The 266,726-nt window shown below is 52.5% G+C and overlaps 93 protein-coding genes across 93 annotated transcripts in view; 44 read left to right on the forward strand and 49 right to left on the reverse strand.

Moving 5' to 3' along the window:
• Positions 1-3,093: 3,093 nt before the first annotated feature.
• On the reverse strand, positions 3,094-4,345 carry J7T55_013098 (uncharacterized protein; the record flags this gene model as incomplete). The annotated part of the gene is made up of 3 exons (XM_053141753.1): positions 3,094-3,656; positions 3,716-4,229; positions 4,286-4,345. 3 exons carry the CDS (start codon positions 4,343-4,345, stop codon positions 3,094-3,096), a joined length of 1,137 nt encoding a protein of 378 aa, XP_052995443.1.
• Positions 4,346-7,254: 2,909 nt separating this feature from the next.
• On the forward strand, positions 7,255-9,072 carry J7T55_013099 (uncharacterized protein; the record flags this gene model as incomplete). Its single annotated transcript, XM_053141754.1, has 2 exons — positions 7,255-8,361; positions 8,605-9,072. 2 exons carry the CDS (start codon positions 7,255-7,257, stop codon positions 9,070-9,072), a joined length of 1,575 nt encoding a protein of 524 aa, XP_052995444.1.
• Positions 9,073-12,183: 3,111 nt separating this feature from the next.
• J7T55_013100 (uncharacterized protein) lies at positions 12,184-12,546 on the forward strand (the record flags this gene model as incomplete). Its single annotated transcript, XM_053141755.1, has 1 exon — positions 12,184-12,546. One exon carries the CDS (start codon positions 12,184-12,186, stop codon positions 12,544-12,546), a length of 363 nt encoding a protein of 120 aa, XP_052995445.1.
• Positions 12,547-13,110: 564 nt separating this feature from the next.
• On the reverse strand, positions 13,111-15,568 carry J7T55_013101 (uncharacterized protein; the record flags this gene model as incomplete). Its single annotated transcript, XM_053141756.1, has 6 exons — positions 13,111-13,553; positions 13,718-13,792; positions 14,166-14,252; positions 14,576-15,175; positions 15,225-15,351; positions 15,398-15,568. 6 exons carry the CDS (start codon positions 15,566-15,568, stop codon positions 13,111-13,113), a joined length of 1,503 nt encoding a protein of 500 aa, XP_052995446.1.
• Positions 15,569-17,489: 1,921 nt separating this feature from the next.
• Positions 17,490-19,162, reverse strand: J7T55_013102 (uncharacterized protein; the record flags this gene model as incomplete). The annotated part of the gene is made up of 5 exons (XM_053141757.1): positions 17,490-17,531; positions 17,592-18,050; positions 18,116-18,462; positions 18,536-18,911; positions 19,010-19,162. 5 exons carry the CDS (start codon positions 19,160-19,162, stop codon positions 17,490-17,492), a joined length of 1,377 nt encoding a protein of 458 aa, XP_052995447.1.
• Positions 19,163-20,763: 1,601 nt separating this feature from the next.
• On the forward strand, positions 20,764-22,201 carry J7T55_013103 (uncharacterized protein; the record flags this gene model as incomplete). Its single annotated transcript, XM_053141758.1, has 3 exons — positions 20,764-21,005; positions 21,072-21,279; positions 21,341-22,201. 3 exons carry the CDS (start codon positions 20,764-20,766, stop codon positions 22,199-22,201), a joined length of 1,311 nt encoding a protein of 436 aa, XP_052995448.1.
• Positions 22,202-23,275: 1,074 nt separating this feature from the next.
• On the forward strand, positions 23,276-25,969 carry J7T55_013104 (beta-glucosidase 2; the record flags this gene model as incomplete). The annotated part of the gene is made up of 5 exons (XM_053141759.1): positions 23,276-23,482; positions 23,568-23,954; positions 24,012-24,115; positions 24,170-25,044; positions 25,188-25,969. The coding sequence occupies 5 exons, from the start codon at positions 23,276-23,278 to the stop codon at positions 25,967-25,969; spliced, it is 2,355 nt and encodes a 784-aa protein (XP_052995449.1).
• A 919-nt stretch (positions 25,970-26,888) lies between these two features.
• On the forward strand, positions 26,889-27,881 carry J7T55_013105 (uncharacterized protein; the record flags this gene model as incomplete). The annotated part of the gene is made up of 1 exon (XM_053141760.1): positions 26,889-27,881. One exon carries the CDS (start codon positions 26,889-26,891, stop codon positions 27,879-27,881), a length of 993 nt encoding a protein of 330 aa, XP_052995450.1.
• A 2,464-nt stretch (positions 27,882-30,345) lies between these two features.
• Positions 30,346-31,338, forward strand: J7T55_013106 (uncharacterized protein; the record flags this gene model as incomplete). The annotated part of the gene is made up of 2 exons (XM_053141761.1): positions 30,346-30,378; positions 30,448-31,338. 2 exons carry the CDS (start codon positions 30,346-30,348, stop codon positions 31,336-31,338), a joined length of 924 nt encoding a protein of 307 aa, XP_052995451.1.
• Positions 31,339-32,148: 810 nt separating this feature from the next.
• Positions 32,149-33,619, reverse strand: J7T55_013107 (uncharacterized protein; the record flags this gene model as incomplete). The annotated part of the gene is made up of 2 exons (XM_053141762.1): positions 32,149-33,372; positions 33,440-33,619. 2 exons carry the CDS (start codon positions 33,617-33,619, stop codon positions 32,149-32,151), a joined length of 1,404 nt encoding a protein of 467 aa, XP_052995452.1.
• A 1,615-nt stretch (positions 33,620-35,234) lies between these two features.
• J7T55_013108 (serine threonine-protein kinase csk1) lies at positions 35,235-35,699 on the reverse strand (the record flags this gene model as incomplete). Its single annotated transcript, XM_053141764.1, has 1 exon — positions 35,235-35,699. One exon carries the CDS (start codon positions 35,697-35,699, stop codon positions 35,235-35,237), a length of 465 nt encoding a protein of 154 aa, XP_052995453.1.
• Positions 35,700-36,206: 507 nt separating this feature from the next.
• On the reverse strand, positions 36,207-37,590 carry J7T55_013109 (serine threonine-protein kinase csk1; the record flags this gene model as incomplete). Its single annotated transcript, XM_053141765.1, has 4 exons — positions 36,207-36,248; positions 36,311-37,288; positions 37,398-37,428; positions 37,523-37,590. 4 exons carry the CDS (start codon positions 37,588-37,590, stop codon positions 36,207-36,209), a joined length of 1,119 nt encoding a protein of 372 aa, XP_052995454.1.
• Positions 37,591-39,013: 1,423 nt separating this feature from the next.
• On the forward strand, positions 39,014-42,147 carry J7T55_013110 (uncharacterized protein; the record flags this gene model as incomplete). The annotated part of the gene is made up of 6 exons (XM_053141766.1): positions 39,014-39,052; positions 39,169-39,261; positions 39,360-39,445; positions 39,529-40,226; positions 40,284-41,318; positions 41,369-42,147. 6 exons carry the CDS (start codon positions 39,014-39,016, stop codon positions 42,145-42,147), a joined length of 2,730 nt encoding a protein of 909 aa, XP_052995455.1.
• A 532-nt stretch (positions 42,148-42,679) lies between these two features.
• On the reverse strand, positions 42,680-44,800 carry J7T55_013111 (spindle assembly checkpoint component mad1; the record flags this gene model as incomplete). The annotated part of the gene is made up of 1 exon (XM_053141767.1): positions 42,680-44,800. One exon carries the CDS (start codon positions 44,798-44,800, stop codon positions 42,680-42,682), a length of 2,121 nt encoding a protein of 706 aa, XP_052995456.1.
• A 1,619-nt stretch (positions 44,801-46,419) lies between these two features.
• J7T55_013112 (mitochondrial matrix mmp37) lies at positions 46,420-48,250 on the forward strand (the record flags this gene model as incomplete). Its single annotated transcript, XM_053141768.1, has 2 exons — positions 46,420-46,440; positions 46,550-48,250. 2 exons carry the CDS (start codon positions 46,420-46,422, stop codon positions 48,248-48,250), a joined length of 1,722 nt encoding a protein of 573 aa, XP_052995457.1.
• Positions 48,251-48,721: 471 nt separating this feature from the next.
• On the reverse strand, positions 48,722-49,494 carry J7T55_013113 (uncharacterized protein; the record flags this gene model as incomplete). Its single annotated transcript, XM_053141769.1, has 2 exons — positions 48,722-48,800; positions 49,151-49,494. 2 exons carry the CDS (start codon positions 49,492-49,494, stop codon positions 48,722-48,724), a joined length of 423 nt encoding a protein of 140 aa, XP_052995458.1.
• A 1,997-nt stretch (positions 49,495-51,491) lies between these two features.
• J7T55_013114 (uncharacterized protein) lies at positions 51,492-51,764 on the reverse strand (the record flags this gene model as incomplete). Its single annotated transcript, XM_053141770.1, has 1 exon — positions 51,492-51,764. One exon carries the CDS (start codon positions 51,762-51,764, stop codon positions 51,492-51,494), a length of 273 nt encoding a protein of 90 aa, XP_052995459.1.
• A 1,055-nt stretch (positions 51,765-52,819) lies between these two features.
• J7T55_013115 (mip family channel protein) lies at positions 52,820-53,980 on the forward strand (the record flags this gene model as incomplete). The annotated part of the gene is made up of 4 exons (XM_053141771.1): positions 52,820-52,978; positions 53,049-53,170; positions 53,327-53,668; positions 53,719-53,980. 4 exons carry the CDS (start codon positions 52,820-52,822, stop codon positions 53,978-53,980), a joined length of 885 nt encoding a protein of 294 aa, XP_052995460.1.
• Positions 53,981-54,344: 364 nt separating this feature from the next.
• On the reverse strand, positions 54,345-55,296 carry J7T55_013116 (uncharacterized protein; the record flags this gene model as incomplete). The annotated part of the gene is made up of 3 exons (XM_053141772.1): positions 54,345-54,505; positions 54,577-54,909; positions 55,008-55,296. 3 exons carry the CDS (start codon positions 55,294-55,296, stop codon positions 54,345-54,347), a joined length of 783 nt encoding a protein of 260 aa, XP_052995461.1.
• A 946-nt stretch (positions 55,297-56,242) lies between these two features.
• On the reverse strand, positions 56,243-57,179 carry J7T55_013117 (uncharacterized protein; the record flags this gene model as incomplete). The annotated part of the gene is made up of 3 exons (XM_053141773.1): positions 56,243-56,581; positions 56,651-56,764; positions 56,913-57,179. The coding sequence occupies 3 exons, from the start codon at positions 57,177-57,179 to the stop codon at positions 56,243-56,245; spliced, it is 720 nt and encodes a 239-aa protein (XP_052995462.1).
• Positions 57,180-57,477: 298 nt separating this feature from the next.
• J7T55_013118 (uncharacterized protein) lies at positions 57,478-57,801 on the forward strand (the record flags this gene model as incomplete). Its single annotated transcript, XM_053141775.1, has 1 exon — positions 57,478-57,801. The coding sequence occupies one exon, from the start codon at positions 57,478-57,480 to the stop codon at positions 57,799-57,801; it is 324 nt and encodes a 107-aa protein (XP_052995463.1).
• A 2,771-nt stretch (positions 57,802-60,572) lies between these two features.
• Positions 60,573-63,554, forward strand: J7T55_013119 (oligopeptide transporter protein; the record flags this gene model as incomplete). The annotated part of the gene is made up of 8 exons (XM_053141776.1): positions 60,573-60,837; positions 61,152-61,266; positions 61,325-61,422; positions 61,546-61,904; positions 61,975-62,655; positions 62,755-62,828; positions 62,888-63,032; positions 63,096-63,554. 8 exons carry the CDS (start codon positions 60,573-60,575, stop codon positions 63,552-63,554), a joined length of 2,196 nt encoding a protein of 731 aa, XP_052995464.1.
• A 542-nt stretch (positions 63,555-64,096) lies between these two features.
• J7T55_013120 (uncharacterized protein) lies at positions 64,097-66,160 on the reverse strand (the record flags this gene model as incomplete). The annotated part of the gene is made up of 1 exon (XM_053141777.1): positions 64,097-66,160. The coding sequence occupies one exon, from the start codon at positions 66,158-66,160 to the stop codon at positions 64,097-64,099; it is 2,064 nt and encodes a 687-aa protein (XP_052995465.1).
• Positions 66,161-66,893: 733 nt separating this feature from the next.
• On the forward strand, positions 66,894-71,105 carry J7T55_013121 (uncharacterized protein; the record flags this gene model as incomplete). Its single annotated transcript, XM_053141778.1, has 1 exon — positions 66,894-71,105. The coding sequence occupies one exon, from the start codon at positions 66,894-66,896 to the stop codon at positions 71,103-71,105; it is 4,212 nt and encodes a 1,403-aa protein (XP_052995466.1).
• Positions 71,106-71,703: 598 nt separating this feature from the next.
• On the reverse strand, positions 71,704-72,906 carry J7T55_013122 (multisynthetase complex auxiliary component p43; the record flags this gene model as incomplete). The annotated part of the gene is made up of 1 exon (XM_053141779.1): positions 71,704-72,906. One exon carries the CDS (start codon positions 72,904-72,906, stop codon positions 71,704-71,706), a length of 1,203 nt encoding a protein of 400 aa, XP_052995467.1.
• A 735-nt stretch (positions 72,907-73,641) lies between these two features.
• J7T55_013123 (helicase-like protein) lies at positions 73,642-76,391 on the forward strand (the record flags this gene model as incomplete). The annotated part of the gene is made up of 4 exons (XM_053141780.1): positions 73,642-74,131; positions 74,185-74,450; positions 74,555-76,221; positions 76,292-76,391. The coding sequence occupies 4 exons, from the start codon at positions 73,642-73,644 to the stop codon at positions 76,389-76,391; spliced, it is 2,523 nt and encodes an 840-aa protein (XP_052995468.1).
• A 1,557-nt stretch (positions 76,392-77,948) lies between these two features.
• On the forward strand, positions 77,949-79,313 carry J7T55_013124 (feruloyl esterase B-2; the record flags this gene model as incomplete). The annotated part of the gene is made up of 1 exon (XM_053141781.1): positions 77,949-79,313. One exon carries the CDS (start codon positions 77,949-77,951, stop codon positions 79,311-79,313), a length of 1,365 nt encoding a protein of 454 aa, XP_052995469.1.
• A 1,661-nt stretch (positions 79,314-80,974) lies between these two features.
• J7T55_013125 (uncharacterized protein) lies at positions 80,975-81,217 on the forward strand (the record flags this gene model as incomplete). The annotated part of the gene is made up of 1 exon (XM_053141782.1): positions 80,975-81,217. The coding sequence occupies one exon, from the start codon at positions 80,975-80,977 to the stop codon at positions 81,215-81,217; it is 243 nt and encodes an 80-aa protein (XP_052995470.1).
• A 79-nt stretch (positions 81,218-81,296) lies between these two features.
• J7T55_013126 (uncharacterized protein) lies at positions 81,297-81,512 on the reverse strand (the record flags this gene model as incomplete). Its single annotated transcript, XM_053141783.1, has 1 exon — positions 81,297-81,512. The coding sequence occupies one exon, from the start codon at positions 81,510-81,512 to the stop codon at positions 81,297-81,299; it is 216 nt and encodes a 71-aa protein (XP_052995471.1).
• Positions 81,513-82,615: 1,103 nt separating this feature from the next.
• J7T55_013127 (uncharacterized protein) lies at positions 82,616-83,284 on the forward strand (the record flags this gene model as incomplete). Its single annotated transcript, XM_053141784.1, has 1 exon — positions 82,616-83,284. One exon carries the CDS (start codon positions 82,616-82,618, stop codon positions 83,282-83,284), a length of 669 nt encoding a protein of 222 aa, XP_052995472.1.
• A 514-nt stretch (positions 83,285-83,798) lies between these two features.
• J7T55_013128 (uncharacterized protein) lies at positions 83,799-85,486 on the reverse strand (the record flags this gene model as incomplete). The annotated part of the gene is made up of 4 exons (XM_053141786.1): positions 83,799-84,712; positions 84,780-85,121; positions 85,189-85,351; positions 85,421-85,486. The coding sequence occupies 4 exons, from the start codon at positions 85,484-85,486 to the stop codon at positions 83,799-83,801; spliced, it is 1,485 nt and encodes a 494-aa protein (XP_052995473.1).
• A 1,556-nt stretch (positions 85,487-87,042) lies between these two features.
• J7T55_013129 (histidine kinase group protein) lies at positions 87,043-89,620 on the forward strand (the record flags this gene model as incomplete). The annotated part of the gene is made up of 2 exons (XM_053141787.1): positions 87,043-87,305; positions 87,475-89,620. 2 exons carry the CDS (start codon positions 87,043-87,045, stop codon positions 89,618-89,620), a joined length of 2,409 nt encoding a protein of 802 aa, XP_052995474.1.
• A 741-nt stretch (positions 89,621-90,361) lies between these two features.
• On the reverse strand, positions 90,362-93,748 carry J7T55_013130 (uncharacterized protein; the record flags this gene model as incomplete). The annotated part of the gene is made up of 4 exons (XM_053141788.1): positions 90,362-91,868; positions 91,985-92,735; positions 92,799-93,342; positions 93,587-93,748. The coding sequence occupies 4 exons, from the start codon at positions 93,746-93,748 to the stop codon at positions 90,362-90,364; spliced, it is 2,964 nt and encodes a 987-aa protein (XP_052995475.1).
• A 3,342-nt stretch (positions 93,749-97,090) lies between these two features.
• On the forward strand, positions 97,091-100,181 carry J7T55_013131 (uncharacterized protein; the record flags this gene model as incomplete). Its single annotated transcript, XM_053141789.1, has 9 exons — positions 97,091-97,160; positions 97,229-97,248; positions 97,298-97,398; positions 97,473-97,703; positions 97,756-98,358; positions 98,424-99,457; positions 99,535-99,563; positions 99,619-99,712; positions 100,006-100,181. The coding sequence occupies 9 exons, from the start codon at positions 97,091-97,093 to the stop codon at positions 100,179-100,181; spliced, it is 2,358 nt and encodes a 785-aa protein (XP_052995476.1).
• Positions 100,182-101,714: 1,533 nt separating this feature from the next.
• On the reverse strand, positions 101,715-103,460 carry J7T55_013132 (uncharacterized protein; the record flags this gene model as incomplete). The annotated part of the gene is made up of 8 exons (XM_053141790.1): positions 101,715-101,795; positions 101,860-102,227; positions 102,337-102,395; positions 102,515-102,555; positions 102,616-102,960; positions 103,022-103,041; positions 103,107-103,129; positions 103,195-103,460. The coding sequence occupies 8 exons, from the start codon at positions 103,458-103,460 to the stop codon at positions 101,715-101,717; spliced, it is 1,203 nt and encodes a 400-aa protein (XP_052995477.1).
• Positions 103,461-105,490: 2,030 nt separating this feature from the next.
• On the reverse strand, positions 105,491-109,451 carry J7T55_013133 (uncharacterized protein; the record flags this gene model as incomplete). Its single annotated transcript, XM_053141791.1, has 3 exons — positions 105,491-106,191; positions 106,245-109,081; positions 109,237-109,451. 3 exons carry the CDS (start codon positions 109,449-109,451, stop codon positions 105,491-105,493), a joined length of 3,753 nt encoding a protein of 1,250 aa, XP_052995478.1.
• A 2,799-nt stretch (positions 109,452-112,250) lies between these two features.
• Positions 112,251-113,419, reverse strand: J7T55_013134 (uncharacterized protein; the record flags this gene model as incomplete). Its single annotated transcript, XM_053141792.1, has 3 exons — positions 112,251-112,461; positions 112,527-113,215; positions 113,279-113,419. 3 exons carry the CDS (start codon positions 113,417-113,419, stop codon positions 112,251-112,253), a joined length of 1,041 nt encoding a protein of 346 aa, XP_052995479.1.
• Positions 113,420-113,656: 237 nt separating this feature from the next.
• On the forward strand, positions 113,657-114,365 carry J7T55_013135 (uncharacterized protein; the record flags this gene model as incomplete). The annotated part of the gene is made up of 3 exons (XM_053141793.1): positions 113,657-113,702; positions 113,933-114,059; positions 114,110-114,365. 3 exons carry the CDS (start codon positions 113,657-113,659, stop codon positions 114,363-114,365), a joined length of 429 nt encoding a protein of 142 aa, XP_052995480.1.
• Positions 114,366-118,604: 4,239 nt separating this feature from the next.
• Positions 118,605-119,140, reverse strand: J7T55_013136 (uncharacterized protein; the record flags this gene model as incomplete). Its single annotated transcript, XM_053141794.1, has 2 exons — positions 118,605-118,691; positions 118,769-119,140. The coding sequence occupies 2 exons, from the start codon at positions 119,138-119,140 to the stop codon at positions 118,605-118,607; spliced, it is 459 nt and encodes a 152-aa protein (XP_052995481.1).
• Positions 119,141-122,373: 3,233 nt separating this feature from the next.
• Positions 122,374-123,687, forward strand: J7T55_013137 (uncharacterized protein; the record flags this gene model as incomplete). The annotated part of the gene is made up of 5 exons (XM_053141795.1): positions 122,374-122,409; positions 122,566-122,886; positions 123,037-123,094; positions 123,262-123,289; positions 123,402-123,687. The coding sequence occupies 5 exons, from the start codon at positions 122,374-122,376 to the stop codon at positions 123,685-123,687; spliced, it is 729 nt and encodes a 242-aa protein (XP_052995482.1).
• Positions 123,688-125,180: 1,493 nt separating this feature from the next.
• J7T55_013138 (beta-glucosidase d) lies at positions 125,181-127,600 on the forward strand (the record flags this gene model as incomplete). The annotated part of the gene is made up of 2 exons (XM_053141797.1): positions 125,181-125,295; positions 125,352-127,600. 2 exons carry the CDS (start codon positions 125,181-125,183, stop codon positions 127,598-127,600), a joined length of 2,364 nt encoding a protein of 787 aa, XP_052995483.1.
• A 164-nt stretch (positions 127,601-127,764) lies between these two features.
• J7T55_013139 (uncharacterized protein) lies at positions 127,765-128,733 on the reverse strand (the record flags this gene model as incomplete). The annotated part of the gene is made up of 1 exon (XM_053141798.1): positions 127,765-128,733. One exon carries the CDS (start codon positions 128,731-128,733, stop codon positions 127,765-127,767), a length of 969 nt encoding a protein of 322 aa, XP_052995484.1.
• A 1,069-nt stretch (positions 128,734-129,802) lies between these two features.
• On the forward strand, positions 129,803-130,672 carry J7T55_013140 (glutamine amidotransferase subunit pdxt; the record flags this gene model as incomplete). Its single annotated transcript, XM_053141799.1, has 2 exons — positions 129,803-130,056; positions 130,126-130,672. The coding sequence occupies 2 exons, from the start codon at positions 129,803-129,805 to the stop codon at positions 130,670-130,672; spliced, it is 801 nt and encodes a 266-aa protein (XP_052995485.1).
• A 1,217-nt stretch (positions 130,673-131,889) lies between these two features.
• Positions 131,890-132,529, forward strand: J7T55_013141 (uncharacterized protein; the record flags this gene model as incomplete). Its single annotated transcript, XM_053141800.1, has 3 exons — positions 131,890-132,058; positions 132,131-132,310; positions 132,492-132,529. The coding sequence occupies 3 exons, from the start codon at positions 131,890-131,892 to the stop codon at positions 132,527-132,529; spliced, it is 387 nt and encodes a 128-aa protein (XP_052995486.1).
• Positions 132,530-132,925: 396 nt separating this feature from the next.
• On the reverse strand, positions 132,926-134,599 carry J7T55_013142 (flavin-binding monooxygenase-hypothetical protein; the record flags this gene model as incomplete). The annotated part of the gene is made up of 3 exons (XM_053141801.1): positions 132,926-133,950; positions 134,006-134,279; positions 134,345-134,599. The coding sequence occupies 3 exons, from the start codon at positions 134,597-134,599 to the stop codon at positions 132,926-132,928; spliced, it is 1,554 nt and encodes a 517-aa protein (XP_052995487.1).
• Positions 134,600-135,501: 902 nt separating this feature from the next.
• J7T55_013143 (Sas10/Utp3/C1D family protein) lies at positions 135,502-136,623 on the reverse strand (the record flags this gene model as incomplete). The annotated part of the gene is made up of 1 exon (XM_053141802.1): positions 135,502-136,623. One exon carries the CDS (start codon positions 136,621-136,623, stop codon positions 135,502-135,504), a length of 1,122 nt encoding a protein of 373 aa, XP_052995488.1.
• A 630-nt stretch (positions 136,624-137,253) lies between these two features.
• Positions 137,254-139,241, forward strand: J7T55_013144 (emp70-domain-containing protein; the record flags this gene model as incomplete). The annotated part of the gene is made up of 2 exons (XM_053141803.1): positions 137,254-139,120; positions 139,174-139,241. 2 exons carry the CDS (start codon positions 137,254-137,256, stop codon positions 139,239-139,241), a joined length of 1,935 nt encoding a protein of 644 aa, XP_052995489.1.
• A 544-nt stretch (positions 139,242-139,785) lies between these two features.
• J7T55_013145 (mediator of rna polymerase ii transcription subunit 4) lies at positions 139,786-140,872 on the reverse strand (the record flags this gene model as incomplete). The annotated part of the gene is made up of 2 exons (XM_053141804.1): positions 139,786-140,657; positions 140,725-140,872. The coding sequence occupies 2 exons, from the start codon at positions 140,870-140,872 to the stop codon at positions 139,786-139,788; spliced, it is 1,020 nt and encodes a 339-aa protein (XP_052995490.1).
• A 273-nt stretch (positions 140,873-141,145) lies between these two features.
• Positions 141,146-144,944, forward strand: J7T55_013146 (uncharacterized protein; the record flags this gene model as incomplete). The annotated part of the gene is made up of 9 exons (XM_053141805.1): positions 141,146-141,337; positions 141,438-141,493; positions 141,635-141,688; positions 141,947-142,040; positions 142,094-142,147; positions 143,024-143,112; positions 143,170-143,753; positions 143,869-144,006; positions 144,202-144,944. The coding sequence occupies 9 exons, from the start codon at positions 141,146-141,148 to the stop codon at positions 144,942-144,944; spliced, it is 2,004 nt and encodes a 667-aa protein (XP_052995491.1).
• A 953-nt stretch (positions 144,945-145,897) lies between these two features.
• On the reverse strand, positions 145,898-146,335 carry J7T55_013147 (uncharacterized protein; the record flags this gene model as incomplete). Its single annotated transcript, XM_053141806.1, has 1 exon — positions 145,898-146,335. The coding sequence occupies one exon, from the start codon at positions 146,333-146,335 to the stop codon at positions 145,898-145,900; it is 438 nt and encodes a 145-aa protein (XP_052995492.1).
• A 1,918-nt stretch (positions 146,336-148,253) lies between these two features.
• J7T55_013148 (uncharacterized protein) lies at positions 148,254-149,687 on the forward strand (the record flags this gene model as incomplete). Its single annotated transcript, XM_053141808.1, has 3 exons — positions 148,254-148,436; positions 148,806-149,106; positions 149,185-149,687. 3 exons carry the CDS (start codon positions 148,254-148,256, stop codon positions 149,685-149,687), a joined length of 987 nt encoding a protein of 328 aa, XP_052995493.1.
• Positions 149,688-150,453: 766 nt separating this feature from the next.
• J7T55_013149 (cyldehydrogenase) lies at positions 150,454-154,212 on the reverse strand (the record flags this gene model as incomplete). Its single annotated transcript, XM_053141809.1, has 10 exons — positions 150,454-150,584; positions 150,685-151,003; positions 151,174-151,377; positions 151,453-152,084; positions 152,586-153,058; positions 153,129-153,315; positions 153,379-153,671; positions 153,755-153,787; positions 153,927-153,999; positions 154,089-154,212. 10 exons carry the CDS (start codon positions 154,210-154,212, stop codon positions 150,454-150,456), a joined length of 2,469 nt encoding a protein of 822 aa, XP_052995494.1.
• A 1,618-nt stretch (positions 154,213-155,830) lies between these two features.
• Positions 155,831-157,313, reverse strand: J7T55_013150 (lipase esterase; the record flags this gene model as incomplete). Its single annotated transcript, XM_053141810.1, has 7 exons — positions 155,831-156,048; positions 156,107-156,368; positions 156,432-156,509; positions 156,581-156,638; positions 156,701-156,794; positions 156,861-156,971; positions 157,076-157,313. The coding sequence occupies 7 exons, from the start codon at positions 157,311-157,313 to the stop codon at positions 155,831-155,833; spliced, it is 1,059 nt and encodes a 352-aa protein (XP_052995495.1).
• Positions 157,314-157,845: 532 nt separating this feature from the next.
• Positions 157,846-159,045, forward strand: J7T55_013151 (uncharacterized protein; the record flags this gene model as incomplete). Its single annotated transcript, XM_053141811.1, has 1 exon — positions 157,846-159,045. One exon carries the CDS (start codon positions 157,846-157,848, stop codon positions 159,043-159,045), a length of 1,200 nt encoding a protein of 399 aa, XP_052995496.1.
• A 2,417-nt stretch (positions 159,046-161,462) lies between these two features.
• J7T55_013152 (uncharacterized protein) lies at positions 161,463-163,557 on the forward strand (the record flags this gene model as incomplete). The annotated part of the gene is made up of 10 exons (XM_053141812.1): positions 161,463-161,648; positions 161,706-161,733; positions 161,787-161,883; positions 162,002-162,029; positions 162,083-162,164; positions 162,239-162,303; positions 162,377-162,825; positions 162,890-163,226; positions 163,310-163,438; positions 163,537-163,557. The coding sequence occupies 10 exons, from the start codon at positions 161,463-161,465 to the stop codon at positions 163,555-163,557; spliced, it is 1,422 nt and encodes a 473-aa protein (XP_052995497.1).
• A 1,291-nt stretch (positions 163,558-164,848) lies between these two features.
• Positions 164,849-166,720, reverse strand: J7T55_013153 (uncharacterized protein; the record flags this gene model as incomplete). The annotated part of the gene is made up of 7 exons (XM_053141813.1): positions 164,849-165,252; positions 165,315-165,388; positions 165,448-165,634; positions 166,103-166,157; positions 166,240-166,358; positions 166,522-166,541; positions 166,638-166,720. 7 exons carry the CDS (start codon positions 166,718-166,720, stop codon positions 164,849-164,851), a joined length of 942 nt encoding a protein of 313 aa, XP_052995498.1.
• A 1,554-nt stretch (positions 166,721-168,274) lies between these two features.
• On the reverse strand, positions 168,275-170,256 carry J7T55_013154 (PEP5; the record flags this gene model as incomplete). The annotated part of the gene is made up of 5 exons (XM_053141814.1): positions 168,275-168,363; positions 168,423-168,683; positions 168,746-169,109; positions 169,167-169,973; positions 170,083-170,256. The coding sequence occupies 5 exons, from the start codon at positions 170,254-170,256 to the stop codon at positions 168,275-168,277; spliced, it is 1,695 nt and encodes a 564-aa protein (XP_052995499.1).
• A 1,510-nt stretch (positions 170,257-171,766) lies between these two features.
• Positions 171,767-173,358, reverse strand: J7T55_013155 (bnr asp-box repeat domain protein; the record flags this gene model as incomplete). Its single annotated transcript, XM_053141815.1, has 2 exons — positions 171,767-172,233; positions 172,425-173,358. The coding sequence occupies 2 exons, from the start codon at positions 173,356-173,358 to the stop codon at positions 171,767-171,769; spliced, it is 1,401 nt and encodes a 466-aa protein (XP_052995500.1).
• Positions 173,359-176,493: 3,135 nt separating this feature from the next.
• Positions 176,494-176,838, forward strand: J7T55_013156 (coenzyme a ligase; the record flags this gene model as incomplete). The annotated part of the gene is made up of 1 exon (XM_053141816.1): positions 176,494-176,838. One exon carries the CDS (start codon positions 176,494-176,496, stop codon positions 176,836-176,838), a length of 345 nt encoding a protein of 114 aa, XP_052995501.1.
• Positions 176,839-178,183: 1,345 nt separating this feature from the next.
• J7T55_013157 (uncharacterized protein) lies at positions 178,184-181,216 on the reverse strand (the record flags this gene model as incomplete). Its single annotated transcript, XM_053141817.1, has 3 exons — positions 178,184-179,864; positions 179,929-180,081; positions 180,909-181,216. 3 exons carry the CDS (start codon positions 181,214-181,216, stop codon positions 178,184-178,186), a joined length of 2,142 nt encoding a protein of 713 aa, XP_052995502.1.
• A 1,779-nt stretch (positions 181,217-182,995) lies between these two features.
• J7T55_013158 (uncharacterized protein) lies at positions 182,996-184,214 on the reverse strand (the record flags this gene model as incomplete). Its single annotated transcript, XM_053141820.1, has 3 exons — positions 182,996-183,213; positions 183,330-183,592; positions 183,919-184,214. The coding sequence occupies 3 exons, from the start codon at positions 184,212-184,214 to the stop codon at positions 182,996-182,998; spliced, it is 777 nt and encodes a 258-aa protein (XP_052995503.1).
• A 2,443-nt stretch (positions 184,215-186,657) lies between these two features.
• Positions 186,658-188,271, reverse strand: J7T55_013159 (uncharacterized protein; the record flags this gene model as incomplete). The annotated part of the gene is made up of 1 exon (XM_053141821.1): positions 186,658-188,271. One exon carries the CDS (start codon positions 188,269-188,271, stop codon positions 186,658-186,660), a length of 1,614 nt encoding a protein of 537 aa, XP_052995504.1.
• A 1,281-nt stretch (positions 188,272-189,552) lies between these two features.
• J7T55_013160 (uncharacterized protein) lies at positions 189,553-190,415 on the forward strand (the record flags this gene model as incomplete). Its single annotated transcript, XM_053141822.1, has 2 exons — positions 189,553-189,941; positions 190,019-190,415. The coding sequence occupies 2 exons, from the start codon at positions 189,553-189,555 to the stop codon at positions 190,413-190,415; spliced, it is 786 nt and encodes a 261-aa protein (XP_052995505.1).
• A 248-nt stretch (positions 190,416-190,663) lies between these two features.
• J7T55_013161 (dihydroorotate dehydrogenase) lies at positions 190,664-192,394 on the forward strand (the record flags this gene model as incomplete). Its single annotated transcript, XM_053141823.1, has 1 exon — positions 190,664-192,394. The coding sequence occupies one exon, from the start codon at positions 190,664-190,666 to the stop codon at positions 192,392-192,394; it is 1,731 nt and encodes a 576-aa protein (XP_052995506.1).
• Positions 192,395-192,754: 360 nt separating this feature from the next.
• On the reverse strand, positions 192,755-194,547 carry J7T55_013162 (uncharacterized protein; the record flags this gene model as incomplete). The annotated part of the gene is made up of 3 exons (XM_053141824.1): positions 192,755-194,134; positions 194,193-194,385; positions 194,453-194,547. 3 exons carry the CDS (start codon positions 194,545-194,547, stop codon positions 192,755-192,757), a joined length of 1,668 nt encoding a protein of 555 aa, XP_052995507.1.
• Positions 194,548-195,177: 630 nt separating this feature from the next.
• On the reverse strand, positions 195,178-196,585 carry J7T55_013163 (uncharacterized protein; the record flags this gene model as incomplete). Its single annotated transcript, XM_053141825.1, has 5 exons — positions 195,178-195,859; positions 195,913-196,306; positions 196,376-196,400; positions 196,470-196,483; positions 196,543-196,585. 5 exons carry the CDS (start codon positions 196,583-196,585, stop codon positions 195,178-195,180), a joined length of 1,158 nt encoding a protein of 385 aa, XP_052995508.1.
• A 974-nt stretch (positions 196,586-197,559) lies between these two features.
• Positions 197,560-201,020, reverse strand: J7T55_013164 (uncharacterized protein; the record flags this gene model as incomplete). The annotated part of the gene is made up of 6 exons (XM_053141826.1): positions 197,560-198,452; positions 198,518-198,598; positions 198,847-198,976; positions 199,454-199,635; positions 199,812-199,952; positions 200,744-201,020. The coding sequence occupies 6 exons, from the start codon at positions 201,018-201,020 to the stop codon at positions 197,560-197,562; spliced, it is 1,704 nt and encodes a 567-aa protein (XP_052995509.1).
• Positions 201,021-201,907: 887 nt separating this feature from the next.
• On the reverse strand, positions 201,908-204,250 carry J7T55_013165 (uncharacterized protein; the record flags this gene model as incomplete). The annotated part of the gene is made up of 9 exons (XM_053141827.1): positions 201,908-202,040; positions 202,243-202,354; positions 202,484-202,775; positions 202,861-203,086; positions 203,167-203,471; positions 203,667-203,678; positions 203,730-203,827; positions 203,884-203,973; positions 204,034-204,250. The coding sequence occupies 9 exons, from the start codon at positions 204,248-204,250 to the stop codon at positions 201,908-201,910; spliced, it is 1,485 nt and encodes a 494-aa protein (XP_052995510.1).
• A 1,847-nt stretch (positions 204,251-206,097) lies between these two features.
• J7T55_013166 (High-affinity glucose transporter ght5) lies at positions 206,098-207,651 on the reverse strand (the record flags this gene model as incomplete). Its single annotated transcript, XM_053141828.1, has 1 exon — positions 206,098-207,651. The coding sequence occupies one exon, from the start codon at positions 207,649-207,651 to the stop codon at positions 206,098-206,100; it is 1,554 nt and encodes a 517-aa protein (XP_052995511.1).
• An 892-nt stretch (positions 207,652-208,543) lies between these two features.
• J7T55_013167 (cytochrome P450) lies at positions 208,544-210,512 on the forward strand (the record flags this gene model as incomplete). The annotated part of the gene is made up of 3 exons (XM_053141829.1): positions 208,544-208,556; positions 208,609-210,082; positions 210,224-210,512. 3 exons carry the CDS (start codon positions 208,544-208,546, stop codon positions 210,510-210,512), a joined length of 1,776 nt encoding a protein of 591 aa, XP_052995512.1.
• A 394-nt stretch (positions 210,513-210,906) lies between these two features.
• Positions 210,907-212,349, reverse strand: J7T55_013168 (uncharacterized protein; the record flags this gene model as incomplete). Its single annotated transcript, XM_053141831.1, has 1 exon — positions 210,907-212,349. One exon carries the CDS (start codon positions 212,347-212,349, stop codon positions 210,907-210,909), a length of 1,443 nt encoding a protein of 480 aa, XP_052995513.1.
• A 787-nt stretch (positions 212,350-213,136) lies between these two features.
• On the reverse strand, positions 213,137-214,390 carry J7T55_013169 (uncharacterized protein; the record flags this gene model as incomplete). The annotated part of the gene is made up of 2 exons (XM_053141832.1): positions 213,137-214,261; positions 214,337-214,390. The coding sequence occupies 2 exons, from the start codon at positions 214,388-214,390 to the stop codon at positions 213,137-213,139; spliced, it is 1,179 nt and encodes a 392-aa protein (XP_052995514.1).
• Positions 214,391-214,866: 476 nt separating this feature from the next.
• J7T55_013170 (uncharacterized protein) lies at positions 214,867-216,219 on the forward strand (the record flags this gene model as incomplete). The annotated part of the gene is made up of 6 exons (XM_053141833.1): positions 214,867-214,900; positions 214,953-214,978; positions 215,029-215,201; positions 215,263-215,543; positions 215,615-216,069; positions 216,130-216,219. The coding sequence occupies 6 exons, from the start codon at positions 214,867-214,869 to the stop codon at positions 216,217-216,219; spliced, it is 1,059 nt and encodes a 352-aa protein (XP_052995515.1).
• Positions 216,220-218,356: 2,137 nt separating this feature from the next.
• J7T55_013171 (uncharacterized protein) lies at positions 218,357-220,641 on the reverse strand (the record flags this gene model as incomplete). The annotated part of the gene is made up of 9 exons (XM_053141834.1): positions 218,357-218,443; positions 218,504-219,040; positions 219,184-219,327; positions 219,395-219,816; positions 219,879-219,919; positions 219,991-220,008; positions 220,090-220,173; positions 220,450-220,482; positions 220,631-220,641. 9 exons carry the CDS (start codon positions 220,639-220,641, stop codon positions 218,357-218,359), a joined length of 1,377 nt encoding a protein of 458 aa, XP_052995516.1.
• A 75-nt stretch (positions 220,642-220,716) lies between these two features.
• Positions 220,717-221,751, forward strand: J7T55_013172 (GroES-like protein; the record flags this gene model as incomplete). The annotated part of the gene is made up of 1 exon (XM_053141835.1): positions 220,717-221,751. One exon carries the CDS (start codon positions 220,717-220,719, stop codon positions 221,749-221,751), a length of 1,035 nt encoding a protein of 344 aa, XP_052995517.1.
• Positions 221,752-222,082: 331 nt separating this feature from the next.
• Positions 222,083-223,865, reverse strand: J7T55_013173 (uncharacterized protein; the record flags this gene model as incomplete). Its single annotated transcript, XM_053141836.1, has 2 exons — positions 222,083-223,277; positions 223,333-223,865. The coding sequence occupies 2 exons, from the start codon at positions 223,863-223,865 to the stop codon at positions 222,083-222,085; spliced, it is 1,728 nt and encodes a 575-aa protein (XP_052995518.1).
• Positions 223,866-224,712: 847 nt separating this feature from the next.
• Positions 224,713-226,182, forward strand: J7T55_013174 (proline oxidase; the record flags this gene model as incomplete). Its single annotated transcript, XM_053141837.1, has 2 exons — positions 224,713-225,248; positions 225,369-226,182. 2 exons carry the CDS (start codon positions 224,713-224,715, stop codon positions 226,180-226,182), a joined length of 1,350 nt encoding a protein of 449 aa, XP_052995519.1.
• A 588-nt stretch (positions 226,183-226,770) lies between these two features.
• J7T55_013175 (uncharacterized protein) lies at positions 226,771-227,735 on the forward strand (the record flags this gene model as incomplete). The annotated part of the gene is made up of 2 exons (XM_053141838.1): positions 226,771-226,798; positions 226,870-227,735. The coding sequence occupies 2 exons, from the start codon at positions 226,771-226,773 to the stop codon at positions 227,733-227,735; spliced, it is 894 nt and encodes a 297-aa protein (XP_052995520.1).
• A 157-nt stretch (positions 227,736-227,892) lies between these two features.
• Positions 227,893-228,864, reverse strand: J7T55_013176 (uncharacterized protein; the record flags this gene model as incomplete). Its single annotated transcript, XM_053141839.1, has 1 exon — positions 227,893-228,864. The coding sequence occupies one exon, from the start codon at positions 228,862-228,864 to the stop codon at positions 227,893-227,895; it is 972 nt and encodes a 323-aa protein (XP_052995521.1).
• A 703-nt stretch (positions 228,865-229,567) lies between these two features.
• On the forward strand, positions 229,568-231,430 carry J7T55_013177 (uncharacterized protein; the record flags this gene model as incomplete). The annotated part of the gene is made up of 3 exons (XM_053141840.1): positions 229,568-229,696; positions 229,758-231,180; positions 231,258-231,430. 3 exons carry the CDS (start codon positions 229,568-229,570, stop codon positions 231,428-231,430), a joined length of 1,725 nt encoding a protein of 574 aa, XP_052995522.1.
• Positions 231,431-232,239: 809 nt separating this feature from the next.
• Positions 232,240-233,251, reverse strand: J7T55_013178 (uncharacterized protein; the record flags this gene model as incomplete). The annotated part of the gene is made up of 2 exons (XM_053141842.1): positions 232,240-233,035; positions 233,115-233,251. 2 exons carry the CDS (start codon positions 233,249-233,251, stop codon positions 232,240-232,242), a joined length of 933 nt encoding a protein of 310 aa, XP_052995523.1.
• A 654-nt stretch (positions 233,252-233,905) lies between these two features.
• J7T55_013179 (sarcosine oxidase) lies at positions 233,906-235,310 on the forward strand (the record flags this gene model as incomplete). Its single annotated transcript, XM_053141843.1, has 2 exons — positions 233,906-234,115; positions 234,216-235,310. The coding sequence occupies 2 exons, from the start codon at positions 233,906-233,908 to the stop codon at positions 235,308-235,310; spliced, it is 1,305 nt and encodes a 434-aa protein (XP_052995524.1).
• Positions 235,311-235,392: 82 nt separating this feature from the next.
• Positions 235,393-237,845, reverse strand: J7T55_013180 (uncharacterized protein; the record flags this gene model as incomplete). Its single annotated transcript, XM_053141844.1, has 8 exons — positions 235,393-235,880; positions 235,965-236,114; positions 236,302-236,385; positions 236,491-236,608; positions 236,711-236,764; positions 236,823-237,394; positions 237,455-237,589; positions 237,662-237,845. 8 exons carry the CDS (start codon positions 237,843-237,845, stop codon positions 235,393-235,395), a joined length of 1,785 nt encoding a protein of 594 aa, XP_052995525.1.
• Positions 237,846-239,349: 1,504 nt separating this feature from the next.
• On the forward strand, positions 239,350-241,148 carry J7T55_013181 (malate synthase; the record flags this gene model as incomplete). The annotated part of the gene is made up of 4 exons (XM_053141845.1): positions 239,350-239,695; positions 239,777-240,518; positions 240,583-240,831; positions 240,911-241,148. 4 exons carry the CDS (start codon positions 239,350-239,352, stop codon positions 241,146-241,148), a joined length of 1,575 nt encoding a protein of 524 aa, XP_052995526.1.
• A 1,785-nt stretch (positions 241,149-242,933) lies between these two features.
• Positions 242,934-244,573, reverse strand: J7T55_013182 (uncharacterized protein; the record flags this gene model as incomplete). The annotated part of the gene is made up of 6 exons (XM_053141846.1): positions 242,934-243,099; positions 243,177-243,223; positions 243,286-243,367; positions 243,438-244,078; positions 244,308-244,346; positions 244,421-244,573. The coding sequence occupies 6 exons, from the start codon at positions 244,571-244,573 to the stop codon at positions 242,934-242,936; spliced, it is 1,128 nt and encodes a 375-aa protein (XP_052995527.1).
• A 1,181-nt stretch (positions 244,574-245,754) lies between these two features.
• J7T55_013183 (uncharacterized protein) lies at positions 245,755-246,057 on the forward strand (the record flags this gene model as incomplete). Its single annotated transcript, XM_053141847.1, has 1 exon — positions 245,755-246,057. One exon carries the CDS (start codon positions 245,755-245,757, stop codon positions 246,055-246,057), a length of 303 nt encoding a protein of 100 aa, XP_052995528.1.
• A 1,185-nt stretch (positions 246,058-247,242) lies between these two features.
• Positions 247,243-249,643, reverse strand: J7T55_013184 (Pdp3-interacting factor 1; the record flags this gene model as incomplete). The annotated part of the gene is made up of 4 exons (XM_053141848.1): positions 247,243-248,319; positions 248,382-248,504; positions 248,820-248,947; positions 249,004-249,643. 4 exons carry the CDS (start codon positions 249,641-249,643, stop codon positions 247,243-247,245), a joined length of 1,968 nt encoding a protein of 655 aa, XP_052995529.1.
• Positions 249,644-250,555: 912 nt separating this feature from the next.
• On the reverse strand, positions 250,556-252,280 carry J7T55_013185 (uncharacterized protein; the record flags this gene model as incomplete). Its single annotated transcript, XM_053141849.1, has 6 exons — positions 250,556-250,659; positions 250,750-250,856; positions 250,919-251,117; positions 251,443-251,513; positions 251,825-252,086; positions 252,187-252,280. 6 exons carry the CDS (start codon positions 252,278-252,280, stop codon positions 250,556-250,558), a joined length of 837 nt encoding a protein of 278 aa, XP_052995530.1.
• Positions 252,281-252,933: 653 nt separating this feature from the next.
• J7T55_013186 (uncharacterized protein) lies at positions 252,934-253,290 on the forward strand (the record flags this gene model as incomplete). The annotated part of the gene is made up of 1 exon (XM_053141850.1): positions 252,934-253,290. One exon carries the CDS (start codon positions 252,934-252,936, stop codon positions 253,288-253,290), a length of 357 nt encoding a protein of 118 aa, XP_052995531.1.
• A 2,901-nt stretch (positions 253,291-256,191) lies between these two features.
• Positions 256,192-257,535, forward strand: J7T55_013187 (short chain dehydrogenase reductase family; the record flags this gene model as incomplete). Its single annotated transcript, XM_053141851.1, has 3 exons — positions 256,192-256,257; positions 256,320-257,396; positions 257,464-257,535. The coding sequence occupies 3 exons, from the start codon at positions 256,192-256,194 to the stop codon at positions 257,533-257,535; spliced, it is 1,215 nt and encodes a 404-aa protein (XP_052995532.1).
• Positions 257,536-259,334: 1,799 nt separating this feature from the next.
• J7T55_013188 (alpha-glucanase) lies at positions 259,335-262,962 on the forward strand (the record flags this gene model as incomplete). The annotated part of the gene is made up of 6 exons (XM_053141853.1): positions 259,335-259,500; positions 259,767-259,814; positions 260,111-261,908; positions 262,320-262,402; positions 262,598-262,779; positions 262,897-262,962. 6 exons carry the CDS (start codon positions 259,335-259,337, stop codon positions 262,960-262,962), a joined length of 2,343 nt encoding a protein of 780 aa, XP_052995533.1.
• Positions 262,963-263,369: 407 nt separating this feature from the next.
• On the forward strand, positions 263,370-264,879 carry J7T55_013189 (uncharacterized protein; the record flags this gene model as incomplete). Its single annotated transcript, XM_053141854.1, has 2 exons — positions 263,370-264,684; positions 264,776-264,879. 2 exons carry the CDS (start codon positions 263,370-263,372, stop codon positions 264,877-264,879), a joined length of 1,419 nt encoding a protein of 472 aa, XP_052995534.1.
• Positions 264,880-265,543: 664 nt separating this feature from the next.
• The window catches only part of J7T55_013190 (uncharacterized protein), a gene marked incomplete at both ends in the record, with an annotated part of 2,521 nt that continues 1,338 nt past the window's right edge, over positions 265,544-266,726 (reverse strand). Inside the window, one exon of the mRNA XM_053141855.1 lies at positions 265,544-266,253. Coding sequence (XP_052995535.1) covers positions 265,544-266,253 — 710 coding nt within the window. The remainder of the gene's footprint in view (positions 266,254-266,726) is intronic.

Raw genomic sequence — 266,726 nt, forward strand, 5'->3', positions numbered from 1 at the left:
AGCAGCTCCCAGGCCCTTTGCCATAACGACTGTAGTTTGCTATTCTCTACTTCCCAGTCTCAGCCTGGGTCTAGCTATACCCTCGGTCCCACACCTCTACCTGCAACCTAGACTACCAGATCAGCTGCCTATAGCCAACCCAGGCGTACACTGTGTCCCAACTTATCCCATACTAGATAAAGTCTTTAAGCTTGGAACTAGCTTTAGGTCTTAGCCCACATTCCCACTGCTTCTCCGAGTACACTGCAGTGCTTTAATATATCAAAACGCAGTTCTATTATAGCTAAAGAGTTAAGTACAGATCCAACGCATTCTTAGATATCTTAAGGGGGTCCGATACTCATCAATAAACCACCTGGCAAGAGCGGGACCCCTGCTATACAACACCAAGAGGCTTGCTATCATAGCATACTGCCTGCCCACCCGTCACAGCCACGTGCAGGCTGAGCCCTCATCAAGCCTCATGCAGAAGCACATCAGGCAGCCTGCAGCCAATCAGCTGCCACCCACGTCAGTCTGAGTTTGAGGTTCTGGCAGCTACCCACTCGTTCCTTGCGAGAATCGTTTTGCTACTTTAAGTTGCTTGCGTATGTTTGCATCGTGGAGCCTGTAATGAAGTATTAGAATCTATGAACTCCAGCCGGGGTGGCGCAGGGACGTGCCTGTTGGATCAGAGCTATCCCTGCACCTGTCCGAAATTATTGTTGTGAGACTTGGAGTATACCTCGTGATAATCATGCTGCAGAGTGACTGGTGGTGGATTATTATGATAACTCCAATGCTTTGCCAGAAGTGTAATAAACTGTGCTATTTGCAAATGTATACACCCCTTTCTTAGTAACTTCCTACATACAACTACTTAATTACTGTCCAGCAGTGCAAAAAGGTGGTACAGGCCTTATTAGTTAGATATTACTGTTTAGCACTTAAGAAGCAGGATAAAAGCGTGTAAGGTGCCTTGGCATAATCTGGCCTACTTGGAATTATTTTTCCTTATTATTATATTAAACTCGCAAATTTTTTTTTTTTGAAATTTTTTTTAGAGTTTATAAATCCTATCTAGGGAATTTTCTTCTTTAGGTTAAACCTATCCAGCTCTCTTCTCGTTACTTAATGCCCCGCCCCGCACCCTTCTCTTTAGCTATTACTAGTTTAGAGTGCTTCCCCAAGAATTATATTATAAATGTTTATTATAATCGTATTAGGCCCATCCTAATTATCTTAAGTTCAACAAGCGTTTTATTTATTACCACCTTTATTGCTTACATTCCTGCTAGCCTTAGACTATCAGCACAGTCTATACCAAACCCGCTACTCGTAGAATCCCCCCAGCAGAAATATAGTACCAGCCTAAGTATTCCTGCTACTAGCCTTATGCAGATTGCGCGTTATGCTGGCCTGGGCAGCCCTGCTTGCATTTTAACTTAACAAAAATAGCCCTTTTTTTACACTATCCGTTATAACATTTTAGCGTTGTTATTTGGCGTGCGTGCAGCCAGTGCAAGCCATAGCAGGACTTGCCCTTAGATGCAGATGTAACAGCATTAGTAGCAGCTATTGTGCTCGTTAGTATTGCCTATAGCCAGGGACTAGCTTAATAGGTTGAAACGAGATAAGCCCTAATCTTACAATAGCTATACTCAGCTGTTAATACAGGTAGCCGATTCCCAGTAGTAGAGAGATACTTTAATACAGCTTATAGTTATCACTATAACTTCTGTACAATAAGAGTTTTAGTATAAGTAACCTAGAACTGGGCAACCAAGTAAGCCCTATCTCTATCCTAGTCAGCTGTATCTTTAACATTCTTACAGCTAGTGCAATAAATTGTGCCTGTACTAGTCGGCAACGTCTTACTATACAATCCCGCACCACAAAAAGCACAACCACATTGAACACCCAGGTGCCTTCTTTTTTATTTAACCCCACACACAAAAGCGAACTAAATTAATCCTAGCTTAAGCCCTCACCAGCATATGCCTTTGTACCCATATTGCTATAGTACTTGTCCACCTCGTCGCAACACCCTGGCTTCTCCCACATACAAGATGATGCAAACGAGCGAGATACCCGTTCGCCATCGCAACTCTCAGCAAAGATCCAAAAACCCTCTACAAGAAACGGTAAACCAGGGGTTCCCAGCAAGCCTATTTTCATCAAACTTATAGTTCTTCTTAGTTATCGCTACTCCTATATTTCCATCCTTAATCAGGATGCAGCGATAGTAACAGAGCACTTGTTTTTAGCCCTGCACTCCTGTCCCTCCCTCGTGACGCGTCCACCGCTGGTACGCACCTATCTGTCGGCCGGCGCTAACTCCACCAGCGTCGCCTCGCCAGAGCACATTCCTAGACCAGCCTCCACGCGGGCGTCCCCAGTCTACCCACACAGCTAATGCGTGTGCCTGTCGTAGCACCTATATGATATCAGTCCGAAGTAGGCAGATCCGGAACCCGTCAGGATTATATGACTTCTCCAAGCAGGCGATATGCTTAACGTTTTGCCTTTTTCTTAGTATTGTATCTTAAAGTCTATGATGCCTCATATAGCCCTGTGGTGCCTGTCCGGGAAAAACAATGTTGGGATTTACACAGGCTCACAATTCGTAGTAGATCAAGACTGCACCTCAACGGTCTTCCGAATAACCTCTCTGAGCAGAAATGGTACTACAGAGTAACGAGACGAGCGGTATGGCCTATAGCGCACAGGGTAGTCCTCTTGCTGGATGAATTGGACTCGCGGTAGTGCCGGGGCTGTGATGGTCTTTCTGCACCTGGGAAGCAACAGAAACAACACTTCTACTACACTCTAATCCTGCTCATATCTAACAAAAGTCACAGTGTCACAAGGCCTTAATGCTTAAATAATGCAGATTGCGCACATGGGATATAGTGTAGTCCTTGATATCGTTATGACTTCTCCACTCATGGTACTTCTGTGCTTGAGCGAGTGTCGCCGACCAAGGATGCCGACATTGAGAGGATGGACAGCGAACGCGTGGTAGACTGTTCACCGCACCACTAGCGCTGTTGATTCATGGCGACCGATGTGATGATTAATTGCTGCGTCTGGGCTCGTGTGGGTGAGCAGAATTTAGACCGCCATTGGCGCTGTGTCGGGAGCGGGCTCCTGGCGCTTGCCCGTGTCCCCGTACCGGTACCGCTGGTCCTGTGGCCTCAAGAAGCGAGCGAGCGGCTTGCTGGCCTCGGCGTCCGCGAGGAGCCTCCTCCTGAACCGGGGGAGCGTGTGGTCCAGGAAGGCGTCGCCGTAGAGCCTCCATATGTTGTAGGCGTGGTGCGCGAAGTTCTTGCCGTGCTCGCAGGTGGCGACGTACTCTGCGACGAGGCGGCGGAGGAACCCCGTCCTGGCGTCGCGGGAGAACGGGCGGTCGATGCGGCGCGCCCATGGGAGCCGCCTCATGAGCGTCTGGAGCCTTGGGGACCTCGCGACCGCGCCGCGGAAGAAGTCGGGGAAGTTGGGGCCGGATATCTCGGGCCGCAGCCCAGACGAGGCGAGCTTCGGCACGACGAGGCGCTGGATGTTCTCGAGGTGTTCGTCCAGCGACAGGAAGCGGCCGGCGTGGCTGCCTCTGACGTAGGAATCGACCGTGCTCTCAAAAACCTCATCTTGAAGGACGCCGGCGGGAGGGGGTGTTCCTGGGCGAGGGTCAGGTTACTCTTTGGCCTGCGTTGGTGACTAGGGACGAGTTCCTCACCAAAGACCCTCCTGAAGCTCTTAATGGTGTTGTTAATGGTCTGCGTGCGCCACTTCTCGACGCGGCAGCCGCTGTCTGTGCCGGTGCCAAAGGCGAGGCTGTGGGCGGTGCCGCTCGTGTCGACGATGGTCAGTGTCTTGATGTCCCAGGCGGCATCGCCTGACGCGTCCATGAGGTAGGCAAAGTCGTCCCGGACCAGGTGGAGGTTTTCGCGCCAGCGGAACTGGAGCGCGGCGCCCAGTGGGGCCTCGTCGGTGAGGCAGCGCTGGGGCAGGTCCCTCGATCCCATCAGATCGAAGAAGAACCTGGACCGCCAGGCGCGGAAGCACTCGTCATCGCGGAGGTCGACGCTCGCGAACTCGAGGACGTGCTCCTCCTTGCTGGAGTCGACGAGTAGCAAGGGCCTGTGGTCGATGGCCTTCTGCACCTGGAGGTGGGGATTGTCGGACCAGGAGAAGACGGTGCCGGGCTCGCAAGGCAGCCGGCGTGCGACGCGGGTCTGGCACCTTCGACACTGCGATCTGTCAGCATGCTTGTGCCTGCGTTACCTCGGCGGGTGCGGGCGCGTACTCGGAGCGCGACACGAGGCACTGGGTGGCCGTCTTGTGTCCGAGGCTGCTGCGAGGTCATGTTGGCGCAGGCGACTGTGTCTTCCAATAATCTTCTTCCGGTTGCGAATGAGGTGCAGCTGGGTTGAGCCAGCGCGGATCCGTGACATTCACTCTCGCCCAGGCGTAAGGCGCCGCGCCCTCGCCTATTGTTTGCATCCCGACTGCCTGGGCCTGGGGACAATGGGGATGAAAGGCGTCTCGCCTCGGAAAGGCACGAACAGGTGACCCCGGTGCTTTATCTAGACGGTGCGTGTCGTGACAGCAATAAGCTCACCCTGCCTGCTCGCCCGAGTCCACACGCCCACAGCACTGATCACGAGTGGCCATCGTCCACGGGCTCCAGGGGCTCCTCTGGTCCATCTCAGTGACGATCCCAGTCAAGCCGTTGCCACATCTTACCCGGGGGATGCCAACGGACTGCGGGATCTACACCTGAGCGCTGGACAGAGCCCCCGGCATGGCTGATACGTCCCGGGGCGTCGAAGCTGTGCAGCCCAGAAAGATCTGGATGAGACCTGGCCTCGACTTTCAGACAGCCCACAGCACTACTCTTCTCTATTGCACGTTTCCACATCAATAGCAAAGGATGATTTGCACATATGCAAGCGCCAGACCACCCCTATACCATCATTACCGCCACCAGAACGCTATCCAGCACACAAATCAATCCTTCGAGGCCGGGCTTAGCCAGAGGCGTATAGTGTGGGACACAAGACACTTCTCCACAATCACCAACCCAATCCGTGCAATACCCAGAGCAGTCGCACCCGTGCTATCGCAAATCCAACACTCCTAGTGTCAGCTGCACATTGGCAAGCTCAGCACAAAGCGCAACTAGGGGCGCAAGAGGAAGGGGGGTAAAGAAATTAAACTTGCCGAGAACGTGGTCGCAGAACTCCCGAATAGCGAACAAGCTTAGCCAAAAGACCACTTTCAACCAGAGACCACTTTGAAAACACTTGCCAAGAAAAAACACACTTTCTTGAACCAACTCTGATGCAGAGTGACACAAGAGAAAGAGTCGCTCAGACTTTGATTGGAAGCAACAGAACAGAAAGAACGCGGGTGGACCAGTCGAGGCAAGGCGACCAAGCGCCAAGCATCTGGAAAAGAGCAATACGATGGGAAGAAAAGGCGAATTAAACAAATTCACACACACACAGAGAGAGAGAAAGAGAGGGGGAAAAAATTGCAAAAAAAAAAAAAAAAAAAAAAAAAAAGAGAAGGGGGGAAAGGGAAGGAGTTCGACGAGAACAGAGAAGCGTGGCCGCTGGAGGACATGTGACGGGTGGTAACGGAAAAGGCAGGTGCACGAAAAGGCGGGCGAGCCGAGGCGAGACTGTTTTTGTGAAATTGAGTGCGCGACGTTGAATGTACAGGATTGGGTGTACAGCACTGGGTGCACAACACTGGATGCGCGAGAATGAGTGGGCGAGACTGGAGCAAGACTGGACCCAGGCGAACGTGCGCAGTCTGGCCAGCTGCGTAGTGTTTGCGCACATGGCCTGGCCAGCCATGTGCACAAGTCGCACTCCTGGGACTCGCTCAAGCATGACCGCTCTAATCAGATCAGTCTGATGTGCTGGTTGAGGAAGCGGGGATCTGCAAGCACAGTGGTTTCCATCACGATCGATTAAGAAAGCTCCTTCGAGTAAATTCAGACACAACCTCTCATCCTTCTCGTGCACTGCATGATGTGTTCCGTTTTGTGTTGTGTTGTGTGCCGTAGATTAGGTGTCCTCGTGGCCTGGTTGACTGCCATTGCTACTGGTGGTGTGTCGCAGTGTTGTGTAGTGACATGACTTTTCGTGCAAGATCGAAATCACGGTAGTGCGCCGTGTGAGGTGTCGAGTCCTGCAGTCACCGATCAAGCCTAGCCGTGAGGTTCGTGACTGCATGCTCGCATTCCCAGTCTGGGCTGTATTGACCAAGTCGGGATTATGGAGGCCCAGTGTCGATATATTTCATCGTGGGACCCGGACGGCAGAGATAGTAGAATTGGTGAGGACGACACGAGGAAACCCGACGCCGCTATTGCAACACACAGGCAATGTTTTGGTGTCACGGCTGGTTGGTCTTGCTTGCCAGTCGGCATGCAAAAAAAAAAACCGACCGTAGCTCAGTACCAAAGAATCAATATATCGCAGTTTTCACAACAATCTATCCACCACAACACCAAAGTTTAAGTAGATCCTGATATCATCGAAATCGGACGCTTACACTGAATACGTAAGTGTAATTAAAATCAATCACATACTATGTGGTTGTTGAGCAATTTGGATTCTAACATGAAGGGTTTTGTTAGTTTAGGAGGGTCAACAGAGGTCTAGGCTCGTTGGAAAATTTGGGTGGCAGTTAGCGGATGAGATTTAGCACCCTGCAACCAACCAATCCGCCATTGCGATTCGGGAACTCCTTTTAGCCCTAAACCTACTACCTTGGACTACTCCGTACAAACCCGCGGCCATCACTAGTAAACCTGCCGAATCTTTATTCTACAGGTGTATTCTAGATGTTGTCCTGTATTCGCTAATAGGGGGACTCGAATGCAGCTTAATTCGTGGCAACCAAGTAGATACTACCTTGACAGAGTGGCGACTCTGGCCCTGGATTATGTTTGGTTGCTAGATCCGAGCGACTGTTAACTATGCTACTACAGGTGCACGTTTCGTTGCCCGGAGCCCAACTTCGCCTGCCACCTCGACGCCCTTGGTTGTACCCTTCCCGGGCATCATCCAGCAGCGGCCGTTGAGGTCTGCAGCCGCCGCGCACGGATAACACCGGGTGAGGGCCAGGTGGGTGCGATTTCATTGTGTTTTCTGAAGCTGGTCGTGCGTGTCTTACCGACTTTGCTTTCGCGCTCGTGGTACTGTCCAGTTCATCGGCCAGGATGGATTTTCCTCCTCCAGTGCGGCTGCCACGCTCTGCATGAACGCTCTCGGCCTTGTGCTGCCCGTCCAGTCCCGAGCGCGGCCAAGCATGGCGATCCTCAAGGTCAACACGACGGCTCGGCTCTCCTGCCACACCCGATACCTCGTCCTCCGTGTTAACCCCACCCAGAGGTGCCTGGCCTACACGTACAACGGCCTCAGCAGGTGCCCGAGGTGCCTCTGCCTGCAGAGCAACCCGCAGGCCCACAGGCGTGTGTGCAAGGGGAAGCTGCGCGTCAGGTTGCACGGCACCTCCTGCGAGAACCGATGTGGTCTACTCCTCTCGAGCCCAGCCCAGGCGAAGCGCCACGCCGGCTCGTGCGAGGGCCTCCTCATCGAGAGGGACAGGTACAACACCCATGTCTGCCCAAAGTGCCACGTCGCCGGGTTCGGCCCTACCGTGATCAGCAGGCACATCCTCAATTGCAGTGGGAGTCGTGCCCAGACGTTGGCGTCGTACAGTAACGCGCAGGTTATCCACAGGTGCGAGGGCTGTGGCGACCATTTCTTCTGGAACGCCCTGAGCACCCACGCCTGCCATGTATTTGGCGACCCCTTGTGGCTCGGGGAGAGCGCCCCCCCGGACACCACAAAGTCGTACATCCGCTGGTGTCGTGAGCGCGGCCTCACCCTGGGTGGCTGCCCTGGGACGATGCCCGACGTCATAAGCGACACCACGATCTCAATTCCCAGCTCACCCGAGGAATCGCGAATCGGGCCTGGCGTGCTGCTTGAAGAAGAAGACCTGTCTGACGATGAGGATGTTTGGAGCGACTGCAGTAGCTGCGAGGAGGCGCGTGAGGAGAAGCATACGAATGAGGACAAGGATAACGATCAGGTTGAGGATGAGGACAAGGATGAGGACGAGGACGAGCACGAGCACAAGCACAAGCAGGACCATTGTCATCTGCTGGCCGCCGCGGGTATCACATTCGATGAGTTCAAGCCCTCGACGTGCCAGGGGATTGTCTGGAGGCATGGCTTCTTCCCCTGTCCCTTTGGCACGACGATCACCGTCGAGAACGTCAGGCTCTGGCGGATCACGATCGAGGGCAAGGCGTTGGTCCAGCTTGACTTGTTTTGTAAGATGTGCGCGGGCATCAAGGTAAGGATCAAAAAGTGGGTCTGCAAGGGAAAGTACACGCCAGAGGGGTTGCAGATTTGCCGAAGGACATCGTGTCGGAAGCTGGCCATCTCGCTGTAGCACTGCTGCGAGCACGCCGACCAGGTTACATCCAGATACCGTTCGCGCGAGTTCAGGCGCAGCAAGACCAAGACTGTCACACCGGACGAGATGGCCTGCTTCCTGTCCTCGGCCCCGAAGCGGGTCCTCGTCTCGCCCCCATAGTGTTCGGTCCGGGATGGTCTGCGTGGCAATCAGGACTTGGAGGTGCCCGTCTTCTTTGTTGATACTGAATCCGTTTACAACCGGCTTGAGCGCCGGTTTCTGGTTTGCCAGCTCGCTCTGCGCTCCTCCTCGTCCGGGGACCTACTCCTCTCAACCCTTGTCGACTACCAGCTGAGCTTCCGCCAGCTCCGGGGGAGGGTCCACCCGAGGATGTGGCCGAAGCTCGCTCAGCTCTACCAGTTCTCCGGTCTCGAATCCAGCACCCACGGCATGACGACCGACCAGGTCGCCCGCCAGCTGGCTGACCTCGGCATGTCGCCCAGCTTACACCTGGTTGAGTGGTCACTTAGTGGGTTTAACCTAAGGGCGCTGCAGGCGACATTTGGGCCATCCATCTTCCCGAAGACCGCCTTGCTCGGCCACCACTTGTGGAGGAGCCTGGGCCTGAAGGGCAGCGTGGCCTTGTAACCCCTCTTCCGCTCGTTCCAGCCGCTATCCCCGCTGAACAGTTGCCACCACAAGGCGGACGTTGATTCTATGAAGCTCTACATCATGGTCAAGGGCGCTTTTGAGAAGTTTACTTAGGTCGCGCATAGCCACGGGCCAGTTTCCTGCCGGCCCACCTGTGCTTGGCTTCTGGGGCAGCCGGCCACCACAGCAGTGGAGTTACTTGGTTAGCTGCCATATCCGGTCCCTCTCAGTCAGTAATGTGGCCAAAATTCCTGCATTGCTGTGGCCAAATCTACCCGTGCCTCGCCCTTAATGTCGTGCATGTCTCTTGACCCTGAGCCAGCATGCCCAGAGTTCAGTTTTGTGCTGTACGTATAAAAATGAACCCGGATCCTCACCCAGTCCCGCGCGAGATCGCGATAGTGATGATGCTCTATGATGGGCTTGGACCGGAACAATATCCCAGTCTTACAGTCCTCCCCACATCTCACTCCTCTCGGTCAGGGCAAATGGATCCAGACCACTGTCCTGCTCTTGCCAAGAGGAACTTCAGCACGTTGCACCACTGGAATTCAAAAAGTAAACCATGACAGAGCCCAGCTCTGACCAATCTCCCGAACCAAAAGCGAGCTCATTGGCAGCAATCCTAGGCCCCTCCGCATGCATGTGTGGAACGAGGAGTGTCTTCTGCACATGTGCGGCCGGAAATAAGAGGGCGGGAGTCCCATAGCACGCCGTGAAGTACCACAGAGGTGAGAAGCATATCGAGCCGAAACCCCCGGCCGCAGTGGCTACATCTGCTGGCATAGCTGGTCTCAATATAGAGCATACGTCCCTATATAAGCCGTATTATACATAGGAGTACTCATACAGAGGGCTATTATATCGACGTCTATGGATATAATCCAACTCTTACACAAATCTGCCGAGCGGTGATCTTCCCAAAAGACATCTTTTATTCCGAAGCATTCAATCGGTCATTTGATGTCCTTCCAAGCGAAATAAATGTAGAGCTCACTTTGTTGCAATATATTCGTAATATGTATCTAAATATATATCCATGTTAAGAACAGCTTCTTCTTTCAATATTAGTTAACCACTTCGATTCATAGGGCAAATTAATTCTTGAGTTCAATGTATTCAAATTAAGCAATCAATCAGTCACATCAGTCACTCACGCATTTTAATCTGACGCATTTCAATCTGACGCATTTCAATCTGACGCATTTCAATCTGACGCATTTCAATCTGACGCATTTCAATTAGTCATGCATTTCAATCACTCGAACAAACCGGATAAGTTGGTATTGTTCGGAAAGAATTAAAAAGGAAGGCTTTGAAAGAATGGGCGAGACATGACTTTTAGTTGCCTTTATTCGGAACCTGAGGGCAGTCCTGAACAAATAGAGGAAAGATTAATAGAAACTAAAATATAGTTTGTGATTAACTTCATGACTTAAAATGTATATTTGATAAGATGTAATGAATCGGAACAGGCTCTACTATGTGTGAAGAATTCTTATTCGAGACTATTAGGAGCAATCTTTGTTTATTTACCCCCTCCCCCTAAAAAAAAATTAGAATGTGGATATGAATAGTTTGAGCCTCATTGAGATATATATGGGTTTGAGGCGCGGCTGTATAGACCCCTTCTGAAAATGTTCTGGGCTATAGTCCTAGGGGACCCTATTATTTCAAACAATTCTGTAAGTACTTGTTTCTTCTTTTTGAACCGGTTGTACTAAAGCCGGTTTCGAATCTGGTAATACGCATAATTAACTAAGCTAGCTTTTGCTATCCAAGAGACTCATTTTGTCTATATAATTACGTAGGTAAGTCTTTACGAGGACGAACTCGAATTTGTAGATGTTAAGGTTTGCTTTGAAATGTTTGGTGCAGTGCGGGGCGCCAATATGCAGCAATCAAGCCACAAGGGTCCCAAGTATACCTTAAGATCTTACCATCTCTTTAGGAACCACTGTCCTATACGATTTGATTACGAAATAAAGGATCTTAAGATTCTAAGGGGCCCGCTGCTCTCTACAGCATTCCTGCAATAACAATGCTTAATAAAGACAAACTGGATAAATAAGCTAGCCGTTGTAACAACGAAACGCCCAGGGCCATTGTAAGCTGCATGGAGCAAGTCTGATGTCGCATAAGATTAGACCGGCCCATTAGCTCTGTTGCTAACTAATCAGCAACAACGCAATATCGGTAACAACTCCATCGCTAAAGTAAATAGATGCGCCTTTCCTCAGCCCAAGCCAACCCCATTCGTCTAGCCACCTGCCCATATACCTCAAGTTGATTCTCCTGCCTATTCTCGTCTGAATCTGATACTTGGCCTTTAGTATCAGTCACAGAAGCCTGTAGCTTGCTCAGGTCTTTAGGCCCCGACGGTAAGCTACGATCAGAGCCCTCTAAGCCGCGAGGACAGCCTCGCTCGCCCATAGAGGTCAGCCTGGGACACACGGCCTCTGACTGCTGAATTCGAGGCAGCCGAGTCATGAAAAACCAGAGAGCATTGTGTCCCGAGGCAAGGCGGAAGGCTCTCGGGTGGCGGGCACAAGAGACCTGATCGGCGTCCCAAGGCTATCGCTTTCACTCCTTCCCCTCGGTTCAGGATGGCGGCCTTCGAATACAGCATGGCATCGAACGCAGGGCGGCCTGCCGTGCTGGCCGTATTTGCTGCCTCCTCCTCCTTTCCTTTCTTTTTCTCCCATTGACTCTTGTGACGATACTGGAAGATGCAACAATCTCACCCATGTACCCAATTCACTGCGAAAGTCGCATATAACATCGAACGACCTCCTCCGTGGTAAGCCCCTTTGCTGCCAAAACGCACACCCAACCAAGAACCCTATTGTGCACGAGTACTACCCAAACATACGCGGTGAAGACTCGACTTGTCATCTGGTGAGCTAGTCCGCCCACTGAGGTTATTCGCTGCTGACAAAACTCACACATCAGGACCCATTGACCTTGTGCACGCGACAACCATTGCCCCCCGAACCGACGTGTCTTGCCTCCTCTGCACCAAAGCCAACCAAGAAGACTTCGCATCCGACCGCGCCTTCCCATTCGAGCGTGAACAACCCACATTTCTTTACTGTGCACCAAGCGGCAATGTCGGCAACCTCGACATCCTCGAGCGAAGCACCGCCGCCCGGCTCGAAGGCGCAATACATCTACCTGAACAAGGCAGCTCTCGAGTCGGCTTGTCATGAGCATGGCCTCAACTATCGCGATCTGGACAGCGCTGGCAAGCCACCCACGAACGACAAGCTCGCCGCCAGGCTCTACCTAAGCGATGCGAACGGGGATCCTGACGCTGGGCTGGAGGCAACCCTCGCCGGCTACTTAAAATCCAAGAAGCAACCCGAGCTGGTGAGTCTACTCCGGGAGCTCCAGCCAGGCAAGGATCTCGCCGGCGTGTCGAGGAAGCATGACATCATAGCTGCGATCGCCAGGGTCATGGTCAAGAGTTAGGCGGAAGCCAAGCGCCAGGACGGCAACAGCCTTGGTGCAACTCCAGCCAACGAAGACGACACCGTCATGGCAGAAGTGGGCGCGCCTGGTACAGGTCCGGCACCCAATGCCCCGATGTAGGCGATCACACCTCTCACGCCTATGGATCGGCCAGGAGCAGACTTATTTACAATTGCCCCAATGAAAACAAATACGGCTCCCGCGCCCACGAATCTGCCAGGAACAGGCCTATTCACACTTCCCCCGGCCTTGCGACAGCCCAAGCAAGGCCTGTTTACAGCTAGCCCGCCGACGAATCAATCAGAATACGGCTAGACCCCAGAGCCTAGCCGAACTACGATCCCGCCGTTGATGGAGCAACCAAGACGGAGCCTGGTCCCCCAGGGTATCGAGGCTTACATGGCCGGGGTTAAGCGGGCTAAGCGGGCTTTTGGTAGTATTGAGAGTAGTAGTTCTAGTGGACTGGGTGGCGATGCTGGCATATAGCGGGTTGAAGATGGGGGAGCGCAGTCGCATCCAATTTTCTATCACAGCGGTCTTAGCAGCACGCGGCAAAACGGCGCCTTAGGTTCTTACGGTCGATTTGGTTAAGCTGGCGGGGAATGGGACGAGCCGGCCTTCTACACTGCGGTCGGCGGCCAGGAGCCAAGCCGTAATGCAGTAGCCTTGCAGATCGGCAGGGCGTTTGTGGACATGGCGCGCGACAATAAGGCTCTCGTAGAGGCGCTCACGCAGCTGCTCGGGACTACCACCCAGGAGCGGGAGCTTGCTGGCGATGTTGTCCCCAGGCGCGAGCTTGACAAGGCGTACGCGGACCTCTAGGACAAGAACAGCCAACTGGACAGGCTTGAGGAACAGCTTTCTAACCTGGACAGGCGTTTTACTGAGAACGAAGAGGTAGCACGGAAGAAGTAAGAGGAACAAAAGGCCCTCCTGATCGACTTGCGCCTCGCGTTTAAGGAGATACGGGATGTCCACAGTTATGAGGCGGCAAGGTCCATGCTGCTCTACAAGCAGTTGAATGAGTTGCTGGGTAACAGGGCCGATTGAGGAGGAGGATGGACAGTACAACCACGCGGTCTATATCTAACCGCGATGCAGCAGCGGCATAGTCTGCTCTTTGCTATAGCTGGTGGCACAGCGCTTCTGGTTTTGGCGGTGCAGAGCATACGGCCGAGATTCGTGGACTTCATCTTAAACTGCTCCACGTTTGGAAAGGAGCAGCCGTCATCCGTAATCTGCTCCACTGGGATAGGGATACGACATTTCAGATTTTGGCAATATGGCATGCATGGTAGGGATTCTTTCTAGCCTTGTTCAGCTCTATGTTTAGTAATGAGCAGTCAAATCCACAGTCTGTTCTTTGCTGGAATCAGAGGCGCAAAATTTTACATTACGGTAATGCAGAGCACTGGTTGGGGTCTTAGGGTTCCATCTTGATCATTTGCACATCTGGCAGGGGACAATCATTATCATCACCCGCCTTGTATTCTTGCTTTGTATTCACGTGAGTCTGGTTTGGTCGGGCTGGAACCTTTGAGTTGGTCCTCAAAAGAGGCACGAAAAAAGGGGCGCCGGCCTCGGTTCCTGGATGTTTCTGGCTCTCCTGCTGCCTCAACTCGTCTCTGATTGCGTCCGCTGTGATTTCCCCATCTCAAACTCCTTGTTGGCATGGCGGCACAAGGACACGCTCATTAAGTCGGGCTCTGGACAAAAAATTAGAAAATGACTCCATCTTTGTTGAGTCTCAGACACCCAGGTAGATAGTCTCAGGACGACAGCCGCCTGCGCGGTGACACATCCTGCCGTGACGTTCTTTCGTCAGCCTCGAATATTTTAGCATCTCGTCGGTTGGTGTTGTGCTGCTTGGGACCCTCATTACCATCCGCCTCATCAAGTCCCCTGCTTAGCAATCCCTTACACTTCAATCCTGCAATCTACCATATATCAGACGATCCCCTGCCTTCATACTCATCATGCCTTACCAAGCTTAGACCTGGCAGCGCGGCCAGTGCGATACATCGCTGACGGGCAAGTCTGTCGCCCTCCTCAAGGACCTCTGCGCCAGCATGGAACTCAATATCACCCCCACCGGCGTCCGCGGTCCCATCAAAGAGGACTACATCGCGACCATCTAGGTCCACACCATGGGCTTCGACGATATGACCACTGATATCCAGGACTAGGCCCGCTAGTTCACTGCCTGTCTTATTAAGAATAACCTCGACCTTATGCTCTCTATTGCTACTACCGCCTTTAACCTCAACCTCAGCACCCGCAAGAAGGGCGCGGTTTGCTAGGCCATCCTCGGCCGCCTCCTTGAAGACCCTGATGTCCTCTCGGACTCTACTCTCTCTGGCGATGGCCTTATCGGAAAGCTCCTGGCGGGCCCTGGACACAAGCCTAGCGGTCCTGCGGCCACCAAGGCGAGCGTCTATGACTGGATCAAGGGCGTGGAGACTGCCCCCTTCCATCACTTCCTCAGCGGCCTTTCCAAGCTGGACGGCGGAGGTGCTCCAGTCTCTGCTCCTGCCGAAGTGGCTGCCAAGGCAGCTGAAAGCCACTAGGGCGCCGGCAAGACGGCTGACGAGGCAGCCCCCTCTGGTGTAAGTAATGCCCCTATCCGCCGCTGGTAGCCTCGGTTTCCTTACATCAGGTGCTAACGGCGACAAGTTGACGACTAAGCGCCGCAACGAGATAAGCAGAATTGCTAGCGCCATGCGTGTCTTGGCTGATTATCTGGACACCTCTCCCGACGCGGCGGCCAAGAAGGTCGTTCCTCACCTGCTCATCATCACGGATACGCTGCGCGAGGTGGTGGAGGAGTGAGTTGGCGTTAATCACTAAGCACCAGACGGTCCTGAGAAGCCAGGGACAGCTCTGGGCAAGCGGTGTTGTTCGGGCACAGGAAGCCGTCGGACCGGGGGATCGTCTTGGCGAGAGTACTGATATTGTGATCACGGTTAAACCCCGGAGGTCTTTGGAAGACTATCCTCTTTGGACCAAGACCAAGAGCATCCATTGGAGATCGCTCACAAATTGATCTAACACAAAGGGGTCATCGGCACACAAATTCATCAAGCACAAATTCATCAGGACAAAAGTCATCAGAGCAAAATTGTTGGTATCAAGATCATCAATTCCCCTCAAGTCTTTTCAAGACTATCCCCTTTTCATCAGGATCGAGAGCGTCAATTGGAGGTCACGCATGGAATTATTTGGCACGAGGTTTTATCAAAGCACATGAATCATTAGGGCACATAGATCCTCAGAGCAGGCGGTTATGGCAAAAATGTTGATGCTGTAAATTTGATCAAGACTGGCTATCCTCTTGTTTGTGAAGATCAAGAACATCAATCGGAAATCACTTATCGATTGTTTTACACTTGTTTTGATCTCTATTGTGAAATATATACAAAATCTATTCTTAAAGACTCTTACTAAGCACCCTAGGCAGTAATTTCCATACTTTTGGGCACCCTGATGGGCGCCTGGCGGGCCTGCCTTACTCAGGGGGTGGGGTTCTCGAAGGTTCGCATATATGAGGGTCGGGGCTCCGTAGCAGGACAAGAATGGTTATGAGTTTGCGAAAAAAGGAGATATATTGTGAATTCTGTTGAAAATATTCGTCTCTGTAGATGGTTTCTCTAACCCCAAAGAGCACTCACCCGAGGACAGGAGCTTTTTTCCATGTTAATATAGTGTGAAATACAATTACTAGCATGGAATGTCAATCACATGAAAGTGCTTCACATTCCGCTGTCCTTTGTAAGCCAGTGGTAGATAGTATTGGTAGAAGACACGATGAAAGAGCACGAGTGGTCTGGCCACTCGACCACCTCTCCATACAACTAGCTCCTGCCCTCTATTAAATTGTTTCCATAGTGTTTCTCATACAATCGCTTCTATTATAGGATGTTGTTTTATGTGAAATGTCTCGTGGCAGATGTCCCGTGGCAGATGTCCCGTGGCAGATTATCCTATAACGATTTATCCCAGAGCACATTATCCCAGGAACACCTAGCGTCATCTAGAATGAGCATGTTATTCAAGTCAGACATGCCGATATTTCCAATTTTTGACAGTGCAAGATGAGAGTTTCTTTGGGGGGATGGGATTGTCGGGTGAAAATAGGAGAATTGGAAGAATACAGGCCGCGGACGAAGCCGTCACGTTTGTTGACGGGCCAGGTAATGGGTTCTGTAACACAAGTCTTGCAAGCAATGCATTCAACCTACCCTAAACAAGATCATGAATCTGAGTGACAGTGCGTCATTCACATGTTGGCCCAAAAATCTTCCCATCGCCCTTCTGCCTGTTGTATATATTTTGCCCCCGGGCCGCATCCGCATTACATACTCGGGAAGAGGCTGAAACCCATGATGAGGACAATGACAAGGCCTTCCCCTCGGGCTGTCCAAGACCTCACTCTGCTGCTGGAGCGCGAAGCTGAACATACCGTGCCATGTGTAAGCATCTTTGCCCGGGCTCTTGTCGTGCGCATCAGATTTAACTTCTTCAGCAGCCCTCTGTACTTAGTTGGACAGCACGACGATGGGATACGAGCGAGCGAGCAGTACCTGAAAAGATGACACTCGTTTCTGTCACTCACGTAAGGCATAAATCTGGGCATAGGTATGAAATGCGTCATCAAAGATCAGCCTCTCCTCTCGGAGGCAATTAGATAACACTTGGGTATGTCATAACAAGAAAAGAGTAGAGCATATCTAGTCATAGCCTGATGCTCTTGACCCTGTGGTCAATTCAGGGCCAGCTCACTTGAGCTTGTCCTTGAACTTCCTCGACCACACTCGCATTTAGGTAACCTCCGTATTTCCGCCTATTGCCCAGTGGTTATGCCCAATTGTTGTTCTTCACGGAAAAATATGCCATCGAAATCAAAATTGCTCAGAACCCCCCAACACTCGTGCTTTTGTTTTCAATCACCTCTTAGTAGGCAGGGCCATATCCAAACATGACAGAGCCTAGGCCGATGTTAGTGGGAGCGCTCAAAGCTTATAGTTTGCACTGGGTCATGTACTCACGTCAGCTCCCAAGGCACCCTGGTTTCCCAGGTACCTCGCCATGTTCCGGACAAGCTCGATCTGCTCATCCACGGTCAAACCGGTGATGGCGGTTTCCAAGACACCGCCTAGCCCAACCTTGTGTGTGGCGATGAAAGAGTGATAGTACATGAACGTGAAGAAGCCCATGATAAACTGACAATCCATACGATCGGTCATACCGCCGTGGCCAGGGATAGAGTGGCCAAAGTCCTTGATCTTGAAGGTACGCTTAAGCCCGGAGGCGAAGAAACCACCGAAAGGCGCAATTAAAGAAGCAAAGGTGGCAAAGATCATGGTGTGTATCTGCATGGGCTCCATGGTAATGCTGAACTGGGTATTTTCCGGTAGGAAGAACAGTTCAGGAAGCTCGTACTTGTAGGGAAGGAACACGGGGTTGGGCTGGCATTGCAGGCCAGTGAAAATGTTGGCGCCGAAGTCCTGAGCACCGTCAGCTTGAGCCACCGTGGAAACGAGAAGAGAGCAACAAATGAGAGTAGACATACATTTACAGGGCATGTGAAGTAGCCGGTGCGCATCATCAAATTCGTCAAGCCGTAGCCAAAGATGACTGTAAAAACCCACGCGCCAACAAAGCCCTCGACAGTCTTCTTGGGAGATAGCTTGATGAGCTGAGTGCGCCCAAAGGTGATGCCGCATATGTAGGCGAAAATGTCGTTTGTGATCACAAGGGCGGCGGGCAAGAAGAACCAGACGAGGCCTTCCAGGACATTGTTCATGATGAAATGTGCCTGTACCACGATGATCAGGAGCGCCATGTGCGTCCATGCGAATTGTGTGAACTGGAACTTGAGATGCCCGCTCTTCAGAGAGCCGACGAAGAAGACGAACCCTGTCAGGATGAGTGTTAGCACAAGGAACCCAGTCCTAAGCCGGTCACGGAGTCGTGCAGCATTCCGGCTTACCGATGATATAAAGCATGAAGCTGATGAACCGGTGGTGCGTGGCCAGCGGCAGGAGCACCTTATCAACAAGGACGACGTGCTTGAAATAGTAGATGACACTCTCGCCGTAGAGGAAGTACATGGTGGTGGCAAGCCAGTACCAGTTCAGGCTCTTGGTAGAGCGGAGTTGACGGGCTCGAGAGGGGACGCTTGCGATGGCGATGACCTCCTTGAAGGAGATGATCTGGACGACGGTGATGATGAGGATGATGTATATGTGGCCCATGAAGAGGGCGGCGAAGAAGCCGCCGATCATGAGAAGCGTCCATATTGTCCTCGTTATGAAGTTCTGCTTCTTCTTTTCGTAATCGTTCTGGGTAGGTGGAGCGGCGTCTTTCTGCAAATGAGGAGGATCGTCAGCACTGCGAAAGAGGGGTTCAAGAGGAGTGTTGGGCGATGCGACTCGGTCCCATCACCCAGCAGACGGTGGCATACCTCGGCAATCTGGCCCATGTGCGGCGATGACCTCGCCTTGGGAGAGCCTTCCTGGCTGGCCTCGCTATGCTCGCTGAAGCTGGCGCGACGGCCATCGACACTGCCATTGCCTTTCCTATGGGCAAACTTTACGCCCCTACGCCCGTTTCCCATTGTGAAGAAGGTACGGACAGGAAGGCTGAGTATGTGTCTCTGCGGCGGCCTCTGAGGCGCTCGTGGCAGCGGCGAGCTCGGAAGGGAGCTGCGCTCGAAGGCGGCGTCGTGGCGAGGATAGCGGAGATGTAGAGGCGCGCGACAATTGCTCAACAGCCGATCATGTCTAGTGGGGGAGGAGGTACACAGAGGCTGGGCAACACAAGGCTGGCGTAGTGGTTTGTTCTCGGCGGAGTGACAGTAGCTGTCGTCTCGTCGGTGGCAGCGATGCGGAAGGGAAGGGCGGACACGATGTTGAGATCAGAGGGAATGCAACGCAGCTGGAATCTCGGATGGAGTGGAGTTTTACCAGCGCTGGGCAGCACTCATCTTGCTTGCTTGGCGGGCTGTAGTTTGCAAATTGCTCCGTCAGCTACGTCAGTACGTCAGCTTCAAGTGCCCGGCCCTGCCGTGGGTTGGCGGGCGTGGCCTAGGGCAGCCTAGCAGGACCTCTGGCACCCTTGACCAGACACCCCGAGGCCTCAAAGAACCCATGTGCTAGGTTACCCTGGAGAAGGGGGGGGGGGACTCGGGCTCGGGCAATCGGTTCGCATATATTCTTCTAGGTAGCTCTTCATTGGTTGGTGAGAGCTGCAGGAGCCCACGCTCAACTTGCTTCTGTGCCCTCCCCTCTTAAAGCCATAGGGTACCCTTTTCTCGGTCAAAACTGAGAGAGGATGAAGATCTGGGGATGGTCTGAGGGCTGAAGCTCCCTCGCATCCACCTGCGTCGTCATGCTGCAGCTGGAAACACCAGCAAGTACAGCTGCTGGTAGCTGATTCATGTGGCCCCATTCCCACCTGCATGGCGTAACCTCTATCTACAAGACTCCTCTCAGAACCAGACTACCTCTTGGATACCTATTACCTTTGTACCTATACGTTCGTCAAATCTATCCACACTCAGGGAATGCAGCCTCAGTAGCAGTGTGGCTGTCCTGTGGCATGTCAGGGTGTCTGGATGTCTGGAACGTGATTGATCTGTGGACGCTGGGAACTCTTCAGGTTGGCATTGGAGTTGGCATTGGCGTTGGCAATGGCAATGGAATCTGAGCGTGCGAGGCCCACTCCACCCCCAGAGTGATGTGATGCAATTCAGACTTTGCTGTGTAAATAGGTGTCTGCGCCTCTGCTTTCTCTCGCATGTGAAGTGTGGCGCTAGCGCCATCGTTATCGCCCTGCTGCCCCGCGATAACACAGACCCCAGACCCCTGTGGCTACTGCCTCCAAATGCGATTTCCCTTGGCTGGTCGCCAAGTTGAGAAAGTCCTCCGCCTCCATCAACTAAATCTTCTTGCGTCTGACATACCGTTCGCCTTGACGAGTCCTGCTTCTTACTACCAATTACACCGTTTCCTGTCTATCAAGCTCGTCCTCGACTGCCATCTCGGCTCCTTCGACTGCGAGTTCTCACTTGCCCGTCGGCGCGTCTCCCATCGACCGAGTCCGCCGTCCTCGAGTCTGCGCCGAAAGTATTCTTCTGGAGTTGCCCTTGAGGGCGCGAACACTCCTAACGCGTATATGCTGTGGTCTTAGCCGTATCATTTGCCCAGAATCTTCAGCATGGCGCCAACAGGGCCTAGATCATCGACGACACAACGGAGACCCAGTCCCCCACCCGCCCCCGAAGAGCCGCCACCGCCCCGGGGACCCAACCCAGGCAATTTGAGTGTCTCGAACCAATACAAGTTCGAGCAGGACATACGACGGTTGCAGAAGGAGTACGGGTGTGACCCAGCCAGGGAAGACAGCTACAGGATACAAGGTGTTCAGCTGATCGAGTCCGTTCGCCAGGCTCTGCGTCTGTATGCCTGCTCCCAAGACCCTGACATTGCTTGACTCTCCGTGCTTGGATCTGACTGAAGATGCAGGCCTGTTAAGACGTTCACCACCGCGTGCACATACTACCATCTCTTCCGACTCTGCCATCGAGATGCCGAGTACAATTACCAGGATGCGTCCCTGGCCTCATTATTTATGGCATGCAAGGTGGAGGACACTATCAAGAAGTCCCGCGAGATATTGTGCGCTGCATACAACATTAAGAATCCAACGCAACCGACAACGCAGGATGACAAGGTAGGCTGCTTGTGGGTCCGAATGTGATGGGCTGGTAGCCAGATGCTGACGATGAGGGCAGATGTTTGAGAATCCGCACAAAATCATCATCGGACTGGAGCGTCACATCCTCGAAACAATTGGATTTGATTTTCGGGTGCGATATCCTCAAAAAGTTTTGGTCAAGATGGTCCGTCACTTGTATGACGCAGACGAGGCTCGGGACGTCATCGCCATGGCCTACGACATGTCGACCGACATGTACAAGACATTTGCGCCAATCAAGGCTTCCACGTTTACAATGGTTCTGGCGTGTATCGAGTTGACGGTGCTACTTCAAGGCCGTGATCCTGCCCAGGTACGGTCCTTAGACCTGAGGAGATATCACACCACTCGAGCTAGTATCGTCGAAGTCATGCTGGACCTCCTGGATATGTACACACAATTCGCCAAGCACACCAAAGTCGGCATGAGATTTGAGCTGTCGAAATTCATCGATATCAAGATCAAGCTGAATCAAGAAGTCGAAAACAGTGAGGGCTCTGTGCGCCGGTCCGCAGTCTGGTGTGACAGGTGCGAGGATGACGAGAAGGTTAAGTACCCCATCACGCCCGGATCCGCCACTTCCCCTGCCACTACTGGATCATGGCCTGGGAATAAGCGATCCAGACCAGGCCAGGAACCGCAAGCGATGCGCTTTGTCTACGATGCGGAGGAAGCGAGGAAGGAGAGGGAGACGAATGACGAGCATCTCAAAGATGAATATGAGGAATATGAAATCGAAGTGGAAGAGAAGATTCCGGAACCTGAGCCTCGCAGCAACCATGGGCGGGATCGGGGCCGACATCAAGGCCACCGCAACAACCATCATGACAATTGGGGTCCATACCCTCGAAGCCGGCATGACCGGCACAAGGGCGGTCGCAAGGGGGGCTACTACTGAGTAGTGAAAAAATGTCAACGGAAGACAGCAGTCTCGACCGAGGAGCATTACATGGGCTGACAAAGGGCTACGTACGCTTTGCCTCGCTTTGCCGCTGCACGATGTGTCGATTTCGAGGCCCAATCTCAATGAGTAATGCGCGAGCCTCTCAAAAACACCGCTCGCCTTTGCAATATTATTGAAGACATCAATCCGAGACTAGCTCAGGGGAGCTTTGCAAATGCTCGGCACGTATTGACCCAGACGATGGCATCTGGCTGTTCAACAAGTTTTCTGCCTTAACAGGTTACAAAGCCGATGTCGCGAGCCGAATTGTCGGGGCAGGGATCACACTTCTGGCCCCGGGACTCCACATGGCTGGTCACAAGATCCCTCAACGGGGAAGGCATTCAGCCGTGAGAAATTGACTGGAAGGCGTTTGCGTGACCTCGGCTTCGCAATCTCACCACTGCAGTCGGCAGAGAAGATAAATGCCCGGAGTTTTGCCGTTTTCCTGACTACTAATGTCGTGTTGGTGACGGACACTCGCAGGGAACAGAGAGGTAATCTCCAGTTCGTCCCATGTCAATAATACTATTCCCCAGATTTGCCAGGCCATTCCCCGCAGATACCCCAGACTATGTCCAGTCCCTCGGATAGGTTTTCTCTAGGGTTATCCATAACCTTTCCCCAATGCAGCAAGCACCCACATGATGGTGCCATTAGCCAGGAGGTATCTCCTCACCAATGGCCCCGGATTCAGAGTCGTGGCCCCTCCAACAGGCCAAAAGGGCCGATTGTGTGAAAATATGGACTCTCCAATATTCACAAAGCACCGGTGAAGTAGTATGCACAAGGCGTAACCCCTCACGAGATGGATGAACCCAGCGCGAGTTGACGCGAATCTCGATCGTCATACCCGGCCCCGGTGAGGAGCAACCGGAAAGTGGACGACGGGACACAGAGAATATGGGCGCTGCACTGATCAGTAATAAGAAGTCTGTTCCACTCGATTCGAATGTCTGTTCAATGTGATGTTTCTTGCGGCACAGGTTCACAAATCCCCTCCACCTCGGGCTGTCTTGCTACCTTGAAATGGCAGGCTCTATATTGTATGGCCTTGTTGGCTTCCTTGCCTTGGGAAAAGCAACAATTGCCCAGGATATTATCACAGATGATCTGGTCTTCTACGGTCAAAGCCCACCCGTCTACCCAAGTCCGAACGGCACTGGCGATGGCAATTGGGGAGAGGCATATACCAAGGCGAGAGCCTTTGTTGAGCAACTGACTCTCGAGGAGAAAGTATGCTTTTCATCACAGCTCTCTGTTCTTCCAGCCGAGCGAGTAAACCTATAAAATTTCCAAGCTGACTCTGCCTGCGCCGTAGGTCAACCTGACCGGTGGAACCACCTCGTCGACCGGCTGTTCGGGCTTCATCGCCTCCATCCCGCGCCTCAATTTTCCAGGGCTGTGTCTCTCCGACGCAGGAAATGGCTTGCGGAGCGCCGACTACGTCTCCGCATGGGCGGCAGGCTGGTCTGTCGGCGCGTCATGGAATCGAGCATTGACCCATGAGCGAGCTGTCGGCATGGGACAAGAGTTCCGCACCAAAGGATCAAACGTAATGCTCGGCCCAGTCGTCGGTCCACTCGGACGTATTGCGTCCAGTGGCCGGAATTGGGAGGGCTTTTCAAACGACCCCTACCTCACTGGTCAGCTTGCGTATGAGACTGTGATCGGAGTGCAGTCCACCGGTGTAATTACAAGTGTGAAGGTGAGCACGACCAAAGGCATAGAAACTGCTCGCCATGGAGACTGACAGATTCAACAGCATTTCATCGGCAACGAGCAAGAGACATACCGTAACCCTGACGGCAATGTGTCTTCCGTCTCGGCCAACATCGACGATAAGACTATCCATGAATTGTATCTTTGGTATGGACCCTTCCCTACCTGTGACTCACCTTTTCCAGCTGACATCCACCCCAGGCCCTTCCAAGACGCAGTGAAGGCCGGCACTGGGAATATCATGAGCTCTTATAACAAGATCAACAACAGTTGGGCTTGTGACAACAGCTACACCCAGAATGGCCTCCTGAAAACGGAGCTTGGTTTTCAGGGATTCGTCGTGTCGGACTGGTATGGACAGCACGCGGGTGTCGCCTCAGCACTTGCTGGCCTCGATATGGTAATGCCTAGCGGAGACGATTTCTGGGGAGCCAACTTAACCGAGGCAGTGAACAACGGCTCGGTGCCAGAGGTGAGATTAGACGACATGGCAACACGCATCATTGCGGCATGGTATCAGATGGGCCAGGATTCCGGTGATTATCCGGAGCCAGGCTCCGGCATTCCCGAGGATCTGTCGCAGCCTCACACAAGAGTGATCGGATGGAACGCCTCCTTTAAAGACACACTCTACCGGGGTGCCCTCGAGGGCCATGTCCTCGTCAAGAATGAGGGTGCCTTGCCGCTCAAGTCTCCCGAACTAATCTCTATCTTCGGATACTCCGCCAAGACACCAGACCAGTACAACTACGGCGTTTTTGGCTTTAACGGCGGAGCATACTCACTTGTCTATGGCTTGGACTACAACGGGACTGGCAGCTTTGTGTCCGAGGTTATATCGGGTATTGCGCAAAATGGTACGATCATCTCTGGCGGAGGGTCTGGAGCAAGTCAGCCACCGTATATTTCCTCGCCCTTCCAGGCGCTCACGGAACGCGCGCAGCAGGACTTCACGGCGCTATATTGGGATTTCCACAGCTCCAACCCGTACGTTGATGCTACTTCTGACGCATGCATCGTGGACGTCAACGCTTTTGCTACAGAGGGCGCGGACAGGCCGAATCTGAGGGACGACTGTAAGTGAAATTTGCCAATTTGTTGCTCCCCTATGTCATCAGTACTTCAGGTTGGAGACATAGTCCGCGAGTGTGGTCCCTGGTCAACGGCAAATTCTACGATCTCCCCACAGGGCAATGACTAACAATGCCATTCGAAACAGACACCGACAGCATCATACTCAACGTCGCGGCCAACTGCAGCAACACAATCGTCATCTTCCAGAACTCGGGCGTCCGACTTGTCGAGCAATTCATCGACCACCCAAACGTGACGGCTCTCATCTTTGCGCACGTGCCGGGACAGGACAGCGGCAGGGCACTCGTGTCGCTGCTGTACGGTGACGAGAACTTCAGCGGCAAGCTACCGTACAGCGTGCCCCGGAACGAGAGCGACTACGCGGGCCTGCAGAACGCAACGCAGCCCGATGGCATCTACGCGCTCTTCCCGCAGAGCGACTTCTCCGAGGGCGTGTACATCGACTACCGCGCCTTCGACGCCAAGAACATCACTCCCCGGTACGAGTTCGGCTTTGGGCTAAGCTACACCACCTTCGAATTTGCCGACTTGGTCTCCACGAAGGCGACCAACGTGAGCACGGATTCATACCCCACTGGAGAGGTGCTCGAGGGCGGGCAAGAAGATCTGTGGGATGTCGTTGCTACTGTATCCGCGACGGTGACGAATACCGGAAACGTGACAGGTGCTGAGGTCGCGCAGTTGTACGTGGGGATCGCAGGTGGCCCGGTCAAGCAGCTACGTGGGTTCGAGAAGCCGGTGTTGGAGGCCGGCCAGAGCGCGACGGTCAGTTTCTCGCTGACAAGGCGAGACCTCAGCACGTGGGACGTTACGGCACAGAAGTGGCTGCTGCAGAAGGGCGACTACCCGCTCTACGTGGGATCAAGCAGTCGGGATCTGCCCCTGACGGGGACATTGACGGTCTGAGCCGCACTGATGAGGTTTCAAGGAATGTGGAAGTGCGGCTAGTAAGTGAGCAGATTACAAAGTAATATATTAATAAAGTCTGTATCTGTAAAGCTATGATCATCATCGGGTATTATTTTGCCGCATGACTACCCAAGACGCAGCACTTGCTGTGTAAGAAGGCAAGTCACCAAGACATCGGGCGAGGACTGTGCAGACTGAGACTCCATTGGGCTGTTCGGAATATCTGCGAGTGAACAGGCAATTAGCAAGACAGTCATTCCCTGCTGGGGGTAAGGAGCGATGGCAAGATGCGCGTTCTCAGACTTTGGCAAACGGTTTCACAGGGTGTTGAGCCCTCAATCCCGTCTTGAAACATATTATTGGGTAAATGCATTCATCATAAACGCTTTCTATGCCAATGTGTATGAGGGGGAAAGGAGCTCACCTAATGTTCATGTCAGAATCTACCTTGGTAATCAGAACGATGACCATGTAAACGGACCATAACACTCTTCCCTGTTCTTGTATGAGAAGAGCCATTCCTTGAGCAGAGGGCATCGCTCCTCATGTGTCGAGCGCGACGAACGAGGGTGAGGATGAAAATGAAGGCGGAAAGCTTGGAGAGCTTGCTAAATCTCTGCTTGCAAGATGGAGCTCTGTGGGTGCAGGTGTGGTAGATTAGGTCAGCAGTTGAGGAGTGCACACCTGCAATTACCAGGGTCTGGGTGGGTCAGTCGGGGATCTCACGGCCCACCACGCAGTCCCGGCGGGTGCCTGCATCATGCTGGGAGGCCCCTGTTCTACCCATGACGACCTGGGGACTCCTGGGGGGTTGGGAGATCGACCTCTCCTCTTCTTCGAACCGTTTATCGATCATATCCCTCACCAGCACAACACATCCAGTTGACATCTCGCATCTTATACTGCGTGCGCAACAATGCTTTCAAGGTATTTATTGACTTTCGGGTCGCTGGTCGCCTCGTCTGTTGCTCTCCCCAACTTCCAGCGACCTCTGGCCAACGCCGCCTCGGACGATGACGACGACGATACTCCTCTGCCTTTGATCATCTGGCACGGCCTGGGAGACTCCTACGGCAACAAGGGCCTGCAAGAAGTCGCTGCCCTCGCCGAGGAGGTCAACCCCGGCACCCTCGTATACTTTGTCAAGCAAGGCTCCGACGCAAATGGCGACCAGCGGGCCACTTTCTTCGGCAACCTGAACGACCAGGTTGACAAGCTTTGCACCGACCTTGCTGCCGACCCCATCATCTCCACCGCGCCCGCCATCGACGCCCTCGGCTTCTCACAGGGCGGCCAATTCCTGCGCGCCTACGTCGAGCGGTGCAACGTACCGCCCGTTCGCTCCCTCGTCACCTTCGGTAGCCAGCACAACGGCATCACCGAGTTCAACGAGTGCTCGCCCACCAACTTCCTGTGCAAGGGCGCCATGGCCCTGCTTAGGGGCAACGTGTGGTCGTCCTACGTTCAGCACAACCTCGTACCCGCCCAGTACTACCGGCCCACTGGCAGCGAGGCCAGCTACCAGAGCTACCTCGAGAACTCCAACTTCCTTGCGGACATTAACAACGAGGGCGCCGAGAAGAGCCTGGCGTACAAGAAGAACTTGGCCAAGCTGGAGAACCTCGTACTGTACATGTTCGAGGAGGACAAGACGGTCATCCCCAAGGAGACGAGCTGGTTCTCCGAGGTCAACGGCACCGAGGTCACGCCACTGCGGGCGCGCCGCATCTACGAGGAGGACTGGATCGGCCTGAAGGAGCTCGACCGCAACGGCGGTCTCAAGTTCCGCGTTGCCCCCGGTGAACACATGCAGCTAGAGGTTGAGCTGCTCAACAGCACATTCAGCGAGTTTTATGGGCCTTACAAGAAGACCTTCTCGCGGGACGTCGTGATTGAGGATGAGCTCTGAGCTGAGGAAGGTATTGATCGGTATTAGTGATTAGGCGCCGGTTTCATGGTTTCGGGTTTGGTTTAGGATGGGTCTCGGGCGTTTTCAACTTTGCATTGCCTCAATTGCGTTTCTTTACCACATAATCCATCAGAATGAATGAAGCTTAAGTCTTCCGTGTATTACACCACAAGAAATTCTCTAACATGACGAAAGGCTGCGATATAAATGCTTTAGTGTTGCGAACTTGACGAGACGGTGGGTATCCCCTGGGATACCCTTTGCCATGCATATCGATGCAAGGCCCAAGGTCGGTTTGAGCATCAAATCCGGCATCCTGGGGTTGATCTTGACGCCAGCAAGCTCCCGGTCCCAGTGCCTCTTGTCTATCTCCTAGCTTTAACTTAGTTTTCCAAGGTTCTCTCACCTCCCACCTTGATTGTGAAACCTATTTGGCACGTATACGTGTACATCTCCTTAATCTAGATCTGCCTCTGTACATACGAGACCGGACATACCTAGATTCAGATGTCCCAGCTCGCTCCTGTTTGAGTTTGACTTGGCACCATAGTTCTATCTTCCGCCTTTCTCAGCCACACTGTGATTGAGTTTGACATCCTCTAAATCCGTGGTCCTGGCCCCGTCTGCGCGGTGGCTGCTGGGAGTTGCTTCAGTCGTTTCAGATGCTGTCACTTACATGTACGTGAAGATAAGTTCAGTCTGGGCACTTCAATTACAACGTCACCAAGGCATGACACAGTGTATTTCTGTGTCTAATGCAACATCGGAATTTCATGGTATTACATTCTACTTCGCAGAGACTAACTTAATTTTCCACACAGCTAGTTCGTTCTACTCGGCTACTCGATAACTAAACAACACAATCTTATCTGATGCTGTGGAAAACATCTAGATCTAAGAGGGCCCACAATATTTGAAGAACCATTGTTGCGAGAAGCTCTGGGCAACTCATTGAAAGCCGGTGGTCCAAAGTGAATGATTCCTTACAACAATCAATGAACCTATGTGGCTAAGAGCACGCTCGAAATCTAGTACCTTTGGCCACGTCTGTACAATGTAGAAAGCAAAGACACACCTACCCAGATGAGACAGCCTTGCAATCCTGCGCAACTGGCTATGATATTGAGGATTGATATACGAAAGACCTGGACAATAAAACGTTCCACTGATGTCACATCGTTCCATATCACAGTGCCACACTGCGAAGCTAGGCATGTGCGTGCCTCGAAAGAGGAGGAAGTGCAATGCCATCCTCCAGATCGCTTGCTCAAGCTGCATTATCAATCTTCAGACTCGCGGGAATAAAATCCTCCATGAGTGTGAAGAATTCGAAAAGCAGGATTGGGAATGGATCACACTTAATCCGAGATCAGAGTTGATCAGTAATCCTTTTCTGCACGATCTAAGCAATGACACGGACGGCAGGACAAATATGGGGCCCGCGCGCGGCCTCGACCCAGAGCAGCGCTTGGTGGAGCAGCTCCATCTTGAATCCTTTTGCGTCCTCGCCGCGAAGACGTCCAAAATATCGTGATCTATATTACGACTACGCAACCGACCTGACACATGCGACCATATCCACAAGAAAATATCGGATCCCGTCCGCTCTCCTGTAATCAAGCTTGTGAGAGGCAGATTAGTAGTTGGGTCGGTGACGACCAGCGAATCCCTGCTGTTGCATGTATTCTTTTGCTTTTTTCCTCATCGTGATCGTAACTACTGATGTGGTGGTGGCTCGTAAGACGTACTTTTGCCGTGTGCTGCGTGCTGCGTGTGGGCGGGTGGACGGGTCGCGTTGTGTGCCGATCAAAGACCAAAGGTGATATGCAGAGTTGTGGCGCATCTCAGTTGCAGCATCGAGGGGATGCATTGCGTTCTTCTCGTGTCCAACATCTCAGTCCAATGGCGGTGAAGCTGCATGACGTTGGAACATCGTGATACCACAGAGGTTGAAGCAGGCAACGTGGACCCGGATTTACACAGCCAGTGAGCCGTCGACGGGGAGTCGTGATAAGTCCGTGACGGGCGAGACTGTCTGCTGTGTGGGGCTTGGCGCCGCTAAGGGTCGCGCGCCCAGGGGCTTATAAATCGGGGCGCGCGCCTCCCTAGCCCGGAAGTCGTGCTGATAAACGACCTCGATAGTGATAGTCTATCTCAATTACCTCGTAGGAGGCTTGGGTTGGCGGCCGCTTGCTAAGAGACTGTGCACGCCTTTGAGGGTCCAACGCTAATAATGACTCGGACAATGACGGATGTTACGAACGATGCTTCTGGATCGGCCGTCGTTGCCAGAATGGACTGTCAGATGCTGTTCGGTTGAACAATGATAAAAGGGACGAACGCCGTCCTGGTCAATACTCGAGCCAGGATGCATCATAACATAACTCACCACTTCTTTCACTCACTCCAGTCTCTCACATAACATATCCATCTTACCAGCTTGACTTCGTCGAAATTTCACATCATGACTGCTATCAAGAAGGTCGCCATCGCTGGTGTAAGTCCCTCTCCCGAACTCAAACATGCTCGCTCACACGAAACACTTCGAAACTGACACAAATGCTAGGCCAACGGCGCACTTGGATCCGCAGTCTTTGCGCAGATTGTCAAGGGAGGCTTTGAAGTGACCGCCCTCGTCCGAAGTGCGGGCAAGATTCCCAACCTCCCTTCGTCAGCAAAGGAAGTTGTCGTCGACTTCACCTCCCAGGACTCCCTCGCCGCCGCCCTCAAAGGTCAAGACGCGACAGTCTCCGTGCTCGGCTCTCAGCCCGGGGCGGGTGCCGCACAGAAAGCGCTCGCCCAAGCCTCCGCAGTCAGCGGCGTCAAGCGCTTCATCCCTTCAGACTTTGGCAGCAACCTCGAAAACTCCGAGGTGCGCAAGCTCGCCGTCTTCAAGGAAAAGTTCGAGGTCCGGGACGAGCTGGCGAGGCTGGCGAAGGAGGGCAAGCTCACCTGGACGAGTGTTTGCAACAACGCCTTCTTGGACTGGGGGCTGGAGAACAAGTTCGTCCTGGATCCTGTCGAGGGCAAGGCTACGCTGTGGGACGGCGGTGACTTCCCCATCTCAGTTACACGGCTGGCTGCGGTAGGCCAGGCTGTCGTCGGCGTCCTGAAGCACCCAGATGAGACAGCCAACCGCACAGTCTACGTCCAGGAGGCCGCAGTGTCGCTGAAGCAGCTTGTTGAGATTGCCAAGGAGCTCACCCCTGGCAAGAAGTGGACGGTCGTTGAGGGCAACACAGCAGAGGTCGTTCAGAAGTCCAACGAGGCGCTTTCTAAGGGTATTTTCGAGGTTTGGGTGTTCGTCAGTCTCATCTTCAGGGCTGCCTTCTCAAACGCCACTGGGGCGCACTTTGCCAAGAACGACAACGCCCTGCTCGGCATACATGAGTTGTCCGAGGCGGAGCTTAAGGCGGCGGTCAAGGAAACCTTGGCTGGCATACCCGGAGTGAACTAGGCTCTTGAGTGGCTGTCAAGCACAACGACAAAGAGCTCGGGGATAAAAGTGTAGTGCTTGCTAGGGAGCTTCCCGGATATATCAAAATGACCAATCAGCTTAAATCTTCCACTCATCTTTGTACGAATGCGTTGCGGCGGATGTGTCGATCGCCGCCAAGGCTTCCGGGATAATGCTGAACGGGGACTACAAAAGCAGTGACTTGCAAAGTGTCAATATACGTGTAAGGATCGCTCAGTGTTGAGCAAGACCGGTGCTTCCGCAGGTAGCCAGTCGATTGTTTCACAGGAAAAGTGCGCTTGACAGCCCAAAGTTTTCGGTAACACTAAGTGGGCAATCGATCCTGGATCGGCCCGGGATCGTCGGCGAGACAAGGATGATCGTATCTTCAAGGCTCGTTAATCACATCAGATGCAGATGGTTGGGTGCATCCATGCGGGACAGCAGATCTTCGAAATAAACAACTGTAGTATCTACCAGCCACAAAGTAAAGTTTTGTACACGTGTAAATCTTGCGGAGTGAAAGCTCAGCCACATCAAGTCATTCGGCATATCTCAAAATCATGGTAATCGATAGTCACTGAAGTACACTCACTGTTTTGCTCCATATGGCGAAGGTGTTGAAAGTCTGAAGCATGAGCTTCCGACTCACAGCTAGAAAGTATATCGCAAATGCTGGCTATTCTCTATCTATCATTATGCTCATTAAAAACTCCTATCCTGTTTAAGGATGGAAACTATCCAAACCATGACACCTCCTAATATGCAAGGCAAGATCAAATCCCACGTCCATAAAAATCTCTTAGCAGCTCAAAGACCATTGACTATCTGCGGAAGCAGCTTCTCCGTAAAGTCCCATAGAATTGGAGTGTAATCAGGCGCCCAAGCGAGACCTGTCCAGTACGTGCTGCGCTGGCCTTGCAGAGCATAGAGCTGGTTGAAGAAGCCCGCCGACAGATCTTCAGCTGACACCTTTGGAACAGTCGATCCATGGTTGGCAAAAGCAACGACTGAGGGCGAGCCAATATCGTAAGTGCCTGCCTCGTCTATAGTAGTGAGAGATTGCGTAATAAGTGCCTCTGCGTCGGTGGAGGAAAGCCCAGCCTCCCCGATGATTCGCGTAGCGAAGAGGTCTCGGTCTCCCTGACGATCGAAGGCGTCGCAGAAAGAACCTTCAGGCAGATAGAAGGCTGAAGAATTATCTGGAGAGTTCCGGATACCAGTAACATCCGAAGGAAGGCTGGTGTTGCTCACAACGCCGACATAGAGCGTCTCCCATGAGAACTTGTTAAAGAGAGTTGTCTCCGTCTCATCCAGATCCCAAGGGGCGGTATTATCCGGCGAAGGTGTAGCGGCGATGAGCAACTTCTTTGCCTGCACTGTTCTTTGGCCTGATGGTGTTTGGACCGTAACAGTAACGCCACTGTCGGTGCGTTGGCTCGAGGCGACAGTAGACTCAAGCAAAACATCGTCGCCCAGCAGAGTCAGTACCCGGTCGAACAGCGTCTCTGATGAGTAAGTCTCAGGCCACTTGAAGGCAGGACCGGTGATTCCGAGACCGAAAGCAGCGATCTGAGGCTTTCCAACCACGGCCATAACGAACCAGGTGGGAGTGTTGATCGCATCCGAGAGCCAAAGCAGGTTTCGCAGAATTCCTAAGGAAGCTCCGAGGTCGTGTTTCTCCAGGAATTCGCCGAAGGGCAGCAGCAGATCTTCAGGGACATCGCCGGTCTGGAAGTAGCCGTTCTCAAACCAGGGTTGATATTCGATGGCCAAGGCTAGGTACTTGAGAAGAGCAATAGGAATGCCAAGCAGGTCCACTGGGCCATAGTCGACGTCGACGGGAAGACCCGTATTGAAGTCAACGTTCTTCGTCAAGAGCAAAAGGTCAAGATAATCCGTAATATCCGGGTTGATCAGATCCAGATCGAAACGTTTGAAGAAGTCCGCGGTTGTTTGCCGATTCAGATATGCCTGAACTCCGTAGTTCACCGGTCGACCACTTCCTGAGGAGTAAGCGTGAACGTGACCACCCTGTTGTGGTCATCTTGTTAGTAACAGATTCTGAATGATGGTTCCCTGCACGGAGACCATGGCTCACCAGTCTGTTGGCCTTCTCAACAACCAAGACGGTCTTGTTGTAGTCCTCCCGAAGTCGTACGGCAGCATAGGCTCCGGTTGCACCACCGCCGACGACGAGCACGTCAACCTCGTCTGCTTGCGCATACGCGCCGGCCCCGGCCAAAGCGGCACATAGCAATGCACTCTTAGTAAATCTCATGGTGACTCAGGAGGAAAAGACCTGAACGCGAAAATATCGAGTCGATCATCCTGTCGTACGTGCGCGGGCATATATATATGCCGCGTCAATCTCGCTTCCGAGTTCTGTTGTATTCCGTCGCTGCCGCATGCATGATTGACAGCTACCTGATGACCGCCCTATTAAGCTCGTCAGCTGTAAGCTGCTGTCCTCCATTACCACCTGTTATTCCTTGACCGGGTGAGCTCACGGGGCCCCCCGCGTCATTCGCCAGGTCCGAATGGGTTTGCGTGTCGCCTGTCATTTCTTTTAGGTTTTAGCCGAAAGCTACCATGTGAAAGAATGGACCCGCACAGCCCCTGTCCAGGCTTGAGTGGGTGTAGGTGCCGGCATGAGAGGCTGCCTCTGAAGATCTTGGCAATATAGAGCACACCTGTCATCCTGGGCTGCTGAGGCCTTCGGCGTTAACTCGATACGAACGTGGGATGCGTTGGCTGTAAATTGAGATTTACCGAGCCAAACTATATTGCAGGAGACTCTTGCCGACGCTGTGTACTCTATCTTTGAGCATAAACAGACGCTGCGCCTGGGAGCACTCGGTGACTTATTTGACTTTTGGTTCAGCAATTTGCCCCTGCACCGCCCATCCGATGTCTTCAGCCAAGCATCCCCGGGCGAGCACATGGAAGGCTTCTTAAAGTAGACTCTGCATCTTTACGCAGCCGCGGAGTGGCTCAGGAGAGCACTCAAACCTGAATATCACGGCAACCCCCGCGATGTCATTTTTCTCTTGAGCAACATTAGAAATGCTACCATAATACCTTTCTGACAGGCTTTGCTGAATGCGGGCTTATTTCGGTCAACCCGTCACGAAACTAAATATGATGGTTGTTCTCCTTTTATGCTGCTCCCTGAGCAACGTTGAAGACAAGCCTGAGAATATTTCAGAAATAGCGCACAATTTTACACGAGGATGCATCGGTCAGCTCATGATGATTTCCCCTGACAGTTGCTTGGTTTCCTTTTTTCTGGTGGCGAGAGACTGCTTGGATAGCTTTTACTAAGCTTCGAAGTGCGTAATTTGTTGATATATCAAAACTCTGTGAGGTGACTTTTTATTTGACCATTGGTACATGTATACATTCCAGTCTGAGTTCTCTGAAGATTGTAAGGGGACCCAATGATGCCGTGCATCTACGAGATACAGATCTTGTGTCCAAAGAGCAATCGCGCCAGGGCAATATCAGGGTCAGTTCCTTCACCGTTACACAATGCACATCGTCTTGTATTACCCGACATGTTCATGCACTCAAGCACAGTCTTGGAAAAGCAGAACGCTTTCCTCAATTGCAATACTCCCAGTCACACGTCTTCGACTGTGAAGGTAATGCGTGACCTAAAATGTCTTCTGTGATATAGGCCCCGTATTAACCTTCCTGCACGTATCGCCCCATGAGAATGAAATTGGTTCATAGTGAAAAGTGATTTCTTTTATTGTTCTTCCAATCTAGTGATATATTATTACTCTTGTGGTTTGTCTTCACGCAGAAGAATATAATGAGCCCGCACCGAGACTCTGTGAGCCTCCAAGAAGCCCTGAGGATGAGAATACCAAGACATACGAACATGTGCCTGCTCACACGAAATGTCCTGACGGGAGTTCCCGCACCTCCTGCTCATCGTAACCGTCCATCTCATCTTCGAGAGCTACGACATCTTGAAACGAGATCGAGCCGCCGTCCGCCCCTTCAATGTCGATTTGCGCGGCCGCTTCGCCCGGAATCGCGGGCTTGACTGATACCGGTCTTGGGCCGTCAGAGCGAGATTTCCTCGCAGCCTCTCGCTCCACAGCGATCCAAGCATGGCCCATCTTTGCGATGGCATCGCGATGTTCGCTGTCCAGGGGCCCGCTCTCTCCGTCAGAGCTGTTGTCATGAGCGCCTAGGAACACGTTCAGAGGCTCAAAGTCGTTGATGTTGAAGAGGACCTCGCGGACTCGAATAGCGCCCGTACTGGCATCTGAAATCCTGAAGCGGGATTCGAGTTTTCTATTCGTAATCTCCTTGTCCAGAATATCGTGCACGTGGAGGAAGGCCCTCATATGAAAGATTGCATGATCTTGCAATATCTCCAGGGTTGCTGTTGAGACAGGTTGGAGCTCCGGATCAGAATCGCTCCAAGGATCAATGTCGTGGAGATAGGCTGAGGCGGTCACACGGGAATATAAGATACTAAGAATATCACTGATTGGCGGGATATTCGTCGTGGATCGTAGATCTTTGACATGTCGAAGTGAAGGCTCCGACATGACTGATGTGCTGAGGCAGGCTGGACACTTTCCGAAACAGAACATTGATGTTTACGTACACTGTTTCGGATGGCTGGATGAGATGAACGGTGAGAATAAATTTAGAGAGATGAGAATGCTAGGTGATTTATGTACCATTCTTCGTTTGAGAATCTTGTCTAGGGCCAGAAGTATGATCATAGACGTGATGGAACTAGGACAGAAAAATCAACAAAGACATTATAAACGGCGTTTTGTCTCTTGTGACGAGATATTCTGGCGCGGAAAGCATTGTTACAGCCGTCTGTCGCAAATGACGAATCATATAGCCGCATCTCCTTTCAAGTATTGACACTCCAGTGCCTTGGATTCAGTTAGCGACTTTTGTCAAAGAAACAAACAGCGGCCAGGAATCCAGTACTCACTTGTTGTGCCGTCATTCTCTTCGAATCATATCTCACCAGCGCCGCAATCATGTCTCTCCAGCCCTCATCCACGCCGCTCAGTATGGCCTCCCATGGCTGCGCCTCAAACACCCGGTAAATTTCAAAAGGCGGCGTCCTGAAGCTTGCAGCCTCAGGCCAAGTCTCTATCGTTGGCGTTCCGATGGTCTTGAAGATGCTCAGTATCAGGCCCAACTGGTTGCCATCCTCGTGAACGGCACGAGACTCAAAAAGTGGCTTTGGCGGGCTCCGCACGCACTCCGCCAGCATGCAACCCGCAGCCCACATGTCCACTGGCGGACCATAGGACTTGTCCCCAAAGAGAACCTCAGGCGCGCGGTAAGGCCCAGTACCTATGTCGAGGATCTTGGCAGCGGCGGGCTCCGTGGTGCTGGACAGATCTGGGTGCCACGCGGTGCCGAAGTCAGAAAGGTAGGCCGGGCCATCGGGCGATTCGAGGAGAATTGCCTGCGGCTTCACGTCGCGGTGTATGATGCCATCACCGTGAATATCGGCCAGAGCGTGGAATACATCATTGAAGATCGATCGTATTTGGGTATTGGTGAGAGGCCCACGCTCGAGGAGAGCGGACAAGGTCAAGGGCATGTAGGGGAAGACGAGGGTAAAGCGGTCTTCGTGGTCGCGGAAGGTCTCAAGAAGTGGTATGCATGGCTTCTTCAACTGAGCGAGGATCTTGGCCTCGCGGGTGGGATTGTGAGGCTCAATGCCGTGGGTCTCAGTGATTACTTTGAGGGCACGGTCTTTGTGGCGATAGACCTCGGCTGTGACGCCGCTGGCGACGTATTGGCAATTTCGGTACGGGCCTATCCTCTCTCCAGCTTCCTCGTCAGAATCGTCATTGCCGCTTTTAGAGATGGCGCAATACGAATCCGAAGGTAAAGGCTCTGGCTGTTGAGGTTCTGAAGAGAGCGGACTGTTGCAGGCAGCATCGTACTCGGACTGAAGACCCCGTTAATGCGGCTCATCTCGGACGAGGAAGTCAAGCACTTGCTCTTGAAGATGAAGAACTATAAGCCTCATTTTCCAGTGCGAAGGCAGTTTTGGCTACGGCAAGCTTCTGGTTTGACAGGATGATCTGACTAGTCGGTATCAGGTCAGTGAACATGTCTTCGCCTTCCTGGGCGTTGGGAAGCTTGGGGGAGAAGAAAAAAAAGGGGGGGGGGGATCACAGACATTTTCTGGATGTTGTCATAACGCTCGGAAGCTGTGAGAGAGGCTTGCCAGTCGTGGGAACCGGTCATCGTGACGCACAATTGGGCTGCCTCTTCTTGAGGGAGTGATCTGGAAGGGGACTCGTGCGTAAGCGGCTCTGGGGTGAGACATGGAGGTTGTGTCAGTCTCAGCCCGCCGTTGAAGCTCGAGCGCATTCGAGTTTGGGCTGTCAGAGGCGTGGGTCTTTGCTGTGCTCTCGCGCAAGGCGGCCAGCAACCACCATGCACGACTTGGACATCTGGTTCATAGATGGCTATGCAGGTACCACAGATGTTGAATTAGCAATGTGAAGCCTTTTCCTTCTTGCGCATACTGTACACGAGAAATGTGCCCCAACTCACACTCACTGAAGAGTGTCTCTTGTTCTCCCCACCTCGACTGACCCGAACCCTTGGCTGCCCAGTGTGCCTGACTGGACACCCACCCCCCTGTTCGTGCTCCGGTGACATCAACATCCATCATTTTCATTTTCCTTCTTGCTCAGGCACTCAGGCCAGACGCGATGGTGCAGCACTAGCAGCCGGAAACAAACCCACCCCCCTCCCCCATCCCCCCTCCCCTCCAAGCCCAAGTTACCGTACACTATTCCAACTGTGCGGGCCGCGGCACATGCCCATGCCCCCCGTTCTGCGGGCAGCTGAGCAAGATGAACGACCAGCCCAAATTTACCACGAATTGATTGAGCTCCGCGCCGGACTACCGGGGCTGGGTCGGACTGGACTGGATTGGATTCAATTGAATTGAGCGGAATTGCATCCATTCCTTCGCATCTCCCGCCCGATTCACGACTGCCTCTTGTCGTCTCTGCTCTGCTCTAATCTGCATACATCCTCTGCCTTCTACATTCCTCCATCTGTAGACTTTTCTTCTGTGCTAGACAGACAGACAGACAGACAGGCAGAGGCAGGGCTCATCTCCCAAAACCCCAGATTCTCCAAGGGCAGATCATGTCATTGTAACATCGTATCAGCCAGCCCAGCCCGCCAAAGCCCAGCCAGCCAGCCAGTCTGCCAAACACGCCAGCCAGCCGGTCCAGTCCCGGCCAGCCACTCGCAGCTAACTTCAGTAGAAACATCCCCATACCCATACACCCATACACCCATACACACCCATACACACCCATACAACCATACCAACCTAGAGCCAACCTAGAGCTGGACACATCACATGCGGTCCCAGTGATCTTCGTCCGCATTCCGACATCGCGAGACACCTCTTTTCTGTACATAGACCTCGCCCCTCGCACTCGACCTCTCTTTCCCACCCTCTGTGCTGCCACCCAATTCCCGGCGCCAGCTTCTCGACCTCCTGAATCCTCCCGAAATAATCCTCTCCCGACCTGCCCGACGACAAGGCTCAGACACCAATTGCTACCTGATGACTCGCCTCTTCTATCCCATCTAGATCGCACAGTGTTTGCGCCCAACATCCGGCAGTCGACCAGATCCAACCATGGACGAAGTGCAAAGATCCGAATACCCAGCCATGCTGGTAAGCTCACCCATCAGCCTGTACCGATGCGCCGGCTCGCCCACGCCGTGCTGGCCGGTGCCACCGGACCCCAACACAGCCATTGTTTGCTAACAGGGCCCTCCGTCTCCGCGCAGGCAAACTTGCAACCGGGCCAGGCCGTGCAAGTGGTCAACGAGAGGCTGAAGCGGATTGGCAAGATCAACACCGAGATAGCGGACTGGCTCCAGGTATGACGACTACAACCCGAAGCACGAGCAAGCACCCAAGATGCCCCTCTCGAGGGACCACAAGAGTGGGCTCAGGGGGCTGACACACAGTATCGCAGGAACGCCGGCGGCTCGAAGATCAATATGTTGCTGGGCTCAAGAAGCTGTTGCTATTCAAGGTGCCCAACGCCTCGTCCGACCTGGGGTGAGTCTCCCCTGCATGACCACACCCATAGTGTCCAGGTGGTGTCCCACGAGCGTCTCTAACAATGCGCCCCTACTTCACAGCATCTTCCAACCCTCCTGGGACAAGATTCTCCACTCTACCGACGCCATCGCCGCATCGCACCACCTCTTCGCCCAACGAGTCGAGAAAGATGTCGAGCAGGACCTGCGTCAGTTCCAATCTCGCAAGGAGTTCCAGAACATGACAACCATGTCGGCGAACCTGTCTGCGATCGCAAAAGAGTTGGAGGACGCCAAGGAGAAGGCCGACAAGCTGAGCAGGAAAGGCGGCAAGGCCAGCGCCCTCAAGGTGGACCAGGCCACGGGGAGGCTGGAATCAGCTACCGGGCAGTGGGAGTCGCAGGCGCCATTCATCCTCGAAACATTGCAGGCCCTGGATGAGCAACGATGCAACCATCTCCGAGACGTCCTCACCCAGCTACAGACGCACGAAGTTGACCAGGCCGACAGGCTACGGGCCACAGCCAACGACGCCCTCACTACGATCCTCGAGGCAGATACATCGAAAGAGGTGGACAACTTCGCAACGAGGGTAACAGCCGGGCGGCCCAACTTAAAGAGGAGGACTGGCACTGGCACTGCCTCGATGGAGAGGACGCCGACTACGACAAGACAATCTTCCTCGACTAATGTGCAACCGCCGACGACTGCAGATTCCAGTCTCGCTCCGCCGCAAACGGCAGCTTCCTTCAACGATGATGATCGGAGTGATCATTCAACACCGGGCGCCGAGAAATCTGGTACGTCTAGCTATGGCAAGTAGCTGTGCGTGGAGTTGTAACTGACAACAGGTGCAGAAAACAAACTAAGAAGCCGGATTGGAACAATGCTCGGCCGGCGAAGGCAGAGCGTCCATGGCGGGTTTGGCCAGCTCTCTCCGGGCAAGAATGCGGGCCCCTTCAACCGAGCATCAAGCAGTCACGGTCGACTATCACCACATGCATCAGCGAGTAATCTTGCCATCTCGACCGGTAGGCTAGATGCATTGACAGAAGCCCCCGACACGCCCAGATTGCCGAAGCCCGAAGCTACTGAAGAGGCAGCAGCCACCAACGGAACTCATCTCGAAGCCTCAGATGATAATGTGCCGCCACGGACAATCTCGACTGGTCTCAATGGGATGACAGTCGAAGAGATATTTGATGCGCCGCCGCCGCCAGGTCCACCACCATCGCATCTCAACAAGGAAGGCGAACCCGCCAAGGACGAGGACGGGTTCACGATACCGCCAGCAGCAAACGACCCTATCTCCCAAGCGCAAAGGGATGCAGCGGACGAGGCAGGAGAGGAGCACGAACAGTTGTTCAAGCTCAACATACAGAACAGCCCGATCGCCGAGGAGGACCCGGACGAGTCTAAGGCAGCGCAACTAAGTGTCGCGAACACTCTGAGCACGATGCAGATGCCTGCGCGCAGGTCAGGGACCGTTCGTGGCCGACGAGATGTGCGGAACACGATGTATATGCCCAACCCTCCCGCATTGCCAGGCTCAGAGGCCGCTTCATCCCTCTCGCCTGGTGAACCAACGCAAAATCTACCACCATCTCCCGCACTGCAAGGCGCAGGCAGTAGCATGAGCTCGAGGCCGTCAGCCATACACACTCTGGCAAGTGAGGCCAGCGTGACCGGGACCAGCGACACGCAATCAGTCCGGAGTGCAACTAGCTTGGGAGGCATGGCACACGGCAAGCACCCGGATTTGACCGGACCCGGATTAAACTCTAGCATTGTCGAAACGGTGTCGGCGTCGTTCGAGGGAGGCGTTTTAAAAACTGTTCGGATCAACGGGGAGATCGCATTTGCGTACAACGGAGACGGCACGGTTTCCGAAGGTAAGCCATCTCATGTGCTCGCGCCGAGTTGAAATTCTAACACGAAATAGCCCGCGAAGCGATCCGTATCAACGATTTCCCCACTCTGGAGTCCATCGGCCCCAACCGAATCTTTGTGTCCAGCACACCGTCGCCGGACGAGTTCACCCTTGATCTGTCGCACATCCCTCCGAAGACTGCCACCCCGGCGTTCACTTACCGCGTCCACGCCGAGGAGCCCACTTCCTCTCACCTTGCGAGCCACTGCCCTGTGATAATTAACCCAGCCTGGAAGCCAACCGGCGACAAACTCGGATTACTGCTACAGTACAAGCTCAATCCCGATTTTAAGCATGAGGCGGATAAGCCCGTGGTGCTCAAGGGCTTCACCATTATTGCAACCTACACAAATGCGCGCGCCAGCGGTGTTCAGACGAAACCTGCGGGCACGCACCTCAAGGACAAGCACGTGGTTTACTGGCGATTAGGAGACGTGACACTCCAACCTGGGTCGGACTGGCACAAGATTGTTTGCCGGATCATCGGAGCAGAGAACGGCGAGCCGAAACCCGGCAACATCGAGGCTAGGTGGGAGTACATCAGCTCCAGCACCGCTTGGGAGGAGGAGGGAGACGAGGGCAGCCACAGCGGCGGTATCTCGATAAGCCGAAAGAGAGAGGGCAAAGGGAAGGGCAAGGCCACGGCGGAAGACGAGAAGAGCGACAGCGAGGACGACCCCTTCGCGGACGAGAGCGCAGCTGTGAGCCCGAGGCTGAAAGACCAGAACGTCAGCTGGCAGCAGATACCGACTGTGCGGAAGATTGTGAGCGGAAAGTACGAGGCAAAGTGAGCATGGCCGGTGTCGGCTGGCAGGAGAAGGCAGCTGAAAAAAAAAGAGAGCAACGTGGCATAATGGTGGAGCACGTGGTATTCAATGATAATGGGTGAGGGATTGCATACTGCTGGCGACGGCCGGGGAAAACAGGAGAGATTACTGCATTTGCGCGGCTGAATGATGTTTCTGGCGAGGACGGATCTTCAAAAGACGCCGCTACTATACCACCTCTTCGTACTTTTCTGACACGTATGTACTTGGTATACCAATCTATTTTGTAAACTGTACAATTACGAGACTGCTGTAAAAGATGCCGTGCATTGGTGGGAGCTGAGATAAGGCCCTGATCACTTCACATGCAGGGAAATTTGCATATTGTTGTTTCCCATACGGCCTTGCCAGGGCAACACAGTACATCTTACAGGCCTTCGAAATGCGTTGCCTTCATTGAATTATCAGTCAACAAGACATGATACCATAATACATTAGGTAGCGATAGATACTACGTGATCATATACCGCAGTTACCCTCGCACACCCGCCACCCCCTACTTGTCGTTGCCCTCCCTGACAGCCTCGTCATACAGCTCGAGTGTCAGGGCAGCCAAGAAGCCCGGTATGCAGTTCTTCTCCGTGACCCAATACTTGCGCGTGTCCGAGATCTTGAGGGCAAAGGCGCTCTTGGGCCCGCCGCCGACCTTCATGGAGCCGCGCTCGCCGTCGAAGACGATGGAGCGCTCGTGCTCGTCCGTCTCGCTGGGGTAGTAGACGCTCTCGAGCCGCATCTTGTTGCTGGGGATGAAGGTCACGTGCCACCCCAGGAGCTGGAAGACGGCCTCCTTGAACTCGGCCGACTTGTCCGTCCACACCTCCTTGAGGCGCTGGCACTTCTTGCGCGCCGAGGCGGTCTCGTCGCGCGCCGTCTGCAGGTCCCGCTGCAAGGCGATGAGGGTCGACACCGGCACCACGGGGAACTTGCTCGTTTCGCCGTCGTGCACCAGGAGGCGGAGCTCTGTGTTCTCGTTGCGCAGCTCGTTGATGGTGGCTTGTTTGGCCGCTTGGTAGTCGTCTGTCGGGTTGGAGCGCATTTGAAGGATGCGCACGTTGCTCGACTGTTTTGCGGCCGCGAGCTGCTCCTGCGCAACAGACAGCTCTTTTTGGAGGACTTTGTGCTTTGTCTCAAGCGAGGAGAAGTCATCCTGGAGTTTGCGGTTCTTACGCGCGAGTTGGCCCAGTTGCTCGTTGTGTTGTTGAGAATCGGCCGTGTCATCAGTCGGCAATGGCCGTTTCACGCCCGCAACCGCTCCAGGGCTGCTGCTGGAGGATTCGGCTGATCGGAGCTCGGATTCCAGATTGTGCACTTCGGCCTTGTACTTGTCGACAAGCGATTCAAGCTCTTGGATTCGTTGAGCCTTGGTCTCATCGTATGCTTCGGGCTGGAGCGTCATGTCTTCGCTGTCGTATGACTTGAGTTGTGCCCGCAAAAATTCGACCTCCTTTTCGGCGAGGACGCGTTGGCGATCAAATCGTTGGCGCGCCTTGTCGAATGAGCCACTGACTGGACTCGTTTTGAGCTGTTCAATCTGGCTGACTAGGCTTGCCTTCTCATCCTCGAGATCCTTGATCAGGGAGTCCCTCTCTGCAACCTGGGGCTGAATAGAGCCGAGCTTCTCTAGGAGAGAGGCAGAGTTGAAACGCTCTTCCACCAGAGCCCGTGCCATGGCTTCAGGCGAGTCGAATTCAGCCTGGCCCTCGTGCTCCAGGTACGCAGCCCAGGCCAGACGCTCAGCTTCTAACCGTTCTCTCTGCCTTCGCTCTTCGCCCAATTCTGCCCTCATGTCTTCAGCAGCGTCCAGCTTCCTCAAAAGGGTGGCCTTCTCCTCCTCGACGATTTCCACGGCCTTGTGAGTCTGCCGAAGGCGTTTAAGTTCTGCCAGTTGCCTTTCGTTCGTTGCCTCCAAATGGCGAATGTGCTGAACTTGCTCGGAGAGCTCCCGCCGTATAATTGCCATGGTCTCTGCGTCGCCAGTGTGGGCCTTGAGCCGCAGAACCTCCGCCTCCAAATCCCCGATAGAATTATCCTTGCCAGCCAGCTGCTCTTGAACATGGCGTAGGGTCTCCTCCCTCGCTTGGCCATCCTGCTCTAGTTTTGCGATTTGATTGCTCGCTGTTTGGATCTGTGATTGTAAATCTGCCACCTTTCTCTCTTCCAGACGGGCCTGCTCGTCTCTGGCGGCATTGAGGTCCTCTATTTGCTCCCTGAGAAGCCTGGACTCATCTTCAGCTGCCTTTGCGCGCTTCTCCGCTTCAGCCTTCTGGCCATCGTGGGTTTCCCGAAGCTCTTGAAGTTCTTGTTGCAGACGTTCCACATGCCTGAGCGCGGCGTTCGCCTCACTCTCTGCAGCTTGCTTTTTCTTGAACTCGTCATCGGCCAGCGCCCTTGCCTTCCGCAGCTCATTCTCCTGCTGGACTCGCGCGATCTCCTGGTCGGCTTCAGCGGTGGTGATTGTGTAGCGTAGGGTGCCGAGGTCGGCTTTCAGCTGTTCTATCTGCCGCCTTTGAGCCTCGTACTCCTCTGCGTCCGCAGGTGCAACATTTTCCTTAGAGGACTCGTGTGAGGCGGCGCGTGGAAAGTTGGGGGAAGTGGTGGACTGGCGCGATTGGGACATTGAGCGGGAACGCGATTGTGACTGTGAGCGCGGTTTGCCTTCTTGGGCGAGATTGTAGGATGGTTGGATGCTACTGCTGCGGATAGCATTGAGCTACATGGAACGGCGTAAAAGTTAGTCAAATCAGTACGACCTGCAGTGTATCATGGAAACGGGCAATGTTTACCCTGGACTCGCGCAGGGAGGCCTGTGGCCTGGGCAGACTGGACGCGGTTGCTCGAAAACTGTTGCTATTGCTCGATACAGATCCACGCCGCGATCCAGTGGTAGATGGAGGGCGGTCAGTCCCAGGACCCTGTGGGGTGCGAGGTATCATGACGGCATGTGGGCACCGTCTAGGTTGAGAAGTCTGGGTTGGAGGCGTTGTTTGTATCGATGTTGACGTTCGCGACGATACGCACGCTAGCGCTTGCTGTTGGCTGGGGCACTAGGCAAGGCCCCGGGGGTGGTGTGATGTGGTCCTGAACCAAGTAGACTGTTCCAGTGGGCCAACCCTGCTGTTCTAAGCCCCCAAACATGCTACAGCTCTGGAGCTGCCCAAGCCTCCCTGCAAGTTCATCAGTATTAGCATTTCCCAACCATCAATTCACACATATTCACCTAATAGTCTTGCGTCCCAGGTATAATATTTATTGAACTGAAATTGCACATGTAAGGGGTAATCAATGGCCTCACAGTTCCATGGGCAAAGATAAATCCTTGAACCGCTTGCTGGACTGCGAGTGAGGGGGCGTCTGTCTCCCTGTAGAAGTAACGTGAATCACCTGCACAAAGAGCTCTTGTTGGTAACTCCTCTCACAGACATCATTCTCACAGACTACTCTATTCTGAGTATTAGATGGAATGTAAGCCACTGCTGGGTCTGTTTTGTTCAGGCGTGCCTACGCAGTATAGGTACCCAAACTCGTGCGTGGCTGGCTCTCCTGCATGGCTAGGTATGGAGATGCATGGTGCACATTGGTCCAAAGAAATCCCTTTCTATACATAAAGTGCCTTATTCAATGATATCAAACAGGTTTCAGGCAAATCAGTGCTCTGCTGGTTTCTGGTCAAGCTGGCTTCAAAAATGGTACCTTAGCTCTTGAAGTCATGATCATATATACCATCTATTTTCGAGGCTGCACACGCAACACCTTATTGACGATCTACAGAACCAGGCCTGCATGGAAATCCCCACAGCTCAACCTTTGTCCCTCCATTCGTCAGTTGTCAAGCTTGTCCAGAGGTCTTGGGTGCCGCGATGTGCCTGTGCCTGCACATGTACCTGGCTGTGCCTGTCTGTGCCTTGATCTGTACTGAGTCTTGTCTGCCCTGACAGCCTTAGGACCCGCCCTGAGACCTGGCGGACCCACGCAGTGACGAGGATCGGGGATATTGCCCTCTTAACTCCAACCGGGCTTCCGAAAGCTTATAGCTCACCCCGGTGTGTTCTAGAAGGAAATCTCGCAAGCTTCCCTCCACACCCTCACTCCTATCCCACCCCGAGACATGGAAAGATCCACAAGGTGACATTTCGCGGCATTTGCTGCCACTCCGACTTTTCCTCCTCAACATCACATTCCTTGGCGGGCACGCATTTCTTTCTTTGAACCCCCGGCTATCCGGAAAAGGCGGCAGCAATGGCGACGCTGCGACTTCTGGTAAGCTCCGCGAGCACACTCAAGTTGCTTGGGCGCGAGACGTCATGGCCCACTCTCGCCCTTGTCCGGTGCAATTGAGCTCGAGCTGACCGTCGCTGCTCTCCTGTAGATGCGCAGCACCTCGGCGCGACCGGTGCTCCCCTCGAAAGCCCAACAGCACCCCTACCGTCGACTCCAAGCCATTTCTGCCGCCCACCGTTCTTTCACTGCGAGCAGCTACTTCCGAGATGGTCGTGACAAGAGCAAGGCTGAGGGAGAGTCCAAGTCACTTCTGGATGCCATAGAGGAGAGCTCCAACGAGAGTGCCAAGGGAGAGGACAAGGACGGCTTGAACAAGACAAGCTCTTCCGCCGGCAAACCGTCCTCGACCTCCAAGATCCACAGATCCAGCGGCTCCAGCTCGTCCGCCAACTCTTCTTTCAACGACATCGACGAGGACTGGGAGGCTAACCCCAACTGGAATATCAAGAACTTCAAGGAGTTGCCGCACAAGAACTTTGGCGTTAACCAGCATATCGTCATCAACGCCGAGTTCAAGGAGGCCTTGCGCCAGATTCCCTGGCAGTTCCGCGCCCCCGTCCGCTACTGCTTTGCATACGGCTCCGGCGTCTTCCCACAGAGCAAGCCTGACGGCCGCGTTGCTTCGCCCGAGGAAATCGCGCGCGTCCATCCCAAGGCGCCTCCTGCGGTTCAGAAGGCCCAGGATGGCACTCCCAAGATGATCGATTTCATCTTCGGCGTGACCTTCACCCAGCATTGGCATAGTCTGAACATCAACCAGCATCGGGATCACTACAGTGGACTGGCGAGCTTGGGCTCTGGTGCTGTGTCGTATGTACAGGACAAGATGGGCGCGGGCGTGTACTTCAACACGCACGTCGTGGTCAATGGCATTCTGATCAAGTACGGCGTCGTCAACATCGACGCCCTATGCCATGACCTGACCGAATGGGATACGCTGTACCTGGCTGGTCGATTGCATAAGCCCGTCAAGATCCTGCGTGACGATGCACGTGTGCGTCTCGCCAACCAGATGAACCTTTTGTCGGCGCTGCGCACCGCCCTTCTGCTCCTCCCGGATCGCTTCACAGAACTGGAGCTATACAATACGATCGCAGGCATCAGCTATCTCGGTGATCCGCGCATGACGCTGCCCACCGAGAACCCGCAAAAGGTTAGCAATATCGTGGGCAACAACTTGCCCAACTTTCGGCGCCTGTACACCCCCTTGATCGAGAATCTGTCCAACGTCGAGTTTGACGACCCACGCTGTACCGAACCCCACTGGGAATGGGACGAAGGCGCGAACCTCAAGCTCTACCAGGACATGGACCCCATCAAGCGCGGCAACATGGTTCGCAGACTCCCAAAGGCGTTCCGCTCGCGGCTATACTTCCAGTACCAGAAGAAGTTTGCTATTCCGCAGCTCGAGTTCGACGAGATGATGGCAGCCGACGCGTCGTCGTCGTCCAGCAAGAAGCGGCCTGCTGGTGGGGCGGGTGGCGCATCTGGAGGCGGGTTCGAGACCAGGATTGCGCAGGATGACCCCGCGGATCTGCGACAAAATGTCCGGCGCGTCATCAAGCAGACGATCGGTTGGCCCAGCACCACGCAGAGCTTGAAGGGCTTGCTGACGGGCGGCGTGAGGAAGAGCTTTGGGTATGTGTGGGAGAAGGTCGAGAAGTATCGCGCCGGCCAGAAGAAGGCGGCAGCGGCGACGACCAAGGATGCGAGTGAGAAGAAGGATGCCGACAAGAAGAAGCCGGCCAGCTCGGAGCCTAAGCCTGACAAAACAGAGAACAACGAGTGATTGGGTGATGAGCGATCCCATTGACGAATAGTCACCATAAGGAAGTTGGAGATCACTCAGACAAACCACTTGCGCGTTGATGATGATTTTTCGGGCTCAAAACCTCTGATGCTGGCAAGTTTGAGGCACCACTTTATGATTGACTTCCCCGAGCTGCAAGCCTCGTGTGTCCTGTTCAGGGGCATGGTCAAGGCCAATCAAGCATCCTTTCAGCACTTACCATCCCGCAAATGCAGCAGAACATCCAGGAGCGAGTACTGGATCAACGGCGCAGACGACGCCAAAGCTTGCCATTTCACATCGAGACAACGCTTCCTTTTGTCAGACGGAGGGCGCCATGCTGGAGAGCTATTTGCATGAAAGCGAGGAGCTAGGAGAACATGTGATAATCCTGTACGAGTGGGTAGCAGCCTGAGGTTGGCTTCGAGGAGCAAGTCGAAAAAACTTCGGGGCTCTTCATCATGGCTGACGTTATTGCGAGCTTTGCTCGAGCTGGAATCCATCCAGGCGCTGCTGCGCCTCAGTTCCCACAAGGCCAATGGCGGTCTCTCTGGGAAAAGCCGATGTCGAGGCACATCGAACACAATGAAAGGAAAATGTAGCAAAAGTCGCTAGCTCATGGCTAGCTTTCACAATTACTTTTCAACGCCCTTTCTCGCACACTCAAGTGAACTGTGACCCTTGTTTCACACTCGACGAGCAAGATGCAGAGGGGGAAACCACTCTCCAAGGTGGAATTAATAACTACAAGACAAGGTAAGAGATCGCTTCGCTAAAATACATCTAGATGTCCAGGAGTTCTGATGACACTCCAATTCGCTAAAGAAATATGGGACCGTCCCACCGCCTTTTGTGTTGGCAGCGGGAGAATGGCAGGCATCGTTGTTCTAGGCCATTCACAATGTCAACGCCGCACCTATCTCCCTCAACAACATTTGTTGTGATGGTGTGATCTCGGGTGATGCAAAGCCACTGCTCTGGTTCTGGGCTGTGCTGGCGTCCTCGCCGTGGTAAGGCCAGTTGTACTCGCTCTTGTCGGAGCACGAAGTGAAGCTGCTGCTCGATGGTTGCTTGGCGCGGTGGCCATAGTAGGAGGACTTGCTGGCCCTGCGGCGAGTTCCACGGTTTGAGCTGGCCTGGTTCATCTTGGAGGCGTCGTGGTTGGAGTCCGAGTTGGAGTTGCCGTTGAGCTTGGGCTCGCTGCTATAGGTGTTGTTGTTGTTCATATTGTAGAAAGAATCCATTCTGGGTGGGTCTGAAGACTGAAGTTTTTTCCTTAGTAGATAGAGGCAGTGAGCGATGGAAGTGTCTGGGCAAGCGGGTCGTTTGTTGAGAGACGGCGGCGGCGGTGTAAGTTGTTGGTAGTTGTGATGGTGATGCAGAGATGTTTGGGGAGTCAGTTACTTGGCCTCGACCGCTTCCTTTATATCTCGAGGAGCTCACTTGAAGTCCCGATATCATCCCGACATGACTTCATGTCCACTCGTGTGCATATTCGAAATGGGCATCACCTCCGGGCAACACGTCGTACGGTTCCCCTGGCCCTGGTCTGGCCACATCATGACTCCCCTCTTCTCCGCGTTAGGAGACAGCAGGGTATGCGCGCGGCAACGCGAATGACATTGGCGAGAGCGCTTCAGTTGGTATCCACATCCCTTAGACCATGGGCAGCCGGGTCGACGTTGCCGGATCATGTCTGAGGTGCTTCGCCCGACTCGAGGTCGCCCTCTCCAGGGATGCTGCCTTGGTCCTCCTGGCCTGAAGCAAGTATACTGACGATGTGCAATCTTATCGATCCCAGTATGGCGGGTAGGGGTTCGTATTGGTGCTAGAATGGCGGTCATTGTGGGGATAGGACCGAAGTCTAGAGGATGAGATCAGGAACCGGGCCAGAATCAGGGTCCAAGGCTCACCAGCTTGGGAGGGCGAGCTTCATTGGACAAGAATGACGCAGGGTTGTTTCTGAGCGCTGTGGCAAGGGTTCTCTGGATTTGGACCCTGCAGGCGGCCAATTCCCAACGTCGTCAGCGGCTCAAAACAGAACATGCGCTCATTCAACGACGGCTCAAGGGTCAGCGGCCAGTCAACGACCTTTGTTCTATGTCGCCTCGTCATCCCCAGTCTGCTTGACACTGCCACGTTCCTGTTTCGAAGCAGCACTCTGCCCTCGACTTCCGAGGTTGCGAGCAAACCATGGTGAAGGCCTCCCTTGCTGTGCAGCGTCATGTCAATCCACATCCGAGCCCCTCACAATTCAATGAGGCAACAAGTATCAACCAGCCTCACGGTCTTCAACGTCACCGGAAAGCTCAATGATGTTTCCCCGCGCTGTGGGGCGAGCTGACACGGCAATCGTCAGGATTGTTTCCAAACACACAGCGAATCCGCGAAGAGCTTATTCTAGTGGCTGAGCACTTCGTTTGATCGTGGCCACCTGCGAGCCTCTGGTCTAAGCGTGCGGCACCGTGATCTGGGCCTGGTCCAGCAGTCATATGCGAGCAACTCGCGTCTCACGAGACAAGGCGCCGAACAGCGAACAGAAACAAGTCACTTGACATTGGCCGTGGATAGCCAGTACATTCCGTAGGCCTGCCGGCGCTCTCCTGGACATACATGTTCTCCTTAAGCGAGACAATGGTTACACGCACAGCACGGCGACCCCACTTGTGCTGCTCTCCCGAGCCCTGATTTCCTATGCTTGAAGACCGACACATTGGTTCAAGCAGGCTGGTTCGCTAGCATCAATGCGGGTTGTCTGCACAAGACGATGCTGTGCGAGGCTGCAAACAGTGAGCTGTCCTGAGCCATAGCTGCCAAAGATGCCTTGCAGACTGTTGCGTAATGGGAATTGAGTGGAGCCTACATGCAATTGGCGCAATGTGTAAGATGACCCAAAGTACCCCGGCATTTGTGATGGATGATCAACAAGAGCACGAATAGCGGGACCCTACAGCCGCTGAGCGCCGTATCCTGTGGGTATCTGTGTCCAGACAAGAAGGCAGACGCTCATGAGGAAGCCATCGGCAGGGATGAGGTCGTGTCACATTCAACGGCGTTTTCTCCAGCCCACCAGGCGTCTGGCGATAGCTCATGCTGCGCTCTAGGTACAGCAATGTCTTGAGATGCAAGCCACCATCGGAGGTGTCCCTGCCCTTAGAGACCAAAAAGAACCCGCCACGACTCAACTTGGATCCTATCATTGGTTGGCCAGGACTGTTGTTGATGGTGTAACAAAGATATGCTAGAAGATCCGGAGGGCGGCGATCAAAGCCGAGTATTGGCCGGTCGTGCTTGAGAAACGCAGACTGAGATTTGTGGCGTGACTGTTTGAGAGCATGTGTATCGTCGGAGCCGCTCTGTGGACATCCTCAAGGTCGATATCAATGGTAGCAGGGTGGGCGGACTTCGTCGTGCTCCGGCAAAACGTCACTGTCCAAGCTCTGCTCGGGTCAGCCTTGTAGGGGCTTTGCGGGACCGTATGAGCATCTTGAAGAAGCGAGGCAAATACCGACATGTTGGAATAAGCCATGTCTAAGGATCCGGTCATCCCTGGAGGCAGGATCGAATGTCGGGAGTGCTCTGCGAAGGCACGTCTTGGACTGACTCTTCGGTTCCTGGACACCTTCCTCGGTGGGTTTTCAGTAGGATATCGAATCTACGGCACCTTCCGAGCACGTCCGCGCTGTGTGAGTGCAGTAAGGCAGGACGATCCTGGAGACCGCCGTCAAGTGATGTCTGACTTGGTCTCGCGTCACAGTTGCGATTGCGATCAAGGCGTGTTGCTACCATGTCCAGTACGGATCGAGCAGGCATTTTCTCGTTGCAGTTGTTAGTGTCAGATTGAAGCCGGGGCTTGTGAGACCTTTTTCCTATGCCGCACTTGTGCCCCCTTGGTCTCAACGAATCGTCTCGGGCTGTGTCTCCGGAATTGCGATGTTGGCTTGTCTCGCCTTGCTTACACGATGACACCCACGTGCACATGCCTCCATCGTGAATACCTGAGTGGGCATGGACGAAGATGTAAGAGGTGTGAGAGATGAGTTGCAAAGGACAGGAAGGCAACTTCACCTTCTGCAGGCATGGTTCGTCACCTTCTACGTGGGTGTGCATGGGGTCACTTGTGTCTTTCCTGCCTTGGCTGGACCTGCTCCTGCTCCTACTATTTGCGCCAGATCTCTGTTGTGCCTCCTCCCTCTGCCGGAGTTCCTTGTAGCCATCTGACGTCCAGTAGCCCCTTCCCCCAAGAGCGTCATCCACCGCCCATCATAACATCGAAAAGTCAAGGCAGAACCAGAGCATTTTTTCCCATGTCCTCTCGTCCGTGGGCGTCTCTTCCTTCTCATCTCCGTCTTCCAAGGTTCTCAAGTACCCAACACACAGCACTCTCTGGTCCTGACCTCTGATCTCTCTTTTTGGTGCCCAGTATTCAGAGCATCTCAGCCAAAATCCAGGATCACAAGCATCTTGTCGGCATTGGTCATAGCACAGTGACTTACCTCTCTCCAAGCCTCACATTTGAGTCAATAGCACCCCATTCAGTTCATCTCTCTCCCCAGTCAACCATCAACAATGCCTCCTCGTCCTTGGCAGAGGGGATCCGGGAATGGTCCCGACTCTAATGGAGAGGCTCTGATCTCGCAACCTCTGGGTCAGCGCTTCCCAGCCCCAGTCAAAGCTCACATTGCCGCCGCCACCAGCGAGTTCGTCGGAACCTTTCTCTTCCTCCTGGTGAGGCTCTCTTTCTCTCTCTCCACATTTCCCACCGTTCGAGAGTGAGATTAATCATTGATCTTTCTAGTTCGCCCTTGGTGCCACCCACGCCGTCAACTCGTCTCCAGCCGCCGCGGATGAGTCAGAGGATATCTCCAGACTGCTCTATATCTCCTTGGCTTTCGCAATGTCCCTGGCTGTCAACGTTTGGTAAGCAACTCCAGTCTTCATTGCTCTCAGTCAAAGGACACATGCTCTTTTCAAAGACGAACCATAGTTGTTCCTCACTGGGCAGTTTCAGATCGGCTGCAAATCAGGCATACTCGATCACCATTCTCATCCCAAAACTGACTGCTCTTAAAACAGGGCGTTTTTTCGCATCGAGGGCGGCATGTTCAATCCTGCCGTTGCCCTTGCCATGTTCGTCACGGGTGGTATCAGCCTGCTACGTCTGGGCTTGGTCATTGTCGCTCAGCTCCTTGGTAGCATTGCTGCCTCCGCTCTCATCGTCGGCCTCCTCCCCGGTGACGGCATTGCTGCTACAACTGGACTCGCAGAAGACACCTCTGTTGTTCGTGGTCTGTTTCTCGAGGCATTCCTGACTGCGGAACTGGTCTTTATCATCTTCATGCTTGCAGCTGAGAAGCATCGGGCCACCGCCGTAGCTCCTGTCGGCATTGGACTGTGTCTCTTCATCGCCGAATTGATGTGAGGGACTCAGTTCGCTATTGTTGGCATTTTACTGACGTGTTTTACAGGGGCGTCCGGTACACTGGTGGCAGCCTGAATCCTGCACGGTCTTTCGGCCCCGCAGTTGTATCAAAAAACGGCTTTCCCAGCTACCACTGGATCTACTGGCTCGGCCCGTTCCTTGGCGCCTTGCTCGCTGCCGGATTCTACAAGTTCGTCAAGGCTATGGAGTTCGATCAGATATCTCCCAACATCGATGAACCAGCTCCGAAGAAACCAGGCACACCGGCGGAGAATAATGGAGTCAACCACGAGCAGGGTGAGGCTTGAGCAATGGACTTCAGGCATCATTCGCCTGTGCTGTTCCCCGCGACACATGGACAATTTTTCTCTTTCTAATTCTTGTGCTATGCTAGTATGGCAGGCCTGATTGTGAGGCCACATTATCACACGATTAGACGAAACGTAATGAACGGTGGTGTTCGGACTTGGGCTTGGGTTTCATTCTATTCACCGAATCGGCAAAGGGTTCTTTCGGCATTTTTAGTATCGTTGGTTTTCTTCATTGCTTTCTGACTGTTATACCCCTGTTTTCACCATGGAAAACATACTGATACTAACGAATTGACTGCTTTGCTATTCTCAATACAAGCTTTTCACCTTTTCTACTGCATCCTTGACCTGTTCTGCGCTGTCAACACCAAGACTTTCGTGCTTCGGGATCGTCCACGTAGGCTGCGAGCACTCGCGCAGGGCTTCCTGGGGCGTCATAGGCAGGGTGATTGGCCAGCGCTGACAGGCTTGAGGTTGCAAAATTCGTGTCGATACCGCCTGGCTCCGCGATAGTGAAGTGAACTGTTGTTTTGTCAGTCGACCCCTGTTTTAAATCCATATTCCGTGACAGACATGAGAAATTAGGTACTTACTGTTCCATTCCGGTCTCACCTCGCGGCTGACGCTTTCCGTAAACCCTTCAACAGCGAACTTCGCGGCATGATAAAATGCGCCACCAGGAAATCCAATGAAACCGCCCATCGAAGTAATCTGTATAACCAGACCTCCCTGATTGCCACCATTTCTGGCATTGTTCTCGCGCATTATGCGCATCGCGTGGAGCGTCATGATGGCAGTGCCCCAGAAGTTGGTCTCTACCATGCCTCGAGCCTTGGCGTGCTCCTCGTCTGAAGAGCCTGGGACCTCGGGGGAGAAGGGCAGGGCAGACTCTGAGTCTCCCATCACGCCGTAGCCGGCGTTGTTCACTGATATTTACGTCAGCCTCGGATTACTCCAAAATGGTTTAGTTGTTGAAGGCGGAACCCGGGGGGGGGGGGCGCCGATGTTGATCTTCTGTACTTACCGAGGACATCTATGCGTCCGAAGCCAGGGTGCTTGAGGACCGTGTCAAGGGCAGCAGTGATGGAGTCTGGTGAGTTGACATCCAGCGCAACCACTAACACACGGGGATTCGAGGGAAGGGCATCTATGACCTTGGATGGGTTGCGGGCCGTGGCCACGAGCCGATGTGTTGGGTGGGCGGCGATGAGCTGGGCAAGGGACAAGCCCAGACCGGAGGAGCAGCCTGTGATGAGCCAGACAGCGTCGGCTGGCAGGTTGTAGACGGGTTTTTGGTTATCTGTAGAAGCCATGTTGGGAAAGCTTCTGATTGTCGAGGTCTTCGGTGATAGGATGAAGTATTTCGTGATGAGTGAGGAGCTGTTGGTGTTGGATCTGAGAATGTATAATTGTTGTCGATCTCAGTGGAAACATGTTGGGCGTACTCTTCGATCTTATATACTTTTTGACCGAGGCAATTTGAAAAACTTGCCTGGTGAAAGATACTACCTCCGACCACCCGCAATGCTGGAGTGAGACGTCTAAAAGCGGCCGACCTCGAAGATGGACTGCGGAGTGGGTCCCGCTTAGATGAAGTTCTAACAGAATTAGACAGAAATTGCCCGGGCTGGCGATAAGATGCTACTGGGAGACTTAGCACGAATCTCTCCAGAGAACGGCCGCCGGCCGCTCTGCGGGTAGGGCCCCACCCTAGTCGCTCCGTCCGCACCGTTGCCGTGCGGCCGCATCTGCCGCAGCGCTTCGGGCTTCCGCAAGGATTGTCTCGCAGCCACATCCCTCCTCCATGATCAAGTGTTACGAAGTAGTGTGAGGTGAGTAAGCACTCTCACAGATCAGATGGGACAGCCTGGAAACCCCGAAAGGAACTCAACCGCCGGCTATCTGTCGCATGTGCCAGAATAACTCTAGAGGATGGAAAAATTCAGAAATGGCATTCTGTCAAAGACGTTTCCAGTTTCGAAGAAGGCGAGGGGACCAATTGATGCCTCCCTCAAATGTGCTCGATTAGAAGACTGGCGACCGTGCCCTTCAATTGCGTCCTGTTACCTGGATTCAGCTTCTCTTGTGGTACGGGACTCGCCGGAGCATATCTATGAACGGACAAAGCTTAAAGAAAGAATTGGTAAATGAACCAAAATGAATTCGTATTTAGCTATTTAGCCCTTTGTGACTATCAAATATAAATATGTGGCCATGATGAAGGTACCAGAGAGATTTTAACTCCCTGAGTCACACCGCTTATGCATGCGTCCCAGTTCCAACACAGTACGGGATGGGGTAGGCGGTGTTGTTACACAGCCGAATAGGGCCTGCGACCCATTGCATGTTGGTATACTCTTGCGTTGTGTGCGTGGTTATCTGCCACGGGTCGTAGCTAGGAGAGTCGACGCATCCCGAGACGTAGTTTCCTGTGACACGACGGACGTACGGATTACTGACGACAAGTCCGTATTGGCCCTGAGGGACTTGAAACGTGAAAGTTTGATCATCCTTTGTCGTCCAGGTCCACGTCCCGCCGCTCGGCATTTCGACACCTAGCAGCTTCTCCAAGAAGGATCGTGAGATTATGTTATTTCCCTATTGTTCTTATTAGCTATTTCCCCCTATGAAGATGTACTTGAAAGAAAGAGACATGTTACTACATACGTAGGCGCTATCAGCTACGGTGTACCCTTTGCTTACGGCGACTGAAGCACCGGTTGAGCCAATGTTACCGATGACAGGAGACATAGGTACATCCCAGTCGTTGAAGTTCGTGTCCTACGACATGTGTGATTAGTAAAGAGTATGAAAGAAGATAGAAATATCTAGCATGAATATGTCTTCGAAATTTATCCCCGAACAAGTGTATCTGGCAAGTTCCTCCGACGATGTAACGAGTGACGATGCTATTCAAATGTTCACTCACAGACAGCACTTGATATTCTACACTCTCGTCACATCGACGATGATTCACATGGCTTTCAGGTTGATCTGCGCTCCGGGCAGCATCTGCCTTTCGGCGTTGTAGTGTCTCACGCGCTTCCTTGAGCTCGTATTCGTAATCTTTCATGACTACAACCGAACCATCTTTGCCAGCAACGATGACATCGTCATACTGTAGCACTGTGGGCGTAGGTTTGGCCTGAGCGAGACTGAGAACAGCGCCAAGAGCTACGCATGTTTGAAATAGCATGTCGACGGTCGGCTTGCGATGGGTCGATAACAAGTGTTTCTGTTTGAGAGTGGCGAAGGGCGAAGAGGAGAAGCGACAGTGTTAGGCTATATTCCGATAATGAATGAACGTGAGGCGTTGCCGGGCAGCAGAGTTATGATAAAGTCAGAATAAAGAGCGCTTTGAATACCGCGATGTATGTAGCTAGTGAGCGGCTGAGGTCAGTTCGAAGGAATGGACTGAGAGAATGCTCCCAAGAATTAACATATCGGGCTAGATGAGGAATTATTGGATGAACGCAGAAGCCAGTCAGGTCAAGATGGAAACACAAACATTTCAACATGGAGAAACGGACTCAACGGGAGCCGAACTCCTGGAGAAGGGGCTTAGAGACAGGGGAGCACCCATCCACAACTTACGAGATGCCCAGGGCGTCCCCTTCATCATCATCCCGACCGAAGCATGGCAGTTCACCCCACTGAACCATGGTTTTGACATGAACGGGTCCAAGCCACACCTCTGTACCCGACGGGCTATAAACGCACAGAAACGAAATTCAGGGGAGCAGGAGCGGAACAATTGTTGGCTGACAGCCCCGTCGGTGCCAACACCGCCAATGGAATATGATACCGATTCGACCTGAACTGTGGAGCTGTTATGGGTTCTCAGTCGGGTGGAGCTCTCCCATGCTGTAAGGTGCTCGTGAAGTAGATGAGTTGCCAGTCTCACTGATGTCAGCCTTGCGCATTCTTGAGGTCCGCGTTCCAGTTGGACTCGACATAAGCTGGACGGACTATTCTCAAAAGAATTTGACAATGCCATACTACTTCGTGGATCGGCTCGGATTAGTCTTCCGTCGAACTCTCGGATAGCGTCGATCCTCCGAGGTGGGTAGCGAGGAGACGTGTACTAGTCATGATGCTAGTCTGGTTCATTTGATTTGCATCCCTTTGCACGTGCGGTCCTTCCGTATGAGGAAAACCGTTCATGCAGTATTACCTAATTGTGCCTGTAATGTCTGATGCTGGAAATATGTTCAGGGCTCTTGGCAGCTATGTGGTACGCAGGACACAGGTACCGGCTGGTCCGTCGCAGGGTGTACCTTTGTAGTGACGATGTTCTAGCCCCAAGGACTTGTCACGGACTCCGAGGACAGCACCACGAACATTAAGTCTAAATGTCAAAACCCCGCATAAGGAGCTTAAAAACATGCCATCCAAGTTTATATTTAGGGCGACCCGCTCCTGTTTGTAAATTGACATAGGCTACCGCTCATGCTGTGCCTGAGAATGTCTAAGGAGCGAACTCCATATTGACTAATTAGGAGAAATTAACTTTCAAAAAAAAAATCAAAAAAAAATCGAAGCAACAGAGGCTTCGAGTCGTGAGATGTCTTACATCCGGTGAATCGAGAGTAAGTGCTGGATCTCCATGCGCCACCTCATCCTTGGGAAACAAGCTTGAGACACGCAAAGGATCCTCACAGCTATGACTGGAACCATCAAATACGGGCACTATCACTTTGCCATCAAATATGAACAGTATTTGGCTTATTCATTAAAAGTATATTATTTCTAGATTACGCTCAAGGAAGGTGACATGCTACCGTTTGAGTTTTAATCCTACATGTGAATAAGCATCAACAAGCTCCTTTTCCACAAACGGCCTTTCCGAAACTCCACAAGTGAAACAACGTCCAATGAGAGTGTATGATGAATATTTAGCAGTTCATTTCGCTCAGAAAAGCTTTTGTCAAAAGTCCCTATATGGCAATGTTGGAGGCTCAATTGACTGCCTGCAGACCACCTGACTTGTACTTCTGTTTTGTCGCAAGGCTGGGTTGACTGATGAAGCAGAAGTCATGACGGTAAATTCTAATTGCGAGTTTGAGTGGCCGGAACCTATCAATTGGCGGGATGACAAGATCAACGCACATGTGTACTGGTGCTAATATTATGTGTGTTATCGTGGCTCCCATAGTTTGCGAGACCAAAGGAAAGGAATGACATCACACACATCACTCTGCCCTTAGACAATTTATGTTGTCTCTTTCGTTTGCTTGGGCACTGAATGCTGCTGTTCTATTTTCACAAGTTCAATCAAGTTACTGAACAAAGGTCTAGAAAAGATTCATTCTGGTACCAATATCCTACTAATACGTCGTTGGTCCCGGAGCGCATCACAATTTTGAACAATTGGCTCGACACAGTAAGACATTACTTGATAATGACGAGATGCAAACAGTCTCCCTGTCCGATAAATTTGAGTGCTACACGTATACATCCGTCTTCCCCTGCCCCCATCCCCCTGAGGATTGGAGGGAAAGGTTCCAATAAATCCGAATGATACGGCTGAAGTAGGATGCTCAATACATGGTGTTTTCCACAGTCCCAGGGTTACCACGTGGTACTTATCTGCATCTTCCAAATCATTTGCATGCATGTGATTGCATGGCATCAAGGGAATGGAGATTCGGGAGCTCGTCATCCCGGGCTGGTGCTGTCCAACATCCGTCTGCAATCGAGATAGGTGCCAAAACGCTAAAGGGCGATCATCCCTCCAGATCTCACCGCACATGCGACCCAGGCAACTATAGCTGCAGCGATATTACGGCTAACTTTCCTCGCCATGAGTCCGATGAAGCAATTGCAAGGCTCGATGATTGTGATCAATTTCATTCAGGAAGGCACTTCAATACTTACACAACAGCGTTGCTTGTCGGTTCTCGTAAGGATTTCTAACGTTGGAATTCAGCTGGCTCGTGTGTCGCAATCACACGGCACATAGCTTCCTGGCGCGTTTGTTTCAGAAACTTCCACAGGGCTTTCGCTGAGCGCCGAACCTTCCCATATTTGCTCAAGCTTAGATTCCGAGAAAGCGTCCGCGAGCCGCATCTGAACCTAATGTCCAGGCCCACCAATCAATATTATTCGAAGCGCCAGGGTACTGCTGGGTATTTGATGCAGTAACAGCCGCCTCACCAAACTGGATGGTATAAGCCTCCTGTTATGGCCAAGCTCCCTCGAGTTCAGCCGACCATCCATCACGTTAACTAGCTTGCTGGGGATGTTCCATTGATGTCTCATCTTGAATTGACTGATAACAGAGCCGAACCCTATTGCTTGTAGATACATTGTACAGCCTGGCAGTCATGCGTCCTCCTGATCATGGTTGCAACCAATGGCAGGTCAGCCATGCTATCAACGCATTCTGATGTGCAGCGCAAGAAGCTCGACAGAAGATGCATCCTGAGACTGCAAATATATGGCGTGATGGCGGCACGTTTCTTGCTCGGATATATTGTGTAACCTTGAGCCGATTTCTTTATACGACATTGATGTCCTAATTATTCGTTTGTTGTGGTGATTCCTTTTCCTTTTCAATCTTTGGCATTAATTTTTCTAGTAGGACAATATGGCGCAGGATCGCTCGTCCTCTCCCAGCGAGACGCAGTCAGCCGTGGTGGAAGAAAATGGGATCGACGAGCTCAGGAAGAATTACAGCTACACATCATCCGTAGAGATAACGCGGGAGAAGACCATCACGTCAACTCGCAATGATGTCGAGCGCGTGGGATCGGAGCCTTTGGTGGCTAACATGGAAGAGATGGCACTGAAAGCACTTCATATCGACGACGACCCCATGCTGAATCCATGGACTTTCAGAGTCTTCTTTCTCGGTCGGCAGCCCATCCCCTCGAGATGTGAAGGCCGCTCTTCTAATAAAATGCAGGAATTGGCCTCTCTGCATTCGGGTCAGCGTTGGCGACCATCTTTCTTTATAAACCTCGTTAGTAATTTCTTTTCTTCAAACGCTCAATATCTTCCTCTTTCCCATCTCTCAAGTGTCTACAAAGCCGTATCGGGAGATTTTTTGCGAGGCTGGGCTTTTCTTGATTCTTCTGCGGCTTGTAAGACGCGATGGAGACAACCTCATCAGACGCTCGCCTGGAACTATCCATACTGAAGTCGCTGACTGAGCATGGTTAAAAAGAGAGTGTGTCGGTGTCAATCATTTTTCTGACAGTCATCTCTTATGTGGGAGGAGTCGCGCTCGAGACCATCATTCCCCAGAAGGGATTTGTTGGCAGATGGTTCAACCCCCATGCGTAAGTCGACGATACTATTCACTCAGCTTGACCAGCTGTTAACATGCGCTGTGCAAAGTTTCAACTCCAAAGAGCACCTTGCTATCGTGATAATGTCGAGCAGCGCAAGCGGGGCTGCATACGCGACAGAAGTTCTATCAGCCCAAAAGCTGTACTGTAAGTCAACATGGGCGCTTCAAGGTCCTCAAAAGCAAGGACTGTGATCTATAGCTTGTCATTGATACAATTTGCATCTCAACATCTCGCACAGAGTCAATCACTAAGCTCTTCAACAACCAGATAACGTCGTCCCGGGCCCCGTTGTCGCGATCCTCCTGCTATTTTCATCTCAGCTACTCGGATACGGCATGGCTGGGGTCCTCCGCAAAAGCTTGGTCTATCCCACGAGAATGCTCTGGCCTTCTGTACTACCTCTGAGCACGTTGATCGAAACACTCCACCGAGAAAGGGCCGAGATGAAGAAGAAATTCAACTTCTTCTGGATCATTTTCGGCATCGTGGCTATTTGGGAACTATTCCCTCAATACGTCATGCCCCTCCTTGTTGGGGTGTCTGTTTTCTGCCTTGCGCAACGAAACAGCCTTCTCATCACGAATGTCTTCGGAGGCTCCGCCGGCAACGAGGGTCTGGGACTACTGGTAAGCACTTCTTGAACATATCTCATCTCAAGCCAAAGATGGAATGCTAATTTTACACGTGAATATGAAGTCACTCTGCTTTGACTGGCAATTTGTCACTACATCATGCTTCTATCTTCCTCTCCAGACTCTAACCAACGGCTTCATTGGATATCTGGGCTGCATCGGCCTTTTCCTCGGAATGTACTACGGTAATGTCTGGGATGCATTGAAGTTCCCTTTCCTGTCTCAACAGCTATTCTCGACCAACTCGTCCTCGACCCTCTTTGAGATTTACAATCAGTCTGCGATCCTTGACTCAAATTTCGAGCTGGACAGGAATGCACTAGAAGCTCAGGGCTTACCTTTCTTTTCCGCTACAAATGGTGCCTATCTTCTGACAACAAACTTGGGCATCACTGCAACTATAACTCACATCCTGCTCTGGAACCGTGATGCTGTCCGGAGCGCCTTTGATTTCGATTTCAAATCTACATTGACATACGTCAAAAATCCCAGCCTCCTGTGGAAAAGAAAGTCCGCACCGGTATCTGAAGCCGAGCTTGATCCTCACTACCGGCTGATGCTCGCGTATAAAGAAGTCCCTGCGTGGTGGTACCTACTCATTCTGCTCGCGTCCACGATCACAGGCATCGCCTGTATATACGTCCTCGGGTCAACACTCCCATGGTGGGGCTTCATTATCGCTATTACTCTCTCGTTCCTCGGAACACTATTTTTCGGCGCGATGTCGGGACTTCTCGGATTCCAGGTACCGATCACATCACTAATCCAACTAATTGGAGGCTATTTGCACCCAGGAAAGCCTGTCGCAAATATGTACTTTGTACTTTTTGGAGCGAATGCGCAGGCGCAGGCCCTCGGACTAGTGGGCAGTCTGAAACTAGGACAGTATGGAAAGTTGAGCCCGCGGTGTACCTTCGCGTAAGTCGGAATGTGAGCTATCCGTATTCGATGCCTGGGACTAACTCGTCTATGTGAAGTATGCAAATTATCGGCACGCTGTTTGGTGCTATTATCAACTATATCCTCATGACCGCCATCACAACAAACCAGAGGGATATTCTTCTGAGTATACAAGGGACAAACATCTGGTCCGGCCAAGTAATACAGTCTTTCAACTCAAATGTGAGTAGATTCTTGAGGTTTTTATCAACTCTAGTTCGTTCACTCGGTTGACCTTGATCTTAGGCTATCGCATTCGGGGCTTTGTCTGAATTCATGTTCTCAATTGGTCGAACCTACACATGGATTGTCCTCGCACTTCCCCTCGGCTTCCTCTTTCCACTGCCATTCTACTTTTTGCATCGTCGCTTTCCAACTTTTGGTTTTGATTATTTCGTCACACCGGTCTTGTTGTGGTATCTCGGCTACTTGTCCGTCGGTATCAACTCGTCAGTTGGTATCTACTTTGCCATTGGCTTCTTCGTTCAGTTCTGGGTCCGGAAGAAGCATCCCGAATGGTTCATCAAGTACAATTACTTGTTAGCTGCGGCGATCAGCGGCGGCACCGAACTTCTCGTCTTCGTAACCACTTTCGCGGTCCAGGGCGCCAGCGGCAAAGCCGTCGAGTTCCCTCCTTACTGGGGAAATAATTTCCAATCGGGCAATCCCGATTACTGTGCCCAGAACCCAGCTTTGGGTTCATGATGACCGGCGAATACTACTTGGCAGCTGACGTATTTTTGAACATGGAGTTTGGACTTTGGGGGTACATGATTTGGAATTCGGATAATAGCAATACCTGTCTCGCTACCAATCTTGTACAAATATTCTACAGCACCTGTGCAGAAGCACACTGCAAGCTCGTGAAAGGCCAGAAGGATAATGAGAAAACTGCCCAAAACCCTCCCTCAATCCCGTGATCGTACGGAGCGATGCACAGTCCCAGGCAGCAGCCCGAAAACGCTGGATTGGGATGTTATAGTTGTGCTAAGTCCCACAGGAGCTGTTGAGCTGTCCTTGCTTGGGCCGAGAACCACCCAGGACGGAGTGAAATCAGGGGCTGGCACTGAGCACACGGCGTAGACGAAGCATAAGAAAAGGCCTTGGGAATAGATTGATAGGAAAGAGCCTTTGCATATATTGTGGGTATCGGTGACAGAATTTTGTTTTTACAAGATCTCATATACATCCTAGATCGAATCCTCCTAACAACCTCTCATCCAGTCAAAAGTGTTGAATGCACCTTCCTAGGCCTGCTGCGTAACCCAATCCGGGTTCAGCAATCGGTAGATCATGACGAACTCGTACATGGAAAGCATCTTGGTTCGATGGTCTTTAACGATGAGGTTCCTGGCGATCTGTTCGGCCTCAGGGTCTGCGACCTTTAAGCACGCCTCAAGAGCATCTTTGACCTCCATGTCGGGCTTGACAGGGGGTGCTTCGTTCAGCATTTCGTGGAAACACCACCGGATGGCCTCTTGACACCGCTTCTGGTGGTTTGTCGAGGCAATAGTTGTCCATAAGTAGAGGTAAAGCTGCTTTGACCGTGGCTGTTGAAATTTGGGCGGCATACGCCAGATCTCCCAGAACCGTGTCCAATTATCCTGCGCAGCATATGCATTCAGCAGCCGCACGATGGCATCTTCGCCCATGTACGGCAAATCGGCCTGAAGCAAGAACTTTTCCAGAACAGTTTGGAGCTCATGGGTCTGTTCGTCTTGAGATGCTGTCCGGGCTAGCGATTCAATGAGCGACACGATGACATCTGTTGCAATGATTGGCTCGCCACGCTCGTACATGACATTCAACACTTCGAGAGCGAGTTTCGACTGCTCTGAAAGCAACACCGCACTGTCAGCGGGTTCTAAGTAGATGACTTGAAGCACCTCAATGTAGTGACCGCGATGGCAGATGATGCCTAGGAGCTCCATCTCATGCACGAGCTCTCGCAGGTGGGCTAGGTCAAAATGTCGCACCCCGACCTGACGACCTGCTACGCACAACCACAATCGAAATTGCCAGCTTTGTTCAGGACGCAGGCGTTGAATTGCTTTGTTCCAGGCGTCCATGTATGCCGAATGCCATCCAGCATCGGAGTGCTCCAGTGCCTGAAGCGCTTCCTCATACGAATAGCCAGCGAACTGTGCCTGCAGTCGCTCCAGTTCCGCCACCTTGGTAGCTACGAAAATCGCAGGGTCTAAGGTAGTGTTAACATTGTTGATGATCGAGTCGCTGGTTGGCGGGTCAGTTACCTGATTCAGCCGCCTAGGCGAAGTTGAGAAGAAGCGGCGCTGAGATGGTGTTGCGAAGACCTTGGGCGAGCCTCCCTCGGTGAACAAAGACAATTCGTCGGGGTGAGTGTCAGCCGCGGCGTATTCCAGATCGTCGACAATTAGATTGTCGTCACCCCTGCGAGCGAGAATGCGGGACCAGAGAAGCTCGAGATCCAGCTCTTTTCGTTTGGACTCGGTGAACATCTGGACCACAATGGTGGTGCCATCCTGCGTAGTGCCAAAGCCGGTCGCGGTTTCGAATTCGACTGGCTGCTGGGATTCGGAGGCAATTGTGCCCAGATTCATGCAGACCCAGCGTGTCGTGACGCCATCGTCAACTCCTCCCATCGGCGTCGCAGCGGTGCCGAGCAGTTTTGCCTTTCTTTGCTTGCGGCGCATCTTGATCTTGAGTTCATTGTTGCCTAAAAGACCATCCGCATGGGCTTGTATGCCCCTCCTGCGCAGCCACGCTCTCATTTGGCGACCAGAGACGTGCAGGTGGCGCTCAGTGCGGGCAGTACCAAAGAGCATGATGAGATTCGGCCCAAGCGCAGCGGGAGGATCCAAGGTCCGCAAATCCAATAGATTCAGATCCCCCAAGCCCAAGTCCTCGGCAGCGTGCTTGACAAGGTCGTGCAGGATCAAGGGGACGTTATTTGGAACCTCTGGTAGTGGTTCAATGTGCTGAACGAGGGAGGGATGCCTGGGAGGCTCCTCCTGGAGGTACCAGGGCTCTTCCTCTTGGTCATCGCCGTTCTGTACCTGTTGCGCTGTACTTGCGTCCCCCTTGGCCGCTCCAGTGGACGGGGAGTTGGGATCGGCCTCATTTGTGACTGTGTGAGAAGAGAAGAGCCGCGCTCGGGTGGCGAGAGCAGCAGCAGAAGTGGCTTGGGACCGCAGAGCTGGCGTTGAGAGGGAGGGCCATTGAGCGCCGGCACTGCCAGCAGGGCTGTAAGGTGAGATGTAGGAGCCGAGAATGGAAGCCCTAGATGCAAAACGGCCTGCTGCCGATGCCCGCAATATCGGTCGTAGAGCCATTGCAGCCACTCAGAATTAGACTCAAGACACGAACGCGGACACAGACGCAGACGCAGACACTGGTCTTCGTATAGCCAGACAGGCGGACGGGCGAACACGTTGGTGGTTGTAATTCTGAAAGCTCTGGAGAGTTCAATGAAAGTTCTTCTTGTCCCGAGCTGGTGAGGTCAAGATTTTCAGATGTCAGGACTTTTCAGATGTCGATATGCGCCGCACTGTCCAGGCTCATCGACACACTCGAGAGTCGGCTCCTCCCATGCTGTAGCACCTAGGCGGTTTGCCTCTTCAGTGGTCCGGGAGGGTGGTGTGGGTCATGGCCTGTCAGGTACAGCCAATCAAATGCAGTACTGATAACAGCGTCATCTACTCGACTCTTATCGTGGCGCGCAGTGCAGGGATTAGCATTTGGGCCTGGTCGCCGCCCGCGAAAGAGCCATGACAAAAACTTTCTTCTCTGTTTGGGCGAACTCTCCATCTCCAACACCTTCACCTCGCCTGTCCTTTTGGTTCATTTCACTTTTTAAACCATTCCCATAGACTGTATTATAGACTGCAGCCCATATTTTTCAAATGAATAATTGACCGTGCCTCTGCTCAGACGGGCCTTCCCTTTGCGCCCTGTTTGTCACGGCACGCAGATATACAAACAATCCCCATCGTCACACGACCGCCCGACCTCGACATACTCCCTCCCTCCCTCCTGCTGCGTGCTCCTGATTGGGGATCTCTGAAGATGTTCGTCCGAACCAACATCTCGAGACACAATTGCCGACTCGGCCGTTCCATATTGCGACTATCCAATCCATCCGAGCCACGATGCTACCTGCCCGCCGCCCACGCCACAGCTCTACCCGCAAGCCAGCGTCTCCTCGCAACCAGTTCTTCATCGCCACCATGGCAAAGATCCCCCGCGAGCTCTCAGATCCATGCCCCCGGGCGTGGGCTGGCCACAGCCGTAGGCGATGTCATGAGTGCCGAAGGTGCTTCTGCCAGAGTCTACGATCTAAGAAGTTTTGACCCGTCCATGGCCATGATCCTCGAAGAGCCGGCACGGCCAGCCCCTGCGGGCAAAATAAATTCTCAAGGTGTCCCCGGGGACTTGGAAACAGCCCTCCCGGTCTTCGACGCTTGTTTGCGCGTTGGCAAGCTGGGCAGGGCTGTCGCTGTCCTGAAGCGTGTCGAAGCACTAGGCCAAGCCAGCCCAGAGGTCTTGATGGATATGAACAACAGATATCTCGAGTCGTGGCTGAGGGACCTCACGAACAACCCAGGCGTGGGAAAAGCCGAGGAAATGCATGCTTGGTATGAGCTACACATCCACGCTGCTAAATTGCCGCAGACACCACAAACAGTTGCCTACATGCTGAAGGCATCGCTGTTGACCACTCCAGCGACCGAAAACAACCAAGGCCCGTCGAGGTTGGAGAGGCTTGTGAAGCGGTACATGGACATGATTACTCCAGAGCAAGGCCTTGAAGTTCTTTATTGCAACAACATCTTGACCGACGCCGACATTGCCACCATCACTAAGTTTTATCCCGATTACAACATTCCATTCAACTTGCAAGACGTTGAGGAAGAGTCATCCAGCTTTGAATCAATCTTGTCCGACACCGCAGCTTATAAGAGCAACCCCATTGAAATACACGAGGACACAGGCTCTTTGCCGGAGGTCCTCGCCACACCGCAGAAAGGCATGGGTCTCGAATCGATCAAGAACACACTGGAAATTTTTCAGAAGATGAGAGATGGCCACGATATCTCCACTCTACCCTTTCACGAGAGACGGGAATTCCAGTCGCGCTTGGAGCGTGACTGTATAGATGTGGCCGTCGCGCGCTGGAGAGAAGAGCACGAATCACTGCGCCAGAGGGGTCTCGCCACACCGGTAAGCGCGCCGAGCATGAATTCCCGCATCTGGTCATGGCATCAGAGCCTGGAAGCTCTGATCAAAAAGGAGTTCGACGCAATCGTGGAGGCAGAGAAGACGGACAAGAAGCAGGCACAGGACTTCGATCGCTGCATCTATGGCCCGATCCTGCAGCAATCCACGCCCAGCCGACTTGCTGCAGTGACAATCATGACGACAATGAGCTCTCTGGCCTTTACAGGCGCCGACAAGGGCATTATGACTGCAAATCTGCTGAGCCACATCTCCAAAATGGTGGAAGAGGATATTCAGGCTCAATTGCGCCTGGAGCAACAGAAAAAAGAGGCTCGTAAGGCCAAGGCACGACGATTGCTATTAAAAAAGCTTAGGTCTATGGAAGGCATGGAGGCCAGCCCGGGTCCAGAGGCGATCCTAGGTCAAAAGGCTGATCCGGCGGAGTCTGACGATTCGGCAACCTCTCTTCCAAACGGGCTTCCTGATAGTCCTCCACCTACTCTTGCGCCATGGTCTCTATCTATGAAGGTCAAGATCGGTGCGGTACTACTTTCAGCGCTCGCCGAAGTCATCAAAGTACCAGTCAGCTGTGAACACCCCGAGACGAAAGAGACGATAACTGCATTGCAACCCGGTCTGGTACGCACTACTCAGTTTAGAAAGGGCAGACGAGTGGGCACAATCATGCCACACCCCCGGTTGAGTGAGATGCTGCGCTCGGAACCTAGAGGTGATTTCTTGGCGCGACACCTGCCAATGGTTGTTGAGCCGTTGCCTTGGACCGGCTTTGAAAAGGGTGCTTACCAAGAGTCCCCGGTGCCTTTGGTCAGACTCAAGGCCGGCGAGAAAGATCAGCGGCTCTACGCGGAAGCGGCCATTGCGCGGGGCGACATGGAGCAAGTTGCTAAAGGCTTAGATGTCTTGGGAAGAACAGCATGGCGGATTAACCGACCTGTCTTGTCTGTTTTGCTCGACGTGTGGAACTCAGGTGAAGCTCTTGCGGACATTCCACCGTTACATCCGCAAATACCTGTCCCCAAGGAGCCTGAACCCTCCAGTGACTCACTTGTCCGGCGCAACTGGATCAAGGAAATCAAAACGGGCCAAAACCTTAAGCAGTCGTACCATTCCGTCCGCTGCTTCATGAACTTCCAACTGGAAATCGCAAGGGCATACCGCGATCAAGAATTTTACTTCCCACACAATGTTGATTTTCGGGGAAGGGCTTACCCAATACCGCCCTACTTGAACCACATGGGTGCGGATCACGTTCGAGGCCTTCTCCGCTTTTCTCAAGGCAAGGAACTTGGTGAGCGTGGCTTGATATGGCTCAAGGTTCACCTGTCGAACGTCTACGGTTACGACAAGGCGAGTTTGAAGGACAGAGAGTCATTTGCGATGGACAACCTCGCCAACATCTATGACTCTGCAAAGAACCCGTTGAAGGGCAACAGATGGTGGCTTGGAGCGGAGGACCCCTGGCAGTGTCTCGCAGCTTGCATGGAGCTGACAGCTGCGCTCGAATCTCCGGATCCGACCAAATTTGTTTCACATCTTCCTGTCCATCAGGATGGAACCTGCAATGGTCTTCAACATTACGCTGCCCTTGGTGGTGATTCTTGGGGTGCTCGTCAGGTCAACCTGGTACCGGGCGACAAACCAGCTGATGTTTATAGCGCCGTGGCCGATCTGGTCATCAAGGAGCTTGATGAGGATGCAGCGCGCGGCAATGAAATGGCAAAGGCTTTGCATGGCAAAATCAAGCGTAAGGTTGTCAAGCAGACCGTCATGACCAATGTCTACGGCGTCACTTTCTCGGGAGCAAAGAAGCAGGTTTTGAAGCAGCTCGATGCCCTGTACCCTAACCTTCGCAAAGAATCAGGCATTGAACCCGGGCTCCTCTCCAGTTACATAACCACCAAGATTTTCAAGGCATTGTCTACGATGTTTCGAGGGGCCCACGACATTCAGTACTGGCTGGGAGAAATCGGCGGCCGAGTATGCCGTGCTCTAACCGCGGAGCAGCTTCAAGCGATCGAGGACCAAGGGGTCGAGAAACTGAGAAAAGGCCCCGAAAAGACTTCATCCGAAGATATCCCCTCAATGATGCGATCAACAATCATCTGGACGACCCCTCTTCGCATGCCGATCGTTCAGCCATACCGAAAAACCAGCAGTACGGTCATCTCAACTTGCATGCAAAGTCTCGTGCTCAATAAGCCGGATCGATTTGAACCTGTGAACCGTCGCAAGCAACTGCAAGCTTTCCCGCCTAATTTCATCCATTCCCTAGATGCCAGTCACATGATCCTGTCTGCGCTTGAGTGCGATGAACTTGGTCTTACATTTGCGGCTGTGCACGACTCCTTCTGGACGCACGCCGCGGATGTTGACACGATGAACCGCGTCCTTCGTGACGCATTCATTCGTATCCACAGCGAGGACGTGATTCAGCGTCTGGCGTCGGAGTTCGAGGTCCGCTACCGGGGAGGCCTGTACATGGCCCAAGTCGAAGCGTCCTCGGAGGCGGGTAAAGCCATAACCCAATGGCGCAAAGACAACAAGAAAATCGCGTCCCCGGCTAAAGCCGAGCTGCTCCTTGAGAAGCGAAGGCTAGACCTGCTCAACTCTCACTCGAAAGCAGACAGGGCAAAGGGCAAGAAAATGGTCACCCCTGGTTCAATCTACGAGCAATTCGCATCCGAGCAGGACGTTGTCAAGGAGGATATGGGCGGGACGACGCTGGGAAGCCTGTCGGCCAGCGCCACGAGAGCGAAAAGTGCCACTGAGGCAGAAGCCGAGGAGGAGGCAGGTTTGGTTGATGCAGACGGTGAGCCAGTGTCGGAGGAAGGAGCTGATGCAGCTTCTGATGTGCACGACTTTAAGAAGTATTACACCACTGTGTCGCACTTCGAGGAGAAGCTGGTTGGATCTCGACCTTCAAGGGCACCGGCGAAAAGGTACACCACAGTCTGGAGCCCGCTCTCGTTCCCGCAGATCCCGGCCAAGGGTGACTTTGATGTCAGCAGCTTGAAAGACAGCGCGTACTTCTTTTCATGATTAGGTCGCAGAAGCAGGCAAAAGTGCATTGGGAACGTCAAACATTTTTAAGGCAGGGATCCATCGGGTGGCGTTTGGAGCTGGTTTCTGTGGGCGAAGTTGCATGGTCGGCGTTGATTGATCAAAGCGAGCGGGCGGCTGGAAAAGTTAGAACAGATGGTGTACATGCCCGTGTACCATATATATCCGATGATGTACGAACAAAGACTACCCTGATCTTCGGGGCTTGTATATCATGTTACATGTCCATGACTTCTGGCTGGTTCGCACCAAGCTGCCGGTGACCTTGGTGATTCGTGACTGCATATTTGAGAATCTCACTTGTTTGGTGAAACTTGGGAGAAATCGCGAGTTGCTCAATCGTCCCAGTGCGATCGCAATTTGACGCAATTCTGAACCTGAAGCTATTGCCAGTCAACCAACGACATGCACAAGTTGCAATGATGCCAAGGATAGTGTCAAGTCATTTGTTTTTGGTGGGGTGGCCGAGAGCTTTATTCTTTCTTGACTTTGCTGAATTCTATCTAGATCAACATGCTTTTCTGCTTTCTGCAGTCCAAAATCCTGCCCAGATGTCACAGAAATCACACAGGCCAGCTTATCGGACAGTCGCGTTCTGCAGGGTCTTGACTGTGCACACACCGCCAGACTCTGTGAGCAACTTGCCGATACCACTCTTACCCTCGAGCTGCTCCACAACACCGGCATCGAACGCCACCTCCAGGGAGTCGGTGGTGGTGAAGCCGGGCTGGAATGTCTCCCAGACCTTCTTCTTGGGGTTCAGCTGCTTCTCTGGCTCGCCCTTCCATCCGTCAAAGTAGACGCGCTCGCCGGCCTTGGCGTCCGCGGGCGGGTTGACCAGCTCGACGGGTCCCTTGTGGTCGTCGGCCTCGCCCTCCTTGACCTTGGGGCTTGCGGCGAGCACCATGGCGGAGGACTTGATGCCGCGCATCTTGACGGGCTTCAGGTTGCACACCACCACGACCTTGCGGCCCTGCATCTCCTCCAGTGGCACCAGGCCATTCAGACCCGAGCACACGGTCCGCACGACCTGGCCCTCGTACTCCTCCGTGTCGGTCGTGCCGGCGGGGTCGCCCATGGCAATTGTCGAGACGTACAGGGAGTCGGCCTCAGGATGCTTGATCGCCTTAAGGATGTGGCCGACGCGCAGATCGATCAGCGCGGGGGACAGGGGCGCGGCAGGAGCGGCGGGCGGCTTCTGCTGCTTGGGCTGCTTCTCCTTCTTCTCCTTCTTCTTGCCGCCCTGCTGGGCGCCCTCGCCCGCGACGGCGGCAACCACGGCGTCCTTGACCTCGGCGGCCTTCTCCTTGGTGCGGTCCACGAGGGTCTTCTGCTCGCCACCCGCCTCGGCGGCGGCCTTGGCGGCCTTCTCCTTCTTGAGACGTTCCTTCTCGGCCTTGACGTCGACGGGCGGCTTCACGTAGAGGATCTCCTCGGTGTCGACCTTGACCTTGTCGCCGTCAGGGATGCTCAGGCCGAACAGGGCCGAGTTCTGCACGAAGTCGACGTGGCGCACAATGTTGGGGTGTCCCTTCTCGCCGGTACGCTCCTCGGGGGTCCAGCCCTTGACGGTAGGGGCGAGGACGTTGTAGATCTCGACGTCGGCCTTGGAGGGCTTTGTGCCGAGCAGGGTGGTGCGGGAGGCGAGGTGGGTGTTGAGGGCCTCAAGGATGGAAGAAGACTCCGCATTGGGGGACTTGAGGCGCTCGGCGGTGGTGAGCCATTGCTGGATCTCAGCCTCCTCGGTGGGAGTGTAGGACTGGGAGGCGATGGCGGCCATGATCCTGTTTGCGAAGGAGGTGCTTGTTGAGAATTGGCGGGGAATCGACACGCTTCGAAGCGCTGGACGAGCGAGACGGAGGGAGAACAGTTTGGCTGGGTGAGCTGAGGAGTAGACCTCAAGCTTTTGGACGTTGAATGCTGGTGGTGGTGAGTGTTAGGTAGTGGTGCTGAGCTGGCGGGGTTAAATCAAACAGTATGAGTCGAACTTCTCGAGCTCTGGATTTTCAAAGAGCTGCCCCTCCCCCTCCTCCCCTCCTCCCCCTGTCAGTCCTACCCCTGTCCGCTGACTAAGGCACCATTGTCAATCAAAAAATCATGCGCCGACGCGTTCAGGTCGCGTCTTGTCTGGGGCGTGCTGCTTCGTGCTGCTGCGTGCAGGGACTCTATTATGTCATTCATTTATTTCCTTTCTTTGCAGCATCTGGTCTCAGTCCGCCTCGCACCCTCGCCCCCGTCACAGCCATGAACACAATTAGTTGACCCCACTCTTGCCTGTGCTTTATATATCGAATTGGGGAACTTTTGTTGCATTCTTAGACCATCTCATACCTTGATTGCCACTTTCGTACCACGTTTTGCATTCGCGCCTCACCTTCCGAACGCGACCTGACCCAGTCAACCGCGCAAGTGGCGAACCTGACCGTTTTCGTCACCACCACGCGCAGGCTTGAACTGCTTCAGTACTCCAACGCTCTCAATTCCTCAATTTAATTGGCGGTACTCATCATTCGCAATGGCTGTGGATTCGTCCTCTTCGATTGATGGGGCATCTCCTGCCGGACATCCCGACAGCAGCCCGCCCTCGTCCCCCCCAGCTGAGCCACCCAAGGACGAAGCTGCCCCCCAAGATAGCCTTGAGCGCGAGGAAGCCAAGGCGCTGGAGCGCAATCTTGAGGCCGAGAATAAACGCAAGGCATCACTCAAGCGCAAGAGAAAGGCGGTCACGAAGGCTCAAAGAGAGGCAAAAGCCAAAGAGCTTGATAATCTACTCAGGCAGAGCGCCGCTTTTGCTGACATATTACGTGGCAAAACCAGTGTTCTGGGCCGAGTCGGCACGGCTCTTGACGGCGAGACACTTGGTGACCATGATCTCCAAATGGCTGCACAGCCCAAGTGTCTGGTGGGAGGTACAATGCGAGACTACCAGTTGGAAGGTGTTTCGTGGATGTACGAAGTTTGCTTACAGGGCATGAGTGGCATCCTGGCTGACGAGATGGGCTTGGGTAAGCTCTGCTTCAATAGGGTGACAAGTGAAAAAAAAACTGACCCCAGACAGGCAAGACGATCCAGACCATCGGCATCATTGGCCTGCTTCGCGAACAGGAAAACTACCTTGGCCCGCACATCATCATTGCACCGCTTAGTACTTTGTCCAACTGGATCGCTGAGTTTAAGAAATGGGCGCCTTCCATTCCAGTTTTGATGTACCACGGTACTCCTTCAGAACGTCAAAAGCTGCGAAGCACCAAGATGTTTCCGTATTTGGACAAAAAGGGCAAACCTACTGATCGATTTCCTGTGGTCTGCACAAGTTATGAGATGGTAATAAGAGACAGCTCATTTTTGTCCAGAATAGAGTGGGAATTTATCATCATCGCAAGTCGCACTATTTCCTGTTACAAGTCATCCTGCTAACTTGAGTGCAGGATGAGGGGCACCGCCTGAAGAACGCTGAGGCTCGCCTGTTCCAGGAAATTTGCAAGTTTCGTAGTGCGACTCGTTTCCTCATAACAGGCACTCCTTTGCAGAACAATCTCAAGGAATTGTGGTCTCTGCTTCATTTCCTGATGCCGAGGATCTTCACTGACTGGGAAGCTTTTGAAACCTGGTTTGATTTTAGTGATCTCCAAGATGAAGAAGGTACTGAGCAGTTTATTGAGGACAAGACCAAACAGGATTTGGTGAAGAAGATCCACACTGTGCTTCAACCATTGCTGCTCCGTCGTGTCAAAGCCGACGTTGCCAACTATCTCCCCAAAAAACGAGAGTACGTTCTTTACGCTCCAATGACGAAGGAGCAGACGGATCTCTACAACGTCATTACGAACAAAAAGGCAGACACCAGAGCATATCTCGAGCAGAAGGTTGTCGAGAGACTGACGGGGACCACGAACACACCGGCCGGATCTAGGAAAGCCACACCGAGCTCGTCACGATCCGTCAGTGTTGTCAAGACCGAGAAAGACGTGGACAGTGATTCAGCTGGAAAGACCAAGAATGCATTTTCGCTCTTGATGGGACAACCCAAGAAGAGAGGCAGGCCGGCTAAGAATGCGACCAAGCCAAATGGCAACACCACAAAGCGAAAGGAACCACCTACCTCCGAGACTTCCACCCCTAAGACTACGCGAACCACTAAAGACTCGACCCCAGCGAAATCCGCTAGGGGTCGCTCACGCAAGGTCACTCGACGTTCGATGAAACTGAACGAGTCCGACGATGACGAGCTGTCCGACGACGAATTTGAGGCAAAACTCGCACAGGAGTATGCTGAAGATAATGAGGCCGAGACCATATCCACTCCTGAATCCACCGAGGAGATGGAGCGAGCTGCAACCCTCGAGCTCGCCAAGAAAGAAATATCCCACAAGAAGCTTGGAAATGACTTGATGCAGTTGCGGCTCACCTGCAATTCACCCCACAACTTCTACAACCCCTGGCCAAATGCGGAGGACATTGATGAGAGCATCGTTACCTCATCGGGAAAGATGCTACTTCTTGATCGCCTCCTTCCTGCGCTGTTTGAGAGGGGCAGTAAGGTTCTTATCTTTTCCCAGTTTTCCACACAACTAGATATCTTGTGGGATTACTGTGCCGAGCTTCGTGGTTGGAACACTTGCCGGATCAGTGGCAACGTCTCGCACCAAGATCGGCAGGCTCAGATTGAGGAATTCAACAACAATCCAGAGTGCAAGTTGTTCATCTTGACAACACGTGCAGGAGGCCAGGGCATCAACCTTGCCAGCGCAGACACGGTCATCCTGTTTGATTCTGATTGGAATCCACAACAAGATTTACAAGCTCAGGATCGAGCACATAGAATCGGCCAAACCCGACCCGTGATCGTATATCGGCTCGCGACAAAGGGGACAGTAGAGGAGGACCTGCTCATGAGTGCTGACGCCAAGCGGCGTCTCGAGAAGCTCGTGATCAAGAAGGGTAGTTTCAAGAACTTGGGCCAGAAAAAGGATCTCAACGAGGGCCTGGACAAGGAGACCCTGCGCTCACTCCTGCTCAAGGATGGTGAGGTATTCAGGTTCTCAGGCGACAAAACCATTCTCAGCGATGCGGACCTGGACATACTGTGCGACAGGTAAGCTGTGGTCACTACTTCACTTTGCTGATTGTCATTGGCCGGAAGATGGACTAATATAATTCTTTAGGAGTGACGCCGCGTATGACCGTGCTGCAGCAGGTGCCGGTAATGCGGATGGATTCACAGTTGTTGAAACTGGTGCTAAGGGCCTTGCCACCATGGGTTGAGATGAGGCACAGGCTTCGCTCAATTATTCAATCGCATAATATCCGGCTCGTCTGTGCCACTGAGCAAGGTCTTCTTGGATGAGCTGGTTGCGCTGCGCCGCTAGCGCAACGATTGTTTATCGTCTCGAGCAGTATTTATACAAGTCGAGAACTTGTCACTTGTTATAACTCTTGATCAGAGACTTCTAGCTGTGCCGGAACACACAACAGGTCACAACGGAGTTTTTATGTGATCTTGGTTCCTTGTTTGTGGCTATCAGCTTCATAAGACGCACTTCATACAGTCCAGATTTCGTCCAGGGAGCTCGCTGCCTGCTGTGTCTACAACATCTCTTGCAAATTCACAGTCAAAAGGCAATGTGGCTGTTTCCTTGAATTAATCACCATCCTGAGCTCGCCAGCACGCCTTGGCCGATGTCTCATTGCAGCGGTAATGGTCAGGGGACTCGTCTTGGGTATGTACAATATTTGGTCTGACTGGTCTTATGTGTTTTTGGCTTCGGAAAAGTGGCTTTCGTGTGTGGTAGTCCTGGCAATGAATGCTGCAATCCCTGGCTGCTTCAAAACAAGAGTTGCAGGGTACAGTCGCTGTGCAAAATGACGAAAAGGGTTGTATTGCCTCATCTCATGGCTTTCACATGAGATATCATCAGATGTAGGAATAGAAGAAGCCCCCAGATGACCAGCAGATCTTTCATACACATGTTCAACTAGTGCCGTATGTTTCCCGTTGTCCCTTACTTTTCAGTGAATACAGCAGAATGGCTGTCTCATGGCTTTTAATGTCTCATCTAGCAGCATCATCGATCTCTCTCCTTTCCCTGAGCCCTCATTGCCCACTTTGTCTCCTGCTCGTAACAACGAGTCCGCATGCCGAGCGCGGTCCGTACACAAACGTGCCTCCTCCGAGAACAACAGCTGCGTTTGATTCATAATTCAGTTGAGGATCGACCTCATCCCCTGGTGCCACTTGTTGGCCCCTCCAGCAAGGCTTTTGCATCTGGTCGTTATCGAGTCGATCCATGCAAACGTGGAAAGCCTATCAAGTTTTCCACCGAGGTAAGGTCTTGCTCAGCCTTACGCACTCCAACCCCCACCGCCAACATCGAAGTTGTCCCAAACCTGGGTCGAGCTTCAAAGCTTTTCGCACCAATTCTTCCACTTTGGTTGAGAAAGGATACTCTGTCCCTCGCGCCATCCTTCGTTTCACTTTTGAATGATCAAGCTTTGTCGTCAAGCGGCCTGCTGTAATTCCTTCAACTTGCTTGTCACTCACGTTCGAGACTTCACTTCAATCAAACCTTGACGGTAAGACAAACACCTCTGCGTCGTTTTCAGCCTTTGTAGTTTCTCAATTCCACCACCATTCCTTCTTTTCACATTGTCCAACTTCTCCATCACGTCCTTTTTGCGTCAATTGGACGGCCTGGGGAGTTCTTCGGCGGCAGTCCGTCGTGATGGTCTGTCCTCTCGGTTTGCTGACTTTACCTGTCGTGTTGGCCGAACTGAATCTGTCATTTGCATCTGACAACAAGCATAGCTTCTTTTACAGTCGGCATGGGGCGCAAAACTCGCCACCGTATTCGCAAGAAGCAAAAGGAGGCTCGCGAATCCCTCCAGCGTGGGTTCCAGGTACCACCCAGGAGCGCTCTGCCCCTTGGACTATACTCAAGCACCAGACTCACTATGCCCGATCGGTTCGAAGATGTCTACTCTATAGTCGGGAGTGGCGTGGGAAAGCTAAGCTCCCGCGTTAACGTCGCCTCTCGGCATCCTGTCTACCTCGACGAAGACGAAGACGAAGAAGAAGACGACGATGACCTGTCCACTGTGGTCTCAGACACCACCTTCAAGCCCGCAGAATCGGTCGACCAGCCTCTAGAAAACTTCAATAACGAAGACGACAACAATGACGATCGTACCCCTCAATTCGATGGGAGCATTGACGGATCCCCATTCATGATCAACGGCAAGACTATTTCCGACGCGGATAAGTTCTTGACATTCGAAGGCGTCACCAACGTGGGATATATCGACGGCGTCATCCGGCAGTATTTGTTTGATGAGCGCTTTGCGATGTCAGACAAGGATACGGACTACGCAGTGTGGGTGAAGAAGAATCTTATTGTGGCGTTCCAAGCCCACGTCTTGTACGAGGATTGCCTGACCCCCAAGTCATACAATAATCTGGCCGAAAGCAAGCACCGGGTCATGTCTCAGTTGCAACAAGACATTGGAATCACTGCCAAACACAAGGGTCATTGTGAGATTCTGCTCTCTGTGCTCACTATCTACAAGAATGCGCGAATCTACGAAATCGCCAATACTCTGCAAAGGGGACGGCTGCCTCAGGACCCACAGGACCCTCTCACGTCATTGCTCATCGAGCTCATCGACCGCTACATCATGTACAATTTCATCAAGACACCTCTACGCAGTGTTCCATCGAAGGACTCTGTCTCAGAACGTGTTGAGCAGAGATCGAACACTTTGCGACGCACTCTTGCAGATTCCAGCGTCACATGGAGGCTTTTTGCAGAGTTGGGCTCTTTGATCCCATCAGAAGAACGTGGGTTGATGCCCACAAGGCCGTGGTTCTATGACACCTGGGTCAAGGCAAATGTGGCTGACACGATCAAACCAATGACAAACCTGCAAACGGGATCTCATGTCTCGAAGATCGCCCTTCCAATACGACAGTCTCAACTTGATCCCAAGAACATTGGGATACTCCATGCCTCTGTGTCCGATCAATCGAAAGCGTTGCAACAGAAGCGGAAGCATGACGGAGATACCACGGACCAGCTTCACCTTGAATCTGAATCCACAGTGGTCGACATCGAAGTGGTAAAACGGAAAAAGAAGCGATTTGATGCTCCTGGGCCTTTGAAAAAGCAGGCTGTGAGCCACCATGAGCACTGAAGGGGCGAATATGGGCGGCAATGATGGCCGTGCTGAGAAGTTACGCAGGACTTGTGAACCTCAACGATAGCTTCTCCGGCAAAAATGTAACCTCTGAAGGACAAATTAGGAAGACCCCTGTCCTCAGGCGCCTGAGCAGAGAGCCCACATCGAAAACAGCTTACATGTAGACAGTAACCGGTGGTATGTTCCTCCAAAATGAGTCGTAACAACTATCAGGGACTAGGCCTTTCATGTTAGTTTGGAAGTTCGTCAACCCGAACAAAATAATGTAAAATTACACGATCAAAAATGGCTGTTCCAACGAAAGCTCCAGGTGATGGCGTTCCTATTCAAAGCTTGTTTTCTGGTATCTGAGGAATTGTCCAAAGGCCAGGAACTATCTGTGAAAGAAAGTCTGCTGTCAAACGAGGATCCTGTCTTGGATTGACAAATTTGTAAAGCTTAGATCTACTTATGCGGTCTCAGCCCAGTTCGCCCCTGATTTATGAGCTTATCAGAACCCAGCCGTAGCTTTCTCTGGTCAAGAGCAGTCAACTAGTCGCACAAACTACCTTATTCCCCTTCTGTGTGGTAGAGCTTGATCTGGATCCATGGTCTCTTGAGGTCAGTGAAGCCATGTCTGGGGGCTACCAATGCGCCCCCGGCCAAAAACAAGTCATCTCAGACCGCGAGGCATGTACACTTAAATGGATTCACATGGAGTAGAAGCAAGGTTCTGTGGTGTAGCGGTTAGACTCTTCTGTTTAAGCTGGGCCTAGGCGAGAGGGTCATCGCACGCCTTGCGCAGTCACAGTTCAACTCCCGCCCACGTCAACTGGGCAACGAATTCTGGGGAGGGGTGTGATTTGCATACAATCGTTGGCGATGCAGAACGTGGGCATCTTGGGCAAGGTTCCTACCTTTTTTGAAGCTTTTCAGCCCTGATTTTCATTTTCTGTCGGGTGATGGGAGCTATTGTCTTGCACCTTGAATACATACTTGCTTCCTTGGAAAAACAGAAGTGGTCATCAATGTGGTCTTTGTCAACTACCCCCATCCACTGAGGGTCATCAATCGCAGTAATTGAACCAAGACTCCAACGGCCCAATAGCTGAAACGGCGGAAGATAATATTTGGGTGGTGCTGCCTTGACTCGAGTTAGGCGCCGACAATAAGTAACGGCCTGACTCCTCTCCTCGACGGACAGCTGGACTCTATCTTCACCCCAAAATTGTCTTCCAACGGTGCTGTGCTGACTCTAGCCAGGTGAGAGCTACGGGTATCGGCAGCGGCGAAGGTAATAATGGTACCGTTAGGGCTGTAGCAATGTTGATGGCGCTGGTGGCAGTGCTTTGAAATCCGAAGCATCAATTTGAACCAACACGTTACGCGCAACTTTGAGCTTTCACAGAGACGAGATTGACGCTGATCCACACCCATGAACATTTTACAATTCAAGTCGAGAGATTGGACTTGCTGTCCTCGGCATTCCTATCCATTACGCAATATCTCAAGGCCTCTCTCTGCTGCCCAATTTACATACGCCAACCACCTTCATCTTGTCCTTCGCGGGGACGGAATGAGGATGCTGAGATTGTCCAAGTACGTCTAACTCATGAAAGATTCCCTGGGGGAACTTTAGGCCAAGGCAGGTCATGATATCAGCCCACTGCATTGATATGCCACTAGCCAACCCGACCGAGACGGCAGGAGGCCAGGGAGCCACAGGTCCAAGAGGCGAGAAGTCGGTCATCTTCAACAGCACCTGCATCCATGTAGCTGATCCTGCCTCTATTGTTCGTCGTAGGATAATCCGCGCCGACCTCTCGCATTTCATCGTCACGACGCTCACTTTGTTAGCTCCTAGTGAATCGGTGAAGGGAACGGGGTTGACATACAACGAAGGCACGAAGTTGGAGTAGGCGTCATTCGGGGCCAACAACAAGGTCATATACTCACAGGAGATTTCTTGTGGAATATGGCGCTCGATAACTGAGCAAGTTATGCCTTCGCGGCAACCCAGTAACGCGCTGAGAGCGATCGGGCTAATTCGAAGGGTCGTATAGAGGTCCTTAGGCGTGGCCGTTTGATGTAGATCACGACGTGTATCTCGTTGGGCACCTTCTCGAAGGACACGGTGGGCTGTATGCTTGCAAAGACAGAAATTGCCGATGAAAATTCTTGCTGTATGGAGGTTGGGTCCGAGATAGGAGGCATAGTGAGTGACGATCGTCCCACAGGATGTGGGACGGAGGATTGAACTGGTGCTGATGATAGCAGCGGGCCGACGCTGCTTCGAGGACCGGCATTCTTGGACGAGTATGTGAATTAAGTAACTGGCTCCTGTCTTGAGAAGAGAGGCATTGAGTCAATCGCTTCGCACAAAAGCCTCAAGCCCCTCTGTAGTGAAGGTGCTGCTTCCAGGACAAGATGGAGGAATGAGTGACAGTAACAAATGTAGAATCTTATCCGCTTCGGAGCTGGGGCGAGATTCAATAGCAAACGAAGCCGTGCTCTAATTATCAGTAAGTTGCTTGGCAATTGTATCTTGTATCTCTCTGCAGCCTCTCAGCCTTTCATGAAATAGACATTCCAAACTCGCTCAACCTTATTAGACTACCCTTGAGATCATAAATCCTTGCAATGATAATTATGAGAAGCCTCGTAAACCACTATGATGCGCGCGCAAAAAGAGTGATGCGTGTTATGTGCAAGCAAACAGTATCGATGGCCGAGCGTAAGATAGTCTGTGGGTAGACAACACTGATCGCCTTGACAGATTCTCAGCTCCTATGGAGCTGAGATCAAATGTAGATACAAAGGTATTTCGAAACCTATTTCAGATCAGGAATATACATTTTATCATGTTGGAAGCCACAGGTGGTTTGAGTGATTTCCCGTTCCCCTTGTGGGCCGCTGCCACAGTCATCTCATACGCCCTTGCGAGAGCGGACGGCCTCGACTTCAGCTTTCATCTGATGAATTGAAACTTTGATATTTTTGAAAAACTTGAATCTCAAAATTGTGCCACGGCTTTTCTTTCCCAGCCACCAAAAAGCCCTGGGCTACCTTCGTCCCAAAGTGGTCGGCAACTTCGTCAACCTCGCTCCCTTCATTTGCAACGAACGGATTCCTTCAGCATCGCTCAACCACACCAATTTCAGTTGTGAATTCTCTTGTCCTGCAACAAAAAGGTGGCTCTGGTAGTCACCATCGACCCGTCGTCCTCGTCAGCACCCTTCGTCGTCGGCAACGCCTTTTGTTCATTGTCATTTTGACCCAACTTCGCTCTTCTCGCCCCCTCAATCGAAAACCTCAACATGGCGTTCAACCTGACCCCACAGCAGCTCCAGAATCTCCAGAACCTCACGAGACTTCGCCGGATTGAGCTGCAGCAGCAGTCGGTGGCGCTTCACCAGCCTCAGAGCAATGCCGCCGCCGCCAACGTCGCTGCCCAAGTCCTCAACCCGAATCCTGGAAATCATCCGCAGGTCATCCAGCCACAGGTCATCCAGCCACAGGTCGTCCAGACACAGGTCGTCCAATCGCAAGTCTTCCAGCCACAGCTCGGCCCTCCTACTGGTCACCATGTTATCGGTACTCCCCCTCGACGCCGACGACGTCTGAGCCCGGCCGTCCAGCGGATGATCAACGATGTCGGCCCCCATAACCAGCAGAACCGTCGTGCCTTCAAGGCCTGGTACCGTGGCTACAAAAGCACGCTGCGAGCTAACCTGGGCCAGGCATGGGACAAGATGTCGGACGACATGCAGAGCTACGGCGTTTCCAACCCAGAGAACTTCGTCGTCGAGTCTGGCCGCGACGAGCTGCAGGACATTCTTCAGGTTCTCCCAATTCAGCATCAGCTGGCGCTGTTCGATGTCGCGATGGAGCGACAGATGCAGAAGGGTGACATCTCCAGCGGCAAAGTCGCTGTCTTCAATTCGATCGTTGGACGACCAAACGATCTGCCTCTGGCCACCTCCTAAAGATGTTGGGTCTTCTCGCAATGACTGACCTTGAAGAATTCGAGAGCACGCGACCATTGGCAAGCTCAGCCTACACGTCGACACATCATGTTCGACTTCGCGAGGGCTCGGAAACTAAGAAAAGAAAAGGAAAGAGAAAACACGACAAAAAAAGTGTGCAATTCGACGCCATCAAGTGGAAAAGCTGGAGGTACTGGGAGCACGGAAATGAAGTCTGTTGCAGGGCGATGGCCAGTTTGTCGATTGGAAAGCGATTGCAGAACTGGAAGACCTGTCGTGAGGGATGGATATCCACACACGACAGTTCACTGCTGAGGAGGACATCTGCTGCAAGGCCTCGACAGGAAAGAGGAAGATACAGCAGCATAGCTCATCATGAATGAGAAACAATACCCAACTGAAATGAATCTTACATATCTTGATTCCTGGAAAGCAGATGTGACAGGTTTCAACCTCTATCCATTCGATCGTGTCTGAGATACCTTCCATCACAAATTTCAGCTCAAGAGTCTGACTAAATGGCCACGCGCGGATGGAACTTGACGTTTAGATCCGGCTTCTTCCACAGAATGTGATTTTTGCACGCGCTATTCCAATCCTCAATGTCCGTATCTGACTCGAGATCAAACGCCCACAACAGCTTGGCCAGCGAGATCCTCATCTCTAGATACGCCAGATTGATTCCCAAGCACCCTCGAGGCCCGCAAGAAAAGGGCTGGAAGGCCCTCTTGTCATCCTTGGCGAAGCCTTCGCCAATCCAGCGCTCCGGCCTGAACGACGTGGGATCGATCCAGTATCGGGGATCGAAAGCCATTGCGTAGTTCTCATTGGCCACGACTGTTCCTTCGGGGATGAAATGGCCGTCGATGACCGCACCGGGGCAGTCGCGGGGTAGGCCGAATGCCAGAGGTGGGAAGACTCGTAGCCCCTCCTCTATGCACCCATGGAGGTATGGTAGTTCGGCGGTGGAGTCGCCCGTGATATCGTCGAGGGAGCTGTAGGCCCCTCGAATCTCGTGGGTGAGCTGCGCAAGACAGGACGGGTTGTTGAGAAGGTACCAAGTGAGTCCAGAGAGAGCCGTGGCGGTGGTCTCCGATCCAGCGATGATCAGCGTATCCGCATTACCCATCAGCGCATCCTCCGTCAGGCTCCCGTTCTTAATAAGGTGGTCGAAGAAATCGTGCCGGCCCAGTCTGCCACGTTCGATACGCCTCCTTGCTTTGTCCTTCCCCAATCTTATGTGCTCGTCGTGATTCTCGATCATGCGTTTCGTGAAGCACCAGCGCAAGAAGAGACCGCCCACCACAGGGCCTAGATTCCGGGCCGCCCTTCGTCCAGCCGAGTACATGAGATAATCGAAGTTGATGCTGACTTCGTGGCTAGACCCTCCAGAGAGGCAGCCAAATGGCTCGCCAAATGCCAAATCCCCTGCGGACCATGCTTAGCGACTCAGGCCTTGCGACAAGACCGTTGGAAACTCCCGGGGAAAACTGACCTATAGCATCGAAAGTGAGCCAATTCCAAACCTCAGTAGCATTTACGGCTACCGTGCCTCCTGCCCCAAGTGTGTCAAGCTGCTTCAGCAGGAGATCAACATATCTGTGGAAGACGTCTTCCTGGTCCCGCAGGGCACGGGCACTGAAGGCGTGCGAAAGGGTCTTCCTCTGCTCGGTGTGAACGACCGGATCGCGCACCCTGACGATGCGCGGCTCATCCGCCTCGTACCACTTCGCCTTTAGAAACCTCTTCTTGCCGTGCGTCACGTGTCCGTAGATATCACGGTATGATTGTGGCGTTGAGAAGGACAGAGAGTTGGGGCCCACGCGGACAACATCACCTGGGCAGAGTGGTCAGTTTACGACGGCGCCAAGTAGGCTGTTGGCATGGACGAGAAGCTAACACACCATACTTTCTGTGGAGGTCTGTCATAATGAAGCACTGTCGGCCGGTGAAGGCAAGCCATATCTGCCAAAGCTGCGTAACAGCAGCAAGCCTTGGGCCAGGGTATTTTGCGAGGGGGTGGAAGAAGAGCAGATGTGCGCACTTGGCCAGGAGGTAAATCGTGATCTGCTCCGACTGTCAGCTGCTGGCCATGACAGCAACGCTCGACGGGTGAGCTTCGAGGAAGGAACTCACAGTGGCCAATCCAAGTAGGCCAACGCTGCTTAGAGACAAGGTCTTGACCTGGTTGATTGGGGACATCCTGCAAGTAAGGGGGGGTGGGGACTACCGGAGAAAGGAGTTGACTGAGGGCCGGGGCATCCGAGTCAACGGGCGCTTGAGGGAGTGAGCATCGCTCTTATAGTCTAGTTCATGCCCCTTGCCGTCTGTTTGTTATTTACTAGCTACTGTGACACCAGAGGAGCGGTCGGTCAGTGTCAGCCTCAAGCAAGAGGGCCGAGGACTGCATGGTGCTATCACGCCACTGGGCTTGGGAGGCTGAAGGCCGTGATGATGACGGTCTGACAGCAGGTCTGCGAACAAGCAGCACAGCTGCAACATCCTCATAGATGCCGTGTGCACTTGTGCTGCAGGAAGCGACGGGGAGATTTGGGCCAAGGTTGCGTGCGTTAGTGACCGGAACCGACGCGGAGCGGCCCAGCTTTTGGTGGACGGGGATCGCGGGCTTTGCCTGCATCGAAGGATCAATATTCGGAGCCTATGCCTTCATTTGCCCACCCTTCACCCTTCACCCTGACAGCATCTTGCATAGGCAGATCTGGCTGCTTGTTCAACGAATGACCTTCCCGTTGGGGCCTGTCGTTGACTCGCACATGCAGACGGAGGACTGAGGCTACAGCGTGTGTGCATATGTACTGGAGCAAGGGGTAGGAGGTGTCCGTGAGAACGTCTCGCCACTGTCAGTAGACGAATCGAGCAGTTGCACACCTGCGTGCAGGGAACGGCCCCAAATGAATGATCCGTGTACTGTAGGACTATCCCATGCCATCCATCCATTCAAAAGTTGCACCTCTCTTCCAGCTTGCAGTCGACCGTGCAGGGGGGCAATGACAGCTCGCAAGGGGGGGGGGGGGCGTCCCAAGGCTTTGTTTGCACTGGCACTCGAACTCCTGAGTGTATGGACAAGGGATCGAGAAAAAGCTAACGATGCAGAAGCATGTATTTAGCCCGCGAAGACTGGTAGACGACGGCGCAAGACAGGACTCATCCTACACAGATGTTATCCCACCGGTCTCGCACAGGACGGTGTGCTCATCATCGAGTTAGACGTCCACACCTGGACTGGCTGAAAATTGTTCTGTACAGGGGCAGTGGAGTGGCTTCCGGACACACTGTGACTGTGGCGCCTGAGTGCCGAGCAACTGGGCGACGTTGTGTTTAGTACGGTAAACTAGACCGTTGGAAGTTGACAAGAGAATGCGAGCGAGCAGCACGCCGCCTGGAAACCGGAATACCTGGGCTCAGCTGGGCTCAAGAGGTATATTAAGTGCACGAATATATAGAGCACTAACTCGTCAACGGCAAGGCGTCTCCCTGCCTCGGTAACGTGCTAAGCGATGCGCCTTGCCGAAAGCTTCGACGGCGTGTTCCAGGAACAAACCGCGACTCCGATTTTTTTTTTTGGGCAGGGTCCCGGGAATCCAACGTCGGTCAATCGAGTGGTGCTACTGCGAACTGCTGTGCTGCCGTGCTGCTGCTACCGTAGCTATGCGCCTCGGAAGCTACCTCCTTTGCCTCTGAATCTTGAAGCCACCCGCGCCCCAGAGCTTTTGCTCCTGCTTCAATCTGCCTCTAGAATGGCCAGGAAGAAGAACAAGCAGAGAAAGGACGCGCCAGACGGGGGCAATGGCAGCGGCAGTGTCGTCGCACCTCTTGCGCAGGGCGTGGGTGCGGAGGGTCCCGCCTCTGCCTCCAAGAAAGATGCCCTCACAACCACAACCACAACCACAACCACAACCACCACTAGCACCGCCACCACCTCGAGCTCCAAGTCCAGGAACGTTGCGCATGCACTGCCCCAGCCGCCGGCTTCTCCTGCCTTGATTATATGTCGAAACAAGTCAGTCAATCCCTCCTGCTGCTCGCTGTCGCACTTCCAATGACACCCGAGACTTGTTGCGCGGGGTGTTCGCGACAGAATCCCTCTCTTGCGCTGCGCTCCTCCGTTGGACAACCCACACCTGACCTCTCCATGCGCCAAGCCCAATTGCTGATCAATGAACCCCCAGGCACTGGCGCTATATCTCGTCCTTCCATGGGCCATGGCTACAGCTTCCCCACGAGATCCTGGAGACCCTGGTCAACATCAACTACAACACCCCTCGCCCCCGCCCCATCGACCCTGCCGTCTTCTACGACCTGGTCAAGATCCGCCGACTTGTTGACGATGCGACCGACCTCGCCGTCCGCGCCGCAAGCGGAGTCGTCTCTCTAAATAGCCTGAATAACTCCCATCCTGCTGCCGCTCTGGGGCTGGGCTTTGGTGGTGGAAACCAGCCCAAGCTAAGCCCCGAGCGCAAGCACAAGTTACGGGAACAGGCCACCCAGAAACTGGCCAGGGCCTACCGCCTAGACGAGATAGCATGTAGTGTGGCCACAATGCAGAGCGCATCCGCTCTGGAGGACGTCGCGAGCCTGGTGCTAAAGAGAGACCCAAACAACCTGGATGCTAAATACGTGCACTTTTTCCATGAGAAGATTCCCAGCCGGCAGCTGGCCGAATCAACGAGCCTGGATACCCTGGACGATGTGATATCAGGACAACAGTCCGAGGGCGAACCTCTGCGCACACGGGCGACTGTGCGCGTCTTCAAGGAAGACTACGACGGCGCGGCCAGGGATTTGACCGAGGCTCTACAAGTGTTTCGAGCCCATAAAGCCCACAGCATGGCCGGTAAGTCGAAGGAGCTCCAAGTTGTTGAGACTGGGGGTAGGCGGCTGGATGTCAAACTGGACGAGGACCAGCAGCCAAGCAGCCTGGAGATCCAACTACTGTTCGCACGCGCCGGCGTCTATCTAAGCATAGCTTGTTTGCATGTGAATGAGGCTCTCCTACCAATACCGGCCGCCAAATCAAAAGAAACGGATAAAGAAACAGTCGCAGAGTCGGCAGATAGTCTTGGAGGCCATGCGGATGCCGCAGAAGCAACCGGGTCAGGAACATCAACGCCTGCGACGGATGCGCCACCCCCAGAGCTCTCCCCAGCTGACAGAGAGTCACAGAGGCGTGTGCTAGAGGCCAGAAAGATTGTCAAATCCAATGCCAAGAAGGCGCTGCGGGACTACATGGCCTACCTGTCCAACTTTGACTATTCGCCTAATTTACCCACAGATATCGCCGAGGACTTCACTAGGAAAGTGAAGGCCGGAAAGAACAGGGGCAGGCGGCCAGCTTCTCATGTACGCAGTGATTCCCCCAGTGGCGAAATCGCCCACACCGTTTATACCCTGAATGAGCTCTTTGCTGCAACGCCCCCAGGGGACTTGCCGCCCTACCCTCCAACGGACGCCACATTGGCAGGACCAGAGCCAGGCACAGACGCGACATATGTCGGAACGACCATGGAGCTGGTAACATACCATCCACTCATGACCGACGCTCTGCACGCCTTGCTCCTGTGTCACGTCCTCGTGCAGACCTCAACGAAGGAACTGCAACGCCACGCTTACATGGTGGCACGCCTCGCTCGGCTCGCCGACGGGTACCCAATGTTCCAGGCGAGCCGGAGCCCAGCACGCGCGGACTGGATAGAGGTTCTCCGCAGGGGCGAGAACTGGATTGGCCTGGCGATCCCATGGGAAAGCCTGTGTGCAGCTGCGCCGCTGTACCCTGGGCAGAGCTCCCAGAACAGCGGCGCCGGCACCGCTGCTAAGCACAACCCGAAAGCCCTCCCCGCGCCCGAAGCGGCGAAGGAGGTCAAGAAGGACATCGACGACGAGGACCGTGAGAGAATCAACCAGCAGGCTCTGATGCGTGCCATCGAAGACGACCGCGTCGGCGACGAGGCGACGCTGCGCGCGGCGATCAGCGCGCATCGGAAGAGGGCCGAGGATGACCTCAGGGCGGAGCGGAGAGACGGCAGCGGCGGGGCCAACGGGGTCATCGTCCCCGTTGTCAACGGCAGCCCGAAGCCCGCCTCGCCCGCTCCGCAAGACACGGGCAGCGAAAAGGCCCCGTCCTCGTCGTCCTCCAACGGCCGCCCTCCCTCGCCCGGCACGGCCCACCGCCGTTGGGCGATGGACGAGGGCCGCGAGTACCCCATCCTGACGGAGCGCGCCTCGGCCGTGGCGCGCTGGCTCCGCGAGGCCCCTCCGGGGGCCGGTGGGAGCGGCCACTCCAAGAAGAAGAAGAAGGCTGCCGTTACTGCTACTTGAGACAGCTCTCCACAGACAGCGCGCGTAGAATTCCAGACATTGCAGAAGATGACAGACTATTCAGTGTCTCCCTCCCCGTAGACGACGATAATCTTTGCAAAATCTTAGCCTTGGTGGGAGGCCGCCTTGCATGTTCAGTCCCTGTCTCTTTATTCCACCTGAAAACATACCCAGCCCCCGTCTGGGCAAGAACTTGGATCGTCTCTTGATTCCTTGCTAGCTACCGTTGACCATGCCGCAATCCGTTCTGCCTCCTTCCTGCAACCCTTGCCATGGCTCGTCAGACTCAAAATATGGAAAGACTTGCAGTCAGGTTGGCTAGATACCATACCTTACAGTCTCCACCCACTCCCTACTCATACGGAAAAGATGAGGCACGGAGACCATAACTCTACCGCAACGATGGCGACACATTTATGTGTGACACGGATGTCTCGCACAAGACCGTTCATTAGTCAAACACATGACACGGCAAGGTTACAACACCAGGGCATTGTCTATGAGTACAACAACTTTTGCTGTCATCAGACTCGATGTGAATAAGGTATCACAAGCTAGGCAGATATCCTCCGGGTACAGTAGTCCTCCAATCACTCAAAGAGACCGACAGCCAGGGATAAGTGCGCAGTCTTTCCCCTTGACAAGCATCGTATATATCCTATATATACAGGCGTAGACAGGTAGGTATCCGTCCTGGAACATCACAACGAGTATAACTCAACAACGCTCATTCTGCTCTGCTCAACTCCACCTGATATTCCCATCCGGTCCTGGCGCGCCCCCAAGACCGCTCAAGTCCATCCCGAGGAAGTTGTTAATTTCGCCCACACCATCGGTCTCGAGTATGTTCATTAGCTCCATCTGCTGGTCAGCACTCAAGCTTCCGTGCCGCTGCGCTGCGAAGCCGAACCCCTGTGGCATACCATGGCCGCCTCCACCGCCGAAACCACCTGGAACACTGGTTGGACTAGTGCTTTCGTAGCTACCGCCACCCATGATCCCTGAGAAGGCTGCATTAGATGCGGCAGAATCATTCCAGACTCCGTGAGGCGAGTTCATCCCGTTAAACGCGTACGGTGAAATGAATGGCGGTGGAGGGGAGAACCAGTCTCCAAGTGATGCTTGTTGCGGCAAGGGTCTTTGATGTTGTTGCTGTTGTTGTGGCTGCTGCTGCTGCTGCTGCTGCCTTTGGCCATTGACGACATGGAGAGGCAGCGGAGGAACTGTAAATGTTGGCGTGCGATGAGACGGCTGTTGAGGTGTTTGTTGCGGTGTGGGCTGGGCGTTGGGCGTTGATGGGGGTTCGAATCCCATGTCCTCTGGAGCCGGCTCATATTTGATATGCGCTGGCGGTACGGATTGCTGCTGAGTTGCACCAACCGGCATAGGGCTGCTGTACGTCATCTTTGGTGTAGGGCTCCCAGTCGCGTCGGAGTATGAGGTCGGTGGTGGCGAAAAGGTGTTTGGTGCCGTGTTCATTGATTCTGGCGGTGTTGGAAGTTGATTTTGCGGCATACCAACTGGCGACGATTGAGTCGATGGGTGATTTGCGCCCGGAGGTTGTGTGTGCTCACCAGCGTGCGGAGGCTCGCCTGGAGACGGTTGCTTGAAATCGGGTGGGAAGTATCCAAAGGATGGGCGACGGCCCTCGGTTGGCTCGCTCGAGGGATTCTTGAAAATGGAATTGGAGCGGAATGTTGGTTGCCGGAATGGATTTGAATCAAAGTTGAAGACATTCATGTCCTCCGCTGATTCAACAGTGTAGCCAAACACAGGTTGCGTGAACACAGGTCGTTGCTGATTCTGTGCGTATGCTGATCCGTTTGATACTGTAGTGGGTGCTGAGTTCTCAGAGGTCGCTGGCGAATCATTGTCCACCAGTAAAGGTGACGTGAAGTTACTCGTTATGGAAGAATCCGATGGATCGTCGTTGGTATCATAACTCTGAAGGCAGGCTCGGCCAAAAACAGAGTAGAGCTGCGATGCATTCTTGGTCCCAGGCCACCGTTCAGAACACTGGTCAATGACATCCAGCGCAACATTGACGATGTCCTCCACGTCATCTTTGGGATGTACTTCGCGGACTTCGCGGTACGAGATAGCCCACAAGAGAACATTCAACGACATGTTCAGAGTCAGAACAAAAACCCAGGTGATATCGACCGCAGACTTCTTGACCTGTTGGTTGGAGAGGTTGATGATATAGACCGCAGAGTCATAACATATTGAAGCGGATCGACTCGAAGGCCTCGGAATTTGAGGAGAAGGGCGATGCAAACTTATAACCATGGTATGATACCTCCCAGTGAACCTATACTCTGGTCAGTACTGTGCCTCTTCACCCAGGTCAAGTGGGTGCCTTACCATGGTTTGCACCATACTGGTTCGTTTGGAGCCGAATCGATCCAGTCCTTGATTTTCCGTTCCATGTCGATGAAAACAGGGCTGTCAGCATCCTTGGGCTCTGGCCGCTTTTTCTCGTACAGAACTCTTCGAATCTCAGCCTGGCGTATACGCATCTTGCAGAAATGAATCGCGACCAATTTCTTCTCGCTCGGGGGGCCGGGCAGTATCCCGTCCTCGGTGATGTTCTCGTCGTCAACCGTCTCGAAGAATTGAACGTCCATGAAGTCATCTCCTTTCGCAAAACCATTGGGTCGCCCCATGGAATGTGCCAGCCCGAGTTCGTTGCCAGTCACGATCCAACTCATTCGGCGACGCATGTCCATCTGAAGAGGGTCAATCAGTCCCATGGAATATCCAGCGGATATTGTCTTTTCGTCAGCAAGACCGAGTTGCTGACAGATCTTTGTCGCCAAGCCGATAATATGGTAAACGACGGTCCGTGTTGGGGTCAGAAGCGAATATGTACCAATCAGGACCAAACACTGAAGTGTCTTGAGATCCTTGGGGCGAACAACATCTTCAAAGTACGTCATGGCAGCTACATAATAACTATCCGCGAGACCAGCGTATTGGATATCGAGCTTTTGTAAGCTTATGGCAAGGACCATGCGTACCACGAAGTTCTTGTACGGGTCAGTATTGCCATTGTAAACGTCTTGCAGATCTGTTGCGAACTGCTTCTCGTGTAGTGTCGGCGTGAAATATTGTGCTATCACGATGTTAGTGAGATAAGTCGACAACATTCCCTCATGTATCTGGGTGCAATGTTTACCTCTCGAATTAAATACCTCGACGAGTTTGTCTGCCACCTGTCGTGCCGGCAGATTCTGGGCCGGAATCTCACTGACCATTGGAAAGTTCTTCTTCCTGGCAGCCATCCCAGACGGGCCACTGACGCTTGCGCCCATATGGACGATGCTTTGCATCCTATCAAGACGATCCATTCTCCTTGCACGAACGTCAGGAAATAGTTCCGATATACGCTGCGAGTCTGTGTATCGCTTGGCCTGGTCCATAAGCAACCTCGTCATAGCTATGCCAGAGCTGGGGCCCAGATAGCGCGGAGTCTCGTCTGACTCGCTGAGCTTGACAAGCCCGCCTGGTCGCACTATATCTTCTGCGCTCTCTGGGTGATCGTTATCATCGTCGGTGTACTGGGACAGCTCCGCCTCCAGCTGGCGGACCTTTTGTTGGAGGTGGACGACATAATTGCGGTTTATCTTCTTATTCCTCGTGGTATCAAAGTATTCGCACACGGAGCCGGATCGTTCGCAGGGCAGGCATCTTGGGAGCGTCGGGTCGCACCTCGTTTTGCGCTGTACAGCAGAGATGTTGTCAGCCTCGTCCTTACTCTACATAGTTCACCAGTCACATTGGAAGGAGGTCAGTGACTGTGAAGTTGGTCCAGGCCCAGCAGCTTCTCGACGCCAGCCATGCCTGTACACGATAGCGGCTGAGAATAGAGATAGACGGGGTACACGAGCAAGCCAGAGAAAGGTTACTTGCCTGTCGGCAACGGCAGCATGCGGTCAGCGTATGAGCGATGCGGTGTGAGTTCACATCGCTCTCATCATCCCTCTGCGATGTGGGAGGTCTGCGCAGAGGCGGGGCAGACTGAGGCGGCTGGGAGGAACGAGGAGGGCCGGGAGGATTGTAGAAGTACTGGGGAGGCCGAGGAATTACGGAACCGAGCCCTTGCCGAAAGACATCTGCGGCGTCCATTTGCGAGAATTGCAGCTTCTCAGAGGACGGAAGAGGGAGGGGTGTTCGAATGGGTCCGGCGCGGGACGGGGTGTGGTTCACAAACTGGGCAAGGCGACCAGTCGGGCACGGGTTCAGCAGATGGATGCTATGTCTATGGCGCGAGAGAGGATGGTGGAGGGCGTGGTTCTGAAGGCATGAGGATGTATGATCGTTCGGAAACGGGTGGGGTTCGCCGTCGATTGTCAGAAGGCTGGAGAATCTCGAGTGTGCTCTGGTGGACGGATGGGTTGCGTGATGGCCTAGGATAGCAAGGAGGCGCCGAAGTCAAAGATGGTCGATCGGAGAGGAGGAAAGGCGGTGGCGATGGGCACGCAACCAGGAGGTGTGGGCGTGTGGGCTGGTCTGGATGTGGTGTTGGTTTTGGTTATGCTTGTGGTACAGGTTAAGAGATCGAGGATGAGGTTGAGGTTGCTAGGCTGGCGGTGGTGTGCCTTGGTATGCTTCGCTTCGCCTTGCCTTGCAGTTGGCCTGCTGCTGCTCTGCTCTGATCCGCGTTGCTCGTCAAGGCTGCACACGATGCAGACGGTACGCGGTGCGGTGCGGTACGGTACGGTACGGTACGGTATGGCGCTACCAAGGTAGACAGACTATGTACTGCAGTACATGGACCAACTAGAGTAGACTAGACTAGCAGCACTATGCCCACAGTCTGCAGTTCTCAGTTCTCAACGGGGCAAACACGGGATACGGCAGCAACTGCCAGGACGTCAGGTCGACTCAAGGCGCAGGAACGTGGGGAGCAGGAGCACAGGTGGAGCCTCGCCCCACTTTGCACGAGGGAGAAGCGAGGAAGGTCCTAGGTTCAAGTCCCGAACAGGGCTAGCACGCCCAAACCCAGCGGGGGGCCCCTCTGCGCTTGGCCTGCCAGGCCTGCCTGGCACCTCTGCTGGACAGGCTTGACAGGCGCCAGTTTGTTTTAGGAGCTCCCAATGCCTGTCGCCAGACAATCTTCTAGAAGGCAAGGGTATGTCCGCTCAAATATCAAAATCGGGCACTCCGTACCGTATTCTGGATGCTGACTACTGACTGACCGACCGACCGACTGACTGACTGACTAAACGACTGACTGCTTGGTCTGGTCTGGAGAATGCAGCGTAGGGGGAGACAGTCATGGGCAGGGCAGGCCAGGGCAAGGCAGGCCAGGGCAGACCACCTAGGCAACGTCTGGTCTTTTCCTCTGTGTGTCGGCGATGGGGGCCATGACTTGGACCAGCAAACTCTCCCTGTCGGAGTCTGTCCTCTTACCCAGGTACCTTGTTCAAGAACGTCAATCGTGAACTGAATCGTCTCGGTCGCTTGGCAGCATCTGTCAAAATGCGTCAAGAAACGCGCGTGGACGTGATGAACTGCCTCGCATTCGGGTTTTCTGAGCACTGGGGCCCTGTGACCCTGCGCCCCCTTACGTCCACGGAAGAGAGAAGTCCCTTCGACAACCCGAAACTTGTAGGCCGCAGTCTGTAGTGCACAGTTCGTCCTAGCCTGGGCATCTCAACCGCCATATGTTTCGCATGGCGGGTTGCCCACGTTCATGCTGGTCATGACGCGCACACGGCACAGGCAGGACGTAGACAAAGACATATGCCGACGAGCTTGGCCCCAGCCTCCTGCTCGAGTTGAATCGTGCAGGGTCTGGGATCATCAGGCCACGGACCAACGAAACGGCGCGCGACTCTTGAGATACTCCGGCCACGCCCGCCCATATTCCGACTCCCTCCCATGGAGCCTCATCATTTTCGGAGCCCGGGCGGCTGGACGCACTCGTACTTCCATTGCGTCACATGCCCGAGGCTGCCCGGTTCAACAGAGTTCAGCCTGCAGTTGGACCGTCGTCAAGGCCTGCATTTCTCTGTGTGTGCCGGCCATACGTGCAAGTAAGTTGGTAAGTTACTAAGCTTTGGTCATGTGTCGTGATGGCCCGCCGGGTGTGCACACCCGTGGTGCCGACGTTGTGCCGTTGCGCTTCATCTGACGACGGTACATGTCGTTGGCGGGGTGGCAATGTGCTTCCCTGCCGCAAGATCTCAGATAGATCCATAGCCGATGGCCCCAGATCTTGGTATGGCATCCTTGGGCGCGCGGCCGTTTCCAGCATCCATGGACGACGGGCAACCTTGGAAGGCCAGGGAACTAGCAAATTGTGCTTGAAGGTGGGTGCAGACTAACGCACCATTAACCACAGCCTGATCGTGGGTCAAGACGTGCATATGTGCAGTGCCGATTCGTCGCTGAGAAAGGTTTCGTCCTAATCCACTGTCATGCCTGTACCACGGTATCCGTACCGTAGTGCGTTGTAGTGCGTTGTAGTGCGTTTATGGCAATGGGATGATTGTAGTACAGTTGAACGGATTCCATCTGATGCTTAGAAGACGAGTCGCCAACAGCAAGCTTCACCGATATGCCTGGGATACCGCCTAGGCCTAGGATGCCTCGTTTGCAGCACAACCTAGACTGTCCTATCCTGTCCTATACTGCACACCATAACCCTTCGCGTGCTTGGTCATTGTTATTATTAGACTTACTAGACTGGCGAAGATACCTAGGGACCAGAGCAAGGCCACAAGACCTGCATTGAAGCAACACTGAGAGCGGAAGGCCTAAGCCTAGACGGGTGAAGGGCTGGCAGCTTGTACCACAGGACAGTACCTTGGTATCGAGGTACTCGGGTACCGCATGCCTTGCAGAAATACCAGCGTGGTGGGGTCGTGTGCTCTGTCACCACTCGCCAGGGAGGCCTTAGGGCGACTTACCCCCCTCCACCCCACCCTTGCCCACTCGGTCTGGGACTGGGAGGCTCGTTAGGCAAATCACCGTGCCGTCGGGTTCTCTCTCATCGCATCGGTCGCTGCTATCCAAGGCTGTCTTGTCGCCGCCGTTTGTCGCAAACGAAGCATCCTCACCCAACCCGACTCAACGCAACCTTTGTTGATTCAATATCCATCGCAACCCCAGTCTCATTCGGCACCTTCGCCTTGTGGTTTTATTCGATCCCATTCTCAATCTCTCCTTGAAGGCCGGCCGGCTTCAGGCCCTATCCCCTTGGCAGACGCGACCAGGGCCAACAGACGGCCAAGCTCTTGACTTTGAGAAGGCTCATTACGGCAGGCACTGCTCGTCCCCTGCCCTCTTGCACACGATCTGTAGCACCGATAGTCGATATCCCATAGTCTGGCATCGTCCTTCTCGTCGCTCATCCAAGAGGCTTTGCGCAGTGCTATGTTGGACTGGACACAGTCTCCTTCAACCCTGTGAAACCGGCCCAAAGCAGCAGCGCCCCTGCCTTCAAACAAAACAACAAAACGAATGCCTAGGTCAAGCTTCTCGGACAACCCATTATTACGGGTCTCGAGACCTGTATCCGCCTGCTCGAGATGTGAGGCGGCCCTTCCCCCTGCCGTTGCCCTCGGTCCTTTGTTCTGTAACTGACTCTTGCCCACTCAGGTCGAGCTGCGAAAGTCAAGGTGACTGATCATTTATCCCGCTCGAGGCTCCCATGCTGAACCAATCTAGTGTGATGGCAAGCTCCCAGCTTGCACGGCCTGTGAGAAGGCCGGCCGCGAGAACGAGTGCTCCGCCGCCAACGACCAATTCGCTCGTGGCAAGGAACGGAGGTATGTCCCTGTGGTGCTGCTTGTTGCAGACTTTCATCTGCTTGCCAAAATGTTCACGACTGACACGCGCTCAGCTATGTGGCCGCGCTTGAGTTGCGCATCGAAAAGCTCGAGCGACGGCTGAACTACGCTCGCTCGCGAAAGGCCTCGGTTGCTAATCACGAGCAGGACGGGCCTCTGGCTAGGGCGCAGCCTCAAGATCGCAAGGACTCTCTCGCGAACATCCGGGCAGCCATACACCGCAAGGCTGAGCGGAAACGAGAGAACTCAGATGTCAACTCGTTGATATCCGACTTTGGCTACATGTAAGTGCTGACCCCATTACTGTGGTCTACGGCTGGGCTAACGCAGACCAAGGTCGATCAACGCCACAACCCGTGACTTTGAGCCCACGCTCAGCAACATGACTTTTGCTCGTCTTATTCTTGCAGCCGTGATCAATGATCCCCTGCCTGAGCCCCAGTCTCCCAGCTTGCCAGAGAAGCAGGCTGCTCATTCCATCGTCCAGTACTACATGACCAACATCTACCCTCTGTTTCCACTGTTTCCTGGGACAGTGCTACTGTCAGCACTTGAGGATATGTACCAGCAAGAGCGCCATGTCAGCAGCGCAAGCAAGTGGCTTGTATACATGGTGCTGGCGACAGGTTCCATGGCCCAATCGCGGAGCACCCAGGATGACTACTACAAAAATGGGGTAGAGTTTGCGTCCAACGCTTTGCAACTGGCCGATCGTGCTCTGCAGCCTGGTCACGCCACTCAAATCCAATCTCTCGCTGTATTCACGCAGTACGCCATGTTGGACCCAGCGCATTTCGACAGTTGGCACTTGATTGGCTTCACGTGTCGTGCTGTTGTTGACCTGGGCTTCCACCAGGACCCGCCAAGTCAGGCCCAAGCTGACAGAGCAGCGCTCGATATGAGACGCAGGACTTTCTACTGTGTCTACGCACTGGACAGGTTCGTCCAATTCGACGCCTCATGTGTTTCTCCGGCCTGGAGCACTGACAATTTTGGTCTCATAGGGCAATCAGCATGGTGCATGCACGCGCATTCTCTTTCAGCGATGATGCCATCAGAGTCGATTTGCCAGCCATGTCTGGCATAGGTCGCATAGCCTCAGTCGCTGGCACAATAACAGGCCCACAATCACACGATCCCGCCATTCTGCTGTTTCAACTCCGCCGCATCCAGTCGCAATGGTACCAAACCCTGATCCAGTCCGACCCCAGCCAGCCTATCGACGGCAATGACGGAGATGTCACGTCTTTCATCTGGCAGATGTGCCAAGATATGCGCGAGTGGGACGAGTCTCTTCCCGAAACTCTTCCCATCGGCATTCGGGAGCTCTTTGACCTGGAGTTGAAGTACAGCTATGTCTACTGCTTAGCCCCAAGCGCTCGGGCACCAGTCATGACTGCTTACGGACGAATGTTGATCTTTGAGTATGCCATTGCTTATTTGGATCACATCTACGGCATCGCCCATGGGAGCCCAGACCCACATCCATGTCTCTACACATATCATGATGCGCTACGGGTCTTCTTCATGGGCAGCCAGTTCATGGCAGTCCTGCGAGACGCCGGCGATTCCATTCTCGCAGGAGCATCTGTCCCGATGCCACTGCCTCTACCAGGAAAAGCACCGCCGCCACCCTTTCCCACACGGACCAGTAACGAGGACAACCTGACGAGGAGCATTCGCTGCCTTGAGCGAGTGAAGTTGACCCTACAAAAATACGGCGAGAGGTGGACGGACGCCCAGAGTTTGATGCAGAGCTTCAACGCGATTAGTGAAGATCTTCTCGACAGTCTCAAGGCAAAACAGCAGCAGGGCTTTCAATACGCTGTCGCTGCTCAAGCGCAAGCGCAAGCGCAAGCTCAGGCACAGGCACAAGCTCAGGCACAGGCTCAAGCTCAAGCCCAGGCTCAAGCCCAGGCACAGGCCCAGGCCCAGGCCCAGGCTCAGGCTCAGGCACAGGCACAGGCACAAGCCCATATGCATCACCAGCATCAATATCATCATTCACCACCTCCACGACAGTACCAACAAGTTCCAGGTACGATGGGAGCTATGTCTGGCCAGATGGCACTGCCGGGATCAGGGCAAATACACCCCCAAATGCATCATGGGCAGTATACTATCTCGATGCAGCAGCAGCCGATGTATGTAACAACAAGCCCTCCGATGCAACAAATGCAGATGCCTCCGCCTCCCCAGGGACCGCCTATGCATCATATTCCCCAGCGGGGCTCTCCCAACCAGGACGTAAAATGGGAGAACGTCGATATATCGCAAATGATGGGCGGAGGCGGTATGTAAAGATCGAGGAACCGATTTCTGGAACTCTTACGTTGCCACAACAGGGCTCTTGCCGGCGCTTGGGAGCTAGGTGCCTTCTCTGGTGGGATTTGTTGACAAGGGCAGGAGATACAGGGGCTGCCCATGATGTCTTTGCTATTTCTTGGATACCTCATGATAGTAACGAGCGCATCAATTGGAGTTACATTGTGTCCGGGTTTAATGCTGCTGACTGTGTCCGTGACTTATAGTGGGTTTCGCATGGAGTATCTTGGCATGCGAGCTCCTGTATTGCTGACAGGACAGAGCAAAAGATGCGAGATCTGAGAGAGCAAGTGCTGCTTGAATTTCCCGGGCCTTTTATTCTCCGTTCTTCCCTCTACCGCTTTGGTCCTTTACACGCGTCACTGCTCGCCTCTAGCACGGCCACTCAGCAACGCCACCGCTTGGTCTATGTTTCGACATTCGATGATGCTACATAGACATGTCAATGCTATACCGGCTCTCATACTTGACTTGAATCTTCGGGTGCCTAAGGTTCTGAAGTGCCCGAGTCCTTCAGGTAAGACGGTACGAATAGTGTTTCGACAATGAACAGTGACCCTCATGGGTGCTCTAAGGGCCACTATACACTAGGATGCAACGTCTAGGTTCTTTTTTGTCTTTAGCAAATCTGTGGGGATCATTATTTTTGCAAAGCACTCAATGATTTTGGAAGTCCCAAGTGATCGCGCGCTTTTGTTTTGAAGCTGCTTGAACAGATGCCATCATGACAATGGCATTCGAAACCAGGCGCATGAGAGCGATGGTCCCAACCAAAGAATTCTACTAATACGAGAGCTGGCAAATATGAAGAAGACCTTGAGCACTTGAATTGAATCCAGTGCACAATATGATTCTCAAGGAATATCCTTGGAGGAGATGAAGGCCCTCAACTAGATAAAGTTTTGTAGCTTGGGTTCGCCAACCCAACAACAAAGTGGACAAAGCAATCGGCCACAATCAATCTCGCGTATACACTTGCTTGCAATTAATGTGCACAATAACTTTGTCATAGAAGCAGTATTGAAAACAGGCTATTTGGACAGTGCCTCAGCCGACCAGTGACATGTCCCTACACGTAAATTTGATGTGGATATCAATTCTGTAAGCCAGCCCGGAGTCGCAAAATATCATGAAAGCAATCGATACTTTCTACTAGACAGACTACTTGACTGTATAGACGCAAATATTTCAACCATGTCTGATTCTGCTTTCCAATTCCTGGCCCATCCGAAGTACTTAGGCTGAGACCAAAGGAAAAGTTGGAAGCTGACTGGGCATTGCCAGTACGTTTACCTTGAGTCTGGGAAAACGGATACAGATTAAGATGCAAGCAGGTTTTTGCAATGCCAGCACGAAATTCCACACCGATGACCCGCACGAAATTCCACACCGATGACCCGCACAACGAGAGCTCAGGACTGAGAGCTGAGTCTGTGCGAGCAGCTGCCACAGCCCGCAGCCAGACGCCAAATATTCAGAGAAGGCCTTCCAGATGAATGCGAATACCATGCGGAGAAGTTTTTCCCAGGAAATTGTTTCCGTTGCGGTGAGCCCCAAGCCAAGAACCCCTGTTGCGGCTAATACAAACAATGAGAAACATGATACAAATGTAATGAGTCTACGAGGCTCTACTGTGAAAACCTTTATCTGTGTTTCCCTCCGATTTGACTGTGAAAGGCTATATTTTCTATTTCATACCGGTGACACATGAGTTGTAAGTTCTAGGGTTTTATTCACCTTTCTTGTTGTCCAGTTATTGCGCTAACTTGTTCCTGTCAGGTCAATCAGTACTATTGCTAACGGACGACTTCTTTTAATACAAAAAAAGCGTCCGCATTAGCTTCATCGAACATGCTAGTCACTGACTTACGAAGGCAATGATGAGGAATGGATAACCATCGTATGGAGCTAGCAGTAGGAGGAAGGCATCCATTAAGAGTTGTTTGAAATTTGCTATTTAGGGTTGCCTGTCAGAAGTTTTGCCCCTCCAGATTCATATCCGAGTCCTGTTCATCCACTAGATATGACGAAACGTAGGAAACAATGGGAGACTTTGCACTGTGCAAGGTTTCAACATGCTGACTTCTCCGCAGATATCACACTTGCCCTATTTACATAACCAGCTGTTATTTCCAAGGTAGTCATCTCGCTGGCATTTCTCAAGAGTTTCGGTCTTGCAGAGTTTGGGTCCAGAAGTTGTCCGACCGCGGCACCCTCAGCCACGCTGGCCTTTCGATCCACGACATCGCCGGCGTCAAATGTGGACGGCATCTGTCTCAGCTGGAACAAATCACCGGGTGCCGGCTCCGAGAGAGGGCTCTGCTCGAGCGACTGATCGCCGCTGTTTGCAACGACCGTTGAATCTGAATTGCCAGATCTTTCTGGGGTCGGTCGAGGCGGCGGCGGAAGCGATGTCACATAGTGGTTATTCTGGTGGGCAGACGTGCTCCTAACAATCTTGATAATGAGTTCCGCCATGTTCACTGTTGTATGTCAGCTTCAGACTTCCATTTCGCAGACTAAAGTGACAACTGCTTAAGGTAACCCTAGTTGACGGGCCAGATAGGAGCAGATGTATCTCAAAATACTGACTCTCGATCGCTAACTTAATGAGGTACATTAATGGATGAAATTGAATATAGCTGTAGACACTGTAGGAAGACTCAGTAAGGACGAGGATATAATAGCCCAACCATCCATGGCTGAACAATAGAGGGACTCGCTGTCCGTGAGCGCAACCAGACAACGAGGATAAGGCAGAGTCGCTTACACAAAGCTATCGGGCAAAGACATGATGCCGATGAGTATGACCTGATTCTATGTCAGCCGCCTGTTGCAGATATGCTACCGCGAGCGCAGAATCGAACTTACATCAAGCGATAGGGAGAAAAAGATCATAACAATGTTGAATTTGTACAAGGCTTTGTACTTGGTCAAACCATGGGCAATGAGTTCTGATCGGACTAGATAGATAAAGTATAGGTTGAGGCCGAGGTCAATGCCCGCGAAGATGCCTTTCTCAACCCGATCCCATATCTCGTTGAAATGAATCCAGGCGGGGCTGATTTGCAGGCGTGCAGGCATCCAAACGATGAAAACGCTTATATTAACTAAGCCGAGGAGTACTGCGACTGTCCATTTTAGGCGGACTACTCTGCGACCATCATAGATGATAAGGGCAATGCGGTTAATTATGATGTGCATAAGACATTGCGTCTGGCATCACTCAGTTAGAGCTCACGACTCCAGATTTTCACGAGAACGCCAGGAGACTGACCTGTATTGTCCAAAGGCAAACTAGAGGATAACAATTAGATGTCAGCGGGGAATTCAAGTCTAGTTCACATGGGCGGGATACTCACGGATGGCGAAGAACAGCCAGAAACTGCAGGCTCGGAGTCAGCGCACTGTCGACGTCGACCGACTAGTCAAGGGCTGGACGGTAAGTACCTTGAAGGTATGATGCTGTGGACATATAGGTACGAAATGAGAGAATAAATGACGCTAGCCAGCCACACCCCAGATATCATCAAGACATATGGATGGGTGAATAGCCGCTTAGAGCGATACAAAATCCGATATGCTTGGGCAACGATTGTGGTGGCCGTGAATACGGCACATGCTGATGAGAAACCAAATAAAAATGTGATGAGCGTCAACGAAGACTGGTCAGTGACTTCTGTTCTGTACCAAGGAGGGATGAGAAGTCCACCCATACTGCTGAAGAGGGGCGTGACGAATCATAGGCATGTACTTCCACGCGTATATAATGGAGTACTCTGCCATGAAATCTACCAGAAACTGGGAATGGAGAGGAGCGAACGGGACGGTTTGCCTTAAGAACAAACCCATATCAACGGCTGGGGGAACTACGATGTTTTACGTTGCGTCACTATGGGCGTACTCGCAGGTACCTGGTGGGGGCCGAGAATGCAGATAAACTTTCGCTCCCAAAACAACTCCCAGGGCGGCCCAGACTTTTGAACTCCACAGGCGGGAGGGACCATCTCGTCTTCTGTGCGCTGGAGGTCGGAAGAGGTCCCGTAGGTAGATCATCGGGTGGGACAACTCAGATAGGAAAGCTGTTTGTCCAGGTCTTCTAGCATCTTAGCTGTCACGAGGGTGGGAAAGCGCGCGAAGAGCAAGTGATCGGCAGGTCTTAAGCTACAAAATCTCTTCCAAAATCTGGTCGAGGGGTCCAAACTTAAGGGAGGGCAGACGCGGGCGAGATCATATCCATTCCAAGCTCTCTGCCTCTGACGTAGATCTGAAGTTAATCAGTATTTTGATGACTTCACTGCGGCATGGCGAGTCAGTGACTGACTCGACAGGGCTAAGTGCGTGGCAATATAGCCGAAGATATGAATAGCCACGCCACTACAGGCGGAGACTTGCCGGGTCGCAGGCTTCAAAATAAAGTTCATACCCGGGTTCGTCGTGACGATGCGCCCTGAAGAAATCAAGCATTTTGCGTCTCGCCCGCATGGGAAAGTAAGATTTGGGTTCATGAGATTTGTTTCTGGACGGTATCAAAGCACACTCAATGGCATTGGAATCATCTGGACGTCATTTCTGCTACCTCATCCATCTTGTGTCTAGTGACGTGTGTTTCCGTCTCGCGATTACTCTATGTACGCTGACAACGATCACAAAAAATTTTCTATCACGGATACATGTTAAAGACTGAGGCTTGCGTCGCTGTCAGTAGGCTCGTTTCTTCGAGCGGCCCTTGCATAAGCGTCAGAATTCACTGAACCCCTTTGTAGAGACAGCAGTTCGTTCAACCAGACCAATGACCTGACACTTTGACACGTCGTCGCCGGCGTCATATCTGCGGTAGGTTCACCTGTGGGCAAGGGCAAGCCAAGGACAACCTTGCCGAAGCCGTACACGGAACTTTCCAACCAAGACTTTGTGATGTCACTCTTCGATGTCACTTTTCAAAACCTCTGAGACGGTGAGAGAACACGAGCTAGATCTGTATACGTCCGTCCGGGGTTACATCTCCCATCACGGATATGAGGAGGACGGGGCTTGGCAGCACGGGAGTGCAACTCAAATTCATAACGGGACCAGCTGCTGCAAACCAGTAGCACGCTGATGATTTTCCAGAGAACTTACCTGTGACGTACACATCGCACGTGGGAATTACGTGAAAGGCATATGCCATGTTCTCCTGAGTCAAGATGGCAATCTGCAAGGGAATATGGCCAAAGAATACGTAGGCGAAAAGTGAATCCGCGACCGGGAGTATGTTTCCCCAGACAGAACCTATGCGTTTGCAAGGCAGCCGGGACGAGATAGTCTGTCCCGATGTCGGCTGTATCTGAACGAGATGAGTTAATAAAGAGCTTTTCAAAGCCAAGACGTCTTGGTTAATAGAACATGTTGTAACCATCCCAACGATAATGATTCAATACTAAAACTGCTTTTATTTCCACAGCGAGATTGTTGGATTCTCTTCTAGTGCAAACTCTCAACACAGTACCGTACACATTCATTTATTGGCAGGGATACATTTTGTAGCATCAATGGTGGGGGAGGAGATTGCATAACTGAGTGGTGACATCCAAGGTTCCGCGCACTTCAACGTCTTTGAGATTGCTTTGGAAAACGCTTCCCAATCTGTAATATTAATAACATTCTACCCAAATTGTCCGCACGCCGGTGATCGGAAGTATCCGTCGTGATATCTCAAGCCTTGTCCGTCCAAACTCCCCTTATCAACTTTTACATGTAGCACAGTCTATAGATAAAGATGTGTCACGGGGCAGGACTCCCCGTTTCTCTGCTCTCTTTCCGTAATCATTGCGTCAACTTCCGCGTCGACCGCGTCGACCTTGGCCACCAGCTCAGGCTTTTCAGCGCTGGAATCCTTCAATATTCTACCGAAGACTGCCTTCGCCAGTGCGTCGACATCTCTGGCGTTTCCCCAATCTGGCAATGCAGAAAGCCTTTCAAAGGCGCTCTGTAGCTTGCCTTTGACTGGAGCTGGCTTCACGGCACTTGCGTCCAGTTTCTGCTCTTCGAGGCGTTGGACAAACAGCTGGACGCAGTCTTTGGGCTTGAGGCTCTCGAACTGGATCACTTCTGGGAAACGACTGCCCAATCCAGCATTGACTTTCAAGAGCTTGTTAATGTCGTCATTGTACCCAGCGAGAATGACTACAAGCTTGTTCTTGTATGCCTCTTTCGTCAGGAGATTTAGCATCTCAATAAGAGCCTCTTTTCCGAAATTGTTGTCATCATTAAAACGATACGCCTCGTCAATGAAGAGAACCTTTCCAAGAGCTCGCTGGAAGACCTTTTGTGTCTTGGGGCCCGTTTGGCCGAGGAATTCTCCGATGAGGTCTGTTGTCGAGCAATCGTATACTTGATTGGTGGCCAACAGCCCCATATCGTAGAACACTTGCCCGATTCTCCGAGCTGTTGTCGTCTTACCAGTGCCTAAACACTCTATTAGCTTCTGGATGCAGTTGAAGTTGGTTATATTAACTTACCAGGAGGACCTCTGAAGAGGTAGTTGAAGGGAATTTGCGAGCGCGGCTCCATCTCCAGAGCCTTTGCATTTTGTACCATGCGTGAGTAGCCCACAAGCTTTTCAACAAGATCGTCGGCACCAACGAAGTCCTTGAACAAGTCTCGAATGCGGACTTCAGCATGAGTAGGCCTCTCAAAATCGGCATCAAAGTCTTGTGATTCCAGCAAGAACGGATCATACTCGTCGGTACACGAAGCGAGTCGGCCCTGCTGCAGCTCTTTAGCTCTGCTGAACAATATGTCGATCTCGCCAGCATTCCCGAAATTGCGGTGATTCCGTGCTCGCGAGAGGACCTCCATAGCAACACTCTTGGCTTTATCGGATGCCGTGAAACCTTGATCCTTGAGCTTCAAGTCGAGGATTTCTCGCAATTCTTCGTCTGTGAAATCGTCGAATTCGAATGCAGACGACATTGGAAACCTGCGGCTCAGACCTGGGTTCGATGCCTGAAACATTCTTTCCATTCGGTCTCGGTATCCAAGCAACAAAATACACTCATTGGGAGCACCTTGGATGTTTGCGACCAAGGTGTCAATGATGGCTGTTTTGTAGATATTCCCAGATCCGTGCTCATTCGACTCATCGCTACTATCGCTAAGCGCATAAGCCTCATCGATAATGAGGACTTTGCCCCTTGTGGATGCGAGTATTCTCTTCGTGATGTTCTCAGACTCACCGAGATACTCTCCGATAAAGTCAGCTGGGCTCTTGACCACAACTTCTCCGTCAGTGAGCAGCCCAATGTCGACCATGATCTGTCCGTAGTGCTTGGCGACAGTCGTCTTTCCAGTGCCAGGATTGCCGAGGAAGATTCTGTTTAAAGGGCAGTCGACGACGGGCTTCTCAGCAAGCTCACGGTCGTAGTTGATTTGCAGTCGATGCACCAGTGCCTTGAGAGATTCTTTAACGGACTTGAGTCCAACCATCGCCTGAAGATCCTTCCACGCCTTGCTGCTCTCCAGAGCCGTGGACGGCGGAGGGCCCACAATATCCTCCATTGTGAGGAAAAGGTCATCGGCCTCCTTGTCCGATTTGCGGCACTCTTCCAGTCGGACAGCCTGTCTGAACAACATTCGCAATAGTGTATTTTCGACCTCCCGGGCGTTCCCAAAGTTGGACGGTCCACGACATCTCCCCATTCGTCGGGCTACAATGCGCATGTACAGACCGTTCACGCCTTTATCAACCTTCATTTTGCCATTAAACTTTTCGTGAAGCTGCTTCTCAAGGATTTGAAGTAGCTCCGTATCCTGATAGTCATCGAAGCTGATTGTGAATGGGATCCGACTCTGCAAGCTTTGGTTGTGGCTCATGAATGTGTCCATGTCCTTGCCGGATCCGGTGAAGATAAAGATGACATTGCCTTGTAGCCTGTCCATCTCAGTAACGAGATAGTCGAGCACTTTACGGCCTGTGCTGCTGATATCAGGACGGAGAATATGAGCATCGTCTATCATGACGACGCCTCTCTCGTCGATCTGGCTGATACAATTCTTGAGGTCGTTGATACCCTCGTACACCAGTTTTGAGCCGGAAGTCGTCGCCAAAAAGTCGTCGGCAAGCTCAAGTGATGAGAGGAATTTGGCGTACAGCTTGGCCAATGTTGTCTTTCCGGTTCCAGAGTTGCCCACCAAGACCGTGTTGAATCTCTCTTTACTGAGATTGACGTCCTGGCGCCGAGAAGTATCAACCAGAGTCTTGATCTCGAGCATCTTCGCCTTGACAGACTCGAGCCCGATGAAATCCATAATTCCGTCTAGATGACTGTTTTCTTCATCCCTTGACTTTTTCCGGGTCTCCCATTCCTGCTTCGCTTTGGAGCTGACAACGGGCCAGGCGTTTGGATCTTCGGCCTCAACGCTCCCTTTCTCGTCAGCTGCTGATGGGTCAGGCTCCTCCGTGGCTGAAACATCGTCGTTGGCCTTTTCGTCTTTGTCATCCAAGTTCTCGGATGATGGCTCCGACTTCTCTGCCGATTTCTCTTCGTCTACATCCTCCTCGTCGCCACTTGTTTCGTAGTCATCGTCGTCGACCTCCTTCTTGCACAGACGTTCTAGTTGCTTCTGAAGCGCTTGTAGCTTTTGCTTTTGCTTCTTCTGGTCTCGACGCGATCGGAGGACTTCGCGCTGATGAGCGATCTCCTCCATCAAGTCCTCGACCTGCTCCTCATGCTCCTTTTTCCTTTCTTCTCTCTTCTTCTTCAGTGCTGCAGACCGCTGAGTCTTGGCCTCTTTGCTTAATTTCTTAGCTACGCTGAGTGTTGAAGCATCGTTCGTGGTTCTGGGATGCGACGCGGATTCCGACACACGACTGAAGTCCAGCTCGAGTTTCTCGGCCGACTGTATGGCCTTTTGTGTCGCTTCGACGAAGACCTCCTCGGATTTTGCTTGCTCAGTGCTTGGAGCCGCGGCTTGCGAAGATTCTTTGGCAGCGGTTTCTTGGATCTCTTCGCCTGATTCTTTCTCGGAAGGAATGATGAGGCTTGGCTTCGAATTGGCGACTTGATTTCCTCCGTCAGCTCCAGTTTGATTTTCCAGCCCATCGTCTTTGGACTTCTCCAATGGGCTGCCTGCACTGCTTGGATCCTCCGCCGAAGCGACATCGCTGGAGCTGTCCTGCGTGTCCGAGGTAGCGACAGTATCTTCACTTGAGGCACTGAGGCTCATATCTGAAGTTGAAGAGCAATCGGAGTGATCTTGATCAATCTTTTGGTCACACTCTGAACTGAGCTTCAGCACGGCGCCTTTGAAAAGGGCATTTTGCAGAGCCGTAGTATATAGACGAGGCGTGGTGTCGCTTTGTGTAAGTGTTGTTTGCAAATTGCAGCCTGCTGCTTCACAGGGCTTTAAAGCATCCCTGGAAATTTGGCGTCAACAACGAAACTCGCTACACTACCACGCTGGAGGGAATGCGTAGACGAGGGCGATGCAAAGCCTTCTTGGGTCACTTACCGTTGCACGAGCCCTGCATCCTGACTAAATTCGACAGAAAATGTGCCAGACAATCTGAGGACAGCCTTTGTATTTTTGTGGTCTTCGCAGTACACCTCCACACATGTGTTCAGCGCAAATTGCCCTGAACTGAGATCTACACCATTTGGGGGGAGTGACTGCTTGGTTGCTTCAGAGGTTGGGCTCTGAAGCACTGATTCCCTAGTAACCGCCATTGTCGAACTGCGAAATGAGGTGGCACAAGATTCAGATGGCTAGAATGAAAATCCCGTGCTCGAGGATGGAAGTGCATTTTGTGACTTCCCCTCAATCCGGGGAATAGGCACGGCAACCTATTAGTACCGACGCTGGCGAAGAGCCTCATTCAGGCATGTTCGTACACTTCGAGGCATTGAGGCATCCATTCACACGCCGGGGCTGAGACCCGTGAGGCCAACAATATCCACTCATACAGGCAGCTAGGCCGATGTGTCACGAGTCTACAGGCTTACATGCATGCAGGTGAGAGAAAGTCGCGCGTCTCATTGGTCGCAGCCGTCGCAACACCTGCAGACGACAAACTGCGCCGCTTGAGCTGGCCAACTCATTGCCCTGTTGCTGCCTAAGCCGACCTACGTTGATGGCCTGTCTTTTTCCGCAGCACCGCAGGCAGAATTTGAGGCTGACTGCAACGCGTCCCTGCAATGCACCAGGGTCCAAAACCGTTGGCTGCTTTAGCGAACCTGTCGGCATCTAGGCGCCCGCCACAACTAGCCAAGATGCAGTGAACTTTTGCAAATCCCTGGCTGTGGTACTCGTCACTGGACAATACACGCAGGTCCTGGAAGAGGATCGCCTTGCCAGAAAGTGGCTGGATGTCGATATCTCATCCGTGGATGAGACGTGGTCAAAGGACATCGATGCATTTTGCTTTTCGGCGCCATGCACGGGCTCTCTTACTGAATCCTCGAAGCGCACGAATGAAAGTACAACAGTAAAAGTAGGCATCTGCCGGGGGACTTTTCGCGTATGAATACAAAACACGGGTAGCCACATACATAAGAAAGTGGCGTCGGTAGTACAAATCCGCATAATAATAGAAGAGACTGCACGCATCTAATTAGTCTCCTGGGAATTAACAGCATTGCTTTGTAGGTGGGTAAACTCCCTGAGGGGCTGGCCTAAGGAGTGCGAAAAGGATCAACTCAATGGTAAGAGCTATGAACTCTAGTAATCAGGGGCGACGACGCAAGAGGATACCCAATAGACAAAGGCCACTTAGAATTGAGAAAGCTACCGAACCGAGAGTAACAAACGGCGGAATGGCCGACAATTCCCACAAATGCAAAATTGCCGACAGTGCACGATCAGCCTATGGGTGACAACAAGCTGGGGCCTGACGAGCAATCTGCCCCGGTGTTGATAATGACAAGATAACGTATAGTAACAGCACCGAGTATCTCTTCCCTATGCCAACCATCCAGCACCTGCTTCATTGTGTCTGGCCATTGCTTTTCCATATTTCGACCGATCCTAATTGCATGAGGTTGATCTTAAGCCTCTCCAGCACTCACGCGCCGACGGGACAGCAAATGTATGGACAATCAATGTCGACTTCTTTTGCCGCATGTAATCAAATTCCTGATTTATCCCACCTTCACTGGAGATGGTCGAGCAGAACCCATGTTCCGAGCTCAGGCACATACGTTGCGTCGTTCAAGTTGAGATCGAGAGGAGTCGCGACTAGCCAATTCCGTGATAGTAGTGTGATTCCAAATCCGCCCATGTGAGCCCATGCCTGCTGCTGTAACAGTTTGAATGGTTTCTTTCAAACTTAGCATCGCCTTGGAGCCATAATGGAGGGAAGATGGAAACCCATGTCACAGCGCATGAAGCTTCTCGCGATAACAGCTTCTTTGGTATAGTCACAGCAGTGCTATTTAGTGCGCAAATCAAGTGCCGGCATTCGATTTGTTTCGAACAACTCTAGACTCTTATTTTTTTTTTAGCACGAATTGAACGTCATCGTTTCGGATCTTGGCACGGTTCGGATGGCAAAGGAGTTGATTGGGCTGTGCTCGGATTCCCCGAAACCTCTATCAACAGTACGGCGACCGAGTCGGTCAGCATCTAAATCAGAATTGATGTGCTTCGTATGTTCATGCCCACGTGCAAGCTCGCAAGGCCGTTGCCTGCACGGGTTCGAGGCTGGCGTGTCCGGACTGACTCGACCATTCTGGGTCGCCGTCCTTGGCAGGAGGTGCGATCTTTGATACGCGGCCTATCACACGATGAGAGATTGGGCTTCCCTTTTCCGAAAATGAAGGGATTCGGAAGAGATCCGTGCCAATTCGGATAAGACGGATCCCTTCACACGTAGATTACCAACCTCGACACGTCAGGAGCCGCGCCGTTATGGATATTGGTAATTATTCTCTGTGGAATTAATGCTCACTGAGCACTACTCCATACCTCCCTGCAGATAGCAATGTCGGTATTCTCACCGATCACCGAGGCTGCAGATGATTTCTAAAGACTGTCAGCACAATTTGTGGAGCGTGAATGTCGGTAAAGGAGAACGATGCGTTCAGGTGGATTGAATACGGGACCGACTTCAAGAGAGGTTAGAGCTTCCGGCCACTAGTCGTATCCGGGTTCATGACTGGAGAGCTCGGTGTGTGTTTCAAGGAGGCTCCAAACGGAAGCTCTATCTCAGTGGACATTGAAAGAGTATCCCAACCGAAAGCCAGCACTCCGAATTAAGTCCTGAAGAAGAAGAAAATTGAAACGCAGCCAGGGCATATTCATGCCGACGACCCGGAGGATTCGAAGATAGAGTTGGTAATATGTATTTATCCAGCCAACTGAATCGAATCTACATCAAGTAGTTGAAGTTTTATTACATGGAACAGCGATGCAATCGTCCCCGGTACCGACCCATGTTGCTGTGTATATCTCAATAGTATGCAAAGGCTCATCATCGTATCATCATCCATCCGCCCACCGCCTCATCGTCCAGCGTGCGCAACATCTCATCAGTGTTTCGCAGAACCCAGGGAGCTCATGCCAGCCGCTGACAAGGACAGGACGTTCTCCTGACCGGGCGCGTTCTGAGCGAAGCGAGCATTGTGGCCAATGACGCTGCGCGCGGCCTTGTAGGTGTCGAGGGTGACCGAGAGCGTGTCAGTGGCGACAAACCAGTTGACGCCTTCGGAGCACGGCGGAGTTGTGAGAGAGCCGGAGTAGCTGAAGACCTGTTAGCTACTGTTCTCATTTATAAATAGATGTGACAAGTTATTGTGTGCGCTTACCTCTGGAAGGTGGTCTCGGACAGCATGGCAACGAGACCGGACATGGCGAAAGCCGGTGTCTTTGTGGCAGTTCCGGGGTTTGAGATGTCGCCGACAGAGGAGAAGACGGTCTCGAGCATCTCTGATGCAACTTCGGCTGGAGTAGCAGAGGCTTTAGCATCATCTACATCGATCACTTCAAGGACTTGGGAGTTTGACGCGCGCGATCCGGAACATTTGCCACTTCTCTCACTGTTGCTGCGGGCTTGGGTGTGCTTTGTGTTCTTACCGGCTTGACGCTTGGTCGCCGCGGCAGCAGGTGCGGCAGCAGCGGCAGCGTTGTTGATGTCGAGGTAGACACCCATGACGGCGATTTGAGCGTCCGCGCTGGAGAAGACCATGTGCATCTCCATAGCCATGCTGGTTCCGTTGTCAAGGTGCTCGCTGGGCAAGTGGAAGTGGAACTGTTGGAACTCAAATGTCTGGTTCTTGCTGGCAAGGGTCATCGTGCCGCCCTCGCCGACAATCTCAACGGTTGTGCCCAGGTTCTCAAAGGTGGCACCTTCAGCGAAGTCTGGAAGGGTCACGGCGAGGTCAGAACCAGGCACCTCGGTGAAGGTGCCTGCTGTCATGTCGATGGGGGACTGGTTTGTTCCTGTTGCGCAAGCGCCATTGGTGGTGGTATTCAACAAGTGCCAGCTTGCAGGTCCCTTTTGAAGTCCTTTCAGTAAATATTCCAAGAGCGTTCAAGAGGGAGTGGATTTGTAGCATACGATAGTACCACTATAGCCAAATGTATTCACAGGAACTTCTCCCTCCTCAGCACGAGGCATCAGGTGAGTGCCATATGCGCAAGAAGCAGCGACCTCTGTTGCGGCGAGGGCCGCAACAAGCACAGTGCGAAGCATAGACATTGCGAGTAGGTCGAAGCCGTGTAGAGTGGGTTCTCGTGGTAGAAGGGGTATGTTGCACAACAAGAATATTGGCAAGATAAGCGGTAAGCACAAATAGCTTAAAGAGAGACAGGCTTCTTGTAAGTGCAAGAGAGTGATTGGCTATCTGTGCCCAGCAGGTCGGTGCGTGAGATGAAGGAATAAGATCGACCCATTTGACTTTTGGGGATCGGGAGTCTTATTCTTTATACGCGCCACATGCGTGGAAGGGTGCGTGGAAGGGGCAACTCGCCTACCGGGGACTGTTTGTGGTCTGGCAGTGCCAAGGTGAAGGAGGTCCTGATGGGGACGACACAGGTTGGGTGCTTGGCAGCCCCCGGAGCCCACATAAGAGACCGTTACTCAATACCCCATCCGGCTTGGAAAATCGGACCATATCTCGCATTCAGTAGAAAAACACATTGCTTATGGATCAGCCAGCTTACATGACAAGTTGCTGCCAAGTGCTGGTGCTGACGTCGTGTTGATTATCAGTCGGCACGAGGCCGTACTGCCCCTCTCATGCCCTCCCCACAGAGGAAGAAGTCGGGTTTGCCTTTGCTGCATGGTCAGGGGTTCGGCTGGGGAAGCTGGGGTTGAGGTCGAGGACTGCGAATGATGCGTGAGAGGAATGAACGAATATGGAAACAATCACCTTACCGCCAAGTCCAGCGCCACCAACAAGTCCCTAGTCAGTACAGATGAGCGTGGCTGGCAGGCAGCCAGGGCAAAGGAGGAGGGAGGGAGAGTCTCGACTAGGGTTGCGTCGGTTGCGTGGGTGCTGCAAGGCATTGGACGAGATCTGGGCTCTGCTCCGCCCGCCTACCAGGGCAGCAGGGCAGCAGGGCAGCAGGGCAGCAGGGCACATGCAGTCCCGCCAGATTGGAATAGTGGTTCCTGGGTGATGCACGCACCACTTATTGATTGAAATGGCGGAGATCAAGGCTGGGGTGGTCCACTGCTTTAGGTTCAGGATGGATATAGAATCCACGGCTAAAGCAAACAGTTTCAGACTTCAGATGACCTTTGAGTAGATGGCCCTTAACATAGAAGGCAGTAGCCAGGTCATCAAGTCCAGTCAGTTAGCTGTTATTTCCAACATGAGTGCCAACCTTGTTAACATCGCGTGTTTCGCTCAGATGGTGTTTCTCTGCCGCCAACAGGGTAGACTAAAAGTGCGTAGCACGGAGACTATGGGACGGCAGCACTAAGGAGCGGGTGCGCCAGCCAGGGGTCGGCAACGGCGTTTCCAGTCGGATTACATTTGTCGGATGTCCCAGCATGACCGTTGGCCGGCCCGTAAGCTCCCCTGCCAAGCTCTCCCAGACTCTTCCCACGTCTTCCCTAACTCCCCAAACCTGAGCGACCCGTCCAAATTCTCCCGTCAGGATCCCGCCAGGGGCCTTCGTCTAAGGATTGCCAATCCTTGGCCGCCTGATAATTGACCCTCTGCCGCCAAGACTCCCTTCACATCACAGGCATCGTTCTCTTGGCTACCAGGCTGACAGCAGCGATCAATCCAACAAGAAGCAAGTTGGTAACGGACCAACTTGCTCACCTGGCGCACCGTCCGAAGGCGACTCGCCTTCCGTGCCCAGGCGCCGAGGAAAAGCAATGGAGCCTTCCAATTGTATTGACTCGCTTGCGCCGACCCCTTCACTTTCGTAGGGTCTGTCTGCAGAAAGAAGGAAGTCCGGTAGGCCAGCAAGACCGGCCCGGTCCAGATCACCCCAAAGAACCAAACCCCGTGTGAGCAGTCAGCAAGCTGAAGCTGTTTCAGGGAGCGCCACGTGCGGACAAGACCTGTCGCTACCACCTGGCCCTAAGTAGCACCAGGGCATCCAGCAGCACTTGAGCACAGACTGCGGGTGCAACGCTACCTTGTCAAACCTGTGAGGCGGTAGAGAATAATATTGTGCCCACAGCTTGCTCCTGGTCGGGGGGTTTGGAATTTCCTTTACACTCCATCTGCTCAATCTGCTCACATGTAAGCGAGCAAGTTTTGTTCGGTTCAACGCCCGTCGTCCCTGGGATACACCTCGGCATTCAATATTGACTTTGGTCTAAGTATCATTGATCACACTAGTTGTGCTTGGTGGGGGCTTAAGTCGAGAGGTTTGCCTGTTGGAGCAATCCAAGAGCTTCCCGAGGGTTTGCATTGGAGTTCATGCAAACCTCTCACACAAAGCCAAGTCGGTGCTAGTCCGATACAATCTTGAACTCCTTATTTAAAGTGTTGACTCGAGCACAAGTTCGCTATATATGATGCCAAGGATATATACGCAAGGCACATCGGCGGAGGTCATAGGTGCCCTTTTGCTGCCTTACAATACTCTCATTCTGATTGACGCGCGTTGGTTTTTAAGTTCCATAGCCTTGGAACTCCACCTATGATTTCTTGGCCACGTTCCCTTCCGTATTGGAAGGCTGTTGGACGGAACACGTGCTCTTGCGCTATCTGTTGCCGACGGTTATTAATTTCCAATGCTGTTCAGCGTGACGTTCTGTTCATTGAAAGGGGTTAAAACATTCTTCATTGCGTGGATCCCCATCTCACACACGTGTACCGGCAAGAAAATGTCTGTCTACAGCCAACATACAAACCTGGTTATCCGGAGAGTCAATCTTTGTATCGACGCGCCTTATCAAGCACAAGCAATTACGGTGGAAACTTTTGACGCTCGCGTATCGTGGCCCAGAACCATGGCTTTGGATCTTGACCAAGAAGCCAAGCGGGGGTGTGTCGCAAACTCCACGCGTCAAGGAGTCATCGCCAAAGACGGAAGGACAAGAGCTTCCGCCTAGATGCCCAGGCTCCGCCAACAAATTCTGATTGTCTTCCGCCTACTTGAAACTAGTCGCTCCATCGAAGCTTTACTCGAACTTTCCGTCATATCTCCGGATCAAGTGGCGTGATGTTGACAAGGTCATGTGCCGCTATTGGCAGCCACAAGCCTTGGGGTGGTTTGACGCCTACTATTCAGTCGTCCTTTGTAACACGACGCAGGCCTCCAGTCGAGACTATAACTTGACCCTTGGTGATGTCGCTGTCCTGAGAAGCGCGCGCGCCGAGAAAAAGTCGTCGAACGCGTGAGTAAGAGAGCAAACCGGCCGAGATGAAACAAGTCGTTCCGAGAGAGACAGACACTGAGCATGCATTTGACTGAAGATCCACTTGCACCTTCCAGACCGCCCTTGAATGAGAAGATTCTTGGGTTGATATTCTAGAAGAGTTCTAATCTTGAGCATGACTACATATGCTTTCCGCCCAGATGCTGGGACGAAGTATGACTGTTCCATGCGGGTCCATCGTTCCGACCCCTAATGGCACCGCGCTGTCCATGATCCAGACAAGCCATTCCGGGAAGCCAGATTTGCTTTCCGATATGAAAGTAAGGAGCTAACGACAATGCTTGAGCTACCCACAATAATTCACCACATGATCGTGTCCAGCATAGTGTGTTCCATGCAAGAGGCTGGTCTCGGGCAAAGAAAGCTCACGGCAAGCAAGGCATGCCCCTCGAGGTGATTTACTGAGGCATCCATGTTCAGTGCAAGTTATGACTCAGAGAATTCTCTAAAATCAACGTGTGTTTGATTGTCCCGCAGACCAGCCGGTTGCATGCTTTCTGTTCTTCTACATCGTGCTAGTCATTGTTACTAGTATGAAAGCCTCAAGAAAACACATTCAAGTGGCGTTGGATTTTGAATATCATCCCATATGAATTACCCATGGAAATGAGCATAAAATCAAAAGCCAGGTGGGAGTAGATGAGTGGAATTGCGCACTATTCACGTATGTCCACTGCTTGAAATATCTTTGCTATTGTGACATTTATCTAGTTCTGGTCGAGGACTAGCAATGCGTAGAATGACTTGGACTGGGAAACAAATATGTCCCTGGCAGATAAGTGATCGAGTTCTGTGTAGAGACATGGAAAATAAGCCTCTTCTCCTCGTGTCATCGACAGAGAATTTGGACAGGAGGTATAACTTGCAACATGGGTTTCTGGCCTGGTAGCTCTGCTCGTTCCGATACGCTTCGTGAGCTCTACAAGAGAAATCCCAAGAAGCGTGACAAATCTTCGCCATGGTGAAAGAATTGATCGACCATATTCACTACTGCGACTAGCCTATAAAACAATGCGCGACGACCGATACGGATGATACTAACTCGGTTGCGGCCATCTTGAAGATTCCTCGGTGAGTTCGAGATCGCGGTTCACAAGCAGGACCTGGTCGGCGAAAGGGTTACACAGGCGTTGGAAAAGTATTTAAAATGAGCTGGGACAAGCCGCGAGACTCACAGCAGAAAATATCACATGAGCCAATTTTGACTCACTTCTTAAATGAGCCTCTATTTCCTCATTTTAATACCAATGAAGTGGACTTTCTTACCTTATGAATCATGCATTTTAACAGATTATTCAATATGTCAAAGCTCCTTTCTGGGATCAAAGAGCTATCCAGACAGAAAACTCTTTGCAAAGGATTTAGTCTTATGGACGGGGGAGGCTTTTCCCCAGCCAAAGGTTTGATTCTATTAAATATTCTAGAATCTATCAGATTAACTACTGTGAATAGTCATATATTTCGAGACAATTGCCGATTTGGTATTCTCTAACCTCTCCCCCGACTCGCTTTGGTAATCGATGGAAAACGGCAGCAAGATTGCTGAAGGTTGGCTCGAGCTCCATGTCAAACAAGATCAGTTCATTGATAAAGCATTCGGGACCTCGCTCAGGCCTTGCCCGTGTAGGACCTTTTTCTAGAACCAAGATGCGATCGACCTCGCCATCGCTGTTGTTCTGATGGCAGACTTGACAGCCTGGATGCTGTTGCTGGGAGGGTTGAAGCATCTTCCTCAAATTTGACACTTCCATTCATAAAGGCAACTCAACGCAAGACACCAGCTACGAAATAGGTTGTCAGACCAAATCACATTCGACTAGTTTCATTTGAATTTCTAGAAGCTCAATTAATCTGGTTACCAACTTTAAAAAGAATCAAACCTTCAAGAAGAGCTTTAGAAAGAGAACCCCAAGACGCAAAGGAAAGGATTCTCAGCCAGTGTCTTTCCTTCAGTAGTGACAAGAAGGAAGCTCTTAATCCTCATCTCAGATCGCCCTCTGTACTGTTATAGTCTTCCTGTCTAGCTGGTCACTTCTTACACCGTGTACTTCGGCTCGCGCTCTGCTCCGTTGACTTTCCTGATAATCAATTTGTTCACCTCCAACCCAGTCACCATCCGGAGCTGAATTTCTTTCAGTATCACAACACTCTCAATTTCTACCACTGTGGAATATCTGTAGTAGAATATGCGTTACTCACATTGACTCCCATTATGACAGGCAACTTCTCCCCCTTCGCCTCGGCCTCAGCTATCGCTTCTGGTGGCGGGCTCTGAACCTCGAAGAACACGCTGCTGCCGCATTCCTTGCAGAAGTTGTGCTTTACTGTCTTATTCCCAAATGTATAGGACCCCATGGACTCTTCTGAACCGTTTGCGAGTTTTAGGTTCTCCTTGATCGGATATACAAGCAGGTACCCGTTGCGCTGGCAGATGGAGCAGTTGCACTCAACGACAGGATAAGCATCAAGAGGCGGTGAGATGGAAAAGGTGAATCGGACAGCGCCACAGTGGCAGTTGGCTTTGTGTTCCGAAAATTCTCCAGTTGGCGGTGGAAATGGAGGCGTGGGCATGATTGCGATTACCTATGGGCGATAATTGAAGCTTGCTTGATATTCGCTGAGTTCCCAGGTAGTCGAAAGCTGTCTCCCTTCCCGGGTCCCTGATCTCACGTTGAATGGCGCGAGGGGAAATAAAGCACTGTCGAAACAGACGGCAGGCCGGCCGCTTTATGCTTGAAGCAGAGGTCCGATGGGAGCTTAGCACAAGTGCCGATCTACAAGCGGTGAAAGTCGTAAGTGTCCGAGAACTCGCCGGCAGTACCTGGCCGCATTTACAATAGTGTTCTTGCCTTTTTATCATTCCAACTCGGAAAACTGTGCTTCTATACCACAGAGCGGGTATCAACTTCTCGATCACCAAAACCTCAACATGCAGTCTTATCAATTAGTGACTCAGTGGTATCCAAACCGTCCAGCCTTGGTTTAGTAGATGCCACCTCCAAGGAAGGCTCGAACTCCGCGGCCGGCATGGACTCCGGGGCAGACGCGGACGCCGAATATGTGAGCGGTATTACTTGTTGCAGAGCGATGCAAATGGGATTGAAACCATCCTGAAGTCGAGTCTTTTGTTCCACGTGTATTGTGAGATAGTCGACCTGATGATCACCGCCATAGAGCAAGGTGACACCTGAAAGGCTTGCCGCATGTAAAACATTAGACACCACGGCATCACGTTGAAGTCGTGTTGACTTGGAAAATGAGACCCACGCTCTCAGCTCCATCGGTGTCGAAGTTGGTACGGTGAGGACCTCTAATTCGTCGACGTATATGCTTAACCTTGTCCCTACTTCGTCTTTGGTCGACAACAACCCATAGCTCTTGGCACATCAGTCCCTCGGGGAAACATGGCATCAGTTTGTCGAGGTTCCAGCGGTCCACCACATGGGCGTAGGTCTGTCGGAGTGAAGTATGGCCGGCAGGACCGGGCTTTCGGTGCGCAGGAGCGGACTGATGCAATGAGGTGTCTGGCACCGGGCGCTGCTCGCTTGTAGACATGAACCACGCAGTCGCTGACAGTATCGATGCCCAGATGCTATGGCACACATGCGTAGGCTGCCGTTGACTGTAGATGCAGAAAGCCCCATGGGCGTGTGTCTGATAGCAGGTAGATTTCGTCGAATACTTCAACAGCAACATCGTTTCTTTTCGTACTACGAGAACATTAGTTCACACGTTGAGCAGGCTTTCTAGGCGAGCCAGAAAGCACGGGTGTGGAGATCTGGTGCATCGACTCCAGGCACGAGGTAGAAAGCGTCAGACGCTAGCCTGATCCGTTGCTGTGAAGATTGTCGATTGTGAGGAGTCAGGCAGCCGAGCATTCGGGTCTACATTCGACGGAGGGGTTCATGATGGCGTTCAGGCAAAGATGCGGTTGTGACTGCTGTTCTGATGAACGAATGGCGTAGTGACTGCAGCGCCAAGAAGTGGAACTGGGGACAGTTGGCAACCTAGGCAGATCGAGTCAACGTAGGCACTGGACTTTGTTAGGTGCATCAAGCATCCTCAGTCGTTGGCAACCAACCGTCCCTAGCAGCGGGCATTTAATGCGTATGGACGAGCAAGGCGAGACAGGGATCGGAGTCACGTCACGTCAACAGCGGAAACCATTTCAATCATTCAGAGCTTCTTCCTCACGTCCCAGGCAAGCCCGAGACCGCAATGAAAAAGATGGTTCGCGTCACTCGGAGGCAGTGTGATACCGAGGACACAATGGAGGTCGACCATGGGCAAGCCCAGAGGGCCGTCCTCCCAAGGACAAAAATTAGAATAATCACGATTGTACTCCGTAGAGCACTTTCAGAGATTAAACTGAAAAGAACAGATACTACACTTGATCTAAGCCCTGTTGTTTTGATTGCGGTTAGCAAAAGGCCATGAGAATGATGGTCTTGATGTTGGGGGTGCACGTACAAAAGGCAAAGAGAGCTAAAGAGAAAAGAGAGAAAGGAAGGGAAAGGGAGGGGAGGGACGCGGGTTTAAATATTCCAAGGCACTGGATTCTGCCGTCGGTGCGTACGCGGTCTGACCGCCAGCCGTTTTAGGAATAGATTGTCCTGGGCCCGAGCTTGGAGCTGCAGCCAACGCTGACCGCCTTCCCTTCCCGCCCAGAAGCTCCCCTGCGAGCTTGCTTGCCTGGAGCTTTCTGCCGAAATCTTTTGCAGCTGCTTGCAGTGAGGATTCACACTCTTTGCACTTGACGCGCTCAAGTAATCCCACACCAGACTGTCTCACAAGGGATTATCTCATGGCAAATGATCCTGAATGAAACAATTCCATAAGATCATCTCACAGTACAGCAGTATCTCGCAAGATAGTTACACTACAAAGCGCGTGCAGCACGACGACCAGCTCGCGGACGCGTTCAATCTCGGGCAAGTGGCTCTGCAGCAACGCCACTGAGGTTCCATTGACTTGCGGCCCAGCACCCACACACCAGAATCTGCAATGTCAGTGAGAAATGTTGACGAATCAATGGGGACAGCCTCTTATGCCACCGTTGCGGACCATCCATGGCGCAGCTTATCGAGACGGTGATCATCCAATTTAACGAGCTTGAGCATAAGGGTCAGGATGAAAGCAGTCTACAGCCGCCACGTCTACCCGGTCGAGCATCACTCTCTGTCCTCCTTTGTAAGCCCAACCAGTAACAGAAAGGCTAAACCATGGGGGTAATCAATTCAAGTCGGGGCATCCGCTGATTTTCGAGATTCGCGGACTGTACAGGATAATATTTGTTCATGGACTGCAAGTCTACCAATGGCTATCTGGGCATGAACATGCTTCCAACCAGGTGGCGATAACTCCCTACGTGTGTGTTGGAAACCAGGAAACCTATGTACGGTGTAGCCATATGGACACATGCAGGTCTGTTATGTAGTTCAACAGTGTGAAGGCCTATGATTCGAGCCTCACTTCCCGCTGCCCCTCCTGCTCGAGCTTGCGCAAAGTGCTGTTGGAAAGCCGTGGACTCTAACCAGAGAGTGAGCTCTATTGGCAATTGCCAACTTTGAGGAGGTTTACACACATCAATGGGGTCATATCACATAACAATCGCTGTCTATGTCGCAACGCGCTTGAAGAAATCAAGTTCCTTGACGCCCTTGTGCTGCTGTGAGTTACAATAGTATAGCTTCGAGGATTCGAGGGACGCCTTACTCCTTTTCCACTGCCCCGCGGAGGCAGAAATGGACCAGAGATAGAGACTTGAATACTGGCGCCTTTGAGGAGACCTCGATACCACAGATATGGATGCAAATGATAAAGAGTGCATTAAGACTACCGTAAGCTTCGAAGCGGTTGGACGGCCTGTCGAACCATCTCCGCTTAGACATAAATTGGACGAGGCTCAAGAATAGGAGGGAAGCTTTGCATCCTGTAAGCGATCAAAATGAAGCTACTGGTAGGGTTGCAGACACCTTTTGCTGAAAACATGGCAGTGCAAGCTTGCCATAGAAGCTTCGACAGCGCAAGAGTTTTGGCACCTGGTAGTCCACATTGAAACCATCATCTCTCCCAAACCACCTGCACCTTTCTGCCATCCTTCGACCGGTGCCTTTCAATCGCGTCATCAACAACAATTGTGGGAAGTCAACCAACACTCCATCTCACAACAAACAGTCACGCGCCAGGCAGAACTCAACCTCAACGAACGATCAGTCCCTATTCTCGCATATTCCGATTCCACGATGCCTCCCAAGAAAATTGGAAACGCTTTAGCTGAAGGCAGCGATGCTACCGCTGCTGCCGTTACGGCCCTTGTGAGCTCCCTCAATCCAGTTTTTCTCCCCGAAGCCCTGGACCAAGCCCCGATTCAGTTTGGTGGGTAGCAAGTATCGTGCACGCCATTGAGATGTCCAACCTCTAGCCCTTTTGACCAAGCGATTGCTGATCTGAGTATTGCATTACAGTGCCGTCTCATCATGAGCTGTGATGAATTCAAGGCCGACAACAGCAAGCTTGCTGATGGTAAGCAACTTTCCAACGAACCTTTCGGCTCCAAAGCACTTGTCAAGAGGGACGCTTCGCATTCAGGCAGCGTCGACCGCTCCTCTCCCATAACCAACTGAATCCACACCAACACCATTTTCTTTCATGGGTGAAACAACGAAAAGCACCTTGCTGACAGTCCCTAGTTCTCGGTATTGCTCAGGCCAAGAACGTGTAAGTAAAAGTTGCTACAATGCACTCCCATCACAAGTCCCTCTCACTTGACTACGTCCCAGTCAGCGATTCAAATGATGCTTTGCTAACGTTCATCACCCATACTACTCAGGCCCCGCAAGATCAACAGCATCATCAATCCGTACGGCTTCGAGTTGAAAAGCGGAAAGATCGTCTCTCAGTCCGGCAGCCAGGCTCAGGATGGCGCGGCTGGCCCAGCCGGTGCAGCTACGAACACCAGCGCTGCTGAGGAAGACAAAGCCCCCAACAAGAACAAAGCCTCCAAGGCCAACGGCAAGGCGCAGCAGGGTCCGTCAAAGAAGCGCAAGCTTGCTGTCAGCTTCCCGGATGACGATGACAACGATCATGTCAAGACTGAAGAGCATCAAGAGGCCTGAGAGAGGGAGATCGGTCGTGTGACAGTGCTCGAGCGCTCGTCGAGAAAGACGTAGAGATGCCGAGAGCAGGTCTGCCCTTGAGAAATCTCTAGGATCTCATTCTCTCTCAAGTTGGTAGTTCTTTGGGGATGGAATTGCAGGATGAATCGGCAAGTCGCAATGTTGGAAGGCGTATGAGGACGAACCAGCTTTCCTTGCAGCAAGGTTTCACCCTTGACTGCATATGTGCAGGATACATGCACAAAAGGGAACATGCGACAAAACCTACTTTCATACAGCGGACGTTAGCAGAACCGCATCTTCATTCGACAATTAAGACTTTGATAAGCCTTCCAGAATCTTGGCTGTTTTCCTCTCCGATTGCCTATAACAAAGGGCAATCCTGCGTTCAAGCAAGCAGTTCTGATGACGCCTTGAACTTACATCCTGAATTATTGATGGATGTGGGTCTAGCCGATGTTTAGCCATGCGTGCAGGGGCGTGCCCTTGCAATGGACCCATCGTTAATTGAGAAGGCAAGAAAGACGTCGTCACCATTCATTAATGCTCCTGTAACCAAACTTTCTGGCCTGATGTTCGAGGAATTTGTTTCTCTGAGAAGTGACCACGCATTAAATAGCATTGGCAAGAGACGCCCGGTATATCCGATTATAACATGACAGCTCCTTGCAAGCTCTTGATACTTCTCATTGTGTACATATCTGCCTCTTGGACCCTGGCCTCAGAGGCGAAATGATCTGATTGGTTTAGACAGCTGTCAAACATTAGACGATGCACCTAAGCGAAAGATACGCATGTCAGTTCCCGGCACTTGAGACCCACTGCTTACGATTAACCTCCTTGACGGGCACGTTTCGTTTCACGTCTTTTGCTCTCAGCCCCCTGCCTGACCCGCATTCAACGCTGCTCAAAGGATGGCAGTCTGTCCCGCATCCATACTTGTCCATCAGTCTACCAATGGGATCTCAGAAGCAGCACGTCGGCCTCTGGCGAAAGTGGAATCAGATGAACACCCAAAAAAAATTGGAGGAAGCAGAGCCGCGTGGCCAGTGGCGCGGGATGTAGGCGTGCAATGCCAACTCCTTTTCACCTCGACCACCATGGTCCGTTACTCGGCGAATTTATTTGTGTCCCGGGCACCCGCCATACCTGTTGTCGCCTGTTCTTGACGGGGCAATGGATACCTTGTCGTAAGCCTCCCCATAGATGCTCGTCAGTATCCATCCTTTGCTTTCATTCCTTTAGATCCGTAGGTCGGAGGGCTTTATGCTCGTTTATGCCGGACAAGTGAACCACTTGCCTAGATATATAACTCACATACGTTCGGAGTTGTCAAGCTTACTTGGCATTTTTCTGTACAGAGCAGCTAAATACACTCGTTCATATTACTGCATCTCCACAGATACTCATCTGAAGTGTTTTTGCAGCACATTCTTTTGTCCAGGCCAATCGTCTTGCGTTTGCTTCGCTATCTGAAGCGAGACTTTGTTTTGATGATGCCTAAGCCATCAGCCAAGGCCTGGCTACTGGCCATCCTCTCTTTTGCTACTGGCACATTGGGTGATGCTTCAGCTAACTATACTGAGCAGCTTCTGAGCTCTGGCACAAGTATGTCGCTCCATACCTGGGCACTCTGGAGCGCTTGCTAATTGATAACCATTTAGTCAAGCTTGGCGAGTGGCAGGATGCCTACGACAAAGCCTCCGCCTTCGTCAGCACGCTCACGACTTCCGAGAAGATTTCACTCATCACGGCCGGAGATGCCGGAAACTTCACCGCACTAAACATGCTGGACTCGGCCACGAACCCGCTGGCTTACTATTATGTTACGACTTGGCCGGCTGGCTTAGCTATGGCAATGACATGGGACACTGAAGCAGCCTACGGACAGGGCGAAGGAGTCGGTGCCGAGTTCAAGGGCAAGGGTGTCCATCTTGCCTATGGGCCGACCCTCCAGCCCTTGGGTCGTTCTGCTTGGTGTGGGCGCACAGGAGAGTCGTATGGCCTAGACAGCTACCATGCTGGTGTTATGGCTGGTGCTATCGTGAAGGGAATGTCTGCCGCAGGAGTTATCCCTTCAGCCAAACATTACATACTGAACGAGCAGGAGACCAACCGCATGGGTTCAGGTAGCAGCATGGGTGGTGGTGGAGGCGGTGGCTCGCCTCCCGATGGAGCTCCAGGAGGCAACGCGACTCTCACAACCCGCCAGACCGCAGACAACACCACCTCAAGCTCCTCGTCCGATGACTCCGGATCCTACAGCGTCCAGATCGGCGACAAGGCATTCCATGAGACTTACCTCGCCCCCTTCTACGACACGGTCAAGAATGGAATGGGCGGAGCCATGTGTGGCATGAACAAGGTGAATGGAACCTACAGCTGCGAGAGTCAGGATCTACTGGCAAAATATCTCAAGACCGAGCTAGGCTTCCCAGGAATCGTGCACGCGGACGTCTCGGCACAAAAGACAGGTATCAACGCGGCGAACGCAGGAATGGACCTTTCTTCCAGCTCCTACTGGTCGAATGACACACTCGGGGTCGGCCTCACAAACGGTAGCTTTACATCTGAACGGCTGGACGACATGGCTATTAGGAACCTGATGGGTTATTACCACCTCAACCAGGACCAAGGTTATCCCAGCTTGGCTGGAAAGACAGACTATCGCGATGTCCGGTCAAACCACAGTGCCCTTGCCAGGAAATACGCATCCGAATCAATCGTGCTGCTGAAAAACACCAACAACGCACTACCCCTGACGAATAAGACGAGCATCAGCATCTTCGGCACTCACGCCGCCCCGCGTTACGTTGGAGCCAACACGGCGCTATCCGTGTACAATGGCGAACCTGACACCATGTCAGGCCACATGACAACTGTCGGCGGCTCGGCCATGGGCTCGCTGGCGTACGTGACGACGCCGGTGCAGCTGTTCGTCCAGCGCGCCGCGACGGATGGCTTTATGCTGCGCTGGTGGCTGAATGACACCGTCTCGGAGACCAGCAGCGGAATGATGGGCAGCGGGACGGAGCTGACGGAGACAACGGTGGGCGTGGCCGACAGCTCCGATGCCTGTGTTGTGTTCATCAACGCCTGGGGCGGCGAAGGTGCAGACCGCACGGAACTGTACAACACCGAGCAGGACAGCCTAGTCACCACGGTCGCAGATAACTGTAACAACACGGTTGTCGTGGTGAACACCGTCGGCCCGCGTCTGCTGGACGCCTGGATCGAGCATGAGAACGTCACTGGTGTTCTTTACGCCGGCGCGCTGGGCCAGGAGTCTGGAAATGCTATCGATGATGTGCTCTTTGGGTCTGTGAACCCGTCTGGACGACTGGTTCACACCATTGCGAAGAACGAGAGCGATTACAACCCCGACACCATCATCAGCGACAGCGAGCTGGAGCTGAACTTTACTGACGGGAACTTCATCGACTACAAATATTTTGACAAGTACAACATCACTCCCCGCTACGAGTTTGGTTACGGCCTCAGTTATGCCACGTTCGACTACTCGTCGACCATTTCAGTCGACTCGAGCAATCTCACGTCTGGATACGCTACTGGAGACAAGGCTGTTGGCGGACGAGAGGATCTATGGGATGTTGTTGCTACCGCGAAGACATCCATCAGCAACACCGGCAGCGTGGCGGGGGCTGAAGTCGCACAGTTGTACATTTCCTTCCCCGATGCTGCTGGCGAGCCCGTCAGGCAGCTTCGTGGGTTTGTGAAGGTCACAATCGAGCCTGGTCAGAGCGCGGATGTCACTTTCAACCTACGCCGTAGAGATTTGAGTGTTTGGGATGTGGCAGGACAAGAGTGGGAGGTCGTGAAGGGCGAATATACACTCTATGTTGGAGCTAGCAGTCGGGACTTCAAAGCAACGACCACTTTGACCGTCTCGTAGTGGCTGAGCTTTTCTTTCAAAGTACATATTTGAGCGTTACAGGATATCCCGGGTCATATAGACGAAGTCGCCGCTGATAGAAAGAAGGAATGCCGTAAATGGACAAAATGCAGTTTAAGGTCCTTGATGCAAGAATGTGAACGAAGGAGTGGAGCCCAAAGCCCCTACCATCCTCGGCCGGCCAGCTTCTCTTCCGCTCGCATGTTTCCGCAGTTGATGCCGACCATGGCCTCACCAAGGCCAGTGCTGCACTCAGCCAGCACCTTGGGGTCTTTGAAGTGTGTCGTGGCCTTGACGATGGCCTTGGCCCTCTTCGCCGCATCTCCCGACTTGAAGATACCGCTTCCGACAAAGACACCGTCACATCCGAGCTGCATCATCAGGGCGGCGTCTGCGGGAGTTGCAACTCCTCCAGCGGCAAAGTTCACAACGGGCAGGCGGCCCAGCTCTGCTGTCTGCTTCAGCAGCGTGGCATCACAGCCCAGCTCCCTGGCAAGCGCTCGGATGCCAAGCTCGCCCTCCTTGGCCAAAGCGGCCTGCGCCCTGGAAATGTCGGCGTTGACCTGCCGCATGTGCCTCACAGCTTCGACGACGTCTCCCGTGCCGGCCTCACCCTTGGTGCGGATCATGGCGGCACCCTCGGTGATTCGTCTCAGGGCCTCGCCCAGGTTCCGGCACCCGCACACGAAGGGAACGCTGAAGTTGTTCTTCTCGACGTGGTAGGCGACGTCTGCTGGGGTCAAAACCTCAGACTCGTCGATGTAGTCGACGCCCAGGGCCTCAAGGATTTGGCACTCGACAAAGTGGCCAATGCGGGCCTTGGCCATAACCGGAATGGTGACGGCATCTTGGATCTCCTTGATCATGGAGGGGTCGCTCATGCGCGCGACGCCGCCGTCCTTCCGGATGTCGGCGGGCACACGCTCAAGGGCCATGACGGCACAGGCGCCGGCCTCCTCAGCGATGCGGGCTTGTTGGGCGTTCACGACGTCCATGATGACACCGCCCTTGAGCATCTGGGCGAGGCCGGCCTTGACGGCGAAGGAGTTTTTGCTAGCGCCATTGGCACTGCCGTTGGTAGCCGGGGTAGCCAGGTTAATGGTTGTGTTGGAGGTGCCGTTTGAGGTTGCCATGGTGAAAGAAGAGTCCTAGGTGGCTAGGTGGGGGCTGAATTGGCAGTGTAAGAAAATGTGGCACGCGCTGGGGGAATAGCTATGGTGGATGAAGAAGGAGGAGTAATACTTATTTAGATATTGGCCGTGACTTGACTGATATTGGGGGTGGTGTGGGTGGAGACAATGACTAGTAGACTAATGTGATTTTCTAGAAGCCTTCGGTGCAGGAGTTTCCGTCAGGAGGAAACCATGTGCACAATGCCAAGAATGTGACCCTCTGCGTTCGAGGTCCCTTGAATTTTTCGCCACTATGCGGCCAGGAGGAGCGCCTCGAAAAGGTTGGATGGTTGCGAGTGACGGGTGTCTGGCCAGTCGACGATTGAGGCTCAGGATACACAAGGATAAGCACGATTCAGGAGGTTGCAGCAGTGTGCACTGAGTTGTCGCTCAACATGCAAGGTGAAGCTGGGTGACACCACTTGAGGCGCTTTGCACGCGGACGGTTGCATATGATAATAAAGCTGTTGATCACTTGGCCGGCCGTGGACAATGGCTGCTGCCAACAACTTGAGCTTGAATGCAGCACGGTACAGTCAGACGTAAGACGAATTAGTTGATGACTCAGAGACAAGAAGTGACAAATGACCAGACAGGCGCCCGATGTCGGGACCAGCGTGGTCGGGTGCAGGACGTTCCAAGACCATCGATCCGTGTCTACCCTTGATATAGAGTTCAGATCTTCGGCACTGGCGCGAATGGCCCGATTAAACGGCCTAAACGGCCCCCAGGAACACTTGGCTAGCCCCATCCCGTCCCGAACCACCGAGCAGTCATCGTCCATGCTCATTGGCGACAAATCGGATCAACATCGCTGCTTTTCACGACTCGTCCGCCGTTATCAACGTCGAATGAAGTCGTCCGAGCCGAGTCAACTTAGCATCAGTCGTCACTTTTTTTTCAAGAAGGTTCAGGGCTGTCCATAAGGGCTTGTCCCCCTCAGGAACCTTTGAGGGGGCTCAAGTTCGCTGTCCTGGTCATCGTCCGGCCTGATTCTTGTTTGGCCTCAGGCGAACGTCTCCACGAAACAATGGCGACTACCGTTGGTGTGCTGGCCCTCCAGGGCGGCTTTCTCGAGCACCTCTCACTCCTTCAGAAATCCGCACAGCACCTCGCCAGCACATCTCCGCTCGCGAGAAAACCGACCTTTAATTTCATCGAGGTCAGGAACCCCCAGGACTTGGCACAATGCGATGCCCTTATTATCCCAGGCGGTGAGAGCACCACCATCGCTCTCATAGCAGCACAGTCAGGGCTCATGGAGCCCCTGAGAGATTTTGTCAAGTGAGTCACCTACGTCATCCAGTATTCGAGAGGCCTGGGGAGCAGCGGTCCAGACTGACAACGGCCCAGAACCGCCAAAAAGCCCACCTGGGGCACCTGCGCAGGCCTCATTCTCCTCGCCGAGGCGGCCAACGCCGCCAAGAAGGGCGGCCAGGAGCTCATAGGCGGCCTAGACGTCAAGGTGCACCGCAACCACTTCGGCCGTCAGATCGAGAGCTTCGTGGCGGACGTCCAGTTGCCGTTCCTGGCGCAATCGGACCTGCTCTCGGACTCGGATTCCGCGGCCCCGTTCCCCGGCGTCTTCATCCGGGCACCCATCGTTGAGCAGCTGCTGGCCCCGGGCGCGACAGTGGACTCGGTGGAGCCGGGAGTTACGGTTTATAATGGAAACCCTGAGAAGGCCAAGGTCGAGATTCTGGCTGTACTTCCTGACAGGAAGAACAAGGTGAAGGGGAGCGCCGTGGACAGCACAACCGAGGTCCACGGGGGCGAGCTCAACAACATTGTTGCTGTTAGACAGGGAAACGTCATGGGCACGAGTTTTCATCCTGAATTGACTGATGATGTTCGCATACATGTTTGGTGGCTGGAACAAGTACTCAGGACTGTTTCTTGATGTTAAAAGTCCACGAATTTGAGGCAGTGAGAACTCAGTTTGGCCTCTATTCTTGATGTAGCGGGGTTCAAATCTTCATATTAGACATAGACTCATAGACTTCATCTCGCCTGTGTAGAATGAGGTTCAAAAATTTTTCGTCATCCCTGCTGCCATCCAGAATCGCAAGAATGGTGAACACCATGGCAGCATCATTAGTAACAGAACTGGTAAAGTCTGGCCGCTGTTTCCCATGGCTACCAGCAAATGAGACTAGTCTCTTGATGCAAGTGATACGAAACGAGTCAGTTCCAGGTGATATTGCTTTAAGTTATGCCTGTCGAGATAGCAACCTTGCCATCCGGCAGTTAGCTTTGCTTGTCTACATAGGTAAGAAGTTGAATCATGATTTCCATGGCAGACAGGGCCACAATTTTTTACATGGTCTCGCTTATTGGACAGAAGAGCATGCCCATTTAAAGCCCAGTCCAGAAGGCGTTGAGTATTGAAACGGAAATGCCTTTCTGGATGGCAAAGTCGATGCAAAAGTCAATTATGTAGCCTTTCAGCACTCGCCGACGACTTTAAAGTCTTCTAAGCAGGCACGTATTGGTATAAATGAGCAATATGACCTTGTCAAGTGCCAGATGGAAATTCATGTTCCCTTTCTCTGCTGGATTAATACAGGTGATGAGGCAAGAAGACGTTTGCAGATTTCAGCTAGAGGTAATTGCCTTTATGCTCCTCGTGCTGAAGTCAAGAATGTGCAAGTGCTCCAAGTCATCCCAGCAAGGCTGAATGAGGTTTCTTAGGAGAATGTAGTATCACTCAAACGTGCTCACACAGAGGAAAGCTTTTGATTTGATGACTCCCTTCTCAATGCATTTGCTTCAGAGGGCCTTGCCTAGAATGAAGACGTCAACCAGCTTTGGTCTCGTTTGTTTGCAAGGTCCGTTTGCAAGTGGTGCCAGTGTCGTTTCTGCCAGTGAAGCTCTTTCATCAAAGGCCATCTCTTGCCTGATTTCAATTTCTGAGACTACTGGAAAAAGAAATCACCCAAAAACATCTTTCTCTGCCAATATCATCCCCTATCAACAACACCTTCCTCCACTCTCTGCGCAATCCAACCCCCTCAGACACCAACCACAGCTATCTGAACCCCCAAGAAAGAATAGCTCTCTTTCCAGCCAATCATGATGCAGAACATCTTATTCTTCCTGCTGGCAATCATTGCCAACATGGTGATCACCACCATGGCTTCACCTCTTGCGATCCGCGACGATGCTCCTCCTCCTAAGGGAGGTAACCTCACCTGGTGCATCACCAACCAGTCTGGCTACAACACTGTGGGCATCCACAACAACTTCGATACTCAGGAGATCGATGCCTACATTTTCGACAGCAACTGTAAGGAACAAACATGGACTTTATCAACCCTTTTATACTTGTGTGTCTAATTTGATATCTCCCCTTCCCTAGGCAATGTGCTCACCAGCACCAATGAGGTCCTCACCGATTCGAACTACACCATCAGCTGGAAGGATGGCTCGGGCAACTCCAAGACCGGATACATCTACGTCCACGATGTGACGGGTGGCAGTGACGAGTTCTGGTGCAACGGCGCCCACTACCAGGACGGATGGACCTTCGAGAGCCCTTGTAAGTATCTTCAGGATACATTTGAACACTTGCGGAAGAAACATCTGTCGCCTGTGTTGTACTCCACCACTTGTCCCAAAGCCTCTCTGAGACTGGCTATGGGCTGATGTTGGCTGATTCCTCCCCATTCCCATAGACGCTTCTTCCTTTGTGCTTTGATAGCTAACTCTAGATGCTGCAGTGCCCGTCTACTACGAGTACCGCTACTTTACGTGCTGAGTGTGGGTTGGGACGTCAACGGACACCCATGGCTAGGGGAAATCACGAGGGCAGTAAATGTGGCGTTAAAGGAACTTGTCTGCTTGGTCTTCGAGAGACACAGCTCCGCCTTCCCTGGTCAAAAGACGTCCCAGGTCTTGGCTGTCGAAAACATCACGACTGAACAGACTGCTTAGATTGCAGGCAGATTAATGAGAACAGAAATACCGCAGCGTGCAGGCGAACTTTTACTTGAGATATGACATGCTATAGAAATGTGAATGCCGCTTAACTGTCTTTTTGTCCAGCCACATACCCATCATTGAAATAACCCACCAGTGTCCTTCAAGATAACCTTACTCACATAGAAGCCCAGCTTTCTCCTTGTAGGCTAATCAATGCAGCCCTTCACCCATCTCAGATACTAACGCCTTGATCACGATTCACCTGTTCACTGGACGGTCGACCGAGGCCATTCCTAATAGCGTCCTCGACCTGGACCAGCCTCTTGGGCAGCGCGAAACCGATGCCGAAGAAGACAAAGAATGCCCACTTCCACCTGAATGGGTTGAAGGCTACAGAGAACGTGAACCACCAAATCAACTCCAGGTAAGTGAAGAAATCAAATGCTCCAGTAGGACTCCGTGCCTTTAAAATCTTGGTCATATCGATCCAGCGCTCCATCCAGAAAGGGCTGGGGCGGGTGAGTGGGTCGACGAGGAACATGAGCAGAATCCGGGTGTAGATGCCGATGTGCCAATTGCCTACTGTGCCGATCGCAGACAGGTAGGTGCAGTTGATCGCGGAGATAGAAGGATGGTTCGGTGGGAAGGTCTGGAGGTACCAATTGGGCGCGCCGTAAGGTTCCTCGAAGCTGTCTTTCGGGAGGAATGAAAGAGAGGGCCGCTGGAAGCCCGTGGCGAGAACGACCATGTCTGCCTCGATGACGTCCTCGCGTCCTGGCCCACCTGCAGGGACACCCTTTGCTCGACGATTTACCTTCACTCCGCCCTCCTCGAAGCCTTCGATGTCACACCGTACCCATTCTGCTTGTCCCGATCGTATTCTGTCCATAACGTCGGTGTTTACCATAGGAGTATCCATAAAGATGCCCTTATTGTAAGGGGCAATGTCTTGCAGGTCGCGATAGAATAGCTTCTTGAGGAACATCTCTGGGATCCAGGAGAACATGGTTTCTTGGCCGAAGATATTGAATGCGAGAAGCATGTTGACGATTGGGTTGCGTGGGATGATCCACTTGTCGGATCGGGCGAGAATATAAACCTTGGCAGCATCCTCATCGGCAGCGAATTCCATTGCTTCCACAGCACTGGCTCCTCCACCTATGACCACCATAGTCTTGCCTTTGGCGTTCTTTCCTGTCAATTCGCTGGAATGGTAGACAGGTCCGCGATACTTTTCTATGCCTGGAATATGTGGTCCTGTGAACAGGGTGTCAGCGGATGCTCCTTAGAGATGTCGTAGTAGTCGACTTACTCTTGGGATCGCCACAAGTACCGACGGCAGCGATGAGACCGTCAAATCTCCCATTTGAAGGGTCATTGATCACCCACCGGCCCTTCTCGTCTTGGTAGACCTGATCTACCTTGTAGTTGAACACAGTCTTCTCATCCAGGTTGTACCTCTTCCACAACTGCTTGAGCTGGCTCAGGATCTGTTGACGGTCAGGGTACCCGCGTTCCCATTTTACCGAAGGGTGAAATCGATACATCAAAGAGTGAATCTGGAGACTGGAGGTATTGTTGACCCTCTAAAAGTACGGTCAGCTTCTGGTCATATTCGAGATCAAGGCAAAATGCTATGGCAATTGCTCACACTCCAGATCCCGCCAAGATTCTCCTCCCCTCCAGCCTCAAAGATGGTAACGTCGAAACCATGGCCAACGCAGTGTGCTGCAGATGTTACACCGGTGATACCAGCACCTATAATGGCGACCTTGGGCCTGCGGAGGGGTTTGCTTCTGTCTGGAGGAGCCGGGGACAGGATCTTGTCTGTAAGGTACTGAAAAATTTGGAACCAAAATAAGAAGGGATGGAACAAGGGGTTCTCAACCCTCGACTCGGAAGGCATCGTGAGGTCTTCAGAATTTTCAATGGCGAGAACAGGTTGGGGAACAATGTTGGCAAGACGAACAGAGGAGTCCCAGGGGGTGTTTCCTTTCCACTACAGCTTTATACCAGCCAAATGCTTCGGTACCACGGGCTCATGCTATCAATTGGCCATCAGCAAGGAATGGTCAACATTGGCCTGTGATTGTCGCACCATTGGAAAAGATAGCTGCAGCTAAGCTGTCGACCTAGCTACATGCTGGGTTACCAAGCCTGGAATTTCGATCCGAAGACGCGACGTCATAGCCCGTGGGGCTGATGGCAGTCTGATGCAATTAGGCCCGGGTCCGTTTAGCATGTGAAGAGCCGCACCACGCTCACCTGTCCGGCTGCCCGACTGGCTGACCGCCGACCAGCGGGAGATCGACTGGTTCGCTGCAACGTCGTGTACTCCCACCACAACATATTGATGAGGCTGCAATTTAATCTCTTAACATCATCGCCTACGGCTCTGTGACACTCGTTCGTTTTGCAGCTATGCCCAGGTGCATATAGCCCACAAGGCGTGTGGATGGCACATTTCGACATCCGAGCGGGTTTTGATCAGGTCCAAGCGCGACATATACACTTGTAAGGAAGGCATGATTGAATAACTTTGTTCTGTCCCGAGGTAAATGCAAGAAGCCAATGAGCTTGCCCTGGCTGCCGCCACTGGAGTGCCGACAACGGCATAAGCGTGTGCTTCAAGTTGTGCTCCCGGTGAGATCAATAGATATCTCGATAGTAGATGCGATTCTCTCTTGGTGTTTATAGGTGCGATGCTTTCTGATTTCCCATTATGATGTGTCACGGCAGGTCAGATGCATCTGCAGTCGCCATTTATTTGCGAGCTGATTTCGCGTGCGAGGCCAGTGATCTTTCTGCTCACCTCCTATTTCCTCTGTCCCGGCGACCAGATTCAAGAACTTTGAGCCGCTTTTGGTACCTCTCGCCCGTATCTCCACTGCCTCTGGGACCATCCACAGTGTCGGGACCTCTCTTGCGGCTCTTCTCCAATAAAGCCTTCGTGCTCCTTCCGCCTTCCTTCTTGTTCGTTATCCTATTAATCCGGTCGACACCCATGCCGAGATCTCGCCACTCTTCGCCGCCATAGTCCATGCGGCCACTGCGTCCATCACGCGCCGCCTTCTGAGCGCGCTCCTTCTTGCTTTCCTTGGGCAGCCGTGTAAAGTTCCGCTCTTCATAGTCGCGACGCTCGTCTTCTTCCTTTCGCTCCGATGCAGTCTTGAGTCTCCTGCCAAATTGAGCGATATTTGTGCCAATACTTGGCTGCGCAACCGGCGCCGTGGATAGCTCGTCGGCCACAAACTCGTCCATGGTCGCTGACTTCATTGGGCCACGTTCCCTCTTCTCGCGCCTTTCAGTGGTGGGCATCACTGTAGGGGCGACCCTGGGAGGCCGATAAACGCCGTCTCTCTCTTTGCTGGTCTTTCCACCGGTCTCGGTCGCAGCGCGCCGAGCTATGGCGCCGAGGTTGGGACGGGCCTGGAGACCAGTGATGTTTGGTGTAGGCACCGAGTCTTCTCCGCTCTGAGCCTCTTCGTCAGAGTCCTCGTCGGAGTCATCATCGCTAGACTCGGACTCAGAACCGGAAGCTGCCGCTGCTTGGGCAGCCTTTTCGTTGCGCTCTGCATCATCGGCTGCGCGCAATACTTTTTCAATCTGATAACGCAGCTTCTCTTCCAGAGGGCGCACTCCCTTCTCTAGGTACAAACGTAGCTCGACCAGCTTCTTGACCACTTCTCCGTCGTCGACCCGGCTGTTGTCGTCGTTCGAGTCGTTCTGCTTTGACTTGCGCAATTTGACAAGGATGAGGAAGACTAGGTTCTGCAGGTAGGAGAGCAGCAACTCATTCTTGACGTCGAGCAGGGAGATGCCATCTTTTGGAGCTTCGACAGATGAGATCTTGGATGTTGCTTCGAATACAGAGGAAAGCGATTGCGTTAAAGAGTCCAAAAGGACGGGCAGAGATGTTGCTGCCGCCATGCTGTTCGGTGAGAGTGTTGTGCAAAGAGATCGCGAATTCTCCAAACTTTTTTTCCACGATAAGATTTCCGCACAGTAGCTTGCCTGCCCTGAATGATTGGTACTCAGGTACGTACCGCTGTAGCCAGTGAGAGTGCGCGGTAGCGTCAGACTACTCAGCCCATAGGGGCCAATCGGTCCTGACTAATCGGCCCCCAAGGCTGAACCGAGCTATGTGGCACAGGGGGGTCGGGTCGCTAGAGCTCTTGTCCGTCCATCGAAACGTTGCGCAGCGCATGTAGGGTTTGGTGAGAAGTTGACAACTGGCTGAACGAGAGGATTCGCCAAACCGTCATCAACACTCCGCTCATTTATCCACTGCACGCTTGACCGCAGATCATATGCGTGTGCATCGCAGCCATTGAAAGAATCGAATTTCTCCCGGCATTGGCTACGCTGGCATGCCCGGCGACACTGAGCTCTGAGCATTGCGCCCCCTTCCCTAACGCTATTTGAGAGAGATCCACCACTCGGAGAGGTACGATCCACATCCAGCCATAGCTCTCAACGCTTTGGCGCATTGCCAGCTTCGTGACTCTGGAACGATCCCGGAGAGCTGACTTGTGTACCCAAGGACACAGAACGCCCAATATGCAAATACCAAACCTCGCGTCGTCGTCGGCGGCGGCGCTGCTCTCCCTTGTCGCCCTGCCGCACATCACGTCCGCCTTCTATCTCCCCGGCGTGGCCCCAACCTCATACAAAAAGGGCGATGTCGTGCCTCTCTACGTCAACACGATAAAGCCGATTGCTCCTCCAGGAGACACGATGCTACACTCGGTTGTAGCATACGACTACTATTTGCCCATATTCAAGTTCTGCCAGCCTGAAGGTGGACCGCAACCTGTGGGCGAGAGTTTGGGGAGCATATTATTCGGCGACAGAATCATGACGTCGCCATTTGAGCTCAAAATGGCGACCAACGAGTCGTGCAAGGCTCTCTGCGAGGTCAAATACACCCAAGCTGCGGCGAAGTTCGTAAACGAGAAGATCGAATTGGGTTACAGCTTGAACTGGCTGGTGGACGGCCTCCCGGCTGGACAGGACATTACCGACGAGCTCACCCACACAGACTTCTACAGCCCTGGTTTCCTGATGGGCGAGGTGGCTGACAACAAGCCTGCTTTCAACAACCACTACGACATTATTGTTGAGTATCACGAAGTGGGCGGAAACCCGAACCAATTGCGCGTGGTGGGCGTTATCGTCCAGCCTCGTTCCCTCGACTACGGTGACAAGGAGCCTGATTGCGCAATGGACAAATATCAGTCGGCCGTGCTGTCTGCTGACGGTCAGACCAATGTCAAGTTCTCGTATGGTGTATTCTGGATCAAGTCTGGCACCGCCTGGGCCACGCGATGGGACAAGTATCTCCATGTCTTCGACCCAAAGATCCACTGGTTCTCGCTCATCAACTCAGCGATTATCGTGGTATTCTTGGTCATGACCGTCATGTCGGTGCTCGTACGCACGCTGCGCAAGGATATTGCTAGATACAACCGCCTGGACTCGATCAACCTGGACGATCTGAACGGGACATCTGTGGTCGAGGATGGAGTGCAGGAGGACTCAGGCTGGAAACTGGTCCATGGTGATGTGTTCCGCACGCCGTCCCACCCACTCTTGCTCTCTATATTCCTTGGAAATGGCGCGCAACTTTTCGTTATGACAGGCTTCACCATATGCTTCGCGCTGCTTGGATTCCTATCACCATCGAACCGCGGATCACTTGGTACTATTTTGGTCCTTCTCTACACCATCCTAGGATTTGTCGGAGGCTATGTGTCCGCGCGGGTGTACAAGTCGCTCGACGGCGAGAAATGGAAGCTCAACATCGCCCTCACACCCCTGCTCGTGCCCGGAATTGTATTTTCCATATTCTTCGTTCTCAACCTATTCCTCTGGGCGAAGCAATCCGCCGGCGCGGTGCCATTCACGACGATGCTGGTCCTCGTTCTGATCTGGTTCATCATCTCGGTCCCCCTCTCCTGCACCGGCTCTTGGTTGGGCTTTAAGTCCGCTCCAATCGAATCACCCGTCCGCACGAACCAAATCCCCCGACAAATCCCACCAGCTACCACTTACCTCAAGCCAATTCCTAGCATGCTGCTCGTCGGCATCCTGCCTTTTGGCGCCATCTTCGTCGAGCTGTACTTCATTATGAGCAGCATCTGGTTCAGCAAGATCTACTACATGTTCGGTTTCCTGTTCCTCTGCTACGGCCTGATGATCATCACCTGTGCCGCGGTCACAATTCTGATGGTATATTTCCTATTGTGCGCGGAGAACTATAACTGGCAGTGGAGGTCCTTTTTGGCAGCGGGCACAAGCGCAGGGTACATCTTCCTCAACGCCATGATATACTGGATCACCAAACTCAGCTTGGGTGGTTTTGTGGGCAGCATGTTGTACATTGGGTACAGTGGTCTGATTTCATTCCTCTTCTTCATTCTTACTGGTGAGCCCTCACGTATTGCCCCCGGCCCTGTTCAAAATGCTGACAATCTCCAGGGTCCATTGGATTCTTCTCTAGTTGGTGGTTCACGCGAAAGATCTACTCCTCTATCAAGATCGACTAAGCATTCGAGCGGTTTGCCTGACAGGTCAACAACTGGGCGACCATAAAAATAGGTATCATTTGTATAGTAGTAGTAGACTGTACCAACAGCAATACGAGGGAATGCTTGGTGCCTGCCCACGGGCACAGATACGCATTGGATTCGAATGAATGACATGAGGGAGGGGTCACGACAAGAATAGCTCGGCGTCAAGGTCGTATATGGTTCTTCATAGCAATTCAAGCTTGGTAGACAATGGCCCCGGCTGTGATGGGTACGTATCGAGTGCGCACATTCGAGCGATGTGGCCACAAGGGGGGGGGGGGGGTTTGAAGAAGGTTTCCTCTGAGACTATTGTGCCGTTTGCATTTCTCATCTGGATGAACGTAAGCAATGTCACTCGCAAGGCCAGAGCACAAGAATCCCTAGCCGAGCACTACGACATTCAGAGGGTACAATAAAGGTTCCGAAGCAGTGCCATCCTCCACACGTTCCCTCGGACGCAATAGCTCGAGAGATTGGGCTCATCTCCTCTGGAAGGATCCGGTCTCACGGAGCACACCCTTCAATCATCGTCATCGTCATCCAGATCTCCGCCCATGAACTGGAACTGCCTCTTCTGCGGCTCGGTCGATGCACCGGCGCCACCGGGTGACGGCCCACCGCCAGTGCTTCCCCTCCGCAGCGCCTCTTCTTGCACGCGCTCTCTCTCCCGCTGTCTCTCCCGTGCAATGCGCGCCTGCTCCTCCCTCATCTTCTTGAGGTTCTCCTCCCGCTCCAGCGCCTCCCTCTCCTCCTGCTCCCGCCGCTCCTGCTCCTCTCTCTGCCGCCGGGCCTCCTCCTCTGCTGGGTCATAGCCGCGCGGGTCGATGCCCTCCTCGACAAGGTTCTGGATAGACGCGAGCGCACCGACGCGTATTTTGTCTTCAGTCGCCCAGGGGAGGAATACGTGCCCGGTGAGCGGGTCGAGGAACTGTGTCCACTCTTCAGGCAAGGCTGTCGCGCCAGAAGTGGCCGTCGTCTGGGTGCCCTGCTGGCCCTGAGACTGCGACTGAGGCGCGGGCGTAGGGGCGCCGTTGGATGTGACGTTGGGATTGGGAGTCGAGGCACCTGCCACGGGAGTCGGGGCTGCTGTGGTGATCGGGGTGTTAACCGCGTCGCCGGTCGACGGCCCGCTGTCCGCGTTGGTTGCATCGATGCGAGATAGGATGCTCGCTGGGGGGAGCGTCATCTTGCTGATCCTGCGCGCGTAACTGAGTAACTCTTCGTAATTGACATCGTACTGCGGCCCCTCGGACGAGGCCGTTGTGCTGGTACTGGTGATGTCCTTGCGTGTGTTCCACAAAGTACGTATCGTGTCGCGGATCTGGGCATCAAGAGCTGTGGAGGATGCCTTGAGGGATTCCAGCCGCCGGTAGTTGTTTTGATGAGTTTCTACTATGAAGGGGGCGTCTATTTTAGCAAGATAGAACTCTGAGAATAGAGTAGAGCGGAGGGGACGAACGGTCTTTCAGCCCATGGCCCAGTTCGGTGTCGGCATTTGCAAGTTCGACAGCTTGTGATGCCTGGGGACTGTATTTGGTAATCGACTCGACCAGTGTCGCGAGAGCTTTCTCAACTCGCTCGAAGCGGACGTCGATGATTTTGTCCATCGTCCAGAGGTGCGCTTCGGAATTGGCCAAAGATAATCGTGCAGGGGCCTCGAGACGACTCAGAGAGATTGTGCTACGGGTAGTCGACGTCCTCTCCTCTGGAGAGAGAGAGAGAGAGAGAGACAGAGAGAGAGGATGTGTGTCGGCCTGCTAGGTTGAACGGGAGCTGCCCATGAATCGCGGTCGAAGCTTGCCGCGAGAGCAAGCTGCCGTCAGGGCCCCCACCACTGCAAGCGCGGGCCTGCTGCAGGGCAGCTTGGCCCAGAGACCGGGATGACGCTAAAGTGGCCAGCTCCGAATTGGCGCCTCAGGCACGAAAAACCCAATCCCCGGCTTGACCCGGCTGGAGGCTCGCGCGCATCATTGGCATCCAGTAGCCTTCGCGACATTTCCAACCTCGCCGACGACACTTCACAAGCAGAGCAGACACACTCTACAGGTCGCAACGCACACAACATGTTTCCCGTATGTCAATCACCTTCAACGCCTTTCTTAGTCGAGCCATTGAACTAGTCGGGCCCCCCGTCAGCGTCCCACGACTCTTACTGACGAACTCGCGATGCAGACTCAGATCCGCCGGGCAGAGCCCTTCCCTCAGTACAGGAGCCCCTACGGCCCCAAGTAAGACGTCCTTGCTTTCCCTGACAATTCGAACGCCCCAGTTACTCGTCTCGTCCCTGTCTGAGACTGAGCAACCGGCGCCGACGATGCGAATCAACGCTTGCAGAGGATTTGGCGACTAATGACTGTGGTGACAATCAGGTACGGCTTCCAGCCTCACGTTGCAGGCGTGACTGGCAAGCAGTTCATCACTTTGTAAGCAGTTGCCGTCTATTTCTGCCCCGTGTGAGCTAGGGCCAGACAGAGAGACGGAGAGCAGCCGATCTGCACGAGCACGCCGAACACTGGAGAGATGGTTTAATGGATGCAAGTCCGCCCCCGTCAACAACGGGAGGGTAGGTGAGGGGGGCGGCTTCCATACATTGAATATCTCTGGCTTCGAAGGCTCTGGTTCTGGCCCTGTCACAGTACGGCCATTGGGCAATCCAGCGGAAGCTAATCCAACATCGATAGCGGCACGAAGGCTGCAGGACTCGGCGGTGTTGCGCTGTTTGCGGTCATCTTCTATGCTTCCGGCATCCCTAGGGTACAGCGTGATATCCTTCAGGTATGGAAATTCCTTCGAGCTCCCTCTAGATCAATCGGCTAACAAGCTTGTAGAGAGTGCCTTTCCTCGGCAGCTACTTCATCAACGAGATCCCCCCAGAGGACAACGTAAGTGACCTCAGAATTCAGTATATCAAGTTTCTGTATCAGCCGCTGACGGCACATAGCCCTTCTAATTTGGAGCCGAGAAACACCACGGGAAAGGTCAGAAGAGAAGTCATAGAAAATGGCCTTTCAGGCCTCATGTAAAAAAGAGCATTTGCAATAGAGCCAAGATACAGACGAGCCCTTGAGACAATGATTTGGGGCCTCTCATTCCCGGTGTGGACTCAATGCTACTGATGGGAACATTTGTCTGAGCCCACGGTCTTTTTTCCCCCATGACCACGATCATGAAGCTTAGAGGCGTAGACAGCTTGTGACACAACTCCTCCCATCGCATTAGGAACCAAGCTGTTGTTTCCCGTAGCCTATCTCAGCCTTTATATTGCAAAAATATGTCCTCATGCAAGCACCGGCTTTGTCCATCATAGTTGCATCTCTCCATGGTTGAAGTTCAGGGGCACGGCGGCTAAAGCTCGGGTCAATGCACGGCCCACATTGATGCTGTCCGGTACACAGTATGCTGACTCTCAACGAGCCACGCGTCGAACATCCCACAACATTAACGTTGAAGTTCTTCCCACTGTTGTCACTCCTTACGGGCTTCATGCGAGATGGAAGTCCTGGTCTCACTCAGGGACTTTGGCATTCTTGCTGTTCGCCCGACTGTTTACAGCCTCATATGTTTCTACCTCTTTCTAGTCCCTAACCTCTCAAGGTACGGATGGGATCGACCAGCTGTCAATGTGTCTCTGCTAGCCGCACCCGCTCTCGCAGGCCTTTTGTGGCAAGCAGCCGTCGCCATAAATGTCCCGGAACCCTATCTGGTATACGCAATCCGCACGCCGTGTACTTGTCGAGCTTCTCGCTGATAGCAATTAGGACGAAGTCTTCCATATCCCCCAGGCGCAGAAGTACTGCCAGGCAAAATGGCTTGAGTGGGATGACAAGATCACCACACCCCCTGGGCTGTATGTGCTACCTGCCTCGTCACTGGCGAAATCGGCTTTATTGACAACCATGTTCAGGTATGCCGTCAGCGTGCTGATCCACAGAGCCCTGTGGTTTATGAATGGGAAATGCTCTGAGACCAGCCTACGGATGACAAACTGGGTCGCCATAATCATCCTCACTTTTACAGCAGTGGACTGTCGAAGGCTGGTCGAGAAGAGGCTTGCCGAACGGAGCGAGGCTCGCCCCCGGACGTCCTCTCTCAGCTTCCACGCCATCCACACGGGCATGAATATTGGCCTTTTCCCGCTCCTGTTCTTCTTCTCGGCATTGTACTACACCGATGTCTTTTCTACGCTGATGGTGCTCTTCGCCTTTCAGAACCACTTGGAGCGAGTCGGCCCGGAAGCAAAATCATGGTGGAACGACTTCTTCGTGATTTTCCTCGGTGTTGCCGCTCTCTTTATGAGGCAGACCAATGTGTTCTGGGTTGTTGTCTTCATGGGTGGGCTGGAAGCTGTCGAGGCTGCCAAGGCTGTGCCTGATGTCAGGCCTCAGCCACCAGGCCAAGGAGACTCGATGGCAAACATTAAATACTTTGCTTGGAGATCTTCCTTGGGCGATATTCATGACCCTGCGTTGAATCAGGCGTCTCTGGATGGTAAGGTTCTTTGGCAAAGCCCCAACCCAGAATCCCAGCGGAGCCATCTACCGCCACAGCGGCTTCCTTCACAGAACCACATTTGGTAATAAGGTCTAACCTGGTCTCTGTATAGATGCCCTCTATTGCGTTGTGAGCATTGCTATTGCAGTCATCTGCAACCCTCTCCGGGTCGCAAAGCAGGTCTGGGCCCATATTGCTGTCATGGCACTCTTCGTCGCATTTGTGCTCTGGAACGGCAGCGTTGTGCTCGGTGCGTCCCCAGCAATTTACTCAACCCCTGAAAAATTATCTAACATCTAGACAGGAGACAAAACAAACCATGTTGCGACAGTTCACCTTCCTCAAATGCTTTACATATGGCCACTATTCGCATTTTTCTCCGCGCCTTTGCTTCTCCCGTACTTGCCGTGGCCATTCTCAGCCAAACGTGGAACTGGGCCCTCAGGGGCCACGCAGAAGGCGGCTGAGGCACAACAAACGCAGAAATGGTACGCCATATACTTGAGCATCGCTGGCTACATCTCTCTGACCTTGGCGGCCCTGGCCATTGTTCACTTCAATACTATCATCCACCCTTTCACTCTGGCGGACAACAGGCACTACATGTTTTACGTGTTCCGCTACACCATCCTTCGAAGTAAGTGGGTTCGCTATGCGCTCGTCCCGGTTTATGTCCTCTGCTGGAACATCTGTTGGAATGCGCTCGGTGGTTCTCGGCCGACACAAGATACCGCGGATGCCGCAAGAAAGGACGCAAAAAAGCAGGCAAACAGCTCCCACAAGAAAAGTGTTCAGATCAAGGACACAGATGCCATTCTCCCTGTCGAGACCCCGACCCTGTCGACAGCTCTCCTCTGGCTCGCAGCCACGGCGCTCTCCCTGATCACCGCGCCGCTCGTCGAGCCGCGGTACTTCATCATGCCGTGGGTATTCTGGCGGCTACTCGTCCCCGCATGGCCCGCCAACACGCCGATAATGCCTTCGAAGAAGAGCGAGAGTAGCCCGGGTCGCCTGGGCTGGATTTTGTCGCTGGGGCAAAGATTCGATCTCCGCTTGTTCGTGGAGACGGCCTGGTTCCTAGCAGTCCACCTGGCCACGGCGTACATGTTCACCGCTAGGCCGTATTACTGGAGGGCCGAGGATGGCACGCTCCTCGATGGCGGCCGGGTGCAGAGGTTCATGTGGTAGAGAGTGGCTGTGGTCGGAGTCTGGCCGACTCGTTTGCAGATATATACCTTGCTGATTGGCACATATTACTGTGGATATATTGAATTTCAAACATAAGTGCGTCCTTCTGTTGTAAGCCCGCCTGCTGCGCACTGTGAACCATCGAACCCTACCTGAAGCGTGCATGATTTTCTGTTTTGTCTTCGAAACGATATTCTTCAGTTATGCATCATGGTATCAACCTCTCTCTGTCCCACGTTACTTGAGCGCTAAGCTTCTGCGTGCTGCCAAGTGTCGAGTCTTAAGTAGACTCATTGTGTAGTGACGTGAGATATGTGTGAAGGTACGCTCCACAATCAAGGTCGGCTTCATCTTGGTGACCACGAGCATAATTTAAAGAGTACAGGGCACGCCAGCGCTCAGGCTGAGTATCGATCTTCTGAACCTTCTCTCCAGACTCATCGCTGTCACTGTATAATCTTGTAGCAGTAGAGACATGATATATCAAAAGAAGAAAAAACATATATGCTTTTGTTGGATCGACGATGCATCTCTGCCTATCTCTCTATCAGAGCAGAGGTGAGGTCTGTGGGACCTGTGTGAGGGACACGGCGAGATGTCCTGTAGATCCGTTGAGAAGCCGCAACAGCGGTTTCACCAATTCTTTGCCTCGCGATGAGCTATGCTCCATTCCCAAGCCGTCCATTCCCGTTCCCTTTCCTGTCCAGCTCCGTAACGCCTAATACCAATAAACCAGAATGCCGCGATGTTATGCACATTTTCGCTGCCCGATCCGGTAACAGCAGTCGACCGCAATGCTCCGGATTCTCCTTCTTTTCGCGTCTGTCCTCGACCAAACGAGTGCTGCCTCCCCGTCCTGTATTTATTGTTTTACGAGATTCCGCCTCGGGAGAAGCGGCTAGTCCAGGATCACGATCTTGGTCCTGACTTCTCCCGCGATGCCGCCTCAATACTCATAAACTCAGCCGGTCGATACTAAGCCTGTCCCCGCTCCGCACCCTCCTCACCATGCCCAGCTTGAAGTACTTCTCCTCGCCGGCAGCCGTCTTCCCGCCGATGTACATCTTGTCGGCGCCGAGCACCTCGCGGAACCCCTCGGTGGAGCTGTCGCTCCCGCGCCGCCGCGGCTGCTGGGGGATGGGGATGCCACGCGGCGACGTGACGCCTCGGGCGGCCGCGGACTGTGACTGAGCGGCGGCGGCAGCCTGTGCTGCTATGCCGCGGGATGTGGAGGGCGCCGTTGTCGATACGGAATAGGACGTTGTGGTCGTCGACGAGGTGGGTTGCTTATTTGCTGATGAGGCTTGCGCGGAGGACTGTGGCATGGAGGGTGGGGGCTGTTGGCGGAAGGCGGCGAAGAAGCTGGAGAGGAAGGGCCTCTGAGGAGACATGGTGGGTTGATTGTGCGGGATTTGGATGATGTTCCGACTCGAGTGGAGATGTCCCGAGGCGCGGGTGAATAACCGCGATGTCACAGGACAGAGATTTGCCGTGAGCAGCAGTCGGGGTGCTGCAATAGAAGGACAAGGCCAGCTATGGTGAGATGCAGATGTCGTTATTGCGTTGCGAGGAACTGGGATGGGTGCCTTTGGCTGGCTTGTGATTGCGACGTTGGTGGTGTTTATCCCCTGAGACAGGAGAACACAAAGCAATCATGGGCAGGCAGGGCTGCAGGTATGTATGTGGTCCAGGGTGGCCGTCGGGGGAATAGACTAAATTGTCGGGACAGGGCAACGACACAGAGGCTGTACGGCTGAGGTTACGTCGATCACCGATCACGATCAGCTTGCAGAGAAGACGGACGAAGACAGGCAGGTCAAGTCTTGGGAGTAGAGCAAAGAGCGCATGTTGACGTAGTAAGACGGCTATCTGGGTGCCGTCGGCGTCTTAGCCTTAGTCTGGGGCACTGGGGGGGGGGATTGGGGGGAATTGGGGAGAAGTGGGACTCCTGACTCTTGGCCGTCGTCCTTCGGCCAATCTCGGGACAGGCGATGACAGCACCTTTCTGGTTGGATGGCAGGCTCCCGTCTGGCCGTTTGCCCGCCCGCCGTTGGTTCGGTCCACGGTGGGGCCACTGCCCGTTTCCTTAACGTGCCTCTCTCGTGCTAAAGCAGGCGTTGGCAGGCTGATGCTGTGGACTGTGTGGACTGTGGACAGGTGTGGGGACCGAGTCGTTCGCGGGGAAGGCGAGGGCCAAGCACCTTGCAGGACAGCTACTGCAGCAGAAACTCTTGTTGTCTGCCTATCTGCAGCTTCATCGTCAGTCAATCATTCATCCATCATCAAGGTTGCTCGATGGAACTGGCAGGACTGGGACCTGGCCACTTTGATGCTGCAATTCGCTGACTGAGGTCAAATCTTGCTTCTTGCTGTGGGTGCAACTCTAGATCCAGTCCACATGCAGAGGTAGTATACAGTAGTCTGTACCGTAGATACAGTAGTAGTATAGTCCGTGTGGTTGCAACGAACGAGGGCGAGGCGACGCCGTCCACTATCTCCCCTCTCGTGGCCAACTCCCCAGCCGACATCGTCAACCCCCCCCCCCCCCCCCCCAGTGAGGCTGAATCCGAATCGAGACTGCTGAAGGCAATCGACGGACACCCGAACGGGAGCCACTTGCAGGAATGGGATATGCTGGGACCTCCATGTCTCCCACCGCAGGATCGAGCAGCCCATCGCCCAGCACATTGTCGCGCTATCTGCGTGCGACCATGGCCTGATTCCGGTTTTCAGCGTGCCCTATCCTCTGGTTCTGGAGGGTCGGCGACCCAGCCTGTTGGCTCCCCCCGCCTCGCTTCCGATCCCGCCGCTCTGGGTCACCCAGAGCCGGCTCTTCTCGGGTCACCAAATGGTCAGCTGTGTGCACCGGGCAGACGGACGACACTGCGGATCCATTCCCATTGCATCGGACTCCCGTCTATCACCTTGCTGCGGAAGAAAGGCTCCTTCATCTCCTTACCAAACCGTTCCTCGGAATCACCAGTCTCCATCACCTTCACAAGGCTTCAGATTAGTCCAAAGTCCAGGATGCGATCTGCCAGGTCAAGCACCTGCTTCGGACAGCACGGCAGCTAGGCTTCCCCTCTCCTTTCAAGTCACTTCTGGATTTCCATCAGACACTTTCGCGAATGTCTTTTTAATTTATACTCATCTGTCCGATGCTCTTTATACAGCGCATAACGCTTCTCTACTTTAGAATTGTAAACTGTCAGATGTAACGCAGACCGCCCCCGTGCTTTCATAATGCTCCGGGGCTGCCTCTCTTGGCCTGCCAGCATGCGTGCTCGTTTGGTCGCAGTAAAGCCAAGTATGGAGCGCGCAGCAAACGACCAGCTTCCTGACGCGCGTCAGGAGTCTGCTGTGTACCTGCAGTTCGTCACCTTGAGGGAGTCCCTCAACTGTTTCGGGTCCGGGCCGGGGCCAAGTGACGAACAAAACGCGTTGCGTTTCAGCCCCATCGCTCACCACCCGATCCAAGAGCGAAGTCAAAGTGTTTGTTCAGTAGACAATCTTTTAACCTCCAATTTAACGACTTCTCGATTTGAATTCGAACCTAGGAGCCCTCTTCCGTAATTTGCCTTTTCCAAGTGCCGCATCTGCCCTCTGCAGGAAATACTTGCCAGCACTGGACTTTGAAGTTTCTCCGGCTCTACGCGGTACTGAGGTCGACACTTAGAACACGCCGTGGTCCTCGATACTCGAACAGAGAACTTCTCTTTCTTCGGACGAATCATCCATTCTTACCCCAAATACAAGCTCTGCCTGGTTCAAGTCCTCTCGTTACATCTTTTCCAACCATCCTTTCTCCTTTCCTGCCGCTGTAGCAGAGCTGCTGGCCACCTGACGACTATGGCTCCGCAGCAGCCAGAGTACTCCAACATCAGGGCCCCCAGTCACGAAAATGTGCGGGACGATGCAAGCACTGATGTAGAGGAGTCACTAATGGGCCATGATGAGAAGACCTGGGACGAGCTTCGTGGAGCCGGACGGGCGAGACAGAGCCGGTGGCAGCGAAGCCGTGCCGCTGCCTTCTCATGCCAGGGCCTGCTTAACACCCTCCTTTTGATTGTGATCCTAGGCCTACTCATCGACCGTCGCTATAATAAAGAGAACTACGGCCATTTCGAGGGCAATGGTGATATCTCCGGGTTTACACCTCGAGGTAAGCAATATCACAAGAGCCAAAGACTCCTTGCGTTCGCTAGCGCATCAGGTTCCCCTGTACTGACATGGTGAAAAGTCTCCCAGCAAATCAAGACCTTCGTGCCCGACCTTGGATTCGTCCCGGAGAACGGCTCAGAGTTCTTCACGGAGGAGGTCAGGCAGAAATGGCTCGGGATAGTACCGAAAGGACTCGGCTACGTCGAGGTCCACGACCCTTCCAAGTACGACAACCTACCGAATCGCCCACTCGAGGGTCCGGGCTATTCCCACACGGTCTACACCACCAGCGTGACACACCAGCTCCACTGCCTCTACAACATCGCCCAGGTCTACTCGGGCCTCGTCTCCGACCCCAGCCTGATCCCCGAGCAGATGCAAGGGCACCTGCCCCACTGCTTCGAGTACCTGCGGCAGACCATCATGTGCTGCGGCGACACGGCGCTTGAGGGCCAGCAGACTACCTTCCCCGAGGGCTTTGTTGGCAGTGACGGCTGGGATGCCAAGCACGTGTGCAAGGACTACGACGCTGTCTACAGGCACCTGGAGGAGGTGAGAGCTAATAACGACGTCTGGATTTGAAATGTGGCCACGGCTGGTCTCCAAACAAATTTTCTCTAATTCTTGGGCTTTTGGTGCTCACTGGGGTCGGCATAGCAGGCGTTTGGCATCATTTTGAGCTTAGTACTTTCAAGTCGGATCATCATGGTCACGAAGAGAAATGGATTTCCTCAGACGGAAGAGTCTACGGTACTTAGAAGAGCAACGGCATATCAAATATCAGCTGCTGGCTAGCTCAATCACACGCTGAGCCTCTCCATCAAACTGGTGTGCAAACACGCGTGATCAAATCAGACGGCATTCCGTGTAAGTCAGCCCAAGGTTTCGCTCTGTTTCGTCGATTCTAGACGATCTCGGCGCTTGATCTCACTCCGATTCTCAAGGCCTGTTCTAAACCGCATCTAAAAAAGAAAATGGAACAAAGCTACCCGTCCCTCGATATGCACAGTAAACATGCAGCCGTCCAGAAGATCGTATCAATATCTCACATCTCTTCCTTGATATATTGTTGGGGAACTTGGCTCATTCAGCATTCAAGTCAAGCACACCTATCTTCCTGGACATGTCGTAGGATGATGGAAGAGAGACCATCTACAGACGTTGGGTAGACTCGATTAAGTGGATCGATCCGAGAGACTCCTGCTCAGAGCGGATTTGCCAACACAAGATAGGCTTCGGAAGATAGGTAGTGGATCATTAGATAATGATATCAATTTTTCTTCTTGCCCAAGTCCGTCTCGCCAGTACAGGCACAATATGTGAATCCGAAAATTGAAATGCAGGACGCTCAGATCTTGCTGCTTCCCAAAGCCTTCGTCTTGGCTTTATACAGCTTGACCAACTGGCGTACAGCAAGATCAAGCAACACATCTTCTGAGCCACCGGGAATTCTCGCGCCAGGCACGTCTCGCCAGATGACTACAAGCATCACAAGTCAGTCTCACATTTCGAGTGCCCAAGTTGAAATCTCGCATCCAACACGCATGGAAAGAGGGGAAGAAGATTCGAAAATACTCACTCTCAACCAACTCTCCCTGTCCAGACCTCGTGTACCCGTTGCCACCAAATAGCAACACAGCCGCATCAGCGCATTCCTTCAGCACCAGCCCGCCCTGCGCTTTCAGCAGGCCCGTCAGCCCGCCCAACTCCCGGTCGCCGTCCTCCTTCGACATCTGGGTGAGCTGGTACGCAAATTGCTCAACCCAGGCCCACTGGGACTCGAGCAGGGCACCTGCTTTGGCTAGGCGATGCCTGACTACCGGCTGGTCCATGAGTGGCCGCCCGAACGCCTCGCGTTTAAGGACATACTCAAAGGCAGCGGACAGGGCGACCCGGGCCTGCCGAGTTGTACCCACGGCGATTGAGAGTCTTTCGTGATTGAAATTTGTCATGATATATCTCATACCCTGGTTGCAAGAGTTCGCTCTGGTCAGCCTCTGGGCTACCGCTTTCTTTGGAACGGTGGCCATGGTGATCGCGGCAGAGGAGGGCTTTTCTTCTGACTTACCATCCCTTCTTTACCGATGAGGTTCTCAGCCGGCACTTTCACGTCGTCGAGCTCGATGTATGTCGTTCCCGCGCTCATTGACCCACCCACTCTGAGTTTGCGCATTGTGACGCCGGGCTGGTTCTTGAGAGGGACGACGAGCATGGATAAGCCCGGTGCTCCTGAGCCCTCAGGCCCGGTTCGCACCGCCATACTCGCCCAGTCCTGAGAATGCAATGGTTAGGAAAATCCCGGAGGAAGCAAACGCAAAGAATTCCAGAGGAGTAAAGGCCTGCTTACAGTCCATATCCCGTTCGTGATCCACTTCTTCGTCCCGTTCACAACGTAGTGTTTCCCATCCGCGCTTTTGACAGCCGTGGTAGTAATCCCAGCCACATCGCTGCCCGCGTCCGGCTCCGTGATTGCGATGCAACTCCTCTTCTCGCCCCTCAGCAGCTGGGGCAGGAAGCGCTCCTGCAGCTGCTCGTTGCCGAACTTCAAGATGGGTGGCACGCCAAAGGACATGCCCGTCGTGATGCTGGCACTCGGGCCCACGACCCCCGTTCTCGCCATCTCATCAGCGTAGATGAGCCCGTGGAGGTAGTCAAACTCCTCAACCTTGAGCCCGCCCAGCAGCTCGTGGATGCCCAGCCTCTTGAGCCATGCGACTGGTAAAGGGGCCGGAAGGCACGGGATCAGCATATTTGCCTTTGCGAAGGTTTCGAACACGTGTGGGGGTACCATCTCAGCTTTCTCCCACTCGATGGCGTCTTTCAGAAGATTTTTCTCCACGAACGCTCTGACGTTCCTTTGCCATTTGCGATGAGTCTCCTTGAAGATGGGTGATGGCAGGCCCAAGAGCCATGGGGGCTCAGAGAAGGGAATTGGTGTGGCCATGGTGTATGTATCGGAGTCCTCCAAGCTGTTGCTCACTGTCAGAAAAGGTGAAATACTCTATGATTAGAGAGAGAAAAGATTTGTAAAGTTCCATAACACTTGTTGAAGCCAGAAAGTCTGAGTCCGAAACATATATAAATCGGGTAAAGGCTGACTTGTACCCAGACTGCGGGGAAATGTGCCGAGGTCTATGAACCTACAGAGGTGCATCCGAAGTAAACACTGGGTTCGGGGCCGAGCTTGTTACACATGCAGCTGAACCAATACATCTGCAAATTTCAAGATGTTTATTTCTCAACACCAGAAACGCAATTATTTTCGTGTATATGCATTTGCCTCCGGACAACTTCGGCGGTTTGTGTTGATGGAGTCTAATCAAACAAATATTGTTGTTCAGGCGCTCGAGGCAAGTAGACTCGCATATACCGTCAGCTTCAGTGTCTACAAGGATGATGCAAGACAAAGCTCAGACTTGGAAATAATTCATTAGATCGTGTATATTATCGTTGCTGTGTTTTTTCATTAATGACTCATACTGCCCCCGCGACCTCGACCGCGCCCAGGCAGTATAGGCGAAATATCGTCCCAGTGATGTTGCTCAACGTTATATTCCATTGGCGCCGGTTTATCAAGAACTTCCATCTTTATCTCCACCTCGGTAGTGACTTGGATCTGCATCTTCCTCTCCATCGACAATCTCCTTTGACGAGACAATATTCCAGGGTCGTCGTCCATTGCTGCGTAAGACGCCCTAGAGGAGGTCATAGACTCCCCTGAGCTTGCCCGCTGAAATCTCTCCGGCACGAAGGTCTTGTACAATTTCCTCCGGAATTGTCGCGTCGTGCCAAAGCATACTAGAAGAAACAAACCTGCTACACATCCCGGAATGAATGCGGCTATTGTCGATTGTGCCTTGCCGACAGACAGGTCGGGCTCCGCAGTGAGTGAGTCCTGGATGTCCATATGATTGTACGTTACTTGCACAGCAATGTTATAACCCTCAAAAGCGCTGTTGTAAGGAAAAGACCATTTGGTTAGCAGTTGGTTCACTTTGTGACTAGGAACCAGCATAGGCTTACCTAATGAAGACCAGAGGTATCGTCACTCGCACTACTAGCCATCTGTCATGTATGCAGCTTGGCCTTTGCTGTAGCGTCCCAAACTTCGAATCTGAATTTTCAATCTTCCGAAGAAGCAGCCTTGCCTGGATAAATTCCAGAAAAATGAGCCCGAGCATGAAAAGACCGCCTGCACATGAGCAGACATCTGCAGGACTTCAATCAGCACCAATACTGCGTACGATGCAAGGAGCGGCATATAGTGACCTACATAATACATCTGCCGTGAAAAAATACCAAAAGGGTGACTTCTTCAGAGACGTCAACTGAAGTAGACCTGCCTGAATGATAGGAAGGACTATGACCACTGGCTTTCCAGCTCGGTTGACGAGGGCCAGTGGACGGCGAAGCGAGGCCGATTCCGCGAGCCCGTAAACAGATTGCATGAGTTGAAAACTCCAGCAAAATGCAAGGCCAGCCTCCATATTAAAGCAGGCCCATCCTGCAAGCTGAGTCAGCTCAAATAGATGAATGATGAGGTCGATGCGCACGAACTCATGGTCGCTAGAATTTTGTCCGCGCCAGTATCGTAGGAGTTCAACGCCACGATCGCAGGTATACCGGCTTTAGCTAGGTACTTCAAGTACCGAAGTCTGTCCCACATTATGTCCTCGTAATCTCTATAATGCAGAAGCCTGAGTCAGCCATTGTTGCTCAGTCACGGAGTCTGTTGTGTGTCATGACGTGAGCCTCGTCGGGGAGGAGTGGGGGCCGACAAGATGACGAGAAGACAGCCCGTGAGAGTATTTTTGCACTGACATTATCAGCATGATTTGCTGTGCGATACTTGTGATTGTCGCAATCAGTGCGGCGATGCTAATGAAAAAGAGATCTGGAATTTATTTAGTAAACATTTACAACTGGGGGTTGAGACAGTGACGGCCGACGCCCGGAGGGCGGCCACAGACGGTGACGACTCACAGCTTCCCTTTTCCCTGCTCTGCACAAGCAGCCATATTAACAACAAATTGCTGAAGAAACAGAAGAACGACCAAGTCAAGACACCAGAGGCGGTGCCCTCGGCTCCGGAAGGCAGCTGTGTCATGCTGGCCCCGTGCTTGGGTGGGCCTCCGCTGTCAGCGAGCCCGGCTTCTCAGGAACGAGAAAAGCAGTGACAGAGAAGTCGACCTGTCAAAGAGCATTTGACAGGAAAGAAAAAGAAAATGCCGGACTGCCACGCGGAGAGCGGACCTCTTTTGCTTATTGTGCCTGCATACCGCACGCTGCATCCTTTCAATGGGGACCGGCCGGGGTGGCGTTTGGCACACCCCGTTCGGGAGGATCGACACTGCACACGAGACAGCACCGGCAAATGAAGCAAAATGAAGCAGGGGAACCAGACAGCCCAGAAAGGCTACTCATGGCAAATCTCTTGGCCCTGGTAGAAGGGCTGGGGGCCGTAGCGTTCTCACTGGTCGCATCTCGTTCAAATTTGAACCAACAAAACCATCGTCTACGGACCCTCGCGGGCCCTTGCAGCGCCCCCACAACCTGCGTCGGACATCCTTTCCACAACAGGGCTTAGGCACTTGCAAGCGAGGCAACGTTCTTCGCCTCCAACCCCGTTTCCACAGACGCGTACGCGCACCAACCTGGTTTTGACTTGACGAGCTGCGGGTGCGTCCGCTAGCTCGGTGTGATGGCTTTTAGCCCACAATTGTGTCTTTTAAGGCCGGCAGATCTCCCGGCGACTTTATTTCTACTTGTGGCCAAGGTCTGCTGTTCAACGGATATGAGAGGGCCAGGGCCGCCCACAGAAAATCAAAGCCACTGCTGGCTAGACCCCCCCAGATGAGACGTCATTACTGTCCGGGCCTGTCTAGGGCTTAATTGTACGGAATACAGTGATTGACTGGGCCTAGCTTGCCCAGGTGGTGTGAGTGGGTGGGGACTGATTTAGCTGCGTCTGATTTTCTCCGATGGCATTTCTCCTTTTTCCCTTATCGCAACCTGTCTGCGAGATGTTCCAGACAGCAAAGAAGAACTCAGCTATCTTCCCTGAGCCTCTCCATTTCTGGTAAGTGTAGCTGGCTTGGTCCATGATTCTTATCTACTCTACGGTCGTATAGGGCCGGCCGTAGTATGACCTGCTCAGGAGTAATGTGGTATTTGTGAACTCACGTGTCACTGTAGTATTTATCCTACTGGACGAACCGCTGTCGCGAAGTTTAAACGTTCGGACGGAATTTACCGACTTAAGTTCCAAGGTACGGTCTTTAAATGTTTCAGAGATGCCTTAGTTAGCCACCACAAACCCATCTTTTCGCCCCTGCAGTTGACTTTGTCCATTCTGCCGCTCCTTCTCCACCTCAGCGTCTCAATAGTAAGCTCCTCCTGCTCCATATCACAGAAGTCCATGGAATGCAACACTCCCTATAACAGACTGTAGTTTTAACGCTGCAGCCGCGACAATTCGTGAAGGTGCGAGATGGTTTTTTTTCCTCCTATTGACAGCATATCCTTAAGCCGAAAGTGCTTGGGTATAATTTCTTTCTCTGAAAATGCGATTTCTACGTCCTGATCTTGATACGACCGTTGTAGAGGCGTCGTGCCCGACATTTGTCTATCCAATGCACTTTCACATAGCCAACCCTGCTTCATATGATCGGGAGATGATGGGTCTTCTCTTCTCGCAAAACTACTTGATTCTTCAGAACAACTGGCTATGGGTCTAGACTAGAAGTTATTGAATAATGCTCCAGAAACTTTTGGTACCTTGCGTAGAAGTAAGAAGTCTCAGAAATCGTGTCCAATATCACAGGAAAGCAGTGCGGCAGGCCTTCGTAACTATAGATTTCGACATCCACCCCCGAGGCCTGCAGAGCTTCTGCATAGGCAAAGGCTTCATCCCGCAGGATGTCGGCTCCTGCGCATTGTATCACTACGGTATTAGTTCATTAGCTGATTAATTCATCAAGGAAAGTCTGGTGAGGACGCACGAGTTGGTGGTAAGCCCTTTAATGACTTTGCTAGCAGCGGCGAGTGACGATGATCGGGAACGGCGTGTGGGACGTATATATCGAGGCATGCTTCATATCTCAGAGTATTGAGGACCGGATTTTCATAATTCTGAATGTAACTGCCAAATTCGTATTCATGCTTCGGAAAGAATTTAGGGTGGCAGGTCGCTGGGAAGTGGAGGACTTGAGCAATCACGCCGGTGACGCCGTTGTCTCTGCACTCGATAGCCAGGGCAGCAGCCTTTAAGACATGAGCTGTTAGACAGAATGCAGCAACCAAGTATAATTATGTCTTGAGACTTACAAGGTTGGCTCCTGCGCTGCTACCGCTGAGGATAATTCTCTCAGGGTTGACTCCTAGGAGATTTGCGTTTTGTTTACACTGAAAAATCAGTCAGATCACAGTTTCCATGAGTCAGACCCGTTTCAGATCCGTTTCTTGGTGCAGCTTACCCATAAAAGACCATCATAGCTGTCGTGAAGCGGACGAGGGAATGGATTCTCAGGTGCTCTACATATGTGTTAGCAGTGACACTCAGGCAGCGAGACACAAAGACGTGAATCGAAAATTACAATCGGTAGTCGACGCTGACGACGACTATGTTTTTGTTCGTAGCAGCGTAAACGTTTTCAGCACCATCAACTTCGTGGCGTCCCACGCACCAGGCTTGGTCCCAAACTGTCAGCCTTCAAGTTTCCAGCAACAATATCAGCCATCTTCGATTTTACTCACCACCTCCATGCATGCGATACATCAGAACTGCATTTGGCTCGACATTGGGCGACTTGTAAACTTTGAGCTCCGCTATGTGCCCGTCCCGAGTTGCGAAGTGCATCAACTGGGCTATTATGCATTAGCTACCTCCTATGAAGCCCGAATTCACGCATTCTGGAAAATTCTAATGAAAGCCGGATTGTCAATCGTAGAGGGGAAAGCTTTATACGTACTGGTCACGTCTCGATACCGATCGGGTCCACCGGGGGGAATGGTTGCATCTACATCGCCAGCAGCATTTCGAAAACTTTCGAAGTCTGGCAGGCAATAGAGTTGTGAAAAGCCGGCGCCGATGGCTTCTTCAGCAGCCTCGTAGGCAGGATGCTTCCGTGAGAGGTGGCCAAGCTTGGGAAGCGGTTGGAAGTTTGCGTCGAAATCGACGTAGTCGGACTGAGATTTCGTGTAAATCATATCTTGAGAGCCAATGAAATTGGAAGATCTATTTCTAGTGAGATACAGGTTGATAGAGCGTTGTCATTGAAAAGTTAACGGCCTGCGAAACTACGCCGGGCGTTTAGGATGCTGTGGTAGTACCCAGGTAGTGTGGAATTTTGTGCGAAACACCGGGCTTATATATTTCGATAATGCAGTCCATTAGGCATTGCAATCTTGAACACATTCGCATTTCATTAGTCTTGTTCTTTGTCTCTTACAGCTGATTCACATGTGGGATGAGCCATAATGTGAAATAATGGACTCAGGTGGCTGAGCCTGATATGAGGTGAGATGATTCATAGCCGCTATTCCACATTGGGACCGGCGAGTAACTAGTGAAGGGAATGCGCGTGCCCTGGCCACATCAACATCGGCTCTTCCGCAAGCATGGAACCTTGAAAATATAAGAAGTCTCGCTTGACGAGCATTCAATTTTCTGATCATGTACACATCCAGAGAAAAAAAATCTTAACACCCACAACTCAAAAGAAATCAGTGATTCTACAAAATGTTGTACTTTCCTATCCCCAGAGCAGCGACCAACCTCGAAGAGGTGCCACGATCCCAACTTGACCTGCGGTCGGATACAGACATCATCACTGAGCTAGCTTCCTTCCTTCCAGTCACGACGGAAAGGAATGTATGGGCTTTCTGGGATAAGGGCCTAGACGCTATGTACCCCAGTTACCGATGCACCGTCATAAATTGGGTGCGGAAGCTCGGCCCTAGCTGGACGATTCGACTTGTTGACCTCGTCGAGGGGTCACCGAACAACGTTTACAACTTTGTTGGGAAAGAGTGGTTTCCAGATTGCATGGTCGAAAATACCATGGATGGATGTCACAAGGCGCAACACATATCAGACTTGATTCGCCTCCCCTTACTTTTTGAGCATGGCGGCGTCTGGATGGACGTCGGCAATATGCTCCATACTCACCTCGATGCACTCTTTTGGAACGCCCTCTCGAATTTGGACTCATACGAAATCGGCTTGTGGATCATCTCCGGCCAGATCAGAAAGAAATGGGGCAGTTTCGGCAATTACATGCTTGCTGCTAGAAAGGGCTCTGTCTTCATCCAAAATTGGCACAACGGGTACAAGGAATTATGGAATGGTCGCACCAACGATTGTGGCTCTCATAAGCATCCTTTGATTCAGGAAATTGGTATCGCCGACGGCATGGCAGATTGGAACTTTGAAGACAAGGTCCTCGAGATGAGCGACTACGTGGCCCATATGCTCATTGGCGATCGCACAAGAAACCTCCTCGATATTGAGACAGGATGGAATGGGCGCGAAGTCTTTGAAAAAAGGGCTTTCATGGTCGAGGGCATTGAAAATGGTGTTCTTGGCGCCATCAAGACGGATTACGATGGCGCGAAGCAGGTCAAATTCTTCACGACTCCGCTTGACGAGCCTTGCACGGAGAAGAGAGCTGCTGCTGAGTCGTTTGTGATTGATATGCTGGAAAATAGCCACATGTACAAGGTGTACCACAACTCAGCCGGGGGCCTGCCTGCGCTGGGAGACTTGATCAAGAGGGAGGGTCTCAAGGACGCAGATCATAGACCAGGAACGTTTGGAGAGCTGTATAGGTACGGGACTGTGCATTGGCGGTCGAAGCGGCAAGTTGAACAGTTGTCGCCACCACCGAATGAAGATGAGTTGATCAAAGCGACACCGACGACACCAGCAACTCAGAAGTAAGACTATGAGAGTTTAAGCTCGGGTGTCTGCTTTGCGACCAAAGAATTTATATGGAATAATTGGGGGGAAATGGGGGAAGGAGTTATAGAAAATAAAGTAATCTCTTAAGGGTCACCAATTTTAAAACATTCTCCAGTAGGATTATTTCCCATAAAAGACGACCTCCTGTAAGATCGATTCTAATGACAGGCCTTCTTATGAAATAACCTTCTATAAGATTACCTCCTATAGAATAGTCTCCCGTGGAATGATTTCTTGTAGGATAATCTCTTATGAGAAAGTATTCTATAGAATAACTTCTCGTGAAATAAACTCATGTAGAATAACGTCCTGTGTCCTGTGGGATAACTTTCTGCAATGATGAATCAAAGTTTTCGAAAGTCGCGGTGTTGTATTAATAGTGTATGTGATACACTTGCGCTGGTGTATATTCGAGGTTTATATGGCCAGTCAAGGTTTAGCCAGGGCGGATGGAAGAAAAGAGCGTAGAGGCCACTCATGATCTTAGTCTGGGGGTGGCGGCTGTACATAAAGATGGCAATTTGTTTTGATCTGACTCGACTTGTGGGCATTGAGACTTAGAAATCCTTAAATAAATATACGCCCTCAGGCATATCGTTATAATCTTCTTCGTCAATAATCGAGTTTTAGCACCAGTAAGTATATCTAAGATGTTTAGTCCATCCCACTTGAAGTCTCGTTCAGTCTCATTGAAAGTCACGGGTTTTCGATCACTCTTGTTACTCTCATGGCCTCTTGGATAGCAGATGAACAATCATAACCTTTCCAGCTTCTCTTCAATTGAGCCTAATCAAGTTCCCTAGCCATTAGTATAGCGTACCACACTGATGTTCTACAAGATATATCATGGGATGTTACATGAAAAGGCCATATAGAACTTACCTTGTTGCCACTTCAGAAAAGCTCAACACCACTCAACCCTCAGTTAAATGCAGAACTGTCTGCCTCCAAGATTTATTCCATCCGTGCATCACAACTATTTAGATAATTGGTTGAAGAATATCCACTTCCCTGGGGCCATTTCAAATGGCCTTTGGCCTGATAGAAACCTTCAACGTATCGGAGAATACGCTGCCCTCAGTTTCAGATGAGCACCTCGCGACCTCCGTGAGGAAAAGAAAAGAATAAAAGGGAAGGGGTTCTAATATGTGTATCATACATAAATCTTTCAATTTTAAAACCCCGATTAGGTGACTTTGTTTATTTTCAATGACTTTATTAAAGGGTATCAGCTACTGTAATTCTCATGAGGATTCAACAGGAAAGATCTAGGAATTCAAACTCTGATTAAATCTACTATAAACAGAGAAATCAGTTATAAATATACACTTTCAAGGGTTGAGTCTTACAATTTCATCCTGACTACAGCGTAGATATATTCTGTATACTGTTTGTAAAATCTTAGATGGTCGCACATAAGGTCATGAATTGGGTCAGCCTTTACCTAGAGGTTCCCTTTTCGCCGCAAGATGAGATAAACCCACTAGTATTGCATTTTGAGAAACAAATGTATGTTCAAATTGATGAAAGCGATGATGCGTTTTCCTATTCATTGACTTGTCCGCGGCCACTTCAAGTTTTAAGGCCTGACGCATCTGACGTCCCAGCAGGCCTTCCTCCGAACTTCGAGAGTCTCCAGTGCTTTCGACAGGCTCTCGGGGATGAGAGATATAGGTCTCTTTTGAAAATACAAAGTTCACGACCTCTCAAGAAACCAGACTCTCGTGGAAATGTGTCACATTCTCTAGCATAGCCTTGAGAGGGATGAGGATCAGGATCCCGGCATGTTTCCTCATGATCTCCACTATGAAAGCGCTGTCATGAAATCGGAGTCCGAATTACGTGACCATGCTAGCATGCTCTCGCTTTCACCTACTTATATCCATCGCCAGTCTGTCTCTTGTCGGTCACCATATCTAGCTGCAGGACCCCGCGCCGTTTTCAAGGCTAGGGCTGCAATATCATCTTTTCCAAGACTGCCGAGCAACTCCTCAGACCAAAGTCTTGGCCTCTGACTGGCGATCGCGGTGTGCAACTTGGCTGCTTGTATCTTATTAGAGGCCCCTCCTCCCGACGACGGCACTGCCAAGCTCAATCCTGACCTCGCTGCTGACCAGGACCAACGGATACCAGATGTTGACCCCGCGCATCCAGCTTTTTCATCTATGTAGATACCCCGGATTCGCTGCACCCCAGACTCGGGGCACGTGTGGTATAGATTTGTGGGGTAGCAGACCAGCTGTTGAAATATTGTAATAAATGCCCAGAACCCGGCCCGCCAGTGATATCCCAATTGTCAAGCTTTTACTTGTTTTAATCAAGAGAACCATTAAAGTCTACTTCTAGCGGAACAAGAGTGAGGCACCAAAACTAAATTCAACCCTACGAAACTCAAAATGGCAGCCAGCGAGAAACGGTTGTCTTCGGTGGAGCGTCATGCCCACATCGTCGATAACGTTGACAGCATCAACAAGGGCGAGAAGCCTACTGAACACGATGAGAAACGCGACTGGACCGGTACCACGAGGAAGACTGATCCGGAGGAGATCAAACTCGTGCGAAAGCTTGACTATTGGATAATGGTAGGTGGAGGCAATGATGCTAAATGCCAGTCTGACTCGCTGACAATGTCACTTCAGCCAACTCTTTGCACAATGTATTTTCTCAGTGAGCTATATGGACCTTGACCATACAAACCCTCCGAGATTAACCTGCTTAAGACTACGTCGATCGGAACGCAATCGCCCAGGCGCGACTTAACAATTTGGAGGATGACTTGGGTATGACGGGTACCGAGTTCAATACCACAGTCTCCATGTAAGCAAATGCGGGCACCTCATAACATTGACTGTCGCAAAGCTGAGGCGACTATGGCGGAAGCCCTTGCACAGTCATACGCCACTGCCTTAGTAAAACAGAGTTGACAGCCTTCTAGTCTCTTCGTCGGTTACGTGCTGATGCAGGTTCGTTACGTCCGAGGCACCATCCTCAGTGGAGTCTGTCTAACAATGGATAGATTCCTTCCAATATGTTGATCACCAGGATACAGCCGGGTATATATATGAGCGCATGGATGTTGATCTGGGCTGTGGTGTCTGGTAAGATGAAATCCTGTGCACTCATACTCGGCTTGAACTATGATTTACACGACTGTTATCAATAGGTTGTACAGCCTTGGTTCAGAACTATGGAGGCCTTGTGGCCTGTAGGTTCTTCTTGGGGATCACTGAGGCTCCAGTAAGTTGTCCTGTCATTGGGATGCAATCTCCAGACCCTTGACAGGGTCTCACTGACACCAGACATATCATAGTTCTATCCCGGTGCCACCTACATGCTTTCCATCTTCTACACTCGCACGGAAGTTGCCGCCCGCATCGCCGTACTTTATTGTGCTCAAATTCTTGCCACAGGTGTCTCGGGCCTGATTGCCGCGGGAATATTTGCCAAGATGGATGGACTAAGAGGCATAGCAGGCTGGAGATGGCTCTTCATCGTTGAAGGAGCGGCCACCGGTCTCGTCGCACTCGTTGGCTTCTGGTTCCTCCCTAATACGCCCCTCACGACGCGTTGGCTTAACGAGCATGAGCGTGAGCTAGCACATTCACGTATGCAAAGGGATAAGGTCTCGGACTCTTCGGACGTCGAGGCTTCAGCTATGGACGGCTTGAAGCAGGCCTGCCGCGACAAGCGGACCTGGCTCTTTTGTCTGATGCAGAACTTTCATCTTTCGGCATGCTCTTTCAATTCCTTTTTCCCTACGTAAGTTCGCCTGACAGTACTGAGGATTTCACAGCTCTTGAACGCTAATACAAATCTTGCACAGTGTCGTCAAGACCCTCGGCTTCAATACTACCGTCACCCTTGCGATGACCTGCCCGCCCTTCATCTTTGCCGGCGCTGCTGGAATTGCTTTCGGATGGAGTTCTGGACGCCTGCACGAGAGGACGTGGCACATCACCGGAGGTCTGAGCGTTGCCATTGTTGGCTTTGCACTTGCGGCCGCCACATTGAATACAGCAGCCCGCTACGTCGCGTGCTTCATCTTCGCGATGGGTGCTTACAGCGTCAATTCGGTCATCATTGGCTGGGCGTCCTCAACACTGTCACAGACTAAGGAGAAGAAGGCCGTTGTCCTTGCCATGACAAACGTCGGCGGCCAAGTACGTTCAATTACCTGGACTGACGTGCCAAGAAGATTCCCTCGTGCCAAGAAGATTCCCACTGACCTTAATTTACTATCCAGATTGGCTACATCTATGGTGCTTACCTCTGGCCAAGTAGTGATGGACCGCGTTACGCTATCGGTTTTGGCGCCTCAGCAGGATTCGCCCTCCTCTCGATTTTGTGTGCCTGGTGGATCCGCGTCTTGCTTGTTAGAGAAAATAGGAGGATTCGCGCGTCTACTTCGGAGCACGTCAATTTGCATGGGTACTAGAGTTGGCCAAAGGTTACATGACGCTGAGTATCAAGACTGCCCACTACAACGACTAAAACTGTATTAAGACCAGCAATAATGACAATGAGAAACCCAGTCTTTTTACAGTAGATTCGTTCTGTTGAGATAGAATTGAATTGAATCTGGGCTTGTGGAGAATTTATATGACACTATATTATTGTATAGCGCAGACACCCGAGACAGATATTTCAGATCTATTGTTGCACACTCACAGATTTTTGTCCAACTCGAGTGAATAGCGTGATTGCACATTCAAAAGCTGAGGACTGCAAACCCTTCTGTCAGATTATGCGGTCCAGATCGGACCTGGATTTTGCCTCAGAATTACGGACAAAAGCGCCCGAAGTTAGTAAGGCTTCTCAGAGGCAACTTCAGACAGAACAACGGACTGAGCAGAATCATCGGTTAACAAATCGAAGGCCGAACAAAGCATCATCTATTATTCAATATGTGCGATCGAACACCTCCCTCCGGCTTAATTCAAACCTGTTCAAGTGCTTTAGGTCCACTACGACGTGTCTCCTGTATAGCTCACCACACTTGCAGATCACCTATTTTTAAAAACACCAGAGGCTGATCAATGATGGGTGGACGTGCGGCTTACATGAAGCTTGAAATTAATACAACCAACGAACAGGGTACTGAGACAGACCCGAACCGAAGTTCCGAGACTGTAGAACTGCAGCACTTCCTTATATGTCCTGAGAAGAGCGGAATCATCTGTCTTATATCAGCGATCTTAATCTCATAGAAGTCGTCCTCCGTCGGGCAAGCGTTGCCATTCCTGTCAGCTTTCATTAGACATTCCAGCTTGCTTCAAACGTCGGCCAGCACAGGGTAAGAAATATAAGGGCTACATCCGGCTGACTAGATCATTGTCATCACGAGTCCCAAAAGACAAATAGGTTGCGATGAAACTTTATGAGGACGCTGGACAGGATACTAGTTGTCTTTCGGAATACGAGGCGCCTATAATCCAGGGGCTTTGACATATCCACTTTGACATCAGTAAGCTGTGTAAATTAGAGCGTCGTTCTTTGCACGGTGTCCCTCTCAATCTAGGTGAGGCAAAACAGGGAGCAATAGCATCTCACAAAGCCTTTCGTATCGAAAACCCAGCCTGAGGTCTTTCACTGACTAGTGAGCCCCCATACTCGTCTTTCTTCATTCATGTGGTCTATGAAATTATTTTCACCTACTGAATACCGTATTTGTAGGGGGGAATGATTACATGCAAGAATCGATGCCATCTCGCTGGGAATTTGATAAATTGTGATAATGACAACAGATCCGTTCCCACAATATAAACCATTGAAATATAGGCATTTAGACCGGCGTCGAACTACCGGACACCATCACTGTGTTTCCATTGGCGTTAATTTTGGTCTCAGTCTGGTTCCGCGAGTCGTTTCGGAAACCCTGCGCCCCCACATGTATGAGATTCTTATCTGAGCCGGTCTCATCGACGTGGTACGCCTTCATCTCAATGGATTGCTCAACTTGAATCTCTAGCCTCGTGCCACGACGCTCCTCGTCGTCGACCTGGCTCCTCAGCACCTGACTCTGTTTGCGAGTTGCAGAGAGCCCGTATACGTTGTGAGAGGGGGTGGATCCGGGCTTTTGTCCAAAGATGACGCGGGAGACAAAAGCTTTCAGTGATGGCACAGAGCCGCAGATGATAGCGACATTGATTTCTATGACAGACCACAGAGCGATAGGGACGCTGGTAACTAGAATTTTGCTCATCAGGCCAATTCGTTTTAGTCAATGGCGAGACTCTGGCGCCACATACCTGATTGTTCTTCATATGGTCCATTCAGATTCTGGTACAGCGCCCTGAGTCTAACGATCGATATAACGGTCGTGCTGCCACGAAGTTAGCTGAATCTCGCGGCTTAGATGATTGCAACTGTGCCTAGACTCACAATAGACCACAAGCAAAGACCGAAACAAGTATGATACGCTGCTTTCTAGGGATTTGTAGCTTTTGCAGGAATGGTAGTGGGATGATGAGCAACATAAGGTCATTGACAATGTTGAACCCGGCAACCGAATAATTCAGTGCTGGTCTGTCGACGCACCAGCCTTGCAACGAGTCGTCCCAGGCCTTCGCTATCGGAAAACAAAAGAACAACGCAGCGCAGAAAGACATAATTCCGCATGCACAGACCCAAAGAATAGCTGCTTTCATGATTCTAGCCGCAGTTCTAGTTGTGAAGAGTCGTGCAGCTTGGGTTGTGAGAGAGAGCTTGTAGAATGTCTGAGTCAAGTTATAAAATGGAACTGTGACATATAGCGCCTGAGATAATGGTCATCAGTATTGGAGCGATGTATTGTACCATAAAGAGTGAGCGGTAGATGTGATGTACTCACGGCCAGGAAGCTGCCAAGATGGATTGGATTCACGGGTGTGCCAAGTCCCCACCTGATTTCTTCACCGAGCATCTTACTGTCAGCAACGGAAGGCTTCTTTTGAATAGAATATTAACATAAAAAGATTGTTTGACATACGATACATGACAGCCACAAGAAAGCCAACTGAGCAAATCTATGTGCAGGGTGAGCCAAAAATTTCTGAACTGAACTCTGACGAGGAATCTGAAGCCTTCCGTAGTGTGTGTTCAAAGCTGAATCGCTGATGTGTCACGCAAACCAACAGAACAGCGATAGGTTGAGTGCAGCCGTGAAGGTTGGGAAAGGGCCGAGGAACAACTCACCATCGCAGCCGCCATAAGGTAATCATCCCATCCCATCCTCTTCACAATGACTCCTCTCGTGAACAGCCGCAGCCCAACCGCGACAAGAGCTAACGCCGTCCACAGTATTGCGTTCACCACTAGATCATGGCACACATCCACAACCGGCATAGTACCGAGGTACCACATCTTGTGGCCGGTTGCTCCAGGAGAGGATTAAAACGAAATTCTGTATGAAAACAAAAGTGAGAAAGAGATAGATCTACAGTGAAGACACGATATCAAGTCAGAACTGAGGCATACCGGATATCACCGAGCACGGGCTGAAATGGAAAAGAAGCTAAGGCTCTTCCCTTTGATGTATGTTGCAAGACCCCGGGGTCAAAGCCCGTGGGCTGTGGCTTGATCTCGGCTCGAACCTTTGGAAGCAGTCAGGGGCGTCAGAGGCCTGCTGGTGAAAGTCTACCCATGTCTTGCAGGTCCGCGTGCTGCCTTGTGGCATTTCGTAGAGGGCTCTACAGGGAGGGAGGGGGCGAGCGATAATTAGACAGAAGAGGGCCGTTCCGTGTCGACCGCACAACGGGGTGGTCAGAACCTTGGATGGCCATTCAATGGGTGCTTCTAAACGAACACCCGACCCCCGGCCACATTGCGGAACGCCGGTAAGTTGTCTTGTCACCATGCAGTAGTTCTCCCCCCGGCTTTCCGATGCATGGATCTGCAGGAGGGGCTGTCTTCAGGTATCGATTTGGCACCTGATCGAGAAGTGTTTGAAAGGGAAGCTTGCTTCAACAAGTTGACCGAAACCAGCCCCCGGCTCAACGTCAACAGTCGGGTCAATTGCATTACAAATCATCTACCCCTATGAATCCTTACGTGGCCTGGTAATTTTGAGTAGGTGAGGAGAGTATCCTGGAAGATCAACAGTTGTTGCTCCGCCAAGTCCAGCGGGTGTGTGTCGTACAAATCTTACTGCGTGTTGCTGCCAATGAGTTGGTTGTCTGCTGTCCGTCGGAGGCACTTTAGATGGCTTGAATGTTCTGCGGCAATTCTTGATGACTGCTAGAGGTGCTGGCAATCTTTTGCACCGTCAATGACTCCTGGGCAAATTTCTCGGCAGATAGGCTTGTTGATATTTCTCCTACGGAAGGTGAGCAAGATCCATGTGCACTTTAGCTCAGGATGCGATCTGAATCCTTTCCTCAGGTAACCACCGAGTGAAATAAGTAGAAAGACAAGCCGAAGCCGGGGATAATCAACCCCCAGAACCTTCAATAAAGTGCTGATTCATCAGAAGTCACCTTTCAAGGTTGCCGCAGGCATTAGATACACCGTAGTGGGCCCATTTGCAGCTGCAAAGTTGAGACTAAGGCGGCCGGTGAGCAGCATCCTGGGTTACAAGCGTCCTTCTAGCCTTCCATCTTTCCAATCCGCATCAGAGCTTCATGTCGTGCAAAATACGTTGTGGGTAACAGTGCCATCAACAAATCCTGGGGCTGCCCCCGGTATGAGACGGCAAGATGATCTGATTTCCAACGGTGCATGCAGTCAAACCGAAGCCATCCATAATCAGGCAAGTCAGTATGCAGCCCAGGCGGAGTTCTCGTATCAGAAGATCATTGTAGCAATGACCTTCTCGAAATGGTCATTAACCCAGGATTGTTCACTGGCAATCCTTCGTTTGACCATTCTTTTCTTACAAAACTGGTTCTCATTTGCAGCGGTGAAACTCACCCTGAATATGGCATCGATTCCTGGCCTCCGGGGCATTCGCGCGGCACCAGGGGCTGACACATGTGCCAATGAACTTGACAAGTCGTCTAAAATTTGGAACCAGTATAGCGTGGTGCTCGCTTATTGGTACAAATGCAGGCTCTGTGATTGTCCTCCCCGACATGCATGGTTTGTGAGAGCTCACATCGGGGTTTCCCCCCGTTCTCACTGACACGCTTGACACTCGGGCAGCAGTAGATCAAGTCATGATTGAATTCAATTTTCAGAAATCTTAACATGGTGAGAAATCTAGTCTGTATATATGTGACGATGTACAAGTCATCTACTTCGCATAGAGCTCTTGTTGGTCCTCTACAGGAGCGTCAATATGGTTGTTGAATTCTTCAGTCGGATCGAACAAAAATACAGCCGCTGTGCAAGGGATGTTAGCAATTTGACAATGTGAGGTATTTCTGGCGATGGGGTCATACATATAGCGGCAATACTCAAAAAGGGAATTGCGGACAGCCAAACAAGACGAAATGCCGCGGCGTAGGTATCCAAAGCGGCGTCGGCGCCAGCAGAGATGATCGCAGGCGTGGCCCCAGCCACAGTCGCGAGACCAGTCTGGTTTTGTGCAACAATGTACGTGACGAACTCATCTACAGAGCTCGACGGCAAGCCAGCTTCGAGTGCGGCAGACGCAACGTTGCTGGGAATGTGATTGGTTTCGGAGATGAATACGGCGTTGTCTGAACCACAATGTTAGCCATCGCATCAATTCTCACCCGAAATATGTGCGCATCCTTCCTACAAATAGCGATACCAATAGTCCCGCCAAGAGAGCGTATGGAGATCATAATACCGCTAGCAACAGCGATGAGCTCAGGGGGCACGGAAAGCTGGCCGGCTGCAATCAGCGCGATCAGCGTCATGCTGAGCCCGATACCCATAAGAACTGGGAAGCCCCAGACTTCGTTTCTCGTGCTGGAGTTTGTTGTGCTCATGCAAGCGAAGAAAATGACGAAAATCAGAAAAGCGGTGACTGTTATCCAGCGCACTTTCTTCGTTTTGGTGCAGTAGAGACCAACTGCCAAGCTGGCAGGTATATATGTGAGGAACACAATCCCGTAGTTGAGCCCCACGATGAGTGTGTCTGTTGAGTACAAGACATTGACCTAATAGTAATTAGTATGATGACAGGCTTCTAACACTGAGAAGTGGGAAGATCTCACTTGATAGGCGAAGTATTGATTCGCGGCGAAGAAACCGATACCTTCACAAAAGATACAGAGGAGGCTGATGGCAAAGTTGCGGTCCTTCTTGAACAGTCCATGATGAAACATCCCATCCTTCTTGAACTTGTACTCATACACAGACAAAGCAACCGCAAGGGCCAGACCGATGGCAAACGGTGCCGAGACGTGAGGATCAGACCAGGAGTATGGATTCTGCGAGTAGGAGAGCCCAAGGCAGAACAGGACGAGGCCGGCCCCGAGAAGCGCGTAACCAACGAAGTCCAGTTTGGCAACCTTCTCCGCAAACGGTAAACTCTGCAGTTCTCTCTGCGGTGGCCGGTATGCGAAGATGCATATGATACCAGTGGCGAGGAAGAAAGCCATGCCGATGTAGAAGAAGTAACGGAAGCCGTCCGGGTCGCCGCCCCTGTTCAGGCCTCCGCCAATGACGAGACCGCCGGAAAGGCCGAGCGCGTTGGACAGCATGACGATGGACTGCGCCCAGCCTCTCCACGCACGAGGCAGCACCTCGGACACCACTGCATGCAAGAGGGGTTGCATGCCGAATGCAGTTCCGATGAGGCAGCAACCTGCGATGAGCATGTTCATGCTGTTTGCAAGGGCGGTGATCAGGGCACCAAGGGCGCCGGAGAAGCTGAGTCCGACCAGGAACCACTTGCGGCCCCAGTAATCAGCAGCCTGGCTGACTATGGGGCCGAGCACGACAGTGAAGATTGCCATCGACCCAGAGAGCCATGACGACTGGGTCGGTGCGTTGAACTGAGCTGCGATAGATGCACCTTGCTATGCGGCCGGTCAGGCATGAGCGGACAGAACGTTGGGTGGAAAGGATGGGACTTACAGCGCCAGCTCCAACTAAACAATATACTTGGGCGAAATAGATTCCAAATACAGCAAAGACGGCTAAGAATGTCTTCGCGTGGAGATGAGGTTTGGGTTCTTCGCCAACTTCGTTCAATGCCGTGTTGTGGTTGTTGGCAATATTTCCCACGGTGCTGTCCTTTTCTGATGCAGATGATGGGGCATCCCCATGGATTTGTGGACTATTTTCGCCAGACGAACCCATTTTGATGGCGGACATGGAAGGTCAAAAAGTCTGTAGAGGTTGAGTCCAAGAGTGCCAGCTTGACGGGTGTGGGAGGGGGAATTCGCGGCTAATCACGTCTGATATCACCCTGAGTCTAGGAAACACCGGCAATTAGCTTTTTGTTCTCCAAGTCATGATCGAATGAAAAGATTGAGCGGCTCTGCTGCAACATAGATATGAGGTGAGATTTTGGGACAGGCGGAGAGCTTCCGGATCTCCCTCAACTCGGATTCCTTCATCGAAGTCTCGGGGCCGAAAATTCCAGTCTGAATTGATTGCAAATCACCGGCGGACGCTCAGTAATGGTTCCATGTCCAATCTGAAACCTTCTGTGCATCCCACGCCATCTGGCGGCAGGGTCTAGAGGCGCCGTTGCACTGCAGGAATCCCGGAAACTCCATGTGCATCTTGAAGTCGGCCAAGGCGTGGTCTCGTTTTCGTTTGCATGGCCGCTAATTCCAAACTTGGCCCTCCGGACCGAGCATGCTATCGAGGTCGGGAATATCGAAAGATGTTCAGAAGCCTCGTCGATCTATGGATATGTGTGATGAGACAAGGACCGGCCGCAGCTGGACTAAGCTATGCAAGGGTCGACGTATGGGTCTTGGATTAAAGTAGGAAGGAACTTGACCTCTTACTGTGTATGTAGATATAACATATCACTTTGACTTCGCCACACCGTGCCACGTGCAGCACGTGAAAGCAGGCCCATGAGCTGTATTAACAAGAGCAAATGGCAGAAACCAGATGCCAAAGTCCTTGTAATACGGACGCCCATGGTTACACCGTTCGTTGTGGAACCGGGCACAACATGACTGCAGTGGGTATTCAACAAATGATTGAGGATCGAACCAAGCGCCCCGAAATCTTTGCCAAGCTGTAGGATTGTTACCCCTGCAGCGTACACTCCCGGGGACTACGGAGTAGACTACCAGACTATGCGAAGCGATTCAGGTTCACCTCCGACTGCATCTGCATTGAGGGGCTTGATGGATGCGTGCACAGCATGACTTGGAGAGGCTCGGAACTCGAGAAGAGGAGCAAGAGGAGAGAATCTGCGGAATTTTTAAAAGCCGGAGAGCTAATTTGCAGTATCTTTGTGAAGAGCAGCCTGGCCATGTCATGAAACCGGGGCCAGCAATCTCTCAATTCACGCAATCTCCTTCCTGCTGCAGAGTCTGAATGGTTACCTGTAAACCGCTCCTATAGCACACGCCCAATTTTCTGCTCAAACCCTCGAGTTCCCTGTCTGACACAAGCACCTTCGCAAGTTTTTGCTCGGTAGACCTCCTGCTGTGGAATTGCGGGCGGCGACGCGAGCCGGCAGCCTTTCAAACCTTGCGATGCAATTATACCATAGCTGCCGCTCTTTGGGAATTGCCTACGCCTTTCATTCCGGGTCATGCCTGAGCGTGTTTCTGCAATACGGGAGATCCGTACCGAGCTGGACTTGAGTGGCCATTCACTGTCTGCCTGCTGCGAGGTCGCTTTACTGTGGTTTCTGCCACACGAGATGACGCCCTCTAATCGACCTGCCATGCTGGAAGATACCCATAAGTGTATTGTCGTCGACCTTGAAGATGCCCGGCCAAAACGAGTTCGGCGGCTGCACGGTCTCCGCTGGCTGGTGAAATTGGATCCGTCCATGCACCGGCGGGCCTGCAAACACGGCCTTGATCTTCGCACTGCTGGGCCAGGAGCGTTCGCGTTCTGGCGTGTCCTCGTCGGTCATGAAGACCACAGCAATGGAGCCGTCACCGAAGGCCTCAATCTGGGGGCTGCCGGCGTGACGCCCGCGTGGTGAGGGTTCGTAGACGACTTGTCTCCAGCCCCAGGTGTACCCATCGTCGTACGAGAGGACACACTCGATCGAGAAGCAGCGGTTGTGCCTCGTAGTCTCGAACACCATCACGCTCACCTCCCGTCCTTGGTCCATTGTGCGCACTATACCGGTCACTGCGAGATCTTAGGTCAGCAAGTCCAGTCCTGCAGGGCATAAACAAACAAGAGCCTCCGAGCTGTTTAAGGAGGGCTCGCCCTGGCCCCCGGCAGCCTGCGCCATTCAGAGAGGACACTTGCACCTCTGTTCCCAAGGAATGGCGACCATAAGACCACACAGAAAGGAAAAGTTTCTGTCTGTCACTCACTTCCATCCCGTAACTGCTCGCCAACACCCGTTACCGCCCTGGGTGGGGACCAAGTCTTGCCCTGGTCGTTGGAGGTAAGAAACATAGTGTCCTGGTCGATATCGCACAGCTCCTGGCTGAAAGTCATCTGGATCTCGCCCCTCCTGCCCATGCGCATGAACGGCTCCCAAATGCCATTGGGCGCCGTGGGCTTCTCAAAAGCCTGCGACAGGTAGGTCCAGTCCTTGCCGCCGTTGAACGACTGGCACACGGTGATGCGGTACCAGCTGTGGCCGCCGTGGGGGCCAAAGTCATGGTTCCGGAAGGCGGCCAGCACCTTGGGGCGGCCGATGCCGTCCGGGGTGGGCACTTCGAGCAGGAAGAGGTTGTCACAATCCCTCACGCAGCGGTCGACAATGCCGTGCGGGTGGAATGTGGCGCCGTTGTCCGTGCTGCGGTGCACGTCTAGAACCCGAAACTGCACCTTGGGGTTGGCGGGGTTGGGCTCGAAGCGTGTGAAGCCCATCAGAATAGAGCCATCAGACAAGCGGCACATGCGTGGGTAGGTGCCGCCGTTGGCGTGCAGCACGTGTTCTCTGTCCAAGACGCGCCCGGTGCCGCCATGGTCGAACAGCACCGGCGGCGGGTGCATGTAGTCAAAGCCGGCGCCTGGTTGGCTTGGGGGTTGCTGTGCTTGGTTCTGGGCGCGCTGGCCCTGGCCTTGGTGGAGCAGGTCACCGACCCCAAGCTTTCCGGCGATTTTCTGGGCGAACTTGTCCATGTCGAGTCTGAAGCAGTTTGGATTGAGGATCGAAACGGTGATAACCACAAGCAGAATGTATGTTGCGCAGACCAGTTTCCTGACAGTGAAGTCCGAGACACTCCGATACGGCCTGGTGGAGCCACGGAAAGGAGGCGGTGTTGGAGACCATGACGTCGTTCGAACTCGACCCATCGGGGCTGGACCATTGCACTCCCAAGCTGTAGACGCCCAGCCCGATGTCATGTACTACTCGGTAAAAAGCCCAGTATGAGACACTCGTTGGTCTCGTGAAATCATGGTCGTCTGGACAGACATGTTGTTGGGTATCTAGATATTTATTGTTTGCTGTCTGGTCCTGCGCTTCGGGACTTGCTCTCCCGTCGATCTGCAGGTCCAACGTTCAACCCCTGACAATCCACACCTTAGCGTTGTCCTCCACTGGAACGAAGGTCGGAAAGACCTGAGAGGGAAGGTGATGTAACTGATAGACAAGGGCCATCCACTGCCATTGAGAAAGAATTGCGTGACGGATTTCTATGCTCGTCTACTCTATCACAATCGTCGTCTCAGCTCAGGCCCTCGAAATCTACCTGGGCCCACACTTGTGAGACATTTTTTTTCTGGAGAAATTCTCTCGGGAAAACATCCTCCAGTAACACAAAGGTGGATGAAAAGACATGTCTTCATAGCACCCCTTAACTCTCGGCAAAGACATTCATACGTTATTGCTTAGACGGGCCGAGAATGAAAGTCATGACAGGGTGTAGAAAATGTCAGCGTCTGAAGCCGGCTGAGCGCGACCCGGACCTCATAATCACCTGACGCCAAACAACAAGTTACCCCCGAGTACCATGTGGCAGTGGCCGTCCACATGTAGATGGGGACACAAGAGGGAGCAGCTTGCACAAGCTGATGCGGCTGGATTGCAGAAGCACAAAGCTAGACAGCCATTCTCAGTTGATCTGCAAAGTTCGATGAGTAGCTGGCGACGTCGGATCGATAATTGTGACACTCGGCCAATCTTTCAGTCTCGCAAACCATGGCTTGCCAATTTTTTTGTCAGTGAATTGTAAGCCTGAAAAAAGGTCGACAAGAGAGCGATGGGTTCCGACACGTCATGAATCTCTGTGATCTTCAGTCAGCATCAGTCCTGCTGATTACCCAGCCCTTTGACAATCAATGCCTGTCGCAATGTCCTCATATTGTGAGATGCTCGCGAGGAGGCTGTGGCATGTGCGCTGTGATCCAATCGTCCGGGGAACGAGCGGTTTTGTCCTTCCGAGGGGGATGGTCAAACGTGATGTTCGCACTTCTGAGGTTGCGTGGCTGTCTTCCAGAAAGTGGTTCACTGAGCCGCACGCTACCGGTTTGGTTTCCAGCCCGACCAGCCTGAGACCGCTGAGATGGGTCTGCGGCGGCTTGATAAGGGTTTCCTTTGATCGACGAACCCACTCTTTCCCAGTAGGCTGTGGACCGTCCACTTCCCCGAACCAAAAACAGAATGTTATCCCCCCTTTCGCCACGAAGCACCGTCTAACCGCTTGGAAGACATCTTGTGTTGACGAGTTGATGGTAGAAGATTAGTCTTCTCTCGATGATGAGCTCATGTCCCACAGACGAGTATCCTGCTGCAAGGCGTCAATACAAGTAAATAATGTCTCATTCAGCGCTTGCTGAGACTGGCATGAGTAAATCTCAGGCACAGGGCGAGGACTGGAATAGCTAGTCAATAAGCCAGGTCGTCGAGTTGATGCTCCAGTTGATAGTTGATGCACTCTCGTCAGTCATCGACGGATCTGCCCGGGCTGCGGAGTGTGGCGCCACAGGTTTCCTGATCTGACTCGACGCGTTCTCTCGCCCGTGTAATCTCCGAAGCAGACTAGGCAAATACGACGGGTTGAGTCCCGCAACGCGCCTAGTGTTTTATTCCCGCCGGCACTGGACACGACAAAGATGAGGATCTCAGGTTTGTGGATACTGCGTGGCCTCGTCCGTGATCTGGATCGTGTTTGGATTTGGTTAAACAGAAGGCAGAGTGGGTTGCGAGGGTAAGCAGCAGGCAGCTGAGTGGCCAGAGCGACAGAGGGCAGATGGCAGGGGACATCGCCTGGCGGCGAGAGTGGGTCACTGTGGGTCCCTGGCGTGTGCCTCCCGTCTGGGGAAGCGGGGAAGCACAACGCTAATCGACCCACTGCATCCGCCTGTAAGTCCAAAGGGGCAAGGGGTCGTGCTGGCTGGCTGGTTGTCATAGGGGAGCATGTCAGCACCGCTGTGAGGATGAATCTCAACTGCTGTAGATGCTATGGAAGTGCAGCTCAGGGAGCTGTTCAGTGAGCAGTGTACAGCGAAGAAATAGCATATCCAGCAGATGGCCTCAGCAGCAGTCAGGCCATCTCAGGCCCCATCTGGCGCCATGAGCGCGGTGCTGCAGCGGATAGCGCATTATGGCATGATGCCCCTATGCACCGACACGACCCTGACGTCGACAGCCGGGTCTTGATTGGGCAGGCCGTGCCACTGGACAAGCATGCTGCTGCTACATGACCCCGCTTTCTTGGGCGAATTGGCCTGGGGAAGGGGCCTTGACTGCCCAGTGCACACACCCACACACAGCTGCCAGCATCCTGGGGGCTGTGAGTTGAGAGGGAGAGACACAGAGACAGAGACGAGACGGGACGGGCACCAGCAACGAGTCTTGTTGTTGGAGTTGTTGGAGAGTGATGGATGCTTGCCTGGGCCGTGTCCAGCTGACCACCCCAGCTGCCAGGGGAGGTAAACGCAATAAGAAGACCAATATCCTGCATTCATCGTTCATGATCGTTTCTTGCTCTTGTCACACGAGAATCAATTCATCCTACAATTCACACATTCGTCCGTCGCCATCATAGACGTTAGATCATAGACAAGATATAGAGATCGCTGTTGTCGAAAGCTCAAGGCAAGTCACTCACTCCCCTCCTCGTTCTCCAGCATCCGTCACAGCCGTCCGTTCCCATTCCCCAGCCATTTCCCCTCATGTTCGTTCGCTCCAGCTCCTCTCTCCTCATAGCTACGAGGTCATCAAGAACATTCGCCAATCAAGCCCCTTGAGACCAGATACTGGGCTTCATAACTCCTCAACCCCTTTCCTGATACCAGACACTCCTCCATAAGCCGTCAACATATCTCACAATCACCTCGAAACACGATCAGGACTACTCTACCCGATCCTAATCTAACACTAAACAACAGTTCTTCTAACTGGTACCGTGAATCCAAAGCCAGACATCACTAGCATCACCCATCAACCAATCAACACCCACCACCCACCACCAACAAAAAACCAACATGCCCGTCCGCATCCCCGCCGCCCGCTCAACAGAGCTCCTCACCTTCGCCGGTGCGGGCGCCTTCGTCCTGACCCCGCTGTACATGCTGATGCCGGGCGCGACGGAGCGCATGGCGACGCAGACGGCCCGGTGGGCGCCCCGCTGGGAGCGCAACATCGGCTACTTTGCCGCCCCCGTCGAGCGCACCACCCAGAGGATCGCCCAGCCCGTCGAGCGCACCGTCAAGCGCATCGACAACCGCCTGCCCCTCGACAGGGTCGCCCGCGGCGTCGACAGCCGCATCAAGAGGGGCATCGACCGCGCCGAGGGCATGGTCGGGTGGATGCCGGCCCGGAGGTCGTGAGGTGTTTTTGTTTGTGGGGTGGGTGACAGCAATCAAATGATATGAAATGAAATGTATTGAATCAATCGGTTTGTGACGGATGATAGTTGGGACCTGCATAGGTTGTATGTTGTGACGAGTCTCATGGTGGAGTTGGATGGAGGCTCGAGAAAGAAATATTCGTCTCGTCGCCTGACCTTTGTCAAATGGTATGGGGGCTCACCCCACGGTAGTTCCAGCATTGGATTGGACTACCCTCACTGTCTTGAACATACGCTCCGGACAGGGCCATAGCTGACTCAAATAAATCATCGTCAAATCATCCCCTTTACTGTTTGCCTTGCTCAAGTGCCAATAACCTAGCGCTTGCCCGGCCCGCGCTCTGAGACGTGCCCTCCTTTGATACAAACATTCTATTCTTTGGTCATGAACCTTGATATACTCTGTTCACACACACACAACTATAGTTCCTCTCCTATGGCCTGAGTCAGCAACTCAACGTGAGAACAACGAACTCGTTGTTACCGTCATCGCCGTCATGTCCTGACCCACCACACGCGCCCAAGAATCACACAAAACTTCACAGCAGATGGGGACATAGGACATATACATGAGCGAGGAGGCCATAGGTAGCCAGGTGATTTCATTCAATTACAACCCCATCAACAAGCCACTATGGCTGGTGGCCCGGACCTGTAAAGTTCAATCACGTTCCATCATCCATACAGGTTCCGCCGAACACAAGCTTGCTTGCTTTCGGTCTCCTTCCCTGCAGAGCATACTCGTACAAGATTCATGCCTCCTGATAAGCCTGTCGTAGAGGCAGCAATAGATGTTGGAGATAGAAAATTCGCACAAACACCGAAAGACCAAATAGGCCGACGCCTTGATCGCCGTCAGACAAAGTTCCCAGTCGAGTCTCACCATCGACGACGAGAGATAGCACAGCCCAGGCCGAACCAAGCAAGAAGCATTCACTTGCCAGTGACCAAATACCCCAGCACAACGCCTGGTGACGGGAGAGAATACCGCGGTGTACAAAGCACTACGGGTAGACACCAAGCATCGAAAATGACTCCAACACGTACGAATTTTGAACACAACGGCCGTGTCTCCTTTCCATCCCTCGTGTGTCCGTTGCCAACAGATGCCTTTGCCGATACGAGAAGCCTCCCGACAACGCCAGAGCGGGAACGCCAGTCAATAACACCATGAGGTCTCTTCCGAGCGAGCCCTCTACTTATATGTTTGCGTGAAGAAAACGCCAAAATCAAGAGAATCGCTTATTTGGGGGCAGGAGCCCTACGACCGTCAGAAAAATTAAGGTTCTCCCCACAGGGTCGCAATCGAAAGGTGAGGGACGAACTCACACTCCGCCTCCCATGAACGCGGCAAGATCGTCCAGCTCGAGTAGTTGACGCTCGAAAGCCGCACAGAGTTCTACCGGCGTCATGTCGACTCCAGAGCCACCGCTCTCCTTGGCAGGCGGAGGGGCTGATCCCGAGCCTCCAGCGTTGGACCCATTAGACGCGGGAACTGGGGAGTCAGGCTTGTATTCCGGCTTGACGTCCTGAGGAGCTGCTGGTGGAGAACCCAGAGCGGCGGGAGTAGAGCCACCGGCAGAACCTCCATTAATAGTGGTCACGCCGGCTGGTCGAGGTCTCGGAGGCTCGCTGTCGCGGCTATCCATAGGTGCCGGGGGTGCAGCTTGTGGTAGATCCCCTGGGGAGGAGACACGTGGAGCACTGCCCTGGGGTGCGGACTGAGAGGTACCTGAGGCTGGCGCCTGCTCGTAGTCCATTTGTTCGTGGTGGGCATCAGCACGGCTCACTCTCTCGTCCTTAACGGATGGCGATCGTTGAATTTGCATGCGACTGTCCTCGCTCACTCTCTCCTGATCGTCTCCAATATTAATGTCGTTCAGGACTCGGCTCATAACGCTCAAATGCCGGTGCCATGGGAGGACCAGGTTCCATGACTCTGCGCCGTCCTTCATGAGATGGAGGCACTTATCTACCATGAGATGAATGGAGTCATGCGTGTGAGGGGGTGACAGCCCTTTAAGGGCAAGATATGCCACGGTTGAGCCAGCTGTAAAGCCGGAGAACAGCATGAAGATTGGTAGGCAGCACACTGCCGTAGGCTCGGTGGCCCTCTCGAGAGCCGTGAGCATGGATATGATACTGTGAGAAGACTCCAGAATGCGCTCCACATATTGCATCTGACTCTGGCTCGACATGCGCCACGCGTCCATGCTGAAGTTCTCCGAGGTAACGATCTGAAGTATACGACGGCGGTTGATGAAAATGGATGCGCAATGCAAAAGGAGGTGTATCATGGCATAGGTGACGCCACTACCCATAGTAATATGAAGTTCCATCTGGCCTGGTCTGTCGGCAAAAGGATGAGGGAGGTTAGCCCGGACCTGAGCGACCTTGACTTCCAGCATTTGGCACTGCTCCTCGCTGAAAGTTTCGAGTGTGGTGGTAGTCATCATCTCCACAACCATGCGCCACGCCTCGGTAGCTAGGACGATGTGCCCAAACTCGCCGACCGGGGCCATAATGGCGGAATTGGTAGCCGCGGGAGGCGCACTTCCGTCCAAAGTTCGCACGAAAACAGGGTTGCCGAAGTTGAAGTTCATGTCTTCGCATGGAAGTGCCACATCCTTGACGTCGAGTGCTGACAGGGCGGGAAAGCGGCCCGGGCTGCTCGTCAGGAAGCAGTCAAGGATGTAGATGAGCCACAGTGTCCGACGGAAGGACTCCTCCTGGAGGAAACGGTCTGGATCGGTTGAATGACCGTTGGAATGGACAACACGGTACATCTGGGCCATGCGAGCAGCTTGGCCGAGGTAGATGTACGCGCGGACAGCGCTTCTAGAGCCCCACTCGTGGATGACCATCAAGCAGAGAGCCTGAATATCTGCCAGGGTAGGATGATCGAGCGACAACCAGATGAAGTTGCTGGCCTTGAGACCAAAGTGCTCGGCTGCCTGAGAAGAGCCCTGGCCCCTTCCAAAGCGCTGGATAAGGGTCGGCGAGTGTCTGTCAGAGTGGTTCTTGGTCAGCGAAACGGAGTGGATTCCGGCCGAGTAGGGTAAGTCCGTACCGAGCAGCAGTGCACAGGAGTGCATTGACCATGACGCTGTCAACGCCATTGTTCCTGAGGGACTGGATGAAGGATGGCCGGTGGAAGGCCACACATGCTGGCAGGACCTTATTGATGACCCTCTCACACTGTTCAAGCATGTCCGGGCCGAGCCTGTTTGAATTTGAGGTTAGTGGTCATGGTTGCCAATATGATGAGGACACCCGAGTGAGAACGAATGAGTCTGCTTGGTCTGTGATGCTCGACCTGTCTGTCTCGACTGCGAGACATGCAAACCCATGGGAGGAATCACGATGTGGTCGCAGTCTGGTAACTGAGGCTATGCACATGGACGCTTCCAGCTCTTAGCCGCGGCCGATGGCCACCGGGCCTTGTCCGGCAGGGGAATGGCGCGGAAAAGTGGAGATGGGCCGTGCACAGAGGCAGGCTGCTCCCGCGCCAGGGAGGGTGGTGTTGTGGGATGCTGCCCCGGAGCATCAAGTGTCGGAGCTATGACCTCCCAGGATGAGGGTGGGTTCGAATATTGGATGCTGCGTACCGGAACTAGCGGCAGCTCCTCAGGCTCAGTGCAGAGCAGGGAAGCAGGGAAATGAGATTGAGATTGGGGCTAGGCCGGAGAGAAGACACGGGTGCAAGAGTCCACCTTGATACGATCCATCATCTCGGATCCCTTGGACCACGCGAGATGCTGTCAAATTGTAAAGGAAAGATGAACATGATTTGCAAGTTGAGTGAGAGCGTTTTTTGTGCGTCTTGAAATTCTCAAGAAGGGGGCCAGCCAACGCGACGGAGAGGTGCCGAGCTGGGGTAAGGTAGACCCAGCAGCAGTCATGGGCGTAGCCCGGCGGCGACGGCGAATGCGACGCAAGGGATGCAAAGTGGTAGACAGGACACACGCAGTGCGCAGTAGATGATAGGAGATAGAGGGAACAGGAGAACAAGATGCATGAGCAAGAACATTGAAAAAAAGGTAGACGTACTTTTCTGTTGCAGGTGCCGAGTTACGCGAGGCGACTGCAGTCGGGTGTGCAGAGCCGTGGCGGTCGCCGGTGGCAGCTCCGGATGCTCGCTCGCTGGGCAGAGTCTCGCGTGCGCGAGCTGCACGCGCAGGAGAAACGCCGTGTCCACCATGGCTCATGGACTCAGATGGTAGGTAGCATTCGTGCATTCCCTTGGAGCAGTTCTTGCAGGGCGCGCGGCCATTTTCGTAGACGCATTTGGTCTTGCCTTTGCGACAGCGCACGCAGGCGCCGCCGGCTCTGAGGGCCGTCGCGCGGACAGCCGACATGCTGACTTGAGGCCGGTTGGGCGGGGTGATGCGACGCGAAGTACTTGCTGCTGGTTGACAATGTGTCTGCAGGTGGTTTGCAGCTTTGGTCGAGGAGCCAGCTGCTCGTCAGTCGAAGTTGTGGTGTTGGTGGTGGTGTCTCGATGCCAACAAAGTTTGGTTCGGAGATCCGGGGAACAAGAGGCGCCAGAGTCCGGGTGTTTGAGCCCGACGGCAAGGGATGCGACTGGAGGTTTCTGACGCCGCAGATGAGGGAGTGGGCCGACCAAATTCAAGCAAGAGAAGGGAGAGGAGGAAGGAGACAAGACCAGATCAGGTCAGGAGGGAAGAGAAGGGGAAGAAGGGACGGCAGCCGAGGAGGATGGGTGGATGGATGACAATGGGCAGGATTTTTGCCTTCGCACGGAACGGCGAGACAAGATGGTGGCTTTTTCGGGGCGGTCGGTGAATGGGGGAGGGGAGGGAGGACGGAAGGCAGGGCAGGGCAGGGCAGGGCAGGGCAGGGGCAGCTGGGCAGGGCAGCTGAACAGGGCTGGGCTTGCTGCTGGCTGCCCAGGTGGACTGGACTGGACGGGACTGGGGAATGTAGAAGATGCAGGCGGCAGGTGGGCTGAGAGGGAGAGAGAGAGAGAGGGAGAGAGGGAGGAGGGTGGTAGTCGTGGTGGTAGTGGTAGTGGTAGCGGTATTGGTGGTGGTGGCCGACACAAAAAGAGAGAAGCGGCAGCTCTCGGGGTGGGTGGGAGCTGGACGGTGGTCGTGGCGCTCCACAGGCATCCGAGATTCATGGATTTCAAGGATCTCATGGATGGGCTGACTGGGCTCGAATGGGGGGACATGGCAGGGAGCCCAGAGCGCGCTACGGTGTCCGTGGTCCCGAGAGCTGCTTCCTGATGGCTGCCACTCTGGGGGAAGGGGAAGGTCCCGCGCGGGTGTGGCAGGCTGCCTGAAGCCTGAGGCACGTCGGGGGCGCTCATTTCCCGGCCGGAGCACCGAACGCTGGCCTCTCTTTCTCCCTTGGTCTTGCAGCGGGCCAAATCCATCAAAGAGCCATCGAATAAAGACACTCGCTCTTCCATAGACTCTTTGCACCAGTCCTTGGTCCGTCTCATTTCAAAACCAAGCCTTGTCTGCCACTGCAAGAACGGAAACGGCAGCAGGAGGGGGGTGGTTGCCCCCAGATCGAGGACAGCAGGCACGGCAACCGGGCTGGGAAGGGACACGACCGGGAGATCGGGGCAGGGGCGTGGGCGTGGGCGTGGGCGTGGCCAAGGGCTGGCCTAGACTGGGCTTGGGCTGCGACTGCTTTTGCTCCTTTTCTGTGGGGCCACCCGCCATTCCAGTCCGTCTCCGTCCCACGTCCACGTCGCTGCCGTCTAGTCTGATCTGTCTTTCAGTCTGTCTCTCTGCCGCTCGCTCGACCTGCTCTTTTCCTACGGTATGCATTTCTGATGTTATTGTACCTCTAGAGTACACAATACTTAGACTACCCAGGTAACTGCCTGGGTAGGCAGAGAGATGGGGCAATGACTGGATCAGAATGGAAAATGCAAAACGGAAGACCGTCCGTCAGTCCTGTCGTGAGCATGACGGAGCTGACAAAAACAGCCACAGCCCACTGCCGTCCAGCCCGTTCCAGTCCGTCCGTCCAGTCCCTTCCGCCCCTCCTGTATGCGGCCATGCTGCTGCTGCTGCTGCGTACTGCTCTTTTTTTAGACCCCGGCAGCTCGACTGCTCTTTCTCTGCCATAGGTGCATGGGCAGTGCCGCGTCTCATGTCAGGTCAGGTCCTCGCAGATGCAAACGAGAACAGCCTCGCACCTCGGGCCGCAGCGCAATATGTTATGGTGTCATGGTGTGCAGTGCAGATGATGGGGTGGCCACTGGCCAGCACCCAGGTCCGGGGGATTTCCCTCCTCGCCTCCCTCTCTCTCTCTCCCTGGCCACGCACCTCGACATCATCCTGCATGTCACGTCCGGTCAACCCAGAAGCTGCAAAGACTTTACAAAGCAATCCCATCACCCCATCACGTGTTGTGTCTTTCCTTCCGTGAGTACTGAGGGCTTTGAACAGGTACTCAAAACGTTGTGGTTGTGGTTGTGAGCGGACACGAGACCACGGTGGCTCGAAATTTGTGCCTTGGGCGATGGCACCTGGCTGCTCCCTGGCGAGATGACATTGGTCCGTACACGACATGATGATCGCTGGCGAGTCGGGTCGGCCCAGCCGGTGCGGTGCCAGTCATCGGGTTTCAAGCTTTGCTCCTCCTGCCTGGCCCACCCCGTCTCTGTCCCCGTCCACTGTCGCGACTGTCTCCCCCTCCCGTCGCCACGCAGCCACGCGACATTGCCAGCTCCATTCGCTTCTGTAGATTCCATACTTTACGGGGGATACGGACCCAGTCAGCCATATCTCAGGTTTCAACTCTTTCTCGTACTTTCCGGCGTGGCGTGCTGTCCCAGTCGGTTCGGGTCTTGTCGAGGCTTGCCAAGCACGGAGCCCACACGACGCGCCAACGACCAACAGCCAGCCAGACTGCCAGTCGGCGGACAATCAGTCTACCCATCGCCCATCGCCTCACCCACACCCACACCACGTTACATGCACAGGCTCTGATAATTACAGTACCAAGCTCATTGCCGCCGGAGCGATGGTGCCGCTCCAGATTCACACCGGCCACAGATCCGTTTCTTCAAGTGTCTCACATCCCCCAATCTGCTCCGATTTGCTCGCTCACCGGCCCAACAACCAGACGATGAGACGTCACCGCACTGGCACCGCACTGTACGTAGAACTGCAGCGGCGCCCCTCGGAAGCTAGTGGAACCGCCGAATGAGAGCGCTCTCGACGCGCGACTCGCTCTCTTTCCCTGGCCAGCCTGTTCATGCGCATGCGCCGCCGCGCCCACTTTTTGCGACCGCCTCCTTTCCTTTTCCTTCCGGCTGCCCGCCGACCGAGCCGGCTTGTCGCTGGCCCCCAGCAGATGGAAGCTGGGCCTCATGTACGACAGAACCGCTGATGACGACTATTGCAAGCTCCAGAACCAATGACTCGCTGGGGTAGTAGCAATGGTTCCGGTGAGATCCCACAGTGAACCTTGAGGCGCAATGCAATGCGAGGCACTGCCGAAGGCAGTCCGCGCCGAGTCTCCCGGAGCTGAGCTTCTTGTGCTCCGACACACGAGACAGCGTTAAGGGGCTGATCTGCCGTCAAATTCAATCCTGCAACGTCCAGCCTCCAATTTCTAAATTAGAACACCTGTCTGCACGTACCGTCTGTACATATAGGATGTCCTCTCGCTCATGCAAGACAAGATCGGCCTTTCTTCGAGCCCTGAGTGCGGCTTGAACCATTGAGCAGGCAACATCGTGATTTCGCTGCCCTCGTTACAAGGGCCCAGAACATCGGAAGCCGCGCTAGCCCGACACCGCTCGATCAAGCTGTTTCCCAGTCGCCAAGGTCTGATGATCCCGGGGAAAGCTCCGGCTCGCCCAGTCCACCACCCCATTCGAGCACTCGGATGACCTCGGGGGAACGCAAATGCCCCCGCCCCCCTTCATCATGGAACGAACAAACAATGGACGAAGCTAGCGGGTGCGCACGGATGGTTACACAAATGCTGGATCTCAAGTCGTTCACTTCCGGTGAATGACCAACCGACGTCCAGCGCGGAACCAAGCTGCCCCGTAGGCACGCGACAGACACTTTCGGCAGGGCAGGGATGACTGGGAGGAATCACTCCCGACATTCCACCGCTGAGTCTTCGGCACCCTGCATCAAATCCGTTTCTTCTGGCCGGCGGCGAGCTCCGGCACGGCTTTTGCTTTTGCTGCACGCCTTTCCCAGTTTTGAGGCGTGATAACGTCATAGTCAGCCTTGGATCTCACCTTTGCGTCTTAATCCGGCGCAGGTGTGTTGGGGGGATCGCTCGCTACAGCGATAATCGAGACGCCACCGTCTGCAATCTCATGTTTAAGTGTTTGGTGAGATGAGTCCGTTGGCCCAATCCTACAGTAATCAGGGGGCTACATCAATAGGCGCCAACCGTGAAAATTGCTGTCAATAAGTTGTAGCTGAGGAGGGTGGACGAAAACTTGGTTCCCGAATTATCCGGGCCGAGCTTCGCGGCACCATCAGTGCGTGCATGCCCGATGGGAAACATCCAGCCTGGCCGGCGTTTACATGAAGTGTGCTCAGCTGGAGCAGGGAATCCCAACAACCAGCGCTTGAGTCCCAGGACTTGCAGGCCCCTAATGCGTTCCTGGCACATGCAGGTACTGATCACGCTTCCCTGCGCGACAGGCGCGTGTTCGAGCCTCTGGAAACGTGGGTTATGCGCCTAAGCGCTCATTGTCGACCACAGATGTCCAAGAAGTCTTGGCCACGCAACGCCTCCTTCCTTTGATATCACTTGAATCTCTCTGCCTGAAAAGCCAGCCAGCTGACTTGTAGTATTTCACATGCTCTTCTAGAGTCACATGAAGGAATGTGGTAATGACAGCGATTTCAGCCGATGTCCAAAAAAGACAACACGCAAGTCTAATAATTTCTTGTGTGGCCAGTGCCAGTATAGTCTACCAAGACGTGATGAATCATGTCGTAACGAATTTGAAAGGGGAGTCACCCAGACCCTCTGAACGCATGTTGGTCACGTAACTTTGGAGGCTCAGTCCAGGCAACCTGTGCACAATAATAGCGGTTCATTCCCAACGGGACTTAGAGTCTCGCGCCGTCCTGGCTCACTGGTACGAGCCGACTAGTGTTCGCCAGTGTGGGCTAAATAGGGCCGGCACGATAGGGACATTCAGCCCTAATCAATCCCTCTTCAGCATAATGCTCTGGGAGTGGCCAACCACATGGCGATGTTCTTGTAGAGCAGATCCCCAAGGAGAACCTGACATGACCACTTGTGTTTGCTTCACTCGGAAAGGGGCGTAGCACCAAGACATGTGTGCCGCTGGCCCTGTTTGCTCCGGACTAGACTTGAAATAGATTTGGGGATCTGCACGCGTAAAGGCCCAAAAGAGGTGACTTGTTCCGGAACAATAGTGTTTCTAGGATGGTAACATCTTATTCGGGAAATGCTTCGGAGGATCGAGGTCCCTGACAAGAACGTATTGCTTGTTTGTATTACTTCTTTGCATCAGCGTTGCTGAAGCATCTCAAAGTCAAAAGGTTGTGCTCACTGATCTCGTAGAGTTACGCATTGAAACTTGGCAACTACCTTGGGAACAGTTCAAAACAGGACTTGGCTTACGTACCGCTAGCCAAAACTCTACGATGCATCGGTGCATTTGAAATTCCGCTTATGAGTCGAGATCGTTCGACTGCCTCATGAAAAAGATGCTCCCCCCAAGTCAATCCCCAAATATAAAATATACAAGCTTCAGTAGAAATCCAAAGACTGAGTACCCATTCAAACAAACCTCCGTTGTGTAAGGAATCTACCCCACAGGCCGCTCCGGATCTAAAAGCCACGCCAACTCCAAAAACAACCTATACAAATATAGCCCCTGGTGCACCGGCGTGAGCGCGCGGTGGTACCACTTCCTGCCCTCCTCCGCGATACGGAAGGCGATCTCCTGGCCCTCGTCGGTGGTGGCAAGGAAGCGCATCAGCTCGGGCAGCTCCTCCATGCTCTGGCTGACGGGCACGTAGTGCAGCCAGGGGATGAGGCGCTCGTCGTGCCACTCCTTGAAGATGCTCATCTTGAGCGGCGTCGTGTGGCCCGCCAGGTGCTTGTGGAAGCGCCCGCTGTAGCTGTTGCCGTCGATGTCGAACGCGAACCGGTACTCGTACGGCTGCGTCGGCCCCTGGTCGCTGTGCTCGTTGATCCGGAAGAACTTGGTCTGCTGGTCGCATTCGTCGTCGTCACACTGCATCGCCGCTGAGATGTGCACGTCATACAGCGTGCGGTTGATCTCGGGCGTGCTGAACGCCCGCCAGGGGTCGCTGGCTGGCCCTGTTTTGTTCGTCGGCTGCAGGTACGTGTAGTTTTGGCCCCTGGTGTGCATGTTGACCAGGATCGCGAGCCGCTGGCGGTGACCCTGCCGCCATTGGGTGTCTTTGTGCCAGTGGCCACCGGTCGTCGACCCGTGCCAGAAGACGGCATTTTTCTTTTCGTGCCATGGTTTGTCAAGTATCCCGTTGTAAAGATTGTAAGGGAAGGCGTAATAAGGGGATGGCATGAGGACGTCGGCAAAGGGATAGGGAGCTGCTCTTGATAATAGAGGTATGGCCGTGCCGAGTTGTCGGAAATTGGTGGGAGAGTTCAAGAATCCGTGGTAGTCCTTGTATTCCGGGTGGAGACACAGATCCTTCTCCTCCTCGACACTTTGGACGAAAGGCAAACCGAATGTGTTGACACTGTCGACCAAGAGCCTGTCTACCGTGGTTTCTCCTCGGACCATACAGGCTTCTGCGACTTGCTCCACGATTCTCTGATGAGCTAGGTTCGGCCACACAGAAGCCATGTCATCATTCGCATCATTCATCAGCAGCACGGATGGCTCGTCTAGAACATTGACCGGGACTTTGACATCTGGAAGGCGCTTTTTCGCGTCTCCAAATATCCAGTCCAGGGTGTAACCAAAGTAGTCGCAGCCCTGAAATCCGTCGGCCTTGGTGTATGAACACAGCGTTGCGGCCACATTATCGCCTTTGGTTGCCTCCTCCATCAGGTGCTCCAACCTCTCTGGAGTATACTGGTGAAAAAGCTCCACATTGTCGAAGATGGTATCGAATTCATCGATTATCGGTGAGCGCTGCCGCAAGGCGTACTTGACCCATTCCTTGAAGCCTGGTGGTGGCGGCTTGCCATACCGTTCTTCATACTCGGCGGCGGCCTCATCTGGACTCTGTGATTGTTGAGATAGAAGTGCCTCGAAATCACTAATGGCCTCTTGATGCAGCAGCTGGATCGGATGGAGCTCCTCCTTCGACGTCTCCAGGAGTGGTTGGCTGAGGATTCGTTGCCTTGGGAGCAGGAAGAAGACCACCAAGGTGAAGACAACACTAAAGGCAACTGCTTCTTTGCGAAACCTGGCCTTCCTGGCCATATATGCAGGGTGGCAACATGAGAACAGAGGCATCTGTATGAGAGAAATCATACACAGGCCCCAATGTTTACTGTTTCAAGGGTCATCCAGGGCGGGCGGTCATGGCATTTTGAGCATGCCGCTACTCTCTCTCCCTTGGGACGGGCAGGACTTCTCCCTTCCTCTGGCCGCCATATCCGCCATTTCTACAATCCAGACGGACATGTGGCTGCCTATCTTCTTAGTTACCGTGCCACGCTTGCCACATGCCTACCTCCTCAGTTCAGTAGCACAAGCGCGTTCAAAGTAACCTGGGATTGCTGCCGTCGCGACGCTAAGCCTTGTGGCGGGGGAGCCATTCAATTACCGCCAGCACGCTCAACAACACCATCGCTTGATGGTCCCGAATATACCAGTCCATGGCCGGCTTGAATGCTCAAACCAGGTCTTGTTGCTTCGGCTCTTCCTTGCTGGGTACTAGGTGATACCTAGCCCTCGACACTTATCAGAAGCTGTACCACAGCGGGGCGAGCATCTTGCTTGTGTTCGCCTGCAGCAATGAAGATGGTTATCAGGAACCCTAGTCCCAATGCTCTGCGGAAATTTTCCACACCTCACCCTGACAACCGATTCATGTCTCAGAGGAAGTGCGAAGCGCATCAAATCGCGTCATGCAAACAAGAATGGGGAGCGTGCCCCGGGTTATCAGAACTGAACATGAGAATGCATGGCGGCATGACATCAAGAGAAGACTGTGCCCATGAAGTGTGTCAAACTGACCATTGAAGACGGTCACTGTCTGAGCGACGTGGTGCGCGCTCCTCCTCGCGCTCAAGCTCTCGCCTGGCGATGCCAATGACTTGAAGAGCGATGCAGGGATGGTAGCCCGTCCGTCCTCCTTTCTCGGGTCTTTAGCTCTGATAATCGTCTCGTGGCGTAGATGTATCCATGGCCGCCAGCGGGCAGTAGATGGTCATATCGTCTATGTTATCTTGAAGGTCGCAGAGTCCTGTGGAACCTAGATGTTGACAATGAGAGTAAGGAGCCGAAGTTGCAGTGGATCCTTAGGGCCAGCTCAACTTGAATGAGCTGGTCAAATGCCAAGGTGGTGGTGGGGCCGAAGCGGACATCCGGTCGGCACCGTACAGGCGGGATTGCGGCATCGGCTTTTTGGCTGTCGCAAGTCTGGAAACGGCATTTCTCTTTTGTTTGACTGTCGCTGACTCTTGCTAGCCCCTGACACAACCGCCCCAAACGATGTTGCCCAACACATAGTCACACATTCACAGACTCAACCGGGGCATGGCAGCGGCCCCTTTTTACTACCGCGCCTTTCTGCGCCAGCAGCTTCACTCGCTCAGGCCCAGCAGCCGCCCGCGACACCAGCAGCGGCGATGGAAGCACAGCAAGCCCGAGGCCGACGCCTCGGAGAAGGAAATTCCTATCCCAAACACGGTCCCGACTGCTGATATACCCTTCTGGATGCGCCTCGGCCCCTTGACCCGTACGGTACAGGCCTACGGTCGATCCCAGAGGAAGAGACCGTGGATCACCCAACTCGCGACTTCTCTGACAATATATTTCTTTGCCGACTTGTCAGCCCAGCGCATTAATGGAAAGGAGTACGATGTGGAGAGGACTGGCCGGTCGCTGATCATAGGAGGCATCTCCTCCATTCCCAGCTTTGAATGGTACGCTACCGCGTTGCTCCCCTTAGTGTGTTGATGCGCTATGTACAGAAAGGGCTGACTGTGTGCGTGCTGCGCAGGTTTATGTGGCTGTCGCGCAACTTCAACTACTCGTCGCGAGTCCTGTCCATCGGCACCAAGATCGTTATCAACCAGTCGATATTCACGCCCTTGTTCAATACCTACTTCTTCGGCATGCAAGCATTCCTGGCCGGCGATAACTTCATAGAGATCTGGGAGCGCGTCAAGAGGACCGTCCCGGTTAGCATCATGAACTCCATCAAGCTGTGGCCCATCGTCACAGCCATCAACTTCCACTATGTTCCTTTGGAATACCGCAGCGTCTTCGCGGGTGTCATGGCCGTTGGGTGGCAGACATATCTCGCATTCCTTAACCGGGTAGCCGAGGAGGAAGAGGCAGTCTCCAGGCCTGGCGGAAGGATACCGCCATCGGGGTTAAAGATGGTGGATTCTTAGGCTGGACTGTGGCTCTGGCGCAGATATGATACCATATTACTATATGATGTACACAGAGGGAACGGACATAAACAGATAGAAAGGCATTAGACGGCGTCTGGCGTTCGCACGCAGTAGAATTAGACCGGGAATAAATAACCAGACCTCGTTTGGTTCTCGAGATGTGCGGCAGTTCGCACTGTGTATTGACTCGTGATGGTGCCATGTCGTACGGTGCTGCGGTCCAGATCGCACGGTAAACAAACCACATGTCAGGAGAGGCTCGTGCTGCTTCAAATTCCCGCCTGCGACAGTCGCTTTCTTCTACGCAACGTCATTTGTACTTCAACCTTCGTTTGCTCAACACCAGCGAGCCATTGAGCACTGGCGCCGCCCAGGTTCTCTCCTTGACCATGGCTCGACTGACACCCTACGGTCTGCGCACCCCTCTGACGGCTCTGCGCGTCTCCAGGCCAGCCCCTCGGCCTCGATTCTCTCTGCACCAGGCCGCGCTACGCTCTGCGTCCTCCGCCCCGACGACCGAAGCGACCTCGATCTCCTCGTCTTCCTCTTCCACATCCTCGAGCTCCCAGCAGCAGAACGAGAGCAAAGCGCCTCCCAGGCAATCTGCAGTCGGCTTCGGCACGGTCGCCCTCTCCACCTCGCTCCTGGCCTCAGCCTATCTTCTCTATCTCTACGCAACCGACACCCGCGCCTCATACCAACAATGGCTCATTCCACCTGTTCTGCGAGCTGTCTACCCCGACGCTGAGGAAGCCCACCACGTCGGCACCAAGGCCCTGAAGTTTCTCTACGAGCTGGGCTTGCACCCACGGGAACGGCCTACACGAGCTCCTGGGATCGTCCCCGAGCCCAGCGACCTCGCCACTCAGGTGTTCGACGTCACGCTCGCGAACCCGATAGGCATATCCGCAGGCCTGGACAAGGATGCCGAGATCCCTGACGTGCTGTTCGAGCTCGGCGCTGGCGTTGTGGAGGTTGGCGGCTGCACCCCGCGGCCACAGGAGGGGAACCCCAAGCCTCGCGTCTGGAGGGTGCCAAGCGTGGAGGGCATGGTCAACCGGTACGGCCTGAACAGCAGGGGCGCGGACGCCATGGCCGCGAGACTACGAGAACGCGTACGCAAGTTCGCCTTGTCCCTCGGTCTGACCGAGCGGGAGGTCCTCAACGGGGAGGGAACGGATGTCCCTCCAGGCAGTCTGCTCCCTGGCAGGCTACTGTGCGTGCAGGTTGCGAAGCAGAAGGACACGGACGAGCGGGACGTTGATGCCGTGGCGAGGGACTACGTCTACTGCGTGAATCGGGTGGCTCCCTACGCTGATGTACTGGTCGTCAACGTCTCCAGCCCCAACACCCCTGGGCTGAGGGACCTACAGGCTGCAGAACCTTTGGGAAGGATATTGAGCGCTGTTGTCCAGGAGGCCAGGAAGACAAACCGCAAGACCAAGCCGAAGGTCATGGTCAAGGTCTCACCCGACGAGGATGAAAGTGCGCAAATGGCTGGCATCGTGCAGGCTGTGTACATGAGTGATGTGGACGGTGTGATCGTGGGCAACACGACCAAGCGGAGAACCGGGCTCGTTCCAGAGGGTGTCAGACTCACATCCAGGGAGCAGCAGGCATTGACAGAGACGGGTGGGTTCTCTGGCCCATCCATGTTTGATCGCACGCTTGACTTGGTCGGAAAGTATCGCAAGATGTTGGACGCACAGTCTCTGCAGGCTGGTGAGGCGCAGAATGCTGTCGCCGTCCCAGCTGTAGAGGGCACCGTGTCCGGCAAGGCAGAGAACTCAAAGCAGCCTTCGCAAAAGGTCATCTTTGCTACAGGTGGCATCAAGAACGGCGAGCAGGCACTCAAGGTCTTGAACGCAGGCGCCAGCGTGGCTATGGTCTACACGGGCATGGTATACGGCGGAGCTGGTACAGTGACACGGATGAAAGGGGAGATGAGGTCGGCGTTGACAAATGGTAAAGCGTGAAGCGAAGGACTGCATTGTTTGGGAAATACCGATAGACAAAATGATGTCCCCGAAAGCATGAATATATAGAGCTCAAGTTCGAGATTCGATTCAATAACGTGCATTTCGTAGACAGATACCTTGCAACACTGAAGAGGCCGCACATCTCGTCGACTTCAACGTGCTCCATAGTATTGACAACACCACATACAATTCGCTGCACCATGTTGACTCAAATATGCAGTATTGGAAACCATATCATGTCTATCCTTATAACTTGTATTATATTCTAGAAGTGAACGGGCCCCTCGATCAGTCCTCTCTTAAGGGGATTCAAGAAAAGTGTGTCCCCACGCAGTGCAGAGTGCTTGGACACTTTGACTACAGAAGTTTTTCCAGTCTACTGCGTATGCCAGCCTTTTCCGGGACACCAGCCTCCAGTTCCCCGCTTCCACTCCCATCTCCATTGTTGGAACCTTGCGCGTTGATGTACTCTGCGTGCGTCGCGTAGATCTCATCTGGCCTCACAGCCCTGTCTATGAAGGTCTCACGAGCCGGCAGTAGCAATGACAGGCTGGTGTAGACTACAGCAGTCCCAAAGAATCCAATCATCCAACCAATTTGATAAGGATGTACGCCCACACCGACGTCGATATTGGGGTTGATGCCGTTGATAAATCCAGGCAAGCTCGGCGCGACACCGACGAGGAACGCGACCATGGCTCTCCAGTTCACCCCGCCGCTGTATCTGTATATGCTGTGCGGGTCGTATAGTGCCAGTGTGTCGTATTTCCGCTTGTGCACGACCCAGAAATCAAACAGCATGATCGCTGCGATTGGGCCGAGGAAGATGGCGTAGGCAGACATAAAGTTGAGAAATGAGCCCGCTGACGCGAGGATCTTCCACGGCACCAGAGCCCAGCATAAAAGAGCGCAGAGAAGTTGTCCGCGACGCAGGTTCACATAGCGCGGGAACAGAGCCATGAAGTCATTCGCGGCGGAGAGAGAATTGGCGGAGATATTGACGCCGAGCGCCGCGAGGGAGAACGAGGCCGCAGCGAAGAAACGGGCGGGTCTGTTGGACCAGTGGGAGATGAGCGCCATGGGGTCCCATTCTATCACGCCGTAGTGCACACCACCGGCTGAAGCGGAGGCAATTCCGATGAAGGCGATGAACGTGAAGAAGGCGGGCAACAGAGGCACATACATGCACTGATATTTGACGGAGACCCGGCTGTACCTCGAAAAATCGGCCTGATTGACCGACAGTGTCGCGTAGTTTCCGATGACCGAGTTCATCGACGCCAGGAAGGCCCAGCTGTAGCTTGACCCAGACACCGTCGCCTTCTGGTCAAAGATGTCGGACCCGCGGGTGCTAGCAAGGGCCCAAATGAGAATTGCAATCCAGGCTATCGGCACGATGATCGACTTGGCCATGAAGAGCCACCGGAGCTGGTTTGGGTGCATGAGCAGGAAGGGGATCTGGGCAAACCAGAAAATCACAAAGCAACCCAGTGTGGCATCGTCAATCCCTTGCCATGGTGGAATGTTTGATGGGAGTGCGAGGAACGAGGGCCATATCGCACCGATCATGGTCCGGACAGTGTACGCGCCGTTCATGGTCTGAATCGCAAACCAGAAGGTGGCCAAGATGGCTCGTGAGATGATGGCGACGTACGATCCCCAGAAACCCCATGCTGCGCGAGCAATGACGGGAAATGGGGTGTGGTGGATTACGCCCGTCGCTCCGTTGAACGCGATCTAAGATGTGCATGAGTCTTTAAGGTTCAGGGACGATCTGCGGACCGGGCCGACTTACAACAATGGAAATGATGAAGAAGCTCACGGCCACGACGGCGATGCTCTCACGCCACGTCAGCCCGACTGCAATGACGCTGGCTCCGAATTGCCAGGTCGCTGCGTTGAAGGCATCTGAAATCCAATACGCGATGAAGCTGGTCACGCCCCATTTTCTTGCGTGTGGTGGGACCGGATCGAGGTCCTTGTTCGTCCTGATGATATGTTAGTTCATGCGGGTTTGGTCGTGTGCAAGAGAGAAATCGCTTTCTCCATACTGACCATCTGGCATTGCCTTCTGCAAAAGATGACTTGGGCTGCTCGACATGCAGTCGAGGCCTCTCGAACCGAGGCAATCGCAACCTGAGTCTCGCCATATTCCGCCCTCGTCTGAGCCTTCAAATATGGAGTAGCCGGACCTCAAAACGCTCTTGCAGCAAACGGTACCGTAACAATCTAGACGGAAGAGGGAGGGCCCAAGTATTTCAGGCAAGTCTTTGCGGCCGAACATCCCACGCATGCCTATCAGCGCCACCGTGTGCCGGTGATGTTGCTTATCGTAGCACAAGGGTGACGGTATTGGCCCATAGATATGTAGCCGTGACACTATGCCCCAGGTAGCTCTGTGGGTCTTGGCGGCGGGCAGGATCGTCTGACCGATAACAGCGACCTAACTAACTATACTTGGGGAGTACTAGGGTGCGTGGATAGTAACTAGCGGCTGTCGGTCCACTAGGCGAGACAAAGTTGGGGCTACGATGTAAGATGAGAGTCTCTCACTAATAGATTTAAAATCTTGGTCACTGGTCTGTCGTGTGTTGCTCTAAGTGGTCAATTGAATCCCAGCATTCACCACTATCCGAAACTTTATTCAAACAGTCTGTTTATATCACCTTCGAATTATGAACATTGGCTTCACTAGCATGACACGGGCAGAAGTGCGAAGCAATTGACTTGGAGCTGGTATTCATGTATACATTTGTTCGTGATGTATAATTACCCACATGTCACAGCAGCTCTTCAAGAGCTTGTAGTCCGTCCCTCAGGACACCAGGATCGCCCAGTCTGAACCGTAAATAACCCTTGAAATCCCCAGCACCGTCCTCGCTAAAGCAGAGACCTCCAGGAACAACACACACGCTCTTCTCTACAGCTAACCCATGGGCCAAATGAACATCGTCTACAGCCCGGCCGTCATTCCCTTCCACGATCTGCACAAACGCCGTTCCAGCACCCTGTGGCTTGACCCACCGGCACCGGTCTCGATGTCTCCCTACAAACTCCTCTACTATTGCAATGCTCTTCGCATAATTCGTCAAGTTGTTAGACAGCAACTGCGGGAGGACTTCAGGATCCAGCGCATGGCACGCAACGCCATCATCGATCTGAGAAACAGACAGTGTCGTGTAGTCGCGTAGGTTGATAACCCGCTGTATCAGGTCCAGGTCTTGCGACACGACCCAGCCGATTCTGATTCCTGGTAAGCCGTGCACTTTCGATAAAGAACCCGTCGACACGGTGCTGGCGTAAGGAAGAGAAACCATCGGAGGTGGAGGGACGGTGGGGGCGTGAAAAAGAGGAGCGAAGACCTCGTCTGAGAAGATAGTGATGTTTGAGCTTCGGGCCACAGCGACGAGCTGCCCCAGGGCGGCCTTTGAAAGGGTGTAACCCGTTGGGTTGTTGGGGTTGCTTTGTCGTGTCAGCTCAAGTCAGTCTGTCACAGTAACGGCATGGTCACAGACTTGATGATGATCGCCTTGGTGTTAGGCTTGATCATGTTCCGAAGCCCTTCAATATCTGGGGCCCAGTCATTTTCGGGTTTCATCGTCCAGAGATCCACATCGACACCATGATGCTTTGGCAGGAGGTAAAGCTGCCCGTATGTAGGAAATTGGCATATAACGTGGTCTCCGGGCCCGCAGATTGAAGCTAGAACAAGATAGTTCGCCATGATAGAACCTGGAGTAATCACGACGTGATCCTCTGTCAAGTTGACATCGCTGGAAGAATGGAGACTTGCGATGCGCTTGCGGAGCTCCGCACTGCCTTTGACTTGGCCATATGTGAGCTTGAGTTCCGGGTCAATCGGGTCTTTCCGGGCTGGATGAAGTTGCTGCAGGTCCCTGAGAGAGAGTGCTGTAGAGTATGATCCTAATATGAGGTGAGCCTTCTTCTCAAATACATTCAGGTGGTCTAGACGCTAACCTTGTAGTTGAATCTTGGCCACAGGCTGCCACAATTTTGATGTTACTTATCGATGTCCTCATGAACAACGCCCTAACCTCGGAACCGAACTTACGCCGTATTCTCTCACTAAGGAAATATGTCAGCCTCCCTATCAATTGCAAAGATCATCCACACGAATAACATACCCCAACCATCGATCTTGAATTCCGCGATGTTTTGCACCGGCATATTGACTGTTACGACCTGAGCAATGAGCTCTACGTAGGATAAGACGAGAATTAAAAATCCTCTGCGCTAGATGTCGATGATGAGAAATATCTGCATCCAATATTGCGTTGATCAAAGTTGGCGATGAAGGCTTACAAAAGAGGGGCATCGCATATCCTCACTACGACTAGTAGACATCGAAGGGCGCGTGGTATTCCCGGTCTCGGTCTGAAAACAGGATGCTAAATTCTCACCCAAGTTAGAGCGCCGATCCCTCCCCCGCGTTGCAAATCAAAAACTTGAAGTTCAGTCTCTTTTGACACGTGATATAAATTGTGTCATTGTAGTGGCTTGGATTTGTAAGCTTTCTCGTATAGTCTCATAGTCTGTCTTGCAAGTGATTAAACCATGAATGCTTGCTCTTCCATATAGATGCTCGCAGAGCTGCATAGCGAACTGCCTAACTAGTTACATGATTTCGAAAATTTGTCAGTAATTCTTGACCTGTATCCATTTCTATCCAAAATGTCCTTCCAGAATTCGAGAGATCCAGCATGAGTGATGAGAAGTTGAACCAGACCCAACTTCTCAGTCAGCATGCCCACGCGTTGAGATCCAGAAACAAGAGTCACCGTGAGAAACCCAGAATGAGAATTTCTTTCGTGGGTTGACCCCTTCACTAACTAGGGACATGGTGCAACTGCCAGATGTCCAGTCCAATGGCTCGTCTTCCCCGAAGGCCTGACTTGTTTCAGACCTGTTTGCCAGTTTCCGGAAAAAGTCCGTATCCGTTTTATTATGGTCGTTAGATGTGAGGAATGCGCCAGGACTGTTATGACAAAACCTTTCCTGCACATTACAGTAGGTACGTTGTTCTTTGGGTATCAATCGCTTCTATGCTATATCAACGGCTCCTCCGACATGACAAGGCGTCGGCTTGACAGCCCATCCATCTTGTCGGCTCCTGCCTATTGGTTTGATTTGCTCCACGACAATCACGCGCCAATGATGCCCCAAGATCTCATCAACTCTCTGAAGCCTCCGCAGTAACCTCTTAGTGCCAGAATGTCGCCCGTACGCGTATCGCCGAAACAATATGATAACACATCCATTTCCTCAGACTCATACGTTGGAATATCCCAGAAGCTAGCCAGCCGGTCTCCAACGTCGGGAATGTTCATGTCCGGGGGCAGCTTCACGGGGAAGAACAGGTGGAGCTCGATTTTGACGGCCTTTCCGGTGTGATAATCCATGACGACAGTGAGATAGTATGAGGAATCCAGCAGCACGCCGACAATATCAGTGTACACAGCTTCTGAAGGAGGTGGCGCGCCAGTCAAGGCCACCATCTTGTCGAGGGTCTCCTTGGATAGAGGACCCTGGCCCAGGAAATAGAAAGATATCAGTTCTTGGGGGTAGTCAAAATGGACGACAACGACCTGGCTGAGATCGATATCCAGGAACTTTTGTCTGTTGGCCTTGATGCCTTCGGGCATCCCTGGCGTCGCAAGAATGTAGTCGAGTTCTCTCAGGCCATTCAGGTACATCAACAGGCCGTCGCATCCTTTGTCGGCTCTGAATTCGGGCTGCTCAATGGCACCTTTGCACTGAGTCCGGACGGCCCTGGCGAGTCCAAGTATCGGGTTGTCGGGATGTAACCATCCTTGATCTTCGGCAATTTGCAACGTGTCTGCGGGTGTGGCCATAAAGAGTCGGAATGAGATGGGATGTCCCGGGGTACTTGTGCCGCGTATTTGTATAGCGGCATCATCAATGAGCTCGCGGTGGGCGTTGATGACCTCCTTCATCGTTTTCTCGTCCCATGGCGCCTCCAATAGTTCTGAGCCCTTCTCGAGGTCCTCAAGGAACCGGGCCTCCACGAAAGGCTCTCGCTCCGATGATGTTGACATTTTGCCCTCAAAAAACACTCAGTACTCGTATGGTCAGGCTAACGATCCTGATCTATGCTGCTGTACTGGACTGGTGTGAACTGAGCCGGGCTGGAGGAAAGTGTCGCAAGCACACCGGTCTCGGCTGTTTCACGTCGACGAGGGAGGTGTTGATCACTTGACCGGCTGGGGATGCAGAACGTTGGTTGTCACGCAAGGTGAGCGGCAGATTCTTATTTGTTCACTTCGCGGGCACGGCAGAGCGTCCCCATCACCGCCGTAAACGAGCCAAAAACGGGGTTCGAAGGGCGGTCGTTGCTGGTTTCGGACAGAGCCCCGCTGACAGAAAATCAAGGGGACGGTGTCCGCGAGTAATTGCCAACCCCCACTGACAGAGTTCAGGACCAGTCACGTCCACCCAGCATGAGATGTCGGAAAGCATCCGCCTCATGCCGCGACCACCGGCTGGTGTCATGTCGTTGCCCGGGGTCCACTGTCGCCCGTTGTACACTCCATTCGACGCCTGAAGAAGAAAGCGATGTTGCATTTTGCAGGCGGAGTATGGAGCCTATTTTCTTGGAGTAGACCCATCTCAGGGGGAGAGCTCGCCTTCATCGACTCGGCTCGGCACTGGACCTGCAAGCGCGCCCAGGATAACCCCCAGGATCCGACCTGCTGGGACCAGTCTTTAATGCGGGACTGCCTACATGCTGCCGGAGAGGCATGCGTATCCCTCGGCACCTCCTGGGAGCAAGGTCAAGTACACGGATAGAGAAGGTTTGCGGCGATCAATTGGGTTGCAGCGACGGCCGGGCTAGGACGTGTGGGAGACTGTGTAGGGCGTGACCGTTGGACGATCTGGACGATCCTGGCTGGATGGCCCATCGCCAGGGGAGACCCCATCGCCGATGGAAGCTTCCGAAGAACATCCAGCCCCATCAGCCGCACAACCGCGCGAACTCTGACAGGCCATCGGTACCTAAATTTGAACACACGACACGGGACGGGACGGGCGTGGCGTGTCGTTGAGACCGTTGAGATATTGGTGGACCGCATGCGTGTACAGGCAGGACAGTACAGCACACAGACGCGCTTGTTTCGGTATCCAGAATGGGCTTGATCGCCAGATGCCCATGTCCGCGAAAACGGCGGCGAAATCTGGAAAAATATGGCCCTCGCTTGCTAGAACCGAGCTCGATCAGCACATTTCGCGGTCTGCAGCCCACACGTGCACTCGTCCCGCAATGTCGGCACTCCCCATCACAATTACAATTAATCTCATATTTTGCTAGGTAATGGCAGGCTCTTGCTGTGGTCTCTACCGAAATGCTCAAGGTCTTAGAGTAGTTGATCATCACTAGACGCATTTGATTGTGTAGTACTGGCCATGTTCTGCGACACGCGGTCTTCAAGTGGGGGCGCAATGACTCTTCCAGCCGTGGACCCTGCAACCAGGACCTCACCGCGCGATGCACGGCGCACGAACTCCTCACTGCCCACTGGACGAAAGACAGGGGCGACCAATGGGGCAAGGCAGCTTATCCAAAAGGGACGAAACGCCGGCAAAAGGTGGCCCAGTGTAGTTCGTTGCAACAAACCGAATCCACCAAATTATCATCCATCTTTCATTTTGTTTGATAGGAGAAGCAGCATTCAAGTACTTGGACGACCAGCTACTCAACAAGTCATAGATTAATAGATCCCGGGAAACAGTGCACACAATGGCAGCGAGGCATGTGAAACGCTTTCATCACACAATGACTCGCCCCCTACAGAGCGCCGGAAATCAACGACTGATCTGAGTTGTTTCCGGGTGTGAGCAAGGGGCGGAAACGAGGTCTCAATCTTGTTTCGAATTCAGTAAAGCACTTCAAATTTCCAACAATCGCAGGTAAACTGCACTGACATGTATACTGCGGCCCCAGAAACCGACGGCTCATTGTCCCATTCAATCACGCGCCCCACACAGGTCGTGAAATGACATTCTGGTCCAATTACAAAGTCGAAAGGCAACTGCACCACGTCACCCGAATTGGGACTAATTAACTTCATGACCCTCCAGCCTTCTGTTGCGCGTAATCTTCCTCTTCCAGTCAGGTGGACGTCTCCCGCGGTCACGTGTCTCGATATGACAGGCGATAGCAAACTGAAACCAAAAAAATGATTCTATGAACCGAAGTATTCTTTGTCGCAGAGTAGCGTGTGTCTCTCTGCCGCCTGATCAATGCCAGACTGAATGTCCGGCCTGAAGGAGGCTCCTAGGGATAGTACCGAGACACATGGACTCGACCTTCAGGAAGCTCGATGTAGAGCCCTGGAGGCAAGGACTTTGTCATCGGCTTCCTTTTGTTCGGGACATTGTTCAACCACAGTAGATCTGGTCCTCGAGACCAGGAATCCTTATCTGTGGGATCAATCTCCCTTTCCTTGATCTCCGATGCGGACATTTCTTGAGCTAGCGAGGTGCTGTCCGATGATTTGGCAGGTTGGGTGAGGGATTGGACGTGGGTCATCATCCATGGCTTGCCGGACAAGACTCGGCGGAGAAAGAGTTTTGCGAATTGCATTGTGAAGGGGACCTGGTGATGATGGTGTCTCTGTCTTCGAAATAAAAAGGGCTCGAATGTAAATATGCCAAGGGATGACTTCTAGTTATAAGGTTGGTGACAAAGATTAATATGAAAGAGTATCATTCTGAAGTGAAAAGATATGTGGTTCAAAATATGCACTTCCACCAATAATATTATTACCGGCGATTAATTCGCTTCTCAAGCAATAAATATTTTCCATGCTTTCTAAATCCAGAAGTCTTTGGAAATGGTACTACAAGCACGCGGCCAAGAATCTTGCTGTTGGCTAGGCTACTAAAATCCACTAGCATGCCCTACGAGGTCAGTTGATCTCAACGGAGAATCGCACTAATAATTAAAGACAAGACACACAAATGATAGTGTAGCCATCGCCTTTCCAGTCATTACAGACCAGCGTAAGAGATAGACACAACTAGAATCGGAGAATTTCTAATAATCGAGACGAATGATGATCAGCTGCGAAGTAGTACCTAAGTGATTGAAAGACAACGGGAAAATCAATTTAATTTCAAGCTTCTGCCAGTCATCTTGCTAATATCGTGATGTAAGTTTGATACATGCCTTTATCTCCTGCAGGTGGGATACTTAAGTAACCTCCTCCTATAGGACAGCCTTCTATACGGAGAAAATAAATAAGTCACACGGAACTCTGCAATGACACGTTAAGATTTTGGAGAGGGTGACGGTGTTGGTCCAAGAGTATATATGCTAAAACCAGCGACTTCTGAGACGTGTGAGTACAGCCAGGTCTTTTGTTGGAATCCAGGAAGACTCATATACGGCGTAGCCATATGAACGCATGCAGGTCCTGCTTTGTAGTTCAACTTCTTTCGTCGCAATAGCTCCAGTTGCATGACAGCGAATCAATACACGTAAAACGTGGTGGTCTCGTTGTTTGACTGGCGAAGTTTAGTATTCCTTCGCATCAGCAAATACTTGGCCAACCATGCTAGCAGGGCGGTGGCCAGACTGAAGCCTGCGCTAGCTCCCATCGCACTGCATCATTTTGAGTTAGCCATCAAAGCACTGATGAAGGAGCTTTATTCGCAAACAGGTCGAATGAGGCCACCATATGCCCAGTGCGTGTCTCGAGAACTGCAGCTCAACAAAGAGCTTTGGTTCAAGTAGCGAAACAGAACACGCATATGGTAGTTCCTTCTCCCCGAAGGAGCTAAAATTGTATCCGAAAGCTGCTTACATAGCATAACGGGGCTCGTCGCTCTTTGGCCACAGGTAGGGCGTCCAGATGAAGCTCGCATTCATGATTGTCGTCACAATCGCGATAGATGCGCTCTTCTTCTCTTTGGTCTCTATCAAGGAAGTCAGCAAATATTCAATGCGACAGGTTTGCAAACTAGCGGGAATACTAGTGGACCTCTTAAGTAACAAAAGAAAATAGGAGCTGTAAGGGAAATTGGCTATATCCGGACACCACTCACGTCCACAGACACTGCCACACCAGCCGAGGATGAGACTGTTAACCCCGTAAGTCCCAATCGTAAATATGACCATTGCCACATATCGTCCCGCCATATTAAGCGTGGCAGCTGCTGCAACAAAGCCAATTACAGCGACAGTCTTCGACACAGTGATGTGCCAGGTCCGCTCGTTATAGCGGCCAGAAGACCAGGAGAGCAGAATTGTAACTGCGCCAGCAATCAGGTAAGGAGGGCAGGTGAGAACAAGAGTGACAGTCTCCCCAAGCCCAAGAGTCTCGACAACGGTCGGGAACTATACAACAAAAGGGTCAGCCTAGGAACAAAACTCTTGTCCCACACAAAAGATTAAAGAAAAGAACAAGAAAAGAGTGACTGACAAAATTCTTGAACCCGTTAGCCGCCAAATGCATGTGTGCCATTGCTGCGAACACCCAAACCAGCGGATCTCGAGCCGCCTGTTTGAGACCAGCTAATGTGCCGGTTTCACCCTTATTCTGAACCGTGTCCAATTCCATGCGACTATAAGCCAATTGGCGTTCATCAGGGGTCAGCCACTTCGTCGTGAGTGGGAAATCTGGCAGGACAAAGTAGCCGACAAGTGCACTAACAAGGGAGGATCATTAGTATATAAAAGTAAAAGGTAGTTTGCAGGATGATCAGAGATAGAAAGATCGGGAACCAACATCACGAAGGTTACGGCACCCTGAAGAATGAACAACCACTGCCACCCAGCAAGGCCCATCGCGTCGTCCATACCGTGGAACACGCCAGCGGCGATTAAACCAGCAAACGCGGTCGCCAGGACATTACCGGTGTAAAGGATGGCGATGCGAGTAGCAATTTCTTTCCTGTTGTAAAACACTGAAAGAATGTATACGGCACCGGGATAATAAGGAGCTTCAGTCACACCTAGGAAGAAGCGGGTGAGAAGGAGGCCAACGAAGTCTTTGGACAGAGCAGTAAGTGCGCTGACGGTCGCCCACAACATCTGCAGCATCTGGAGTTAGCTCAGAACACCAAAGATGAAGCTCCTATGTAGACTGGGAGGAAGGGCACTATATGCCCGTAACCTATCTCAGAATCTCCAGTCTAACAAAATGCTTTGAGTCAAGTAATCCAACAGACTACAAATGGCAGATGTTTCTTCTTGAATGAGCTGAAATTGTATCCAGAAACTGCTTACCATCATGATCCCCTGAAGAGGCAGTCAGCCAATGCTCTACAGAGCTGAGATGATTCGACTCACCATATAACGACTTGGTCGGGTTCGGTTTATGAACATGTTGGACGGAATTTGACCCAAGATGTAGCCAACAAACAATATGCTGACACAAGTTTGATATTCTATATATGATAATCAGATCATGCACGGGTATCTTCGAGATTATGCGGAGACTGACGGGTGCTCGACAGGTTAAGGTCTTCCTCGAGGTCGTTCAAACGAGCCAAGGCGATGGCGTTCCGGTCGAGATAGTTGAGCCAGTACATTGCTGAGAATTTTCAGTCAGTACGACCTTGGGTCAAAACCAACGATTTATTCAAATACTCACACCAGAGCATCGGCATGATCCATCTATCCAGTTTCTTCACCAGAGCGATCTCTTTCGGGTCAGTCTTCTCGTATGCCCCCGAATAATCTACCTTGCCTATGCGAGGAAGCGGCTTTTCCGGGCCAGCTTCACTAGCCGTGCGGAAAAGGGCATCATCTTGATGGACAACTTCCGACTTTTCGTGGATCGCCTCATCTTTGTTCACGGGTGTAGACATGTCTGCTGAAAAGTCGTAGTCTCCAATGAAGGGGTAGAAGATAGGGATGAGGTAGGAGAATGATAACCCGAACGCCTGGAAGTGACAAGAATATCGCTCAGCTTTATACCATTCTCCAGCTATATGCATCCACCAACGGCCTTGTCCAGGTGGTCAGCGGCCTTGTGAATCTTTGTGTCATTTACGAGCGTCTTCCGCCATCTGGGCGTTCTACATCATGAGAATCCAACCCCTCAAGCCAAGGACCCGGGGGCCCAGCCACTATGATCTAGGTCGAGTCTATTCGACAAGGACGTTGGCTCATCTGGGGTGCCACGACGCTAAAGTGCAAGGGCTGATGTTTGAAATCCGGGGAAAGTCAGGTTCTGGAGATGCCCTTTCCGATCCCCCCCATTAGCTTCCGCTCGCGTCGTTCAAGAGTCTGGGGGGAATATTTTAATGCTCTTGGCTCCTGCACACCATAAATCACTAAGGATAGGTCAAACAGGCTAGAGACCTTGTCCTAGTGCAAAATGATCGATTAGGCCAGGAACGCCAAGTTGACAGAGTAAATCTCTTGACGTGAAGCCCTGATCGCTGCGCATCGCAAAATACTCAGCTCAACAAATAGCCACGATGGACTTTTCAGGACAAGAACACCTAAGAAAGCTTCATCACTAGAGTAAAATAATTAGAAGCTTCTCCAAGTTCAGAAATGCTTCGTCGGAGAACCTTAATAAAGCGTCATGAGTCGGGAAACGTTTGCAGGATTTTGTTCCAAGAGCCAAGGCCCCCTTGGCGACTTGTCCCTCACGATAGTGGCCTTGGAACAACATGATCCCTTCGACCGCACCCTCATCCACCTCGCCCAGGAGCGCCACCCACCTCGTGATACGTTGATTAGATGAATACCAAGAGCCGGCAGATATCACAAGCTCGTTGGGATTTTACCAGCTTCGATAGCCAAGTCAACGGCCCGATGTCTTGGGGCGTAAGATACCTACTTTTACTGTGGCACTTAAGTGATACCATAGTTAATCCCTCATTTGTGCGCTCCGAGGATTTAGTAAGAGAGCCCGTTTATAGCGCCGAAAAGCAAAATACATCGATGACCTTTGACTACGTCTTATCCACAGATGAGATATCGATTTCCAGCCACTTTTCGGCAAGGCGATTTTCTTCCAGGAATTGCGTGTGTTGTTTAGTAACAAGTACCATAGCCAGGTATTTGCAAAAGTTTACTACATCCTGGCTAGTTGTGGCGAGCGCCTGAATGCCGGCAGGTTTGCTAAACTAGTCACAGGAGAGCTGTGAACGGGAAATTATGGCACAAAGCATTGGCTTGAGTATCAGTTCTTCATCGCTGTGTATTTTCGCAAGCATAAGTCGCCGTGTTGTAGTCTTTCTTGGTGCGGTCAAAGTTGCTGTCAATTCTCACCCCGATGTCTAAGAGGTATCGAGACTTGATATCTGAGTTCGTATATATGTATATATAAACAAACCCCTTAATCCTGCCATATCCACACTTCCTATCCACACACATATGCGTCAAGTAAGAGCAATACCGCGACCCGTGGAGGGATGTTGGAACGATAAGCATGAGACGCCGTAGCGCCACTTCACAAACACATCTTAGCCACTCATATCTGTACCTCAGGAACCAGTATCCAGTGTGCGAAGTGCCTCCTGATTCTGACTGACCCACACCACTGTGTAAGCTGCTTAAGAAAACTTATCTCATGCGTATTTACCGAGATCTTATCGTCTTCCATGGCTTCAAATGACCTAGGGACATTACTCCTGAACAGTGGCACTAATAAGTTCACCTAAGCTATGGCATATAAGTGTCTACATACACTTTTGAGCATCTAAACATGCTCAACTGTCGCACACAGCCCATCTCCTTGGAAAGATCCTTCCTTCGCACCCGTCAGGGAAGCTTCCTGAGACTCAGAAGGGATCTCGGAAGGGGAAAAGACATGAGTTTTCCACTGCCGCACCGGAATTCCTTGCCCGAAAAAAAGGGAGATTTCGAGCGTGGATCGCTCTGTGGTCTCGCCAACGCAAAACCAAACCCAGGCTAGCGAGGTCAGGGTCGTGCCTGCGTAGAAGAAACCCAGCATAGGCCCCCAACCGGCCGAGTAGTACATGTACGGCGCGGTGAAGGATACCGCCCATGTGGTGAAATAGAAGAATACAATAGAAAACGACATGATCTTGTTCTGGTTCGGCCCCACTGCCATTTCGCGGGCCACGGTGTACGCAAGTGGTCCTAGTCCATAGTTGAAGGCAATTATGATAACGTAGGAGAAAACCACAATGACGTACTGGGACGCCGTGGTCAATGTCCTCTGGGTCCCGATTCCACCGATGACGACGAAGGCCAGGAACATCATCCCTGTGGTTACAAGGAGATTGTGTCGCCTTTGAACTTTGTTGCCGGTCAGGACAGCGGCGCCAACGGCGAAGATCTGGAGGATGTTGGTGATGAGCTGTATGATAAAGGGCTGAGAGATGCCGATGGCTTGGGCAAAGACAATCCCGTACACGTAGAAGAAGAGGATACCGCAGATTTGTTGCGAGTACAGAGCCCCAGCCGAGAAGATGACTTTCTTCCTCTCCACAGGGTCAAGCAACAAAGATTTCCAGGAGGAACCGGCCAAACTTTCTAGCTCGCGATCGCGTGCTTCCGTGAGGGTTGCCAAATCTTGTGACGGTTCATAGGTATCATCTCCCTTGTGGATTCTTTCGAAAGCCCTCTTTGCCTCCTCGTTTCTTCCTTTGCTAACATACCAGACGGGGCTTTCCGGGATGAAGGGCAAACCGAGCATCAGCATGATAGGAAGGACGACCAGCCCACCCATCGGGACCTTATAAGATGCCTTACTGGTGAGACCTTCGGTTCCCTGGGTGATGCCGGCTGCAATCAGTTGCGAGATTGACTGGAGGAACTGGAACATCATGAGAGCAGGGCCTCGGATGTGCACAGGAGCGACTTCACCAATGTACAGTAAAGATGTGACCGTACACTGGCCCATGCCAACACCAATCAGTACACGGCCGACAGCCAAGACGGCCTCGTAACTGGTGTCGGCAACCTGGACGATGCCACCGGCCAGGATGCAGAATGCGGCGCACCAAAAAGTTGTTTTCCGGCCGAACTTGTCGTTGACCGGGGCGGAGACAAGGGCACCAATGATGTCTCCGATATAGATTGAAGATGCCGTGACGGATGTGAACGAGACGTTTAATGCTTTGCGCCCATTCGAGTCGAAGTGATCCCCGTAGTCGTTCTTGAAGCGATCCATGGCGAGGCAGCCATTGTAGTAGGTGTTGTCGTAGCCGTAGACTAATGCCCCGATGGCAGAGACAGAGCAAAAGAAGTATGCCCAGCGATTCTGCTTCAGATTGAGTTGAAACATCGTTTGTCCCAGTGAGATAGTAATAAGTGGTTTTAATTCGTGACTGAAGACAAAGTTGACCAGGAGCATAAATCCAGGCGGTGCCCGGCGGTTTATATTAGTACCTATGTAAGGACGTGTGACGGTCCCATGATATTACCTAAGTATGTAGCCAGGGCCGTCTCCTGGGCATGTTACCCCGTGGGTTACCCCGTGGGGAAAGCCCCCACATGAAAAAGGAAGGCTCTGTTAAAGTTGTCGATCGCTGACGCGGACCTCGTCCAAGTGGTAGTCTTGCGACGCCGGAGCGTTCCAAGGACTATCCCGGGCCAGTGCGGACTTTCCTGATCGGTTCTTCACCGTGTACTGACCGCACTGAGAAACCGACGGGGAGAGCCAAGCTAGCGGAACAGCTAGACTAGTGCACCTATTCTCCAGGTTTGAAGATGCGGACTTCCCTAGTCGGTTCTTCGCCGTACTGACGATCCGGCGATGAAAGCCAAGCTTGCGGTACAGCTAGGTTAGTGAACTCCTCAGGCCTGGAGCCGCGGACGTCCATAATCAGGTAACCCGCATCCAGATGTCCAGTTGGATTCACAGACATCAGTCGCCTCATTTGGGATGTCCGACTCCCTTCAGCAACTGCGCAAAGAATTCCTCAATCTCACTGACATGTCAATGGCTCAGTGAGAAATCGAGGTCACAGATGATGTCACGCTTCTTGCAGGCTGCTGATGCCCGATGTGCATATTTAAAGCTTGTTCGCGATGAGATTGCGAGCGCGCGATGCCTTGACGATCAATGTGTCGACTTACCCGAAAATTATTCTGATCAGAACCTGGCGCCAGCGCGATATCCTCGTTCGCATGCTTTAGAAGTGCTTACAAGACTTGTTTGAGACTCCAACCTCAAGATGCTTACTCTTTGTGCGTCAACCCCTGCTTTGTTGCTGATAGCCAACCTGCTGACTAGTTCTAGTTTTGATCGTCGTCCTCATCTGGGCAATACTCGTGCAGCCATTGATCTCTTATTTCATGGACCGTAAGAGCCTCCGGAAATTTCCGGCGCCGTCTCTCGCTGGCTTTACATCCCTATGGCGCATCTGGCACAATCTTCAGAACAGGCACTATCTCGCCATCCACCATGCTCACAAGCAACTCGGTAGCCATGTCCGCATCGCGCCAAACCACATTTCCGTTTTGGGCGCAGACGCCGTGATCGACATTTACGGACACGGTGCAGGGATGCTCAAAGATGCTTGGTACGACGGTGGGGCGGGCGACTTCAGGCACATGGCCGATGTACGGGTCAAGACCGAGCATCAAGCCAAGAGAAAGCTCCTTGCACACGTTTTTGCACAAAAGACCATCGCCAACCTTGAGCCCGTCGTGGCGGACACCATCTCCACGCTGATGGCACAAGTCGACCGGCATATCAGCGCTGGCAAGACGATCAATATGAGGCGATTTATGAACTATTTCACCATCGATCTATTCGGCAAGCTGCTTTACTCGCGTCACCTGGGTTGCCTAGAACGAGGCGACGATATCGTGACCGCTGAGACGCCTGATGGTAGAACCTACACGGCTCCATTCATCCAGTCCCTGCTCGACGCCACGGTCATCAACACTGCTCTGGGCATGGAAGCAGGGCTCTTGCCAGTGACTCGGTTCTTACTGGCGTGGCACCCGTACAAGAAAGCCGGCGCCGATTTCGAAAACATCATCCGCCATAATACGCAGTGTCGCTTGCGAGACCAGACGGCCCAGGACGACATCTTCTCCAAACTAGTGAAAGATAACAAAGGATGTGACCTTAATCTCCCAGTTGGCGAGATTCTTGCAGAGTGTTCTGTCATGATGAACGCTGGGACGGAGACCACGACTGCTACATTCACCAATGCGCTCTTCCTCCTGTACAAACACCCGTCCGTTCTCGCGAAGTTGCGCAAGGAACTCGACGGCGCGTGCGGGGACGCGGAGGTACTGAGCTACGAGACCGTCAGTAAATTGACATATCTCCGTGCTTGCGTCGAGGAATCTCTACGGGTAAGACCAGCATCATCCTTTGGCCTCCCTCGAGTGATACCCGATGGTGGACGAATGGTGGGAGGCATATGGATAGATGAGGGCGTGACCGTTTCGGTGCCGACTTACAGCATGTTGAAGGATGAAGAGGCATTCGAACAAGCTGATACTTTCATCCCGGAGCGTTGGATCACAGAAGATAAGGAGAAAAAGGAAAGGATGATGAGGAACCACCTGCCGTTTAGTTTCGGTCCTCGAGCTTGCATCGGGCGCAATATTGCTTATTTCGAGCAGCTCCTGGTCCTCGCGAGCCTGGTGAGGGCTTTCGATTTCGAGATACCTGAGGGTTTCGAAATGCAGACTATCGAGCGGTTCAACTCGAATCCAGGGGACTTAGTTGTCAAGGCAAGACGGAGAGCCAGATTGTAGATCTTGTCTTACCAAGCGAGCTTTCTTACTTATGGATAGGCGCCCACAGAATGCCACAGTCATAACCGTGAGGACAAGCACACACACGCTTCGAGTTGCCATAACCCCGAGTTCACCGTATCAATGTTTGTTTGTAGCTCCAGAATGCTAGATTACCACCCTTTCCAACCCGAGTCGTACGATGCTGGCACGCTAGGGTCTAAGCTATCAGCAATAAAGCAGTCCACGCGATCGAGGTCCCATTCCGACCCCAACACCGCAGACAGGTCGGAAGAGGGATGGAAGTCCCCAAGCACACTCTGGCTGTTTGGGAGAGCCTCGAAGCTTCCCACAGTACTATCAGTCACGGACGTCTCGGTCCCCGGCCGCGTTGGCATCCCTGGCGCCGACAAGAGACTTCCACGTAACGGCCGAAGCATTGATTGATTTGATCCAAGGAACGGCGCGGCTGTCAGATCTTCGGTACTAGTGCTCGTCTGCACGAGGATACCCTGAGCCAGCTCAGCCATGAAAGCCGCAGACCAGAAAAAGTGACCTAGTCGTGAGAGTATCTCGAAACTTTGCCACATTGCTTTCCTTGCCTCACGCTGGTGTCTTGACAACTTGCAGCAGCGAAGCCTGCGGTAAAAGATGGAAAGGGACAGAGATATACAATAAGGGACGAATGGCAGCAAGGGCAGCTTGGACAAGTCTGCCTCCATCATGATGGATGATATCTGGGAGGCCGCGTCGTGTTGACGGGGGTGGGGCAGGGTGCTTGTTCCGTCTGCTTCCGCCTTTTGGCGACAGGACAATATGACGACGCCGTGATAGAAAAGTTCTAGAGTAGCTGATGCCATGTTAGCAAACTCCAACCCGAAACTATTGGAGGCGTAGAGAGCAGAGACCAGCCTAAATGATGAGCTGGGAGCTCGAGTGCATCGGTGCGCTCAAGTATAGTCTCGTAGGACGGGATGGCTTCTCTTGGAATCTGCGTGACCGTGGCATTCGGCCGATACAGCGATATGACGTCTTGGAGTACGTGAGCAATGTGAACGAGGACCTTGAACCCTGGGGGTTGTCCGTCCAGGCACCGTAATGGGCTCAGCTCTAAATCACGTTCATGCATCATCGTAGGCCGTCCATGGACAGCAGCTAGGAATTTATCGATTGCCCAGAGGTAGCAGAATAAGCTGGACTGGCTGGACTGTGCCCCATCTCGTCCTCTCTGTAAGTGGAGGCCAATGTTCCATGATATCTGTACTGCACGGACGAAGTACTGCGAGGATGCCTCGATGCTCTGTCGACCGAATCCGAACAGTGACATGGTCGTCAAGGCTCGTATCAGTATCATCTTGTCGTGCACCATTGCCATGTCAACATTCAATCTCATGGCACTAAGTAGCTCCTGGCCGAATTCCGCAGACGTGAGCTGACCTTCCCGCGTGGGCAGCCGCAAATGATGGGCAAGCGATGGCTCTGTGGATGCCAGGAGGCAAATGGTCTGGTACTGTAACACGCGGGACGGGGCATGTGATAAAGAGGACGTAAAGGTCTGCTCATCAATGCTCGGCAGCAGACCGTGTATGTTGTTGAAATAAAACACCTCGAGCGCGGCAAGGTCTGTCGGTGGCGGCAATACTTCGAGGCATTGCTCCCGTATCAAAGGGAGGAGCAGCCCCCGGATGAGTCGGGGCACATAATGGAATATGCTCGCCGGCGAGCTGGTCGCGCAGTCGCTTTCTTGTCTGCTGATCAGTGCCGAGGGCTCGGGCTGCCACACGCCGACCGCATTTGGCGATAGCCCGCTCTCTGCTCGGGTGCCCGAGAGCAATACAACCTCTGGGTTGAGATCGCCGATGAATCGAAGATTACCCGGAGAGGAAGAGACATTGGCTGGGTGTCGAGATGCACTGGTTACCCTCGGTGTTGGCTCACTCTGGTACGCTGTTGAGGCTCTTCCCGTCTGCCTTGGCTGCTCGTTAGGTAAGGCACTGACAACCTGAATACTGGGCTCCTCTGCGGCTCGAGGGAAACCTGCCGCTGTCCGAGGCGCGGCACTCAGGGGCACAATTCCTGTTCTGGCAGCATCAGAAGGGGATGATGACAAGCCATTTGATTCCGCCGATGGGCTCACCCCTTGCCTTGCTGGGCCCCCGGTGGAGCTGATTGTATGAACGCAGCGTCTCTTCTGCCGGCGACAATTCTCGCACGCCTGGACGCGTTTCCTCGATCGAGACTTGTATCCGACGGGATTGGTGTGGACAAACTTCAGGGATGACATGACAGGTTTCCGTAGTACTGTTCAAGCGCCAGCCTGCGTGGTCGGTTGTGTTCTAAATTGGCAAAGGATGATTGATCGCCTGGAGCACTGGGGGATTTGGGGTAAATACTTTGTAAGAGCGACCGCCCCCTAATGGCTTCCCCTCTAAGCTGGCATTATGGACCCTCTAATAAATTCCAAATGCACCTAGGCACGTGGCAAAACGCGGGGTACTTGGTGGCACACACTGGCACGTTACGACACTTCTCACTACAGCACCGCCTGCAGGTACGAACGCTTCCCTGGTTTACGATTACAGAACAGACAAGAGCGCCTAGCCTTTTCTATTACAGCGTAAGGTTTCGTTCCCATCGCAACGCAAGGAAGAACGGGTACCTTACAGCCCTGGGAGAGCAATTTTTTGCCTTTATTCAAGTTACATACATTCGAATTTTAATCCATTTGCGTGCGGAACGGCAGCTACTACGTGCCCATTAATGGTGCCACAGGGGCTGGCGTATACATCGCAATAGCCATCAAGAGGAGGTTTGTTGAAAAAGCAGCGCCACTACTAATCGTTCGTCGCCGTGTCGTGGACACACTTTGGCACCACTGTGCACCTCAGCAGGATGGCCGGCGAAGTGAGCATCTGCGGTCTGCCCCGTGAGAAAAGTGGGAAGGGGAGACCGATAAAGCTTCACAATCGATATGTTCTGCAGAAAAGAAACACAGAAAAGAACCATGATAACCTTGTCGGTCAACTACTAGTAGGAGCTAAAATACGCGGAGGACTGTATCCAAATCCTGCCTATGGACCGGAACGAAGAAACCTGGTGTTTCCTGTATGATTCTGGCCTCCCCTTTTCTCCACAGGGTACGCATCCATCATCATTCTGGAGAGTTTCAAGTCTTCCACGGCGTCGAGAGCTGTAGTTTTGATCGCTCGTCCACCAGCGATGCAATCATGTAGTTCTAACAGCTCTGAGGTGTAGGCATCCTCGTAGCTCGTCTGGACAGAGCGGTGGACCTTGTCTCCCTGCTCATTCATCTCGTCAATCTCCACCGTGATGCCCAGACCTTTTACGAAAGGAGTATCGTAGCAAATTGACACCGTCTTGTTTTGCCCGTACACGGTAACACTTGAGTCGAATCGGGGGACCTCATCGATGCCTGTCTCATACAGACAGGTGAAAGGCTCGTGGGGCGCATTGCGGTTTCTATATGCGAACATGGTCGTATACCATCGCGCATTGTCGGTCGAGGCGAGGACCTTTTCCGGTAGTCCACCGAGCACTTCTCGCATAACGCCCAGGCCGTGGCTCCCAAGGTTGGCCAGCAGACAGCAATAGTCAAGTTGCGCAGGGCTTAGGTTGCCAAGGGAGTCTCCCCAGGCCTCTTCAAGCAGAGCAGACAGACGTGACTGTCGGTCTTGGCGTGCAGACTCAGACACGTCGTCCATATATTTCTCCGGGTAGGAACCTGATTGTCCGATGAAGTACGAATTAGGACCGATGATGTCGCGGACACGAGCATACTTGATGCTGCCGATTGTGGCCATTTCCCTCAGGAAGGCCTTGAGGCTCGGTGCGAAACGGCGCATGTAGCCAACGAACACCCTAGCGCCCTCAGGGGCTGCCTGCTCTGCATCGAGAATCGCCTGCGCGCTTTGGATGGTCAGTGTGAGTGGTTTCTCAACCAGGACCGACTTCCCGGCTTGAAGGGCCGCAATCGTGTATGGCGCATGGTATTCATCAGATGTTAGGACAAAGATCAAGTCAATCTCCTTGTCCTGGAAGAGAACCTCTGGGTCCGTGGTCGCGATTGGGATGGAGAACTTGGACGCGCAGTGCTGGCTTGTCTTTGCCGACACATCGCAAATTGCCCTCGTGATATATAGGTGGGAAAGGAGCTGCAGGATTGGGAGATGCACAACCTGTAGATGGGTAGTCCTGACGTGTTATTGAGCACTCGGACCGCAGTTCACTTGCAAAGACGCGAGAATTCGTACCTGTGCCACGTCTCCACCGCCAATGACACCTACTTGGAGTTTTCTAGCGGCCATTTTCTGGGTCTTTAAGAAATTAAGAGCGGTGAAACGAGCTTGTGAATCATAATTTGACAATAGCCAGTCCAGAATTCCGGCTCTCATTAAATAATAGGTAGTCGGCCGGACTGCCAAGGCAGGACATTCCGGGCTGCGCACCAGTCTAGTAAGGAAATTCCGGGGACAAGTGGGCGACCGGTCTAGCTTTTTTAGGAAACCCCGCAAAGACAATTCTACGACGGCTGCTCTCATTAGTAGGTAGTCAGTCGGAATACCCAAGCTGGATACTCCAAGCCGTGCATATGTCTAGTAGTAAGGAGGCTCCGGGGAGAGGATTCCGACCGGTCCAGCCTTTTTAAGAAAACCGCGCAGGCAATTCTGAGACGGTTTGCTCTCATATATATCGGTCACGACTTAAGCATATAGTGGCAATTATGTCCGATACGATACTTCGGTAAGGCCGGAGAAGCTAACGTATTTTCAATAAATCAAATATGACTCAAATTGGTGTCGGGCTAGTGGGAGGAGGTAAGGCATTCGTCATCCTCATCTGCAGATAGGGTCACTGACACATGCGCAGGAATTTGGGCGAGGGAAGAACATTTTGTATGTGCTGCGACCTGGAGCGCTGAGCGATCGATACTGAGAAATTATAGCCCGCAATTCAAGCCTCCCCGCACCTCTCCCTCAAGGCTGTGTATTCGCGATCTCTAGCCTCTGCCAGAAGTGTTGCGCCTGAGCTCGTCGGCGTCGATTACTACGCAGACGACAGCGACGTCAGCTACAACGATATGTTAAAGCGCACAGACATATCTGCAGTTATCATAGCGTATGCCAATCCACTACCATGTCCAGCTCCTCGAGTGCGATAGACCTAATTGTTGTTATAGCCTGCCAATTGCAAATCAAAAGCAGTACATTCAAAGTGCCTTGCGAGCTGGCAAGCACGTTCTCTCCGAGAAACCTGTGGCAGAGAATGTCGGGGATGCGCTTGAGTTGATTGAATGGTACAGGAAAAGTCAAGAAACGGCCGCCTCGTGGCACGTGGCCGAAAACTGGCGGTTCATTGAAAGCGTCGCGGTTGCTCAGAAGCAGGCGCGCGCCCTGGGCAGAACACTTGGGTTTCGCGTTCAGGTCTACGACAACATCCAAAAAGGATGGAAATTCTACGGTTAGTGACAGCACGTTACGGAGAGGATAGAGTTGTCATTCTGTCGAGTCCCAGCTCATACTTCATCGCAGAGACCGATTGGCGCAAGGCTCCCACTCATCAGGGCGGGTTCCTGCTCGATGGGGGCGTCCACTATACAGCTGGACTAAGGCGCCTGCTCAACATCCATGAGGGCAACGAGATTTGCTCAATCTCTGCCTTCACCGCTCTGTTACAGGATCACCTGCCACCTGTGGATACCATCAATGCCACAATGCGCTTGGCATCGGGCATTAGTGGAACATATCAACACTCTGTCGGTACCACTTTGAAGGGTTCAGAGTGGACCATTGCCTGTGAGCGTGGCACAGTCAGTTTTGGGGACTCGAAAGTGATTGTCACGATCGGTGACAGCGAGACACGTGTATTCGTAGCGGATGAGAGGACTGGTGTGCCACCAACCGTGCGTGCCTGGGCGGAAGCTTTATACGCAGCAGTTCCATGTAAGGACCTCCAGCCAGAGGAGGCACTTGCTGACTTGGAATTGGTAAGACTTGACCTTCTATGCAGCGGATGAATGGCGAACAAAGGCTAACAGCAAGTACAGCTGGAGCTTATGCTTCGGAGTGGCGAATGTGGAGGCACGCCGCTTGAGTGCCAATATCAAGATACCGATAACCCATTCAAGTCTGCTTGAAGGCATCAAGCATTGAGCGTTTGACTGGGCCTTGTGCGGTCTGAAATGTCAAAGTAGAGGTGAAAAAGGCCTTGCCTTTACTGTTATTCAACGACAGTCGACCTATTTTAGTCAAGATAGATATCATGAAAAAAAGAAAAAAAAAGGGGGGGGGGGGTTTCCTCGCTATAAGAGTGGCAACTCATTATACCGAATTCGCTCATTCTATCTTCCCAATCGAGATTAGTGAAGGTGGAGCCGCTTCCACAAATCCTGAGAGAAGACCTGGGGGGATTATCTTGGAGGAGGAGAGATCTTGGGTCACGAAATAGGTCTTACATTCAATCGCCAAAATAGCGGCATGTCTGCAAGTTGGAAGATCTGAACGAAGGTGTCTAGAGAACGCCAGGCTCCTCCCTCAACTTCGGTACAAGGGAACGAATTTTCATTTCTCTGTTTGACTCCAAAGGTGGATGTTTCTTGCAGCGCACTGCGACGTCGGTGAAGGTCAATCTGGATGAAGAATTCCCGAGCAGGCACTGAGCAGACTTGAGCAGATCCTGATCTTACGCGTAATTGAAGCGGTGTCCATGGCCTCAAAGGGTGCCCACCGCTGAGCGCAACTTTCGCAATGCAGAAGAGGTTGATTCTTCCTCAACTCATCCCTTCCTCAGTCCAGCACTGGCTTTATTGTACATAATTAGCCTAGTAACAAGTAGGTTCAATTAATTATTATTGATATATCAGCCAAAGCGTCAGTATATTAGCAATCTATTTATCCACGTAGGTGGCCTAGGTGCTCTGCGTCAATGTAGATTTTGAAATTTGCCACCAGTGGCCTTTCCATCGAGCAAGCAATAGCGAATAGCTTCGATATATTTGCCATGGATCCTCGCGGCGTGAGCATGAGGACCCCGTCAAGGTGCGACACGATGATTGGGAATGAGCCGAGCGAGATAGCCTCATTCCAAGGCTTCACTAGTTTGGTGTGATGCTTAGCTTGTCAAGAAATATATGCTAAGGAGACGAACTTTCTGAAGCCACTAATAGTCTTACACTGTTGATTGTTCCCCACAATGCACCTAATACTGTTTAATGGATTGCTGGGTCATTGTCGATTCCGCATATACCAATATCCTGGATTGTACAACAGCTTTCCCGCTGTTCCAGGTCTTCAGAGGCATTGAATTGTGTCGCTCAGCCACTGCTCCCTTAGATGGCAGTGAGGGAGTAAGAAATCGAATGTATATGGATACAAATCACACACACTATTATAACAACACCGCCACACTCTCAAAAATTAAAATACGTTATTAGTGAGCCCTCTATGATTTATGCATATCCAACGGCGACTTCTCCCACATCTTCCACAAGAATGCTCCCACAGGCGGTTCTCGTACAAACGGTTATCCCGCAGACTATAGATGGTTTTTTTCACAAGCGATTATCCCGCAGGTAGTTATCCCACAGATGGTTATCCTATAGACAATTATCTTATAGGATGTCATTTTATACGTACTTATTCTCTGAACAGTTCTCTTATAATCCGCAGATAGTCATCTTATAGATGATCATCCCATAGATGATTATCCTATCGAGAGTGATTTATCATAGGAGATTCCTCTGTAAAAGGACTTTTCAGAGTTGGTCGCCCTTAAAAGATTGGTTCTTTGTTTTATCTCCTAGTTGTAGCTCTGTTTATTCTATGTTAATACTGTGGCTGCTAAGCGAATACCCGGGGAGGCTATAGCTTATATAATCCCAAGTAGATCCAGCCTTCATCTATGTAAACAACCGGCAAGAGACAGAGTCATAATATGACTTGGCTACACAATGTATCAACTTCGGTTCTGTCTGGCTATCTTTGACTCTATTAGGCTTGTTACAAAGCCCGCGTGAAAATAGGCCATGATGAATGGCGGTAGATCCTTGTTTCAGATCCACAATGTTTATGAAGTTGGCTAAGCATGACAGAGTGATTAAGGAGCTTTGCATGTGCCCGAAAGAAGCGAGCTGTATTTGCGTGGAGGTATTTTCGAACCTTGAAAGAATCCGAAGGCGATAGAAAGTGTCCAGTCATGCAAATATCATGGACTGAGGCCGGTCAAAGGACACCTTTTCAAGCTGTGCAGCTAAAATAAACCCGAGTGCTCGTGATTCAAATCAAGAAGCCCGCCCACAAAATCATCTTGTCGCTCCCGAATGGTTGGGGCGGTACATCCGTCACCTTGGAATAAACGGATGCCTGTCCGATTCCCATATTCTCTGCGATCCATTGCAAACAGTCTTGCAAGTAGCAACGTACCTGTGACACCACACTTTCAAGCTGCAAGGTGATGTGCAGAACTTTCATAAGGAGCAGGCCACCTACTAACCTGCCTCGACCTCGTGCCTCGATGCTGGTCGCACCTCGTGCGGCTTCTTGAATAAATAGATGCATGTTTTCAACCAGGTGGTAAGGTATCGATGCTAGAATCTCCGACAAGAGAAGGTGAATTTCATCTTCCCATTCGTTGTCCCTCGTGCCATTGGTGGTCGGGGTGAGTCTCACGAGGAGGTCCAAGAGAAGGAGACGTGCCACACGATAGGTATTCCATACATTAGCTGTGCAGTGGTCGCAGTAGAAGTCCACTCTACCAGGCCAGAAGCCTGGTTGAGGGTATGACGACACCCCATTGATCTGACCGACCATAGTAGGCTTGCATTCCGACGTGCGAGTGTTCTGCCACAGAACAAAGCTTTGGTCTAGCGCGCGCGCCTGTCGCAGAATTATGTCCCAGTCGACGGTGCCAGGTGAATCAGATGCCAAAACAAGGCTTGAGTTTAAGAACAGCGTGTCGAGCTGTATTAACAATGCATCCAAACCGAATGATGTTCGTGTGTCTGCAGAAGGGAGTGAAAATATGCCCTGCGCTTATGTGTGAGTTGAGTGCATAACGCTCGTTCGTAAATGACAGGCTACTATAGGAGAACAAGTCATCTTACACTCCTTGGCTTCTTAGCTATGAACGAATAATTATGCGTTGTAAGCCGTAGAAGATTCATCGGAGAATTGTCGATACGCAAGATGGCAGCTATTCCTTGTGCATGTGCAGAATGATGTTCCCTCCCTTCTACCGCCACGATAATCTACGAGGGGACGAGGTCAGAACAACTTTGAAAGAACTGTCAACGATGAGCCTGAAGAGTTGCGCACCTCATATAAACCAAGAAGCATAGCTATCGCCAGAAGCTCAGCCTCAGCCGGAATAGCCACACCAGCAACCGCATTTGCAAGCTCCCCCAACAGGTCGTTATAAAGGGTCTCAGCCTTTTTGGTGAGGACAGGCCGGCCCAGGCATATTCCACCGCTCGCGAAAGCTACGGCTTGGCAGGCTTTGGCAATATTTGAATGTATGCCGTGGTAAAGAATCATGTTTTGGAGACCAGCGAGAAACCCGGGCTGGGTTTCATCGTGCAATGGAGCGATGCAGAATTCAAACAAGAATGATTGGAGACAGTAAATAGTTTCTTGCTCGTCGGTGACCTCCTTGGGCAAGTCATCAGCTGGAAAGCTATCCGTGCCCGGGAATGGTTCCCGCACGGGTAGAGTACACTTGCGCGGCACTAGGTCGGAAGCTACTGCGACGACGGATCGACTTTGATGACCTTGAAAGTTGATATCTGTGCTGTCTTCATACCCACTACAGGTACGTCTTGCTTCAAGGCATCTCGTGCAGGACTAATCCAGAGGTCAGCCTTGACAAATCTCTAGGACTTTGGAGGGAACTACGGGGCCGCGCGACCACATACTGGTCGAGTTTCATCGCACTGTTTGAAAGGATGGTCGTGTCAGCAGCACATACAACGATGCAAGGCGCGCAAGACTAACCTTCTTTCTCCTATGCTTACAGGTCAGACAGGCCCGAGAAGGCCCGAAGTAAACCATTCTTGACGGTGACCGGGGAGCGCTGAATGGGTTGCAGGTTTTGGCGTCTTTAGTCGTGGGAAGTATGAATCAGTATCTTCAGTGTTTGTGAAGAAAGTCGTAGCGTCTGATTATTACGGCGTTTTCTCTGGGATTACGGATGAACTGCTGAGTGGGCCCGTCGTATCCGATCGGGAGACGCTCAACGCTAACTCGAACAGTATCAGCTCTTCTGCATCCTGCAGGAACATCTACATTTTGAGTTAGCGTTGCGCCGCCCCGGATGTCTAATTCAGTACACACGGGTACCGCTATCTCAGCACTTCAAATTCAGTCAAACATACCGAAGCCGAGTGGCTTCATTGGCAAGTCGCTCGCTATCCGCAATGCCAGATCAGTCATCAATTTCGTCAAGAAGTTTTCAGGTTAGTCTTGCGCGACTGCGCCGCGTTGGGATGGCGGTGGCCAAATACTTACGAATGGTGAGTGCATAACGATGAAATATAAATACAGATCATGACTTACATCGACTTCATCACTATCGATGCACCGCAGATACACGGTCCTCTCTCATACATTTATTCATTGCATCAAAGAAGCGCAGCTTCATCATGGAAGACAATAGAGCTGCGTGGCTCGTCGGCAAGAAAGTTGTTCCTTTAGAGGTCAAGCCGGCTCCACTAGAAGACCCCGACGACAACCAGGTGCTTGTGAAGAATCACGCCATTGCTGTCAACCCGATTGATGTTAATGTGCAGTACAATGCTCCAAGTTGGATGGAAACCACTTACCCGCGCGTCCTTGGTGTCGATGTCGCTGGGGAAGTCGTAGCTATTGGGCCCAACGTTACACGATTCAAGAAGGGCGATCGCGTACTCGGCAATGCAGTTGGGCAGTATACGAAGCGTGCCACCGCCAATGGCTTTATGTCCTACACCATCTTGCAAACAAACATGGCAAGCCCAATCCCAAGTCACATCCCGTTCGAGGAAGCTGCAGTCATCCCACTGTGCCTTTCGACCGCCGCCGCTGGCCTCTTCCAGAAGGACTTCATGAGCCTGAATCTGCCTACCGAGCCTCCTCGGCAGCCAAACGGGGAGACACTGCTCATCTGGGGCGGTGCAACAAGCGTCGGCTGTAATGCGATTCAGCTCGCCATCGCCGCCGGGTATGAGGTAATTACCACGGCGTCCCCGAAGAATTTTGAGCTCATGAAAAGACTGGGCGCGACTCAAGCCTTTGACTACAACAGCTCTACCGTCATACCCGACCTCATAGCGGCTTTCGAAGGTAGACACAGCGCTGGTACTCTGGATTGTATCGGTCCCGCTGAGAACGGCGCTGGAGCAGCTGTGTTGGAGGTCGTCAGCAAAGTCTCGGCGGGGTCCAAGTTCGTGGCGACTGTGAAGCCGCACCTTCAGATCCCTGATGGAGTTAGCACCAAGCATGTTTACGCTCTATCAATCTACAATAATTTTGTGAGCAAGGGTGTTTACGAGGACTTTCTGCCTCGTGCCTTGGAAGTTGGCACCTTTGTTCCTGCACCGCCACCCCTGATTGCTGGCAGAGGTTTGGAAAGCGTTCAGGTGGGCATTGATATTCTGCGGAAAGGCGTGTCGGCTCAGAAGGTTGTGGTATCCTTGTGAAGTAGAGGTCCTGGGCGTTCAATTGAGTTATTGATATCCAGTATTTTCGACGTCTATATACATATTCAAGTTGGCGGTCCCCCCCCCCCCCCCTTCAAAAAAAAAGGTGTATGTGGAAATGCATCACAGTACGGTCCAGGTGATGGCGTGCACTCATGCTATCAGATGACTCAATGATTTCATGGTCTGTGATATTCTCAAGCAGCTCATAATTTGTCCTTCGACAAACAATGTGTATATATCCATATATCGCCCGGAACGATGGAAAGGGGTTCAGCAGCCATTATGGACACCTCTCAAAGTATCTGACGATCGCCGCACCAGAATTTGCCTAGCTAGAAACTTCACCCTTTGTCTTTTTGTTTCGGTAGAGCCCAAAAATCCGTGCAATCTCAACCCAGAATCCCACAACCTCTTCCTCGTAGCTGGCTTCGTAGACATCGATGGCTGGCGCAACCCAGACGAGGTCCGCCTCCTCAGGCTTGATGAACTTGGTGCGGTGTGTCAACTTCCATCCAAAGTACAGGATAGGTGCAATAAAGACCATCGTATAGTAGGTGAAGAAGGACTTCACATCCCAGTGGCCGGGTAGAAACACGCTGTAGCCGTATACGCACACGATCGTGGTCATAAAGACCAGACCAATCCATCCACAGTAAGGCTGAAATTTCCCATAGTAAGGAAGCTGCCTGCGATCGAGCCCTTGAGCCTGGCAGGCTCTGTAAAAGAAGATGTATGTGGTACAAATGATTATGTAGTTAATCACCTGTGCACCTGTGACGAGATTGACAAACCAGCTCAGCACCTGAGATGTACTGCTAGAAAGGTTGAGGAAGGCCAGGCAAGGGAAGATCATGGTGCAGGCCAATGCATAGACAGGTGCTCCGGCCTTGGTACATTTGCGAAGGAATTTGGGGGCGTGTCCATCAAGGGCCAGTCCGTAGAGGCTACGTGCGCCACAGTACGTGTAAGCATTGCCAGCCGAAAAGATACTGGTAACCAGCAGGGCGTTGGTGATGTGAGGCAGGACGCCAATCCTAAGGTTGTTCATCGCGATAACGTAGGGCGAGGCCGCAGCAGTTCCGGCACCTTCGCCCGCACCATTCAGAATATTCGCCAGGGTTTTGTCGTTATAAGGTATGACGATGCCAACACACAGGGCGCTCCCGATAAAGAACAAACCAAACCGAAAGTACGCTGTCTTGAAGGCCGTCTTCAGGTGTCGTCGAGGCAATTTGGTTTCACCAGCCACCATAGCAACATATTCGGGTCCCACGATTGTGAATACAGCGCTCCACAAAGAAGCCAAGAAGCCTTGGAAGCGGCCTAAGTCACCGGTCGTGATATGCTCGGCAAATGCGCCAGGATCTTTCCAGTATCTGAAGCCATATGCGTCGTGCTTTGGGTTGCCACCGACCATAGTGATAAAGGTAAAACAGAAGACCATGGCAAGCAAAAGGATTTTGCCAGTCGCAAGCCAGAACTCGCATTCACCATACCATTCAACAGCAAATACATTTATACAGCTAAGTGCGATTAGTAAAGCCTTGGGCGAGGCCTCGAGTTGTGGAACAGACTAACAAATAGAGCACGATGGTGACAGCAACCACGGCGGCCACTGGTATATCATCACGCCAGAACGAAAGGACGAGGGTCAATGCCGATATCTCGAAAGGGATCAGGAGCGCTTCATAGATGAAGAAGTTCCAGCCGGCTAAGAATCCAAAAGATTCATCGACCCACTTTCCAGCCATGCGGATAAAAGCACCCGTGACTGGCTGGAAGGAGGCCATTTCAGCCATGCAATTGTTCACGAGGCCCATGATACAGGCATAGAAAGTGTAGGCAAGGAAGAGGCTGCCCGGCCCACCGGCCGCGAGACCTGTGGAGATGCTGACGAAGGTAGCCGTTCCGATGGAACCACCAATGGCAATCAGTTGGATCTGTCGGTTTCCGAGATGGCGCTTGAGCTGGTCTGGATCGGCATTGACAATGTCGCCCACGTGGACACTTCCGTGAGTCTGGGTCGGACCGAGGCTCTTCCCTTTGTCGTCGTTTTTTTCGTAGGTATCCATATCCGTTCCGATGTCTGTGCTGTTCTTGGAGGTAGACATTGACGCGGTGTAACGAGAGTTGCAGACTCTTTTCGACTGTGGAGGTCAGAAGACTGAACTGAAAGTCAATTTGGAACCTGCAGGTACAGTAGGAATGCGTAACAAAAAAAACACCGAAAAAGGGAAAAAAACAAAGAGATAAGGAACAGAATGCTACGTGGCTCGGCCAATCTATAGGCATCCGGAGACGGATCAGAGCCCGATGTTGTGTATCGGCTAAGCCGCAGCTGTCGTCCTGATCTACACTAGACCCCCTGCCATGAATCTGGGGTAGACCGGGCTGGTCCGCGATACGCCTAAGTCCCCGTCGGCTGTGGTATTCTTCTCATATCTACCTGAATAGACTGTGATCGGCTTTACCTCCGTTCATTACTCATATGATCAACTTATCGCCATTGGGCTGCAGTGTCGCTGATAACAAGAGGAGGCGAGGAGGAGTTGAGACAGTGGATAGGTGCAACGTGGACCAACGGAACTAACCTAGACTAGTATTCCAAGTACGATATCGACCAAGCGAGGAGCATGTATTCAGGGCCGTGAACGGGCTCACGCACGTGTTTGTGCTGCCGGAAGTTGTTCAAAGGATAGTTACAATCGCTTCTTGCTCCGATTGCTTGACGATATCGGCGTCATCGACCGGAGGTGTGGGAGCACAAGACGCATGACCACGGCCGTCTCCCACCCGAAACGAAAGCGTATCGCACGCTACCAAGTATTAATCTGTGTTGGCCGTCCCCGCGTTGTTCTCAACAATCGCAAGACTATGAGAGACATCTCCTTCACTGTGATTCCATCTGCTTTGCGTAGAAGCTGAGCATTCACCTCCAATCTCGACCCCGACATTGCTATGAAAAAAATCAACCGCGTCTTTGGATCTTTACGATCTGTGTCAAACCTGGTTGCTGTGCCTCCTCCGGTCTCTGCTCGCCCACCTTTAGCGGCTTTGTCCAATGGTAACCTGCTGAGATCCTTGCTCATCGCTGGAGTCTCGTCCAAGAGGGTTCTGCTTATACCTTGCCTCAAAATCTTATCTTTTCTCTCACAACCGGAACGAGGCTACCTCTTTAACGCCGAAAAGAATCCTATACTTCATGCAATACTCAAGAAGACATTCTACAATCAGTTTTGCGCTGGCGAGACACCATGGGAGACCAAACAATGTGTCCGCCGTCTTAAGGACCTCGGGTTTAGTGGTGTCATTCTTACATATGCTCGCGAGACAGTCTTTGACCATCGTTCCGACAAAGTAGGCATACAAGGTGTTTCAAAGCCTCATAATGCGCGTCTGCCTCATCCTGTCTTTTGCAAGCATATTGAAGAGTGGCGGAATGGAACGCTTGAAACCATGAAGCTGGTTGAGAAGGGAGACTATCTCGCCCTGAAGTAAGTTGGACTGGTAATTCTAAATTCATAATACACATCTAACCACTTGGATATACTCTTATCTCCATTTCATCTACGCACACATGGATCGGATTCTCTTTGACTGACTTTATGTTATAGATTGAGCGGGGCGGGCCCGAGTGTCACTGAAGCCTTCGCCATGGGGCGGCCAGCGCCAGAACAATTCACCGATGCTCTGGAAGAGATCTGCGCTAAGAGCAAGACAAGTTCGATCAGAGTCATTGTTGATGCTGAGTCTCAGCACTTCCAGAAGGGCATCGCTGCAGCCACACTTGAGGCTATGCGCAAGTTCAACCGCGACGGTTCCGCCGTCGTCTACAACACATATCAAGCATACTTGAAGCGCACGCCGGACGTGCTCGCACAGCACCTCGAGGCAGCCAGTAAGGACGGCTTCACTCTCGGCCTCAAGCTGGTCCGCGGCGCCTATATACTCTCTGATGACCGTTCCTTGATTCACGACACCAAGCAGGAAACAGACAATGCATACAACCGCATCGCCAGGGGAGCCCTCCAGCAGCACATTGGTGATTTTGGAGCCGAAGGCCGCAAGCCGTTCCCCTCGGTGAACCTCTTTCTGGCCAGCCACAATAGGGAGAGTGTCCTCGGTGCTCACAGACTGCACCAGGAACGGACAAAGAAGGGCTTGCCTACCGTGCCCGTCGGCTTCGGCCAGCTACACGGAATGTCAGACGAGGTGAGCTTCTCGCTGCTTGCAGAGAGGTCTGGGCCCGAGACAGGCCCAGAGGTCTTCAAGTGCTCTACCTGGGGCAGCATGGGCGAGTGCCTGGGCTACCTGCTTCGGAGAGCGGTTGAGAACCGCGATGCGGTGATACGGACGACCGATGAGTACACAGCACTTAAGTCTGAGGCATGGAGGAGACTCAGATCTGGATCCTCATCTTCGATCTAAGCTAGTCATTCTGTAGCACTCATAAACCCAACGCAGGTTTTCACAACTAGTTCAACACCCTGCGAATGCGATATGTCGCGGAGACAAGTATCATCTGCATGAACAAGATCTCATGTGCAGCTTTGATCACTGCGCCGTCATTTCCATGTCACTAGGATATGTTCTAAGCAAACGCCGACCATGCGTTATCTCTTGGACATGACCGGTTGCGTACCCGAGAATCATGAACTAAAAGTGGGGCACAGCATCGGCTGTGCTTCCGATGCGGCACACGGATGGGCCGATGAAACGCGGATCTCCCGTCGAGATAAGGCTCCCCAGAATAGAGTGATACCGGAAGCGCCCCTTTCTGGTCATTTGCATCTGGGGAAAGGGTTGCATGTGACGTTTCTGCAAGCACCAAGCCCGGGATTATCTGAGATTTACGTCTTGCAGTGCCAAGGCCGGCAAAGTAGTCGTCAAGGTGCAGACAGCAGCGTGCAAGGACGTGTTCTAGGTCAGCCGTGATCAGTCTTTCCGCATACTTCCTCTCTTACAATTCCTCACTTGCGTCACTCAAACCGGATATTGCTCTCCTACGACTCGAAAATGTCATCACTGTGCATATTGGGTTGTGGTATGTTGCTGGTGGCAACCCTCTTTGGCTGGTCACGGACGCTGAGAGTTGCTAATACATGTGCTACCTAGGAAACCTTGGAACAGCTATCCTGACAAGCCTACTTGAGGCCTCTGAGAAGGACAAATCTTCTCTCAAGATCAGCCGATTCACTGCTTGTGTCCGCAGTGAGCAATCCGCGAAACGATTGCGTGACAAGTTCGCTGGGGTTGCCGAGGACCGTCTGAGAATCTTGAGAAATGATAATGCGAATGCGGTCAAGGACTCTGATGTGGTCCTGGTGGGAGCCGATCCAGCCGACGTCCGCGAGCTTCTGACGCAATCTCGCCTTGAGAGCATCTCTCTCAAGGGAAAACTGTTCATAAGCATCGTCGCAGGCTGGACCACACAGGAACTTGAGGCGGCCCTCCCTGATGGTGCTACCACCGGGCCAGAGAGGGCTCACGTTGTACGCACATTACCTAACATCGCGGCCACTGTTGGCCAGTCTATAACTGCAATTGAGGCGCCCGATCCGAGTCTGCCTCCAGAGTTCCTTGAGGTCACGCACTCGATCTTCAATCACATAGGCAAGGCAGTACAACTGCCTCCGAGGCTCCTGGATGCATTCACCGCGGTTGGAGGATCCACGCCTGCGTTCTTCGCCGTCATTGTCGACGCGTTGATAGACTCCTCAGTTGCTGTAGGCGTACCGAGGAAAGAGGCTACAGACATTATTGTGCAGTCAATGCTTGGAACAGCGACTCTCTTGCAAAGTGGGATCCACCCAAGTATCCTCAGAGATCAAGGTACCTCCCCCGAGGGATGTACAATAGGTGGGCTTATGGTGCTTGAGGAGGCCGGAGTACGAGGTCACATTGGTCGGGGTCTTCGTGAAGCTGTCACTATTGCTCGACTAATGGGCAAGGATCCCCATGTGAATGATACTAGGCACTAGAAATGAATAGGAACTGGTGCCGCAGGACCAAAACAATCACTTCATATCAACTGCGCTGAATGCTTAAATGGTAACTTTATATCGCGAAGAATAGCCCTGTTGCCTAAAGAAGATTGGCTTGGCGTCATGATAATTCTCCATCAAACGAGGCTCTATTTTACATTCGACTCCCAATGCGTCTCGAATCACGGAGAGGTAAGCTTTCTTCGATCCGCGCACACGCCTCCGTGCCTTTGCGAACCGCATCCTTGGTCGACTCCCCTGGTGGGACATACGGTGTCCTAGGTCGCAATTTTCTCTCCGCATCCTTGATGCCGGCGTAAGCAGCACTGCGGATGGCGGCAGCATACTTGGTCGCGCCAATTCCCTCCTTGATCTGTTGCTCCGCCAGCGCAGCCGTCTGGTGGATTCTCAATGCCTCGTCGTATTTGCCCTCACGGTAGAGGTCGTAGATCCTAGCGATCGTCTTGGGAAAGACGTTCGCGAAGGCCGCGATGCAACCGACGGAGCCGGAGCTCAGTCCGCCTATGATGAAGTCGGACTGACCACCAAAAGTTGCGAATTTAGGGAGGGCAGCCGCGAGCCGGGTGGTCTTGGCCACGGATCCACAAGTGAGTTTGACCCCGACGATGTTGTTGTGTTTCTTGGCAAGCTTGGTGATGAGTTCTGACGAAAGGTCAACGCCATTGCAAACTCCCGGGAAGTTATAAATGATAACAGGCAATTTGCTGCCCTTGGATATGTCGGCGTAGAATTTCTCAATGACTACTTGTGTTGTGGCCTTCCCAAAATAGCCGGGAGGTAGTACCAGGACGCAGTCGGCACCCGCCTGTGCTGCATCGTCGATGTGTTCAAGCACCTGCTTGGTCGAATGTGCTCCAGTGCCAGCCATGATCGGGAAATCGGGGCCAATTGCCTTGCGGGCAGTAGCAATAAGCGTTTTACGCTCTTCACGAGTTAAGAGGAAGGCCTCAGCATTTGTGCCGAGGATGACCAGGCCGGCCAGCCCAGTCTTGGAAAGATAGGCATAATATTTGGCCTGTGCTTCCAGGTCTAGCTCGTCTGTATCTGGGTCAAAGAAGGTGACGGCCGGGCACCACACGCCTCCCGGAGGAACACTGGCGACCATGGTTTCGTCTTTCACTGGCCTTTGCCTTGATGATAATAGATTATACAACAAATAGGCGGATTGGAATTTTTGAATTGCTTTGAAAAACGATCAATTCGTAGTGCCCAGAAACATATCACTTGACATTCCGCAAGTATTTCAACTAATTAAATCATTCCCTCCTCGGCATTCGCGACTCAGAATGTTACCATCCGTAATTCTGCCATCCTATATCACCACTGCAGTTGAGCACTCCGATATCTTTCCGAGTATCTCAAACCTAGAAGAAAATAGTGCATTGAGCATCGGATGGGCCGTCCTTGCGCTAATGCGTGTCAGTGCATGACCGGAAGCCCCACGGCGTACACGACATGCCGGTAAATGGGCCGGTGCAGACGACTTGATAATTGCATATTCTACTCATTATAACGGGGCTGCACACGGCTCGGGCCTAGATCCGGGGACCTGCCACTCCGTTTTTCAAAATTTGGTACTATCACAAGACCGCCTCTCTCATGGTATCACATAGGTCTCAATCTGCCGGCCCCGGTCTCCGACAGCGGGACATGATACTTGAGCAAGGGCGAGTTTCCGATGGATGCGACTCGCTCTGCGGGCCAACTCTTTACATCCGTTACATACTTTAACATTCTTCCCCAAGCCTCCTGATCAGGCGAGGTAGTAATAACATTGACAACTTGAGTTTTGGCACGCACAGAAGAGTATGAACAGACTAGCAGCACCAAGCCGGTTGGCGAGACACTCAGTCCGCAACGCCCTCCAGAGTGCAGCTGCAAGCCGAGGGAAGACAACTGTCCCGTTCAGACTGCCAGCTGCGCGAAATGAGCCAAATGTAGGTTCTTTAATCATCCGGCACGACAATGTTGGAATGAATTGCTGATGCTGTTGATTAGCCCGAGTACAGAAGAGGCTCACCTGAGCGTAAGCAGCTCGAGGAGACGCTGGCAAAGCTCAAGTCTCAAATCCCGCTGAAAAGCGAAATCTTCATCAATGGCAAGGTCCAGGCAGAGTCTGCATCAGAAGATCAGCCCCTCCCTAGCGAGCATGCCACCACATTCACCAACTTCCCCTTGGCGACCAAGGGGCAGGTCTCCAACGCTATTGAGTCAGCGTTGAAGGCCAAGAAGTCGTGGGAGCAGACGCCCTTCGTCGATCGTGCCGCCATCTTTCTGAAAGCCGCCGAGCTCGTTTCCAAAAAGTACCGGTATGAGCTCATCGCGGCGACTATGCTCGGCCAGGGCAAGAACATCTGGCAGGGTGAGGTCGACGCCGCTGCTGAGCTGGCTGACTTCTTTCGGCTCAACTGTAACTATGCTGCTGAGCTGCTCGAGAGGCAGCATGACCGTGGGAGCGACGGCATGTGGACCCGGTTAGATTACCGGCCACTTGAGGGGTTCGTCTATGCCATCTCGCCCTTCAACTTCACGGCCATCGGTGGCAACCTGATTTCTGGGCCTGCGTTGATGGGCAATGTTGTGCTCTGGAAGCCTTCAGCGTCCAATATTTACGCCAGCACAATTGTCTATAAGATCCTCTTGGAGGCCGGTCTGCCTCCAGATGTGATCCAATTTGTCCCCGGCGATGCTGAGGAAATCACATCGACTGTTCTATCTCATCGGGAGTTTGCTGGGTTGAACTTCGTCGGCTCCTCTGACGTCTTCCGTTCCATTTACGCCAAGATCGGCGAGGGCATTGGCAAGAGGCAGTATCGGGACTTCCCCCGGGTTGTCGGTGAGACCAGCGGCAAAAACTTTACTCTCATCCACCCCTCAGCCGACATCACCAGCGCCGTCAACCACACAATCCGTGGTTCCTTTGAATACCAGGGCCAGAAGTGCTCAGCAACCTCTCGTCTCTATCTTCCTGAGTCAAGATCCAAAGAGTTCCTCAGTGGTCTCCAGTCCAAGATCGCCGAGATTACTATCGGCAGCCCAGACAAGGACCTATCAGCCTTCATGGGCCCTGTCATTCATCGTCGGTCGTTCGATAAGATCAAGTCCATCATCGACGCCAGCAACAAGGACCCTTCACTCAAGCTCCTGGCCGGTGGCAAGTATGATGACTCGGTGGGCTACTACGTCGAGCCCACCGTCTACCTCGCAGACTCGCCAACACATCGGCTGTTTGACGAGGAGATTTTTGGCCCTGTGCTGGCCATCCACACCTACCCAGACAACCAGTGGAGCTCCGTCCTGGAGCAAGTCGACAAGAGTGGCGGTGGCTTTGCTCTGACTGGTGCCGTGTTTGCCAATGACCGTGCCGCCCTGAGAGAGGCGGAGGATACCCTGCGGTACTCGGCCGGTAACCTGTATCTCAGTAAGTCCAGTTCTTCAACATAATTCTTCCCCCTTGTAAAACGCCCGATTTGATTGCTAACAATGAATCTCTCCCAGACTGCAAGACCACTGCAGCTCTCATCGGCCAGCAGTCTTTCGGTGGCAGCAGGGCAAGTGGGACCAACGACAAGGCAGGCAGCTCAAATGTGTTGTTGCGTTTCACCAGCCCCCGTCTGATCAAGGAGGAGTTCTTTGGGCAGACAGGTTTCAAGTACCCCAGCAACGAGTAGATATGTGCTTGGTTGATACATGATTCTGTACCATTAATCAATCTCATGAAATGAACATAAGCGCATGTCCTTTGAAAACGGCGAGTATGTGTAAGCCAGCGGCGAAGACAGGTAGATTTGGTCAATGAACCATGACGGGGCATTAAGCCTGCTTAAGCCTATTGGCTCTTGAGTCCGAATAACTTTTAGACGGTCCTTCTGAAAGCTTTTAGTGTGGTCAAATTGACATAAATGCCTATGTGACTAGAAGTGAATTTGCCATTCGCTATGAGTCTGTGTGTAGAAATTCCGTACCTATCCAGCATCCCTAGCCCCTCGGGCTGTACTTGCCTATTCGTGTAGTAAATTTTCGAGCTAATTGCATGGACCCCTGTGAAGCTCATCTTGAGGATGCGGTAAGCGATACTATCTATCCATTGAGCCCCTCACTGAAGCAGTGAAGTGAGTAGAATCATCAAAGTAGATGGCAAATGAGTGACGGCCTGGCCTTATGCACCGATGAATCTATTGTCAGCGGCAGAATCTGAATCATCATTCTTCTGTCACCATATTTGGCGCTGTAGCCATCTTGGACGGTCTATAATCTATGAACCTTGCCAAGCCCGAAATTTAAAAGACTCACCACCTGTGCTCCATCATGCTTTTACGAACATTTCGGAGGGGAGACCACATATGAGTGTATGGGACCAAACTAGTCTTACGCCTACTAATGGTATCACGAAGCACCATGGCTCTGAAAACCCAGCTTATCCCCAGCTATGATTGACATTCCCTGAGAAAGTCATTCAGCTGTTAATTGCGCCCGCCCGTCATGGTGCTTGCTCATCCCAAGCACCGCCGGCTTTCAGAGAGGAACGCAAATGATTGTTGAAGATGACTCCGAATCCAAATGCCGGGACCAGTCGGAAAGCACGCATGACCGTGGTCGAAGCCAATTTCTCCCGCGTCTTCGCGGCTCGACCCGCGAACCCGAGGCGCCCCGGCCGGTTGTATATGTCCAAGGCGAGGAGGTGCACAGGTGTGGCCACGACCTGCGTCAGGGCAGGGACGATCAACTGGGCGGCCGACGCCTTGGCTTTCTCGGTGCGGGCCAGGGCGTCGGGGATGATAGCCGACACCTGGGGCGCGAGGGCAAAGGAGCCAAAGACAGTAATAATATCGCGCAGGAGGAAAGCCCCCGTCGCCGAGAGGGGCACCTTCCGAGCTCCACCGATCTGGGGCGAGGCAGCTTTGGGGCTCCCGGCTCCTGTTTGCGCTGATGCTGCGACGCGTGATGTTTTGGTCGTCGTTGTCTGCGCCGCGGGCTCCTGGAGCGTGCTAAAGAACTGCGAGAAGCGGACGTCCTTCCAGACGCCGAGGGGTGTGTTGACTATGAACACGGCCGAGGAGACGATAGTCCCGGTCAGCGCCTTCTCGATTGCGAAATACTTTTCAGACACCGTCTCTGTCACGTTGGCCGTGAAATAAGTTGCTGCGTACAGAGTCCACACTACAAAGACGGGCTTAGTCGCGAAGAAGCGGCGTGGATTGATGAACGGGCAGAGGAGATGCTTTGCCAGCGTTTTAAGCAACGGGCTTGATGTTGACACACTCTCAACCACAGACCTATAAAGCCGGTCAGCCTATGTCTTGTTCGAATTCCAGGCCTTGGTACTGGACCGACGTACGGGAATTTTAGGCTCACCTGTCTGTAGCTGTAATGATGGGGGCAATAATAGCGGCTGATGTTATTGCGGCTATAGTATCCGCCACCATATGACGCTGAAAGCAGATGTCTTCATGGCCGTTTGAGGGGCTGATGTTCCTCGACTCTTTTTCCATGTTACTGGAGGACGAAGCTGCTCACGATCAGCAGCGGCTTCTTTATGCTAGCCGCAGAGGACTGAGACGAATAAGACCGTCCACGGCCAGCGCTGCTCACTACCAAAGGGGAAAAGACTAACATCACATGCTCAATATTTGTGCTCAGTCTCCAACGGGGTCCTCTGCTTCTCTGCACTAGACATAATGCGGACATTTACTCTGCTTGTGTTGTGATGGGCCGACGTTGGCCGCTCGGTTTATCGCATCTCGGAATGGCTTCCGAGACACCAGCATGGCCCACATGCAAGCCCCGTCGGCCGGAGTGTGGGTGGGTCCTGACTCGGACACCGGAACCCAGGCACGGGAGAGCGGCCCGCGATCATGTGTTGGCGATAGCGGAAGACGACATGCACGAAGTTGTTATCTAGAACAAATCGGCACAAATGCTGCTTCTGAGGGCGTCGTCACACCACTCACTGTACTGCTTTTCTTCTGGATAAACCAAGGTCCAGCTTTTGGCATGAACTGCACATTCTCCCAGCCTTTACTTGTACGGCCAGCACCAGGGCAATACCGCATTTGAATTTCTAGTTGAATAGGAAGCCTGCATAATCGTTGCCATATATTAAGACTGAATATAGTTTAGACGCTCGAAAACATCAATATTCAAGCATGGGCATTTCGAAGGAGGACCACATACTCATCGTCGGTGCCGGAGCCTTCGGCCTGTCAACCGCTCTCCACCTCACACAGAATGGCTACACCAACATCACAGTGCTCGAGCAGGATGACGAGGTGCCGTCGAGATATTCGGCCGCCAATGATCTGAACAAAATCATGCGAGCTGAGTATGAGGACCCGTGGTATACTGACCTCACCATGGTCAGTGACTTGCTTTCTCTTCCACATCACAAGCCAAAATACCCATCTGCCTTGGACTCCTACCAGACCTGATCTATGCTCACGATACCATGACATCTAGGAAGCTGCAGCGGCCTGGAAAACACCTCTCTTTGCTCCCTACTACCACAGAGTCGGGTTCCTGCATTGCGCCTCGGGCAAGGCGGAGAAGAGGGCAGTCGACACGCTGAACCGTTTCCGCGCGGCCGCGGAGAGGCACCCGAAACTTTCCCGTTTCGTCGTGCCTCTCGACTCGCAGGCCGACATTCAGGACCAGGCATGGCAGCTCGTGGGGCCGCTGCCCGGGTGGAAGGGCTATCTGAACCGGTACGACGGTTACACGCACTCGGCGGACGCACTACGGGCGGTGCACCGGGCCACGCAGGCGAAGGGCGTACGCTTCGTGCTGGGGCGCACCACGGGCGCGGCGCAGGAGATCTTGTACGACGGGCAGGGACGTGCCACCGGCGTGCGGACCAGGGACGGCCGGGTGCACGCCGCCGCGCTGGTGATCGTGGCCGCCGGCGCTGTGGCGTCTAGGCTGGTGCCGGGCGCGGGGGGCTTCGTGCACGCCAAGTCGTGGGCCGTCGCGCACATCCAGCTGACGCCCGAGGAGTCGGCGGCCCTGCGCGGCATCCCCGTCGTCTACGCGCGCGACCTGGGCTTCTTCTTCGAGCCGGATCCTGCCACCAACCTGCTCAAGCTCTGCCCCATGGGCGCCGGCATCGTCAACACTGACCGCGCCACCGGCGTGTCGCTACCGCCAGCGGCGCGCGAAGCCAGCTTGGGCTTCCTGCCCGCCGGGGACGTTGTCAAGCTGCGCGAGCTGCTGCGCCAGACCCTGCCTGCGCTGGCCGATCGGCCGTTTGTCCAGACATCACTGTGCTGGTTCGCCGACACCGCGGACTCGGACTTTGTCGTCGACTACGTGCCCGGCTCGTCGCGCTCCGTTGTCCTGCTCTCTGGCGACTCGGGCCATGGCTTCAAGATGTTCCCCATAGTCGGCAAGTGGATTACAGAGCTTCTGGCGTCGCCTGGCGGTCAGACCAATGCTCGATGGCGGTGGAAGGAGACGCCTAAGGCCGGGCAGGACTGGGGAAGCGCTGTGAGCTGGCGGGTGGGGACGACAACCGAGTATGCGGACATCAAGAGGGCAGGCAAAGAGAGTAGGCTGTGATGGCACAGATCTCCTTGTAACATACCTGGGGACTTCGTAACTGGGGAGGCACCGCTGTGGATAGTGCGTGAATGTCTAGATCCTACCAGATACTATTGTCCACTATAGCGCGATCTATCCATTCCGCATCCTCGTCCTGGATAGAACTAGCAATGGCCAGTATGTGATCCGCCCATAGGTCATCACCGCCTCCGATAGTGGTAGTAGGCACATCGAGTGGACCCGGTTGAGGCATAGGATACAGACCCGGATTGTTAAGAGTATTACTGGCTGCCTCTGGATGGAATATGCTGCCATGAAATGAGGGACCCCCAACATTCCCGGCGGGAGCGGAACCAACCGAAGAACGCGCGGGCTTGATGCTTGTGTCATCCGAGATTGCTGCCAACATCTTGTCCAGCTGTTGGATCTCTGACTTACGCCAGCTGGAAATCAGGTTGCCGCTTGATTCGATGTCCTCCAGCAATGCCAGGCATCTCCGCACCCATGGGTCGCGGTCTACAAGGAGGCTCTTGTCGACAGCTGCCCCGACGAGTAAAACTGTAGACGAGACGTATAGGGGGTCAAGGTCTAGTGAGAGAAATGTTTCTGCGGCTTAATGAGTACATTGGTTTCCAGACGCAATTTGGGGGGTCAACGTGACGCTTCACTTACCGAGAAGACCCTGTGCCTGCAGGCTCTCTAGGATTATAATGATCTGTTGAGCGGCCTCCATACAAACTTGCAGCACGGTGCTGAAGCGGTCTGGTATGGAAGGCTTTGAGCCCATCGGCGACTCAAGCCTTATTTTCAGGCAACAAAAGGCTAGGGGTCGCGTTGCCAGTACAATACACTACATGGGCGCAGGTGTGTTGGTCAGTGATATTATACGGGCGATAAGGCCTGAGCATATCTCCTACCTGGTGATAAAGAAGATGAAGCGATGCCGACATCCTCGATACTCCGTCGCCAGACTGATCTAGCCTTAACGGTAGAGCCTGTGTGAGCTCACTCGCCAAGACTGCTGTATTTTCCAGTGCCGCCTTGGTGCTGATTAGGAAATTCTTATTTGGCCTGCCATTCACGCCATACACAGCTGGAGCAGGGAGTCCCGTCAGTTAGTCAACCAGTCAATCAATTACGCAGGTAAATACAGTGAGGAACAAAACAGAATGTCGTGTACTAGAACGGGAAGGCTTACTGTTGTTGACTTCGGCAATCAAACGGGCCAGCTTAATGTGCAGGTCAAGAGAGGCTGTCCGTTGGGCAGAGCCTTGAAATGCTGGTAGGCAGCAGTGGACATCACCGTCTTGGATGGACTGGGGCAGTCCCATCAAACTGGTCATTTGCCGATCTAAAATATACACAGTCCACCAGATTTTGCGACACCTTTGTACGTGAGCTTCTCCAAGGTGAGCTACCGGCATATCCGTATGCATCCCATAGGCAAGAGCGGTACGCATGGCTTGGCCAATCTGAGATACTTGTCAGCTTTGAGATGGGTAGCTGAAAGACTTGCGAGCAGAGACGTACAAAAAGATGTGCGGCATTGCGATGGTCAACAGACTGAAGATAAAGCGCTACGCAGCACAACATTTCGGTCGCGACAACTGGATCCTGGCAGAGCATGTGTGGAGGCGGGAGGATCTGCATGGCTTTGAGAAAGAAGTCTGCACCACATGGTCTTTTCCCAAGGGGCTTTTTCATGACGAATATTTTCCCGAAAGCCAGGACGAGTAGGAAATGAATGTACCACAGACCCGCCTTTTCGCGCGCGACACGGCGGTTGGGTTCGGCATAGAATTGCTGGAGGCGCCGATGGAAATCGTCATCGTCAAACAGGTGAAATATCTGACCACAGTGGAATTTGACTGCGTTGATGAGATATTCGGAGTAGTCGAGACTCGGCAAGGCTAGGGGCGGTGTGTCCTTGTCCACCGACTCTAAACTCGAGCCAAGCTGACCATCACTTTTCCATCCCAGGTCGTAGGCACTACCATCGAAAAGCAGCATACTGGGTGGCAGGGGAGCTTGGTGTAGATACTCGTACGCCATCTGGAGTAGTTTGCCGGAGAAGGACCAATTTGACGTTGTGCCAAGGTAAACTATTGCGGGAACGTCAGCATGGCAGGACAGGAAGACGACTTGATAGAGCAGAAACAGACATGTCCTTCCATCCGTTGCGGACATAAACGTAGACGGTGAGGCAGCAAGTGGGTTTGTGATGCTTGTCTGATTCGGCCCTTGGTCCTCGGAGGAGGTCACCTGGCCGACTTCATTCAGGTTGGCCTGGGAATCACCTACATAGCCGGCAGTGGAACAAGTTAGTCTCTGGATCGGATCACTCGCTGAACGTGTCTTGGTCAACAAACCATCTTCAAAGACAGCATCATCCCCTTGAGCTGAGACAGACAGAGCCGACACGCTGCCCTCGGCCGCGGGATAGGCGGAAGTACCGAGGGGCACACTGCCTTCGGCTGGGGGCGGCGAGGGTGGGTGGTGCTCAAGGCGGCCACTCCTCCGTTGTAGGTCCAGGAGGTACCTGGAAGACCTCATTCAGCACGCCCAAGGTTGCAAGAGACTGGCATTCTGGAGGGGGCGTATATACGCTCTAGATACGACGACTTTGGTGTCGCTGTCATCGAAATTACACGCAACCTTGCGTTTCCTGCAGCCTTCGCAGGGCTGTAGCCCCGAGCATTTTATCTTTTGCTTGCGGCAGCGAGAGCATCTATATTATGACAGATATCGTGTTAGGTGAAAAAGCCGTTCTGTATAGCAATTATGGGGGGAATAAGACAGGCCGGGAGGGAGGGAGGGACTCACGCGTTGGATGATCGTTTGGCAGCCCTTTTCGCAGCAGTGGCTGTCTCCATGACAACACGGCCAACATCAACAACAACAACAATTCACTCGAGAGCTGGCCTATCGTGAGTCTTCTCGGATCCGCGAGGTCGAATTGGCTTTGGAATCAGTCTGCTGGATGGACAACGGACGGGATTGCCGGCCATATCTGTCGACGAGGTGCTATGCTCTCCGCATTGGTTTTAGGTCGTCTACCAAGGCGGCTGTTATCTGTGGAGGGGGCTGGAGATAGGGGAGTAGGCTGCTGTGTACGTCCGTAGATAGGCGGTGTTATTCTTAGAAGCCCCTATCAGGCGTATCTAGCGTATCTCTCCAGCTCCAGGGGCGGCTTGTTATCAGCCGCTTGCTCCCAGCTCCCAGGCTCCCCCGCACATTTCCCCAGATTTTCAGTGTCATGATCTGTCCGATGACATCCCCACCCAGAGGAGGCCAAGGCCCTTCCTCCCTCCTGGCCTGGTCCTTGCTAAGGGCCATCAGCTCTCCCCTACCCATTTTTTGCAACATGACCATGATTTAGCGCAACGTCGTGAAACCTTGACAAGATCTGCCTGCCAACACCACAACAGCTGCATCCGAACATCGGCCAAGGGCAACCTTCATTCATACAGCTACCATCAGGACAAATGTCGGCATTGTTGTCAGATACTGCTGCTCGCTCAGGTGGATCAAACCACGTGAGCCTGCCTAATTGCATAATAAATAACACCCACATGATGCAATACGCCGAGCACACCGAGAATACTTACTCGTCGGCTCTTCCGATGGTCATCGGTCCCTGTCCCGGTCTCCGCTTGCACATAGCCTGTGAACCTCTGGATACCTACACCCATACAATTTTCTTCATGCGAATGAAGTGGCGGCTATTCCGTCACTGAGCATATGCCTTCCCGATGCCCAAGCGATGACGGGGTTGAGATATCTCCGTCAACCTGAAGCACCGCAAGTTCATGGCCGATCACGGATAGGATGGTTGGTAGTTTTTGACATGGCGAGGTGACGCCAGCAGCGGGCACGATGCCGGAGATACCTCAGCTTTCTAAGAGACACACCATGGAGGTGATGATTTTTGAGTATATAGACGGTCCAGTGTGCATGTAGACAGATTCAGTTGAAGGGGCTGAAGTCATTAGCAGCAGCTCTACTGCATCATATCAAATCCATTCGAGCTAAATTTCCACCCATTATCTTAGACAAGATGGCAGAGAATCAGGTCCGGATCCTGGGGCCAACCACTGCGGCTCACGACAAAATCTTGACGCCACAAGCAATTCGCTTTGTCTCTCTCCTGCACCGATGTTTTAATGCACGGCGCCTGGAGCTCCTCCGCGCTAGAGAGGCTCGCCAGGCCGAGTTCGACCGCGGCACGCTCCCTACCTTCCTCCCTGAGACTGTCAAAATTCGGGAAGATCAGACATGGAGGGCTGTTGGGCCTGCTCCGGGGCTGGTCGACCGTCGCGTCGAGATCACAGGGCCGACAGACCGAAAGATGGTCATTAACGCACTAAACTCCAGCGTACAGACATTTATGTGTGACTTCGAAGGTCAGTGTAGCCCACCTCTTAATAATGTAGACTAGCTATGGGGCCTATATTTTGTGGAGACTAATCATCAAAAAATAACAGACTCACTCTCGCCGACATGGGAGAATCTTATCAATGGCCAGGTGAACCTCTTCGACGCAGTGCGACGCGACATTCGCTTCAATCAGAACGGCAAAGAATATTCCCTCAACCTCCAAAATGGCCGTACACCCCCGACCATCATCGTCCGCCCGCGAGGCTGGCACTTGAACGAGGCTCACTTTCTAGTCGGCAACGAGCCCGTCTCGGGCGCTATATTCGACTTTGCACTCTACTTTTTCCACAATGCCACCGAGTCTGTGAGACAAGGCTTTGGGCCATACTTTTATCTCCCAAAACTGGAATCTCACCTTGAAGCGCGGCTGTGGAATGATATCTTCAACTTCTCGCAGGATTACATAGGAATGCGCCGCGGTACGATCCGGGGCACGGTGCTGATTGAAACAATCACCGCTGCGTTTGAAATGGATGAGATCATATATGAACTGCGCGAGCACAGCTCGGGGCTGAACTGTGGGAGGTGGGACTATCTTTTCTCGATGATTAAGTGCCTCAGGCAACACAGGAATTTCGTGCTGCCCGACCGCAGCGCTGTCACAATGACAGTACCCTTCATGGACGCATATGTCAAGCTACTGATCAACACCTGCCACAAGCGGGGTGTGCATGCTATGGGCGGTATGGCTGCTTTGATCCCGATAAAAGGGGACGATGCTGCAAACGCGGATGCCATGGCCAAGGTGAGCGCGGACAAGCTGCGTGAGGTAAAGGCTGGACATGATGGGTTTGTATCCTCCCCCTTCATCAAGAGCTGAAAATTAACTCAGATACTGACCCCAACGCAACAGCACTTGGGTGGCCCATCCGGCCCTGGCCCCGATTGCCGCCGACGCCTTCGACTCGTACATGCCAGGCCCAAACCAACTCTTCCAGTTACGCGAGGAGTGGGCTGGCCTTAGCTCCCATGACCTGCTCAACACGCACGTAGAAGCCGCCTCGGTGACCGAGGCTGGCATCCGAAAGAACATCTCCGTGAGCCTACAATACATGGAAGCCTGGCTTCGGGGCAATGGCTGCGTCGCGGTTGACCACTTGATGTGAGGGACATGCATTCCATTAACACGCGCAGACGATCTTGAAGTGCGCAGTTGCTGACAGGCATACACACACAAACAGGGAGGACGCCGCTACAGCAGAGGTTTCTCGCTCACAGGTCTGGCAGTGGGTCAAGCACGGCGTCACAACTTCAGACGGAAGAAGAGTTGATAAGGAGTATGTTCTGTCTGTTCTGAAGGCGGAGACCGTCGCATTACTCCAAGCGTCCAAGAACTCGAACAACAAATTCGAGCTCGCGTCCAAGTATCTCGCTCCTGAGATCACAGGGGAACAGTACTCGGATTTCCTGACAAAGTAAGCAGTACTAGACCGCTCAGGTGGCTGGCCATGATTGAAGCAATCACAGCCACTGATGAGAATCTCGGAGAAATTTCTCGGCTAACCTGTGGCCCTGCTCTTACAGCCTTTTATACCACGAGATAATATCTCCTGACGCCCTTACGCGGCCAAATGGTGCCAAGGGAGCAAGTAACTTGTAATTGGACGAGTGCCTCCGTTGGAGCTGACCGGAAAAGCTGTATATTTCTCGGCTTGGGTGTCGTGAAAACGGACTGGACATCTGAACTCCTTCCAAGTTGATCGATAGCTCTCTATTGTTACATCAGATGGATGTCTTGATTGCTCCGCATAAAATTGGGATCGAAATAAAATTTGAAGTCTGCTGCCCCAAAGGTAGTGCCAAGTTTATCATCATATTTGCAGCAAGAGAGAAAAGGGGTGGCCGTTCTTTCGCATAATCCTTGCGTCATTCCAACATTCATGGATAGGCTCTGAAAAGGCTTTAGGTATGACTGATTGGATTCCAGCCGTCGTACTCTCGCAACTGTAGAGAAAAACTCTCTCTCAACAATTATTATATAGGGTAAATGCACAAGCATTTTATAAAACGCTGCCTTTACCTTATTAGTCAAAGAACGTGCAGCTTACGAGAATCTTAAAACATTTACCTGTTACTCAAGTGTATAGAAAAAGGGATTAAAAAGACAGACAAAACCTACCTAAATAAATGTTATTCAAGAAGAGGTTATCCTATAACAAGTTATCCCATAGAGTTTTATCGCAGAGGAGGTTATCCCACAGGAGGCTATCCCACAGGAGGTTATCCCAACGGAGGTTATCCCACAGGAGGTCACGCTGTGATGGACCAGGGGCAATAGCTCGTGGTTCATGATGACGGCAAGATCACATCGGCTGCGAGATTTCGATGACTGCGGGACTGTGGTGATTGCGAGACCGCAGTGGCTATAGGGAATCACATTGGCTACAGCCAACAGCACCACTAGTATTCGGAGAAGAACAAAAACATCATGGAAGTGTGGAAGTTAATTGTACTGTTCAACATAAGTTGTGACCGTGAAATGCTCGCTTTGCCCTTCGTTCTTGTATGGCTGTTTTACGCGCGCCGCGTTCATCTCCAAGTTTTACAAGCCATGCAAAAGAAGGTCTCATCGAAGATCGAGTCCGGCTCATCGCGAAGCTGCCGCTTATTTCTTGCAAGATGAAAGTTTCGCCTCGTCTCTGCATCAGAATCAACCATGCTGAAAAGCTCGCGTCTTTTAGGCTTGAGAAAATGGTGTCTTCTTTCATAGCCATTCACTTCTCATTGTCAGTCCAGACTAGTTGGGCTTGTGGTCTGATTTCGGCTCTGAATCTCAGTAGCTTCAGGTACGAGCTTTATTCTAATCCCAGATGACGACCGCATGTACCGGATCCCCATTACCAGGAAGTGCGTATGCGCTTGAACAACATCGCTTGATTTCCTGGCCTCTGGTTTTTCGTGGTCTTGATCACGGTTGCCAACAAGTAGACCATGGAACTTGCATGTGGGTTCGTACCAAATTACCACCGCAAACTGCTTCAGTAGTCGAGACAAACAACCTTCAAATGTTAGTAGTGTTGATGAAAACATTAAACCTTATTCTTCGTCTGAAGATATGCACTCTGAGCTTCATGCCAAACTTATTCTCACTCCTATTCAGGTATATACAACTTCATTCGCTGACTGCAGCTTGTGATTGCTCTGACCCAAGCCGAGCGGCCGAAAGTACCTGACTGAAGGTGATTCCTTATCGAATAAAGTGGTCTACAACGCACTTTTCCTCTGGTTCAGCACACTATTTATGGCCTTGGCAGTATAGCCAATATTCCTCTTGTTCAGCCCCGCAACGTTGATCCGGCCAGTCTCGGGCAGGTGCACATGGTAAACATCTCGTAGTTCCACGCATTGTTGTTGGGTCAACGGCAGGTAGCTTGCACAAGGTTAGTTGACTTGGTACCCGAGCGATTAAACTTTTCGTGAAGCGGCGGGCAAGGGGGCACTGCCTACCAGAACAAGCCGCGTGTCGAGGTGATGACTGTCCAATCACTGGGAGTCTACGGATCATCAGAATGTCAGTTTCACATGTGTTCTGCGAGAGAATTTGTGTTGAACTCACCCGCTGCTCATTTACGACAGCATCGTAAAGTGCTCGCCTGTTGGATAGTAGCCTCTCCCTCATGACGTCCAGTTCATCGCGCCTGCAAAAAAACGTTCTCGTCATCAGCATGTATCAGTCAGTGACAGTCAACTTCTAAATCGGCAACACACCATATCTTAGCCAACTGTTCGTCCTCCAGAATTATCGTCACCAATCGCGAGCCGTACGCAGGTGAGGACGAAAACTCTGCTCGGATAAGCGAGCGTAACTGTTCACGAACATTATCGGCGGACTCCTTTGTCCTGCCGACGACGTGCAGCGCTCCGCAGCGCTCGCCGTACAGGCCAAAGTTCTTGGCGAAGGACTGTGCCACTACGACCTCGAGGCCAAGCGCTACAAACCGCCGGATGCCGTAGGCGTCGTTCTCCAGGCCCTCACCGAGCCCTTGGTACGCAATATCAAAGAATGGGAGCACCTCGTGCCGTCTAAAAGACTCGGCTAGCTGGTCCCATTGTGCCGCTGTCAGGTCTGCACCCGTCGGATTGTGGCAGCAGCTCTGCAGGATGAATATACTCTTCACGGGTGCCGTCTCGATAGCCTGAAGCATTCCTTCGAAGTCGATGCCGTTCTGAATATCATAGTACTTGTACTTGGCCACCTGCACACCAACGAGCCGGAATATTGTCTCGTAGTTGCCCCATGCTGGGGTCCCAATGTAGACGGCCTTATTCGCAAAGTCGCGAGAGCGGCTCAGAAACAGTGCTGCCAGGTGGTTGGCTCCTGTACCTGATATGGTTTGCACAGTCGCCACCTGCGGAGGCCAAGCGACTTCTGTCAGCGGCCGTCTTACTCTTTTCCTCCGACCTGGATAGTTTTTCATTACCTTGCCGTCCTTAATGAATGGACTATATGGACCGAATATCAATTCAGCAGCATGCTTCAAGAAGTTTGCCTGCCCAATCGTGCTTTCGTACTAATCACCGCGGCCTATTAATTCACGGTTGTCTATAACCCGTTTCAACAGAACGAGCTGGACGTACGTCATGACCTGGATTTCTCTCATTTAGGATTCTTTTGGCCTGTTTGGTTACATGTACCAGGTCAGTTACCATACACGGTGGATGGAAAAGGACGAAGCTCGGTCACGGCCTACCCTTTTGACGGCCTCCAACTCATGGTAACCGCCCTGCTCGTTTCGATATACCCCAACACCCAGGTCGACCTTGTTTGGCGACAAATCGCCGTCAGCTAGTTTTTTCAGGGTGAATATAGGATCTGGCGGACCCGGGAGCACATTCTCAAACATTTTCAATGATGTGTATGTTCAGGCTGATAGGACGTTCACTTCCCCAAGATATTGACAAGCTTGGCTACGTTTCTTGGAAAAGATTTTGAATGGTATACTCCATCCACACACACCTTCAAATTATAATACAAAGTTACTTACCAAACAAAAATAAGTCACGCACCTTGACAAATACCTGCATCGCTACTACGTACGGGCAAGGCGCGACAACTGGTCTCGGGAGTGCCTCCGATCCCCACTCGGGACCACACCCGAGTTATGGCTAGACGTGGACTGCATGCGGACAACGTGGCTGTGCTCGAATCACCAAGACCGGGACGTTAGTCACACTCTATTCCATATTGTGAAGAAAAGTAAAAGGCATAGATTCTATACACATATAACTCGGGTTGATAAGAGAATACGACGTTGTAGGAGAAATGTCATGAAGCATTCCCATCGCTCCAAGAGCACTTCTCCGCGAGCTCTTCGTGTCCGATCTTGCTAGTTAGAAGCTTCTTGGTCTTGTTCCAGACTTACACAGCTACTGAAGACAAGTTTCGAGTCTTTCTCCCTCACGCATTTTCCCGCCTTCCAGCCAAGCTCTTCAGACACAAAGGTAGCGCCTCTATAGACCCAGGAGTCGGGATGCGGCAGGGGAGTATCCGTGTCGGAATCTTTTTGCCTTGACACGGTCTGCTTTAGGTCGAGCTGTGTCGCCATTTAGATTTGCCTGCTTTCTAAATTGTCAAGACACCATTTGAACCGAGTTGCAGAGAAAGGTAGCGAGTGGCAGACAACGCTTGCCTAAGTATCAGCTCGAGCTAGGTATGGGCATTTCGACAATAGCACTGTTTGATGCACGCGACAAGAATTTGATGAGTGTGAGTGGCCTCATACGAACTCAAAACTCAGGGAGCTTAAGAGCTTTGATGAATCAATGTACTCTTTCCCAGTATTTCGATATGGGTGGTTCAATAAAAGCGGAAATTGGCATCATGTTCCGCTATCACAATGACGTCAAAAGCATCTACACAATTGAGAAAATCAAGGAACTCCACAAGATGATACAATTACCGGTGGCGCTGCACCACCGTCTGTCATAGTCCCTCAATTCCCTTCATCAAATCTTACTGCGGCCTCAAGATCTTCCCACGTCACTTAACCATTGCTGTCGATTTCCCACACGCCTTTCTTTCATAATGAGTGCCGTCACACAATTCTTTAAACGCGTCCTCTATGGCCTCATCCTAGGCGCCACCTCAGGTGCTCTAGCAGGCATCCTCTTAGGTATTGTCCTAGGCCTCATCATTGGTGTTATCCTGGGCGTGGTCCTGGCAATCCCTCTAGCACTCCTCGCCGCCATCGTCTTAGGTCTGATTGCAGGGGCCAGTGAGGGCGCTGTCGAGACTGTGGCCAATTTGCTTAAGCAGGCGAGGGATTCTGTGTTAAACCTTATTAATTTTGGACTGGGTCTCTTGGAGGGGCCCCAGAAGAGGGAATGATGGAGCCGTCCAGAGTGTCGCCCGTCAGAGCATCTCGAGAGCTCATCACCGTGCGGGTGATTATATGGTGCGGCTGAATGGAAAGCCATAGAAGATCGAAATATCATGGTGCCAAACGCAGGGAACAGTCACAGGCGAGCTATTCATGCGAGAGCCAAAATTCTTCCGTGGAACCGCGACAACATTCACCTCGACTTCTGTCAACACTCAGCTCTTGTCAATGAACAACATGAAAAGCAGCTGGGCTCCAAGTGTGAACAGTTCTGTGAAAACTGGGAATGCCTGCACCAAACTCGTGTGGGAAAGAAAGCTTGCAGGAAAGCTCGGATTCTAAACAAAATGCACACACTGAGTCACCAGATCCATTCTCGTTTAACAGTATAGAGGTTATGGGGCCAAGATGGTGTTTTCAATCGAAGTCTGTGTCTAGGTCAATGCACAGTACACGTTAGATAAAGTGCAATTCGATTCAGCTCATATTGTGCGCAGAGGGACGAACATCCGTTCCCCCGTGGTGTAGATCAGAACCAACCCAAATAGGAGACCTGCTTTACCATCAAGACGCACCGCGCTGTGACCAGCTCTCTCCTTGCTCTCTCCCCCGTCCCCTATCAGACTCCAACTCACGCTGCCCACGTAAGGATATTTTTGGACTGACTAGTGCCTTGCGAATCCACCCGCGTCGTCATCGCCGCAGGCGGCGTTGTGTCCGGATATATTTTCCAGCGATGGGCTTCCGACCATTAACCATAGCCTGTGGCAGCGGGACGCGGGCGTCATCGCGCTTCAGGGACTAGATCGATACCTGAGACTGTAGACATAGAAGGTATTCTCGACTCTTTAGAGACCAAGCAAGTTCAATATAAAATTTTTCTCGGGGGGGGGGGGGAGGCTGGATCAAGATATGGGTATTTCGGCTGAACCAGCCCCTGGATCCGGAGAAGATCCCTACGATCAGGAAGCACAAACTCTGTCCGAAACTATGGTTGAGTCAAGATAGATCGGGGGAAAAGTCTCATAGGCGTGCTAAAAGATTGTAACAGTGAGCTAGATTAGTGATGATGTTTGAGCTGCTTAGTACACACTGAAAGCAGCAAATGTGGTACTTGAGTAGGTATTCCTATGCAAATGTATGATGTTCGATCAACGCCCGACTCCTCGAAATGCAAATCCACCAAATCGCACTCAGTCCTCCATGGCTGACTTGGCCTTCTTCTTCGCATTACGAAGCTTGGATTTGCGCTCGGAAATCTGCTTGTCGAGCTTATCGTCATTGCTCTCAGGCACGGCTTCCTTCTTGGCCTTCTTGGTCTTGGGCTCGTCGTCTGAGGCCGCATCCAGTGACTTTCGTTTCTTTCCAACGTTAGCCTGCTCCTTTCTTGCCTCGATCGCCTTTGCCTTTTCGGATCCATTCGCGACGACATCGGTCTCTGCGTCCACCCAAAGCTCCTCGTCCTGCCAGATCGGCAGTGCCACAGTTTCAGGGCCCTTGACAAACATGCTCTTTATGCCATTCTTCTTCTTCGGCACGAACTTGTTCGCCATTTCATTGGCTACTTTGACAATGTTTTCGGACAGTGCCTTCGGTTGCATGCCCGCGTAGCCGACTTTGACAGCAGTGTTGGTCGACGCAGACAGGTTCACAAGGGCAGCGCCAATCGCCTTCTGAATCTCAGCAGCGATCTCCGTTACTGGGCGGCAGTTGATCTCGTTGGGGTCTCTCTTTACTCGCTTGCCCTGTTCCTTGGGCTTTTTACTCTGGAAAACCACTGGTATCGGCCGCTTGGTTGTGGACTTGTAGAAGACACTGATGGCTTTTGGTAGCCGGTTGATGATGCGGTCATCGGCGAGGAAGATGTCGTGCTCGGCGAGGAGCTTGCGCTGTGCCTCATACTGCTTCACCTTGGCAGTCAAGTGTTTGTAGTCGATGACCCTGGTCACGCGCTTTCGGAGTTCCTCGGGGAACTCTTCTGACGCAACCACATTCTTGTAGTGCCTCTGAGGATCTGCCACTATCAGGCAAATGCTAGACTCGGTGTCGGTATGCAGAGGGTGGGGGAGGTAGATCTTGTTGGGCTTCAGGGCCTTGGAATCGTGGATGTGTCGCTTGGTGGTGACAGTCAGCCAGACTGGCGTCTCTGCCACAGACAGGCTCTGGCCGTCATCCGCAGAATCGAGGAGATTCTTCTTGTTTGAGTTGGATGCTGTCTCCTCGGCAGTTTTCTTAATGTGCGCCAGGAGCGCTTTCGACGCTTTCAATGCCTGCGACAGGAATGGTCAGTACGTTGGGAAAGACGCGCTGGCGTGTATCTGTTGGATAGTACCTGGTCAGGATCAATCGCAAAGTCGCCTTTCTTGGCAACAGCGGTAGTGGAGGCGGCCATGATGTATCTGGAGCCCTTGGAATATGGAGTGAAGAGGAACAAACTTGGTGGATATGTCGGTCGCTGGCGGAAGAAACCTAGCAGGGAGCAACATTTTTTTCGACGGATCTTATCGATAAGAGATTGATAAGCCATCGGCTGGCCGGCTGGCCGCAGCTGGCCCGGCTTCCTGCCCCTACCAAGACTCCATCCGCGTCGACCAGTTCACTTGTGCTCAGACTTGATGCAGCGTGTTCATTAACTAAAAAAATAGAAAATCTAGATTGATGTATAACTCTATCTAGTGTAATCTTCAGGTCTAACTCTAATGTATCGTTGCTCGCAATGAGAGTAAGGTGATCAAAACCAATACTGCAGCCCACTGGCCATGATTCATACCCGACCGCCCGCAGTGTCCTTGACGCTCACCTTTCCAGAGACGACGTCCTTCACAACTGACAGGATATCAGAGAAGTTCGTAAAGGTGGTGAAAGGAACATGCTCCTTCTCGCAGTACACGACGAGATCTGCAGCCAAGTCAGCTTCGTTTCCAGCGATTTCGTTAGCGGCAAGATAGGCTCACCTCGCCCGGCCTTTGCGAACATCAAATCTGTCTCTTTCGCGGCGGACAGATCTGATACACCATCACCGGCGTAGAAGAGATACGGCCGCTCACTCTGCGGCAAGCTGGAATACTTCCGGATCTCCAGGGACTTGTCGTGGCCGAAGCCGGAATCATCGTGGAAAACAATCTCCCAGCCCCTCTCCTCGTTAATGTCCTTGCCCGGCCGGGCCTTCACGTCATTGCTCACAATCTGCAGCTCACTGGCGGCCTCCTCGCCCAGGAGATGTCCAAGCAGCCCTCTGATAACGGGCGTCATTCCACCGCTTAGGACAACAATAGGGATGTTGTTCGCCCTGGCGTACGCATGGAACTTCTTGAAGCCCGGGTCCAACTGGATGTTCTTCAGCAGCAGGTCAATGCACTCGTTGTACGGTGCGCTAATGCTATCCATCATCTCCTGGAAGCTGTCCCTAAAGTCGCGGCGGCCTTGAAGCACATCCTCATTGCCCTTCTTGCGCAGGGCGGTGCCAAATCCGATGTTGTCGGTCATAAAGTCATTGCTATCTTGCAGAGTGATTGTGCCATCGAAATCCGTGAAAAAGATGTACTTGGGGCTGTTCTTCAGCGCCGGCAGATCGGACAGCGGTGCAGATCCCATTTTGTCGGTGGATCCTTTGAGGTCAAACGGGGGGCCAGAGCAATGTGTGAAGTCTATAGAACGACCTTGGAAGCGATGAGACTGCAAAGCTGAGAAGGAACAAGGGCCACCAGACAGTTGCTATGAGTTGGAGGATGAGGTTGTCAGAGTCAGATTGATATTCCCCACCGAAGATGAGACCCGCAACAAACACGTTCCGGCGGCGAGCTCCGCCGTTGGAGGGGCCAGGGACCCTGAGAGGACGTCACTTTCAGGGCCGGGGTCGGGCCTCGCAAAATTTCTCGCCGCTAATCTACGGGCATTGACGACCTCGGATCTCTTTCAACCGGCCTTCGGAGGACACGGACGCGGTCTTGACCCGACCAGAACCACACTGCATGCTCCGCCCAAACCCTCACCATGACTGCTGACCGGTTCATCATCCAAGGCCCGGGTGCAAGCAGGTGATGTTCCAATGGAAACAAAAATATTTTCGCACGTTGTCGCTACCCTGGCCTGTGAAATTGCCCAAAAGCTGGAGCGTAAGAGTCCCCATCCCGAACCACCTCTCCTTTTCGGCCACCGTCTCCCTTAATCTATCACATACACTATTAGAATAACACCACCATACTCTCAAAAATAACAACACGTTATTGCCGAGCCCCCTGTGGCTTACATCCCTATACAGATTTATCCTATAAAAAGCATCCTGTAGCTAATTACCCCAAAGGATATTAAACTCTAGAAGGTTATTCCATAGGAGGTTATCATAGGAGGTTATCCCACACTTCCCCTGTTTCCTTTGAATTATTCTAGAGATACTGTGGCCGCGAAGCGGACACCCGACTTTAAGCTCGCCATTGTGAATCGCACAAGTGAACATGAGTTCCAAAATCATCCTTGCCGACAATTTGTCCATATGTCTTCCACAAATCACGAGAAAGTCTGAAGATTCCCGCATCGGACCGCTGGGTCCTCATCGGTTCCCGCGTTGCAACAGATCACGCCGTTGGTCTGGTTGACCCCGATGAAAGTGGCTGTTGAAATTTTAAATCAGCCACCGTGTCCTGGGGCGAGTATATTCATCGGCACAAAGTCTGAATGGATCAAATTACTCAGATCAACACCAGCCCAAGACCAGACACCGGAGGCAGAGCAGTAGCAAGTGTAGTTGTATACGCCGCCGGAGCCTGTGGTGCAGTTTGAGCACCTCGAGGTTGAGACGTAGCCACCACTGCAATGGGCAACATCAGCGTGTTTTTGTTCTTTGGTGTCGCAGTTCGTCAAGATTCTCACCGTCGGTGACCGACCAGGTCGGGGGACTCATAGGAGAGACAGAGGTCAAGATTCAACCAGGACGTGTGGGGAATATTGTTTTCACTGATGCAGTTCATCCCGATGACCGTCGTGTAATCCCCATTAAATCCTATCCCCTGGCAATCATGGGCAAAGTTGGAAAATGCCTGAGAAGCGGATAGGGTAGCTCCCACCAGGCCTAGCGCAAGGGCAAATGCAAGACGTGCCATGATGGGGTGTGTTAAAAAAAATGTATGTAAGTGCAGTCTTGGTTGTGTTGATGGTCACGATGTTGTTCTCGGCTTCGACTGCTGAAGGGCGAGGACGAGAATTGGTCTTCTTTTAAGATACCCCTGGGCCTTCAAATAGGAACTGAGAGCCCGCGGCCTTGTGATTCACAAACATGATTTTACGCCGAAATTGGACTGGCCACCCGAGAAACGCGTGTCACGATTCGACGGGTGTCACAAAACAAGCGAGGTTGAAAGAGGTCTTGCACGGAGTCGTTAATGTTGGGAACACACCTGCATCAGCATTTAGGACGAACGAATCATAAGTTGGGACACACCAGACGACTGACGAGAACCTGTTGACGCTAATTCGTGATCTAGAGTGATGATATTAGAGACCTAAGTGCCCTCCAAAACCCAAGCAGGAAAATGCTCATTTGTTTGTCATATTCTCAGGGATGTCCGGTCCATGCACCTTCGCGTTTTCCCCACTAGTCGCAGCCCTTGCAAAAGGCTTGGCCCTGGCACGCTGCCTCGCAGATAAGGAAAGGGATAATGAAGAAGATGATGCCAGAGACACAAGCTGCCTCGCAAACCTGGCATCTCTTGCAGCATTCAGGATACCTGTGGTGGAATGTGAGTTGCATGCTTGAGCCGCTGGAGGAAAGTTACTCACGGCGCGCAGACGTCAGCGATGGCCATGCTGGTGATGTTCTTGCTCTTGTCATCGATGAAACCGAGGTTGACCAGGCTGTTGATGTCAAGGCCAGATTCCTCGAACTTCTCCTTCTCGAGGGTCGCATTGAAGCTCTGGTCAAACATGGGCTCAAGGCCGTCGAGGCCGGCGGGGCTAGGAGTCCATAGGCCGTGGGCTTGAAGGGTGTCAAGCGCGTTGGGGGCAAAGGTGATACTGAGGTGCTGAAGGGCAACAGAAGCGGCTTGTATGCTCATCAGTAAACCATTCTTTGTCTCAAAGGTGGCAGAAGAGAAGGAAATGCCTGCGGAGGATGGCGGAAACTTTGCTGCGAGGCTACTCACACTGGGGGTCGATGTCCAGACCAACAGCGACTGTGGCCACCAAGAAGACGAGGATTGACACCATGTTGCTCGGATTCATGGCTGCTTTGTTCATTGCGATGGAGATTGAATGGGGTCCGTTTGTGTGAGGAACGAATTCGATCTGTCAGTACTTCGCAGTTGAGGAAGAAGATGTCACAGGACCTAGAGATGCAAATTTACAATTTGCGTAGTACCGATAGCTGGCAAGGTCGAGTGGTTCTTTCCGTCCCTTCCCAATCGATAAGTTTGTGACATTGCTGAGCTCCACATGTTCAAACATCAGATTAGGTAGGCTTCCAACTTGCCCGTCTGATGCATACAAAATATGTGATTCTCTTCATTTTGGAGTGAAAGAAACAATTACAAAAGATTTTGGGGAGGCCAGCTTCGTCCAAAGACAAGCTTCCTTTCTGGGGACACTGCATTGTTGGAGACGGGCTCAGCAAACGCAAATTATTGAAAGAAAGACGCTCCCGACAGGTGACTTTTCGAATCATTCACCTATACCGCTTGGATTTGACCACTATCTAAAAGTCATAAGCTAGGAACAAGATACAAAGTGCAAAGTGGACGGACACCTGTATCGAGTTTTTATTCATCAACGGGAAGTCTCCTAGCAAAGGCTTCCTCCAACTACCAAGGATAAGAGCTTGAGCGTCCCCCATGTGTGTGGCCCCGGGAAATCCTGAGCCCACTCAGGTCGAAACTACCGAACGACCCATACAGATGGATTACGAGACAACCCAAGACCATCGGCAAGAAATCACTACTTGTCTCAGCACCGAGGGTCAAATGACACCTCACACCGTCGCAACCGCTCCATTGGACGACCGGACCGTCGATACAGGTTCCCTCTTCCATTCCTACAGCTGTTCCAAGCTTTCCTTCCTCATAAAATTGGCCTTTTTGCAGAGTATCAAAGATCTGGGATACTCTTTGCCCAGGGAAGACCTGAAGCGGGAAGAGGAGTCCATGGAAGCTGCTCGCATCCAGGCTTTGGAGACGTGGGAGCAGATCCACGACCAGGGGTTCTCTCATGATCTCGATGGCTCAGCGTACTTGAGATCGTATCAATTGCGCTAGGAAAAGTGGTTTAATGGAACAAAGAGGTAATCACAGTTCAAATTTAAATCCAAAGGCATTGTACTGACATGGCGTCTAGACGAGACAAGGCAATTCCCACGATCAGGCCCTTCCAGGACTCGTGCAGAGGATTGTTCCTATCTGAAACCGTTTGCAGCCACAGCTTATAGAAGTTAGTCTTCTCAGAAGAAACCTCGGAGTGTTGTAAAGGCAGATGTTGGGACAGAAGAACAAACATTTGACCAACATTGGGACAGCGTTGCTTGGGCTGAAGGAAGCACACAGTGCAAATGAACACTACGAATATACAAGACCAATGAGCAGCGTTTTTCTGACGGAGCATTCTCGACCAACTGATACGATAGAATCTTGAGAGACGAAATCAGTGCATGATTACAATACAATTTGATTTGTTGCCCTGATGCTGATAGGATCATAGAATCTCGACGAGCTTGAGCTCGGGTGTCCGCTTCGCAGCCACAGTATCTCTGGAATAAATGTGTACAAGAAATACAAGGAGGTATTTAAAAAGCAGCTATAGAAGTAATCTCTTATAAAACAAACTCTCTTGGAATAACCTCCCTTGGGATAACCTTCTATGGGATAACCTCCTATGGGATGACCTTCCACTTCTTCTGGGAAAAGCCTTTACTGTGCTTAATAAATAGCAACCACATCTCCATATCAAGAGGAGATTTCGGAAGCAAAAGATGTCCATCACTTCCTCGTTCAGATATCGGTGCAATTAAACCATGAGACAGGGAATTTCTGGAATTCAACATTAAATCCGATAAGTCCACCTACATGGTAAGACTTTTCTGGTCTTAGTGTTCGAAAATTAGTAGAAGAAGACGGGAAGTCGAAACGCCTCATCATCATCATTTGTTCTTCAAGAAGACTCGTTCCAAATCCATTTTACATTTTTCGGTTGCTGACCGTCCAATTCTGAATTCACTTTAGTATTTAGTCCGATACTCTCTTGCTAAAAGCTATCAAGCAAACTTTACAAGTTTATACCTTAGAACGTGAGTAAAGATCGTTCCCTACAAGATCCCCCACCAGTTCTTCGAACTTGGAATGTGCATGTGGATAGCTTCTTCCACGTACAATTTTCTTAGTATTAGCATCTAGATTTTATGGAAATACCCAATTTCTATCATAGCAGCCGGATTCAAGTCTCAATATTCTAAAGAGATATTTCAGTCCGAATTAAGCAAGCCCTTGAAAGACCAAGCATCCACAGTGAACGTGTTTTTAGACATAGAACTTAGAAACATGTTACTTTGATAGGCCATCTGGCGGTGTCGAAAGTTGAAATTCTCGAGGCGAACCTGACCACTGGCGTGGTGGTCGGCCAAGGAAATCAAAAGACCAAGAGCATTTCAACTGCTTGTGGATCGGAAGGCAGGCTCGTAACACAGCTATGGACCTTGTTCACTGAGCTGACCTACGAAGCACTGCCAGTCGCACCAAGCTTCGGTCCTGATGGCGAAACATATTACCCTGAAGCAATCACCTGGTTCTGAATGTGCCCAATCAGAATGTATGCTGGTCAACAAGAGGAAGGCAAATGAAATTATCGATCAATAGGAAAGATCTTAAACCTTTCTTGCTCGTGCTATTCAAGCTCTTTTGTCCTCAAGATGAAGAAGCACATCGATCCGCCGGCGAGACTCGACCGATCATATCTAATTGCAACTTGTCTGTAGTATGCGGCATGAACTTACATGACGCAATCACGATTTCTATGAACCAAGAAGTAATTGGTGTTGACAATGAAACCAGATTGAGCCGTGTGTCAAAAGATGATGGGCACTTTTGCATCGGTTGTCGTACCGGACGACACAGGCTGGGCATCCAGTCTCAGTTCGAAAACAGTTTCATGATGCCTTCCACTCCAGGCGCAAGGATCCTTCAGTACATGTACTCGAAACGTACTATTGGTAGGAAGGCCATTTGAGAATGGTTGCATCTGTGCAGCTTGCTGCGACAGTCTGCGGCCTCTTAGTCTGCTTCTGGTAATCATCTGTTCCTTTGATGCTCATCTCTGCTCTATGTCCTCCTGCTGCGTCTCGACGACAGCACTATCACCAGTCCTCTTCTGATGAGGCAACCTTGTTGGAGATCATCTTTGGGCTACTGTGCCTTGGAACAGTAAAACTTGGCAGATCGACGCATTGGGGGTGGAAGATCATTAACGGTGAGATTCTGCAGTGGTAGATCATGAAATCATTGTCGCGTCTTCGTGCGTAATAAATAAAGTTCACCTCGCCTGAACAAAACCGGCCTTCTTTGTAAATGCTGCGAAGGGATCTCTTGCAACATTGACTAGGCTCCACTGTTTATCTTGGTGTCCTAGTATAGTTCCAGGGTCCTCAAACAATTCTCCTCGCGCCAAGTGAATTTTCGCACAGATCTGAGACCAGCGAGAACGCGCCCACGGCTGCGCTGCAACGCCAAGATACTCGGCAGTATAGATAGCGCAGCCTTCGTCCCATCTTGCTCTCCAACGAGACAAGATATGCTTGTTGCGTGGGTCTGATGGAAGTAAGAGTGCCGTTCTTTTGATAGAATATTTGTGGAGCCCAAATTGCCTCCCCAAACGTGCTAGATGGCCCAAACTGTCCCGAATGTTTGGAGCGCCCCAGATCGACTATTGCCAAGGGAGTTGCAGAAGTTCAGTCAACTATGCAGCGGTGCACTTCTTTGTAGATACTTAGGAATGTTGATCCCTCCGATAGTCTTGCCGGTTGTAGCTTGATGTGGAAGCGACACTTTGACTGCACGATAGTACGCAGTCTTTCTTTCAATTCTTAATTATTGAGCTGCGCTCATTTTCCTACGACATTCATTCTTAATTTCCGCCGTTGACCGGCCTTCTCTGCGTCCAGTCTAATCACAATGCGATTCGGAACTACAGCGCTCCTGGCTGTCTTAGCCTTTAGCGATGCAGGACTCGGCTTCACGGTATGATGAGATCACCACACCAACTAGTTCAAACCTTGCAATGCTTACACATTTTGACACAGGGAGGCTTGACAGCCCGAGCTTCGGACCGCAGCAAGACCCTCAAAGAGCGTCAAATTACGATCGGGAATGGAGGAATCACTCTTGGAGGCCCAGGGGGTCTGACTGTCGGCGGAGGTGGCCAGCAGCCTGCTGCGCAACCCGGTGCGCAGCCAGGTGCACAGCCAGGTGCACAGCCAGGTGCGGAGGGACAGGCCCCGGCTGCTGCCCCGGCTGCTGCCCCTGGCGCTGAGGGACAGGCTGCCGCCGCACCGGCTGAAGGGCAGAGGCAAGGTGCTGGACAGAACGGAGGAGGCAACGCTCTTGTTCTCCCCGGCGGCCTTACTCTCGGTGGAGGTGGTGGAAACGCCAATCCTGCTGCGCAACCAGGCCAGGGACAGGGCCAAGGTCAAGGCACTTCGCTCGGAGATTTCATCGCAGCTGCTCAAGGAGCGGCCAGAAATCAAACTGGCGCCGGTAAGGGACAAGGCCAGGCCCAAGAAGGAGCCGCTGGAAAAGCAGGCGAGGCTGCCAAAGCAGGGGAAGCTGCCCAAGCCGGAGGTGCTGCCCAAGGAGAGGCCGCCAAGGCAGGTGAAGCCGCCAAAGCAGGACAGGCCGCAGCACCAGCTGCCGGTTGTGCGGCAGCCGCTCCAGCAGCTCAGCCAGCTGGTGAGGCAGCAGCCAAACCAGCCGGTGAGGGAGCCGCCAAACAGGGTGAGGGAGCCGCCAAACAGGGTGAGGGAGCCGCCCAGCAAGCCGGAGAGGCCGCCGCAAAGCCAGCCGGTGAAGCCGCTGCTCAGCCAGCAGGTGAAGCCGCCGCAAAGCCAGCCGAGGGAGCCCAAGGCGAGGCGAAAGCAGGCGAACCGAAAGCCACCAAGGAGAGCGAGCAGTTCAGCGAGAACGCCGGTATCACAATCGGGGCCGATGGCCAGGCTCAGAACCTCGGAGGAAACCTGGGTATCACCAAGGGATCCGATGGTAGCACATCTGTCGGCGGCGAGAACGGAATCAACGTGACACCCGCCGCACCGGCACAAGCACAGCCGGCTGCCCCGGCTGCCCCGGCGGCGGCCCCCGCGGAGAATCCCGCTGCCGCACCCGTAAGTTCTGATCCAAGACATGGCTCATCCTGAGGTCTAGATGCTAATCAGAGACATCCCCTTCCAGGCCGCTGCTGCTCCTCCAGCCGAAGCTCCGGCTCAAGCCCCAGCCGCCCCAGCCGCCCCAGCCGAAGGTTGAGCTGCTCGTCCCTTGATGGATTGCAGACAGATAAGGCCTGCCTTAGCGTGAATGCTCGATAGGATCACTTGACGACTACCATGATGTAATGAGACTTTCCATAGCCAACGCACGCCTGAAGTGTACGCTCAGCTCATTCCCTTCGCTTAAAAGATCTGGCAGCGAGACGTCTTGCAGAGAATACACAAGGTTTCAAGACAGTCAAAATGCCTATTGTGATGTGTAAAGAAAATGGCCTTCAGCTTTGGTAATGTTGAGACCAAGGCGTAAGTAGACGGTTTAGGAGTTGCGTTAGCTATGGTTGTACAGCTCGGAATGCTGTCAAACATAGGTGCCACAATTTGTGTGAGTAGGCTGTATTCCTGCGCGGTAGCCATAGTTGTGGAGATCTACAAGTGTCATTTGCGTGTAGAAATTATGATTGTAAACTTTTATAAGTTCTAAGAAGAGTGGAGAGGTACATACGAAGTGAATACATCAATTTATGTGTTTCCTAACAAGGTCACACTCCAGGACTAGATGCTCACACTTGCACAATAGTTGGGATACTCTCGAAAAGCAATTTGGGATGACCACTTGTAGAATGTGGGAAGTGCACCTGATTCGTAGCGATCACATACACTATTGGAACAACACCGCCACAGTTTCAAGAATCGCAACAACCCTTTGTAACTTCTTTAATTTCCCGTATAGAAGTATATTCAACAGCAATGTATTATACAAGAGGTTATCCCAAAGGAGGTTATCCCAAAGGAGGTTATCCCAATGGAGGTTATCCCAAGGAAGGTTATCCCAAGGAAAAGTTGTCCCGAGGGAGGTTTTCTCAGGGGAGGAAAGGTTTCTGAACAGCGCACATATTTTCCCACTCGAATCAAGCAGAACGATGCTCGTGATTGTATAAGACACGCAATCTCAAACTACATATCCATCATCTGTCTTGTCCCCATCTCGACTTTTGCGGTTTTTTGAGATTGTTTGGCCGCTGACACTACACTGATTCATGTATCGCAGTCAACGGATTGGAACAACATATCGAAGTTCGTCGATCGCGGCGTCTCGAGTATGAAATGATCCTATTGCTTGTTTCCCCAGTCCACCTAGGTGCTGCAAGTACTTTACGTATGACTGGCAAATCCTGTATGACTGGTCCGTGGTCTGTTTGGCAGACAATCTTGCCTTGAGTAGTCTCCGACATTCTACGTCATAAAGAGGTTTCCAAAAGACAAAAGCGCCATTGCAGTATTGTCAATATTGCTATTGAATAGTGTGCTTGTGGCCTCATTCAATACTTGAGGGGCGCGGCCATGTCCGCCCCGGTTGTATTCGGCGGCTCATGGTTGAGACATTATGTCCTTGAGGATCAAGCCCACACATATAGTCTGTTCATAACCCGCTGCCCGTTCTAGACTGTGCATCCTATGTAGCCAACCTGCGCACCTCGCACTGTCCCAAGGCAAAAGGTTGCCAAGTCCTTGTCTCGTCCTCTTTGTCAACACATTCCATGATGACTGACAATCATCGGGAATCCAATGAGAAGAAAGGGCTATGGATTATAATCTGGCATTTGGAAGCTCGAAATTAGGCGCCTGCAGCCCAAAGTTAGAATATGGTCCGTTTGTTGCGGTGCGAGACTGGGAAGGTCCCTGTCTAAGTGCAAGGCAGGGGTGCGGCCGTTCCCGGCCGTTTCCAGCCGCCAGCCCCTCGACCCCAGCGAGCACCAACGAAGGAGGTGACCCCTTACCCATTTCTTACATGCGGCTGCAGATGACGTGCATACAGAGAACCGCGGCGCTGGGAATATGATGAATCCAGCGAATGATCTTCAAAGTCTAGAATCGGCTTGCCACCTCCCTCGCCTGCTTAGCGAGAGCCTCATCACGCTCGCGCCCGAGCAGGCGGACGTGGCTGTTGCAGACAATCATCCGACCTCTTCAATCGAGATCACATGGAAAAACACGAAAGATTGTGACGTGGGAGCTTTGTAATATTTGAGCAATTCCCAAATCTGTTGCTTTGTTTTATGCGCCACTGTTTTTCTTTTCAGCCCGCCTTCGCAGCACTTGAGCATTGTTTCTCCGCCACAACCAGCTTTCCAAATTGCAGGCACCCGCTGCTGAGAGCCTCCTCAAATCCTGAATACTCCTGAGGTTGGCTGAGAATGGCCGTCATGGACGCCATTTGCAACAAGTTTTGGCCCACAATTGCTCTCTCTCTTTGGGTACTCGTTTCAGTCACGCAGGCTGCTCATGTGCTGATTCGCCTCATTGGCTGGGCCGCAGGTGGGTCACCCGGAAGGAGGGCGCTATTCCCAAGGCTCCCTTCCGTCCCTTTAAACACTCTATAAAGGTACCGGGCCGACGACGTCAAAGGAAACAGACCATTTCGAGTCCATCATTCCAGCATAATAGCCTTGAGATGGATTCGTGACAGTGTTGCTCCCAGAACTAAAGTTTCCCCATCTTAATCATGTTTCTCTTATCATTTTTAGAATTGCTATTAGCTGCTTCATTTGTTCAGGCACTGCTAATAAAACGTTACGATTCCAAATCGACACCACGAATTACGGAACGGCAAGATGCTACAACCAATAGCTCCACTGGCAAGCTGGTCTTCTGCCATTTCATGATGGGCATTGTCGCAGGCCGCAAGAGCTCGGCCGACTACGACGCGGATATGCAGCAAGCAAAAGATCTGGGCATCGATGCTTTCGCTCTCAATATCGGAACAGACGAGTTCACAGGAACTCAGCTTGGCTACGCGTATGAAAGCGCGGCCAAGAATGATATGAAACTCTTCATATCTTTCGACTTCAACTGGTTTTCCCCAGCCAACGATGCTGCCAAAGTGGGGCAGATGATCGCGACTTACAGCAAACAGCCGGCTCAGCTGAAAGTGGACGGCAAGGTCTTCGCATCGTCATTTGCCGGCGATGGTCTCGACGTTTCTGCTGTCAAGAGCGCCGCTGGTGTCGATGTCTTTTTCGCACCGAACTTCACTCCAGGCGGGACCCCGGATGCCGCAAAAATCGAGGGTGCTCTCAACTGGATAGCCTGGCCGAACAATGGTAATAACAAGGCGCCTACACCCAATGTGCGAGTTTCGGTGGCGGATGGAGATAACAATTACCACAACTGGCTGGCTGGACTGAAACCTTACATTGCTCCTATTTCTCCATGGTTCTCTACTCATTACGGATCTGAAGTTTCGTACAGCAAAAACTTTGTGTTCCCTTCGGACCTCCTGTGGTACGACCGCTGGAAGGAGGTCCTGAATAGCAGTCCTCCTTTCGTGGAAATTATCACTTGGAACGACTATGGGGAGTCTCACTATATTGGTCCCTTATCTTCAAATCACGAAGATGATGGGGCTTCAAAATGGGTCAATGATATGCCCCATGACGGATGGCGGGACTTGGCCAAGCCTTTCATTGCCGCATACAAGGCAGGGTCAAAGTCAGTCAATGAGTATATCAAGGAAGACAAGATCGTATACTGGTATCGCCCGAGCCCTAGGACTGTGAACTGCGACTCAACAGATAACACCATGAAAGCTGGAAACAACGCCAGCGGAAACTACTTCAACGGCAAGCCCAATGGCTGGGAAGACATGCAGGACTCAGTTTTTGTCGTCAGCCTGCTGAAATCCGCCGGATCCATCGAGGTGACTTCTGGGACCAACACCAAGACGTTCAACGCCCCGGCCGGGGCCAGCTCTTTTACAGTAGACATGGGAACCGGGCAGCAGAAATTCTCCTTGACTCGGGATTCGAAGCAAGTCTTGAGTGGAACTTCTCGTAAGGATATCATTGAGACCTGCCCCTGTGGGCTCTACAACTTCAACGCTTATGTCGGGACCTTGCCAGAGGGTAAATCGGATCCCTTGGATGCAGCCGGACTTGCCTCATTCACTGTCGGCTTGTCCGTCAAGACCTGCTCCGCCGCGCCATCTTTGGGCTCGGGATCTGCTGTTCCAGCTACAACCACACCAACAGGGAGTGGTGCTGCCCCAATTGGTAGCGGAAAACCGACCGGCGCAAGCGGAGGGGGCGCATCGACGCTCACCGCGACGACGATGGAGACGACTCCAACAAGCGAACCTCAACCCAGCCCCAGCGGCAAACCAAGTGGTAGCAGCAGCAGCCCTGGTTCAGCACCAGCCTCGGCGTCGCGGACTGGATCGGCTTCGCGGACTGGGTCAGCTTCGCAGACTGGATCAGCTTCGCGGACTGGATCCGCGGCTGTTCCAAGCTCGACCGGTGGAGGTCAGAGCTGTAATGGTGGTACCAGTGCCCCCGACCAGTCTACCAACCTCGCAGGTCTCTGTTCATTCTCCTGCAGCAGAGGCTACTGCCCTTCAGACGTGTGTCAATGCACGTCGAATGGGACTCCGGAAACTGCCCCCGACACTTTTCCCATTGGATGCCCGCTGGATGCGGAGAATGAGAGTTACAAAGGGCTTTGCAAGTTCAGTTGCATGCGTGGATATTGCCCCCCTGCGGCATGTACCACAGATTGTGGTTGATTTGGATGCATAATATTTTTGTTTGTTTTTTGAGATTTACTTTTTCAATTCGTGTACAGTCAAGTTAGACACCTTGCTACCAACAGTGGTAGGCATTTTGTGCATATACTATAGATGAATATACCCCCCAATGTTAAGCCGTATGCAGAGCGATTCTGTCTTCAAATGACTCAGAATTGTGTGGAGGGCTTCAATTTGACATGCGAATGAGACTTTTCGTGGAAGCACTACATACAACGGCACTGAGTGCCTTCTTTATGCAGTTGTGTGCTTGAGGGCACCATGACCGGAGCAACTCAGCTAACCCTCATGGCACCCCATCATCTTCAAATACGTATCGATTCAAGTGCGTAGTGATATATTGGAGCGCTATATTATTTTTCATTCTAGGTCCGCCCCCACTTAGGAGTGGAAATATTCGTGTTGTCAGGCCACAAAACATCTGCAAGACCAGACTGAGATGATCCTTGTTCATATGATTGCTACGGGCAATATATTACATATATTCTACGAGCCATACGCCAGTCTTTTCAATTCATAGAGTCTATTCAGCTAGGCGACGAGTTACCTTGCGGCCTCGTCAATGAGCAGCTGCGCCGCGGCACAGTGGCTAATCACCAAACCGGAACCCCCAACCTCACCATCAACATTACAGCTGAGAAGCAAAGTGACATTGCTGAGAGATTTCCCATGGCAGCCAAGCAGCGATTGAGAGGCCAAGCAGTGAGTGTTGAACTCGTCAGACGCCGTTCAAGCCTAGAAACGCTTTGGAACTAACCAAGGCGTCCAGAAGGTGAGGTCGCGTGGTAATTAATCTTCCCATGTTTCTTGACTCCCAAGCGGGCCGAGTCGGGCCGCGTGACTAACGACAGACGAGATGAAGACCTCAAAATGCTCGACCCCTGAGGCTGACGTCATGTACCACATCGCAAGGGTCTTCGGAGATGAAAGACATTATCTTTCGAGCTGTCACCCGATGTAAAAGGTTCAGGCCCGCCTGGCTTGGCTCTGGGTTTCCCCGCGCTCTGCCCCAGATACCCACTTCTTCGGTTGACCTCCCCCGATACCGAGCAAGCGTCGCCCGTCGCGTGGTCCACCCATCAGGGTAGCCAAGTCCGCACCAATCTCTCAAGCGCGCGAAGGTTGCTAGCGGGAGAAGCGGAGAGGGCAAGGTTGAGAGCCAGCTCGAGCCAGCAATATGTAGCGTGCATTTATATAAAGGCGGACGCGCCGGAGTCGTTAAAGCGCGCTGTTGTTCAACCCACGCCTAGACACGCACGCCGGCGGCCCTGTTTTTGATAATCTGGTTCAGTATGAAGGTCACTGGGACGACGCTGCTGCCGCTCCTGCTGGCGACAGCTACAGCTCAGCATGTCAAGCTGCCTGGCTCTGCAGTCGAGCCGCGATGGGCAACGACCGATCACCATGTCTCGCCAAGGGCAGGCAACTCGTCTGCCTGGCCATACGGACCCTTCAGCACCAAGGGCAGGGACATCGTCAATGCCAGAGGTGATGTTATCACCTGGGCGGGAGTCAATTGGCCCATGAGTGGAGAGACAATGGTGCCCGAAGGTCTGGAATGGGCTTCCGTGGAGGAAATTCTCGACGATGTGGCCAGCGTTGGGTTCAACTTTTTGCGAATGGGTTACGCCATCGAGATGATAGACCAAATCTACGACCGGGAAGGAGACGATGTTCCTCTGGAGGTTGCTATGATTCAAGCCCTCGGATACGTCAACGGTACCAAGGTCACAAATGAGATCATCAAGAGGAACCCATCTTGGACACGAGAGACGACGAGGTTCGAGATCTGGGGCGACATCGCCAAAGCCGCCGCTACGAAGGGACTCTTTGTCCACCCGGATGTGCACGTTGGCAAGGCACAATGGTGCTGTTCACACATCGACGGGAATGCATGGTTTGACGATGTGAACTTCAACACCACCAACTGGCTACGCGGCCTTTCGTATGTCGCAAACTGGGCCAAGGACCACCCGAATATTGTCTCCATGTCCCTCCGCAACGAGCTGCGCGAGTCTTGGAACGTTACGGATCTCTACTACAACTGGCAGACCCTCGTCGGCAACATGAGCGCGGGTAGCGACGCCATCCACGAGTCAAACCCAGACCTGCTGATCACATGGTCAGGTTTACAGTATGATGAAGACTTAAGTGCTTTAGTCAGTAAAAAAAACATCCTTACTGCACCATGCTACAAGTGCACGGCGATCGTGGATGCTTACCGCCGCGACCCGGTCTACTTCGACCTGGACAGCTATCCCTGGGCCGACAAGCTGGTCTGGGAGCTTCACCTGTACGGTTCTAGCGAGGACGTCGATACAGGCACGTGCGCTATCATCGAAGCAGGGCTGTACCGCAACGGCTTCAACGCGCTCGGCATAGACCCTCCCGCGGCATGTAACATCACCAACGATTGCCCACCCGCCCAACGCATCACCCCAGTTGTCCTGACCGAGTTTGGGCACGGTCAGGACCCCACCATGTATAATGCCACATTGCAGAGCTGCCTTCAGGACTATACCAAGAAGCACGGCATATCTTGGGCGATGTGGAGCCTTGCTGGCAGTTACCGGATCAGATCTGGCACGCAGGGGCTTATTGACACTTGTAAGTGACGCTCTGGCGAAACCCTTACCTGTTTTGTTTGTATCTTAATTCCGAGGTTCCAATTGCTAACCAGTGGTGCGAAACCAAATAGGGGGCCTGACGAACTTCAACTGGACAGGATGGAGCTTTCCTGAGGGCATCGAGGAGTACTGGAAACCTTGGGTTGCCGCAATGAATGTCACCAGATTAAATTGAGTTGAAATCACATACACTGTTATTGGGACAACAGCACCAGACTCTCAAAAATAAAACCGCAACATGTCGTTGCAGAGCCCCCTATGACTTAGTAGGCACTTCCTTATCCAGGAGGTTATCCCATGAAAGGTTATCCCACAGAAGGTTATCCCACAGTAGGTTATCCTACAAAAGGTTATCCCACAGAAAGTTATCTCATAGTAGGTTATTCTATAGGAGGTTATCCTATAGGAGGTTATCCTATAGGAGGTTACCCTTGTGGGAGGTTGTCCTATAAGAGAATGTTTCAGAGAGGTTGGTTACCTTTAAGAGATCATTTTCATTTCCATGACCCTTTGGCCCCTTCCCCCTACTCATTCTACTTGTGGTCACAAAGCGGATACCCGAGCTGAAGCACGTCTAGGCCTAAGCGATTAAAGTTTTAATGTTTCCGAGTTCAGCTGGTCTTCACGAGTGCTTATACTTGCGAGTGAGATTCCACTTAGCATTCTCTGACACGTGTTCTGCGTTTTGTTTTCATCATGGTAAGGAAGTGAGAACTCGCATATTGACTGGTACCAAGTAGAGTCATTGTGTCTCCAGTCCCTACGTACATCGCACACAAGGCTGGTTTACCAGGCATCAAGAGACATCGACATCACGTAAACGCGAACCGAGTCCGAGCCTATAAGCTGGCCGCACCCCTATCTAATGGCCCGAAAGCCAGATACAACGGATCCAACACGCGGTCAACGACCCAGACGCAACCGTTCAACCCGCACACCTGCTCCTGGATCCCAGCGTTGTTGATAAATGTCGCGCCGCCCGTGACCTGGCTCGCGGTGACGTTGATACCAGTGAACGTGCTGGCGACGCTAATCGGACCGCCTGAGAAGTCCAGATCCGCAAACCTGACGTCGGTGTCGAGGAGGCCGAAGCTGTAGAGCTGTAGTGAGAGGGGCTGGTTGGATGGCGCGATGGACGACTCGATTGTATCGTTTGGGAGGCCAGCAAAGGCATCATTCGATGGTATGGCGAGAATCTGCGATATGCCGCCTGCCTCGGCCAAAGCGAGGCGGCGGCTGATGAAGTCCGGGCTCAGCACCTGGAATATGTCGCGTACTATGGTCAGACGTTCATCCTTGAGCAGGATATCAGCGACGGTACCGTCCGTCTCAGAGGTTGTCGGTGAATTGGTGGTGTTGCTAATTCCGAAGTATGGTGTGTAAGGGTTCAGGACTTGGTCAATTTGATGGATTACTCCATTCGAGGCAAACGTGTCCACAGCGACGACCTGCGCTTGGTCATTGACGAAGATGGCTTCCTCGCCGCCAATGACTGCGGCAGAGATGGGAAATCCTTCAATGGCCTCGAAAGGTGAGGCGCCCACAACGTCTGCGGACGTGACTAAGCCTTCAGCAACATGAGTCCGAATTATCGATTCAAAAAGCGGGTAAGCAGGCGCTGCAGTCAACGCCTCTACTAAAGCCGGCGCTATCTTGTTAATTGCCTAGGGAGGGTCAGTCACTCATCCCCAGTGGAGCAGCAGATTCACTATGGGATGGCCTGCGGCTGGTACTCACTCCATTGGTTGGAGCCAAAGCTGTATAATTCCTCCTATCGAGAACAGAGTTGAACCTTTCTTCAAACGCTGGGTTGGGTTTACTGCCTCCGCTAGCAAGGATGACGGCAGAAAAAGATGATAGCTCTGGGACTGTTGCAATAGTGGATAATAGCGGCTGGTCTTGAGCATTGGTAACGACGATCAGCGATGAGACCATCGCTGTCAACAGGTATTGAGGAGCCATTTCACAATGATTTTTGGAACTTTAAGTGCCCAGAATGTGTGTAGAAATGGGTCTGTACGG

This window comes from Diaporthe amygdali, assembly GCF_026229845.1.
Source record: "Diaporthe amygdali strain CAA958 chromosome Unknown NODE_9_length_1275696_cov_64_842800, whole genome shotgun sequence".
NCBI classification, from domain to species: domain Eukaryota; kingdom Fungi; phylum Ascomycota; class Sordariomycetes; order Diaporthales; family Diaporthaceae; genus Diaporthe; species Diaporthe amygdali.